Source organism: Aulonocara sp. 'chitande type north' Nkhata Bay, linkage group LG17, assembly GCF_057382095.1.
Source record: "Aulonocara sp. 'chitande type north' Nkhata Bay isolate Kocher_YH1m ecotype deep benthic linkage group LG17, A_spYH_male_GT1.1, whole genome shotgun sequence".
In the NCBI taxonomy this organism is placed as follows: Eukaryota; Metazoa; Chordata; class Actinopteri; order Cichliformes; family Cichlidae; genus Aulonocara; species Aulonocara sp. 'chitande type north' Nkhata Bay.
This window is the reverse complement of record NC_141360.1, coordinates 21,642,196-21,870,758: the sequence shown is the minus strand read 5'-3', so window position 1 is coordinate 21,870,758 and position 228,563 is coordinate 21,642,196. Positions and strand designations below refer to the sequence as shown.

The window sequence follows — 228,563 nt, the reverse complement described above, 5'->3', positions numbered from 1 at the left end:
GCACAAAGTGCTGGTCAGGGCATCCTAGTTGTGTGTATAGATAGTGCAGGTGGGCGGCAGTAATAACAGAAATTCAGTGTGAAATTACAAGTATGTATAGTAATTTATCTATATAAAATACAAATAAATATTTACTCACTTTATATCAAAGCTAAATTAAAACTGGTAAAAGACGTGATATTACTCTGACCTAAATTTACTACTCTTCTATTGAAGTTTGGGTTCCCATGACAGGTGGTTGCCCCACGCCTTAAAACTTTGCATGTGACCGCTAGGATTATGAGTTTATGTCCTGCCCCTGCATAAACACAAACCTCACCTACTTTTTTCACAGTGGAGGATTTAATTCAATTTAATTTTAAACAGTTTTATTACATAACAGTTTTTGATGCACAGTATGCAGTTTGTCGTGATTGGCTGAAATAAATTAGGCTACCTCCGGATATACTCTGAATGTCTTGATTTGATTTAGACTATCACATCTCCTCTGTCTTCTCTGCGTGTCTATATTTTACACTACACATAAATTATTTAAATGGCTCAACTCTGAAGAATATTTTCTACCTGTTCCCAAAGTCACGGTGTCTTCATACTTATCGGGATCAGCACTGTCAGATGAAGGTACCTTCTGCTCTAATGCTACAGTTATTGCAGTTATCCATATTACACAGAGCATACAGGATCCTTAAAATTATGTTTATTATCCTCTTAAAACGGTAGATATCTGTGATTCATCGGGCGCCTACTGCACAAAATAAACTATGCTAATGTTACGTACGGCCCCAAATGGCCGCTGTACAAGAAGGTGTTAAGCTCCAATAATGACCAGTAAGAAACCACCACACTCACACTGCAATGGTGTACACAAGATTTGTGCGAGTTTAAACACGGGACATTATAAGAACACTTGAATTTTTCCATGGCTTAACGAGGCAATAATGACACATTTTTTCATGTATTTTTCCCAAATTATAGATTTCTGCAAAACAGTGACGTGGGACTCATTGGAGGGTAGTGTTTGCATTGCTTTGCTCTGTCTGACAGCTCGTTCACACTCGGAGGACTAAAAGTGCTCTGTGGATGCTCAAAGTCTTTGTGGGTCGAATTATTCCACAATGAAAAATGATTAGGAATCATAAAAGAATCAAGTGTGATATGAACAAAAAACTACAAAGACACAAAAAAGTATAAAACTTACTTCAAACAAAAAATAAATAAAACAAAAAGTATTAATTAATAAGATGCAACTATAAAAGTAATAAGGGGGGAAGTTAAAGTCGATGTAATCTGTATTTGAGTGCAGTACTCATACTGCTTTACATTTTAAATCACTGCAGAAATGTGATGATATAACATAAAAAGGATGTAACATCGCTGTGTGTTAGTGTAATACTCCTCTAAATATATCTCTCACTATTTAAAAAACTCTGAGTACATTGTGTGCAGATGCAGTAAAATCTACTTTAAACTGTAGAGGAATAAACTGACTTTCAGTAAGTCAGCTCCTCCTGCTGACGACAGATTCTCATGAAACTAAAAGGAATCGTGTCTCCACATCTGGATCGTTTTAAACGGGGCATAACACCGCCCTCTCCTCCACTCCAGCCAGCCTGAGAACAGCTTCCCTCCCTGTTCACAGCAACAACTATTTCCACTGGATTTAACTGGAAGGAGGAAGACCCTGCGTTCAACCTCCCTTTCCTAATCAACCATTCCACAGAAGTTTCCACCTCTAACATACCGGACGTCCCAGCAAAGCCCTGAAACCCTTCAAAGCAGCTCACTCAGCTGCTCTCCTCTCACTTCACTTCACTTCGCTGCAGTCGGAGCTCATCTGGACCTTGGGAACAGTACTGTTATTTTGACTGCATTTTCCAGCTGCAAACATGGCTCAGATCAACATCTGCCTCAAACACATCTTCACTGTCTTCAACATATTCTTCATGGTGAGTAAAGAGATTTAGCAAATGATAATCGCAGACTTTAATCCAGAATCTCCTTAAAGACTTCAAACCAGTCAGCAGGCAGACGCAGCAGTCAAAAACAACCACATTTGCCTCCTTTTTTTACATGTAAATGAAACTGAAGCTTAGAAGAGTAAAATAAACCGACATCAACTCAACACGTTTGTTCTTACTTTCAGAGTTTGTTGTTGTGCTTCGTCCACGTGTGTGGCTGTGCAGTCATTTCATATCCTGGTTGTGTTTAAAGGATCCAGCAGCTCTAACCAGACTGTTTCTGTTTGTTCAGGTTGTTGGTGGAGTTGTCATCCTCCTCGCTTTGTGGTGCCAGTTCTTCATGAACATTCAAGGAGGATACAACGTGAGGACACATTCAAACATAAATGTAACATGTGGGAACAAACAGACAAAGCCCATTAACCTTTCGTGACACTTCTCTCCACAGCTGGAGGGTCGTGCCACCAAACTCTTCATCCTCTTCATCGTAGGCTGCATCACCATAATGATCACCACGCTGGGAGCCTATGGAGCCCACAAGGAGAGCAAAGTGGCCCTGATCATGGTGAGCACAAAGATCTCCACAACCTCAGAATGAAAGTTTAGTCATTTAGCTGCCAACAATCTCATTGACTTAATAAAGAAAAGAAATTGTTCATCAACCTAAATGAAGCCATTTAGCTCCAAATGCTCTAAAATGAGCTGCTGTGAAAAATAGTTTGAGGACTCTATCAGTGTTAGAACTGTCCAGCTGATCAGCACTGTCTTATTTTTCTTCCTTATAAAACCATAAATAATGATGATGTAACAGTGTCGCTTCAATGATTTGTTTCTGAAATGTGACTTTGAAGCCTCAACATGTTTGTGAAAGTGGTCAGGGTAAAGTAATTTCAGTAATTCCACATACTGAAGATATCAGATTAAAAGTCTTTGTGTACCTCTCTGCAGTTCCTGGTGTTCATGTTCACAGGATGTCTGTTGATGCTGATGACTGGAATCCCTGCTGCCAGCTCTTATCCTCAGGTAAGGACAGGACGCTTGGAGTCAAGTACATAAAAGTATTTGATTTGATTTAACTGGAAATGTTTTTTTAAATATGTACTTTAAAGTCAACTCAGTTAATACAGACACATTTTCATTACCTTGAAATGTCAGATGTTTTTTAATGATGATCTGTCTACATTAAACATTTTTGTATCCTGTAAATTTAATTTATGATATAAAAATGTTTCATGTTTGCAGGTCAAAGGCAGAATGGAGGAGAGATTCCGCAAGTTTGTTCCTCTGGACAAATCTCGAAAGGATGTGAGGAACATGGCTGTGGACATTCAGAAACAGGTAAGATATTCTAACCTGCTCAGGGTTGTCTCTTTATTTATTTTAAATATCTTATTTTGTTTTTTAATTTTCATTATTTAGATGTTATATTTTTTAATGTGAATTTAGGGCCCTTGAGTGTTGGCTTTATTCCCGAGCTACAGTCATGGGAAAATGAAAGTAAACCCTCTTTAAAGTCGAAGGTTTTGTCTATCAGGACATAATACTTGTAATCTTCCCCTTAGCAGGTCTTAATATTAGGTAAAAAAAAAAAACTTCAGGTGAACTATGAAACATGACATATGACATTGTGCCATTATTTATTCAACAAAACTATGTTAATTCAATTCAATTCAATTTTATTTATATAGCGCCAAATCACAACAAAAGTCGCCTCAAGGCGCTTCATAGATACAGAGAAAAGCCCAACAATCATATGACCCCCTATGAGCAAGCACTTTGGCGACAGTGGGAAGGAAAAACTCCCTTTTAACAGGAAGAAACCTCCGGCAGAACCAGGCTCAGGGAAGGGCGGGGCCATCTGCTGCGACCGGTTGGGGTGAGAGAAGGAAGACAGGATAAAAGACATGCTGTGGAAGAGAGACAGAGGTTAATAACAGATATGATTCAATGCAGAGAGGTCTGTTAATACATAGTGAGCGAGAAAGGTGACTGGAAAGGAAAAACTCAATGCATCATGGGAATCCCCCGGCAGCCTATGTCTATTGCAGCATAACTAAGGGAGGATTCAGGGTCACCTGGTCCAGCCCTAACTATATGCTTTAGCAAAAAGGAAAGTTTTAAGCCTAATCTTAAAAGTAGAGATAGTGTCTGTCTCCTGAATCCAAACTGGAAGCTGGTTCCACAGAAGAGGGGCCTGAAAACTGAAGACTCTCCCTCCCATTCTACTTTCATTACTGACAGCAGTAAGAGTTAAGTTTATTGTCACACACTCTAACACTGTTAGAGTGTGTGACAATAAACTTAACTCTTACTGCTGTCATGAATAAAGAGTTCATGACAGTACAATTATAAAAAGATTGAACAAGTGACTTTAAGAGTTGCCAGGAGGAAGTCTTTTTTCTCTAAAATGAAAAACATAGCAGCAAAGTTTAGGTTTGCAACCTTCACTTTGTTCTCGGACCACCGAGAACAAAGTGGAGATTTTTGGTCATAATGAACAGTGGCATGTTTGGTCCAAACTAAAGACATCATATCAGCATTAAAACCTCAGAACAACTGGGCTAATCTTATAGCCATGGGATCTGGTCAACTTACAGTCCCTGAGTCAACCTTGAACTCCTCTGTATACCAAAGTGTTCTAGAGTGTAATGTGAGGCTATCTGTCCACGTATGTCCGAGTATGATCAGAACAATGATCCCAAGCACAACAGCTTGTCTATAACAGAATGGCTGAAAAAGCAAAGAGCCATGGTGCTGTAATGGTCCAGTCAATGTCCAGACCCCAACCTGACTGAAATGGTGTTGTGGGACCTCCAGAGAGCTGTCTCCACAACCATCAATGAACTTGTTAATGACGTTAACCAGAACAGTTGACCAAAATTCCTCCACAGCAATGTGAGAGACTAATAAAACCATATGGAAAGGCTGCAACAAGTAATGTTTGCCAGTTATTGCTGCATGATACTAAACGGTGGGTGTTCTTAGTTTTTCACACAGCACTCAAGCATTTTAATGTGATTTTTATAAATGAAGACCCTGGGTTAGATGTATTTTAAGCCCTGATATGTAAAACCTTGGAACTGACAGAAGACGTGTTTTCTTTTTCCCATCACTGCAGGTCTCTGTGTTATACACAGTTAATGGTTAGGAGCAAGCAAGCTTTCAGAATAAGAGCGAGTAAACTGTCCACAAGTAATTTGATACATTATCATTGTCTCGAATTTGTTGTTGTTGTGGTTGTTTTTTTAAAAAGTTGAACAAAAAACCCTCACACATACTTTTTATAGTCTGCTTCCAGCTGTCGTCTCATCCTCCTGAAGATGAGTAACTCTCCTCTTTTTTTCTTGTCCTGCTGCTGTTTGTAGTTTCGCTGCTGTGGTCTGTTCAGCTACAAAGACTGGGAGAACATCCCCGAGTCCTGTGTGTGCAGCCAGGAGGAGGAGAAGGAGGGCAAGTGTCAGACTCTGAGAAAAAACGTAAGCATCGGCGCACCCGCTCGCTTCACTTCTATTCAGTGTGTCACAGTTTGTAACGTCTTTATTTTTGCAGCTTTACCAGATTTTAACACGGCAGAGAAAGTCCGTCTACACTAAGGTAAGCGACCCAGCACCGTTTTGAAAAAGCTTAAGTCATTTGTGTGTCCATGACAGAAACTAACAGTTTTCATTTTTCCTTCTATTTTCAGACCTGCTTTCCCACCATCATGGACCACATCCAGTTTACTAACAAAATCAACATTGTGGTCAGCTTCACTCTGGCTATTCTAGCTGTGAGTATTATCACTTATTTAAGGATTCAGCAGCATAAATGCCTGATCTGTAACTTAAAATCTGCATTCTCCCCTTTTAGTCACTGTTAGTCACTATTTATTATTCACATCTAAAATTAGGGTTATAACTTTTTGTTGACTGTGAGGTCCTTAGACCCTGTGCCACAGTGGGGAGAAATTCAGCTTTTTTACCATCAGGCAGAAATGTTTTTGTGGTCAGATATTGGGAGTCAAATCTGTTTTAAAATTGTTTTCAGCAAAGTTTGATACCCCCACGTTTGACATGCTGAAAAATTATAGCATCTGTTTCTGAACAAAAAGGAAACTAGTACAAAATCTAATTCCAAAAAGTAAAAAAAGAATTTAATAACATTAAAATTTAACCTTAAATAAAACCTGATGCCTAACTTATCTTCCTGTGTTCCCCAATAGCTCCTTGGTGTGATTCTTTCCTCCATCATGGTGTACCACCTGTATCGCTTCAACAGCCACACCATGATGATCCTCACGAGACCACCAAAATACAACGAGATGTGCAAACCTCCACCATACTAGTCAAAGTATGACAGAGTTTATTTCTTTTGCTAGCTTGGTGCACAGATTTCTGGAGCCCTGTCGAGTCTGTTTTCTTGAATTTGAAAATGACATATTTGGTTGAGGTTTATATCATTGTGCCTTATGTCTTCATGATGAAGTTGTCTAAATTGAGATCATCAGTTTCAAGCGACTTGAAAAACGATACTTAATAAGCTTAAATTGAAATGAAAACGTCTAAAATTTGACTGGACTCTTTTAACTCAACCTTTATCAGAAATCCTTATTTTCATCACATTAACAATGAGAAAATGTCTAAAAAGGAAAAATAACTGAATCTAGTGATTTCCAAAGCTGAACAGAGGTGATGGCTTACAACACCAGCTATTAGCCACCTACTATGCAGTCTTGAGACCATTCCCAGCCAAATCATTGCTCACTGACACCATTGACTCATGTGACCTGTTATGTTTCTAGAATGCAATGTTACTGTTACTAATTCTGTTTGCGATGGTAACATTTGATGAAATTAAAAGCCACATTCCTTTTCTATCTCATGTGAAGTTTCTTAGTAATACAAAGACAGTTAAGTTATATTTTGAAAACTGAGAACTGTGTTGATGCAGCTACTTGTAAAAATGTTTATAAAGGGAAATATTTTTGTATATTGTTTTGGTATTTTTAGTGTCTTCTTTGTGTCATGTTTGATTCTTCTGATGTAAACTGTAAATCTAAAGGTTTTACAGGATTAAATGGTGACAAAAGAAAGTCTGTGTCTGTGTGAAATCTTCTTCTGTTGTACAAAAAAGGAACTTATTCTCACTGCATTTTTGTTGACTGTCAGACTGTTGACTGACAAAGGTTATGGTAAATGGCCTGTATTTATATAGCGCCTTACTAGTCCCTAAGGACCCCAAAGCGCTTTACATATCCAGTCATCCACAGGTGATGGCAAGCTACATTGTAGCCACAGCCACCCTGGGGCGCACTGACAGAGGCGAGGCTGCCGGACACTGGCGCCACCGGGCCCTCTGACCACCACCAGTAGGCAACGGGTCAAGTGTCTTGCCCAAGGACACAACGACCGAGACTGTCCAAGCCGGGGCTCGAACCGGCAACCTTCCGATTACAAGGCGAACTCCCAACTCTTGAGCCACGATCGCCCCGGTCCACGACTGATTAAAAAAAAATAAAATAAATATATCACATTGATTTTTACATTCAGTAACATTTCAGTTGTTTTTTTTTTTTTTGCCATTATAGTAGAACTTGGTGAGCTGAGAAGCCTGCAGTCTGAGACTGAATTGCTCTGTTAGCATAATATGTTATGTGAAGTCTTTAAGATATGATCCTTCTCATATTTGCATATAAACTTTGAATTTAATTGAACCATTGGAGAGACGCAAATATGAGCGAAATAATAAAAAACAAATAAGTCTATGAACTCAATCTTCAACATCACCACGAGACACGATGCTTCAAATTTTAGCAATATTGTGCAAATTAATGTGTTTAATAAGTGCGCTGAACAACATATGCTGGCAAACAAGAGATCTACAATTTCTCACAGTGTTATTGGACCCATCTAATTGCCATCTAAAGTAAATATCCGGTTAGAGATCCTGTTTCCAAGATTTTTATTACTGAGTGCAATAAACCTCAATTTATGTCTGAATTTAAAAGTAGGCAATTAAAAGTGAACCAGGTTTTTTGTGATAAGCTTTTAGTTTAATCTGCAGAATTCTATATTTGGCTTCATAGATAAATACAGCACGGTGTCATCTGCATAGCAATCAAAATTTATGCAGTTTTTTTCTAATTATATTGCAGAAGGGATGCACGTATGCTATAAAATGTATTGATCCTACCACCGAACCCTGTGGAACTCCAATACTGAGTTGATGAGCCTACCGTAAGAGGCCATAAGAACATTAATAATAACCTTCACTAATAATGTTTCTGTGGTGCGAGGAACTCTGTAGATAAAAGTAAACTTAGAAATTGGTCTATAATTAGCTAAGATAACTAGGTCAATTGATGATTTAATTACGGCCACTTTAAAGCTTGTGATGCGTAGCCTGTTCCTAAAGAGAGATTAATCAGATTTTAAATTGAAGTCTTGTGGCAAAATTTCTTTGAACAGTCCTGTAGGAATGTGGTCTAAAAGGCACATTGATGGTTTAAAGGAAGAAATCAGCGAAGGTAATGTAGAAAGATTTATAGAAGGGGTTAGAAGGGGTTAGTGGGGTTCTTCCTTTTTTCCTCAAACAGTGACAAATAATAAGATGTAGAGTAGCAAATTATTTTTCCAGACCAAACAAAGATCTAAATGAGTACAATCCCATAATCCTCTAAGGATACAACCCACTAGCAACGCTTGTTAGGTTCAGTGAGCCGTGACTCCTGCAGCTGTAGCTGTCCTCTTATGATTCTTCCTCTTGATAAAATTGTTAGGTAATATGGGGGACAAAAAGAGCCACGTGCATTTTAAATGTTGGAAATAAATCTTTATTGTTTGAATCCATTTACTTATTTTTCTTTTTTCTATTTTAAAAAGATTTTGAAAATAATTTTTTAAATTTTGAATTTGAAATGTGACACAACACATTGAGAAATCATTTCATATGTAATTCATTATTCATTTAATTGATAATGAAAACTGTATTTATAAATCGATATTTCAAAATGTATTATTAATCCATGAACACATGCTTTGAGTTGAAAATGAATTTAACAAAAAAAGAAAAAGTATTCAACTTTCAATAAAAACCTTATTTTTAAAAAAGAAAACAAAAAACCCACTTTCTTTCTTCTCCTGCTGCTGTTTGTAGTTTCACTGCTGTGGTCTGTTCAGCTACAAAGACTGGGAGAACATCCCCGACTCCTGTGTGTGCAGCCAGGAGGAGGAGAAGGAGGGCAAGTGTCAGACTGTCAGAAACAACGTAGCAACCACTATCTAAAAAATATTTTGTTGGCTCAACTTAAAAAATTGAGGCAACAATTTCCACTCAGCTTTTTAAGTTACAAATTTTGCATATTATTAAGTAAATCCAGCAAGTAATTTTTAGGTTTGGCTAACTCAACCGGTTTAACACACCAACATGATTTACTTTGACCTCCAAAAGCATAATTACGTTTATGCGACCTAATATTAATTTCAAATTTCTGGTAATATTAAGTTGAGAAATTACATTAGTTTTTACATATATCCTACTCACAATTATCCATGCCAATTAGTTTAGGTTTCTACAGTAACTTTTCTAAAAAAAAAAATAAAAAAATCACACATAGCCATTTCACTTATTCCAATTGATTATTCTATTACAAAACATTTACAAAGTAATACACTTCTGTGTCAATACAACATAAATGAAACATTACAGCAGCCCTTTAATTATAAATGACTGGGCAAAAAAATGTACTTCATGTACATTAACATTAACTTAAATTGGTATCAACTTGGTCAACTTGTCGCAGAATCAAGGAAATGACAAATGATTTTGATGTTCAACAACGGAACTGTCCAAAGCTAAGGTTATATGGATTACGAACCTCTCTCAAAACCACACTCATCTAGGACTGCATACAAAAACATGAGAGGCACATCAGAATACCACAGTCCAATTCACATTTCTTTCTTTTTTTTCTTTTTTTTTCTTTTTTTTTGATTTTTTGGAAAAAAAAAAATCACATTTATTTCACGACAGAAGTTTGCACTTAAAGCCAGTCCACGGGTAATGTCTCTTAAGTCCATCAAGTTCCAGAAATACCTTCTGGAATACCTCTAGAGCAGGAGTGGGCAATCTCAGTCCACGAGGGCCGGTGTCCCTGCAGGTTTTAGATGTGTCCTCGAACCAACACAGCTGATTTAAATGGCTAAATTAGCTCCTCAACATGTCCTGAAGTTCTCCAGAGGCCTGGTAACGAACTAATCATGTGATTCAGGTGTGTTGACCCAAGGTGAGATCTAAAACTTGCAGGGACACCGGCCCTCGTGGACTGAGATTGCCCACCCCTGCTCTAGAGTGTTCTTTACTTGTTTTGGGTAGCTCAGATTGAGAGCGTATATAAGCCCCATCATTAAGGCACACGCTCTGGGCACATCAAGGTTTTCCAGACTGCTGCACGTCTTGTGACTACAACCTTTACCAGCTCTTCTCGGAACTGTTCTTCATGATCCTGGCAAGTAGGTTAAATGGAAACATGTCAGTATTTTATGTGCCATTTAAAAATATAACACAAAAGAATGTGAGATTCACCTACCAGCTGTTCTCTGAAGAGATCCTCTTCTTTGTCTTTCAGATACACCATCAGGCAAACGGATAGCGACCTCTCTTCTTGTTTCCACCGAAAAAAAAAGCAAAACAAAACTTAAACTTACAGTTTATTAGGTGAAAAGTCAAAACTGTTACATTTATGGGACTTGTGTTGTGCCAAATATTGATTTTAAATATGTTTTTAAAAGAATTAAAAATGTAATCTTTGTAACTTCAATTTAAACTGTTACATACTGGCCTGCTTTAAATGCACCCTTTGCTAGCAGTAGGATAAGGTGAATAAAAGTAAATGTAACCTAAATTTAGGGACTATTTCAAACTTTTTGCTGAGTTGTGTTCTAAGGATTAAACTATAATTGTTATGTGTAAGATATGCGAAAAAGTACCTGTGGACAAGTCTTGTAATGATGTGATAAAGCAATAAAAGCTCCTATCCACCCTGTTGTAGGTCAGCCTATGCCACAGGCAGGCTCTGCTGTGTCCTTCGCATCCAGCTTTCCTAGCTATGACCAAAGAGGAATTTCCATCAAAGCTATCTTCAATCTAACTCCTAATTCGATGGCTCCGTAGCCACCTTTCTATCTCCCTTTATTTAATGCAACTATAGTAGTAAGTGCTATGCATAAGATGGAATTGTACAGGGAATGATTTTGATCAGACGTGAAAGGGGAAAATGTCCGAGGAAGCTCCCGCACCTGCTGCCGCCCCGGCCAAGGCGGCCAAGAAGAAGACGACGGCTTCCAAGCCCAAGAAGGTCGGCCCCAGTGTGGGCGAGCTGATTGTGAAAACCGTGGCCGCTAGTGATGTGCGATACCACTGATTTCCTTTCCAATCCGATACCAAGTAATATTCAGGGTGGTATCGACAATACTGATCCGATACCGATACTTTGTACAAAAACTTATTTTATTTATTGTATCTAAACAATATGAAAATGTTTTTTGAAATGAAGACTTGAAAAGAATTTTAAAAATCAATTTATTAAATTGGAATTCAAAAATGAATTTACAAATACGGATTTTATTCTAAAATTCATTAATTAAGCACAGAATTTTTTATTTTGATGCACGTGGCTCTTGTGGTCCTCCATATCCTCTGGGGTTTTCACACAGCTGGATAAACGTCAAACAGAAAACTGATTAAACAGAAGTGTGAGACGGTCGAGAGTTTAAGCCAGCGCCCGGTTATATGTTAGATAGCAAGGAGCAGACGGCTGAGTTTCACTCCACTGAGGGAGCTCACGTCGTACTACCCGGCTTTGTTTAGACCGCGAAGGCTGGGTCCTCAGGTGGAAGCAGCCTCTGAATTTGGACACCCCCGCTGTTTCCGGGCCGGCCAATAATAACGGTGACATTTAACAAAACGGCGCTGCTGTGGAGAGAGTGAGCAGCTTCCGGTTCCTTGGCGTACACCTGGCTGAGGATCTTACGTGGTCAGTACACACAAACAAAACAGTGAAGAAGGCGCAGCAGCGCCTCTTCTTTCTCAGGAGACTGAAAAGATTCGGCATGAGCCCCCGCATCCTCAGGACCTTCTATCACTGTGCCATTGAGAGCATCCTCACTGGATGCATCACCACCTGGTATGGCAACAGCACCGCCTACAACTGCAAAGCTCTCCAGCGAGTAGTGCGGTGCTCTGAACGGATAATTGGAGGTGAGCTTCCCTCCCTCCAAGACATCTACAGGAAGCGGTGCCTGAGGAAAGCGGGGAGGATCATCAAGGACTCCAGTCACCCCAGCCATAAACTGTTCAGACTGCTTCCATCAGGAAGGAGGTTCTGCAGCATCCGGTCCCGTACCAGCAGACTGAGAGACAGCTTTTTCCATCAGGCCATCAGACTGCTGAACACGTCATAGACACCTCAGCTTCACTACTGGAACTTCAACATTATGCACTCCACACTGTATATAAATGCCACTTGTTTTGCACATATTCAACTCTGTATATTTTATATATTTTATTATTATTATTATTATTATTTTATTTTATTTTTTTACTATTTAATTTGTAAAAATGTGTATACACACACACACACACACACACACGTAGGAAAATATTTAGTATACACATCCAGAAATGCATACACTATTATATATTGTACATATATTTATTAGTTTCAGGTTGGCCATTCTTGTATTTTGCTCGTTTGTGTTGTTGTGTTTGCACATCTCTGTTGCTTGTGGGGCTCGCACACAAGAATTTCACTCACATGTGCTGTGCCAGTGTGCCTGCACATGTGATGTGACAATAAAAAGTGATTTGATTTGATTTGATTTGATTTGAAAGTCAAAGTCAAAGTCAACTTTATTTGTCAATTCTGCCACATGTACAGGACATACAGAGAATAGAAATTTCGTTACTCTCAAACCCTAGATGAAATAGCAAATGAACATTTAAATATAAGAGAGTGATTAAAAAATGCAAATAAAATAATTAAAAAGTAAAAATTTAAATAAATACAATACAAATTAACAAGAAAGCTATGCAATATACAATATACAATATTCAGGTAAGGGTAAATGACATTGAGTGTAAACCAGGCAGAGTAGTGCAAATAGGCTGTTCAGAGATGGAATGCAGGAAATTCTGTGAAAGAGATTTTAATTTAGAGATTAAAGACTGTTTTTACAGTAATGGTAGTTAAGGTGAAGACTTTAGAGCCAAAAGTAGGTGAATTTTCTTCAGCAAAGAGTGAAGAAGCTGGAAACTAAAAGGGTGAAATTGTACAAATTTCATTTTGAATTTAAAAACTTTTTTTTAACACAAACACAGAAAAGTCCACGTGAAAAGAATTATTTCTATGCATCAAAGCAATTTTGGCAGATAAGAAATTAAGAAATAAAACTGCCATTTTGGGTGATATTATGCTCGATTCCCTCCTGAAATGTTGGGATGGTGTTATTCAGACTAGTGGGCTGGAGAAAGCAGTTAAGCTATTGAGATGGATTTCTTATGACTGACTTTTTGGCCCAATATTTACGATAATAAGTTTAGTATATGGGTCTCAAAAGGTTTAACTACTTATTATTCTCTTACCCATGAGGGGGCATTCTTGAGCTTTGAGACATTAAGACAAAAATATGGACTAGGTCAAGACCATTTTTACAGGTATTTACAAGTCAGGCATTACTTTGATGAAAACATTAAAATTATAATAGAAAACAGTGAATTGGGCTTTGTGGAGCACTGTTGTTATGAAAAAATTAAAAATTAAAAACAAAACAAAAATTTTTCATGCTGCTTGAAAAATATTTCACTTTGAAATTCAAGAAGAAAAAAAAACAGGACTGTATGAAAGAAAAAAAACAATGCATCGTACTTTGGCTAGTATGCCGGGGTGTTGTGCAGCTCCTCGTATTTTGGTGGCATCATGGAGACCACGATGGTGTGTCTGTTTGGGTAATACAGCTGGTGAATCATGATGGAGGACAGAATCATGCCAAGCAGCTGTCGGGGAACACAGGAAGCTGAGTTAAACATCTGCAGGTTGTGAAATGTTGATTCTGATTCTGTATTCATAATGAACTAATATTATAATGAACTTAGACTCAAACTGCTATGTATTTACGTACAAGATGATTTTTCACAAATTTAGATTTTAGTACTAGTTTACTTTTTGTTCCACTACAGATGCTGTAATTCTTCAACATTTGATGGAGAAGATGGAGAATTCAAACTTTGTAGAAAAAATATATTACATGTATACTATGACTTTCTCATTGTCACATAAATAATAGCAGGGACTAAATGCAGAGAATGCAGATGTGACATTTATGCTACCGAATCCTTGAATAATTGATAATACTCACAGCTAGAACAGCCAGAGTGAAGCTGACCACAAGCATGATGTTGTAATGAAACTGAATGTGGTCCATGATGGTGGGAAAGCAGGTCTGAAAATAGAAGGAAAAATAAAAACTGTCAAGTTCTGATATAAACTGAGGAATGATTTAAGCTTTTCAAAAGGGTGCTGGGTCGCTCACCTTAGTGTAGACGGACATTCTCTGCAGCATGAAAGTCTGGAAAATTTATAGAAATAAAGACGTTACAAACTGTGACACACCGTGACCAGTGAAGCGAGTGGGTGCATCGATACTCACGTTGTTTTCGACAGTCTGACACTTGCCCTCCTTCTCCTCCTCCTGGCTGCATACACAGGAGTCGGGGATGTTCTTCCAGTCTTTGTAGCTGAACAGACCACAGCAGTGAAACTACAAACACCAGCAGGAGAAGAAAGAAAGAGGAGAGTTACTCATCTTCAGGAGGATCATCAGCTGGAAATAAACGTTAAAAAGTGTGTGAATTTTTTTTTTTAGAAAAAAGTGATCAAATTACTTGTGGACAGTTTGCCTGCTCTTATTCTGAAAGCTCACTTGCTGCCAACTATCAACTGTATATACATAATGGCACAGTGTATTATGTCATGTTTCAAAGGTCATCTGATGTTATTTTACATCATCACCAGTTTGCAAGTGCTAAATCTTTTATGCCCTGATTGAGTGCATCTTTTTTCCATGAATGTAACTTGTATTTAGCAACAACAAAAGAAAAACTCATTTTAAAAAGATTAAGAGATTGCAGCGAGCAAGTTAGAATAGCTCACCTTCTCCTGAATGACCTCAGCCATGTTCCTCACATCCTCTGAAGATTTGTCCAGAGGCACAAACCTCCTGAAAGTCTGCTCCACGATGCCTTTGAGCTGCAAAAATCAAATATTTTTATAGCATGTATTACATTTATATTTTAAAAATTAAAGCATTTTAATGGTTATGAAAGATAATATGGGTAAGGTAAAGTAATGAAAAAGTAATTGTATTTATATGTGTTGATTATTTAAAAAAAAAGCATGATTTAAAAAGTTTTTCCAGTTAAATCAAATAAATCTCTTCACATGACTTCGTCCAGCATCCTGCCTTTACCTGAGGATGAATGATGGCAGCAGGGATTCCAATTATGAGCATCACCAAGCATCCAATGACCATAAACACCAGGAACTGCAGAGGAAAATTCATTCATTTTCTTAAACACTTGCATTATCAAATCATGACTATTACATTTGTCACAGATGGTCTTCATTAAGAAATACAAACAGCCCATAATGGAATGAGACTAACAACCCATATGGAAAAGATATATATAAATCTTATAAAGTTTGTATCTGTCTTGTGTGAAACTTGTATGAAAAGCATACAAGAGTGAAAACAGATATAAGATCCCTAGAAAAATTATATAAATGAAACTTGTATGTTTTGGATACTTACTAAAACAATATATGAAAGTGGCTACTTTCATGGGTAAATCATATAAGCCTTATATGATTCATTATATGAAGTAGGCCACATCTTATGCAAGTCTTTTATAAGTTTTTTCCATTTCTTTTCAATGTGGGAAGATAAGAGAAAGCAAAACTAAACACAGCAAACAAGATGGGAGACCACCAAAATAAAACCGTTCTCTGCTGCCTGTTGGAGCGGGGGGCCTAGGAGGAGGAGTTGGCTGTCCGATTGGGGTCTGGAATGTGGGGCCTCCCTGCTGCTGCCGAGTCGGGTCGGTCTGCTTCTCTCCACCCCAGGGAAAAGGGAAACACTACCTGGGTCTGGGTGCAGTTTCCCCCTCCAGGGGCAAGGGTATCTAGACCTGGGGCTTAGAGTACGCTTGGGGAGTGTGATTGTGTGTACAATGTCTCTTTGTGTCTGTCTCCACGTTGGGTGAGTGATGAGTAATTGCATATGAGAGTATGAGGGTGGGAATGGATGTCTGTATCTGTGTGTGCCTGTATGTCTGTGTCTACATGTCAGGTTGGGTATCAGACGCCACCTCTCTAGGGACATCTCAGGCCCTCCAAGGTATGGAGGCCTATCTCCCCCACCACTTCCCCTGCCAGTGGCAGACGCCCTCAGACATCAGTGCATTGGTTGTTCTTTGTATCCGGGCATGGGCGTCCAGGTACACACCGGCTCACTCCTTGGTGGCTGCTTGTCGGGGCCTGGAGCCTGGGTCTCGCTCGGGCCACTTCGGGGGTGGGGTGCCCTCAGCCTCTCGACCTGGGGCTCAGTCACTCTGGCACAGCTGGCTGCTGGCGGAGCTCACGGGCATGTCACTGCAACCCCCCCTGGCTTCTGCTCCACGGCTGCTGAGTGGCCCTTCATCTGGGGCTCTCATCAGCTCTTTCTGGGACAGTGGCGCGGCTGCCCCTCTGTTGGTCTTCCTTGGTCTCTTGTGTTCTGAGGGCCTCTGGATGTCTGGAGTTTTGATCTCCTCCATACCTGCTTCATGCCCTGGAGGACGGGGCTGTGGCTCCCCCACACCCTCTAGCAGATCATTACATGAAGGAACCTTTTAATACAAGCGCGTTCATGCTCACAGCTGTACACACGGGTGCTCACACACACAAACTACACCCTTTTTGGCTCCTACCTCAAAGCAGAGCACCATACTGTAATGCAAAGATAATAAAAATGAGAAAAACCCAAAACATCCCCAAAACTTAAAACCAATGACAGTCTGAACTCACCATGATCAGGGCCACTTTGCTCTCCTTGTGGGCTCCGTAGGCTCCCAGCAAGGCGATCATCATGGCGATGCAGCCCACCACGTAGAGGATGAAGAGTTGGGTGGAGCGACCCTCCAGCTGTGGACAAAAGTGTCACGAAAGGTTAGTGGGCTTTGTCTGTTTGTTCCCACATGTTACATTTATGTTTGAATGTGTCCTCACGTTATATCCTCGAACGTCCATGAAGAACTGATACCACAGAGCGAGGGCGATGGCTACTCCACCAGCAAGCTGAACAAACAGAAACAGTCTGGTTAGAGCTGCTGGATCCTTTAAACACAACCAGGATATGAAATGACTGCACAGCCACACACGTGGACGAAGCACAACAACAAACTCTGAAAGTAAGAACAAACGTGTTGAGTTGATGTCGGTTTATTTTACTCTTCTAAGCTTCGGTTTCATTTAATTGTAAAAAAGGAGGCAAATGTGGTTGTTTTTGACTGCTGCGTCTGCCTGCTGACTGGTTGATGTCTTTAAGGAGATTCTGGATTAAAGTCTGCGATTATCATTTCCTAAATAATCTCTTTACTCACCATGAAGAATATGTTGAAGACAGTGAAGATGTGTTTGAGGCAGATGTTGATCTGAGCCATGTTTGCAGCTGGAAAAGTCCAAAGCCCAAAGTCCAGATGAGCTCCGACTGCAGCGAAGTGAAGTGAAGTGAGAGGAGAGCAGCTGAGTGAGCTGCTTTGAAGGGTTTCAGGGCTTTGCTGGGCGGGACGTCCGATATGTTAGAGGTGGAAACTTGTGTGGAATGCTTGTTTAACAAGGGGAGGTTCAAAGCAGGGTCTTCCTCCTTCCAGTAAATCCAGCGGAAATAGTTTTTGCTGTGAGCAGGGACGGAAGCTGTTCACAGACTGGCTGGAGTGGAGGAGAGGGCGGTGTTATGCCCCGTTTAAAACAATCCAGATGTGGAGACATGACTCATTTTACTTTTATGAGAATCTGTCGTCAGCAGGAGGAGAGATAACTTACCGAAAGTCAGTTTATTCCTCTACAGCTCAAAGTAATTTTTACTGCATCTGCACACAATGTACTCAGAGTTTTCTTTTAATAAATGAGATATGTTTATAAGGGTACTGCACTTAAGCACAAAGATTTATAACTTTTTATGTTGTATCATATCTGCAGTGGTTTCAAATGTAAAGCAGTATGAGTACTGCACTCAAATACAGATTACATCGTCTTTAACTTCCCTCCTTATTACTTTTATAGTTGCATCTTATTAAATAATACTTTTTGTTTTATGAAGTAGGTTTTGTAGTTTTTTGTGTCTTTGTAGTTTTTTGTGCATATCACACTTGATTTTTTTTTTTATTGATTCCTAATCATTTTTCATTGTGGAATAATTCGACCCACAAAGACTTTGAGCGTCCACAGAGCACTTTTAGTCCTCCGAGTGTGAACGAGCTGTCAGACAGAGCAAAGCAATGCAAACACTACCCTGAGTCCCACGTCACTGTTTTGGAATCTGCAGCTGTGAAAAAAACAGAAACTTGTGAGATGAAAAAATGATCACTGAATGTAAAATTTGGAATTGATGCCTACAACATGTTGCAGCGGTTGATTTGATTTGTGTTGGATTTTGTAGTTTGTGCCATCATGCAGTTGTTTTTAAATCCTTTCTGTCTTCTCATTTTATTTCTAAAGTTGTAAAGTTTCATGTTACCCTTTTGCGACCCTTTCCTGTTCAGCAGTCAGCACTAGAGCAGGGCGAAATGACCAAAAATATTTATCACGATATACATTTGAAAATTTGTGATAACGATATAACTGACGATATAAGTGACACTAGACAAAATACTTTACAACTCCACAACTTTATTTGTGCAAAAAAAAAAATCAACGTATTTTCACTTAAACAAGCAGCTTTTTTTATGTGCATTAAAGTTATATAAAAAGTTAACAGTGCAAATGCAAAATCCTTGCTGACAGTTTAACCAAAAGGAATTTCCAGTGGAAATTGGCTGACATATCCTCAGCATAACCATGTATAATATCCACAAAACTTAGAAAGAGGTTATACACACACAATACCGTAATATTATGTTGATGCACAGTACGTATCACTCCGCGAGGCTCCTGCCTACGATGTCCGTAATGCTCTGACAATCCATCAAGCGGTGCGGATTCGTCTTAGCAAAGTTGTACTAAAACATTTGACAAATTTTCGAGCGCCGTGTACATAAAATCGTTTCGAGGTCAGTAAACACAACCAGAATTCATACATAAGGCACATGGGATTATAAGGGGCACTGTCGATTTTCAGAAAAATCAAAGGATTGATTTTAAGTGCGCCGTATTTTCCAAAAAACAAGGTAATAACGACGGGCCGCTAGCATGTGCTACCAAAAATAGTGCTTTGTTGTGTATCTGACGGACGAAAGCTAAACCAGTTCCACACCACTGAAGTTGCAGGATTTTTACAAACCAATTCTGGTTCATCCGTTTCATTTAACGATCCGCTTTCGCCCTTCTCATTCTCCACCATGCTTTTTCCGCCATGTGCGTATGAAAACAAAGGTACGCATGCGCGTTTTACTCATATTCTATCGTGATATTTCATTTTTTTATCGTTGCCCGACATTATACCGGTATTACCATGAACTGTATGATATGGCCCAGCCCTAGTCAGCACATTTAAAAACTGCAGTTGAGCCTAAAGTGCTGTTTTTCCTTTTCAGGACAAAGATATGTAGGAAGCTAAAGAGCAGCAGAGAAATGCCAGGAAAGAGAAATTGAGGGAAGGAGGGACAACTTTCCTTGGAAGTAGACATGTGGGAGGTACGAGATTAAGTTACTGTGACGCAGCTCAGAGGAACAACAATGAAGGCTTTGTGGGGTTTAAAGGAGAAACGTTATTTGCAGGACAGGAAGAATTCATGAAACTGTTTAGTCGTCTTGTGTTAATCTAATAAAATAATAATTACAAATATATTATTATTATAATATTCCACGATGAGCTGGAAGTGGTATTACTGCAAAGTGGGATTATTTAGTTTTAATTTGGGACAAATACATAAAGTCTCATGCTTTATACTGGATTGAACAAATATGATGAGTTGCACCAGAAAAACAAAATTAACAGTCTCACTTATAAATAATCCTGTTGTTTTCAGATGTTACTCTAATTTAAACTTAAAATAATCCTGTTGACTATTTTCATATTTGTTTAACTTTTGAGACCTGAGTAGTTTCTCTCACATCATCAAATTTTTTAAATAAGTATCTGCGATTTGCCGAAAGAGTTATATATTGATTACTTTTCTGTCCGTCCACCGATTTTAAGAAACCTTGTCCTCGCCGGTCAACTCACCATTCTCTTTCTCTCTCCTCTCTGTCATGTGTGTCTATCTGTTCTGGTTTTGGTGCAGAAGCAGGACTGTGTGAAGGCAAGGCAAGGCAAGTTTATTTATATAGCACAATTCAACAACAAGGTGATTCAAAGTGTGAGGTTTCCCATCTTCTGCCTTCACACGCCTGGATTAATCACGCACCTTTTCCTGATGCCCTCGTTGTGGCCTCTCCGTAAGGGAGCGGCAGCTCTTGAGTACTTGCTGGATTGTTGTCCTACTAAGTTAGTGCGACCCAAGTACAAGCCAAGCCTTGAGCTTGTGTTCCCACTTACCTGTGAGAGAGATACTTACAGTTGTACGTTCCTCTTCTGAAGTCTTGCAGTCATTTTCACATAATTTCAGTCTTCTCATTTTATTTCTAAAGTTGTGCCTTACCATTTTGTAACCCTTCTTGTACAGTAGTTCATACAGCATTTTAGAGTTGACCCTAAAGTGCCGTTTCTCCTTTTTAGAGTGAAGAGATCTAGGAAGATGTGGAAGCTGAAAAGCTGCTGAGAAATAAGCAGTATTCCATTTAAAACGATGCTCAGTTGGTGCTAAGGAGCCCAGTGTGCCAAGAATACATATCCTGCACACAATTATCAGCAGCAGCGTGAACCACTGATAAAAGGCAGGATGGATCTTTTCCTGTTGTTTATGTCAGATTCTGACTACAACATCTGAATGTGGGGGCAGAACTCATTTTCTACTGGAGTTCGCCTCTGCATCATGTTTAAACACTCCACACAGGATGCTCTGCAGACTGTGACAAAGCACAGCTGTTGCTGAATATAAAAGGCCCCTGTGGTTCACTTTTTATTGCCTGTAGTTTACAGTATAATGACTAATACTATAATAATTAAGTAATTGTGACTCTGACAGTGAAGAAAGTGAACCTGGCATGTTTGATGGAGATTTAGCGCAGCTGTTCAATTCAGAAACAGAGGATGAGGACTTCGATGGGTTTGATTGATGACGATTACCGGTAAAATAAATGTGAATACCAAATTCAGTTTTGCTCCCGCTCCATTTTTAAATACGCAGACTTGTATGCTTGTGTCTGTTGTTGTTGTAAGGCGGACGTAGTAGAGGACACCATGAGAACATTAAAGGGGGAAGTGTGGGCGTAGATTATATATAAAACCCACACCCTATAATCAGGTGCGCCTTATGTGTGTGTTAAATACAGTAATGGCACACATAACTGAGACTGCGCATTTTAGTACCGTGCGTGAAAATACGGTATCTGGAAGATTTTGCCTCTGAGGAAGATTTTATCTTTGATTGGATCTTTGATTATGGAAATCCTATAAAAACTGAGAGAAGTACTCAAAATGACTAAATAAGTAATGTAATCTTAATGACTTTTATAAGGTACAAGGGGAACAACAAGTGAATGTCAGTAATTCAACCATGAAGGTCACTGGCAAATTTGTTCACTCGAAGATAAACTTCTACTCTTCATGTGTAACTTCACACTTGGTTGGTTGACTACCCTCTCGGTAGAATCACAGCTGTCTCTGATCGCTGAGGTGAGAGGGCTAGTGTTCACTGCTTTGATCTCAGAGGACGACTTTCTCTCTTACCCTTCGTGTCGTCAAGACACACTAAGCAATCTTCTAATTGCAGCAATTCAAGAGCCTGCTGAAGATTATTGTTTGCTGAATACATACCAGCAATCATGTGATAGGTTTAGTTATTAATAGGAGCTGACTTATGATGCATTACTAGGAGTAGCATTCCAAGTTAGCACAGTGTCCACTCTGCAGCTGGACTGAATTTCTACAATTCCTATTCTGGGTCTGATCCATAAAATCCTGCTGGAAAAGACAGACTGATATCTGAAATGTATACCTTATGCTGAGTACAGCATAGGGTATACAGGTGTGCTCTCCTTTGATTTGATTCAAGCCCTTGACAAAAGTGGAAAGGAAAAACTAATTTTTAAAAGTCAGAAACCTCTGGTAGATCCAGGTTCCCGGAAGGGGCAGCTGCAGCTGGAGTTGTTGGTTTTTAAATTTACTGGCAACGAAGTTTAAAGCTGAATTTGACTGTATAGTTACTTCTTCATAGCTGTTCCTTTATTAAAGAAAAGAAAACATAGGGGTGGATATGAGGGAATATTCCTGCAGATTTCCCATGTGTGGGACTAATAAAGGTTATCTTAAGTTAGATGTGTTTCTGATTATTAGGTAGAGAGTATAATTTACTCACTGCACAAAGTGATGTCAGAGAGACATCTTATATAAGTCATTTTTGCATGTTGAATTTTGGTCCACTAAAGTGGTTGTTTTGTAAGGCTAGGCGACGTTGTGTTTTTTTTAACGTGTAATGAATGTCTGGCGTTATCTTCCTCTCATTGTAGCAGAGGCTCTCAAACTGGTGTTCCCAATCCACAGATTGGGTATAAGCAAAAAACCTATGGTGGCACCTAGATACATGTGCATCATCCGGGGTTGAGTTAATTAGCGCAATGGACAAATATTTAAGTCCATCTACTTCATCGAGTAATGCAAAAGCCAAACTAGCTAAAGTATCACAATAATTAATTTGTATTTGGCTTTATCGAGAATGACAATGGCAGACCAAAGTGTGTTTGTGTCTTCAAGAAGTAAAAAAATAAAATAAATGAAGCCAGCAAAGCTAAAGCAGCATCTCATCACAAAGCACCCTGAGTTTTATCAGAGTTAGGATTATAAGAGGCCCTTTAACACACTCTGTTAGGGAGTTTTTATTGTTTTATTTGCTTATGGTTCAAAAGTTATGTTACACATATTTCACCAGACACAGTTTTCTGTAGAAACAGGAAGCTGACCCTGTGACACTGGGATTTACCGCAAGAGACCAGCACAGAAATGCATATCCGCAGAAGTTGACTTGCATTATATTATTCTTAGAAATTGACTTGCAACACACATACTTTGTGACACACACACACAGCTTACACACACAGACAGCATCAGGACCTGCGTAACAGGAAATGTGATTATATTTGCATATTGACAATGTAACCTATAAAAATAAACGAATACTGCAGTTCGGTGTGATTTGCTCTGAGCTTTTCACCCGTGCAGCACGTTAACCTACACAAGTGTCTCAGTGTTGATTATTCACCTGACTGTTTGTTAACTGAATATCACCGACACACTCACTTCCTCTTACAAAGCTCAATAAAACAGGATACTTGTAAAAATGAACCCTGAAGGGTTTTAAGCCCTGAGAATTTCAGGACAATATATCCTGTAACTCTGACGTTATGAGGGGAAACATTGCATCCGTAAAATGCCATAAAATAGTAAAAACTAAGGTGATGTTCTCTAATTCATATGTAAATAATGAGATTCGTGGAAGATTTCAAGTGCTTTTTTTCACTGTTGACTGTGTGCCTTTGTGTAAACCTGAGCAACAGCTCGGCCAATGACAGGCGAGGAACAGCACAGCCTTATTTGCATACAGCGGAAATAAAAGAGCCACTCTCAGCTGACGAGCACATTCTCCGCTGTGAGGAAGTGAAGTAAGAAAATGCCTGAACCCGCCAAGTCAGCGCCCAAAAAGGGCTCCAAGAAAGCCGTGACCAAGACCGCCGGCAAGGGCGGCAAGAAGAAGAGAAAGACCAGGAAGGAGAGCTACGCCATCTACGTGTACAAGGTGCTTAAGCAGGTCCACCCCGACACCGGCATCTCGTCTAAGGCCATGAGCATCATGAATTCGTTCGTCAATGACATCTTCGAGCGTATCGCCGCTGAAGCCTCCCGCCTGGCCCACTACAACAAGCGCTCCACCATCACCTCCAGGGAGATCCAGACCGCAGTTCGCCTGCTTCTCCCCGGTGAGCTGGCCAAGCACGCAGTGTCTGAGGGCACAAAGGCCGTCACCAAGTACACGAGCTCCAAGTAAACTGCATCTTTACTTAATCCCGAACAACGGCTCTTTTCAGAGCCACACATCTCTTCTAAAGCGTACATGTCCTGACTTTATTTAATTTGTAGCTGTCATGATGGTGAAACATAAATTACAGCTTGTGTTACTCTTGTATGCTTTGAATAAAAAAAGAAGAGAGAAATTTCAAGGACTTAACGATGGACCACCTGACCAGAACAGTCCTAACGCCATCACTATATCATTTAGCATTATTACTATTTGGTTGGTTTGGTTTTGTAGTTTGTTTTTTTTGTTTTGTTTTTTTTGGGGGGGGGGGTCATGTTTTGTGGTCCCTTGTCTGCGAAAAGCACTGAATAAATACACTTGTGGGTTTCTCAGAAATAATGACATGTGAACAAGAGCTTATTGAGCTCATCCTGGTGAGGCAAATGTTTGGCTTCAAATCACAATTCTGATCGTAAAATCCTGGACAGGATTACAAATACAATAAATAAACGCGATTCGTTTCAGTTTCACATTTCAAACTACAGTGACATCCTCCGTGTGTGTGTGTGTGTGTGTGTGTGTGTGTGTGTGTGTTCTATACATGTGTTAATCGTTTTAATGTAGTTCAACACTTATGCTAGACTCTGGGTGAAACGTTAAGAGGGTGTGTGGTTTTTGTTACAAATACGGACACTTGGGTTTAGTTTGAAATAAAAATGTGAACTCCACTCAGACATTGTGTGTGATTTGGTGTGAGTCTCCCTTCGGTTAGACTTAATTTGTCATTTAACAAAAGACCACATTTCCACATTTAGAAAATAGAAGAGTGGGCGGAGCCGCTGAGCTTCGAGTCGCCGTCACACCGTCTGTTTTCTCTTACGTCCGCCGAGCACACATAATAACACGGCTCCGTGGAGTTTAACTTCATTCGACTTTGCTCGTTCAGAGAAGAAATTATAACCATGAGTGGAAGAGGCAAAGGTGGCAAAGGACTCGGGAAAGGAGGCGCCAAGCGTCACCGTAAGGTGCTCCGTGATAACATCCAGGGTATCACCAAACCCGCGATCCGTCGTCTGGCTCGCCGTGGCGGAGTGAAGCGTATCTCCGGTCTGATCTATGAGGAGACCCGCGGAGTGCTGAAGGTGTTTTTGGAGAACGTCATCCGTGATGCTGTTACCTACACGGAGCACGCTAAGAGGAAGACTGTGACCGCCATGGATGTGGTGTATGCTCTGAAGAGGCAGGGCCGCACTCTGTACGGCTTTGGCGGTTAAACTCAGTCGCCCTAATCCATCAAACGGCTCTTTTAAGAGCCACACACTTCTCTTTAAGAGCGTTGTTCTGCGATCTTTTTGTTTTTGTCACTTTTTACTGCCTTTTTGTGTTTTGTTTTGCACTCTGAATATCTTATACGCCATTAGGTGATGAGAATTGTCAGGTAGGAAATATTGTACTGCATGATGGTGGACTGCACTGGTGCACCTGAGGGAGATACCCGCCCATGTTGACGTGCGAGCATTAGTGATGGGATTTCTGGCTCTTGTTAGAGACCCGGCTCTTCGGGTTATTTTGTTGCTTTAATTTATTATTAGCAATAATATAAAACTATGCACAAAAGGAATTACTAACGTAAAAAAGTGGTTCTATTTATTTTTGTATATAAATATATGCGGTGGCTCCTAGAGACAAAACATGTACAAACTCCAAAACAAATTTCTAGTGTTAACTGAACTTCAAAAACAGAGCTACCTAGATCACTTAAATTACACAATTGAAAGCGTGTGTGTGTATGTGTATATATCTAAGCACAAGATCCATAGAGGCTGGGGTCTATCACACCAGGCAAGACCCCAGGTGCAGGCTGTGTAAAGATGCCCCAGAGACAATCCAGCACATAACAGCAGGGTGCAAGATGCTAGCAGGCAAGGCATACATGGAGCGCCATAACCAAGTGGCCGGCATAGTGTACAGGAACATCTGTGCCGAGTATAACCCGGAAGTCCCGAGGTCAAAATGGGAGATGCCCCCAAGGGTGGTGCAGAATGACCGAGCTAAGATCCTGTGGGACTTCCAGATACAGACGGACAAAATGGTGGTGGCTAACCAACCGGACATAGTGGTGGTAGACAAACAGAAGAAGACGGCCGTAGTGATCGATGTAGCGGTTCCGAATGACAGCAATATCAGGAAGAAGGAACACGAGAAGCTGGAGAAATACCAAGGGCTCAGAGAAGAGCTCGAGAGGATGTGGAGGGTGAAGGTAACAGTGGTCCCCGTGGTAATCGGAGCACTAGGTGCGGTGACTCCCAAGCTAGGCGAGTGGCTCCAGCAGATCCCGGGAATAACATCGGAGATCTCTGTCCAGAAGAGCGCAGTCCTGGGAACAGCTGAGATACTGCGCAGGACCCTCAAGCTCCCAGGCCTCTGGTAGAGGACCCGAGCTTGGAGGATAAACCTGGGTGTTTTATATATGTATATGTATATATATATGTATATGCATGTATATTCAATTCAATTTTATTTATATAGCGCCAAATCACAACATAAGTCGCCTCAAGGCGCTTCATAGATACAGAGGAAAAACCCAACAATCATATGACCCCCTATGAGCAAGCACTTTGGCAACAGTGGGAAGGAAAAACTCCCTTTTAACAGGAAGAAACCTCCGGCAGAACCAGGCTCAGGGAGGGGCGGCCACCTGCTGCGACCGGTTGGGGTGAGAGAAGGAAGACAGGATAAAAGACATGCTGTGGAAGAGAGACAGAGGTTAATAACAGATATGATTCAATGCAGAGAGGTCTGTTAATACATAGTGAGCGAGAAAGGTGACTGGAAAGGAAAAACTCAATGCATCATGGGAATCCCCCGGCAGCCTATGTCTATTGCAGCATAACTAAGGGAGGATTCAGGGTCACCTGGTCCAGCCCTAACTATATGCTTTAGCAAAAAGGAAAGTTTTAAGCCTAATCTTGAAAGTAGAGATAGTGTCTGTCTCCTGAATCCAAACTGGAAGCTGGTTCCACAGAAGAGGGGCCTGAAAACTGAAGGCTCTGCCTCCCATTCTACTTTTAAATACTCTAGGAACAACAAGTAGGCCTGCAGAGCGAGAGCGAAGTGCTCTAATAGGGTGATATGGTACTACAAGGTCATTAAGATAAGATGGGGCCTGATTATTTAAGACCTTGTATGTGAGGAGCAGGATTTTGAATTCAATTCTGGATTTAACAGGAAGCCAATGAAGGGAAGCCAAAACAGGAGAAATATGCTCTCTCTTTCTAGTCCCTGTCAGGACTCTTGCTGCAGCATTTTGGATTAGCTGAAGGCTTTTCAGTGAGTTTTTTGGACATCCTGATAATAATGAATTACAGTAGTCCAGCCTGGAAGTAATAAATGCATGAACTAGTTTTTCAGTGTCACTCTGAGACAGGATATTTCTAATTTTAGAGATGCTGCGCAAATGGAAGAACGCAGTCTTACATATTTGTTTAATATGTGCATTGAAGGACATGTCCTGGTCAAAAATGACTCCAAGGTTCCTCACAGCGTTACTGGAGGCCAAGGTAATGCCATCCAGGGTAAGAATCTGGTTAGATACCATATTTCTAGGCTTTTCAGGGCCAAGTACAATAACCTCAGTTTTATCTGAATTAAGAAGCAGAAAGTTAGCGGCCATCCAGGTCTTTATGTCTGTAAGACATTCCTGCAGTTTAACTAATTGGTGTGCGTTATCTGGCTTCATGGACAGATAGAGCTGGGTGTCATCTGCATAGCAGTGAAAATGTATGCTATGTCTTCTAATGATACTGCCTAAGGGAAGCATGTATAATGTAAACAGAATTGGTCCTAGCACTGAACCCTGTGGAACTCCATAATTAACCTCAGTGTGTGAAGAGGACTCTCCATTTACATGAACAAATTGGAGTCTATTAGATAGATATGATACAAACCACTGCAGTGCAGTACCTGTAATACCTACAGCATGTTCTAATCGCTCTAATAGGATATTATGGTCGACAGTATCGAATGCTGCACTAAGGTCTAGCAGGACAAGCACAGAGATGAGTCCACTGTCAGAGGCCATAAGAAGATCATTTGTAACCTTCACTAAAGCTGTTTCTGTGCTGTGATGAGCTCTGAAACCTGACTGAAACTCTTCAAATAAACCATTCCTCTGCAGATGATCTGTTAGCTGTTTGACAACTACTCTTTCAAGGATTTTTGATATGAAAGGAAGGTTGGAGATTGGCCTATAATTAGCTAAGACTGCTGGGTCTAGAGATGGCTTTTTGAGTAAAGGTTTAACTACAGCCAGCTTGAAGGCCTGTGGTACATAGCCGATCATTAGAGATAGGTTGATTATATTTAAGATCGAAGAATTAATTAATGGCAGGACTTCTTTGAGCAGTTTTGTAGGAATGGGGTCTAAAAGACACGTTGATGGTTTGGAGGAAGTAATTATTGAAGTTAACTCAGAAAGATCAATTAGAGAAAAAGAGTCTAACTTAACATCAATGGTACTAAGAGTAGCTGTAGATAATATTACATCTGTGGGATGATTACTGGTAATTTTTTCTCTAATGATAAAGATTTTATTTGTGAAGAAGTTCATGAAGTCATTACTAGTTAACGTTAAAGGGATTGTTGGCTCAAAAGAGCTCTGACTTTTTGTCAGCCTGGCTACAGTGCTGAAGAGAAATCTGGGGTTGTTCTTATTTTCTTCAATCAGTGATGAATAGTAAGATGTTCTGGCTTTGCGGAGGGCTTTCTTATAAAGCAGCAAACTATTTCTCCAGGCTAAATGATGATCCTCTAAATTTGTGACACGCCATTTCCTCTCCAGATTACGAGTCATCTGCTTTAGGGTACGTGTTTGAGAATTATACCACGGAGTCAGGTACTTCTGATTAGAGACCTTAGTTTTCACAGGAGCTACAGTATCCAGAGTCGTACGTAGTGAGGAGGTGAAATTATTAACAAGATAATCGACCTCTGTTGGGGTAGTGTTCAGATAGCTGCTCTGCTCTATGTTGGTACAGGGCATTGAAGATGATAACAGTGGGTGGATTATATTCTTAAACTTAGTTACAGCGCTTTCAGAAAGACATCTACTTTGATAAAGTCTACTCTCCACCGCTGTGTAATCAATTATTGTAAATGTAAATGTTATCAGGAAATGATCAGACAGGAGAGGGTTTTCAGGAAACACTGTTAAATGTTCAGTTTCTATGCCATATGTTAAAACAAGATCTAGAGTGTGATTAAAGTGGTGGGTGGGTTCTTTTACATTTTGAGAGAAGCCAATTGAGTCTAATAACAGATTAAATGCCATGTTGAGGCTGTCATTTTTAGCATCTACATGGATGTTAAAATCACCCACAATAATTATTTTATCTGAGCTCAGAACTAAATTAGATATAAAGTCTGAGAAATCAGACAGAAACTCTGTGTAAGGCCCAGGTGGACGATAGATGATAACAAGTAAGACTGGTTTCTGAGTTTTACAGCTGGGGTGGACGAGGCTAAGCATCAGGCTTTCAAATGAATTAAAAGTCTGTCTTGGTCTTTCATTAATTGATAGGCTGGTGTGAAAAATTGCTGCCACACCGCCCCCTCGGCTTGTGCTTCGAGATTTCTGGTAGTTAGAATGACTCGGGGGTGTTGATTCATTTAAACTAACATAATCATCCTGCTGCAACCAGGTTTCTGTAAGGTAGAGTAAATCAATTTGTTGATCAATTATTAAGTCATGTACTAACAGAGACTTGGAGGAGAGAGACCTAATATTTAATAATCCACATTTCACTGTTTTACTCTTTGGTTCAGATGTGGATACTGTATTGTTCTTTCTTTGTAATTGTTTATGTTTAAGTTGTTTGTTGCTGGTTTTTAGTTAGTTTTTTGTCTGTTTGGGAGCCGACACAGTCTCTATGGAGATGGTTTTTTTTTTTTTTTTTGGGGGGGGGGGGGGGGGGGGGGGGTAGCAGGAGGAGAGAAGCTGCAGAGGGGCGTGTAAGACTGCAACTCTGCTTCCTGGTCCCAACTCTGGATAGTCATATTTTGGGGGGTTTAATAAATTTGTCCATATTTCTAGAAATGAGAGCTGCTCCATCCAAAGTGGGATGGATGCCGTCTCTCCTAACAAGACCAGGTTTCCTCCAGAAGGTTTGCCAATTATCTATGAAGCCCACATCGTTTCTGGGACACCACTCAGACAGCCAGCAATTTAAGGAGAACATGCGGCTAAACATGTCACTCCTGGTCTGATTGGGGAGGGGACCAGAGAAAACTACAGAGTCCGACATTGTTTTGGCAAAGTTGCACACCGATTCAATATTGATTTTAGTGACCTCCGATTGGCGTAACCGGGTGTCATTACTGCCGACGTGAATTATGATCTTACTGAATTTACGTAAGATCACATGTATGTATATGTATATATATGTATGTATATGTGTATATATGTATATGTGTATGTGTGTATATATGTATGTATGTATGTATGTATTTATATATGTATATATATATATATATATATATATATATATATATATACATATATACATATATATATACAACAACTGAGATAATTCATCCACAATACGAGGTTAGTCATTCATATACTGCTGCATGGGCTGGGCTGTAGTTACATCATAAGGGTTTAAAAATTGAGCTTTAAAATGATTGGCAGTAATAAAAGCCGAGGAAGGCCAACAGTGATCACTGACTGTTTTTAGGAGCTTTTTGAGATTAAATAGAAGAAAATACATAACATTAAACATGTTAACAACACAAAAGCCATATTGAACACAGACTACTTTAGGCCCGGAAGCAGGATTCGTCACGTCATCACTTAAAGACTGGCTACCTTTCTAATGTGAAGTTGTTGTCCCTTTCTCAGTCTTCTTGGCCTGCATGTTGGGCAGCACACCACCCTGAGCGATCGTCACTCAGCCCAGCAGCTTGTTCAGCTCTTCATCGTTGCGGACGGCCAGCTGCAGGTGGCGGGGGACGATTCTGGCAAGAGCATAGATTTGGTTTTGGCATTGGTGGGGGACGGATGATTCAACCACCGAACACTGCCCTGCTTTTGTCTTTGCTTCTTGATAAAAAGAGGAGAAATATACTTGCCTACATATGCTGTTCTACATGCTTTTAAACCATTTAAAAGTACAATTCATAGTTTTATATGTGAATTATATAATGTCAAATTACTATTAAACAAATGACTAAGAATTGTAGACTTTAGTTTACTTCAGCCATATTCCATCATAGTAAATCAGGTATCATACAAAATAAAATTAGCTTCAAATACAGTGATGACAATAAAAGAATATGACTTTAAGGACTTAACAACATTACTTCAGTTATAATACACCAACATCTCTTATACATTAGCACTAAGGGAACACTGAATGACCTGGTGGTTTTTGTCCATAAAACTACTCATCTAAGATTACCACAAAGTAAAAGATCTCTCAGCAACATTGTGCAACATTTTATGCACACTATTGCCCCTATCAAATAAGTGAGCTGGGATTTTTTTATTCTAAACATGAACTCCTGTTACAGCAACAGACATGGACTACTGGTGCCCCACACAACAACTCAATGTCCACTATGTGAAGGAGCCAAACACATGCCTGCTCCTCTCGTTAACTGAGATAAACTGCTGGCATATTGGTTTTATATACTGTCCAGTCTCTCCTGGTGAACATGGCCTACAGTAGCATTGTTTAATCTCATTTGAGTCATTGTTGATCTCGTTTTTAGTCTTGTGAGAGCACTGAAGCTTCTTTCAGCCTCAGCCGAGGATACTGGGATGACTAAAAGCAGCCTGACAATTGTCACGATAATAAATACTAGTTAATCTATAGCACCAAATCATCAGTCAGTCACCCGTGACCTCGCCTCTTCACCTCAGTCCGAGCTACAACATGGCAGAGCTGCCTCTGTCACCTAATAAATAACAGGGAGACATTCCAAATACATGCAGTCACACATGTGCTTCAAAAACAGTAATGAACCACCAAGTCATCCTCCAATTTCACCTGTGATCTTGTATCACCATTACTCTCTGTTGGTTCTTCTATCACCTGACAAATAGGACATACATGACAATAAGAATAAAATGGGTAGCTGCTTCAGTGTTTCTGTCACTTTGTGTAGATCTTGACTCATCAGTAATGTTTGTAGGGTGAGTGCATTTTTAAAACAGTTTGTGCAAACTGCACTACAAGGTGGAATATTTGCAGAAGCATGACGACCTCATGATATTTTGTCTCAAAAATTAACCCTATGACTATGTCAGTACCATTAGGATGAAATTGTGTCACCAACATTTTAACATTAGACATAAATTTAACAGCCTCTGTACACTAATGTTAACATGTTAGGCTTACTGGCATGTCCATAGTATTTATAAAAAAAAAAAAAAAGTAAATAAGTAAAGGAGGGAGACATTTAAGGATAGAACAATTCATGCTAAAAATTAATGAAGCATTTTTGTAACTGAAGTCAGTGATTTCCACGTTCATGCCGACTGTAGTTTCTGGTATAGAAAGAGCATGAAGATTAAAGTGTGACTATAATATTGATGTAATAGTAAGAAAGGAGCGAGCTCTTGGTGGGAGGGAGGTGGCTCTGAAAAGAGCCGTTGTTTGTAGGTGAGCGAGTAGCTTAAGCTCTCTCTCCGCGGATGCGGCGAGCCAGCTGGATGTCTTTGGGCATGATGGTGACCCGCTTGGCGTGGATGGCGCACAGGTTTGTGTCCTCGAAGAGACCGACCAGGTAAGCCTCACTGGCCTCTTGCAGAGCCATAACGGCAGAGCTCTGGAAGCGCAGGTCGGTCTTGAAGTCCTGAGCGATCTCGCGGACCAGGCGCTGGAAGGGCAGCTTGCGGATGAGCAGCTCGGTGGATTTCTGGTAACGGCGGATCTCGCGCAGAGCCACGGTACCGGGCCTGTAACGGTGAGGCTTCTTGACGCCTCCGGTGGCCGGGGCGCTCTTACGGGCAGCCTTAGTGGCGAGCTGCTTCCTGGGGGCTTTGCCGCCAGTAGACTTGCGAGCGGTCTGCTTGGTTCTTGCCATTGTTTCTCACTTTTCTTTTCCTGTGTTAAGGGCAGATTTTGTAGCAAACAGAGGAGACTCGCTGCTCTTAAACTGTGTGTGTCTGTGACGCGGTGCCTCCCCGGCTCATGATTGGTGAGGGGCTCCACGTGGTGCTCAGCACCGTTCAGAGGAGCACCGCCCCGCCTCGGTGTGTGCTTCTCATTGGAGAAAAGTGCATTGTAATTGCGCGCTGCCGCAAGCCTCTCTTCGATTGGTGCGTGACGAAGCTGCGCGCGCTCTGCGGAAATATAAGCGAGGCTTTGAGCCGATCAGGCCACATTTCTTTTGAGTGTTGATACTACGAAGAGAAGAACCTGTCAAAATGAGTGGACGCGGAAAGACTGGAGGCAAAGCCAGAGCTAAGGCCAAGACTCGCTCATCCCGTGCCGGGCTTCAGTTCCCCGTGGGTCGTGTCCACAGACTGCTGCGCAAAGGCAACTATGCGGAGCGTGTGGGAGCTGGCGCCCCCGTTTACCTGGCAGCTGTGCTCGAGTACCTGACCGCTGAGATCTTGGAGCTGGCTGGCAACGCGGCCCGCGACAACAAGAAGACTCGTATCATCCCACGTCACCTGCAGCTGGCTGTGCGCAACGACGAGGAGCTCAACAAACTCCTGGGGGGAGTCACCATCGCTCAAGGTGGTGTGCTGCCCAACATCCAGGCTGTGCTGCTGCCCAAGAAGACCGAGAAGCCCGCCAAGGCCAAGTAAATGCAAAGCGTTCGGCTTCACCAAAAAACGGCTCTTTTAAGAGCCACACACTCCTATCTGAGCAAACCTCCTTCTTGCTGTTACTGTCTGTAACTGGGATATGTAGATTATGCATCTTGATTTATTTTGAAATGTACGTTCATTCATATCACCTTACATGGTCAGGGACTGAAATCCACCTTCAAAATATACTATCATGAGTGCTTAAGCAGTGTTTGTTTTATTCACAAGAATAGAGGGTCTTAGTATAAAGTCAAAATAAAAAAAGTCAAAAGCTCTCAGTCTCTCCTGCTGTGTGGTTAAGGCTCATGCCTTGTTCAACCTCATTTACATTAGGGATCAGCTGTTAAGCGCTGCTGCAGGGTGCAGCTGGGCTACCGGCAGACAGACCCTACATCCCCAGTGAGGGAAGGAAACGGGTGACGTCTCCCGAGGACACCTCGGATAAAGTACAAGAGATACAATCAGTGCTTTGTCAGTGTTTACTCAGCAGTCAAGGACAGCAATATTTGCATAGTATTTTTACTGACATGTAGTGCACATATGTTTTGGGCAAAAACATTTTTGAATATTAAAATATGAACATTTGTAACAAAAAATTGACAAATTAGCCAGTTCCAATGTAAAACTTTATCTGCCTATTTAAAAAAAGAAGATAATCTTCTCACAAACTGGTGTTTGATTTTGAAACAGGAAAAAAGTGGGGAAACAACTGAAAAGACTAACATTTGAATAAAACCTGAAAGCAAGTAAATACTTTCTATGCTGCCTTATGGTAAACTTTGGTAATATTGATAAAGAACAACACTGGCTGACGATGAAATACAGTCAGCTGGCATGGTGACACTGCCAGTATTAACCTGCAGGGCTGGACTGGGACAGAAAATCGGGCATTTTGACTACAGACCGGCCCACCAGGTAGTAAAGCCATAAAGACTTTGAATGAAAACAAACTGTGTAACACTCATTTTACAACAGCTAGGCTGTGGGGGTCTGCCTGTTGTAAAATGAGTGTTACACAGTTACTAGCCTGGGGAGAGGACAACCCCCCGACACTGAACAATAGAATTAGTGGAAAACTACTGAGAAGGGGGACACAGGCCAGCCCCGGACTCTTCTTAAGCTGGGATATCAAAAGGATCGGTGAGGTCAAGAAGTACACCTCAACATTGTATTTTGAAATAATAGATTTCCCCGCACCCTTAACCCAACAGAACTCAATTTGTTCAAATGTACATGAATCAAATTGGTTATGAAATTAGTAATGAAATAAATACATGGTAAAATAAATAGCTGTCTGGGTTCAGCTTGGAGTAAAATGTGTGTCCCTAAAATCACTGAATATCAATTCAGCTGGCCTAGATTTAGTCAGGTAAGGTTGTTGAGTAAAGCATTTCAAATGGATTATATTGGCTAGGTATCAATAAACTATACTAAACTATACATACACCAGGTATTAAAGCCATAAAGCCTTTGAATGAAAACAAACGCTGTTGTGACAGTGATGTACAGTCTTGTTGGTATATGTATGATTTCTATACATTTGACATCAGATAAAAACTTTGGTTGTAAGATTTAGATAATTATTTAATAAAAGCGAGATATTTTAAATGAGAATAAGAAAGAAAAGTATTTCTTTGTGCCCCCCTCTCCCTGTTAATTCCCTACCTGGCCCCCTGGCATAACTTTGCTAGATCCGCACCTGCACAGTTACCAGCTGTCAGCTACTTAGAAAAGGATCCTGGGGTTATTTGTCTCTCAGAAACAGCTCATAACTTCCCTTCAACTCATTCATGTCACCTAAAAGGTAAACCTGTTTCTCCATCACAGCTCTGATGATTCAGTAAGGACATCTCCTGGTTTCATCTTCATGTTTCCCTCTCACCACATATCCAAACCGACATCATGACCAGCAGCTTTTTTTACAGCTGTGGCTCCAGCAAACATCAGCTGATACTGGAAATTAATATTAAATAAATTCTAACAACAGCTGATCAAGCTTAAACGTGCTGCTGTTGTTTAGCGCGACATCTGCTGGTTTCCTCTTTCTGGCACAAAGTGGGCGATAAACAAACAAGAGAGAAAAGCTGATCAGCTCATCATTGATCAGTTTCATGATTGAAGTAGCAACAGAAGAGGGAGGGGGAGATGAGAGAAGAGGCAGCTGTGCAGCGTAAACACACAGAATAAATCCAGCTTTGTCTTTTTCCATTCTAGCTAAAGTTCGGGACAAACTGCGTCTCTTCTCAGCTCAATACCAAACGCATAATATTTTCTCTGAATGAGGGACCATTCCATTTTTAAGGAGCCGTTGGCAACTCTACTAACTAACTAACCTTATCAATAAAATAAAGTTCACTATCAGTAACATCATAGCAACTGAACAGCTGTACAGAAACTCCGTCATGCTAGCTCGGGCAGTATGAGTTATTGCAACTGACGGTAAAAAGTCAGCACAACAAAAATAAACTCCACCTAAACTTAGTTTATATCTGACCCAGATAGACTGCAGGTCATAACTTCTTACCTGAAGTTCAGTTCACCTGACACTCGGACTGGTGGCTGCCTCGGTGTAGCTGACGCTGAAATGTTTGTGTGGGTTGCCATGACAACACCAAAGTGAATCTGAGATCGTTATTGTTTTCTATTTGTTTTCTTTATTTGCTTCTCATGCTTGTGTACATTTGCAGTAGGAAAGGTAATCTATGAATCCAGTGATATATCCTGCTTATAAGAAATGTTTCTGTTAAAATATTATTGTGAAGTAGTCACTTCCTGTGAGTTGCGTGAACCGGAAGTTGTGCGCGGGAGAGACAAGACAGAACGGTAACACGGCGGACTTTTCGGAATATACAACTTTTCTACTGCTGGTTTTACAAGGCGTACACGGTAAAAAATCATTATGCTGTTATTTGTTTAACACTTGTGCACCTTGTGAAAGGAAATAAGTGGCTGAGATGAATATCATATGTGCTATCGATATTATTTTACTTGTTTCTAGTTTTCACGGTGCTCCATGATTGTGAGAGGAATAAAAGAATTGTGGACATCAGTACGAAGCGTGGATTCTTTCGACCAGAGTAGAAACAGTGAAAACGTGTCCCAATCCATCTGGAGGCTTCGGTGTGCAAAGCTCTTCTCATCCTGCAGCAAGCTACAGGTCTCGGTTTGCAACGCGCTTCCCCTCCTGCAGCAAGCTACAGGCTTCGGTGTGCAAAGCTCTTCTCATCCTGCAGCAAGCTACAGGTCTCGGTTGCTTCTCATCCTGCAGCGAGCTACAGGCTTCAGTGGACACGTTGCTTTGCATTTTGTGACAACCAATCGGGAGCTGCAGATTCAGCGGACACTCCAAGAAGCGGTTTCAGGCTAGAGCGTGAGTCCTCAGGCTATATTGCGCAGTTATTATGCCTCATGAGTTGATGGATAGAACATGAGCTACAAATTTGCTGTAATGGACAAGGAATTAATAGTGTTCAAATTTCGGATTGTGTAAAAAAAAAAAAACAAACAAACAAAAAAAAAAAAAAGAAAAAAAAAAAAAAAAAAAGGACAATCTGTTGAAGTTCTGGAAATTATTGTTGTTTTCTTACCTGTTGCTTGCAAGCTTCATGAAGGCTGAAACTGAAAATTTATTTGCTGTCATACGTAAGAATCTAAGCTAAGGTTCCTTTGTGTTAATTTTAATAATTCTCCGCCTATTACATCCATTCTTGTAATTACCTTAGTTATCTTGTCCTCTTCATAAGATACCCCCTTTAAAGTCTGAAAATGTCTAAAGATGGTCATAGTCACCCTGATGTTATGTCAGAAGTACAAGATGCAGGGGATTTGGAAGAGGAAAAAAGTGTAGTGTCTGAGAAATCTGAGACAAAAACAAGAAAATCCTCTCGTGAAAGGCGATTAACGCCAAAAATGCAGGAACTGAAAGATCAAGAGTTAACTCAAAAGGAGAAGAGGTTCAAAGCAACATACGAGAAATGGAAAAGCAACGTAAGAGACATTCGCACAAAGTTAAAGCAAGTATGCTCTGAGAGTGACATGTATGATATGATGGATGAGGCTGAGAAGCTTGAGTCTGAATTAAAGGAACAGTATGACAGAATTCGACTCCAAACCTCACCAAGTCAAGAATTTCGAAGAAAGATCGATGCATGCTCAGCCGTGACGGCCGACTTGCTGCAGCTGATGAGAGTACGTCTGACTGAAGATGAAGGTGAGTTTGACACGGTGGCGGAAAGATCAAGGTTACGCATGCTACTTGATAATGAATATGCTAGGTCCATATATGGATCCACAGCCTCCAGAGTTACTGCACCCAGCTGTCACAATTCTAACCATCTCTCAGAGTCACCTAGCATTCCAGCTATGAGAGCGGAAGTGGCTGCTCAGCTGGCTGCAAAGAAAGCCGAAATTGATATGGAAGCTGCCATCGAAGCTCAACGTCAGCAGTTGAGAAAACTTGAAAATCAGAGGGACATTGATGTAATTCAGGCAAAGCTAAATGTCTACACTGAAGAAGAGGGAAGGGATGGGACACGCAGTCCTCCATTCAGCAAAGTGAGTGATGCACACCCCTTCGCTCACCACATCCCAGATCAAGAACGGCAGGTTGTGCAAAACGAGACATCATTGGTCCAATCGCTACAAGAGTCATTAGCTCTTACTCGCTTGCCAACTCCAGAACCTTCTGTATTCTCGGGCGATCCTCTGAAGTTTACAGAATGGAGCATAAGCTTCAAAGCCCTCATAGAGAGACGATGCTCTGACCCTGCAGACAGGCTATTCTACCTGCAAAAGTACATAGCAGGTGAGGCAAAATCCTCTCTTGAAGGCAGCTTCTACAGAAAAGATGAAGAAGCCTATCAACAAGCATGGGATAGGTTAAATGCTAGATATGGCCATTCCTTTGTAGTGCAGCGGGCTTTCAGAGATAAGCTAAATGGGTGGCCGAAGATTGGTGGAAAGGAATATCTCAAGTTAAGAGATTTCAGTGATTTCCTCCAAACATGTAGTAATGCCATGCCTCACGTAAAGGGCTTACAGGTTCTTAACGACTGTGAGGAGAATCAGAAAATACTAGTCAAGCTTCCTGATTGGGTGACATCTAGATGGAACCGTTATGTCACAGAGCAGCTAGATCGGGGCAACGACTATCCAAGCTTTCATGAGTTTGCTTCCTTTATCTCTAAGGAGTCACGCATCGCATGCAATCCAGTGTCATCCTTACATGCCTTAAGGCACTCTGCAGAGGCACCAGCAAGAGAGATGAAGCGTTCAAAAGCAAACACGTTTGCCACAAATGTGAAACCCCCGATTCCATCAAGCTCCACCGCCAAATCTGACCCTGGTGAAATCAAGTTGGGAGATGCAGGGAAACCAAAGAAATGGACCACACCAACACAAAATTCCAATAATGGCCAGTGTATTTGCTGTAGTGAGAACCATTCCATACATAAATGCAAGAGGCTTATGGACATGTCTGTAGAGGATAAGAAAAAATGCATACTTGAAAATAAGTTGTGTTTTGCATGTCTAAGAAAGGGTCACAATTCTAAAGACTGTAGGAACAGGGCCATGTGTGGCATATGCAGAAAGAGTCACCCAACGCCATTGCATGAAGATCGTTCTACAGCAGCATCAACACAAGGCGCAGTTGAAGAAAGTACGTTGTCATTATCATGTTGTGTGAGTGGAGGTGAAGGTGGGAGTACATCAATGATAGTCCCAGTGTGGATCTCAACACTTAGTGCTCCGGACACTGAAACCCTAGTGTATGCACTATTGGACACTCAAAGCAGTCACACATTTGTTGATCAGGAGGTGTGCGAAAAGCTACAAGCAACAATGGAACCAGTGAAACTTAAACTTTCCACCATGATGGGGAGAGACTCAGTCGTGAAGAGTCAAAGAGTATGCAAGCTCAAAGTTAGAGGATTTTCCTCTAATGTTTCCATCAGTTTGCCTCCAGCCTACACAAGGGACTTCATTCCCCTTGACCGCACACATATTCCCACTTGCCAGACAGCCAACAAATGGAAACACCTTGTAAGCATGGCCCAGGAGATACCCCCGTTGATGGACTGTGGTGTTGGATTGTTGATTGGATACAACTGCTCCAGAGCGTTAATTCCAAGAAGGGTCGTCACTGGGGGTGACTATGAGCCTTATGCTATTGAGACGGATCTTGGTTGGAGCATTGTGGGAAGCGCACCACAGCGTGTGCAGGCTAAAGATGTGACTGGTTTTTGTCATCGAGTGTCTGTCAGAGAGGTGCCACCCATAACACCATTTGCTGTCATCAAGGCCCTGGAGTCTGATTTTGCAGACACAAAACCTGGTGACAGAAGCATATCTCAAGAAGATATTTGCTTCCTGCAGATCTTGAAAGACAGAATCCAACAAAATAAGGATGGTCACCTGGAGATGCCTCTCCCTTTCAAAGCACGTCCGCATCTCCCAGACAACAAAGGGCTGGCGTTAGTACGGCTGAAGCATCTAAAGAGGAAGCTGGACAGAGATCCCAAATTCAAAATAGACTACGTGAGATTTATGGAAGGTGTCTTCAAGGATGGAGATGCAGAGAAAGTGGAAAACCAAGCAGAGCTGGGGAAAGTCTGGTATATCCCACACCAAGGAGTTTACCACCCCAGAAAACCAGGAAAAATCAGAGTGGTTTTCGACTGCTCTGCAAGGTATGAAGGCACCTCCTTAAACGACCATCTGCTAACAGGACCTGACCTCACAAATAGCCTAACAGCCGTGCTGTGCCGCTTCCGTAAACATCCCATCGCAGTCATGTGTGATGTGGAGAAAATGTTCCACAGGTTTCATGTGAGCGAGGATGATAGAGACTACCTGCGGTTTCTCTGGTGGGAAAATGGAGACACAAACTCTGAACCCAGAGAGTACCGCATGAAGGTTCACCTGTTTGGAGCATCATCATCCCCTGGCTGCGCCAATTATGGCATGAAGCACCTTGCCAGCCAATGTGAGAAAGAGTACCCCTCCGCAGCTAACTTCATCCAGAAACATTTCTATGTCGACGATGGTCTCATAAGTGTAGAGTCGGTGGGTAAGGCAATTGAACTGGTCAAAGAAGCCCAAGCCGTGTGTGCCAAAGGAAAGCTGCACCTTCACAAATTTCTCTCCAACAGCCGAGAGGTCCTTGACTCTGTCGATGTTGCAGAGCGTGCTACGGAGGTAAAGAATGTTGATCTTAATCACGAGGATTTACCAGTTCAAAGAGTGCTAGGTATAAGGTGGAATGTTGAAAATGATAGCTTCTCCTTCAAGGTGTCACTTGAGGAGAAACCAGCAACGCGCCGAGGGATTCTTTCAATTGTGGCCTCCTTGTATGACCCTTTGGGGTTTCTAGCCCCAGTCATTCTTGAAGGGAAAAGAGTGCTGCAGGAGATGTGTCAGAGAGGCACAGGGTGGGATGAGCCACTACCCAAAGGCTTGAAGTTAAGGTGGGAGACTTGGATGAAGGATCTGGAGAACCTGGAAAGAATTGAAATTCAAAGATGCTTCATACCTGACAGCCTTGGCGAGATTCAAAGAGTCGAGCTTCATCATTTCTCTGATGCAAGCAGTCAAGGGTATGGCCAGTGCTCTTACATCAGAGTGGTAAGCAGAGAAAGGGTATGCTGCTCCTTGGTCATGGGCAAGGCGAGGGTTGCACCAACCAAAATAGTTACCATACCGAGACTTGAGTTAACTGCAGCAGTAACCTCGGCATCTGTGAGCAGCATGTTAAGAGAGGAGCTAGAACTCAAGGTTGATGACGAATATTTTTGGACAGACTCAAAGGTCGTGCTTGGTTACATCAATAATGAAGCAAGAAGGTTCCATGTGTTCGTGGCAAACCGCGTGCAGAGAATTCGAGAAACCACCGATGCACGGAAATGGTACTATGTTGACACAGGAGAAAACCCTGCTGATCATGCCTCGAGAGGCCTCAAAGTAGCTGACCTCATCAAGTCAAATTGGTTCTCTGGTCCCAGCTTTCTATGGGAAAGAGAGATAGCCACAAAACAGGCTACTTCAGATTTGCTGGTGGGAGACCCAGAGGTGAGGACTACTCAGGTGTTGAAGGTTGATGTAGCAAGGCAGTTTGACATCCAGAAGCATCTGCTGCGGTTCTCAAGATGGACTACAGCTGTCAACGTCATTGCTCGTATCCAGCGGCTGGCAAAGAGGATCAGGACCGCTGAGCCTTTAAGCGTGGAAGAGAGAAAGCAAGCTGCACAGACTCTCGTCAAGCTTGCACAACAAGATGCCTTTCAAGAGGAGTTAAACACACTCAGCCAGAAACTAGGAAGGCTGCCTTGCAACCACCAACTCTTTCAGCTTGACCCATTTCTCCAAGATGGCATAATGAGAGTAGGAGGAAGACTGAGGAAGGCATCTGTGCCTCTTGAGTTAAGACACCCAGTGATCCTTCCTAAAGATGGTGCTGTTACAAACCTCATCATTGCACACCATCATACCAAGATACAACACCAAGGCAGAGGACAAACCCTCAATGCCCTGAGAGCCAATGGTTACTGGATCACTGGTGGAAGTAAGGCTGTAGCCCAATACATCAGGCAGTGCGTACAGTGCAGGAGAGCCCGCGCGCCACCAGAGGAGCAACGGATGGCAGATCTACCTAGTGACCGTGTTGATCCCACACCACCATTCACTTATTGTGGTATGGACTGCTTTGGTCCTTTTCACACCAAACAAGGTCGCAAAGATCAAAAACGGTACGGCCTCCTCTTCACATGTTTTTGCTCAAGGGCAGTGCATATAGAGATGTTGGAGGATTTGACGACTGACGCATTCATCAATGCCTTGCGCTGCTTCATTGCCCTTCGTGGAGCTGTTAGGCACATTAGGTCCGATCAGGGAACTAACTTTATGGGGGCAAGAAACGAGATGGCAAAGGCTCTGAAAGAACTTGATAAGGAAAGCGTGACTGCATACCTAGCAGAAAATCAGTGCGACTTCCAGATGAATACGCCCCACTCTAGTCATGCTGGAGGCGCATGGGAGCGTCAAATCCGGACAGTGAGAAGCGTACTGAGCACAGTCCTTGCCTGCAGTGTGGGAAGGTTGGATGATGCTTCATTGAGGACATTCCTTTATGAAGCTATGTGCATCGTGAATAACCGCCCACTCACTGTTGATAACATCAATGACCCCAAAAGCTTGGAGCCACTCACACCGAACCACTTGATCACCATGAAATCCTCAGTCCCACTTCCACCTCCAGGTAAATTCGTCAAGGAGGACCTGTATGCTAAGAAACGGTGGAGAAGGGTACAGTATTTGACTGAGCAATTTTGGCACAGATGGAGAAAGGAATACCTGGCCAATATTGCTCTGAGACAGCGATGGCATACACCAAGACGTAATGTGGAGGTGGGTGACATTGTGATTCTCAAAGAGGAAGATGTTCCTCGCAATGAATGGAAACTTGCTAGGGTTGTGGAAGCACATGAGGATGATGATGGACTTGTACGGAAGGTGACAATCCAGACTGGTGATCGGAAGTTAGGAAAGAGAGGCGAACGCCTCGTCCAACCCTCAATCATTCAGAGACCCATTCAGAAATTAGTGGTCCTGGTGAAAAACAGCTAAATGGGAAAAATGTCATTCATTGATTAGATTTCCCTTCTAAAATAGAAGTTGTCATTATGCTGTACTTCATGCACATGTTATGGAGATGTAAAATCTACTGTTCATATTGTTGAATTCATTTGTTGAGAAAAGAATATTGTTTATGTCAATGCAAGAATGTTTAAAACAACAACATGGTGCTTGGGAATTACCATTGATATAATGAGAAATTCAAGTGTATTTACGTTCTCAATTGTAATAATCAAAGGTAATTGGTGGGAGTGTAGCTGACGCTGAAATGTTTGTGTGGGTTGCCATGACAACACCAAAGTGAATCTGAGATCGTTATTGTTTTCTATTTGTTTTCTTTATTTGCTTCTCATGCTTGTGTACATTTGCAGTAGGAAAGGTAATCTATGAATCCAGTGATATATCCTGCTTATAAGAAATGTTTCTGTTAAAATATTATTGTGAAGTAGTCACTTCCTGTGAGTTGCGTGAACCGGAAGTTGTGCGCGGGAGAGACAAGACAGAACGGTAACACGGCGGACTTTTCGGAATATACAACTTTTCTACTGCTGGTTTTACAAGGCGTACACGGTAAAAAATCATTATGCTGTTATTTGTTTAACACTTGTGCACCTTGTGAAAGGAAATAAGTGGCTGAGATGAATATCATATGTGCTATCGATATTATTTTACTTGTTTCTAGTTTTCACGGTGCTCCATGATTGTGAGAGGAATAAAAGAATTGTGGACATCAGTACGAAGCGTGGATTCTTTCGACCAGAGTAGAAACACTCGGGTCTCTCCTCCTCCTGCCTCCCCTTCCCTCATCCACCTGCTGGCCTCTGTGGAAGCTCCGCCATAGCCACCACCAAACAACTGAGTTATTTTTACACATCGACCTGCATCTGGCCAATCCACCACCTCTCATTGTTCATGCCCTTAATAAAATAAAATAAAAAAACAAGTCACCGGGCATATGCCCAGTATGCCCGATGGCCAGTCCAGCTATGTTAACCTGAAACCAAATCTGCAGCTCCATACAGCAATGTTACGACTTAGATTATATCTTATAACGCATAACTCTTATGTTAGCTCCCCTCAGTAGCATACTGTCTGAAATATTCGACGGCTGCAATAATTCTTTAAGTGTTATTTTTTCCTTGGTATTCTAATTTCACCGAAGTTTACTAAACTCAACAAACTTAATATTACTTACCGGGACATTTATTCTGTCCTCATTTTCTTTCACCGAAAAATTGTTTCCTGCAGTGCCGTCTTTCCTGCTTGGCTCTCCTACCTTTGCTAACGTGATGCACATAGCGCAGAAGCAGATGCTGCATTCACTTACACTCGGATATCTGAGCTTCACCGTGAAAACATAATCTGACATTTGATATTTGATTGAATTGTATTGTTTTGCCTTTGGGGTGGCACCTGGGGTGGCCAGTCTGGTTGGGGGGGTGGCCTGTGCCCCCCCAGGCCACCCCGCTGGACACGCCATTGTATGTGACCCTATCATACAAGAAATACACCTTTAAAAGTTATCACCTACATTTTAAAATATTCTGTTAAAAAACAACAAATGTGATGGAAAATATTACGGTTATAGATGCATGTTATTATCTATATATGAGATATGTTTCACTTGTATTTTTATTTTTTTGAAAGCCTTGGAAGTACAATGTATAGTTTATTGATACCTAGCCAATATAATCCATTTGAAATGCTTTACTCAACAACCTTACCTGACTAAATCTAGGCCAGCTGAATTGATATTCAGTGATTTTAGGGACACACATTTTACTCCAAGCTGAACCCAGACAGCTATTTATTTTACCATGTATTTATTTCATTACTAATTTCATAACCAATTTGATTCATGTACATTTGAACAAATTGAGTTCTGTTGGGTTAAGGGTGCGGGGAAATCTATTATTTCAAAATACAATGTTGAGGTGTACTTCTTGACCTCACCGATCCTTTTGATATCCCAGCTTAAGAAGAGTCCGGGGCTGGCCTGTGTCCCCCTTCTCAGTAGTTTTCCACTAATTCTATTGTTCAGTGTCGGGGGGTTGTCCTCTCCCCAGGCTAGTAACTGTGTAACACTCATTTTACAACAGGCAGACCCCCACAGCCTAGCTGTTGTAAAATGAGTGTTACACAGTTTGTTTTCATTCAAAGTCTTTATGGCTTTACTACCTGGTGGGCCGGTCTGTAGTCAAAATGCCCGATTTTCTGTCCCAGTCCAGCCCTGCAGGTTAATACTGGCAGTGTCACCATGCCAGCTGACTGTATTTCATCGTCAGCCAGTGTTGTTCTTTATCAATATTACCAAAGTTTACCATAAGGCAGCATAGAAAGTATTTACTTGCTTTCAGGTTTTATTCAAATGTTAGTCTTTTCAGTTGTTTCCCCACTTTTTTCCTGTTTCAAAATCAAACACCAGTTTGTGAGAAGATTATCTTCTTTTTTTAAATAGGCAGATAAAGTTTTACATTGGAACTGGCTAATTTGTCAATTTTTTGTTACAAATGTTCATATTTTAATATTCAAAAATGTTTTTGCCCAAAACATATGTGCACTACATGTCAGTAAAAATACTATGCAAATATTGCTGTCCTTGACTGCTGAGTAAACACTGACAAAGCACTGATTGTATCTCTTGTACTTTATCCGAGGTGTCCTCGGGAGACGTCACCCGTTTCCTTCCCTCACTGGGGATGTAGGGTCTGTCTGCCGGTAGCCCAGCTGCACCCTGCAGCAGCGCTTAACAGCTGATCCCTAATGTAAATGAGGTTGAACAAGGCATGAGCCTTAACCACACAGCAGGAGAGACTGAGAGCTTTTGACTTTTTTTATTTTGACTTTATACTAAGACCCTCTATTCTTGTGAATAAAACAAACACTGCTTAAGCACTCATGATAGTATATTTTGAAGGTGGATTTCAGTCCCTGACCATGTAAGGTGATATGAATGAACGTACATTTCAAAATAAATCAAGATGCATAATCTACATATCCCAGTTACAGACAGTAACAGCAAGAAGGAGGTTTGCTCAGATAGGAGTGTGTGGCTCTTAAAAGAGCCGTTTTTTGGTGAAGCCGAACGCTTTGCATTTACTTGGCCTTGGCGGGCTTCTCGGTCTTCTTGGGCAGCAGCACAGCCTGGATGTTGGGCAGCACACCACCTTGAGCGATGGTGACTCCCCCCAGGAGTTTGTTGAGCTCCTCGTCGTTGCGCACAGCCAGCTGCAGGTGACGTGGGATGATACGAGTCTTCTTGTTGTCGCGGGCCGCGTTGCCAGCCAGCTCCAAGATCTCAGCGGTCAGGTACTCGAGCACAGCTGCCAGGTAAACGGGGGCGCCAGCTCCCACACGCTCCGCATAGTTGCCTTTGCGCAGCAGTCTGTGGACACGACCCACGGGGAACTGAAGCCCGGCACGGGATGAGCGAGTCTTGGCCTTAGCTCTGGCTTTGCCTCCAGTCTTTCCGCGTCCACTCATTTTGACAGGTTCTTCTCTTCGTAGTATCAACACTCAAAAGAAATGTGGCCTGATCGGCTCAAAGCCTCGCTTATATTTCCGCAGAGCGCGCGCAGCTTCGTCACGCACCAATCGAAGAGAGGCTTGCGGCAGCGCGCAATTACAATGCACTTTTCTCCAATGAGAAGCACACACCGAGGCGGGGCGGTGCTCCTCTGAACGGTGCTGAGCACCACGTGGAGCCCCTCACCAATCATGAGCCGGGGAGGCACCGCGTCACAGACACACACAGTTTAAGAGCAGCGAGTCTCCTCTGTTTGCTACAAAATCTGCCCTTAACACAGGAAAAGAAAAGTGAGAAACAATGGCAAGAACCAAGCAGACCGCTCGCAAGTCTACTGGCGGCAAAGCCCCCAGGAAGCAGCTCGCCACTAAGGCTGCCCGTAAGAGCGCCCCGGCCACCGGAGGCGTCAAGAAGCCTCACCGTTACAGGCCCGGTACCGTGGCTCTGCGCGAGATCCGCCGTTACCAGAAATCCACCGAGCTGCTCATCCGCAAGCTGCCCTTCCAGCGCCTGGTCCGCGAGATCGCTCAGGACTTCAAGACCGACCTGCGCTTCCAGAGCTCTGCCGTTATGGCTCTGCAAGAGGCCAGTGAGGCTTACCTGGTCGGTCTCTTCGAGGACACAAACCTGTGCGCCATCCACGCCAAGCGGGTCACCATCATGCCCAAAGACATCCAGCTGGCTCGCCGCATCCGCGGAGAGAGAGCTTAAGCTACTCGCTCACCTACAAACAACGGCTCTTTTCAGAGCCACCTCCCTCCCACCAAGAGCTCGCTCCTTTCTTACTATTACATCAATATTATAGTCACACTTTAATCTTCATGCTCTTTCTATACCAGAAACTACAGTCGGCATGAACGTGGAAATCACTGACTTCAGTTACAAAAATGCTTCATTAATTTTTAGCATGAATTGTTCTATCCTTAAATGTCTCCCTCCTTTACTTATTTACTTTTTTTTTTTTTTTATAAATACTATGGACATGCCAGTAAGCCTAACATGTTAACATTAGTGTACAGAGGCTGTTAAATTTATGTCTAATGTTAAAATGTTGGTGACACAATTTCATCCTAATGGTACTGACATAGTCATAGGGTTAATTTTTGAGACAAAATATCATGAGGTCGTCATGCTTCTGCAAATATTCCACCTTGTAGTGCAGTTTGCACAAACTGTTTTAAAAATGCACTCACCCTACAAACATTACTGATGAGTCAAGATCTACACAAAGTGACAGAAACACTGAAGCAGCTACCCATTTTATTCTTATTGTCATGTATGTCCTATTTGTCAGGTGATAGAAGAACCAACAGAGAGTAATGGTGATACAAGATCACAGGTGAAATTGGAGGATGACTTGGTGGTTCATTACTGTTTTTGAAGCACATGTGTGACTGCATGTATTTGGAATGTCTCCCTGTTATTTATTAGGTGACAGAGGCAGCTCTGCCATGTTGTAGCTCGGACTGAGGTGAAGAGGCGAGGTCACGGGTGACTGACTGATGATTTGGTGCTATAGATTAACTAGTATTTATTATCGTGACAATTGTCAGGCTGCTTTTAGTCATCCCAGTATCCTCGGCTGAGGCTGAAAGAAGCTTCAGTGCTCTCACAAGACTAAAAACGAGATCAACAATGACTCAAATGAGATTAAACAATGCTACTGTAGGCCATGTTCACCAGGAGAGACTGGACAGTATATAAAACCAATATGCCAGCAGTTTATCTCAGTTAACGAGAGGAGCAGGCATGTGTTTGGCTCCTTCACATAGTGGACATTGAGTTGTTGTGTGGGGCACCAGTAGTCCATGTCTGTTGCTGTAACAGGAGTTCATGTTTAGAATAAAAAAATCCCAGCTCACTTATTTGATAGGGGCAATAGTGTGCATAAAATGTTGCACAATGTTGCTGAGAGATCTTTTACTTTGTGGTAATCTTAGATGAGTAGTTTTATGGACAAAAACCACCAGGTCATTCAGTGTTCCCTTAGTGCTAATGTATAAGAGATGTTGGTGTATTATAACTGAAGTAATGTTGTTAAGTCCTTAAAGTCATATTCTTTTATTGTCATCACTGTATTTGAAGCTAATTTTATTTTGTATGATACCTGATTTACTATGATGGAATATGGCTGAAGTAAACTAAAGTCTACAATTCTTAGTCATTTGTTTAATAGTAATTTGACATTATATAATTCACATATAAAACTATGAATTGTACTTTTAAATGGTTTAAAAGCATGTAGAACAGCATATGTAGGCAAGTATATTTCTCCTCTTTTTATCAAGAAGCAAAGACAAAAGCAGGGCAGTGTTCGGTGGTTGAATCATCCGTCCCCCACCAATGCCAAAACCAAATCTATGCTCTTGCCAGAATCGTCCCCCGCCACCTGCAGCTGGCCGTCCGCAACGATGAAGAGCTGAACAAGCTGCTGGGCTGAGTGACGATCGCTCAGGGTGGTGTGCTGCCCAACATGCAGGCCAAGAAGACTGAGAAAGGGACAACAACTTCACATTAGAAAGGTAGCCAGTCTTTAAGTGATGACGTGACGAATCCTGCTTCCGGGCCTAAAGTAGTCTGTGTTCAATATGGCTTTTGTGTTGTTAACATGTTTAATGTTATGTATTTTCTTCTATTTAATCTCAAAAAGCTCCTAAAAACAGTCAGTGATCACTGTTGGCCTTCCTCGGCTTTTATTACTGCCAATCATTTTAAAGCTCAATTTTTAAACCCTTATGATGTAACTACAGCCCAGCCCATGCAGCAGTATATGAATGACTAACCTCGTATTGTGGATGAATTATCTCAGTTGTTGTATATATATATGTATATATGTATATATATATATATATATATATATATATATATATACATATATAAATACATACATACATACATACATATATACACACATACACATATACATATATACACATATACATACATATATATACATATACATACATGTGATCTTACGTAAATTCAGTAAGATCATAATTCACGTCGGCAGTAATGACACCCGGTTACGCCAATCGGAGGTCACTAAAATCAATATTGAATCGGTGTGCAACTTTGCCAAAACAATGTCGGACTCTGTAGTTTTCTCTGGTCCCCTCCCCAATCAGACCAGGAGTGACATGTTTAGCCGCATGTTCTCCTTAAATTGCTGGCTGTCTGAGTGGTGTCCCAGAAACGATGTGGGCTTCATAGATAATTGGCAAACCTTCTGGAGGAAACCTGGTCTTGTTAGGAGAGACGGCATCCATCCCACTTTGGATGGAGCAGCTCTCATTTCTAGAAATATGGACAAATTTATTAAACCCCCCAAAATATGACTATCCAGAGTTGGGACCAGGAAGCAGAGTTGCAGTCTTACACGCCCCTCTGCAGCTTCTCTCCTCCTGCTACCCCCCCCCCCCCCCCCCCCCAAAAAAAAAAAAAAAAACCATCTCCATAGAGACTGTGTCGGCTCCCAAACAGACAAAAAACTAACTAAAAACCAGCAACAAACAACTTAAACATAAACAATTACAAAGAAAGAACAATACAGTATCCACATCTGAACCAAAGAGTAAAACAGTGAAATGTGGATTATTAAATATTAGGTCTCTCTCCTCCAAGTCTCTGTTAGTACATGACTTAATAATTGATCAACAAATTGATTTACTCTACCTTACAGAAACCTGGTTGCAGCAGGATGATTATGTTAGTTTAAATGAATCAACACCCCCGAGTCATTCTAACTACCAGAAATCTCGAAGCACAAGCCGAGGGGGCGGTGTGGCAGCAATTTTTCACACCAGCCTATCAATTAATGAAAGACCAAGACAGACTTTTAATTCATTTGAAAGCCTGATGCTTAGCCTCGTCCACCCCAGCTGTAAAACTCAGAAACCAGTCTTACTTGTTATCATCTATCGTCCACCTGGGCCTTACACAGAGTTTCTGTCTGATTTCTCAGACTTTATATCTAATTTAGTTCTGAGCTCAGATAAAATAATTATTGTGGGTGATTTTAACATCCATGTAGATGCTAAAAATGACAGCCTCAACATGGCATTTAATCTGTTATTAGACTCAATTGGCTTCTCTCAAAATGTAAAAGAACCCACCCACCACTTTAATCACACTCTAGATCTTGTTTTAACATATGGCATAGAAACTGAACATTTAACAGTGTTTCCTGAAAACCCTCTCCTGTCTGATCATTTCCTGATAACATTTACATTTACAATAATTGATTACACAGCGGTGGAGAGTAGACTTTATCAAAGTAGATGTCTTTCTGAAAGCGCTGTAACTAAGTTTAAGAATATAATCCACCCACTGTTATCATCTTCAATGCCCTGTACCAACATAGAGCAGAGCAGCTATCTGAACACTACCCCAACAGAGGTCGATTATCTTGTTAATAATTTCACCTCCTCACTACGTACGACTCTGGATACTGTAGCTCCTGTGAAAACTAAGGTCTCTAATCAGAAGTACCTGACTCCGTGGTATAATTCTCAAACACGTACCCTAAAGCAGATGACTCGTAATCTGGAGAGGAAATGGCGTGTCACAAATTTAGAGGATCATCATTTAGCCTGGAGAAATAGTTTGCTGCTTTATAAGAAAGCCCTCCGCAAAGCCAGAACATCTTACTATTCATCACTGATTGAAGAAAATAAGAACAACCCCAGATTTCTCTTCAGCACTGTAGCCAGGCTGACAAAAAGTCAGAGCTCTTTTGAGCCAACAATCCCTTTAACGTTAACTAGTAATGACTTCATGAACTTCTTCACAAATAAAATCTTTATCATTAGAGAAAAAATTACCAGTAATCATCCCACAGATGTAATATTATCTACAGCTACTCTTAGTACCATTGATGTTAAGTTAGACTCTTTTTCTCTAATTGATCTTTCTGAGTTAACTTCAATAATTACTTCCTCCAAACCATCAACGTGTCTTTTAGACCCCATTCCTACAAAACTGCTCAAAGAAGTCCTGCCATTAATTAATTCTTCGATCTTAAATATAATCAACCTATCTCTAATGATCGGCTATGTACCACAGGCCTTCAAGCTGGCTGTAGTTAAACCTTTACTCAAAAAGCCATCTCTAGACCCAGCAGTCTTAGCTAATTATAGGCCAATCTCCAACCTTCCTTTCATATCAAAAATCCTTGAAAGAGTAGTTGTCAAACAGCTAACAGATCATCTGCAGAGGAATGGTTTATTTGAAGAGTTTCAGTCAGGTTTCAGAGCTCATCACAGCACAGAAACAGCTTTAGTGAAGGTTACAAATGATCTTCTTATGGCCTCTGACAGTGGACTCATCTCTGTGCTTGTCCTGCTAGACCTTAGTGCAGCATTCGATACTGTCGACCATAATATCCTATTAGAGCGATTAGAACATGCTGTAGGTATTACAGGTACTGCACTGCAGTGGTTTGTATCATATCTATCTAATAGACTCCAATTTGTTCATGTAAATGGAGAGTCCTCTTCACACACTGAGGTTAATTATGGAGTTCCACAGGGTTCAGTGCTAGGACCAATTCTGTTTACATTATACATGCTTCCCTTAGGCAGTATCATTAGAAGACATAGCATACATTTTCACTGCTATGCAGATGACACCCAGCTCTATCTGTCCATGAAGCCAGATAACGCACACCAATTAGTTAAACTGCAGGAATGTCTTACAGACATAAAGACCTGGATGGCCGCTAACTTTCTGCTTCTTAATTCAGATAAAACTGAGGTTATTGTACTTGGCCCTGAAAAGCCTAGAAATATGGTATCTAACCAGATTCTTACCCTGGATGGCATTACCTTGGCCTCCAGTAACGCTGTGAGGAACCTTGGAGTCATTTTTGACCAGGACATGTCCTTCAATGCACATATTAAACAAATATGTAAGACTGCGTTCTTCCATTTGCGCAGCATCTCTAAAATTAGAAATATCCTGTCTCAGAGTGACACTGAAAAACTAGTTCATGCATTTATTACTTCCAGGCTGGACTACTGTAATTCATTATTATCAGGATGTCCAAAAAACTCACTGAAAAGCCTTCAGCTAATCCAAAATGCTGCAGCAAGAGTACTGACAGGGACTAGAAAGAGAGAGCATATTTCTCCTGTTTTGGCTTCCCTTCATTGGCTTCCTGTTAAATCCAGAATTGAATTCAAAATCCTGCTCCTCACATACAAGGTCTTAAATAATCAGGCCCCATCTTATCTTAATGACCTTGTAGTACCATATCACCCTATTAGAGCACTTCGCTCTCGCTCTGCAGGCCTACTTGTTGTTCCTAGAGTATTTAAAAGTAGAATGGGAGGGAGAGCCTTCAGTTTTCAGGCCCCTCTTCTGTGGAACCAGCTTCCAGTTTGGATTCAGGAGACAGACACTATCTCTACTTTCAAGATTAGGCTTAAAACTTTCCTTTTTGCTAAAGCATATAGTTAGGGCTGGACCAGGTGACCCTGAATCCTCCCTTAGTTATGCTGCAATAGACATAGGCTGCCGGGGGATTCCCATGATGCATTGAGTTTTTCCTTTCCAGTCACCTTTCTCGCTCACTATGTATTAACAGACCTCTCTGCATTGAATCATATCTGTTATTAACCTCTGTCTCTCTTCCACAGCATGTCTTTTATCCTGTCTTCCTTCTCTCACCCCAACCGGTCGCAGCAGGTGGCCGCCCCTCCCTGAGCCTGGTTCTGCCGGAGGTTTCTTCCTGTTAAAAGGGAGTTTTTCCTTCCCACTGTTGCCAAAGTGCTTGCTCATAGGGGGTCATATGATTGTTGGGTTTTTCCTCTGTATCTATGAAGCGCCTTGAGGCGACTTATGTTGTGATTTGGCGCTATATAAATAAAATTGAATTGAATTGAATATACATGCATATACATATATATATACATATACATATATAAAACACCCAGCACGCCCCTGCGGGCGGTTTATCCTCCAAGCTCGGGTCCTCTACCAGAGGCCTGGGAGCTTGAGGGTCCTGCGCAGTATCTCAGCTGTTCCCAGGACTGCGCTCTTCTGGACAGAGATCTCCGATGTTATTCCCGGGATCTGCTGGAGCCACTCGCCTAGCTTGGGAGTCACCGCACCTAGTGCTCCGATTACCACGGGGACCACTGTTACCTTCACCCTCCACATCCTCTCGAGCTCTTCTCTGAGCCCTTGGTATTTCTCCAGCTTCTCGTGTTCCTTCTTCCTGATATTGCTGTCATTCGGAACCGCTACATCGATCACTACGGCCGTCTTCTTCTGTTTATCTACCACCACTATGTCCGGTTGGTTAGCCACCACCATTTTGTCCGTCTGTATCTGGAAGTCCCACAGGATCTTAGCTCGGTCATTCTGCACCACCCTTGGGGGCATCTCCCATTTTGACCTCGGGACTTCCGGGTTATACTCGGCACAGATGTTCCTGTACACTATGCCGGCCACTTGGTTATGGCGCTCCATGTATGCCTTGCCTGCTAGCATCTTGCACCCTGCTGTTATGTGCTGGATTGTCTCTGGGACATCTTTACACAGCCTGCACCTGGGGTCTTGCCTGGTGTGATAGACCCCAGCCTCTATGGATCTTGTGCTCAGATATATACACATACACACACACGCTTTCAATTGTGTAATTTAAGTGATCTAGGTAGCTCTGTTTTTGAAGTTCAGTTAACACTAGAAATTTGTTTTGGAGTTTGTACATGTTTTGTCTCTAGGAGCCACCGCATATATTTATATACAAAAATAAATAGAACCACTTTTTTATGTTAGTAATTCCTTTTGTGCATAGTTTTATATTATTGCTAATAATAAATTAAAGCAACAAAATAACCCAAAGAGCCGGGTCTCTAACAAGAGCCAGAAATCCCATCACTAATGCTCGCACGTCAACATGGGCGGGTATCTCTCTCAGGTGCACCAGTGCAGTCCACCATCATGCAGTACAATATTTCCTACCTGACAATTCTCATCACCTAATGGCGTATAAGATATTCAGAGTGCAAAACAAAACACAAAAAGGCAGTAAAAAGTGACAAAAACAAAAAGATCGCAGAACAACGCTCTTAAAGAGAAGTGTGTGGCTCTTAAAAGAGCCGTTTGATGGATTAGGGCGACTGAGTTTAACCGCCAAAGCCGTACAGAGTGCGGCCCTGCCTCTTCAGAGCATACACCACATCCATGGCGGTCACAGTCTTCCTCTTAGCGTGCTCCGTGTAGGTAACAGCATCACGGATGACGTTCTCCAAAAACACCTTCAGCACTCCGCGGGTCTCCTCATAGATCAGACCGGAGATACGCTTCACTCCGCCACGGCGAGCCAGACGACGGATCGCGGGTTTGGTGATACCCTGGATGTTATCACGGAGCACCTTACGGTGACGCTTGGCGCCTCCTTTCCCGAGTCCTTTGCCACCTTTGCCTCTTCCACTCATGGTTATGATTTCTTCTCTGAACGAGCAAAGTCGAATGAAGTTAAACTCCACGGAGCCGTGTTATTATGTGTGCTCGGCGGACGTAAGAGAAAACAGACGGTGTGACGGCGACTCGAAGCTCAGCGGCTCCGCCCACTCTTCTATTTTCTAAATGTGGAAATGTGGTCTTTTGTTAAATGACAAATTAAGTCTAACCGAAGGGAGACTCACACCAAATCACACACAATGTCTGAGTGGAGTTCACATTTTTATTTCAAACTAAACCCAAGTGTCCGTATTTGTAACAAAAACCACACACCCTCTTAACGTTTCACCCAGAGTCTAGCATAAGTGTTGAACTACATTAAAACGATTAACACATGTATAGATCACACACACACACACACACACACACACACACGGAGGATGTCACTGTAGTTTGAAATGTGAAACTGAAACGAATCGCGTTTATTTATTGTATTTGTAATCCTGTCCAGGATTTTACGATCAGAATTGTGATTTGAAGCCAAACATTTGCCTCACCAGGATGAGCTCAATAAGCTCTTGTTCACATGTCATTATTTCTGAGAAACCCACAAGTGTATTTATTCAGTGCTTTTCGCAGACAAGGGACCACAAAACATGACCCCCCCCCCAAAAAAAACAAAACAAAAAAAACAAACTACAAAACCAAACCAACCAAATAGTAATAATGCTAAATGATATAGTGATGGCGTTAGGACTGTTCTGGTCAGGTGGTCCATCGTTAAGTCCTTGAAATTTCTCTCTTCTTTTTTTATTCAAAGCATACAAGAGTAACACAAGCTGTAATTTATGTTTCACCATCATGACAGCTACAAATTAAATAAAGTCAGGACATGTACGCTTTAGAAGAGATGTGTGGCTCTGAAAAGAGCCGTTGTTCGGGATTAAGTAAAGATGCAGTTTACTTGGAGCTCGTGTACTTGGTGACGGCCTTTGTGCCCTCAGACACTGCGTGCTTGGCCAGCTCACCGGGGAGAAGCAGGCGAACTGCGGTCTGGATCTCCCTGGAGGTGATGGTGGAGCGCTTGTTGTAGTGGGCCAGGCGGGAGGCTTCAGCGGCGATACGCTCGAAGATGTCATTGACGAACGAATTCATGATGCTCATGGCCTTAGACGAGATGCCGGTGTCGGGGTGGACCTGCTTAAGCACCTTGTACACGTAGATGGCGTAGCTCTCCTTCCTGGTCTTTCTCTTCTTCTTGCCGCCCTTGCCGGCGGTCTTGGTCACGGCTTTCTTGGAGCCCTTTTTGGGCGCTGACTTGGCGGGTTCAGGCATTTTCTTACTTCACTTCCTCACAGCGGAGAATGTGCTCGTCAGCTGAGAGTGGCTCTTTTATTTCCGCTGTATGCAAATAAGGCTGTGCTGTTCCTCGCCTGTCATTGGCCGAGCTGTTGCTCAGGTTTACACAAAGGCACACAGTCAACAGTGAAAAAAAGCACTTGAAATCTTCCACGAATCTCATTATTTACATATGAATTAGAGAACATCACCTTAGTTTTTACTATTTTATGGCATTTTACGGATGCAATGTTTCCCCTCATAACGTCAGAGTTACAGGATATATTGTCCTGAAATTCTCAGGGCTTAAAACCCTTCAGGGTTCATTTTTACAAGTATCCTGTTTTATTGAGCTTTGTAAGAGGAAGTGAGTGTGTCGGTGATATTCAGTTAACAAACAGTCAGGTGAATAATCAACACTGAGACACTTGTGTAGGTTAACGTGCTGCACGGGTGAAAAGCTCAGAGCAAATCACACCGAACTGCAGTATTCGTTTATTTTTATAGGTTACATTGTCAATATGCAAATATAATCACATTTCCTGTTACGCAGGTCCTGATGCTGTCTGTGTGTGTAAGCTGTGTGTGTGTGTCACAAAGTATGTGTGTTGCAAGTCAATTTCTAAGAATAATATAATGCAAGTCAACTTCTGCGGATATGCATTTCTGTGCTGGTCTCTTGCGGTAAATCCCAGTGTCACAGGGTCAGCTTCCTGTTTCTACAGAAAACTGTGTCTGGTGAAATATGTGTAACATAACTTTTGAACCATAAGCAAATAAAACAATAAAAACTCCCTAACAGAGTGTGTTAAAGGGCCTCTTATAATCCTAACTCTGATAAAACTCAGGGTGCTTTGTGATGAGATGCTGCTTTAGCTTTGCTGGCTTCATTTATTTTATTTTTTTACTTCTTGAAGACACAAACACACTTTGGTCTGCCATTGTCATTCTCGATAAAGCCAAATACAAATTAATTATTGTGATACTTTAGCTAGTTTGGCTTTTGCATTACTCGATGAAGTAGATGGACTTAAATATTTGTCCATTGCGCTAATTAACTCAACCCCGGATGATGCACATGTATCTAGGTGCCACCATAGGTTTTTTGCTTATACCCAATCTGTGGATTGGGAACACCAGTTTGAGAGCCTCTGCTACAATGAGAGGAAGATAACGCCAGACATTCATTACACGTTAAAAAAAACACAACGTCGCCTAGCCTTACAAAACAACCACTTTAGTGGACCAAAATTCAACATGCAAAAATGACTTATATAAGATGTCTCTCTGACATCACTTTGTGCAGTGAGTAAATTATACTCTCTACCTAATAATCAGAAACACATCTAACTTAAGATAACCTTTATTAGTCCCACACATGGGAAATCTGCAGGAATATTCCCTCATATCCACCCCTATGTTTTCTTTTCTTTAATAAAGGAACAGCTATGAAGAAGTAACTATACAGTCAAATTCAGCTTTAAACTTCGTTGCCAGTAAATTTAAAAACCAACAACTCCAGCTGCAGCTGCCCCTTCCGGGAACCTGGATCTACCAGAGGTTTCTGACTTTTAAAAATTAGTTTTTCCTTTCCACTTTTGTCAAGGGCTTGAATCAAATCAAAGGAGAGCACACCTGTATACCCTATGCTGTACTCAGCATAAGGTATACATTTCAGATATCAGTCTGTCTTTTCCAGCAGGATTTTATGGATCAGACCCAGAATAGGAATTGTAGAAATACAGTCCAGCTGCAGAGTGGACACTGTGCTAACTTGGAATGCTACTCCTAGTAATGCATCATAAGTCAGCTCCTATTAATAACTAAACCTATCACATGATTGCTGGTATGTATTCAGCAAACAATAATCTTCAGCAGGCTCTTGAATTGCTGCAATTAGAAGATTGCTTAGTGTGTCTTGACGACACGAAGGGTAAGAGAGAAAGTCGTCCTCTGAGATCAAAGCAGTGAACACTAGCCCTCTCACCTCAGCGATCAGAGACAGCTGTGATTCTACCGAGAGGGTAGTCAACCAACCAAGTGTGAAGTTACACATGAAGAGTAGAAGTTTATCTTCGAGTGAACAAATTTGCCAGTGACCTTCATGGTTGAATTACTGACATTCACTTGTTGTTCCCCTTGTACCTTATAAAAGTCATTAAGATTACATTACTTATTTAGTCATTTTGAGTACTTCTCTCAGTTTTTATAGGATTTCCATAATCAAAGATCCAATCAAAGATAAAATCTTCCTCAGAGGCAAAATCTTCCAGATACCGTATTTTCACGCACGGTACTAAAATGCGCAGTCTCAGTTATGTGTGCCATTACTGTATTTAACACACACATAAGGCGCACCTGATTATAGGGTGTGGGTTTTATATATAATCTACGCCCACACTTCCCCCTTTAATGTTCTCATGGTGTCCTCTACTACGTCCGCCTTACAACAACAACAGACACAAGCATACAAGTCTGCGTATTTAAAAATGGAGCGGGAGCAAAACTGAATTTGGTATTCACATTTATTTTACCAGTAATCGTCATCAATCAAACCCATCGAAGTCCTCATCCTCTGTTTCTGAATTGAACAGCTGCGCTAAATCTCCATCAAACATGCCAGGTTCACTTTCTTCACTGTCAGAGTCACAATTACTTAATTATTATAGTATTAGTCATTATACTGTAAACTACAGGCAATAAAAAGTGAACCACAGGGGCCTTTTATATTCAGCAACAGCTGTGCTTTGTCACAGTCTGCAGAGCATCCTGTGTGGAGTGTTTAAACATGATGCAGAGGCGAACTCCAGTAGAAAATGAGTTCTGCCCCCACATTCAGATGTTGTAGTCAGAATCTGACATAAACAACAGGAAAAGATCCATCCTGCCTTTTATCAGTGGTTCACGCTGCTGCTGATAATTGTGTGCAGGATATGTATTCTTGGCACACTGGGCTCCTTAGCACCAACTGAGCATCGTTTTAAATGGAATACTGCTTATTTCTCAGCAGCTTTTCAGCTTCCACATCTTCCTAGATCTCTTCACTCTAAAAAGGAGAAACGGCACTTTAGGGTCAACTCTAAAATGCTGTATGAACTACTGTACAAGAAGGGTTACAAAATGGTAAGGCACAACTTTAGAAATAAAATGAGAAGACTGAAATTATGTGAAAATGACTGCAAGACTTCAGAAGAGGAACGTACAACTGTAAGTATCTCTCTCACAGGTAAGTGGGAACACAAGCTCAAGGCTTGGCTTGTACTTGGGTCGCACTAACTTAGTAGGACAACAATCCAGCAAGTACTCAAGAGCTGCCGCTCCCTTACGGAGAGGCCACAACGAGGGCATCAGGAAAAGGTGCGTGATTAATCCAGGCGTGTGAAGGCAGAAGATGGGAAACCTCACACTTTGAATCACCTTGTTGTTGAATTGTGCTATATAAATAAACTTGCCTTGCCTTGCCTTCACACAGTCCTGCTTCTGCACCAAAACCAGAACAGATAGACACACATGACAGAGAGGAGAGAGAAAGAGAATGGTGAGTTGACCGGCGAGGACAAGGTTTCTTAAAATCGGTGGACGGACAGAAAAGTAATCAATATATAACTCTTTCGGCAAATCGCAGATACTTATTTAAAAAATTTGATGATGTGAGAGAAACTACTCAGGTCTCAAAAGTTAAACAAATATGAAAATAGTCAACAGGATTATTTTAAGTTTAAATTAGAGTAACATCTGAAAACAACAGGATTATTTATAAGTGAGACTGTTAATTTTGTTTTTCTGGTGCAACTCATCATATTTGTTCAATCCAGTATAAAGCATGAGACTTTATGTATTTGTCCCAAATTAAAACTAAATAATCCCACTTTGCAGTAATACCACTTCCAGCTCATCGTGGAATATTATAATAATAATATATTTGTAATTATTATTTTATTAGATTAACACAAGACGACTAAACAGTTTCATGAATTCTTCCTGTCCTGCAAATAACGTTTCTCCTTTAAACCCCACAAAGCCTTCATTGTTGTTCCTCTGAGCTGCGTCACAGTAACTTAATCTCGTACCTCCCACATGTCTACTTCCAAGGAAAGTTGCCCCTCCTTCCCTCAATTTCTCTTTCCTGGCATTTCTCTGCTGCTCTTTAGCTTCCTACATATCTTTGTCCTGAAAAGGAAAAACAGCACTTTAGGCTCAACTGCAGTTTTTAAATGTGCTGACTAGGGCTGGGCCATATCATACAGTTCATGGTAATACCGGTATAATGTCGGGCAACGATAAAAAAATGAAATATCACGATAGAATATGAGTAAAACGCGCATGCGTACCTTTGTTTTCATACGCACATGGCGGAAAAAGCATGGTGGAGAATGAGAAGGGCGAAAGCAGATCGTTAAATGAAACGGATGAACCAGAATTGGTTTGTAAAAATCCTGCAACTTCAGTGGTGTGGAACTGGTTTAGCTTTCGTCCGTCAGATACACAACAAAGCACTATTTTTGGTAGCACATGCTAGCGGCCCGTCGTTATTACCTTGTTTTTTGGAAAATACGGCGCACTTAAAATCAATCCTTTGATTTTTCTGAAAATCGACAGTGCCCCTTATAATCCCATGTGCCTTATGTATGAATTCTGGTTGTGTTTACTGACCTCGAAACGATTTTATGTACACGGCGCTCGAAAATTTGTCAAATGTTTTAGTACAACTTTGCTAAGACGAATCCGCACCGCTTGATGGATTGTCAGAGCATTACGGACATCGTAGGCAGGAGCCTCGCGGAGTGATACGTACTGTGCATCAACATAATATTACGGTATTGTGTGTGTATAACCTCTTTCTAAGTTTTGTGGATATTATACATGGTTATGCTGAGGATATGTCAGCCAATTTCCACTGGAAATTCCTTTTGGTTAAACTGTCAGCAAGGAATTTGCATTTGCACTGTTAACTTTTTATATAACTTTAATGCACATAAAAAAAGCTGCTTGTTTAAGTGAAAATACGTTGATTTTTTTTTTTGCACAAATAAAGTTGTGGAGTTGTAAAGTATTTTGTCTAGTGTCACTTATATCGTCAGTTATATCGTTATCACAAATTTTCAAATGTATATCGTGATAAATATTTTTGGTCATTTCGCCCTGCTCTAGTGCTGACTGCTGAACAGGAAAGGGTCGCAAAAGGGTAACATGAAACTTTACAACTTTAGAAATAAAATGAGAAGACAGAAAGGATTTAAAAACAACTGCATGATGGCACAAACTACAAAATCCAACACAAATCAAATCAACCGCTGCAACATGTTGTAGGCATCAATTCCAAATTTTACATTCAGTGATCATTTTTTCATCTCACAAGTTTCTGTTTTTTTCACAGCTGCAGATTCCAAAACAGTGACGTGGGACTCAGGGTAGTGTTTGCATTGCTTTGCTCTGTCTGACAGCTCGTTCACACTCGGAGGACTAAAAGTGCTCTGTGGACGCTCAAAGTCTTTGTGGGTCGAATTATTCCACAATGAAAAATGATTAGGAATCAATAAAAAAAAAAAATCAAGTGTGATATGCACAAAAAACTACAAAGACACAAAAAACTACAAAACCTACTTCATAAAACAAAAAGTATTATTTAATAAGATGCAACTATAAAAGTAATAAGGAGGGAAGTTAAAGACGATGTAATCTGTATTTGAGTGCAGTACTCATACTGCTTTACATTTGAAACCACTGCAGATATGATACAACATAAAAAGTTATATACAAATCTTTGTGCTTAAGTGCAGTACCCTTATAAACATATCTCATTTATTAAAAGAAAACTCTGAGTACATTGTGTGCAGATGCAGTAAAAATTACTTTGAGCTGTAGAGGAATAAACTGACTTTCGGTAAGTTATCTCTCCTCCTGCTGACGACAGATTCTCATAAAAGTAAAATGAGTCATGTCTCCACATCTGGATTGTTTTAAACGGGGCATAACACCGCCCTCTCCACCACTCCAGCCAGTCTGTGAACAGCTTCCGTCCCTGCTCACAGCAACAACTATTTCCGCTGGATTTACTGGAAGGAGGAAGACCCTGCTTTGAACCTCCCCTTGTTAAACAAGCATTCCACACAAGTTTCCACCTCTAACATATCGGACGTCCCGCCCAGCAAAGCCCTGAAACCCTTCAAAGCAGCTCACTCAGCTGCTCTCCTCTCACTTCACTTCACTTCGCTGCAGTCGGAGCTCATCTGGACTTTGGGCTTTGGACTTTTCCAGCTGCAAACATGGCTCAGATCAACATCTGCCTCAAACACATCTTCACTGTCTTCAACATATTCTTCATGGTGAGTAAAGAGATTATTTAGGAAATGATAATCGCAGACTTTAATCCAGAATCTCCTTAAAGACATCAACCAGTCAGCAGGCAGACGCAGCAGTCAAAAACAACCACATTTGCCTCCTTTTTTACAATTAAATGAAACCGAAGCTTAGAAGAGTAAAATAAACCGACATCAACTCAACACGTTTGTTCTTACTTTCAGAGTTTGTTGTTGTGCTTCGTCCACGTGTGTGGCTGTGCAGTCATTTCATATCCTGGTTGTGTTTAAAGGATCCAGCAGCTCTAACCAGACTGTTTCTGTTTGTTCAGCTTGCTGGTGGAGTAGCCATCGCCCTCGCTCTGTGGTATCAGTTCTTCATGGACGTTCGAGGATATAACGTGAGGACACATTCAAACATAAATGTAACATGTGGGAACAAACAGACAAAGCCCACTAACCTTTCGTGACACTTTTGTCCACAGCTGGAGGGTCGCTCCACCCAACTCTTCATCCTCTACGTGGTGGGCTGCATCGCCATGATGATCGCCTTGCTGGGAGCCTACGGAGCCCACAAGGAGAGCAAAGTGGCCCTGATCATGGTGAGTTCAGACTGTCATTGGTTTTAAGTTTTGGGGATGTTTTGGGTTTTTCTCATTTTTATTATCTTTGCATTACAGTATGGTGCTCTGCTTTGAGGTAGGAGCCAAAAAGGGTGTAGTTTGTGTGTGTGAGCACCCGTGTGTACAGCTGTGAGCATGAACGCGCTTGTATTAAAAGGTTCCTTCATGTAATGATCTGCTAGAGGGTGTGGGGAGCCACAGCCCCGTCCTCCAGGGCATGAAGCAGGTATGGAGGAGATCAAAACTCCAGACATCCAGAGGCCCTCAGAACACAAGAGACCAAGGAAGACCAACAGAGGGGCAGCCGCGCCACTGTCCCAGAAAGAGCTGATGAGAGCCCCAGATGAAGGGCCACTCAGCAGCCGTGGAGCAGAAGCCAGGGGGGGTTGCAGTGACATGCCCGTGAGCTCCGCCAGCAGCCAGCTGTGCCAGAGTGACTGAGCCCCAGGTCGAGAGGCTGAGGGCACCCCACCCCCGAAGTGGCCCGAGCGAGACCCAGGCTCCAGGCCCCGACAAGCAGCCACCAAGGAGTGAGCCGGTGTGTACCTGGACGCCCATGCCCGGATACAAAGAACAACCAATGCACTGATGTCTGAGGGCGTCTGCCACTGGCAGGGGAAGTGGTGGGGGAGATAGGCCTCCATACCTTGGAGGGCCTGAGATGTCCCTAGAGAGGTGGCGTCTGATACCCAACCTGACATGTAGACACAGACATACAGGCACACACAGATACAGACATCCATTCCCACCCTCATGCTCTCATATGCAATTACTCATCACTCACCCAACGTGGAGACAGACACAAAGAGACATTGTACACACAATCACACTCCCCAAGCGTACTCTAAGCCCCAGGTCTAGGTACCCTTGCCCCTGGAGGGGGAAACTGCACCCAGACCCAGGTAGTGTTTCCCTTTTCCCTGGGGTGGAGAGAAGCAGACCGACCCGACTCGGCAGCAGCAGGGAGGCCCCACATTCCAGACCCCAATCGGACAGCCAACTCCTCCTCCTAGGCCCCCCGCTCCAACAGGCAGCAGAGAACGGTTTTATTTTGGTGGTCTCCCATCTTGTTTGCTGTGTTTAGTTTTGCTTTCTCTTATCTTCCCACATTGAAAAGAAATGGAAAAAACTTATAAAAGACTTGCATAAGATGTGGCCTACTTCATATAATGAATCATATAAGGCTTATATGATTTACCCATGAAAGTAGCCACTTTCATATATTGTTTTAGTAAGTATCCAAAACATACAAGTTTCATTTATATAATTTTTCTAGGGATCTTATATCTGTTTTCACTCTTGTATGCTTTTCATACAAGTTTCACACAAGACAGATACAAACTTTATAAGATTTATATATATCTTTTCCATATGGGTTGTTAGTCTCATTCCATTATGGGCTGTTTGTATTTCTTAATGAAGACCATCTGTGACAAATGTAATAGTCATGATTTGATAATGCAAGTGTTTAAGAAAATGAATGAATTTTCCTCTGCAGTTCCTGGTGTTTATGGTCATTGGATGCTTGGTGATGCTCATAATTGGAATCCCTGCTGCCATCATTCATCCTCAGGTAAAGGCAGGATGCTGGACGAAGTCATGTGAAGAGATTTATTTGATTTAACTGGAAAAACTTTTTAAATCATGCTTTTTTTTTAAATAATCAACACATATAAATACAATTACTTTTTCATTACTTTACCTTACCCATATTATCTTTCATAACCATTAAAATGCTTTAATTTTTAAAATATAAATGTAATACATGCTATAAAAATATTTGATTTTTGCAGCTCAAAGGCATCGTGGAGCAGACTTTCAGGAGGTTTGTGCCTCTGGACAAATCTTCAGAGGATGTGAGGAACATGGCTGAGGTCATTCAGGAGAAGGTGAGCTATTCTAACTTGCTCGCTGCAATCTCTTAATCTTTTTAAAATGAGTTTTTCTTTTGTTGTTGCTAAATACAAGTTACATTCATGGAAAAAAGATGCACTCAATCAGGGCATAAAAGATTTAGCACTTGCAAACTGGTGATGATGTAAAATAACATCAGATGACCTTTGAAACATGACATAATACACTGTGCCATTATTTATATACAGTTGATAGTTGGCAGCAAGTGAGCTTTCAGAATAAGAGCAGGCAAACTGTCCACAAGTAATTTGATCACTTTTTTCTAAAAAAAAAAATTCACACACTTTTTAACGTTTATTTCCAGCTGATGATCCTCCTGAAGATGAGTAACTCTCCTCTTTCTTTCTTCTCCTGCTGGTGTTTGTAGTTTCACTGCTGTGGTCTGTTCAGCTACAAAGACTGGGAGAACATCCCCGACTCCTGTGTATGCAGCCAGGAGGAGGAGAAGGAGGGCAAGTGTCAGACTGTCGAAAACAACGTGAGTATCGATGCACCCACTTGCTTCACTGGTCACGGTGTGTCACAGTTTGTAACGTCTTTATTTCTGTAAATTTTCCAGACTTTCATGCTGCAGAGAATGTCCGTCTACACTAAGGTGAGCGACCCAGCACCCTTTTGAAAAGCTTAAATCATTCCTCAGTTTATATCAGAACTTGACAGTTTTTATTTTTCCTTCTATTTTCAGACCTGCTTTCCCACCATCATGGACCACATTCAGTTTCATTACAACATCATGCTTGTGGTCAGCTTCACTCTGGCTGTTCTAGCTGTGAGTATTATCAATTATTCAAGGATTCGGTAGCATAAATGTCACATCTGCATTCTCTGCATTTAGTCCCTGCTATTATTTATGTGACAATGAGAAAGTCATAGTATACATGTAATATATTTTTTCTACAAAGTTTGAATTCTCCATCTTCTCCATCAAATGTTGAAGAATTACAGCATCTGTAGTGGAACAAAAAGTAAACTAGTACTAAAATCTAAATTTGTGAAAAATCATCTTGTACGTAAATACATAGCAGTTTGAGTCTAAGTTCATTATAATATTAGTTCATTATGAATACAGAATCAGAATCAACATTTCACAACCTGCAGATGTTTAACTCAGCTTCCTGTGTTCCCCGACAGCTGCTTGGCATGATTCTGTCCTCCATCATGATTCACCAGCTGTATTACCCAAACAGACACACCATCGTGGTCTCCATGATGCCACCAAAATACGAGGAGCTGCACAACACCCCGGCATACTAGCCAAAGTACGATGCATTGTTTTTTTTCTTTCATACAGTCCTGTTTTTTTTTCTTCTTGAATTTCAAAGTGAAATATTTTTCAAGCAGCATGAAAAATTTTTGTTTTGTTTTTAATTTTTAATTTTTTGATAACAACAGTGCTCCACAAAGCCCAATTCACTGTTTTCTATTATAATTTTAATGTTTTCATCAAAGTAATGCCTGACTTGTAAATACCTGTAAAAATGGTCTTGACCTAGTCCATATTTTTGTCTTAATGTCTCAAAGCTCAAGAATGCCCCCTCATGGGTAAGAGAATAATAAGTAGTTAAACCTTTTGAGACCCATATACTAAACTTATTATCGTAAATATTGGGCCAAAAAGTCAGTCATAAGAAATCCATCTCAATAGCTTAACTGCTTTCTCCAGCCCACTAGTCTGAATAACACCATCCCAACATTTCAGGAGGGAATCGAGCATAATATCACCCAAAATGGCAGTTTTATTTCTTAATTTCTTATCTGCCAAAATTGCTTTGATGCATAGAAATAATTCTTTTCACGTGGACTTTTCTGTGTTTGTGTTAAAAAAAAGTTTTTAAATTCAAAATGAAATTTGTACAATTTCACCCTTTTAGTTTCCAGCTTCTTCACTCTTTGCTGAAGAAAATTCACCTACTTTTGGCTCTAAAGTCTTCACCTTAACTACCATTACTGTAAAAACAGTCTTTAATCTCTAAATTAAAATCTCTTTCACAGAATTTCCTGCATTCCATCTCTGAACAGAGCTGGCAGCTTCCACCAGCTATCAGCCATCTTGAGATCCCTGAGACCACTCACAGCTGGACTCGTGTAACCTGCTGTGTTTGTGGAAGGCAGTGTTAATGTTACTGATTCGATTTGTCATGGTAAAATTAAATGTATTTAAAAGAAAAGCCACATTCTTTTGCGACCTCATGTGAAGTTTGTTAGTAGGACAGAATCTTCCAAGCTTGCAGTTTGAAACCTGAGTGCTGTGATGATGCAGCTGCTTGTAAAAATGTTTATAAGGGAAATATTTTTGTATATCTTTGCATTTTTGACGTCTCTATGTAAATCTAACCATGTTACAGGATTAAAAGGGGAAAAAAGAAACCGTGTCGGTCTGAAATTTTTTTCTGTTTCACTGCTGTAAAGGAACTTTTTCCAACACAAATCAAACAAAAAACAACTGCAGCAGGTTGTATGCATAATTGTACAGACAGTCAAAACCCATTACCAGTACTATTGATATGGAAGATGTAATTAATGTGAACACCAGACATTTTCCATGAAAATAAGTAGCATAAAAATGACATAACCTACATCACTGTACTTAATTATATGTGTAAATGTGTTATTTTAAAAAATAAAATGTGCTTACAGTGTTCCAGTAAATTCACTCTCCTTCCACATCTGGATTTGATCGTAGGAGGTCATATTCAGACTGGCCCTACATTCACAGAAGTTTTCAAATCCAACCAACACGTGCCCCTCTCTTTGGTTTACTGGAAATCCTTCTCCCCAGAGAAATAAAACTCCTCTGCACTCTGGGAGCAGTGCTGTTATTTTTACTATATTTTCCAGCTGCAAACATGGCTCACATCAACAGCTGCCTCAAACTCATTTCCACCATAATCAAGAAACTTTTATAAGGCCAATAACAATCATGATCTCTCATACTTGAGCTCAGTATTAAGCTTTGGAGTCGGTTCTTTAGAGCTGCAGGTATTGCTTAGTGTAAATAAATATAAAAAATCCCAAAGTGATGTATCTAAAAGACAAACATGCTCTTTGACAAAGCCAAGTAAACTCTTCATGACACTTCCTTCATCAGTCTGCTGCTGGAGGGCTGCACCATCAAACTCTTCATCTTCTACGCCGTCACTATGATGATCACCATAGTGGGAGATTATGGAGCCCACAAGGAGAGGAAAGTGGCCCTGATCATAGGAGCTTAAGGGTTTGAGTGCTCTGAATACCATGGGGACCACTGTTGCCTTTACCCTACACATCTCCTTGATCCCTCTGTACTTATCAAGCTTCTTATCTTCCTTCTTCCTGATGTTGCTGTCAGTCGGTATAGCTACGTCTGTCAATACGGCTATCTTCCTCCGCTTGTCCACCAGTACTATGTCCAATTGATTTGTCTGTCTGTATCTGGAAGCCCCACAGGATCTTAGGTCGGTCATTCTCAACCACTGTAGGGGGCATCTCCAATTTTGACCTTGGGACTTTGGTTATGGCGTTCCATGTATGCCCTGTCTGCTGGCATCTTGCACCCTGCTGTTATGTGCTGGATTGTCTCAGAGGCGTCTTTACACTAGCGATGGGATCTCCGGCTCTTTATAGAGAACCGGCTCTTTTGGCTCGGCTCACTAAAAAGAGCCGGCTCTTTCGGCTCCCAACCGGCTCTTCAGGTTATTTTGTTGCTTTAATTAATTTATTATTAACAACAATAGAAAATTATGCACAAAAGGAATTACTGATGTAAAAAAAACTTGGTTTTGTTTACATATGTTTATGTATAAATATATACGGTGGCCCCTACAGACAAAGCACGTACAATCTCCAAAACACATTTCTAGCATTAACTGAACTTCCAAAACTGCTAATCAGGTAGCAAAAGAGCTACCTAGATCACTTAAATTACACAACTGAAAGCATATGTGTATTGTTTGTGTATTTATACATAAGCATTTATATATATTCAAATAATTTGAAAAAGTTTTCATTTACCTGTTACTACCACACACCAAATCCAGTCATTGGTACTTCCTGGCTTGTGCAGCCTCTAAGTAAAAAAAGCTCAACACTGCCCCTAGCATCCTGGAGCACTTCTGTTGGAGTTTGCTTTGGAGTTTGTACGTGCTATGGAGTGCTATGGAGTTTTTACGTGTTTTGGAGTTTGTACGTGTTTTGGAGTTGTACGTGCTTTGTCTCTAGGGGCCACCGTAAATATACTTTTATTCATTCATTCCACATAAAATGTAATAAATAAATCATATAATACAAAAACCAACTATTTACGTTTCAACTTTTAACTATTTAAATTTTCAGCTTTTTCCTTTTAAAAGTGAAACAACACAAAACACTGCAAACCACAACACAATTAAATATAAATTAAAATATGAAAACAAAAAGAAGATGCACATTCTCTGTCATATGGACCTGCATGAATAAACTTTCTGAATCCTTTATCATCCACAACCGAAAATAGTTGTGGATGATTACTACACCTTTCTAATGTGAAGTTGTTGTCCCTCTCTCTCTTTCTCTCTCTTTCCCTCCCACTCTGTTCCTGGAGTGTAACTACCGCCCCTCCCCCCTCTGCCCAGCGAAAACCGCAAGGCTCGCGTGCGGAGTGAAGCGGAAAAAAGTGTGAGAGAGAGAGGGTGAGAGAAAGGAAAAAAAAAAAAAACAACCCATGGAGCCGGCTTGCGTCGTTCACTTCAAAGACACATCACTACTTTACACAGCCTGCACCTGGGGTCTTGGCTGGTTTGGTAGACCCCAGCCTTTATGGAGCTTGTTCCTCTGCTGCTATGATTAATGCCTTTTTTGCTGTCTTTCCATCCAGCTTTGTCCAACAACTAGGATTTTTCTGATATCTGCCATTTTCTTTATCTAACAGGGGTGCATGCGTGCTGGGGCCTGTCCTTCCATGGTGGTTCTTCTCCTTTCTCCTCTTCTTTCTCTGATTTCTCATTAATTTACTAAGCACATGATCAGTTGTGGCAATCCTCCTGATGTACTCATGGATCTTTGTTGTTTCATCCTGGATAGTGGTTCTGTGTACTCACAAGTTCTCAGCTTCCTTCCTCCCGCTAAGTGTACAGTCTCTAGGTGCTGGACTTGTCTCATCACATATGGTCAGGAGCTCCCTTGTCTTAATGTGGCTTCTATCGCCTCCTTTGGCCAGCTTATTATCCCAGCAGGGTGTCTGATGGCTGGCAGTGTGTAGATGTTCATTTTTTTTTATCTTGCCCGCCAGCCTTTGCAATCAAAATTATGATCTCACTGTAATGTTGTCTCAAACATTTGCTTTTCCATCAAACGCTATAGAAACTCTTTATAGGCTCCTTTTGCTTGTCTTGTTTTGTTGTTTTGTTTTTACCAATTTATTGATTTCTATTTTTATTATTTTACTATTATTCACAGTACATGTGGAATATAGCAATGTCAGTGATGCCAGGCAGAAGAAAAGACACAAATGAAAAAGAAAATGGGAGAAAATAGAAGAAATAAATAACAATAAGAAAGAAGACAAAGACACAGCACAAGTAGAAAAGCAAAATGGTTCAATCACAATTTTAGAACTGCACAAATGAGGTAAGGGCCTGTGTCTGTGCCTTTGTTTACATACTTGATGAAGAGGGTAAGAAGCCACAGTAATGCAGACCAAGGCCTCATGCCAAAGTGCAAGAACAGAAGCTAATCTTTGCATCGCACACCTGTTATGTAGTCAGGTGATTAAATGTAGAGGGGAGTGGCTGCTCCGTTCAGCTGAGAACGAAACTAAAAGTGAGATCAGTTGACAGAGCAGGAGAAATAAAGCAAGGTGAGTGTAACTGCGAATGCATGTTCTGTCAGAATAATCAAAAACGTTTTTTTGAGTTTCTGACTGTTCTCAAGTTGGAATAAAACTTAAGAAAGTCAGCAAAAATGTTTGTTTGATTGTCTGCCCAAAGGAAAATATTGACTTACTGTGTGTGCGTGCGTGTGTAATTCTTGTGCTACCAGTATTGGGTGTGACAAACATGTTTATTATGATAATTGTTCTGTGCTCATTCTTTGTTTCGCTGCTTTCTTTCTCAGACTAACGATGAGTGAACTGAAGGAACCTGGACCCTCAGACATAAAGTAGGACACTGATTCTTCTGTAAACTAAGGGGAAGATGAATCATTTGGCAGGAGATACTATTATTTGGATTAAAAAGCACAACATAAACTTACTGACAAAGGAGTGAAGGAGTGCTTCTGTTTCATTGTAACTATACACAAGCAAGCACATAAGTACGGTGGGAGAAGTGAGCAGGATAACATAAAAACATGCATTAACGTCAGATTTTATATGATATAAAGGCTGCTCAGTGGAAATTCTTTCTGCTGCTGCTTCAAAGATTTGGGTCTGATCAGAAAGACTACACAGGGTAATAATCAGAGTGTAATACTATTCTCTCAGCACTACACTCTCACTGTTTCTCAGTCCTTACACAGTCATGATCAGAGTTTAGGATTAGGATTGAAGAGGACAAGATTAAACATTTACTGAAGACATCACATGTTTTAGCCTCATAAACCCAACCCTGAGGGAGAAGAAGCTCAGTACCAAACAACAGGAACATGCACAAGACAAATGTATGATTTTTTCTGTTTGTGTTTCCAGCAGTCAGCAACGCAGACACAGTGCAGAGCTTTCAAGATCCAGCTGTGTGTCTTTGAAGACTAACCAGTCCAAAGATGAAAACCCAATCTTCAGTAAAGAACCTGGACTCTCAAACACAAAGTAAGGCAGTGTTTATTCTGTAAATGAAGCTGAAGACAATTCATGATAAGAGAACCACTGTTGTTTTACAGTAACTCTTAGACCACCTTCACTCAACTCTAACAATGCAAATCTTCTGTGAGGATGTTGAAAATCTGTGTATTTCCCCACACGAAAAAAAACTTACCCACAGCAAGCAGGTCTGGCCCGGATCTGGTATTAAGCCAGCACTGCTGGCTGACTTCTGGTATGATAAGACGTATGTCATCCAGATATGGGCCAGGCCTGGCATAGATGGCACTGTCTATGCGATGGCATGCCATATCTGGCCCGATTATGGTTTGGTTTATGTGGCCCAGGCCCATAGAAAACAGCTCTGGCCAGGATCCGGCATCAAGCTGGCACTTCTGGCTGACGGTTGTTATGGCAGGGTGTATGTCAACCAGATGTGGGCCAGGTCTGGCAATGACGCTCCTGTCTATGCGATGGCATGCCATATCTGGCCCGATTTTGGTTTGGTTAATTTGGCCCAGGCCCATAGAAAACAGCTCTGGCCGGGATCCGGCATCAAGCCGGCACTTCTGACTGACTGGTGTTATGGCAGGGTGTATGTCAACCAAATGTGGGCCATGTCTAGCAATGATGCACTATTTATGTTCCTATTTTCCTATTTTAGTTAGAAGACCCAAATGCCATGTTTGTTTGTTTAGAAGACCCAAATGCCATGTTTGACAGCTTTGTGACTGTACGCTTTATCCAAAACCTAGTGAGGGTTTACTCATCTTTGCCAGTGGGTGGCTGTAGCTCAGGTGGCTTAGTGGTTCGATCCCTGGCTTCTCCAGTCTGCATGTCGTGAGTGTGAATGTGTATGAATGTAGTTAGGAAGCACTCAGTTAAGAGAAAGTGTGTGGTTGGGTGAATGTGGCATGTTGTATAGAGCACTTTGAGTAATCTGGGAGAGTTGAAAAATGTTTTATAAGAATCAGTATGTTCACTGTCTGAACAGAGTTTTGTCATGTTACGTTTGCACTATTATGCACATGTTGTTATTACAAGGCTTAATTAAGGTACACATTAGGCTGACAGCTGGGGCCAGACCTGAAACTGTTCTGGGCCAGCACAGGACCACCAGTGTGTCTGCAACTGGCCTTGTGCTGGCCCATGTGTGGGCCACCTCTGGCAAACCAGATCTGGGCCCACAAAGGGCCGTCATTCTTTGCGGTATGTGGGCCATGTGTAAGCACATCGTGTGGGCCAGATCCGGGCCATACCAATTTTGCTATGTGGGTATCTGATGTGAAAAGCTCACTGATAAACACATCAAGGAGTTCTTCTATTTTAATGTATCTGTATACATGCACAGTTAAATATAAGTAAGCAGGATTTCCTGACATAAAGATCAGATTTTGGATGATAAAGATTTCAAATCTTTAGTCTCTTTAGAGGCATGATGGTTAAAACAAAACAAAGCAAAACAAACAACTGCACAAAAACACAAATTAAGCAATACATAATTATAAACCTTTGTTTTTAGTAGACTTTGTATCCTAAATAGTGAATATAGTATGTACAGTATAGTAAAATACAGTAAACTTTAAGTCTTCACAAATTAGAATATTTGACTTATTCCCAGAAATGCAAACCAAGCTCTTGCTATAGGCAACATGTAGACACTGCAGAGCCCATAGTAATGGGCCATATACTCCATTCTCCTGAAGGATCCTTCAGTGGACAAACCAAGAAGTTGATACCTTCGAAAAAGTGCACAAAATACATGTAGACTGGTTGAGCAAACTTGTTTCAAACCAAGACTTGAGTTTCGAGTTTTAATGTGCTTCTTTAGTTACTTCTTTGTTGACATGGAGGTATGCTTTGAGTCACTGTCATGATGGAAGTCCCAACCATGACCCATCCTCAGTGTTCTGGTTGAAGGAAGGAAGTCCTTGTCTAAGATTTTGCACTACATGGCCCCACCCATTGGCCACTTTTGAACAGTGTTGGGACTAACGCGTTATTAAGTAACGCGTTACAGTAACTACGTTATTATTGTGGCAACGAGCACGGTAACTAGTTATTATGCCAAAATCAGAAACACGTTAGTCGTTACTGGGATTTAGATAGGGTCGTTACTTCGTGTGATGGCTATCGCGGAGCTTCCACAGATTCAGTAACATTAGCAAGTGGTGGAGGCCAGCAGGTGGATGAAGGAAAGGGGACACAGAAGGAGCAGAGACCCGAGGCGGCCGCCGGTCCAAGTGTGAACTGAACTTCAGGTAAGAAGTTATGACCTGCAGTCTATCTGGGTCAGATATAAACCAAGTTTAGGTGGAGTTTATTTTCGTTATTCTGACTTTTTCCGTACTGCGTACTAGCTAGTATGACGAGTTTCTATACAGCTGGGTGGGTGCTATGAAGTTAATGATGTTGAACTTTATTTTGTTCATAAGTTATTAGAGTTGCCAACCGTCCTGTCTGGTATTCAGAGAAAATATTACGCATTTCGTATTGAGGTGAAAAGGAACAGTTTGTCCCGTAATTCAGCTACAATGAAAAAGGCACAAAGCTGGAGTTATTCTGTCTTTGCTGCACAGCTGCCTCTTCTTCTTTCATTCTCCCCCCTCCCTCTCCCGTTTCTACTTCAATCATGAAACTGATCAATGATCAGCTGATCGGCTCTCTTGTTTGTTTATCGCCCACTTTGCGCCAAAAGAGGAAACCAGCGTATGTCGCGCTAAACAACAGCAGCACGTTTAAGCTTGATCAGCTGTTGTTAGAATTTATTTAATATTAATTTCTAGTATCAGCTGATGTTTTCTGGAGCCACAGCTGCAAAAAAGCTGCTGGTCATGATATGGTTTGGTTATCTGGTGAGAGGGAAACATGAAGATGAAACCAGGAGATGTCCTTACTGAATCATCAGAGCTGTGATGGAGAAACAGGTTTACCTTTTAGGTAACATGAATGAGTTGAAGGGAAGTTATGAACTGTTTCTGAGAGACAAATAACCCCAGGATCATTTTTTAGGTAGCTGACAGCTGGTGACTGTGCAGGGGCGGGTCTAGCAAAGTTTTGCCAGGGGGGCCAGGTAGGGCATTAACAGGGAGAGGGGGGCACAAAGAAATACTTTTCTTTCTTATTCTCATTTAAAATATCTAGCTTTTAAAAAATAATTATCTGAATCTTACAACAAATGATTGATAGATTGATGCATATATACCATCAAAACAGTGAACATCACTGTCACAACAGTGTTTATTTTCATTCAAAGGCTTTATGATTTTTCCTATAATGGTGGGCCGGTCTCTAGTCAAAATGCCCGGGACGATTTTCTGTCCCAGTCCAGCCATGTATGCAGCTCATCTGCAGTCTGGTGTTACCTACATCTTCCTATTCAGAAGGCAGAATTTCCGAGTTCTGACTACAATCGAAAGCACCACGACTGCAGTTTTTGTGTTGGATGTAAAAGGCGCACATGACGCTGTGACGTAGGCTAGAATCATGGCAGCAGTCAATGACGGTCCAGGTGTGGGATTTCTCTCATGGAAATGTGCACATTATCTTTTCCTTTCTATTGGTAGGTGGCACAGTGCACTTGTGGCAAGTAAGCAAGCTAGAAGACTGGCAAAGTTATGGAAGCAACACATTAACAAGAGAATTCTGAGTAAAACCAAAGTTACTTTCCCTAGTAACTAGTTACTTTGAAAGTAACGAGTAACTTGAAGTAACTGAGTTACTTTCGAGAGAAGTAACTAGTAATGTAACTAAGTTACTATTTTAAAGTAACTTATCCAACACTGCTTTTGAAGCTGTCTTGTACACATAGCAGAAACACAGCCCCAATGCATATTGTTTCTGCCTCTGTGGGGATGCCGTTCTTTGGGTCCTACTCAACATTTCTCTTATACCAAACATGGTTGGTCATGTTGACACCAAAGACCTTGATTTTGGTTTCACCTGAAACAGGACTTTTACTTGAGCCTTCTTGGAATCATTGAGATGCTCAATGACAAACTTAAGATGGGCCATTAAACCCTTCCATTCACTTCCACTTGTCCCATTCAGGGCCATGGGAAAGCTGGAGCCTATCCCAGCTGTCGTGGGTGAGAGGTGGGGTACACCCTGGGAAGGTTTCCAGTCTAATCGCAAGGCTAACACAAAGAGACAGACTACCATGAGCAATTTACAATCACCAATTAACCTAACTCCACTAACTGCATGTCTTTGGACTGTTAGAGGAAGCCAGAGTACTGGGAGAAAACTCGACAAGGGGAAAATTCAGTTTCGAATGGCCCTTAGCAATGGGTCAGACACTCCATGCTCCCGAAGCCCAACAGGAGTTCTTCTTCAGTCTGATGGTTTCCTTCATCTCTGGTGTGTGTAGGTGTGTCCTACTCTATGTGCTAGAAATTTTATGTTCCAGGAAGTGTGAGTTTAACCACATTTCCATGTAGCACATCCAACTATACTCATATCCATTCTGGGTCTTAAATAAGGCTCCAGGCTTGTTCTTGAAAGCTTGCATTTTTCCCCTCTCAATTAAATTAGTCTCTGCAGCCTTTCCATGCTTTGTGATTGGCTCCAACAGCGAACTACAGACTGATCATGACCGTGATATATATTTGTCAGTGCTAGTATCAAATTTTAGCACTTCTGGCTTTACTGTGCTTTGTTTTGATCAGAATAATTGTTCCGTGGTTTTCACAGTGTGGAGGAGCAGATGTCCTGCTGTACTTCCTATCAGGATTTTAAAAAGGATCTGGTCTCTACCAGCTGTGGATGCAGACAGTCCATCACCTTGCACCAGTCTGCTTCATTAGAAGGCTCTTCAAGCATTCAGAGAAACTATGAAAGTAAGCTCTGTCTGATTATTTCATTTCTGAAAGCTGGACTTCTTGTGTTGTTCAGGTATTAAAAGCTAAAATAAAATCTGGTGTCTTGCCAAATGAGCAAAGGACAAAGCACAAAATATACCCAAAGGGCCTTTATTCTTAACAAATTGAATTCTAAAAAAAAGAACAACAATTCAAGTGCATCAGCAACTATAGTGGCTTGTCTTCTTCTAGTGCATTGCATAAAGCTCACTCACAAATGCACAGCTGAAATGGTCCAAATCCATAAATGGTAAGGAAAACCAATAGACTTTATCCGTTAGGCCTGCAAAGTCATTCAGCATTCAACTACACCAACCAGCCTAGAGGGACTGGTTTGGTCCAAAAATCTGAGGCGTAGCCCTCCCCCTTGGTCTGGTTGAGAAGAAACTTCCTTTTCCCTGTCTCCCCCCGTCCATTTTTCTATAACATCCAGTTATAATATATATTTTGCTTTATGTTCATTGATTTTCATTCTTTTAGCAGATAGTCGTCTGCTGCAGAAGTTGTTAGACAAACATAAGGCTAATCTGGAGAGGAGATGTAAATGTTTGACTGAAGAAACAGGAAGTGGAACCCTATTTAACAGGATCTTCACTGAGCTCTACATCACAGAAGGACAGAGTGAAGAGGTTCATACCCAACATGAGGTGTGGCAGCTGGAGACAGTTTCCATGAACAAGGCCCTCCATGACACTCCAGTCAGCTGTCATGACATTTTTAAAGCCTTGCCTGACCAACAGAGATGCATCAGAGTGGTTCTGACGAATGGCATTGCCGGCATTGGAAAAACTTTCTCAGTGCAGAAGTTCACTCTGGACTGGGCAGAAGGTTTGGAGAACCAACGTGTCAGTGTGGTGATTCTGCTTTCATTCAGGGAGCTAAACCTGATCAGAGATGACCGGTACAGTCTTCTGGACCTGCTCCATGTTTTCCATCCAACATTACAGAAGGTCACAGCAGAGCAGCTCACTGTCTGCAAACCTTTGTTCATCTTTGATGGCCTGGATGAAAGCAGACTTTCATTGGATTTCACTAAAGGGAAGCTTGTGTCTGATGTCACACAGAAGTCATCAGTCAGTGAACTGCTGACAAACCTCATCAAAGGGAATCTGCTTCCCTCAGCTCTCATCTGGATAACTTCCCGACCTGCAGCAGCCAATCAGATCCCTCCGATATGTGTTGACAGGGTGACAGAAGTACGAGGCTTCACTGACGCCCAGAAGGAGGAGTACTTCAGGAGGAGATTCAGTGATGAAGAGGTGTCCAGCAAATTCATTTCCCACATGAAGACATCCAGGAGCCTTCACGTCATGTGTAGAATCCCAGTCTTCTGCTGGATCACTGCTACAGTCCTAGAGCACATGTTGACTACAGAGCAGAGAGGAGAGCTGCCCAAGACACTGACTGACATGTACTCACACTTCTTGCTCGTTCAGACAAAGAGACAGCACAAGTACCATGAGGGATATGAGACGAGTCCACAAGAGCTGACAGAGGCTGACAGTGAAGTTCTTCTGAAGCTGGGGAGGCTGGCCTTTGAAAATCTTGAGAAAGGAAACATAATGTTCTACCAAGAAGACCTGGAGCAGTGTGGTCTGGATGTCACAGAGGCCTCAGTGTACTCAGGAGTTTGTACAGAGATCTTCAAACGAGACTGTGTGATATTCCAGAAATCAGTCTATTGCTTTGTTCATCTGAGTATTCAGGAGTTTTTGGCTGCAGTCTACATGTTTCACTGTCATACTAACAGAAAAACAGAAGTGCTGAAGCATTTTCTAGGGAATGGTGAACATGTTTATTGTGGTGACATCTCGTCTTTAGATGTCTTTCTGAGCAGAGTCATGCAGAAATCCCTCCAAATTAAAAATGGACACCTGGACCTGTTGGTCCGATTCCTTTATGGTCTCTCTCTGGAGTCCAACCAGAGACTCTTACGAGGTCTGCTAGGCGAGACAGAGAGCACTCCAGAAATTATACAGCGAATCATCAGCAACCTTTGCAAGATAACCAATGAGAATACCTCTCCTGACAGATGCATCAACATCTTCCATTGTCTGATGGAAATGAATGAACTCACGGTACATCAGGAGATCTTGGAGTTTCTGAAGTGCAAAAACGGATCAGAGAAGGAGCTCTCTGAGATCCACTGCTCAGCTCTGGCCTACATGCTGCAGATGTCAGAGGTTTTGGATGAGTTTGTCCTGAAGAAGTATAACACATCGGATGAGGGACGAAGGAGACTGATTCCTGCTGTGAGGAACTGTAGAAAGGCTCAGTGAGTAAATATCTGATTAACATTGTAAATCAATGTAAATTTGTAGCTAAGGTGTTCAAAAGTTCTTACTATAATGCTCACATTGTTCTTTCTTATAATTCCATTTTTTCTATTGCAAACAATACACTGGTTAGATTTTCACAGATGCTGTTGAGCTGCTCTGAAAATGTTGTTTGTTTTTTAAGTAAGAATTACTGTAACAATGCATTGCAACGACGCATTACTGTTTGCTTACAAACTTTAACTAATTACGACCACAGTAAATAGACTAAATGTGAAATTGCACTAAAATCTTCAGGTCTGAGAGAGACTGAGGAGAATTATTGTTTCATGTTACACATGTTAACACAAATCTCTATCCCAGGGGTAGGGAACATTAGTCCTCGAGAGCCGGTGTCCTGCAGGTTTTAGATCTCACCTTGGGTCACCACACCTGAATCAAATGATTAGTTCATTACCAGGCCTCTGGAGAACTGCAAGGCATGTTGAGGAGCTAATTTAGCCATTTAAATCAGCTGTGTTGGATCAAGGACACATCTAAAACCTGCAGGACACCGGCACTCGAGGCCTGGAGTTCCCTACCCCTGCTCGATCCTAATGAGGACACAGTTAACAACTTTATTTAATGTCTGTGTTTTTGTTGTTAATGTTTAAGCATAGCATCAAAAACAAAAAACAAAGATGAAATCTTGTGCAAAGAGACTTAAAATAGGCATATTGATTGTACCTAGAAATTGAGGTTACAGTGCTACAAGCCTAACTGCTCATCAATATTGATTGATTGATTGATTGATTGATTGATTGATTGATTGATTGACGCAGCACGGTGGCACGGTGGTTAGCATTGTTGCCGCACAGCAAGAAGGTCCTGAGTTCAATTCCAACACCAGGCCGGGGTCTTTCTGTGTGGAGTTTGCATGTTCTCCCCGTGTTTGCGTGGGTTCCCTCCGGGTACTCCGGCTTCCTCCCACTGTCCAAAGACATGCAGCTTGTGGGGATAGGTTAATTGGATAATCCAAATTGTCACTAGGTGTGAATGTGCGAATGAATGTGAGTGCGAATGGTTGTCTGTCCCTTCTGTCCCTGTGTGTTGGCCCTGCGACAGACTGGCGACCTGTCCAGGGTGTACCCTGCCTCTTGCCCTATGACAGCTGGGATAGGCTCCAGCGCCCCCCGCGACCCTGAAAAAGGATAAACGGAAGCGAATGGATGGATGGATGGATTGATTGATCATACTTTATTCATCCCGAGGGAAATTGGGTTAAGGCTGCCAGCTGTGGCAGCGTCATCTTACCCTTCCAACCATACATACATTACACAAACATCACATGGGGAAGACAGGTCAGAGGGGTATAACATGGAAAAAGCACAACATGAGGAAAGATAAGGAGAAAAAAATAACTCCCCCAGACTGAGCTGCAATAGGGAGATCAGTTTGAGAACAGAAAAAAACACCTCTCCACATAGCATGAAAAAACTCTTAATACACCAAAGAAACACATGACAAGCAACAGGGGTGGGTAAAGGGTGAGAGACAGCCAATGTAGACAGTACATCCGGGCCTGCAGCCTATGCGCTGTTCTCCTTGATCCACTGTCAGCATCGGAGGGGAATAAGTGTCGAAGGCGTTTGGAGCGGGAGGGGGGTGAGTGTACTGTACATCTGTATGTGTATATATATATATGTGTGTGTGTGTGTGTGTGTGTGTCCAGAGTTCAGCTGAGACAGTGTCCTTCGCCCTGCCAGGCTAAGTAAACAGTCTTCCAGCTAGGGCTGGGCGATATATCGAGTTTTTTAAAAATATCGATATATTTTTATACGAGATATAAGATGTGACAAAATCCTTTATATCGATATAGTCTATGTTACGTTATAATTATACTTGTGGAGCCACAAGTTTGCCTCTCTTTCGTCCACTTTTGTCTCTATGCAACGTTACTCCGCCTCGCCTCTCTCCTTCACTGAACACAACTCCCCCTCCTCCCCCATTGCTTCACCTACAGGCAGCGACAAGATGGACACGGCAAATCTCCTTTAACGAGTTACTGCGCATCGCCCCGTCGGTGGGGCTGGACGGCGTTAACGTGTTAACGAGCTAACCACGCTAACGCCGTGCAGCCCCTCCTAAAATCCTTTCATTCTCTCAAAAGTTGACAGCGTGCCTTATGTATGAATTCTGGTTGTGCTTGATGACCGCAAACCGATTTGAAGTGGTACAAGGTGTGCAGAAATCTGTCAAAAAATGTTTTAGTACAACTTTGGTAAGCTACGGAGCTGCACCACTTGATGGATTGTCGGAGCATTACGGCTACAGAGGAACCTCGGGGAGTGATACGTACTGTGCTTCAACGTAATATTACCATATTGTGTGTGTAAATGGCACCTATTCAGAGACATGGTTACAAAGCGGATTTCAAACTCCAGGCTGTCAGTCATGCAGGAGATGTTGGGAACAGAGCAGCTGAGAAATCTGGCTTTGTTATTATGCTCAGCGTCTTTTAGTTTACATTTTGACTGCACAATTGTGAGCTCTTTGTTATGCATAAAAACAACATTGTTTTATTTTATTTATGGAGCATTATTATTTAATAAATGCTCATAATTTATTTTTGAGTAATTTTTTCATGTACATCTATGCTGTATGTTAATAAAAGTGCCTGTGTGACATCTGGGACACCGCTTTGACTAAGAACTCTCTTTTTGTTCTTACTTTATGGCTTTAAAAAAATATCGAGATATATATCTTATATCGCCATCCAGCTAAAAAATATCGAGATATGAATTTTGGGTCATATCGCCCAGCCCTACTTCCAGCCAACCCAGGTGGCCTTGCATAGAATGTGAAGAACAGTCTAAACACAGTCGTTATCAGGGTGTTTTTGTTCAGCTCCAGCCTTGAGACCGCAGCTGGCGCCAAAGGGGTATCCGCATGAAGTGATGGTGTTTTTTTTTCTTTAGTGCGAACAACTCATATGAATTTCAAAGCTGTTCTAACAGTCCAACACTGGTCTCTCAATCTCCCGTTGGAGAGCCGTGAGCTTCTCCATGATGTTATCAAACTTACGTTCCGTGGTCTCGTCATTCTTGTGCTCAAAGAGCCGATTCTGAGAACTTACGAACGCAGTGAGCTTCTCCAAGATGTGATCCAATTTGCGCTCAGAGGTGTTATTCCGATTTTATTGGTACTACTTGAACTCCGCCTCTGGCTGCACATCGTATACTTCACTAGGTTTGTGTAAGCATTCTGTCTGCAGATGTGTGGAAAGAGCTGATATTAATTTGTCTCTGTCTGGATTCAGTTTGCACCATTGTGCTCTTTTTCTTTTGTTCAATAACATCTTACTTTGGAACATGCCACACAAAACACTAGTTCTTTATAATAACTTGTTCTGTAATATGTGTCATCACAGACTTTCTGGCTGTAAACTGTCAGAGACTCACTATGCAATCGTGGCCTCAGCTCTCATGTCCAACCCCTCCCACCTGACAGAGCTGAACCTGAATGGAAACAACCTGCAGGGTTTAGAATCAAAAAACCTTTTTGCTGCTCTGGAGAGTCCAAACTGCAGACTGGAGACTCTGAGGTTAGTTCGCTGATTACTATTTCTGAAGATATTTCAATAAATTGAACTGTAAAGCTTTCCCCTTATAACCTGACTCTAGAGCTGTCAGATGGAGTGACCCATCTTTTTCCAGTTCCTTTACGGTATGTTGGTTTTGGGTATCCAGGACTCGAATTTCGGCACCAGATTGTGCACATAGTTTAATAGGTTAAATCCTACACTCTACATTACCTGATGCAATGCCATGTGTCAGGTTGTCTTGCCTTTAGTTTCTTCATGTGGTGTTCTGCACTAACAGCTCCCATACAGACCTCCATACTCAGAGACTGAGAAAGTATATATACAAGGGGAAGATTAGGGAGTGGAGACAGCTGGGAAACATGGTGGAACAAATTAGACATAAGAGGAAAGGGAAGCAAACCGAACGTTATACACAAGAGACAAGGACTATCAAAAGGAAAGAGGAAACCTGACAGACACAGTACTCAAAACTTAAAACAATGATATTTTGTTTTGTGATTTTATTTGCTGGGGTGCTGGAATTTATTTTACATTTTTTTAATTTAATACTCAAATGTTTTTTAAATGTATCCATCACAAATTTCTGAAATTAATTTTTATGCTAAGACCAGTTAAATATTCAACTCAGTCAATAGTTTTAAAGATATACATGTTTAATCATTAACTCAAATTTTAGAGTGCAAAATAAAGGCCAGAAAGTAAATTGACAGACCAACCAAAATATATTTTGAAAGGTATTCTGTATGTATGAGTATGCACCAGGAGGGGAATAGATAAGAACTAAAACTGGCTTCATAAACATGGTTGATAAATAATCTGGATTGAAAAATTGCAGCCACTCCTCCTCAACCTGTGCTTTTTTATTCTAGGGTCTACCTTAGAATATAAATTGCCTTGAGGTGACTGTTTTTGTGGTTTGGCTCTGTATAAATAAAATCTAATTGAACTGGACTAAATTTGAGGATTCTGAAAGTTAGTTGAACTCAGTATACTGATTTATACAAACTAAATTTTCATCATACCATAACCAGGTTTCTGTAAGGCAGAAAAAATCAATATGTTGAACAATTATTAAATCATTTACTCACAGTAACTTAGAGAGATCTAATGTTTAATAGTCCACATTTAATTGTTTTAGTTTTTGAAGCAGTTTAGGGTGTTATATTATTATTTTTTAATATGCTCATTTTTGGTTTGTTTGATGATGATCTGAGAGCAGACACAGTCTCTGTGGGGATAAAATAAAGAGGGAAACTTCAGAGAGGTGTGTGAGACTGCAACTCTCTTTCCTGGTACCAAATCAGGATGATCACTTTGTTATTAATTTGACCAAATGATGAAATGATGTGATAGAAATGATGTCATTTATATCTAAAGTAGGATGAATGCCAGCTTTCCCCACAAGACCGGTTTTTCCACAGAAAGCTTCACAATTCTCTATGAAACCCATGTCTATTATTTTTTTCACAAAGGACTAGGTTGGTGTGCATAATATTGTTTGAATAATAGGTCAGTGTAATATTAAAACTAAAGAGATAATTTAAAATCACTTTATATTTAAAGTATGACAAATATGCAATTAAAAAAATAAAATAGGAAGGGGCCAAACACCTTTTCACGCTCTGACCAAACATGAGTATAAAAGTGAAAGTGAAAGAAAGACAGATACTAAGTACTCGTTTGATTGAGAGAAGGTAAAAATATTATAATAACGTGTTTTATTCCCGATTCAGTTTGGAGAGCTGCAGTTTGTCAGCAATCAGCCATGTTGCTCTATTCTCTGCTCTGAAATCAAACCCCTACCATCTGAAAGATCTGGACCTGAGCTACAACAACAACCTGGATGATTCAGGACTGAAACAGCTGTGTTGTTTTCTGGAAAGTCCACACTGTAGACTGGAGTCTCTGAGGTTAGGTCATTTACTCTCTGTTACTATTATAAATTTCATTATTAATTCATTTCCATTGTGTAGCATCCATTTAAAAATCAACGTTTTATTGGAATATAAATTGCTCTGTGGTCACTAAAGACTAGTGTTGGGCACAGATATTAAAATGAATAGCCACTGTTAGTTATTAAATTAAATAAATGTTTCATATGCCTGCTAAACAGTCACATCCGTATACAGAAGATTCCCTGAACTTCAAATTACCAACCTTTCCACATCTAATTTGTTTATTATTGTTTTATTCGTTACTTAGATTGGAGCTCAGCGGTTTGTCACCGAAAAGCACTGTTGCTCTGGTCTCAGCTCTGAAGTCTAACCCCTCCCATTTGAAAAGATTGGACCTGGCCTTTAATGACCTGCAGGATTTAGGCGTGAAACAACTATATGGTTTTCTGGAGAGTTCAAACTGTAGACTGGACATTCTGAGGTCAGTTAACCTATTCTGTGACTACTGATAAACCTAAATTTGATAGACTTCCATGAGTTCCATGTATAAATGACCAAAATATACTGTATGTTATCTGCATGTTTTATTCTCTATTTAGATTGGAGCTCTGCAGTTTTTCAGAGATTGGCTGTGCTTCTCTGGTTTCTGCTCTTAAATCCAATCCCTCCCACCTGAAACATCTGGACTTGGGTGGAAACACGATTCAGGATTCAGGAGTGAAGCAGCTGTGTGGTTTTCTGGAGATTCCTCTATGTAGATTGGAGACTCTGATGTCAGTTTGCTTACTGTCTGCTATCACAAAATCTTATAATTTATGTGTATAGTATAGTTAATTTCCTCCTTCAAAACTGAGGAAAATGATAATGATTAATGAATAAGAAATTCTTACTGATGAGGGAAAGTATGGTTTATGTGCAAATTTAAAAACTGTCCATATGTGGCTGAATTGTATCTGATTTTATCCACATTTTTTTTCTTTGTTCAGTCTGTGGTGCTGCAGTTTGTCAGAGATCAGCTGTGCTACTCTGGTCTCTGCTTTAAGGGCCAACCCCTCCAATCTGAAATATCTGGACTTGGGTGTAAATAAGCTGCAGGATTCAGGAGTGAAGCATCTCTGTGGTTTTTTGGAGATTCCTCTTTGTAGACTGGAGACTCTGAGGTCGGTTCACTTTCTGTAATTCTCTAATACATAATTACATTATGGATACACACAGATACAAAGAAAATCAGAAATTAGGGATTGCTCATTTAATAAGGACAAATAATGTTTAGCTAAATCAGAATCGTTAGAATCTTTTTTTATATTGTCATTATGCAAAAAACACACTGATATTATATGCTGTTCTATTCAATGCAAAGAAAAACAAGGAAAGCAAAGAAAGCAATCTATTCATAACAATATAGAAATAGAAAATAAGAGTTTCTAATAAATAAATACAGTATAAGCATGATTAAATATGTACATATTTAACCTCCTAAGACCTGAAATCTTCCATGGCATGCATTTTTGATTTCTCTCTTTGATTTCTGATTTCTCTTTTGTTTCTAAGAAAAATGAGCACCACATATGAGGATATTCGTTTTAAATTTCGATAGAACAGTAGCAGTATAATGTCCTCGTAAGTGGATATCAGGCCCTTGTAAAGCAAAATTGAGTATTTTGGTCTAAATAACCCAAAATGTGATGTCCACATATGTGGACGCCAGGTCCTAGGAGGTTAATATGTACATATTAACATATGTAGATATGTGTGTGTGCTTGATTATTGATTGCACAAGTTTGAGAAGTGGACATACAACCCTAACAACATACAACTGATAGAGTTGTTTCGGTGGGTGCAAGTGCAATCATGGGTGTAGCGTATACAGTAGGGGACTTAGCACACATCCCTGTTTTAAGTTGACGTTGAGGCTGAGTGTTGGGGAGAGGTGAGACCCTACTGTGACTCTATGTGGGTGAGTTTCTGAGAAAGCCACTAATGCAGAGGCAAATGAAGTGTGGGAGGCTAACGTTGATAAGTTTTGTTATCAGTCTCTTAAGGATGATTTTGTTGAATGCCAAGCTGACGTTGATGAAAAGAAGCCTGGCATAAATATCCTTGTATTCCAGATGGGTCAGGGTCCTGTTTAGAGCTGTGGCTATGGCATCGTCTGTTGATCTCTTATCCCTGCATGCAAACTGGTGTTGTCGAATATGGGTGGAAGTCCTTGGATGATATAACTTTTGGCCAGTTTCTCAAAAGAAGTGGTTCATGTTCTGAACTTGAGTGACAACAACCCGAAGCACAGCGTCACTATCAACAGCATTGGGTCTGGGTTTGTAGTTAATAAGTCAGCCACAGCCGACTCAAGTTGTTGCTGTGGAGGTAGTCCTCAATTTTATTATTATAATCCAGCCTGGCCTGTCTGATGCCCTTTTTTAGATTTACTCTGGCTGAACTGTACAGTTCCACATGACCAGACTTGAAGGCAGTGTTTCTGTTCCTCAACAGGGTCCTAACTGCACTTGCCTTCCAAACCTTTGGTTGGCATACACCCAGATGCCGTGGTGATGGTGTCTGTGCAGTACTAGATATAGCAGAGTATAGATGTGGTGTACTCCTTCTGGTAGGCAGGCTGGTAACATAAACAAGGATATTTGGTCCAACTAGCACAGGTGGGGTGTTGTTATGGTGCTGTATCCTTGTTTAATGTTGGAGTAGACTTTATTCAGTAGCTTTTCCCACGTGCAGTACAGTTTACATACTGACAAAAATTGGGGAAGTAACCTGAACACATTTGATATAATTTATCACTGATTATATGTAGATGTTTTATTGTTTATCCAGTCTGAGGAGCTGCAATTTGTCAGTGATCAGCTGTGCTGCACTGGTTTCTGCTCTGAGGTCCAGTCCTTCACATCTAAGAATCCTGAACCTGAGTGACAACAACCTGCGGGATTCAGACGTTAAGCAACTCTCTAAACTTGTGAGGAGTCTACACTATAAACTGGATACCCCAAGGTTAGTAAAGGTTGATTGGTATTGTACTAAACACAGTTATTATGAAAGGTCAACACATATATAATCAAAATTTTCTTGTAAATCTCTATCATCCAAGTGTTGGCTTTGAATTAAATTAGTTATTAACTAACTAATTAATTATTTTACTTTTTTCCTTTATTTGGCTTTCATTTATATCTTGTGTAAATGTTATTATTTAGTTCCAATCTATAGCACTTAGCATCAGCTATGTTTGTTTTAAGGTTCTTTATAAATAAAAATGATGATGATGATGGCTTGACATTAAATATCTCCCTCTGCCGGTTTTGCAGCCTACTGTAGCTTTTGTTGTGAGCATGTGTTTGAGTTGTTGTAAAGATGATTGCTGTTTTTGTGTTCAAGTCTAAGGATATAAACTTGGATTGTAGCTGACAGTCTTATAAGATTTAAAGAAACAGGTTCTCATTCATCAGAGTGTGGGAGCATAAATCTGTGGACTGTTGTTCAGAGAACCACTGTTACATTTAATAATCTAGTATCTGCATCTAGTCTTCATACAGAGCAGAAGTTCTTTTGAAGTTCAGAGTTGCATTTGCATTTTTTTCCCCGTCAGTGGCTTCATCTAGATATATTCAGTGAGAGCCTGCATGTTTATTTATTAGCTGATGAGATGTTCATTAATGCACAGAAACTCTTTGTTTCATTTAAACAGCAAGAATCTCATCATTAAAGTGCAATGAAGTATTAAAGATTCTCATCGGTTCATTTCCACTGTGAATTTGAGTGAAACAAACTTGATGTAGAAATTCTGTGTGAAGTTCAATATATTCACTCCAACATCTTAACATGAGAGCTGAGAGGACAGCGGTTACACCGCACATTTGCTCCTCTGCTGCATGTTTTACTGGAGGTGCTTCATCAACAAAGCGAATAAACTGAGTTTCCGTAAACAAAATATTAATCTCCGGTTCTTCTCTGATTTACAGCTGGGAATGATGATCTTGGCAATGGTGACAGTGTATGTGAGTGGATGAGCTGTGTCCTGATCATCCCGAGAGACTGAAGCAGCAGCAACGTGTGCGTTACTGGGAGGTGAAATGGAGAGTTAAGCTTCATCCAAAGAGAAGAAGTCTAGATGACTGTTAGTGCTGGAGCGTGAACTCTTCTAAGAGTATGCTAAGTGTATTCTTCTAACAGCTGCACTGAAGAAAAAACGCATCAAGGGGGAAAGGGACACAGTTATTATTAAGGGGGAAAGGGACACAGTTATTATTATTATTATTATTAGTAGTAGTAGTAGTAGTAGTAGTAGTAGTACTATTATAACAACCAATGATCAATTTTACAAATATAAGTATAAATGAAAAAATATGAATACTGATGCTTTTAATGAAGGACAATGTAAATACTGGTGTAAGTATATACTCATATAGTTAGATATCATTCTTTTTATTTAGTGTTTTTTTTTTCAAATAAGTACTTTCAGTTTAACTTCATTTTAAATGTTATTCAGCTTTTGCTTTATGTTCTGTGCTATAAATAAATCTATCATGATACTACAACACTTCAAACCACAACAATGTGTTGGTTATTTTAACATAGGCAGATAGATTTTAAAACAATTAAGAGTTTATTGTATTATATGTCTTCACTAATGGACAGCTTAAATGGCATTCTGACACAATCATTTTCGTCCATGGTGGCGGAAGCTACCCCTTCAGTAGCTCCTGCTTGCATTATATTCTTTATTGTCATTACCTGATGGAACATAAAGATGTTAATAATTCAATTTTATTCAATTTTATTTGATTTATACAGTGCCGAACTACAACAACAGTCGCCTCAAGGTGCTTTATATTGTAACGTAGACCCTACAATAATACATACGGAGAAAGACCCAATAACCATATGATCCCCTGTGAGCAAGCATTTTGGCAACAGTGGGAAGGAAACACTTTCTTATAACAGGAAGAAGCCTCCAGAAGAACCAGTCTCAGGGTGGGGCTTCCATCTGCCTCAACTGGTTAGGGCGAGAGGAGGAAGACAGGATAAAAGAAAGGAAGAGAGCCAGAGATTGATAACAAGTATGATTCAATGCAGAGAGGTTTGTTTTGTACTTTCAGTCTTCAATTTCTTTGGAAAGCTGGTTCTATATACTTTGTTTAAAAAAAACAACAAATCAATGATTTCAATGGGAAAAAAATCATCCAGGGTATCTGCACTGGTGTTGACTGGGTAATGTCTTAAGAACAAAAGGATGTATGAAGATCAACCGTCAGTGGGCTGAATTTCAAAAAGACCCCTGAAATCAAAGTGATGCAACAAAATGATGCCTGATAATGTCAGGGCATGCTTCTAGTCAGATGATGTATAGTGCTGTAAGGATTTTCTCCCAAGCTGGACCAGGGAATCACTGAGCTCCTTGACAGACTGAGGTGCAGCCTGGTGCCATCGGATGGATCGAAACATAACGTCCCAGAGGAGTTCTATTGGATGTAGGTCAGGTGAGGGAGCAGTCAGTGGTAGGGATGGGTACTGGTATCCCGTGCCATTATGGCATTTTTGCTGAGATGTCATACACTTTGGATTCTAGCCAATCATTTTACCTTTGCAAGGATAGTAGGCGAGCCCAGGTACATATGTTCTTTTAGAGCAGAGCTACAAAGTAAAAATGCCCAAGGCGAAGCAGTCAAAAGTCTGGCTGTACTTCAGAGCAAAAGATGCAAACTCAGCAGCCTGCAACAAGTGCTTTAAGGTGATACTGTGATACTGTGCAAAGGAGGTAACACCTCGAATCTGATGACGAACCTGGCGACGTATAGCGTTTTGTTAAAAGCCGAGAAATGCACCGTATTTGATAGCTTGCTGCGAGACCTCACACCAACACATCTACTGTGGGTGTGGTGCCTGTTATCGGACCCGGAGTTAGCAACATCCCCCGAGAACCCGAAGAGGAGAGTCCTGGCCCCTAGCCCTGCCAGTTTAGCAGAAATGATGATGAATGATGATGGCAGCAGCAGCCGTTCTTTTCTGGGCGAGTAGCTTAATGTTGTCCGTGTGTAATTTACGTTGAGTAGGCTAACCACATTATTAAATTAATGCATGTAAGGTGAACTAGCAAACACCGTTGTAGTTACATGTGGCTGTCTTCTTGTTTGATGCCAGATACTCCCCTCACCCTGGCCAAAAAAGGCTAAAATGACCAAAGAAAACGGGGAAACAGCTAAACATGAGAGGTTTTTGGACAAAGTTTGTGTTTTTTCCATTGTTTAAGCACTGCTTCCAGCCAAGAACGATACCATACATGCCCTATATTTGCAGGAAAGGCTAACATTGTTATCTTTTTAAAAAAAAAAACAGCTAAACATGAGAGGCTTTTGGACAAAGTTTGTGTTCTCCATTCTTTAAGCACCGGTTCGAGCACCGTTTAAGCACCGGCACCATTTCAAAAATACCGGTTTGGCACCGGTGTCAGATAAAACCTACACGATACCCATCCCTAGTCAGTGATATCAATTCCTTCATCCGCCATGAACTGTAACTGTCTTTTACAGGCTGCCACAAGGCCAGGCATTGATGTGCACCAGGGGGAACTCGGGACCTACTACATGAGAGTAGAATCTAAAAATAGGTCCATCCTGATACCTAACAGTAGAGTCCTGTTGCCTAGTCTGTAGGGTGTCTGTGTGTGGCTCCATGGATATGACTCCTATGACCGCTGGGTGGCCAGTGTTGGACCTTTCAAATCTGGTATTCTATCTCAAATGCTACTTGGGCTCCAGAGTGAGCACTGTGCCCAGTCTACACTGCTTGTTATGAAGTTTGTATCTGATTTTGAAGTCATATTCTTGCTCTTGTAGTGCTCATACCATTCTTCCTTGCACAAAGGAGTAGATACCATCCTGCTGATGGTCTAAGGGCCTTCTACAACCCTATCCAGCTTTCCTTGTCATGGTCCTGGGCCATGTGGGCCCAGTATTCTTAGTTCCTTGTATTTTTGTATTTTGTTCCTTGCTTAGGCCATGTTTTCTGAGTTGCCCTGTTGTGTTGTTCCCTAAGTGTTTTCCCTTCATGGCTTTTACCCCCTGTGTGCCCCTCTGTGTATCTGTGAGCCCTCGTCTCTCCTTATGTTTTATTCCATGTTTCCCCTGCCCATTATGTCTAAGTTCTCCCCGTGCTCTCTCTTCCCCCTGTGTGCCCTCTATGTATTTATGAGCCCTCGTCTCCCTTTGTGGTTGTTTCATGTTTCCCCAGCCCGTTATGTCTGTGTTTTCCCCGTGCTCTCTCTCCTCCTGTCTGAACCTCTGTGCACTTCCTGTTTACTTTGTGACTCTCACGCCTGTACATGTCATGTTCAGTTCACCCCGCCCTGTCTCGTTATGATTATCAGTGTCACCTGTGTTCCCCGTGTGTTCCCACTTTCCTCGTTAACCCTCTGTGTATTTCTGTCTGCATCTCCCTCTGTTCGGCGTCGCGTTCTCCCTCATGCTGTGTGGATTTCCCTGTTTCTCTCTCCTTGTGCTTTAGTTTTCCCAGTTTAGTTTATTTTGTATTGTTTCTCGTGGCCAGCAATAAAGCTGTGTTTTTTGAGTTCATCCCCGTGTGTGTGAGTTTTGCGATTGGGTCCTCATCCTGCCTGCCACACAGCGATCCATGACAGAAGAACGCGACCAGTAATGGACCCAGCAAACTCTGTACGGAACCGGCAGCGTGCAGACTCCGCCTTCCCTAACGAGAGAAGGCAGGAGGCTCGGCATGCCCGGGAGCGCGAGTCTGCCTTCTATGGGACTCGATTGGCTCTAGGTGGGCCGCGCAGCCTCCAAACTGCAAACGCTGCTGCCTTTTCCCCACATCGTCCCACGGTGATAAGAGTTGGAGGATTCAGCCTATCGCCTGCCACAACTCCTCCGGCCTTCTCAACTTCCGGTTCACCTCCCCAGTCGCCGCCCACGTCCTGCGCAAAGAAGAGGGTTACTCGGCGGCCGAGGAGAGATTTCGTGCCTCCGACAAGCAGCCTATCTCCGCTGCAGTCCTTTGCGCTCTTCCTGGGACTTCCACGCTCGGAGCTGCACAAGCTCCCCGTCTCTCCGGCGCAGCCCGGTTCGTCATCGGCTCAGCCAGCCGACATCACCGAAGTGCCTGCGCCCACTGCCTCGGGAACTCACGGCACAGTTCCCAGGAATAAACGGCGCTCACGCTGTCGCCACCCTAAAGTTACTGAGCAAACTCCGGTGGTGAGTGACTCTGACAGTTTTTTTCATGCCACTTCCAAGTCGGACCGACTCGGACAATATTCTGCTCCTGAGTCCGCTGTTTTTCAGGTCCGTAACACATCAGAAATGAATAGTGAGTTTGAATATGACTGTGTTTCCAGGGCTCATAATGTTTCTAAGTTCACCTCCGCACCTATTAAGCATGAGACTGAGTTCATTACCCCCCTAGAGACTGCTGTTCATGCTGAATTAAAGAATCCTGGCACTGTAAGCTCCATGCGCGTCATCCCAGAGGCCATTAACTCCGTGTCTGGTAATTCTGGGTCGGTTAATCCTGAACCTGCATTACCTACCCTCACGCCCATGTTTCAGAGTGACTATTTTTCCTGTGCTCCTCCCAGGTCAGCAGCAATTAACACACAGACTGATAATCTCACCTTAGAGAAGCAAAAGACTATTGTTGAGCTGCATACTCATGAACAACACCGTGAAGTTAACAGTTCTGAGGTCCCTGTACCTGCTGAGTATAAGACTGTGAATGGTGTTTCTTCACTCCTGGACTATGCTGCTCTCCAACCTATATATTTAGAAACCGTTTGTGTGAATGCTCCTGTGTCCGCAACGGATCCCTTTGTGCTCGGTATTACTGACTCTGACTCTGCTAAACCTGGATCTTCCTGTGCTATGACTGTTTTAGAGACTGCTACTCCTAACATGGACAGCTTAAGGCCTACAGAGTTGCCAGGAGTGACTCGCCATGAATCTCTGTTCACTAACACTGCTTCTAGCTCCACTAACTCGATTTTCCCTGTGTCTGTTTCTGTTCCTGTGCTTCACTCTCCGCCTCCTGTTCCTGTAACCAGGGCAGTGCGGGCCCAGCTTTCCCTTGCTCCCGTACCAGTTCCTCGGGAGTGGGTGGCTGAGGTCCAGCTGGTCCCTGCTTCTGTCCCCAGCCTGGCAGAGGCGCAGTTCATCCCGGCACCCGTACCTGCTCCTCGGGTGGGGTTGATGGACACCCAGCCTTTGCCTGCTCCTGTTCTGGTTCCCCGGGTGAGGTCAGCCATGACCCTGCCGACTCCTGCACCCGTCTCAGTTCCTCGGGTGGGAGCGACAGAGGTCCAGCTAGCTCCTGCACCTACACCGGCCCCCAGGGTAAAGGCAGCCAGAGCCCAGCTCGTCCCTGCACCCGTATCTGTTCCTCGGGTGGGGATGGCTGGTGTTCGGCCAGGCCCAGCACCCATTCCTGTTCCCCGGAGGAGAGCAGCCCAGAGCCAGACACCTAATCTACCACAAGCGCAACTCCCACTACAACTGGCATTGCTGTCCATAACTCAGTCAGTGGCTCAGTTATTAGCACAGTTTCCTGTTTTGTCACCAGTTCAGTCTTTAGCACAGTTAACGGCTCCATTACCCACTCGGTCATCCGCTCTGTTACCACCTCAGTGTCTTACTCCATTGCCTGTTCAGTTAACGGCTCAGTCATTATTAGCTCTGTCATTACCTCTGTCACCAGCTCAGTTCATAGCACAGCAACCCGCTCAGACACTGCCAACCTCAGCTGGAAGCCTTTGTGAGCTTTCTCCGCCAGCTGAGGACTGCGTGGTGCTGACAAACTTTGGACAGACTGTTTGCCCTGCACAGCCCCAGCCGTTGCATCCTAAGCCGACTGCGTGCCCTGTGCAGCTACAGTTAGCGTCCCCTCAGCCAAAAGTCTCTGCACCTGCTGGTTCTGCATCCGTCTCCGCTGGGGGTTCAGGGGAACCCCTCCAGCCGCTCCTCGTCTCCGCTGGGGGTTCAGGGGAACCTCTCCAGCCGCTCCTCGTCTCCGCTGGGGGTTCAGGGGAACCTCTCCAGCCGCTCCTCGTCTCCGCTGGCGGCTCAGGTCAGCCCGGCCAGCACCTCCTCGTCTCCGCTGGAGGGTCCGAGGGGCCCGTTCAGACGTGGTCTGGTCCGGCCTCTGCATCAGCTGCACCCACGCCCGGTCCGGCCTCTGCATCAGCTGCACCCACGCCCGGTCCGGCCTCTGCATCGCCTTCAACGTCGCCCGGTCCGGCTTCGGTCTCTGCTTCTGCTCTGCCTGCTGCGGCTCCGGCTTCTGCTTTGCCTGCTGCGGCTCCGGCCTGTGCTTCGCCTGGTCCGGCCCCGTCATCGCCTGGTCCTGCCTCGTCTGGTCATGCCTCGACTGGTCCTGTGCCCACCAGGCCATGGCCAGCACGCCTGAGACTGGAGAGCCGCCGCCGCCTTCCGCGCGGCCGGCCTCCTGAACTGCTCCGTCGTCGTCTCCTTTGCCGCCGCCGCTGCCTTCCGCGCGGTCGGCCCCCTGAACTGCTCCGTCGTCTCCTTCGCCGCCGCCGCTGCCTTCCGCGCGGTCGTCCCCCTGAACTGCTTCGTCGTCTCCTTTGCCGCTGCCGCTGCCTTCCGCGCGGTCGGCCCCCTGAACTGCTCCGTCGTCTCCTTCGCCGCCGCCGCTGCCTTCCGCGCGGTCGTCCCCCTGAACTGCTCCGTCGTCTCCTTCGCCGCCGCCGCTGCCTTCCGCGCGGCCGGCCTCCGGACCAGCTCTGTCACCTGTGCCACCCGCCTGGTCGGCCCCCCGACCGTGTGACCCGTGAACTCTTGTGCCTGTGGGCTCTGGGTCGGCCCCCTGAACTTTATTTGGACTATGGTCATGTGCTCCTGTGTTTTCTGTTGTTTGTTTTGTTTCCCGTTCTGGTCCCTCCGTCCTGATCCCCCGCCTCCCGCCCTGGGTGGGTTGTTTTCTGTTTTTGTTTTGTTTCTCGGGTTTGGGCTGTCGGGAGCCAGCCCTTTAGGGGGGGGGGTGATGTCATGGTCCTGGGCCATGTGGGCCCAGTATTCTTAGTTCCTTGTATTTTTGTATTTTGTTCCTTGCTTAGGCCATGTTTTCTGAGTTGCCCTGTTGTGTTGTTCCCTAAGTGTTTTCCCTTCATGGCTTTTACCCCCTGTGTGCCCCTCTGTGTATCTGTGAGCCCTCGTCTCTCCTTATGTTTTATTCCATGTTTCCCCTGCCCATTATGTCTAAGTTCTCCCCGTGCTCTCTCTTCCCCCTGTGTGCCCTCTATGTATTTATGAGCCCTCGTCTCCCTTTGTGGTTGTTTCATGTTTCCCCAGCCCGTTATGTCTGTGTTTTCCCCGTGCTCTCTCTCCTCCTGTCTGAACCTCTGTGCACTTCCTGTTTACTTTGTGACTCTCACGCCTGTACATGTCATGTTCAGTTCACCCCGCCCTGTCTCGTTATGATTATCAGTGTCACCTGTGTTCCCCGTGTGTTCCCACTTTCCTCGTTAACCCTCTGTGTATTTCTGTCTGCATCTCCCTCTGTTCGGCGTCGCGTTCTCCCTCATGCTGTGTGGATTTCCCTGTTTCTCTCTCCTTGTGCTTTAGTTTTCCCAGTTTAGTTTATTTTGTATTGTTTCTCGTGGCCAGCAATAAAGCTGTGTTTTTTGAGTTCATCCCCGTGTGTGTGAGTTTTGCGATTGGGTCCTCATCCTGCCTGCCACACAGCGATCCATGACATTCCTAGACTAACTGCCTGTCACCTGGAATCTCCTCTAAGCTCTTGAGACTGTGCTGAGACACAGCAAACCTTCTGGCAATGGCAAGTATTGTTGATGTGCCATCCTGGAGGAGTTGGACTACTTATATAAACTCCAGGTATCATCTCATAACCCCAGCAGTGACATTGAGCCTAACCAAATGCAAAACTAGTAAAAACAAAAAGCAGTCCGAAAAGATGAGGAGGAAAAAAGACTCATTGGCCTCCGCCTGTAAAACCATTCCTGTTCTGGTGGTTGTCTCACTGTTGTCTCTCTATTGCACCAAAGCAGCTTAAACAGATTTAAAAAAAAAAAACTTCTACTACCTAACCAACCAGGTCAATAATCCACAAGTTTAATTGGCTCAATGCTGAACTCTGATTAAAAAGTGTTCCCATTTTCTTTGAGCCCTGTATATAAAAGGAGAGGCTTCCAGTTGGATAAAATAGTAAATGTCTGTTTGTGGTAATGTTCTTTATAAAGAAATGTTTCCATGTGGAATTAACATTTTACTTTCAAACTTTTTTCCTTGAGGGTTTTAGTCACTGAAGATGATTAGAAACAAGTTCAGATTTAAGAATTTAATTTTACAAAGCACACCACCCACACATTGACTTGCTGCAAAATGTCCATCGCTGCCATCTTCAGGTTGCAGCTTGAAATGCCAAACAAACGCAGATGATGCAGGCTATCAGGCGAGTAGGAGAGAACTCCTGTATACTGGAAATAATAATAATAATAATAATAATCACTCTTCAAATATTGAAAATAAAAGCTGTTTTTAGCATCTGCCTCCTTATTTAGAGGTATGTTTGTGCCCCAGTAGTCTTTCAGTACAGCTGATTGTGTTACTGGCACTGATTTTGCAAACATCACATAAATACCACAAGTGGAGAAAGTTTTCAAACATGCTGAAATACAGAGAAAAGAAACTTACACCTAGCGCATACCGTTAAATGACAGCAAAAATATTATAGTCTGTTAGAGACTTATTAATGTGTCACAAGCAGAGATGGGCAGTAACCCGTTACTGTTTTAAAGCAACGAGTAAAGTAAGGGATTACTCTCGCAAAAACGGTAATTAGATTACCGTTACTTTCCTGTAGGAACGCTGCATTACTGCGTTACTAAAACCGTGATTTTTTTGCGATAATGTCTCATGACAATGACGTAAGCGAGTGCGACGTTCGTGACAACAGCTGTGTGCAGATCAACAATGGATAATATATCGAGTACGGGAGAGAGTATGAGCATGCAGCGTTTAAAGCGTGGAAGTACTGACCTTACTTTGAGTTTGATTCCGTAAAAAGTGACAAAAACATTAGTGTCCGTTGTGAGTGGGAAGAAAACTTCTTTTTATAGCGAAAAAAACCCTAAACTTCCAAGCAAGCACCGAGTGCGCTACGACGTAATGGGAAATTCACAAGTTAAAAAAAGGAGACTTTTCCATTTGATTACATTTTGTATGATGGATTATGTAGAAAAAGTAGAATTGGGCTGAAAGATCTATCACTTTATTACCTATTCAGGTTGTAAATTGTGTTTTTAAAAAGTAACTAAGTAATTAATTACTTTTGAAAATAAGTAATCAGTAAAGTAACGGGATTACTTTTGGGGGGAAGTAATCAGTAATTAGTTACTGATTACTTTTTTCAGGTAACTTGACCAACACTGGTGTCAGGGACCAAGCAGTAAAGCATAAAGGACACCGGTGGTTTTAATTCAAAAAACGGGTTTTATTGACCCAAAAATATGAAAATATATTTAACAAAGCCAAAACTTAAACAGGCAGACCAATAAAAGCGGTCAACTCAACAGACTAAACTCAAGATAATAATTAACAAAACCTCAAACAAACATATGGTAAACTGACCTGCTGAAATGACACACAGGGGGACTTAAATACTGGTTTAGCTAAACCAAATGACACACACGGGGGAAAACAAGATGGCTGCCATATAACCAACTAATACAAAACATTTAAACAAACATGAAACACCCCCCAGGCAATGAAGCATGTGGTGCAATCCAATTAGGCTGTCAGCAGTACTTCAGGTCTCCCAGCCCTTTGCCACACCTTTTGCCAGACAGGAGGAGACACCAACCCCCAGGTAACTCAAACAAAGAAAGATGTATTAATATAACATAAAACAGAACTTTGACCTTGCAAGGTTAATATGTGTGCACGCCATATAAACATTGGAAGGTGTGATGGAAAAATGAATATATTTAATAAAGAAACGATATTGAACAATAAATAGAATATTTTAAAGTAGTGACTGTAAATTAAACTAAAGTGAATCAACGGGTAATGAGGTGTGGAGCTTACCATGTGTGGCATGCCATCACAACTGGTCACAAGTTCCGTTAAATAGTTGTGAGACAAGACAAATAAGCCACTGTTTAAATATGCTCCTGTAATAACATTTGCCTACCCCAAAAAATGTAGTTTTACAACCAATCAGAATTAATATGGAGCAGATCCAGGAGAGCCGTTACACCCTCTGTTACTGTGATTGTTCTGAAAATGGTGGCAATTTGTCCAGAGGCATTTGCAAAACAGTCCTAAAGCAGTCCTCTGAATGGAGTTAAAAGACTAAAATAATTATTTATAACTGATTCTAGACCCAAAAACCCAGACTTCCTATTTTAGTTTTTGGAAATAGAGCGATTGCCAATTTATTTTTAAAAAATGTCTAAAACAGACTAACATCCTTTAGATTTTCCTCCAAAAAACAATGATTATGCCCATAAAAGACTGTCATTCTGCAAAAACACAAGTTAGCTGCTAAAGATTAATGATTAATGATGGCACCTGCTTTGTGCTAACTAGATACCAGAAGCATGTTTAAACAGTAACAGAAATTTCCATGTTGATATGGGAAGCAGCTGTAATGGTTAAAGCTGATGCCATCAGGATGCTGCTGTTAGAAATTTGCTTCTGCTACTGAATACATGAAGGTATTTTGCTACAATGAAAAGTTTAAGTATCTATTGTTTTGATCCCCTTCCATTAAACACAAGATGAACATTTCAAGAAGGAAATGTTTTACACCATATACACCAAATTAGCATTTTCAGGCAACAGCTCCATAAAGCACCATGTGTTCATTCTGGACCATCTCATCAGCACCAGAAGCCCAGAGAGTGGAAGCGCATTAGTATCGTTGTCTTAATTTTGGGTGAAAGGGGGTCAGAGGTCAGGTGAGGGAAGGTTTAGGTTGGTATTTCACTCTGTCGTAGTCGTCGACTGTAGTTTCAACTGGAGGCTTCTTCCAGTATTTCTCCAGACCCAAAGCAAGACACAGAGCAATGGCTGTTATCTGCAACACACACACACACACACACACACACACACTGTGTATAATATTTTATACATCATTATTCATCACAGTAAAAATTGCACTGCAATTGCCTTGCAAAAGGGAAAAATCAGTGGTTGCCTGGTGACTTTTTCTTGTTGCACTTTTGGCTGGTTGAGACTGAAATCAAATTTCTGTGTAACACCCTGAATCTGAGCAAACGATTTTGATTGCAAGGCGATTGCACAGGTGGACCATTAGGGTCAACCTGTTTCCAAACAATCAATTTTGCAATGAAATCATAGAGTAAAAGCTTTTCTTGAAACTTCCAGTGTTTTAGAATGGATGGACACTATCAGAGAAACTCTTCCAGAAATTCTAGACAAGCACATATATAAACTAGACATTTCCAGAAATTAAAATTCATGTCTTGGGAACTTCTATGAACTTAAATTTCTCCTCTAATCCTTTTATACCCATATAAACCACGTTTATATGGGTATAGAACAACCATATAGCCTCTTCCTCAATCATGCAAACATATCTACAATCATAACTTTTAGATTTTAGAATTTTTGCATTCATGCATTTGTTAATTTCTTCAAGCAGCTGGAGTTTGTTCTCTTTTCAACTCTTTATATATTAAAAAAAAAGATATGGATCTTGGTTTTAAAGTAAGATAAAAAAAAAAGCTGAGTGTTTTTTTTCTTACTGCAATGGTGGCGAAAGCTGAAATGATTCCTATTCTGAGCTTGACTGGGAAACTCAGGTAGCTCTTTAGGATGGGACCACAGGGCTGCCAAAAATATAAAGGTGAAGAATCAACATGATTAAAAAAACGTCTGTTTTTGGCGTACATAAGTCAAATTTCCCTTTGCGTTTATTTGCTTCTGTTTGTCTTTATAACTAAACAACATTATAAAAGATTAACTGAACTAAAGAATAGAAAGACTAAACCAGACTGCCACTGGATCGAAGATGTACAGTGGGAAGATGGAAAATGTAAATTTAAAAGTATAATAGAAAATAGTAAAATAGAACAAAACATAAGAAAAAAGGATAATCAGGGAAACTAGTAAAGGAGAGCAAGAAAAAAGAAAAAATAACCAGAGAAAGGGAGAAAACACTGGAGAATTGTAGAAAGAAAGATGCTGAGGAAATAGTAGAACTGTGTGAAAATTAATGATAGAAGAAGAACAAAACCCTGAAGCAAATATTTACCTTGGAGTGCACAAACTGCTGGTTACTTCCCACCATCACACAAGGCTCATATGAGCTGGAATTACCAGGCTGAGATCTGTGGGCAAAAACAGAAAGCCAAAATTTAAGAGCCAAGACAACCCATCCATCCATCTTCTTCCGCTGGGGCCGGGCCGCAGGGGGAGTGGTCACTACCCACAGCTCTTTACCATAGGTAAGGGTAGGGACGTTGATCGACAGCTAAATAATTTAAAAATGTATTAAACTTAAATATTCAGTTCATTTCAATTTTATTTATACAGTGGCAAATCACAACAACAGTCGCCTCTGTTGTTGTGACCCTATATTGTAGGGTGTACCCTACCTTATTCTGAAAAACAGCTAAAAACTCAAGCAAATTACACATTTTCTAAACGTATGAAATAGAAATTATTTTAAAAAATTAGATAAAAAATGACTCTACAATTCAATATTCAGCTAATCTATCTAAAATCCAGTCTTAACATACCTTGACTCACTGGTATAGGTGGTTGTAGGAGGTGTACAGATACAGGAAAAAGGAAGCTGATTATCCCAGTCTTCAAATTTCCTCAAACCACAACAGGAGTCCTTGAAAACACACAAATATTATCATCAGTTAAAGCTCAAGGTTATCATTAGTCTTGGTGTTGAATTACTCATTCAGGTCATATATGTCTATAAAATTAGGTCATAGTTGTTGCTATGACAACAGGACAACAGGAAAAACTAAAAAGTTATATCACTTTTTCATTTCTTTATCCTTATTTTTTTTCTTTGTTTCACTTACCGACGTCTGAAGCTTATTTAATTCTTTCTGGATGTCAGCTGCTGCTTTGTGTAGGGGTGTCACATTGAGAAACAATTCATCCACGGCAAAGTCCATCTACAGTAAATAATATAAACGTTTGAAGAGTGATACACAAACACAAGCAGAGTTTTAAGAGTAATTAACTTTCATCTGTATTACTTTATTACTTATTTAGTCAGTTTACAGCCCAAAGATAACGGTTTCATATTTCATAGTCATTGCATACCTCCAGGGGGCACTGGTGACAAGAAAGCAAGGACTGTCTAAAAATACAGTAAGTGAAACGAACAGGTAGTTACCTGAGCTTGAACCTGAACCAGGGGTGAGGCAACGATCATTAGTGCCACAAACTCCACAAATGTCAGAGCAGAAAACTGGAAAAAAGATTACAGGTTAATGCCACTACTCTAGTGTGTGTGTTTGTACTTGTATGTGTATGTTTTGGGGGACCACTTTGGACCAATAACCTTTGTAGTGAGGACATTTTTGGAACACAGGGGCATTTGGGGGTCAGCCTCATTTAGGGACAGCAGCTTCAAACTTAGCTTTAGAATTTGGGTTAAAATTATGTTTTCGTATATATGCAATTAGGGATTAGGGGTTGGGAATACTTGTATCAGCTAGGATCCTCACAAAGATGCTACATTTGAACTTGTGGAGTGAAGAGCCCACTCCTGAAGACCTTCTATGACTCTGTGGTGGCCTCAGCTATCTTTTATGGTGTGATCTGCTGGGGCGGCAACATCTCTGCTGGGGACAGGAAGAGACTGAACAGGCTGATCAGAAGGGCCAGCTCTGTTCTAGGATGCGCTCTGGACCCAGTGGAGGTGGAGAGTGACAGGAGAATGGTGGCTAAGCTGTCATCCCTGTTGGACAACATCTCTCACCCCATGCAGGAGACTCTGACAGCACTGAGCAGCTCCTTCAGTGGCAGGCTGCGTCACCCACGGTGTGGGACGGAGAGATTTTGCAGGTCTTTCCTCACCACTGTTGTCAGACTCCACAACAAAGACTTCAACTGACCAAACACACACATCCACACATGTGCAATAGCAACAACACTAAGTGCATTACTCTTTTTCTGGCATCGTTGTATTATACTCAATTGTATATAGCATTTGTATTCTATTTTATTCGATTGCATATAGTATTTTATTTTATTCTATTTTATTGTGTACAGTATCTTATGGATATCTTATTCCAGTGTTTGTTCTCTATTTTTTTCTATGCAACTTTGTACATAGAAAAAATGTACAAATTTATTTTATGTTATCTTATCTGCTTTACTGCTTTAACAAAACTAATTTTCCATGCGTGGGACTAATAAAGTTTATTTTATTTTATCTTATCTTATCTTATCTCATCTTATCTTATTTTAACAAACACATGTATGAATTTGTGTTACTCACCACCAACAGCAAAGATTTGTAGTCCAAAGAGGCAGCAGATATGCCCAGAACAGACAAAACCATTGTGAGTGGACCAAACACCTGCAGGACCAGTAAGCCATTACTAATGGACAGCTGGTCAAACAACTGAAAGAGAGAACGTCAGATAACAAATATATTTTATTTAACCTAAACAAAAGGAATAAATAACAAATATTTATAATAACAACTATTGAATATGCAGAACAGTATCTGAGACCATTTCTAATGAGGCAATGAACAGGATCAGCAGAAATGGTAAATGGTATAGCCTGCATTTGTATAGCGCTTTACTTAGTCGCTAAGGACCCCAAAGTGTTTTACACGACATAGAGTCATTCACCCATTCACACACAATCACACACTTGTGATGCAGTGTGGAGCAGAAGGTCCAGATGCATCTTTTAGATTATGTGCCAGATCCTTGCAAGTCCTTTTCCTATTTAGGACATGACTTTGAGATACCACTCATCTGCTGTTGTTAGTCTTTAGGCCTGGCACTTCTTTTGCCCACTCCTTGTCCAGGTTCCTCAGATATTTTAAGGACACATAGCACACCATGTTGAGATATGCCAAGTTTTCAGCTGCTAGCTCTCTGGGAATCACCTTGTTGGTGCAAAAATATCATTTTATGTCTGTAAAACTGTGCCATCTTTGGCATTTTTATAGATTCAACAAAAGAAATAGGAAAAAGTGACATGTTTGTGACACACTTCCGGTAATGAAGTGCTTGAAGATGCTACTGAAAATTAATTTATTGGTGAAGTTGATTGTCACATAACACTGATTCATTGTTCGAGTTAGGTGCCTTTTTGTGCTTGAATTATTCTTAAGTTGGTTTTCTGTGGCTAAAAAAAGAAATCAATCCTCTAAAATTGTCAAGTATACTGGCTGGAATGAAAGTGAGGATAAAGCAGCCAGTGTCCAAAGAAAACTTTGAAAGACCCTCAGAAATCCTGGGAAACTATATTAAAGACCACTCTAAAGACTTCAAGAAGGTCTGGCTACTTGGAAGCAAACTATAACCAAATGACGGGGGATGGGTACTATTTAGCAATAATATAAAAGATAAAATATGTAAAAATGAAAATGTATAAAATAACTACTAAATGCAGTAACTAATAACAGCACAGCAATACACAATTATATTATTATAATTATTATATATATTCAAATATGCCTTTAGTTAACCATAGTCTGTTTTTAGCAAAAAATAGAAAGAACTTTGGAAATCATACACGTTGATTAGTATCTATGTATGTATGTATGTATGTATGTATGTATGTATGTATGTATGTATGTATGTATGTATGTATCTATCTATCTATCTATCTATCTATCTATCTATCTATCTATCTATCTATCTATCTATCTATCTATCTATCTATCTATCTATCTATCTATCTATCTATCTATCTATCTATCTATCTATCTATCTATCTATCTATCTATCTATCTATCTTCTTCCTATCAGTGCTAGAGTCCAAGCTACATTACAAGTGGCAGGCTCACAGTTGCATTGTGGATAATGTATGCACCAGAATCTTACAAGAAAGTAGAAGTTGTGTTATAAAATGTCAACTATGAGTCTGAGGAAATATAATGTGAAATTAGAGCTGTTTCACTACATAGTTGATTCTTGTATAAAAAAGTGTGGTGAAAAAAATCCCATTTTACCTCTGCAACAGGTATATCATCAATGGGGGAAAAAGCAGCACCAATCATCACAAACCCAGACACCTGCATAATAAAAATGAATAAAGAATAAAAATAGTAAAAGGCAATGACTCAAACTGGTTTACACAAAAGTGGCTGTTGGTTGGTTTCACAGATCAGGAAGTCTTTAACAGCAGAAACATTCCTGTGAAATGCCTTCTCTTCCCCAGAGAGACTGGGAACTCTGACAGCTTTATATCACAAATGTAATCTGTCTCACAGTCAGCAAGTTGAAACTTTCCAAAACAGTCCAACTACACCTTAAACACTCATGGTTGTCTCATTCTTTGACTTCCACATTCCCAGCCTCTGTTGGCTTACTTAGTGAATATTCTCTCTGCAACTTGTCTTACGCAGTTTAAATGAACAGAAAAAAACAATAAAAACACTCACACATTTATTTCTATTATTTCTAGATGTTGCTTAAACTTAGTGGAGCACCAAGTAAGCTCCTGAGTTTGAGCCCCAGCATTCACAACCACAGAGATGCAAAATGTATACAGTGGGGCAAAAAAGTATTTAGTCAGCCACCAATTGTGCAAGTTCCCCCACCTAAAATGATGACAGAGGTCAGTAATTTGCACCAGAGGTACACTTCAACTGTGAGAGACAGAATGTGAAAAAAAAATCCATGAATCCACATGGTAGGATTTGTAAAGAATTTATTCGTAAATCAGGGTGGAAAATAAGTATTTGGTCACCTCAAACAAGGAAAATCTCTGGCTCTCACAGACCTGTAACGTCTTCTGTAAGAAGCTTTTCTGTCCCCCACGCGTTACCTGTATGAATGGCACCTGTTTGAACTCATCATCTGTATAAAAGACACCTGTCCACAGCCTCAAACAGTCAGACTCCAAACTCCGCCATGGCCAAGACCAAAGAGCTTTCGAAGGACACCAGGAAAAGTATTGTAGACCTGCACCAGACTGGGAAGAGTGAATCTACAATAGGCAAGCAGCTTGGTGTGAAAAAATCAACTGTGGGAGCAATCATCAGAAAATGGAAGACATACAAGACCACTGATAATCTCCCTCGATCTGGGGCTCCACGCAAGATCTCATCCCGTGGGGTCAAAATGATCATGAGAACGGTGAGCAAAGATCCCAGAACCACACGGGGGGACCTGGTGAATGACCTGCAGAGAGCTGGGACCAAAGTAACAAAGGTCACCATCAGTAACACACTACAACGGCAGGGAATCAAATCCCGCAGTGCCAGACGTGTTCCGCTGCTGAAGGCAGTGCATGTCCAGGCCCGTCTGAAGTTTGCCAGAGAGCACATGGATGATACAGCAGAGGATTGGGAGAATGTCATGTGGTCAGATGAAACCAAAGTAGAACTTTTTGGTATAAACTCAACTCGTCGTGTTTGGAGGAAGAAGAATACTGAGTTGCATCCCAAGAACACCATACCTACTGTGAAGCATGGGGGTGGAAACATCATGCTATGGGGCTGTTTTTCTGCCAAGGGGACAGGACGACTGATCCGTGTTAAGGACAGAATGAATGGGGCCATGTATCGTGAGATTTTGAGCCAAAACCTCCTTCCATCAGTGAGAACTTTGAAGATGAAACGAGGCTGGGTCTTCCAACATGACAAAGATCCAAAACACACCGCCCGGGCAACAAAGGAGTGGCTCCGTAAGAAGCATTTGAAAGTCCTGGAGTGGCCTAGCCAGTCTCCAGACCTCAACCCCATAGAAAATCTGTGGCGGGAGTTGAAAGTCCGTGTTGCTCGGCGACAGCCCCAAAACATCACTGCTCTCGAGAAGATCTGCATGGAGGAATGGGCCAAAATACCAGCTACTGTGTGTGCAAACCTGGTAAAGACCTATAGTAAACGTTTGACCTCTGTTATTGCCAACAAAGGTTATGTTACAAAGTATTGAGTTGTATTTTTGTTATTGACCAAATACTTATTTTCCACCCTGATTTACGAATAAATTCTTTACAAATCCTACCATGTGGATTCATGGATTTTTTTTTTTCACATTCTGTCTCTCACAGTTGAAGTGTACCTCTGGTGCAAATTACTGACCTCTGTCATCATTTTAGGTGGGGGAACTTGCACAATTGGTGGCTGACTAAATACTTTTTTGCCCCACTGTACCATGCAGGGGCTTGTCCTCCCATGATGGTTCCTCTTCTTGCTCCTCTCCTTTCTCTGGTTTCTGCTGCCTGAGGTATTCACTAAGCACACTATCAGTTGTGAGGCCATCTTCCTGATGTACTCATGGATCTTTGTTGTTTCGTCCTAGACCGTGGTTATGACACTCCCTAGTCCCCTGCCTCCTTCCTTCCTCTTATGAACTTAAAAAGTGAAGGTTCTAAAATTGTTGCTAAAAGACCTCCACATTATTTTAGTGTTTTAGTGTAGTGAAGAGAGATTTATTAGTAAAAAGATTAAATCAAGACTAAATGTTTACTTTAAATAAAAGAAAATCTTTTTGAGTACCACACAGTGCAAGATTTTGGCAACATAACACACCACCTAAAATATTTTAATGTTTAGATAAGTATTAAGAATACATGAAAACAAATACTTCACCCAAAAAAACAAGAAAAAAAGTTGATTCTATGCTGTTTTCTCTCGTTTTAAATATAGGGCTGCTTTAAGTTTTTATGTATTATGTGTTTTATTTTTATTGTTTTGTTTTATTTTATTGTTCTTAACATATTTAATGTACAGCACTTTGGTCCTGTGCTGGGTATTTTAAAGTGCTTTATAAATAAAGATTGATTGGATTTAAACGCAACATATAATAGTTGCCAAAAATTAGACAAATATAATCTTGCACCTGCTACCAGAAAGCAGTTGCTAGTTATTACCACAATTATCACAAATATGTATTTGAACCCAGAATGAAACTAAATTTTGTACGTGCTCAACGCAAAATAATTACATGTCTACAAAATTATAAGTAAAAGAAAAAAAGTTAAAAACAAACATACTGTTTCTGCTTTTCACCTTCTGTTTACAAGACTGTAGTTACATTGAAATTCATTAATTAGCACATGTAATCAACACCTGAATGACACACTGTGTATTTCAAAAATAGTAGATTAAGATTTTAGACCATTATAATTTTTTAAGATTACCTTTTTAAAATTTTCATTTTTTAAAGATCCAATCACCTCCGACAGCCCACACAAACATGCAGTTAACAATTAGCAGTGTGCTTACCAGTAGCAACACAGTAACACAGATAGCAAGTCCTCGCAAGTAGCTCCTGCAGCGAGCCATGGCTGCTGTCTGAGCGAGTCCAGTTAAAATAGAAACAGAGTAAAGTCCAGAGCCCACTCCTGTGTGATGGATGTTGTTTAAAGCTCCGTGTTTGGCGGCAGAACGAATAACATGACCAAGTTTGGAAGATTGGCTGAGAGGAAAAGAGAGAAGGGGAGAAGAGGAGAGGAGAGGTTATTCCAGGTAACAATAACAACTAATTAAGCGTGGAGGGTGATTGAAATAGAGATATGAATGTCAGTAAGAAAACAGGAAGGTAAATGACAAAGAAGTATGAAAAAGAAAGTGAAAGTGACAGGAGGAAAGGGAGGAAAATAAGTAACAAGTGTGATGAAAGGACACAGGGAAGACAAATAGCATTTCTAATGTGAAAACGTGTTTATTTTTACACCATAAACAAACAAACAACAGCCCAACTTCATTGTTGCATGGCAACTGCAGACCCAACAATCCTGCTCCACAACTCCTTCCTTCACCTTTTCCTTCTGTCCTTTCAGCACTGTTCAGAACAGCATGTGATGGGCCAAAAGCATCTCAACTGAGCATAAATCATCGTTCTACCTGGAGAGGTGAGCTGCAAACTTAAATTTCTTGCAATTATCGTTACCCAGAAGAAGAAGAAGAAGAAGTATCCTTTATTGTCATTATGTGTTCACACATAACAAACTCTCAGCACACACCAGAAGGTTGTTATATTAGTGGATCAGTTTGTGTGTGTCTTTAAGAAATACTGTTATGGGCCATTGCACATACGACCTCCAAAAGTGATTATCTTTTTGAACTGATTTAGACCACTGCTTCCAGGATTTTTTTGGAAGGATGTTTTAGCCGAAGTTAAATTGGACATTTTCCATTATTTTTACCTATGTTTTGATACCAGGAACATCTTCTAGCTGTGATTGATGCAGTTTTGCTATGGAAAACTGGATTCCATGATCTTGATGCACAAAGTCAGCTACAATAAGATGTTAATTTGGCTTCAGTTTGATTTGTATATTTGTGATCAAGTTATTTGCTTGGACTTATCAAAATAATATTTCAATTTCATATCAGTGTTATTTTGTAGTAAGTGCTGTACCAGGACGGGAGTAAAATAGACTGGAATCCAGCAGAGTCATTAAACTGGGTGCTGTGTTGACTTTAGGTTAAAAATAGCTGCAGGGGATGGACCAGCAGAGTGTGTTTATGGCCAAACTTATGTGTGTTAGAGAAACAGTCATAAACAGTGTCCCTGGTTGTTTCCCAGCAGACATTTACAGATTTGGGCAGAAATATAAAAATATCTCTGGAATCAGCCACATTAGCCAAAACAGTGGTAATGACGTGTGCAGTGTAAACATCCATTGCGGCTGTGAGATACCAGACGTAACTCTTGTTCTATGAGCAATTAATACCATAAGGCTTGGCTGCTTTGTTATTCTGACTGTTCCAAGCTGTTTCTGCAACATCTTCCTGATTGTTTTTGCTGAACGCAGGTGGTTTTCTTTCTGAGGAATTTAAATTTTATGCAGAAGGGGAGGGGCCAGGTTTAGTTTCCAAATTTCACGCCATCACACAGTTTGGCTTTGACTCACTAAGAACAGTGGTGTTGCTTGTCCTGTCATTTGTGTTTGGTAGTCAGCTATCTTATTTTCTTTAATTATGGATGTCAAGAAATAGATAAAAACTTCACTGTCAATTTAAACACCCGAAGTACTCAGATTGAAAGTGTAAAGTATAAAATGAATATTTAAAAAAAATTCCTTACTTTGTTATATTACATTACATATTTTGATTTTTATTTGTTTATTTTTAACAGGCACAGTGTAGATTAATAAACACTGTTATTTCTTTTCATCTGCAATCCCTCGCTAAATATCTAACCCGATGGTAGTTATACACTGAAACATACACATAACCGCACTGTATTAAGCATTAGTGAGATAATGGTGAATACTTCATTTATAAAGCATTATGCCTTATTATTATGTAATTTATAGATACAGATCTAAATGGTTTAGCCTTGATTAATAAGCTCATATATAATGAGACTAATGATAGCATTTTTATATAACATCAATTACAGATTTTCCATTTCGACAAATCTGTGCAAAAATATGGATTCATTTTCATTTTCTGTCTGATAGTCACACTGTTATGATGTTCTGATGGCAAAAACAAAATTAAGTTCCCTTTTTGAACGTGGTCGGGTTGTTGAACTGCATAAGCAGGGTCTCTGGCAGCATGCCATCGCATCTGAGGTGGAAAGCAGTAAGACAGTCATTTGGAATTTTTTTAATGGGTTATGGAATATAAGAGTCAAGTGGAAGACAAAAAAGTTTCCACAGCACTGAGTCGGAGGATCCATTTGGCTGTCTGTCAAGACTCTGGGCAATCCTTGACCCAAATTAAGGTTGTTACTGGTGCTGACTGCAGCCCCTTAACATCAGATGGCATCTGAGACTGAAGGGCTTCAAAAACAAAAAACGCCAAAGGCCTTGTCTCCTTGAACACCACAGAACTGACCGTTTGGACTTTACAAGAAAGCACCAAACATGGGACATTGAAAGGTGGAAGAAAGTTTTATTCTCTGATGAGAAAAAATGCAACCTTGATGGTCCTGATGGTTTCCAACATGGCAAGACAAGCAGATCCAACGTGAGATGTTTTCTACGCACCATCCTGCACGGGGGCGCCATAATGATCTGGGGTAATGGTGGTAAATTTGATTCTTTTTACTGAATTGAGTTTCAATGAGTCACTCACCAAAGTGAATCGGGTTCTTTTGAGTCATTTGAGTCACTGAGGCAGTTGCCCAGAGAGTGCAAAAAATGTACATTTTCACTCAAACTTAATTTATTTCTCTTTTCATGTATATCCTACTGCTAAGATGAGTGATTGAAAAAGAAAAACAACTATTTTTATAGAGTAAAAAAAAGCACAAAAAAAAGATTTCTAAAGGGAACATTTATTTTATTTATTTTTATTTATTTTTATTTGTATTTTCCTCAAATGTGTCAAATATATATATATTTTTAAATGTCCACTGAGCTGTGAGCCAGGGGGCAGTAATGCACCTTAACATTGGTTGCCAACCAAGAAGAAGAAGGAGCTGTGAGCCAGGACTGACGTTGAGTGAGTCCTGAGTGATTCGTTTATGCTACGATTCATCACAGAAGGGAGTGAGTAGGGTTGCCAACTCCCTGAAAAATAAATAAGGGACACCTCGTGGCCAGGGCCGGGCGACCCAGTTGTCTTCACCCTTCCCAGTGTGGTGAATTTTCTAGCTCTTTTTTTGTGTGTGAAATTATTTTTTTAACCATTTGACTTGAAGTTGATTTAAGTAGATGCATATTCTATTCTTTGTGATATGAACACATGTGAAACAAATGATCATTTAGCCATTTATTTTTAGCTCAAAATGACAACATTAACACAGTAAAACAGGTCTCTTTCTTAAACAGAAGCCTGTCATGCTTAACTTTTGAGAATATAAGTAAATCTTTCTTTAAAAGAACTCTGTCCTGCTTAACTTAAAATAATAGAAAACAATAGAAAGAAAAACATTCTTGTAACAGTGCACATTTAGTGCATTTAGTACAATTGGCTTCAGTTGAGGTATTATTTCAGCTTTTCTAATGCTAATCAGCTGCTCCTGTTTGTAAACCCGCTTGTTCCCATGATTACGCATCTTAACTCATCATCATTATTCATCTATGTATTACTTTTATGTATTAGTCATTAATTTGTTGTAATCATCTATCCTTGCAGTTGTTTATTACACAAAATAAGTTATATTATCACACTTCTGGCCACATAGCGCTGATATTCACTGCACATGCCCATATTAACTTTTTCCAGCCAGGTGTTTTCCTTTTCCCATTCTTCCCTTTCTCTGAGGGAAACAAACATAGCTGCTCTAATGCTGGGCTTACACTGTGCGGTTTTAGGCCCATTTTGAGCCGATTTTTGAGTGATCGGACCGATTTTGGCCTTCATCGTGCGTCGTGTAGTATACGTGGGGTAACGAGAAGTGATTAACACCTCACGACCAGCTCCCGATCATCAATCGCTCGTGAGGGTGTCACCACAGGCGCTCACACTGCTCACGCGCAAACACGTAAACGTCGGTGAAAAAGACGGCGTGATCTGGACACAAGCGAGTGTCTGCCCAGCATTAGGTGTACTGTCATCCGAGACTTGCACCGCAGTGTCGGCGTTTGTTTCCCTGTTGGCCATGCTTCTTGTTGTGGTCATCTTTTGTCTTCCGGTATTTTCTCCGCAAGCGACCTTTCCTCGACCAATGAGATGAGCGGTAATCTGAATTGTCATACTCGAATTGTCATAAGTGTGCTGCCAGCTCATTGGTCACAAAGCAGGAGAGGGGCTGGGAATTATGTTTTAAAACAAAGCGTTAATTCCATTAAAAGTTATAGACTACTTTTGATTCTCACTGTATTATGGGACAAAGTGCGTCCCTTATTAGCTCAATACGGGACATGTACTTTTGTTTCTAAATACGGGACGATTCCGTTTTTTAAGGGACGGTTGGCAACCCTAGGAGTGAGTGAGTGAGTAAGTGAGTTATTTGTTTATGCTACGATTTAGCTCAGGAAAGGAGGGTTTTTTCTTCCAGTTCAGAGCAGAAATGTTTTTGTTAAGAAACTTGCTGTTGTTTTTTCCCCACAATTTTAATGGTAAGCTAGATATATTTCTACTAATAAAATTAGTCAGCAACAGGGATGAGTCAGTGAGTCAGTTGGGGTGTGAAACATGATTCACGAGTCAGTAAAGTGATTCTCGAGTATTGAGAATCACTTAACTTTTCATGATTTGCACATCACTAATCTGGGGTGCTTTTTCCTTCAGTGGAACAATGGAGCTTCAGGAGGTGCATGAGCGTTAAATGGTCCACTAGCATCATATATTTTGAAGGTTAACATTAGTTAAATTAGCTAGCATAAAGCCAGTGTGTCCAGCTCTGCTATATGTGATGTGTCCAGAGCTTCCAACAGACTCGAGCATCACCTCTGCTCTCTACAGTTAAGTTAAAGTAAAACCTTCACGGGTCTCCAGAAAACAGTAATGAGCTGAAGTAACATGAAAACAAAATTTTAACTCGTTATCTTTAAGTTATGTTAACATAATCCTACTGAAGATCTGCCTGAAAAGTAAGTTCCGTAATTTAAACAGTAACCAAATGCTGTATGAAGTTAATCCAATATTTAACTTTAAACTTCATCACCTAAAAAGGCACCCACAAACCCCATCCTTCCCGAGGTACGAGTTAAGTTATTTAAGGTGCCTAGTTCTGCTGGAAGTTTCTTCTTGATGGTACTTTAATTCTCAAAAAACACTTGCTCACAGGGCATCATATATTTGTCGGGATTTTCTATGTATTATTGTTATTACTTTACTAGGGATGGGAATTTAGATGAATTTAACGACTCTGATACCTTTTTACCGATATCACTTAAGGATTCGATTCCTTATCAGTTCTCTTATTGATTCTCATTGGGTTCTTGCCCGCTCCGCTTTGAGCGTTACCACCATTACTAAGCAGCATATCAAACATTACATTTGTGCAAATTAGGATTAGAATTAGAATTAGAATTCAACTTTATTGTCATTGCACATTGTCATTGTCATTTGGATGCATTTCCTCAGTGTTGGGTCATTACTCAAAAAAGTAATGTAATAATAATAATAATAATGGATTGGATTTATATAGCGCTTTTCAAGGCACCCAAAGCGCTTCACAATACCACTATTCATTCACTCTCACATTCACACACTGGTGGAGGCAGCTACAGTTGTAGCCACAGCTGCCCTGGGGCAGACTGACAGAAGCGAGGCTGTCATATCGCGCCATCGGCCCCTCTGGCCAACACCAGTAGGCGGTAGGGTAAAGTGTCTTGCCCAAGGACACAACGACCAGGACAGAGAGCCCAGGGATCGAACCGGCAACCTTCCGGTTACAGATATTACACAGAACACATTTATTAAAAGTAATGCACTACGCTATTTAATTACTCCAGGGAGAAAAATAGTTGAAAGTGTTAGTTAGCAGAATAATGCCGTTGTTTCTGTCATTGGATGCAGTTTGCAGTTCAACATTATGCTCTTGTCCTTTTGTGCAATAAAAATAAAAGTAAGGTCCACATCCATGCTATGGTAAATGACCTGCATTTGTATAGCGCTTTTCTAGTCCCTAAGGACCCCAAAGCGCTTCACACTACATTCAGTCATTCACCCATTCACACACTGGCGATGGCAAGCTACGTTGTAGCCAAAGCTGCCCTGGGGCGCACTGACAGAGGCGAGGCTGCCGGACACTGGCGCCACCGGGCCCTCTGACCACCACCAGTAGGCAAACACGGGGTTAGTATCTTGCCCAAGGATAATTGGCATGCAGCCAGGAGGTAGCCTGGGATTGAACCACCGACCTTCTGATTAGTGGCTGACCTGCTCTGCCACCTGAGCTACAGCTATAAACTATCCTGCTATTTTCCTCCCTCGATAACTGAAATCAGCTGATAGCAGCGCAAGTACAAGAACCAATAAGCAGTACCAATAGGCAAACAGACTAACGATTCCAAGGAATTTGACTACTAGGAACGGTTCTCGTCGATTCCCATTCCTAGTCTTTAACTTACAACACAGCACATTGAAGCGACTGCTGTTGTGATTTGCCACTATACAAGTATAACTGAATTGCTAAGCTAAACAGAGCTATCACATCATTTCGCATGGAACATGCAGCTAAATAAACAAATGTTTCTATATACTGAGGTGTCAGAACTCACAGGGAAGGTTGTCAGATTTTGTCTTTATTGGGTAAATAGTTAAGGCATCAAGCTTTGGAAATGCATTCCACAACTTAATTTATTTTGGGTTTAAAAGTCCTGTTTCTGTCCATGTACAAAGGTAGATTTTTCTTTATCCGATTTCAGAATTATTGGGAGTAACCAGAATCTGTGTGATATCCACTTGGAATTCTAAATGTCATTTCTATTGTTACATTTTTTATAAATTGTGTTTATAAACACAAAAATGTGACAACTCCATAATGATATTAATAAAAATGGTTTAATATATTAGAATTTTCTTTCTCAGATCAAGTCCATCATTAACTCACTTTGATCTCCCCATCTGATAGTTGATTAGAGTGAGTAAAAGTAAAAACACATTAGGAAGGTTTCTGTTCCTTGCAATTATAATGAGAAGGAAGTGAAGGAAGGAAATGTGAGCAGTGTGCGGAAACAGGCCACTTCCTGTCACAGTAAAATGTTCTGCATTTCTTGAATACAATTAAAGCAAATCAGCTGGTACTACCATAAAACTCAAACTCATGACAAAAATAAAAAATAAAACAAAAAACAAACAAACTTACCTTTGGTTAGATTGTATATGGCCCATGAGAAGAACATTTATCTTCAATCTGAATTTCCCTTCTTGATTTGTTTAAATTGTTATTTATTTTAAATTGTGTTTGACAGGTGATATAGTGATTAAAACCACTTTAAACAGCATCAGGAACAAAGCAGATTCATCCAGGCAAACACTGAGCATCCTCAGGCCTGAGGACATTAATCTTTGGTTTTAAAAAAAAAAAAAAATCAATCACATTTTTTTTTTGACGTTCATGCTTCCATGGGAAAACAAAACAAAAACTTGTAAATTCTCGGGATTCAGTTTTTCTTAATAATTATGGGATACGTGAAAGTTTTATTTAGTTGGCTGAATTTATTTTTGTTTTGTTTTTTTAAACGTCTTTCCTAAAATGGACTACAAAATAAATGAAGCAAATTAAGCAAATGTTGGAACACTTGAGAAGCTTGACATTTGATATAAAAACAAACAAGACACCCCCCGCGCAAAAAAAAAACAAACCTAAATCCCACCATGCCTTATTACCCAGTGAAAGTTTTTTAACAGGAGAAAGAAGAAACAACTTTTATATCAATAATAACCATGATTGAGTGCGAGATTTACTGAGAGTGTTATGTTAGAACAATTTCAACTTCCTGAGGATTGTCTTTGCAATAATTTTCAAAAAACAAAAAAAACAAACAAACAAACAAACACACACAAAAGAATATAAATAATATGGAAGCCAGTTACAACCAGAAATATGATTATAAAAAAACAGACAAAAACTAAAATGAAAAATCCAGACTATACACTTACCTTAAAAAAAAATAAAATAAACCATATAAACCAGATTGACATTTTCAAAAGTTTAAAAAAAAAAAAAAAAAAAAAAAAAGGAAACGTGACAAACAAGCAAAAAGTCACTTTTAAGAGAACATGAGAAACTAATTTTTATTTTGTGCACCAACTTGGCTATTGACTAAATATTTTTGGCTTAAATTGGCTTCCGTACATCGTCAAATACACAATCAAATCATAACCAACATACTCATAACAGTTAAAGGTTTGGGAAATTCTAAATCAACACCAGTTAATTATATTACAGTTATTTACTTTGCATTTACTGGGTAATTTCTAAAGCTGCCCGCTTCTCAGACACAAACTATTTTATCATTTCAGGTAACATAATGCCTTTTACACAAAATACAGATTATATAGAGTGTATTTTTTGGTAACCATTGGGACTCCATACTAGTGTATAAGAGGCTTTAATCTCAGTGCGCTTCTTCACAGTGAAAGCACAGGATGAGTTAGATTAGCAGAGGATATATTGTGGTTACATTTGGGCAGAGATGATGGTGCCTCAGGCGTTGGTGGTAGGTCCGTCCTTCTTGCTGATCTGACAGTAGAGAGCCATGGAGAAAGCCAAGCCGAAAATCTGCAGGAACAACAAATGACTCATTATTAAAACTTTAATAAAATAAGACAAAAGAAAATATAAAAATGGTAATTGTTAATCTTTGGGTCTCTTCCACATGGCGGGTCTTTTGCCCCATCCCCTTCCCCCTCACCCCCAGCTGGTCGCAGCAGACAGCTGGCGCTCCCTAAACCTGGTTCTACAAGAGGAATCAGGCACCCCCAGGCAACTGTTTTTGTGATTTGGCGCTATATAAATAAAATTGACTTAATGCCAATTAATTAATTAATCTGCTTTTTGCATGTTCTACAATTTTTCTATCAAGAGAAAAAAAAAAAACTTAAAAATTAGAGTATGACTTTTTATCGAGTGAACTCAAATGTCCCCTGAAGTGATGTGGTGACTGTATGTGTCAGCTCACCAGCAGGACGGCGATGCCGAAGGCAATTCCCAGCACTATCACCATATTCTCCTTCATCAGGTTGACGATTCGGGTGGAGCAGGGCTGCAGGGTGAGAGCAGAGCAGCGTGGGTTATTATGGTTCATTTAACTGTGTCTCAGCGATGAGAGTAAAGTAAGAGTGTGGATTTCTTGTTCAGATATAAAGTGAAATCAGATTCCTGCTGGGATGCTCAATCCAGTGTTCAGCAGTCACAGCCTTACCGTGCTGTAGTAACCTTCTGAGCCACACTCAGCACCGGGGACAGGGGTGGGACTGTTGGTGACGTTGCAGCGACAGGATTCTGGGAATGGATCTGGAGACCAGTCTGTCTTTCCGTTCACAAGACCACAACACTTGAGCTGGGAAGAAAATACAAATAGGATTGGAACTAGTGTAATAGTTCTAGTAAAGCCCTTATTGCTGTTCAGCCTGTCACAATACAGAGGCTTTCCAAAAGTATTTGGCCCCCTTGATCTTTTCCACATTTTGTCACATTACAGCCACAAACAAGAATCAATTTTATTGGAATTCCACGTGAAAGACCAACACAAAGTGGTGTACACGTGAGAAGTGGAACAAAAATCATACATGAGTCCAAACATTTTTTACAAATAAATAACTGAAAAGTGGGGTGTGCGTAATTATTCAGCCCCCTGAGTCAATACTAGAACCACCTTTTGCTGCAATTACAGCTGCCAGTCTTTTAGGGTATGTCTCTACCAGCTTTGCACATGTAGAGACTGAAATCTTTGCCCATTCTTCTTTGCAAAACAGCTCCAGCTCAGTCAGATTAGATGGACAGCGTTTGTGAACAGCAGTTTTCAGATCTTGCCACAGATTCTCGATTGGATTTAGATCTGGACTTTGACTGGGCCATTCTAACACATGGATATGTTTTGTTTTAAACCATTCCATTGTTGCCCTGGCTTTATGTTTAGGGTCAGTCTCAAGTCTTTTGCAGACTCCAAGAGGTTTTCTCCCAAGATTGCCCTTTTTTTGGCTCCATCCATCTTCCCATCAACTCTGACCAGCTTCCCTGTCCCTGCTGAAGAGAAGCACCCCCAGAGCATGATGCTGCCACCACCATATATGACAGTGGGGATGGTGTGTTCAGAGTGATGTGCAGTGTTAGTTTTCCGCCACACATAGCGTTTTGCATTTTGGCCAAAAAGTTCCATTTTGGTCTCATCTGACCAGAGCACCTTCTTCCACATGTTTGCCGTGTCCCCACATGGCTTGTGGTAAACTGCAAACGGGACTTCTTATGGTTTTCTGTTAACAATGGCTTTCTTCTTGCCACTCTTCCATAAAGGCCAACTTTGTGCAGTGCACGACTAATAGTTGTCCTATGGACAGATTCCCCCATCTGAGCTGTAGATCTCTGCAGCTCATCCAGAGTCACCATGGGCCTCTTGGCTGCATTTCTGATCAGCGCTCTCCTTGTTCGGCCTGTGAGTTTAGGTGGACGGCCTTGTCTTGGTAGGTTTACAGTTGTGCCATACTCCTTCCATTTCTGAATGATCACTTGAATAGTGCTCCGTGGGATGTTCAAGACCTCATAGAGATGCCTCAGGGTTGGGAAACTGACATTTGTCACCATGTATTTACATTGCATCATACCACTGACAGACTTGCAGGCAGTTGAATGCACAGTGCCCTCTGGTGGATGTGTGCAGTATGCACAGTCAATCTCATGACGTGTAGATCTGTATTCAGGCGCAGTTCATCTTAAATTTGATGTCCCAGCATTTTAGTTTATTCCCCCTGGTCATGTGTGAGCAGCAGGCAACTGGTTATTCATTTTTGAGTTACATGTTGGGCTTCAGGAAATGTAAATACAATGAGATACCCTGTATAATACCAGCACATTCAAATACCACAAGTGTGTTTCAAGATTTAGGTTAACTCGTGTATCTGATTGACTGCGTCTAGGAAAGTCTTTCTGTATTACTGAAGAAAAACTGTGTGTGTTAGTTACATCTTTCTGCAGATTCTTCAGGTCACTTTTCACCGTGTCAGGTTGTTTTGCAAGTGGCAACATATCTTTCAACTGCTTGTTCACCCAGTCTTCCATCTGCAAACAGAAACGCAACTTGACGTTTGAGCCTCATCAAAAATAAAATTAAGTAGTCACATAGTCGCTATTTTTACCTTATTCTGGCTCACAGCTCCTGCGATGCCTGCTGCCACCAGGAGGATGAAGATGATGAGAAGGAAGATGAAGAACTGAGGGAACACACATGATATAGATCAACAATTTTTGTAAGACTTGCTGAGGCGAAAAGTTAAGCAAAATGTGTGTTCTGTCCACCTAAAGTTCACACATCTTTTTAATCGACAAAAACATTTGTGTCATAGTAACAAACCAACATATTTCAGTTTTTTAATCTTACAACTTAGCTGAAATAACTTCAACATAGATAGAAACCCACCAGCAGTTGGCAAAAGTTTCAGTTACTGAACATCAGGTATGTGTGTCGGTACAATCCCTCAGTGTAGGTTTCATTAACTAAGTAATGTGTTTTGCTTCGCCTCCCTCCAAAAACATTCCCAAAATAATCAAAATGTGATGCTCACCAGCAGCAACATGCAGCGGCTCTCTCTGTAGGCTCCACAGCAGCCCAGGAAGCCGAGAACCATGATGATCGTGCCGATGGCAATCATCAGGTTGACTGCAGGGAAGTACTGATCGGTGATCTGTGGACAGATGAGGTGGAAGTCAAAGGCAAAGTCAAAGGTTGATCTAAAGTTTTAAAAGCACCTATATGTGTTAGAGAGGATGTTGAAGTTTGTCTTTATGGAATAGTTTACGTGTGATCAGAGAAAATGTGATGAATGTCTGAGTGACAGATGGAAAAATACACAAGGATAAAGGCAATGTGAAGTGAGTGCACGTTTCAGATGACTGGTCCTGGTTGCTGACCATGAGAGTAGCTCTGATGCGATACATAAAGCTCTGAAGGCAAAGCTGGAATCACAGTAAGTTTTATTTACCACATATTCTCCCTGAAGAATGAAACAAAGTCACCTTTTGAGTGTTACCACAGATGATATAAACACAGTAAAGACTTATTCTTGTATGAGAGGTCCACACATCATCTGGAATCCATTGAAGAGACCCACTGTCACACCACTATACTACACCATCGCCTGCACAAAGCCTTAGAACATGCACTTCTGTGCTCATCTATGCAATACTGCAGTCTCTTTAAAGTCCATCACTGGCTCACCTGGTTTCCACCCTTGCTGACTCTCAGGTAGATGGAGACGGCTAGGATGAGGCAACCGCTCAGCTGGAGGGAGAAGAAGATGGAGATTAACCGAATGAGCCAATTTTACAGAATCTGGCGACATCTGGTGGTGAAACTCTGCAGCAGCGCAATAACAAAATAGACATTGTGACATTTAACAAGCACTTCAATCCTCCCTGGAGGAAAAAGCTCTAAAGCTTACCTTTAACATCCAAGTCAGGGGAAAGAAAAGTTTTCAGAATTTGTAATGCATGGCAATATTTCCAGGTATATACACATGATAATATTTAACATGGGGCAGACAATTACCAGCAGGAATAAAATGGACACATCTACTCAAAGGTGACTTTCTTGTAAATACAAGATTGTTTGTGTAGTGTTGCTGAAATTGCTTATTTTGGTGCAAATGACGAAAAAAAATTTTTTATTTTTTTTTATATCTACCTTTTAATGTTTTAATTTTGATTTTCTGATTCTGCCATTATCAATGTCCTCCAGTAATGAGAGTCAAAGCTATGCAGCAGCATCACATTTAGACATGACACAGCACTGCCTAATCATGTTAAAGTAAAAATTACAACATTGTCCTTTATTTTCATCAATCATACTGATTAGAATAAGATTAATACATTTAAAATACATTTGATAAAAATCATAAGAGAACACTTACAGAAGGAATAGAGGGACAGAGTCCAAATAAATAAAAATCAATAAATGGTTTGACTAGGGTTACCAAAACATCTACCAGTTACCATAAGATCCTTTGTCACATCCAGCTTACTTTGAGCTGCCGCCCCCCCAAATAAATAAATAAATCTGACACTTCTCATGTTTCCAGAGTTTTTTATGTGAGGTCCTGATCACATGTGCATAAGTAAGCAGAGATTGTCACAGCTGTGAACCAAATTAAGCCACATCTGTCTGGTTAGTTTGATAACGTTCGCCGCCAACCACATATTTCTAACTGAAGAACAGGGAGATGGGACTGAGCAAAAAGGAATGAAAAAACCCTTTTACACTCCAACAAAAGGTGTGTGTGTGTGTGTGTGTGTGTGTGTGTGTGTGTGTGTGTGTGTGTGTGTGTGTGTGTGTATTTTTTTTTTTTTTCAGGATGCAACACCTCAAACTGCACCTGAGATAACAGCTAGTAGTGTTATCTCCCTGGTACTGATCTGTGTGGACTGTGTCTAGGATTTAGGCGGCTGGAACAAACATTGCTCAAATATCTCTAAAAGTAAAACCCTGGTTAACTTTAAAAAGGTCACAATTAGTGATTTAAAGTTACAGTCAGCTCTTTCCCTGTGCACGTGTTCTGGGTCAGTTCCTCGAAAACATGCCCAGCTGGGGGAAAGTAGATTTCCGTGATTAAAAAGGTCACAGATATACAGCAGGGTCAGGTTCCTAGTCAATCACAGGAATGTTAAGCAGCAGCATAGCATTGACTTCCTAGATCGTCTGTTTCCTATAGTACATTTTGTACACTGAAAAACACATTGAGGTTGTTTTCTCCTTGTGGCTACAATTAGATTTAAAAGACAAAAGATGGACTTTCAGATGAAGTCGGAGGGACGTGCTCATTTCTAAGAACAAAGTCATTAAAAGGTCATAACGGCAGGAAGGACGCACACTTCAAGTTCTTTATGGGGAAACCTTTTCTGCACAAACATTTTCTATACTGAAAAGTGTTTGAGCATTTAAAATATTCTCATATTCCCACTCATAAAGCATTTTAGCTGTAACCCCTGCATATTGACACACAAAGTCATTTAATTCACTTAAAAAGTAAAACTGGTGATTAGAAGCAGTGAAAGCTTGAGAAGGTTTACAGTTTTGTCATATTTGGGCTGCTGCTTTCCCCTTTTAAAATCATTTTGTTTGAAAATCTGTGACGGGAGAAGTCTTGACCAAGTGCACAGAGGAAAGCTGTACAGATCATTATGAGATTAACAAAAATGACAAACTCATAACATATGCAGAATTAAAACAAGTCGGAGCTCCTCAAACCCCCCCCCCCCCCAAAAAAAAAAAAAAAAAAACAAAAAAAAAAAACGCTCTGTGTCATTTCCCGTGCTTTCAATCGTCCTCGATATCACACACAAACAAGTCGTAGACATCTTTTGGGCAGATGACAGCAAAGTGACGTTCAGTCTGGTTTAACAACAAACAAAACCCTGCTGATGGCGATACTGCCCGAGGTGAAACATAACAAAACTCAGTTTTTGGACTCTACATTTGCTGTTGAGACATCTGCCCTCATGTAGTAAAGAACGAATAGAGGCCAAAAACACAGACGTGTCCCACCTGCAGAGTCAGACATTTGGTTCTGGGTCTCACAACTTCCAGGAGAGTGTGTGCAAATCAGTACCAATAACTGGGAACCGCCCTTTGTCAGGTGAGTGGGCGTGCAGCACAGGAGTGTTTCACCTGCTTTATCAGTGGAACAACACACCCAAACAAAGTCATTGTTTTCTTTGGGAGGCGTTGGCGACGGTTGCAGGGGATCATCACAGCACATACACGCAGAGAGACTTTCTGTTAGGAGAAAACCTGCAGAGCAACATGCTATCAGAGACGAACCCGCCCCAGGGAGCAGCGGAAATAAAGGCCGAAGCCTATATGAACTATAAACTACGTCAGGAATTCATCCCAACTTATTCTTTCTCACATTTACCACACGATTTCCTCAGGGATTAATAAAGTACTCAGATTCTGATTTAAAACCTTTTTAACCACAACCCACAGAGGCAGACACGTGGGGCCCTCTTAGCTCTGTTAATGTAATGGGAAACCACTGAAGTCTGTTCACGTGTTGTTGTCGTCACACAGTTTTGTCCTTTTTATGAGTAATTTCACGACATGCACAACTTAACCTTTAAGTGCCTTTCAAGGGTAACGTTGCCTGTTAATTATTTACCATTACTCCACCACAACGGGAAAAACCCAACAAAGATTAAGATTAGAGATCCCAGTGACAGGACGCATGCACACAGGTTAATCTTGACCTCAGACTATTAGTGCTGAATATTATAGAAAAAACAAATACAAACGTCGGTATCATATCAAATTGATACGTGCTGGATCTATGTACTGACATTTTTGTCACTGAAGAAAAACGAGTCAAACATATTCTAGACAAACAAGATCCACCTAGAGTAATTATGTTACGCAGAAAGGTGAGAGGAATTTGGAAGTCCGCAAATCAGAAGTTGTTTCTCATAAAAGCATGACAAAATGTCAACACGTGGGAGGAAGAGAAGAGAGACATGTGAACACATTTCTCAATGTCAAAGACAAGAAGAATAAACCATGTGGAGCAACTCATCAGTAAAAACATGACAGACTTCTACACTTTAGATTTAGTCTACAGTAATCGTTTGGTATTTAATCGACTCCGACTAAAAGAATTTAGATGGTTAAATCAGGAGTAAAACCAGTGAGTACGTCATGATTGGGCATGTTCCCAAAAGCAAGGAATGAGGGTGGTTAATTCCTTAGCACTGATTCACAGTTGGAGACTCATCGTCATTTCACAACACACACACACTGCAGTGTGGCTACTAGTAACCACAGAGCTTTGCAATGCCATGTGACCACCGAAACTGTAAACGCCTCCCTCAGTGAGGTCTCCGAGACACTGCTTCAAGTGGACTGTCAAGTCATATCCGATGGTATCCCACCCAAACTTCCAGTTATTTAAGTTTTTTTATTATTATTATTATTATTATTCAGGAAATAATGAAGCTCTTCACATAAACAAGGAAGCAACATTTTAAAATGACACAGTACAGTTCCTCTTTTTTACTTGTTCAAACATCCCAACAAAAGGTGACACTTGGACTGATTTGTACAAATGTTGTCTCTGAACTCAATTAAATTAAATTCAGAAAGTGCTCACAGAGAATCAGCTGGATTGGTGGCAAGGATAATAGAGGAAGGACACAAAACAGGCCTCACAGACACAGAACCCAGGGGAGAGCCAGCTGTGTGGCCGTTTTGCATTTGGATCTTCCTCTAGTTCGTCTCTGTGGTCATTCAGGATGTTCTAAATCTCATCATCATCTAATCATTTTTTTACCTTATTCAATCTATAAGATGGAAAAAAAAAACCCAAAGGAGAGTGGTCACCCATTTTGTGGTACCATATCTGTGCCTCACTTCACCATTATCCACGGCTGGCTTATTAGATTTCCTTTGAAATATTCAGTTCTAGCAGCAGGTTTACTGACAGCTGCTTTAATAATAATGTATACAAGCGTCCTCTTTGTTATGAAAAATACATAAAACATTGATAAAGCTCAACACTAATGCCACTCGGCTCTGTGCCTCTGGTCGGTGCTGAGTGCTGCAGTAATGCTTCCTGAGGGCTGGTCTGCAGTGGTTTCTGTGGCTGAGTGCTGTACAGAAAGACCTTAAAAGTTCCTTGAAGGACAAGGCGGAGTCGTGTTTGAGCAGATAGGTGGTGAAAGAGGATCTTTCTTTGATGTTTCTCAGCAGAGCACAATATGAAAACCAGCATTAAACGAGCGCCACAGAAAATAAGAGGCCTGCTCAACCCTCGCCACCATCATTAGGTAAACACATCACGTCCGCTGAGTGGCTGTAATTAAGTTGGGATCGATTTGACTTCAGTTCTGGGAATCTGAGAGAAGACCTGAAAATAACCACAGCAGGCTGCAGGAGGAAACCTTTCAAACAGGACGCACTGCTTGATGAGGATTACAAAATGCCAGAAGCTACATGCATGAGTTTATGACCGAATAACGTTTAAACCTGCGAGCAAACACACACACACACAGACACACACACACACACACACACACACACACACACACACACACACACACACACACACACACACACACGAGATGAACATGATAACATGCTTCTGCTTGTTCTGACTGGCTGTGCTCCAAAGACAATGACGTATCCGACTCGTCAGGCTGTAACGACAGAAATGACTTCATAACTGGGCCACTCGGCCAGACCAACACGTTCTTACTCCTTACGCGTAATATTTTACGCTAGGTGACAAATCGCCAACATTTTACGCTTTCGGATACCCAACACGTTCCTAAATGACGAGATTGTAAAAATGAGAAAACACAAGAACCGCTTGGACTCAATCTACACATGTTCGTTCATTTTCTTAAAAACGCTTTGGAAAACACAATTTTATGTCATTTCTGTGCTGGTTAAGGTTAAGAATAGGGCTGGAACGTGTATTACCACGGGACTGTCCTTCCACTGGATTTCACCCACAACCCGACGCGTACCATAAGAACGCGGAAGATAACCTTTGCGTTCCTCAGGAACACCGCGGGACGCAACAAAACCTCGGTATGGTACGCCCCGGGAGTGAGAACGGGCTGGCCAGACGGATACAAGTGCAGATCATGTACAGCATATGAAGCCAGCTTTATGAGCAGTGTTCATCATCTTACACCATAATCTAAAAACCCACAGATTTCACTGAAACTACGGTCTGCTGACACACCTGAAGTGACTCAGAAGACAATAAGACTTGCAGTCATTTATTTCACACAGTTTAATCTGCCTGATCTTCAAACTGACGATAAAATTAAATTGTCAACAGCCTTGGCTTTCATTGTCAAACAAAGACCAGTTTAAAAAATAAAAACATGGCTTAGCCATTGAAGTCACTGAAGAAGTTTTTTAGATCTGGATTCTCTCTGAAGGCCACCAGGTGGTGACAGCTGTGGTTTCAAAAAGACTTCGAGGCCTGAAAACGTTTATAGGAAACCTGAGTTTTTGACCAGACTTCTGTGAACAGTTTACTGCTGGGTTTATCTGCATGGTGATGCTGAAGAAAAAGTCTGTTTTGTAAATCTTGATCACGTCATGGTTGAAAAATTATGGTTATTTGTGCTGTTCTCATTGACTAACAGCACAATTCGCTTGTTGGGGAAAAACTTCACAATTACATGTGAAGTCAGACTAAGATTTACGTTTCCAGCACACCAGCGTTTGTAGTTTTGGCTCTGACGGGGAAAACAAACTCTTGCCTTGCACAAATACGTGCTCTTAAAGTCTTTAAAGTTTTTAGTGGGAGCGGCAACTCAAATACTTCAGCTCCAAAGCTGATAAAGGCCTTCCATTGTTCCGCCTACAAAAAAAAGAGATAATGTATGTTTCCTGCCACCACCAGGTTGGTGTTGAGCAACAACAAAAATTACTCAGTCAAGCTACATGTTGGGCTCCTAGCAGCACAGAATCTGTGGGATGGAGCAAACATTGCTTAGAAAATATGCAAACAGTGCTTTTTAGAAAGACTTCAGTGAACCTCCAAAGACCTACAAACAGCGATGTTTAAAAACAAACAAAAAAACAAAAACATCCAGGGAGCGCCATCATGCTGAATTGCTCAACTCAGGGGCGGAGGGGACAGCCATGCCCAGAAACTGAACAAATACCTGTTTGTGAAGCCAGAAAAATCTGATACAACCAGTTTTACTCAATTGATGGAAAGACAGAGGGAGGTCAGGACACACAAAGAATGCAGAAAAGGGAAAGACTGGGGGTTAAAGAGACCAAATTTAAGAAAAATCTTAATCAAGTTAGAAAAAGTAGAAATATATTGGAAATAAATAAATAGATAAATAATAACTTTAGTATTGAAAGTTGCATCACAGCTTCCTAAACCAGCATGCCACACCTACTGTGCCAGTTGTCAAACTGATTTAGGGACGAGGCCCAAATTAAACAAACTGAATGCTTCAAACACAAATCAAATAAAACCGGCAGGTTTGCAAACTTTTAAATCAGACTCAGTTGAAATCTGTTGAACAGCCTCAAAAACTCAGACGCCACCTGCAAACACCTGCCCAATCCATCACCTGTGAATAAACTGTAAGAACTCAAGTTGTCTTAAATACTCACCCAAAAAAGAAGGTTGAAGAAGAAGAGAAGGTATTTGATACACTTGTTAACAGCCATGGTTTTTCCCTCGATTCACGTCGACCGCCTGCTTCAGAGGACTCGAGCTTCCTGCACAGTAAACACACAGTCTGTTAGATCAGTAAACACACGAGCCTGCTCTACTGTTTCCACCCATTCAGGGTGTGTCCCTCACTGCACCCTCCTCCTCCTGCTTCCACATCTCCTCTCTCTTTTCCTCTTTTTTTTTTTTTTTATATTTTCATTTTCCCTGCAGGATTCCCTCGTTTTTTCCCCCACCAGTTTACTATAATCAGATAAAATTAAGATCAACATATGGAAAGAGCTCATGTTTAAACTCACTGCTCGGCTGAGACGAGAATCTGAATGATACTTCAACAACTAGGATAAAGGAGGATAAACAAACTGTTTCACTTCATCCGTAAGTTCTGACTTCTGATAAGTCAACTGCTGTTGTATGGATAGATGTGTTCAAACATTCACATCCATCTGTATCAGTTTTATACTTGTAAAGCAGCATCCGATGATCTGAATGATCTTCTGCCCGACATCAGCAAAACCAGCAATATAAATCTGACTTTACCCAAGAAGAAGCCACTAAGCCAAAATTCCAGCAAGATTAATGGGATTAGTTTAAGCATGAGAAGGTTCTTTAGTCTTAAATAACCTGTAACAAAAGCCAGAAAATCCTGATTAGGTGGCTTTCAGTTGCAGGGATAATACAGTGGGTGTTTCTGATTCCAGCTGCAGGACTTTTTTTTTTCTTTTTAGGTGGGTGGGTAAGGAAAGCGACAACCTAGCTTCTCTGGAGTTTCCACATTTTACCAAGCTTAGAGGCTGCTTGGTACATTTTCACTCAAACATAAACTCCTGAACCCTCACAAAGTCATTTCCCCATCAGCGGAGCCTGGTTTCAGGGTAAAATCAGATCACCAAACCACAATTTAGACCCCGGTTCTTTTATACATAGTTGAAGACACCAGGCCACCACACTGAAAAGTAAACTTATTTCAGGTTCTTGTTTCATTTGTTTGTGTGCCCGAATTTGTGCATAGTGTTCCTCCTGGTTCCTCTATCACACATCTGACAATAAATGAGAACAAAGCAGCGAGCTGCAAATTACACCTCAGTGTAAACCAGCAGATGGCAGATTAATCATTCACATTACCTTCTGTTTCCGTTCTGTCATTTATTCACTCACTCACTCAGGCCTCTCCCAGGTACACTCTATTCCCCAGGCTTTCACTCCTCACCTGTTCCCAGTTTCCCAATCAGTGCACCTGCCTCCTTGTACCCGATTACCCCTCCAGGATTTCTCCAGTCACTGTTGGATTTTCTGTTCTACCCTAGTGAGTCTTTCCCTAACACCCACACACAGAGGTACAACTTATTTTCTCACTCATCTCAGAATCAGCCACCTTATGTGTCAGTAGATTATTACACATATTATCATCACAACTATTTTAACCTTTTAGTGTAATTTAAAAAGTCCAAATCATTCCCAGCTCACCTTTAATTTTAAATTTCCCAGAAGAGGTTCATGCAGAGGGTAAGATTCTGGCAACAGGGTGAGATGGAGGCAGATGATCCGCGGTAGTGACCCGCGGATCATCCCCTAAAGGAAGCAGTGGAAAATGGAAGAAAACGATAAACTAATGGCCTCTCAGACTGGTATTAATTTCCAGCAGACAGTGTAAAAATTAACTAACTACAATCACTTTCACTTTATATTACTATAATATAAACTACTATAACTATACATACTGAAAAACCCCCCACAAAAATAAAGAATTTCCTCAATATATGCAAACAGATACTTTGCATATATTTGTATATACTGTTGGTGTTAGAATGAAAACACCAACAGTCGAAACATATTTAAAGTTTTTATCAAACCAGCTGATTCCTTTAGAAGAAGGGCATTCAATGTGTAGTGAATCATTAGCCTATTTTAATCTTATAGAGTATGAATGAATTAAATAAAAACTAAACATAGTTGTTGAGAAGTTCTGTCAGTAAAATGTGCTTTTAAGTCGCCATCTAACGGCAGCTGTATGAAAATACAGCAGAGTGAGTGCACACCTGTGTAACTCCAGCTTCCCCTTCACTGTCTGTGAGCTCACAGATACCCTCACACCTGTGTCTGGTTATTGTTTCTGAAGGTTCTGAGTATCAGGGGCTGATCTAGAAGGGTGGCATGGGGTAAGTGCCACCCCAAAATGATCTCTTACCATCCCAAGTGCCACCCTAGTTTTGCATATAACAGTGTTGTTTATTAAAATAAGATAGCATTAACACTTTGAGCGTAGTTACAGTTAACAGTGAATATAAATGCTAAAACTGAATATATTGCATAGTGTAACCCCCCTCCACCATTAACAAATGGTTCAGCCCATCGCGCAGACCGGTTTTTTTTTTTCTTCTTTTTTTCCAGTAGTAAGCAATGCTTATGATTGTGCCAGAGCACATTCTGAACAACACCATGGGGATTTCAGAGTTCGCACAGGTGGTTGGATGTTACACTCTGGAAATGGAATGAAGGTGAGTGTTATTAGCCCTCTGTGGTCCACGGACACGCTGCACCTCCAAATCACATGACTGATGTAAGCTGACGCAGCAACAAGCTGCAGCCACGTTGACTCGGTTTTTCAGCTCATAGTGAAAGTTCGGACTTCAAAGTATACACCGGTTTTTAAATTTTAATTACAGGCCAGTAATTAAAGTTATGGAGTTATGAAGTTATGTTAAATATATATAAGCCATGCTTTTTTTCTAAACACGGTTTTGTGTGTGTGTGTGTGTGTGTGTTTATTTAAAGCGTTTTCTAAAGACGGCTCGAAAACAGTAAAGAAAAGAAAAAAGGCACTTCTTTCCTATCGGTGGAAAAATGTACCATGTCGACCAAATTTTTTTTAAAGTCATGTAGGATTTGGTTGTTTCGGAAGAGGGAGGGGAGAGTTTTGGGAGTGACAGTAAAGGAGAGAGCCAGAGTGAGCGAGTGAGAGAGAGACAGTTTTTAGATGTGGGAGATTTGTGACGTTTAGTGTGAAGTTAGTATAGTTAGTCTGTCGTGTAGTCGTTGTTTTGTTTTGTGTGTCAGTGAGGGGACTAACGAATGTCCCCTGAGGGAATGTCACAAAAGCACACATTTTTAGATAAATAGTTGTATATTTTTACAAAATGTGTGCATAAGTTTTCAAAATGTACAATTTATATTTGCATTTCAAGTTATAAAAATAATAACTGACTCAACATGTCTGGGTTTTTTTTTTTTTTACAGTAGAAAAATACTACCAGGATTTTAAATTTCCTGTGTGATTTCAGATCAGTAATACTAAGTATTTCAATGAAAAAACAACTAAATTTGGTGTGATAAGTCGTGAGGTTGAGCTGCAAAGAATGAAACCAAATAAGGCAAGGGGAAAAAATAAAATGAAAACAATTTGAGGGTGAAATACAAATGTAAAATCAAGTCGCCTCAACAATGGCCAGTTATATTTTGGACCTCAGTGGGTTAATCCAACAAATCATGAAAAATTAAGTGTAAATTTTTGTTCGTGACAGTGCAGATTTCTGACATTTTGTGTAATTTAAGTATGTAACAATTTGATTTTTTTCTAACAAAAAACAGTGAAACTGAAGTTGAACTTGTGTTTGTAAATGAACCGCCCCATGTTGTGTAGCTTTCTGGATTTTATACTTATTGGTCTACATATTTATTTATCATACAGGCTACACAGTACATAAAATCAAAACTCACATTTTTTATGTAACTAAAGTGTTTAATTATGTGGGCTACAGAAAATAATTGAATTAGACTATATTTTTAGAAAAAACGTGTATACTTACTGCATTTGAATCATTTTAACTATAAGTAAACACCTACATATGTGTTTGGGGAAAAAAAGGCTTTGATTTTGCCACCCTAAGAAAATTTCTCTAGATCCACCCCTGCTGAGGATTCTTTTAAAATAAAAAAAATTACACGAGGGTTTGAGCTGTTACTAAGAAGGCATCAATGCTAAAACAAAAGACGTCAGTTTAGACTTGAATTAAAAGAATAGATGCTCATACAGGAGGAGATTGATATCCAAGTGTCAGGAACTGGAGTGAGAAGTGTCATTCAAAGAGAGCCACACAGTACAGAACAAGCCTGGCAGATGTAGGATGCAAAAAAAATTTAAAGACCCTGGAAAGAAAACAAGTGAGAGACATCTAAAGACTTCAGAGTAACTGCCCAGACACTCGTGAAGGAGTTGGCTAATGAAAACAATCACTCAGACTCTGCACAGGAATTAACTGTGAGGTCGCAGACCAAGAAAAACTCCACTTTTGCAGAAGAGACTAAAGTGTGTTAAGGACAACCTGGAGACAGATTATTCATGCTAGAAGTGAGTATGTTACTCAGATGAGCTCAAACTGGAGCTCTTTGGTCACAGAGACGCAGCTTATGTTGTTTTTAAAGAGAAAAGCGAGAGAAGTACAACCCGAAGTAGAGCGTCCCAACATTGAACCACGCTGGTGGGAATACTGTGAACGTTACTGGCTGACCTCCACAAAGCCCTCACTCCCACTGAAAATGTGTGAGGTGAACTGAAGACCAAGGTCCGTACCAGAAGGCCATTGAATGTGAAGGAACTGGAGAGATTCACGGGACATGTGCGATGTGTTTCTGTGTGTAAAGAAAATAATGTGAGCATTTAAAATAAAACTGGGGTGTTTGAAAAATCCTTGAACCGCTCTGGATCAGCTCTCCACTTCTTTGCCTTCTCGAGTCTCTGAGTCGTTGCTGGTTTTTCTCTGCCAGTTTTGTTTTTCCCATCATTTATTCAGCAATGGTCTTCTGAACCCTCTATCCACCCTGACCTTCTCCCTTTTGCTGAAGGTCCGTCTAACTATTCTTCAAAGTTTGGCTGGAGATTATATACGTTGTCAAAAGAACTGGGGGTCATTTTAAGCTTTATTCTTTAATGAAATATTAAATGTTTCATTCTTTGTCTTCTCACTGAGTGTTTTCTTATTTTTAGGAAATATCTGCTGGTTCCCCATGTGCTCACATGCTGTCCTTCCTGTTCCTGCACTCTTATAGTGCAGTCTGGTCTGCCCGTACACGTCTTACACGTGGGGTGTAACAACCTGAGTTACCGTTTAAATGAAGCGCAGCTCATAGGACGGTCCGGAGTGATGTCATACTGACATTTTTCAGGCTGTGAATGTGACGTGTAAGAAGCAGGGAAGGAAAGCAAGCTGTGGTGACTTTCTCTGGGCACGTTGGAAGTGGTAAGAAGACTTAAATATTTAATGTAATGATTCATTTCAGTGGAGCATTAAAGAAAAATGTAAGGAACTGTAACATAATCTGGATTCTCTGAGACTCAGCATGTCAGGACTCGTCTCACAGAGCCCGACACAGATGATTGTCTTCTTTTCTTTAGAAGAAAACACCCAAACTTTTGCTCATTTACCTGATTTATACAGCAATTTTTCCTACATTTAGTGGAAATTTCAATCAAATTAGTCCATGCATGGATGTAAATGTTCACTCGTGTGGAGTGAACAAAAACACACACAGCAGCACAGTGACTGACCCCTAAAACGAGAAAAGGACTAAAAACACTGAGTTTGCATCCGGTGATCTGGTGTCACTGCTGCGTTTGTTAAGAATCCAGAAGGCTATCAACACTGCAAAAGCTAAACTTAGGACATAATCAAAGCAAACTGAATCATTTTAGGTCTTAACTGCACTTTAATATTGCTCTAATATTTATTTAAAGTATGCGAGCAGACAAATTCACAAGAAGAAGCTTTTATCACAGCAGCGTAATGCTCATATTCATACAAGAATAACACAAACATCCCATCTATTTCTGCTTTTTGGTTTATCAGGAAGCCACAATGACGTCTACTAAAGAAGCTCTTTGGCGCACTCTTGAGCATCTGACAGCTGAACAGTTCAAGAACTTTAAGTGGTTCCTGAAGGAGGGGGATATGGAAAACGGTTTTCCAGCCATCCCAGAGGCCCGACTGGAAGGAGCGGACAGGTTGGATACGATCGATCTGATGGTGCAAAAATACCGCTGTCCAGGAGCTGTGCAAAACACCATGAAGATCTTAAGGAAGATAAACAGAAATGATCTGGTTCAGGATTTGTCAAACCAGTCAAATGAAGGTAAAAATATGAAGAGCTGAAAAATAAAGGTTCACATTAGTTGCATGAATGATTGCATTTAATACAGCTCGAGAAAAATCCTCAATAAAAAAGTTGTTTACAGCTTTTCCTGTTTTGGCTTGTTTTAGACCACAAGATCTCTGCAGCGCTCCCACGTGATGATGAGACAAGGAGGGCCAAACTGAGGGAGATGAAAGCCCAAATTGATCTGAGGATCAAGGAGAAGCAGATGAAGATCTGTGAAGTCAGACGCACAGCAGAGCTCAGCAGGAAGTCTGCAGAGCGACAGACCTCAGACAGCAGGAGGGCGTTTGAAGCGCTGGTGGCCTCTGTCCAGAGCAGTCTGGATAAAATCATTGGAGAGATCGATGAAAAGCAGAAAATGACACAGAAACAGGCTGAAGGATTAATCCAGCAGCTAGAGCAGGAAATCTCTGAGCTGACCAAGAGGAGCGCAGAGGTGGAGCAGCTTACCAAAGACCAACGTGACTTCCTGCCAAGCTTCTCGTTCACAAATGAGATGCTGACAGAAGCCAGGTTCCCCCAGCCATCTTACAAAGAAACTGTGACTCAGCTGAAGGAAAAACTCAGCAAAGACATGGAGATGTTTCTCGCTGTGACTGAGCTGAACAGGCTCCGGCAGTTTGCAGTGGATGTGACACTGGATCCAGACACAGCACATCCCAACCTCATCCTGTCTGAGGACGGGAAGCAAGTTCGCTGTGGTGACATAAAACAAACTCTCCCAAACAACCCAGAAAGATTTGACCGTGCTATTAATGTTGTGGGAAATCAGAGCTTCTCTTCAGAAAGCTTTTACTATGAAGTTCAGGTTAAGGAGAAAACCTCCTGGGATTTAGGTGTCGTTAAAGAGTCAATAAATAGGAAGGGATCAATGTATGTGAGCCCCAAGGACGGCTTCTGGATAATATGTTTAAGGGCAGGAGAGTACAAAGCCTCACGTGTCCATCTCAGTGTGGACTCTCAGCCAAAGAAAGTGGGAGTGTTTGTGGATTATGAGAATCATTCGGTCTCTTTTTATAATGCTGAATCCGCACAACTCATTCATTGCTACACTGACTGCTCCTTCAAAGAGAAACTCCGCCCTTTCTTCAGCCCCGGGACTCTTCATGGTGGCCAAAACTCCACTCCGCTCATCATCTGTCCTGTCTACGGCAACTGTCAGATCTGATCAATCATCCTTACAACTGCGTGAGACTCGTCATAGAGTCGTCAGCTTCTCCACCTTTATTTATTTATCACCCCTAAGTGGACATCTGAAAACAAAAGGTCCAGATGACTGTGACAGACTTATCACACCAAACCCTCAGCCAACATTTGAGTGGTTCACTGTTAACCCGATGGGAGTGTTCAGGGGTTAATATAGTTTGTAGTATTCAGAGGGTCCAGTGTGGCCCTCTGAATAGCACAAAAATGTAATCAACCCTTCACCGACCCCATGTCACACAGCAGCATCAGGATTGGGTCTCCAGTCGTTAAACAGATGGTGTCATATGGGGCTGTTTGAATTGTTTATTTTATCATCAGTTTTACAGCCTTCAAACTTAGATTTGTGTGTTGTTAGTCGTGATCTTGTGGAAGGTGTCACAGAAGGGCCACAGTTTTACGCTCAGTACAGTGTTCCCTGACAGATTTATTCTCGGCATTCAGTTACATGGTTGAACAGGTAACTTTGGCCTGAGCTTATTTAAGACCATGCCGGTGACCACTGCACATGAGGTTCGGTGTCATATTTTACTCTAAAAGTTCAGGGTTTGGTCTAAACTCTAGAGAAGAAAAACCTTCCCGCACAATCAGAGAGAGACTGGTTTTCAGCCTTCAGGGTCTTATTTAACACACAGACAGTCATTTTTCAAACATCTCCTCCCTCCAGCAGATCATGTTTTACTTGCATGTCGAGTGGGGGGATCCAAACTGCGACGGCAACCATTCTAACTTTGCATGCAGCTAGCAGGAGAAAAACTCATTCAAATGCAGGTGTGGTTTTTCTACATTTAGACTCTGTGGTCTCACAAAGGCGCGTCTTTCACCATCCGCGATCTCATACTTTCTAATGCCCTCTTTTTGCAAAATGGAGCAGACATGGTTTCAATTTTCCCACTGATAGTATCAAAGAATATAGACAGTGTAGTGCCTTTAAAATGGCACTACACTAGTTTAAATACATTATTACAGGAAATATCATGACTGTCCAGTTCATCCATAACATTTTTCTTCAGTGTCACCTTCTTGTTCCTCATGCTTATTCTGATGGTGTTTCATAGAGACATTTTTCCTAGTCCACTGTGCAATGCCACCACTCACTTAGTGCTTACTTTCATTTTTCTTTCTGTGTTTGAGCAGGGATGTCAGACTCCTTTTGTCATAAGCTACTTTGATGTTAAGTGAATCAGACCAGTGAAACTGACCTTTCTGTCAGTGTAACTACACAGTTACACCAACACATCTTAATATAAGGCAAAGAAGTGCCGTTTTAACTGTACACCTCAGTTTTTCTGCATGATAAAGAAATATTGCTGTTGGGTCATTCCATCTTCTGCTCGACAGGAGCAACAGAAAAAAATCCTAAAATCTGAACGACCGTGGTCTAAAAAAAGACACACATATTTAACAAAATCATTCTGAAATCACATGAAAGTGGGTTGATGGATGACAAAAAGGTTTCTGAAGTTTCTCTGTGGTCATTATATACGGTAAAACTTTGGATGATAATATTTTTTTGTTCAAATCAGAGATGGTCAAACATAAAATTTTAAAAAGTTTGCTGATTTAAGATGGAATAAATAAATTTGTAAATTTACAGAAGATCTGGCAGCTCATTGTCCAGACTCTCCTGTAATTTCAAAAGTGAAGATTTTGTTAAAATTCTGATTTTTAATTTTTTAAATACAGATTTTTCTCTGATAAATGCTAAAAAAAAAATCAACAACAGCAGTGTTCTGTCATTTCATTTGGAGTACAAATGGCAGTGGGTGAGGTCTTTATCAGTAGGAAAAGCTGTGACCAGTAAAAGTTTAATCTGGCCCCCGGGCCTTATTTTTGACACACCTGGTGTAAATGATTTGTTTTCAAACACTTTTTTTTCTTCTTCTTCAAGAAAGCCATCTTTACTGTTTACTAGAAAAGATCCACACTGAATTTTACTTTAATAAAGATGGATAATGTCATCAGTCTTTTTTTATGTCCCACATTAGCAGCACCCCCCCCCCCCCCCCCCCCCCCAAAAAAAAAAAATTTGCTGCAGTTTCCCTTCGTATTTGAGTCCCTTTGTATTTCATTTTCATTTCAGTGACTGCGTTGATATGTTACCTGTATGCAAACTTCCTAAAGTAATAAAGACACGATGGGCAGCTGATTACAAAATAACTTAATCACCAGGACACATAAAACTGTACAGTAATAACAAAAATTACCTGCTTTGAGCTGGAGCAATAGATGATTCAATCAACAGGAACCAGCTGTGCTAACGAGCCTCTGTGCTGCACTTCCTGATGTAATGTTTCAGTAAACTGAGTAGCACTAAAATCAGAAAACACCAACCAGAGGATACAGCGTGGTTTCATCATTAGATGCCGGAGCAGTACTGTTGGGTCTTGTGTATTGCAGTTAACCGCCATGACTTACTGACACGTTTTCATGAAAACACCCTGCAGTCCTTGACGTCGGCCATTACTGGCCCACCAGCCCTGTGTGAGCTGAAGTGAAGCTCATTAGAAAGTTTAACACAATTATCTGAGACTTTATCTCCAAACTGACATTCAAGTCTCTGGTTTGTGTTTCAAACTGCAGACTTCAATCCTTTTAGTCATTCAGCAGGGCTGCGTTTGCATTTTTGATTAAATCTGTTCTTACAGGACTCTGCAGTGCTGTGGAAAACTGAGTCCACAGTCAATGATTCAGTAGCTGTAGCAGTAACTACCTGCAGAAACTGTTTCCCTTTGTGACTCGTCTCACATCACTGTGAAGGAATTTTGGACCTCTTGTTCACAGCATTGCTCGAGGGTCCTGCAGCATTTCAGTCATTCTGTTGGAGATCAGCTGCTTTGCTTGGGGTTGTTCACCTGCTGCATGACCCAGTTTGAGTCAAGCTTCAACTGTTGAGCAGATGACTCACATTTTTGGTATTCAGTGCTGTGCAAAAGTCTTGAGCCACCCCTCATCTCTTGATAATTTGTGTCCGAGGAGCCAGACTTTCTACTGATTCCTTAAAGTGGTTTCGAGCAGTAGTTCTTCAGCTTTTTGAAGGTCTTTCAAAGCTTCTTTTGTCAGACATTAGCTGCCTTTCCAGTCCTTACACTGGACCATTTTAGAAGAATTATTTATTTTTGTTTGTTTAAGCCGCTTCACTCTGACCTGAGGTTCGCTGAATTATATATGAACTGGACTGAAAATCAGTGGCAGTAGGTCTGATGGAGTCATGAAAACATATTTGAAATTTTTGACTCACATTATTGTCAGTATGTATGGAGGAGGCCAGGAGGGAGGTCCAACAGTGAGTGTCTGCAGCCATGTGTTAAACATGGCGGAGGCTCTGCCATGACTTCTGGTACATCTTTCGCCACCTTACAATGAAGCGATTGCAGCCATTCCCCAACTGTGTGAATGGTACTCATAGCCATTGATCAGTAGTCTTTGATTAATGGACTTGTGCTACATCCATATGGACAGAATCAACCTTTTGGGATTTTCTTGTAAACTTTAAATAATGTGAAAATTAAATTACAAACTATTTCTTTCAAACACTCTGAAGGAAATGACACGTGATGAGCTGAAGACGTTCTAGTAGTTCTGAAGCAGGACGACACCGATGAAAATTTCTCAAAAAGAGCTGAGATGATTTTAAAGCTGATTTTAAATCTAAAGTTTTTATTCGAGCCTATAAAAGCTGAAGGTTTTTCACATTTCTGCTTGTCAAGAAGGAATCACGCAGCCCTTAGATAGAAGACAACACCAAACTTTTTAAGCTTATTAATAAACACACACAATGATTTAGTGCAGATGTTACGTTCCCCTAAAAGGGTCCAGGCGATGAAGGGGAAGTAACAAAAAGTGTCCGGGTCAGAAAAAGGAGACAGAGGCAAACTGGTTAAAGAGTTTTATTAAAGTTTCTATCAAATACTAACTAAAAGAGACGGTCAAGCCGCTATCACCATTTAAAGAAACAAAACAAAACTCAGGCGTTGGTCAATAAACTGAAGAGTAAGTCAAAAAAAAAAAGAGTTTAGTCACCAAACACTGGCAGGACTAAACAATCACCAAACGCAGCTCACTAGCAGTAAACAGCAAAAACACAGCTCATCAGCTGCAACCACTAACATGGCACTCTGGCCCAGAGCTCACCTTTCCCTGGGCTTAAATACCTTTAATTACTGATGTGAGTCAGCTGTGTAAAAGAGAAAGGTGGCACCTCAGGCAGAAGAGATTGTAGGACACGCCCACACAGGCACCTTCAGGAGGAGGCCTTGCTAGGGCTGTAACACAGACACAAAATAATCCTACAGATACTTTTGAGTCACTCAAAGGTCACTTTAAAAATCTACTCAGTCCCAGAAAACACACAGAGTTCACTTGTCCTGATTCAAGTATTTGCAAAAGGTTGAAAAAGTAGAGGTTGTAAACATAAATGAACAAACACTGAATGTTTTTAATGACTTCATGTTGCATTAAAACAACAGCTGAACGTTAAGACTGACCATGTGTGTGCTCTGCTCTGTGTTAGGTCTGAAAACTCTGCAGACTTCAGTGATGGGACAGAAATCAGGTCTAACAAACTGCAGCACTCTTCATGGCTGTTTCCCTTCACTACTACTCACAGCGCTTCAGTTGTTCCACATTTTGCCGTATTTCACCTCAATATTTTCCAGACAATACTCCAAAATGACAACACGGAAAAAAGTCTGCGTGAGCGTACTTTTTATTAAAAATAAAACATAAAAAATACGGTTTAAATACAACAAAATGTAGAAAAACTGAAGCTCTGTAAACACTTTCTGGATGAGTTGTATCTATATCTCATCATCTTGAACAAACACATCACCTGTGAGAGAAAACAGCCATGAAGAGTGCTGCAGTTCGCTGGACCTGCACAGAGTCTGTGTGGATGTGACAAATCATTCTTCTAAACTTTCCCCTGCATAAAGAGCTACTCTCTAAATTACACGTGATAGCTCAGAAACATTTTTACTTTTTAGCCTCTTCCAGCTTTGTTTCTCTCTGAAAAACAAGCTGCAGACTGCAGCACGAGCATCGAGTGATGCAGGGAGATTTTTGTTTATTTGACGGGTAAACCTTGTCTCTGAAACTGTATTTTGAGCAGCCAGTGAAACAGAGCTCGGCTTTAGTACATTATTTTCTCTCGTGTACACAAACGGGCTCTGGAGCAGCGTTTGTTTATAAGTGAAGTCTCACAGCTCCTCCATCTCTCTCTGTCCACAAAGAGTTTTTACAACTTCTGCTTCGATGTTTTAAGTTCACGTCTGCCAACAAAAACGAAGCGGTCTCCATTTAACACCATCGAGTGTTGCTCACCAAAAAATAATTTAATGATGCATATGAGTCACTTCCTGTCCTGTATTCATTGTTTAAGCCCAGCTTGTTGTTTAACACCAGGCTAGTTATCATTAACCAAAACAAGATGCAAAAAAATATTTTAATTAAATAAAAACTTGAGTTTTGCGAAAATAAAAGCATTTACATTAAAAAAATGAGAAAATAGAAAACTGTAAGTTTCACACTCTGAACTTGTTAAATTGACACAGCCAGTTTTCTATTCTTACACATCTACATGGATTGTGTGACAGTTTAAAAACCCAGCTGAGCTGTGGTTTAAGAACAGCGCCACCTTTTGTCCAGTAACAGCATGTGCGAGTTGTGTGACTAAAGTTCAATTCAGACGTCTGCAGGAAATTTATCCAAACATGTAACTGGAAACCCCTTTTCTTATTTTGTTGAATTTTCTTTTAAAGTCAATTTTGACTTTTAAGTTGCTGCAGTTGTGTTGTACGCTCTTATTCCTTCAGTTTTCTTCTCTCATGTAAGATCAGGAACTGAAGAGCGAATCAAACTAAAAATATTAATAATTCGTCAGCCTTCTGTTGTTAACTCTGCTGCACAGATGGGCTGCTGAGCCGTACAGACGCCATGCTTCATCAAATTATTTGAACTGCAGACCTCAGTCTGAGGGTTTGTCTGCACACTCCATTCTGCCTCCTAAGATCATTAAACTGAGGAAGCAGGAAGATGTGATAGGAGCACCTGCTGACGCTAAAGCATAGAAAGCCTCATGCCTGACCGTGAAACCAGAAAGAGCCTTTTGTAGTTCTTTAAATGCAGCTGACACCAACCCTTTGACCTCTGAGGGAGGAAATAAAGATCAGATTGACTGCACTTCCCCAAAGATGAGGGAAGCCTTCAATGAGAATCAGTCAATGATGAAGACGTGGAGGTCAGAGAGCATGTCACATCTGAAGCTCCAGCTTTTTGTATGGATCTTTAGCGAGTTCTTCACACATTTACACTCATACATCCATCTGACTGGCTTTACTGGCTAAACCTTTGAGTCTATTGCTCTTAAAGAAGTCTGAAGCAAAAGGAAGATGAGCTGGACTGATTCAGACATGACCTCTGGATTATCTGGCTGAACTCGACCTGTCCTCAGTCCAGAGTTTCTCCCCCCCCCCCCATGCTTTTCTCCCACTGACTGGGATCCATAATTCCCAGTTTCAGTCATTTAGGATAAAATAAAGGGACAAACAACAGAAGGTTTTAATGTAAATTATATTTAATCTGCAAAGTGCTTCTCAAAAACACAATTCCAATGAAATAAATGTGCAGTTTATTCTACACATGAGATCCTGTCACATGACTGTGCGTCAAACCATAGGCCAGAACAAAAGCACTCACACAGTCTCAATGAATAAAATTAACACCAGAATCTCTTCTCTGAAATTAAAATAAAAAACTTTTATCTTTTAATTCAAAACACACAAACATGTGAAACTGGACCAGTTCAGCTTTTGTACTTGGTGCTGAAGTGAGCGTTGACTTTGAGGATGGAGACGTAGAGCGTGAGGCCGACGAGGAAGAACTGCTGCTGCTCTTTCAGCCGGACCAGTTTCATCTTCACCTGCCCCTCAGAGCTGCGGTACACCATCAGGAAGTTGGTGCCGCTGTAGCCCAACGACTGCGACTTCTTCACCACGGAGATGGTAACCGGGGTGCTGACGCACCAGAAGGGTTTCTGGAACTCGTCCAGCAGGGTCAACGTCATGACGCAGCAGTTCTGAAGACAGAGTCAGAGCGAGACGTCACGGCGCGCCAAGTTATTCACACTAACATCACACCACCTATCACACATTTGTATTTGTATTCTATTTTTATCTTATTGTATATTTTATTCTACTGTATATAGTATTTTATTTTATTCTATTCTGTACAGTTGTGTACTGTATTTATTCTTATTGTATTCTAATTTTTGCCTCATAACTTTTGCACTGTCCACTTCCTGCTGTGACAAAACAAATTTCCCACGTGTGGGACTAATAAAGGTTATCTTATCTTATCTTACACAACGACGTTAACACACGCAACACCACACTTTAACTGCAGCTTAAACTCAGACATCACATGTGTAAAACACGTCTGCACGAGTTCAAACATTTGGTTTCTTTGTCTGTACTGTGCAGAAGTCTTGAGCCAACCCTCATTTCTTTGTAATTTGGCGTTATAAGGTTTTTCCGTTGTTAGGGCAATTCACACCGACCTGTGAATCATTCAAGCTCACAGGATGAAGCTGTACTGTGTCTACATCCAACTCAGCAAGGAAACCATTTTAGCCAAACACACAACACAAACTGACATAAAACTGTATTTTTGCACCAAGGTGATTCCCAGAGAGCTGTTAGCCAAAAAAATGTCTTTCAGCATGATTTGCAGTGAGTCTCTAAAAAAATAAATAAATAAATAAAATAAAGAGCAAACTGGACAAATGGAAGATAAAGCCTTAAAAAATAAATAGATAAAAAATACACACTGGCATTTCAAAATCCTATGTCACCTTGTTGAGAGGTAGCTTGAGACCTCTGCACAGCACTATAAATCTCTGAATCATGTGTGTCAGACGGCTGTACCTCTACCGAGCCTTCCAGCTTCTCCCACTTCCAGGGCACACGGATGCTTCCAGACAGTGATCGGTGCTGGGACACATTAGTCCTGCTGATGACCTTCATTTCAGCAAGTCCCTGTTGAACTGACCACAGGCCAGAGAGTGTTGGTGATTTAAAATTTTTCACTTACTCCTCAGTTTCGTTGATTGTAGAGTTTCCATAATGTGAATCCACCAAGTGTGACCATCCGCGCTCCATGTGACAGGATGGAAGTTACCGATGTCGTTACATACGGTGGAAAAACAGCTGTTAAAAAAAAAAAAAAAAAAAAAAAAAAAACAACAACCCTCGACAGACAACATGGCGCCCACCCCTAGTCTTTACCTGACATTATAAGAACAAGTCAATGTATAACTCAACGCAGCACAAATGTAAGGAAACAGAAATGAGTGTAAATCCTAAGATCAGAGTCTAAAGTGCAGTTTCTTGGCTCGTTTTAAATTAAAAAAAACAAACAAACAAAAAGTTACATCTGCTCTTTTGTGAAAGACTCCCTGCTTAACAGGGAATGTAATCTCATTACTCCGTGATTACTTGTGCTGCAGGAGAGCTGGCAAAAGTGTCCCGACATGATCTGGGTCCTGGTATTGTGCAGGACGAAGTGCAGAGTGTAGCCGTGGAGACCAAATTTAGGGTCACGGTCGTCCACGGGGGGCGGGTCCAAAGGTTCGGAATATGGGCTGCAGGAAGGGACAAATGAGCATTAACACAAAACTGAATATTAAACAAAGTTTCTCTTAAACTGATGACAGACGTACAAATCCGGCCCATTTATTGTTAATATTATTTGGCATCACAGGAAAGCCAGGCTACTGATGCTGGCCTCTGTTTTAAAGCAGGACCACTTCCTTAAACTTACCAGACTGGAGATCCCAGCAGAATCTTCTCCACCAGCTTGTGGAAGTGCAGGTTGATCATGATGAAGGCTATGTTGCCCCGACCCTACACACAGAATCTTCTTTTACTTTTATAATTCATTTTATTCTAATAAAAACATACAAGTTAACGTTACAGAATTAGAGGCTTCACTGCAGAAGAACTACTTAAAGATGTTCTGTTATTTTAGGAACACTAACAGGAAAAACTGCATTTAAAAACGCACAGAAATTCACTCAGGAATTAAAACTAGGGGTGGGACTCTTTATAATTAAGTAATTAATCTTGAACAATCACATTTCATCACATAAGAAAAACTGCATTTCAATGCAAAACAGAAAAAAATATAACATCCCTAGCCAAAATTAAGCAGACTTATTTTAAATACTTTAAGTACATTTTCAAAATGGTATTGTCTTTAAATAATAAAAATTTCAACATAAAGTGCAGTTTTTCTTCTTAATAAAAAAAAAAAAAGAAAAAAAAAAAAAAAAAAGAAAAAGAAAAAACGCAGAAACAAAAGGGTATTTGACCAGCTTCACCTTTGAACTCCGAGTAACCTTAGCCAACTTTATTTTGTACATTAGGTTAAAACGGTGTGATCATCGACCATTTCAGTGGAAAAAAAAAACCAAAAACAAACAACCAACAAAACCCCATTGGACTCACAATACCTCCATTCTCATTTACGGTCCTTCTCTTAGCCAATTACTGTCAACTTAGACAAACTAGACTGTTCACATTCGCAGAGCTCAGTGCAGTTCTCCTATTTGTTACTATGTGACTGTTAGGGTCGCTGACCTCTAGAGGCTCTCCCCATGTGAGAGCTTTTTCTCCTGTGTTTCAGGTCTGCCTCATAAGCCGCAGCTGAGATGTGTTGCAGCTCATCAGCCACTGAATAAAGACTGACGTCTCGAAAGGACCTAACTGGAAAACGCATTTCTTCAAATTAATTGCAATTGACACGTTAAATTCCCACCTTGATTTAAAAGTAATTTAATAATCAGCAGATAAACATGAGATGTTAAACAGATTATAAAATGTGCATCTAAACTTACAACACCTGCATTTAAAACTCCAGAGCCACAGAAACGTTTTGGTTCCTTTAAAGAGTTTTGTTAAATATTTACCCTCCAGAAGCCGATGACGACTCCCGGCGACAGACACGCAAGCCTGATCTGTCCGTCTTTGCCAGTGAGCTCATACGGATGGGTCCTCATATCCAGGTTTAAAATCAGAGAGCGCCAGGCCAGCCTGGAGGAGGAGGAGAGCACACCTGACCATCAAATTTAATTACTGACAGAATTCAAAAGGATGAATGAATTTGATAAATGACATAAAAGTATTAAAGGCCCAGAGTGAGGGCTTCATACTACCAGATATTTTTTACACACACACACACACACACACACACACACACACACTAAAAATAAAATGAAGTCAGTTAAATAAAAGTAAAAGCATTTAACATTAACAGAGCATTCTTTCCATGAAGGTGTTTAGTATCAGTTTTCACTTTTTGTGATCAGTTGACGACGTCAGCTCACTGTTGCAGTTTTAAAGGTCAATGATGGTGCGTCGTTACTCTGGAACATGGTCGATCTGCTCCTTAATATGGGTGGATACTCCATCTAACCATCACCAGAGGTCCACAACCCTGTTTGTCTGAACCTCATTAAATTCATGTCTAGAACTTCCTGCTAGCAACTACAGAGCATCTCCAGACTCTGCTCGTCCTCTCAGGCACGAAACCCTCAATCACACCTTCATCACCTCCAGCCTGGAGTGCTCTGCCTATCAAAGCCCTCCACATGCTGCACTTAGCTCAGGACTTTGCTTTGAGGTCTTACATGCCTTCGCTGACGAGAACAGCGGACTCCCGGCACATCGTTTTCAAACCCCCCGCGGTCTTTCACTACTCAGGTTAAACATGATATACAAGTCACAAAAATGTTAATGTATGGCTTTTTTTTCAGTGTTTTATTTGTTCCTGAGTAAATTGGTCTGGTGAGAATAAAGTTATAGTTTTCACATAGCTGAATCAAACAGAACACAGATTAAACAGAAGTGTGAGATGGTAGCGAATTTACTCCGGTGTCCTGTTATATTTGAGGGGGCAAGAAGCAGACGGCTGACTTTAAAACTCTACCGAGACAATCTGCAAAATTCATTAAAAGTTTAATAAACGATCATATTGTCTTTTTTTTTAAAGTTAGCACATACCTTAAACACCTAAAGCTGTAAGCTAATGATAGTTATAACAGCAGATGCATGCTGGTGCAATGAGCTGTACGTTTTAAGTCCAATGGATGCATGATCTGATTAGTTGACTATCACAATAATCGTTTGTGGCAGCCCTACTGTCATTAAACTCCCAAATTTCCTTTAACCCTTTAAAGCCGGTCGGAGCAGGCACGCTCCGTTTTGCGTAACAATTTTTAAATCCCGGTAGAACCGGAACCACGTAAGCTAGCGCAATAATTTTTTTTGCATATGAAACCAGATGAGTTGTACTTACATCTTATGCCATCAGCTTGTGCTAGGCCACGGTTTCCTTCCACATAAAGCTTTGCAAAAATTGCATAAAAAGCGCTTGCAGGAACAAAAACATAATATTCCAGAAACGGGCTTTGCTGATCCGATTAGCTGTTCAGAACACTTCCTCCATTGAAATAGACGTCAGTGCGAACTATCGCATGTCCGCCATTACCTCCCCAAAACCGGAAGTGATGTCATTTTCGTGGAAAATGTAGTTTTTTTTACTTGTAGGCCTTATAAGCCTTTACTGGTGTTTTTAAAAGTCATGTTTGACTTTATGCTTTTCTGAATAGTTTCTAGGATGCTTAGAACTCGAATTGCACTGCTTTAAATATTTTATTTTTATGCACATGCTGTTTTCTCTGCAAATTTGCATTATAGGATTGGTTTTTGTTTTTTCTGCAGTATATAAAAATTGGTGTATCTCAAAAATAAAACTATGAAAGCACTCAAAATAAGTTTCCTGTTGTAAACTATTTTTTGCAACTTTTTTGTATTTAAAATTTTGAGGGATAAACCTCTTAAATTTAGAGTAGAAAATGTGTTTAAAAAAAACAAAACAACAATTTTCACATTTTTTGTAGTTTATTGCACTTTTTTTGCAATTTATGTAGTTACTATGGACTTAATGCAGACATATTATTAAAAATTGGGCTATAATGGTTGTATTGATGTATAGCAACTTGAAATGCTCCCAGAAATGGCTCCACAGCATGTAAAAATATAATATAAGCTCTGGCGGACTTGGTTCTATGGTAGGTCTTAAAGGGTTAAAATCCTTCTCCTCACCTATAAATCCCTCCATGCTCTTGCCTCCCAGGATTTATCTGATCTTCTCTTACATCCCATCTCAGATTCTACCTTCCACAGATAAAAACTTACTATTCAACCCTCAGACTGCAGTCTTTCAGAGACAGCCTTCAGTGCTCTTGAATGCTGCCTGCTCACTGACACCTTTGACTTTTTGTATAAAGCGGCCCTGGGTTCCAGTTTTGTCTTATTATTATTCTTAAATATAGAGAATAACACAGAGATACAGCTCTGTGGCCGTCTTACTTCTCCTTCCTGACTCCGTAGAGCTGGATGCTGTTGATGTCTTGGTAGGATGGAAGGCAGCCTCCGCTCCAGTGGACAATCATGGAGGACTCGAAGTAGTGCCCTCGGGTCTGCTCCAGCACGACCACCTGACCCCAGTGAGTGTGCAGCATCAGCTCCCAGCTCACATTCAGGTTCCTGCAAAAATCCAGTGAATAAATCTTTATTACACATACAGGAAACACGGGCCGCCCCGGAGTTCAACCAGGAACCATTTTAGTGACTTAAACAACCATTTATCCAGTTATGGGTCACAAACTCATGAAACCGACTAATCGAGCCTGAAATAAAGAAACAGAAACACTTTTGGAATAACCTGAAGAGGTAGCGGCTTGTACCTGAGCACCCACTCAGTCTGCTGGGGCAGGCCGGTGAATGGGCCGATGTCTCTCAGCTCTCCTCTCCACTTGTTCATCTCTCGCCCAGTTATCATCCTGAAGTACATCCACTTCCAGCAGCTCGTCAATCGATCCTCCGCTGGCTCCATCTTCACCGCCACGTTGCCCGCCGCTTTTGGCTTCCACCCAAACTCTGACATGTAGATCCTGTACCACAAGACGCTGGAGAGAAAAATGTTTCTTTTGCATGTTTCTGCTGTTTGTGCAGGAGCTTCTAATCTCACCACCTGGTGGGTAGATGAATCCTTCCACCTGCTGGCTGCAAGGGTGTATTACTCCAAGTGTTTCTAGGCTGTGTTCATGTTGCAGCTCGGCAGGTTTTGATGTTGTGAATTTAAAACGTCCTCCCAATTTTTTAGGACAGAAAACAATCACAGGTCTGTTTGTTGCATTTACATTTTTAAACAGTATTATGCACTTTCAGCTGCTTCATAGAGCCCTGCATATTTAACACAGTCCACATTTAATGAAAACTAAACTGAGATGCAGGCACTGCTGGAAATCCGGGCGCGTAAAATTCAGGATATACTGCTGAACCCATCTGATGCAAGGCTGTGCAGGTGTGCTTCGTCTTACTCGTCATTGGTGAGCTGGTAGAAGAGCTTGCTGACGTGGCTGATGCAGAACAGCGAGGACACGTCCAGGTACGACAGAATCTTGTGCAGAATCTCAGACGGCATCCTGGAGAAAAGATGAGCAGAAAACACGGTGAGGCCACAGAAATTTAGGATTTTTGTGCCGGTCGCAAAAATTTACCTGTACCTTTTAAAGGAGCCCTACTGTGCATGATTTTGCATGATTCACAGTCCAAATATCCTCAGTTATGTTATCCTGGGCTTTGTGCGGCCTGGGAGTGGGCAGATTGATCCAAATATCTACAGTATTGATTCCATTATTGCCATTAGAGTCAATGTTAACTTCAGTGATAGGAATAACGGCATTAACAGTAGCGGCGTTACTAACAGCGTTACTTTTTTCAGAAACTAGTAATTTAACTAATTACTATTTCTATTGTTATAATAATAATAATAATAATAATAATAATAATAATAATAATAATAATAATAATAATGGATTGGATTTATATAGCGCTTTTCAAGGCACCCAAAGCGCTTTACAATGCCACTATTCATTCACTCTCGCATTCATACACTGGTGGAGGCAAGCTACGGTTGTAGCCACCGCTGCCCTGGGGCAAACTGACAGAAGCGAGGCTGCCATTTCGCGCCATCGGCCCCTCTGGCCAACACCAGTAGGGTAAAGTGTCTTGCCCAAGGACACAACGACCAGGACAGAGAGCCCAGGGATCGAACCGGCGACCTTCCGGTTACAGATACGCTTCCCAACCCCCTGAGCCACGGTCGCCACAGTAACTTATAATGAAGTTACTGTTACTAACAAGAAAATGTGATGCAGACGAGTTACTATTTTTCAACACACAGACTATTGAAGCTGTCTTCAGCTAACTAGGAGCTGAAGACAGCTTCCTGGCAGCACACAAGTGCTGCTGATTGGCTGAGGAGGAATAAAGTAGTCATGGCAAACCAATCACATGACCAGTTTAAGATGACATAGCAACAAGATGCTATGTCAACCCAAGACAACCCTGAGTGTCTTTTTGTGTTAAAAGTGGGGACTTTAAACAACATTCCAGTTTTTAAATTGTGTTGGGAAAAAAAAAAAAAAAAAAAAAGAGTTATGATTAAAATAAAATATTTGTGATGTATTTTCCTGAATATTATGGTTATGTCTACTGAAGAAAAGGGAAAAACTGTTTACTAAAAAAAGCGCTTGCAAGAAATCTTGCAACCAAAAAAAAAAAAAAAAAAAAAAGGAAAAGACAAAGAAAGCGAGAGAGTGTGTTTTGAGATGTGAGAGATTTGTGACACTTAGCATCTTCGGAGTGTGTAGTTAGTGGGTTGTGAAGACAATCATTTTGTTTTGTGTGTCAGAACAATGAGGTGACTGTTGAACGTCACTGTTGCTGCCAAAAAGCCACCAAGACAGATTACAGTGTAAACCAGGGGTCGGCAACCCTAGGCACACGTGCCACAGCTGGCACGCGAAGGGTTAACTGATGACACGACCATAGCTGGACTGGCCATCAGGCCGATGGTGATTTTTCGTTTTTATGGGCCGATGATTTTTTATTTTTTTTGTAACAGTATAAACACTGAAAGGTGGTGGATTGGCCAGATGCTGGTCGATGTGTAAAAATAACTCAGTTGTTTGGTGGTGGCTATGGCGGAGCTTCCACAGAGGCCAGCAGGTGGATGAGGGAAAGGGGAGGCAGGAGGAGGAGAGACCCGAGGCGCCCGCCGGTCCCAGTGTCAGGTGAACTGAATTTCAGGTAAGAAGTTATGACTGCAGACTATCTGGGTCAGATATAAAACAAGTTTAGGTGGAGTTTATTTTCGTTGTGCGAACTTTATTTTATTCATAAGGTTAGTTAGTAGAGTTTCCAACTGTCCCGTAAAAAATGGAATTGTCTCGTATTCAGAGAAAATATTACGCGTTTCATATTGAGTAAAGGAATACAGTTTGTCCCGGACTTCAGCTAGAATGAAAAAAGACAAAGCTGGAGTTATTCTGTGTCTTTATGCTGCTTCGTCTTCTCTCATTCTCTCCCCTCCCTCTCCTGTTTCTACTTCAATCATGAAACTGATCAATGATCAGCTGATCGGCTTTTCTGACGCAAGTCCTGTCTCTCTTGTTTGTTTATCGCCCACCCCTGGTGTAAACGCTGGCTCAAGGTGGGAAACAGTACGAATGATACACCACCTGCTGTCAAGTGCTCCTCTATCTTATAGTGGACAGAAATTATTTTTTGGAGTGACTCAAATAATTTCTGTGGCATCTTATTGACTCTTAAAACATGTTTGTGGTTGTTACAGTAAAAATTAATTTTCTCTATTCTGATTTTGTGTGTTAGTCTGACTGGACCAAATTGTGTTAATACAGTATGTCAAAATGAAAAACTAACTGTAAATTCAGATATGTGCGTTTGTCCTGAAAAGAACGATACCAAACAAGACAAGATAAATAGTTTCTAAAGGTGAAATGAAAGTAAATATAACTACTTTTTCAAAATAACTTGTCCAACACTGGTTAGCTTACCTTTCCACCAAGTTCACTTTGGGAAATTCTGCTTTTTTGTTGTCTGTCGGTGCTTCTCGACATCTACTTAAAAATGACGAGAAAAATAATCATAATCATTTTTAATCAAAATTTTAATTCAGTAATACATTAACTTAACGGGGGGGTATTTACCGGGGCTCGTTCCCGCCACACTGCCTCTGGTTTGGGGACTCTGAAGTCGGCCACCTACGGCCACCGGTCTGTCTTCTGCTCGGTCGCCTGGGACCTGGCCGTCCTCTTCCGCGACCCTGCTGCAGTCTCTCCAGAACTGGCTGGTTCCACTTGTTCTGAGTCTGGGGAAAGCTGCGGGAAATTTCACTCTCTTTCTCCGCCATGATGGATCCGTTTGAAGCTGTTGGCCGCGTTCACAATGAGGCCGTGGCTTCCGGACAGCTCTCACCTTCACAATAAGAGCCTTACCACTAGATGGCAGCCACGCGTTGGCTAAGCAGCTCCACAGATTCATGCAGCATTTCTTAAATATTTAGCATTATTCTACCGTTTTTAATCATTTACCATTACCTGTGCACATGTTTTATCCCAACAGAGGTGGCTCTAACAGCCATAAGAATAGTTTGTTCTACCCCTAACAATGGCATCCTTCACTTGGGTCCCTGTATATCTATGCCACCGGTGTCAAACTCCAGTCTCCAAGGGCCGGTGTCCTGAAACCTTTACGTGTGGTCCTGCTGCAACACACCTGAATAAATTTAGTAAATCATTAGCAAGACTTTTGAACTTGACTGCATGCTGAGGTGACAATTCAGCCATTTGATTCATGTTACAGCAGCTCATCAGTGAATGAACATGGAGTAATAAAAGTAATTTGTAAGTACATTGTTGCAAACACTTACATTTATTTAAATTTACTTGAGTAGGATTAGGGAGTGCATGTCACCTCAACATGCAGTCAAGTTCTGTAGTCTTCCTAATGACCTACTAATTTTATTCAGGTGTGTCGCAGCTGGGACAGATGGAAAGGTTTCAGGACGCTGGCACTCGAGGACTGGAGTTTGACACCCTGATATGCTTTTTAATACTCTTTCTCTTATTTCTCTTTACTGCTGTACCACGTGTGAAACAAAATAAATAAATCAAGTACCTCTATTCTCTATTCTCAAGAAAGCCGTACAAGTTCTATTGTGTTATTGCAAATCTTGTCAAATTACTCAGGGATTCATATTTAATTTATTTTAGAAGTGTATAGCAGATAATCAGGAGATCCATTTCAATCTGATCAAACCACTTCACCTGGACGCAATGAATCAACAGCCATCTTGAAACAAATACGGGCACTTATTTGGACAGTTATTTTTGAATGATCCAAATTCAATTCCATTTTTAATGTTGAGCAGTGTTGACTTTCCTTCAAAAACGTGTTTTAAAACGATTCTTCTGGAAGTTCACTCTGATACATCTTTGCTCAGTTCATTGATGGTAACTGATACTGCTCTGCTGTAGGAGGCTGTTTTTGGTGAATGAGCTGTAGTCTGGGATCATGACCTGATTAGCAAGACTTGGTTAAAATTAGTAAAGTCGATGTTGAGAATATTCTGGGTGTGGTCCCAGTCTGCTGAATTGACCTATTGTGTGTGTGTCTGTGTGTTACACAAGCATGCTACACTGTGTAATTTAAGTAAAAGCCATGAAACCTGAGATCACACATGCACACACACACTCACGTAGTGACTGAACAAACTTTATTATCTACACAACACTGCCCAGGAGCAGCAGCAACAAACCTCTCTTTGTCGGTCACATAAACATGTTTTTGGTCTCCAAGCAGCTTCATAAACACACACAGCCTGTAAAGTGATGATGTCCTCATATGGAAGACTGCGGCTTATGAAGAGCGTCGCTCTCCTCAGCATCACTGACAGCTTTCTGGGACTTACAGCAAAGAAAAACAAGTTGGTCAGAATTACTTGGTGAGTACATGGGCATCACATTTATTAATGTTCACTGTTCTTGTTGTCAAAGGAGCTTGCAAAGAAAAGCGTCTGGACTTCTTTAAGTTGCTTGAAGACGTTTCACCTCTCATCCGAGAAGCTTCTTCAGTTCTAAGGTCAAATGGTGGAGAGTCCCAGATATAAACCTAGTGGGAGTAACCCCCCACAGAGGGACAAAAGGACCCCCTGATGATCCTCTAATCGCCTGAGCCAAGGTGTGAAACTGGGTGTGGGTCCCAATCAGCCAGAGTTTCGGGTGAGTTCATTGTGAAACCTGGCCCCACCTTATCATGCGAATTCCTGAGATCAGATGGCCCAGGATGTGAGTGGGCGTTAAGGCGTCTGGGAAGGGATCTCAAAACTGGATTATAGATGGCAGAGAGTTGGTGTCGTAAACCCCCGCCTCTGTTCAAAGATGGTCGCTCACAGTGGACATAGATGGCTTCTTTCACTCCTCTTTCAAACCATCTGTCCTCTCTGTCCAAAATGTGAACATTGGCATCCTCGAAAGAGTGTCCTTTATCCTTTAGATGCAGATGGACTGCTGAGTCTTGTCCTGTGGAGGTGGCTCTTCTGTGTTGTGCCATGCGCTTGTGAAGTGGCTGTTTGGTCTCTCCAATGTAGAGGTCTGAGCATTCCTCGCTGCACTGTACAGCATACACCACATTGTTAAGTTTGTGTTTTGGCGTTTTGTCTTTCGGGTGAACCAGTTTTTGTCTGTGTGTTGCTGGGTCTGAAATGTCGTGCTTGGAGAAAACTCTCCTGAGTTTCTCTGATACACCGGCTACATAGGGGATGACAATGTTGTTGCGTCTGTCTTTCTTATCCTCCCTCGCTGGTGTCTGATCTTCTTTTCTGTGCCTCTTTGCTGACTTTAAGAACGCCCATTTAGGATAGCCGCACGTTTTGAGTGCTTCCTTTACATGTGTGTGTTCCTTCTTTTTTCCTTCAGGCTTAGAGGGAACATGTTCTGCCCGGTGGTGTAGGGTCCTAATTACTCCAAGTTTGTGTTCCAGAGGGTGATGGGAGTCAAAGAGGAGGTACTGGTCCGTGTGTGTGGGCTTCCGGTAAACTTCGATGTTGAGGTTGCCATTCTCTTCAATGTGCACAGCGCAGTCCAGGAAAGGCAAACAGTCGTCCTTTGTGTCTTCCCTGGTGAACTTGATGTTTTTATCCACAGAGTTAATGTGCGCAGTGAAGGACCCAGGTGTCGTCTACATATCTGTACCAGTGGCTGGGTACTCTTCCTTTGAAAGAGCCAAGAGCCTTCCTTTCCACTTCTTCCATGTAAAGGTTGGCTACAATAGGTGACACGGGGGAGCCCATGGCACAGCCATGTTTTTGTCTGTAAAAGCCTTCGTTGTACTTGAAATATATAGTGGTGAGGCAGAGGTCTAACAGTGTGCAAATCTGATCGGGTGTGAAGTTGGTCCTGTCCTCCAAGGACAACGCAGATTTTCTGTGCAGAGACCATGTCAGCAGTGCGCAATTGCTCACCCACGCAGCTTAGAGGGAACATTGCTTACGAGGACATTATACTACTACTGTTCTATCGAAATTTTAAATGAATATCCTAATATGTGGCTCTCATTTTTCTTAGAAACAAAAATTAGCTAAATTAGGTAAATTAAAAATGCATGCCGTGGAAGAGTTCGGGTGGTTTAGGAGGTTAAATTAAATTAAAATAGATTAGATTAGATTAATGTTTTAAAATGAATATAATGAAGAAATATTCAATATTATCTCATATTATTTCACATTTTATATTTCTTATATATTTCTTTAGTCTTTACATTATCTTTTTACATTTTTATTTGTTTTTTACATGATTAATTACTGTGTTTAATATTCATCATCACCAATGTACTATTTATCATTTGAAAATCTAATATAATCCCTTATTATTACTATTATTATTATTATTATTATTATTATTATTATTATTATTATTATTATTATCATCATCATCATTTATTGCTACTACTACTGTAACATATATCGGTGATTTAACAGTAAACTATTATAAATAACAAAATTAATTTATTATTTGTTTTTGTTTGTTTATATTTAAATGAGGCGATGGAAGCACTAATGCGTCTCTAATTGTCTCGGGGTCTGAAGGAGCGAGAGGAGGAGAAGTGGGAGGAGTAGGTAGAGGAAGAGGAGGGGTGGCTAATGGAGGAAGAGGAGGGGTGGCTAATGGAGGAAGAGGAGGTGTTCTGCACAGTTGAGTCCAGAGGAGAGGAGCGGCCGCCATGTTAACCAAGAAGCCCGTAACCTCGGTCCTTCCGACGGGTGAGCATACCCTTTGTATCCGACAGAAGGCACCTGAGCCGGGCCACGGTTGAGGAGATGCCCCAGTGTTTCTCTGGCTGTCTTTAACGGCAGGTAGTGAGTGAGACACGGAGGAGCAGAGCGGGGAGGGCTGGGGGCTGTGCTAGCTAAGTGGCTCCAGTACGAGCAGCCCTCCAGGCTCGCCTTTTTCGGTCTCTGCTCTTTAAATTAAGCATAAAAGCTGGGAGCTAGCTGGGCTGACAGCGGGAGAAGTGAAGGAAGGAAAATCAGCTCTGTCCGTCAGGTTAATTTTTAGCAAACAGATGAGAAGTGACAGCAGCAGTAGCTTTTCCCACAGTCTCTCCTTGCTCGGTTATTCCTTCTGCTCTCCGTCAAGCTGCCTTTGTCACCGTGCTACTCCTCGGTGTCCTGGCTCTCCTGGTGCCCTGTGTGTGATGTTAGCTTTGCTGGTTTCTGTGTGTTTTGCGTGTTTTCCGTTGCCGGGTAATTCTTGGCCTCCGGCTCCACGGACAGAAATAAATCTTCGGTCAGAGGTCAGTTGGTTTGCTCCACATTAAAGGTATGGTTTCCCCCTCCTATCACTTCCTAAAATCTTAAGGAGCTTGACAGCCTCACGCTGAGCGTTACAGCTGATATTCTGCCTTTATATTCATATAAGGATTCAGTGGCTTTGTGCTAGCATGGAAGCTCTTCATACACTCCTGGCGTCTGTGTTTGAACCATTAATACGAGATTAATTCGCTCTCCAGAGGTTTGACGATTGTGCTTGGTTTTATTTTTATTTTTTTTATCATACACTTAATGTCAATAAATACTTTGATGGTTGGAGGCAGTTTCATTTTGCGTGATGAGCCTGATTGGTATATTAGCATTGCATTAATGCTGTTAGTGTGAGGAAGTCACAGCAGAAATTACTTATGGTATAAACAGATTAAAGGGCGTAGCCATCCATTTCTGCGTGGACTGTTGTTTTGAAGCCTGAAGGTTGGCCATAGTGGTTATTTTGAAGCTTTATTAGCCATAAACTCCTTTATTTACACTGATGCTATTTTTGGCTGGTGTATTCATAGACTTTTGGACATGTTGGATATAGACAGCCGCTGGTTTTTGGTCTGCTGTTTTGAAGCCACAGCTTTGGCCCATTTAGATGTTTTCTTGAAACCGGATGTGGGGCAGACTTGGGAAATTGTTAGCTTGGTTAGCTACTTTAATACTCTACTACTTTAAACCTTTGTTGCTGTTTTGTTTGTTTGTTTGTTTGTTTGTTTAAGGACGTGACCCTATTTTGGAGCAAATGTATAATATGTACAATTTACTTTCTTGTTAAATAGGGTGCTGAAAAGGCATTTAAAAATATTAATGAGTTGTTAGCTGATGTTAGCGCTTGCTAGCATCATGATATTAAATGGAGTTCTAACTTTTGCTCATGGAAAATGTGTTTATATTTGAGCTAGGAAGTTGTTAGCTAGCCTGGTTAGCGAGGTACCAATTCACACTGTGATATAAAATGGTAGTCTAATCTTGGCTAGTGAAAATGGGCCTTAAATATACACACATGGATGTAAAAGCTAATGGTAGCCACAGGAGGGGTTACCTAGGGAACTATTCAGCAACTAGCTTGGTTGACAAGGTGATAACCAGGGTTACTGGGTTTTGGAAAACAGGCTTTATGTTTTGCTTATTGAGGTTTTGGAGACTCTTGACCACTAACCATGTGACTTAACTTATCCACCATTCTAGATGTGTGATAACTAAGGGAAGGGATCAAGTAAGTCCCCGATCACCCCAGTTGTGAGGTGGAAAATGAATATCATTTTTGTGAGCAATTTGTGGATTTTTATGGCAATCGTTGGAAAAATGATCGCTAAAGTCAGTCACGTAGGTCCCCTGGCAACTCACCTGTTGCTAGGGTAAAAGACCCCGACTAGTGTGCAAAAAACTTGTGATTGCTGCAGTCACAGTTTCAGTGGAAATGAATTGACTTGTGTACAAATTTCATCCAGCTGCTAAAACGCTGAAAAGTGCGACACAAAATGTAAATGGAGGTTTACCTTTAAAGTAAAAATTACACCTTTAACTTCATTTTTACTTTTCGTGTTTTTTTTGTTTTTTTTTTGTCAGTGTTGTAAATCGAACAATTTCTGCAGTCTCTCATAGTATAAGGCCCTTACTGGTCACCTGTGGCAATTTTATTTTGACTGTGTTGTTTACTGTCGTGTACTGTGGACCATACTATTTTTACTCTTTATCGTACTGGTAGCACAAAACAAAAAAATCCTTGTGGGATTTTTTGAGCATTAGTAACAGTCACACCAGTCTCAAACAACCCTTGTTTAAGAGTAGAATCACATACACAAACTACAGTCCCAGACAAAAGTTTAAGATCACTTGGGTGGGATTTGTATTTTGCATTGTTGGATCTTAACAAGGTTTCAAGTAGAGCTTCAACAAGAAGAAATGGGAGTGAGACAAAACATTTTTTTGAGGATGCAATTTATTGAAAACAACGCTTAAACTGAAACAGGCTATATATACACATGTATGTGTATACATACACATGCATGTATGTACGTCCTTATGGCATCTGAGGATAACGTAGGGATGTGTTGTGCAAGGTGAAACGAGTATTTCTTGTTTTCAAGATTTGCTCTTATTAACTTGGCACAGTAGTAGTAGTTCTTTTGACTTCCTTGATTGGTGTTGGCATATACCTCATTTTGGTAATAATATCTAGGTTTTGTTGTGCTGCCTGTTTCTGTTTGTTTTTACATAACAACCCAACTATTGTTACTGTTAAGTTGTTTTTCACAAGTTTATTTCAAACTGTGTTAACTAGAGCAGGGCGATATGGCCAAAAATATTTATCACGATATATATTTGAAAATTTGCGATAACGATATAACCGACGATATAATTGATGCGAGACAAAATACAACTCCACAACATTACTAGCGCAAAAAGACAACCTTCCATTTATTTTCACTTAAACAAGAAGCTGGTTTTTATGTACATTAAAGCTTTATAAAAATGTAACAGTGCAAATGCAAATTCCTTGCTGAAAGTTTAACCAAAAGGCATTTCCAGTAGAAATGGGCTGACATATCCTGAGCAGAACCATGTATAATATCCACTGAAGTTAAAAAGAGGTGCTTTGCAACATTAAACTGCAGTGTGCAGTACGCATTTTTCGGACCATAAGGTGCACGGGATTATAAGGCACATTAAGCGAAACAAAGCAGTCAGATAAATCAAACTTTATTAAACTCATTCTTCTTGCTTCCTCCACTTCTGTACCATTGATTCATTAATGTTGAATTCTCTGGTAGCTGCTCTATTCCCATGTTGTTGCAGTCTATTAATGACTAACCTCATATTGTGGATGGATTATCTCAGTTGTTCTCCTGACTGAAGTTTGGTCCGTTTACAGCATCCTGCCATGCGATTGCATTTGTCTCTAACCATGAAGAACCTTCACGTTAACTTTTATAAGTGGAAAAGTGTTAGTGTTCGTCCTCCAGCTTCACTGTTTATGTTATGCTAACATAGCTGTGTCGCTAGCGATCACGTAGCACATCATTATATACCAGCTAGCCCAACTTCAGTAACCCTACAAACGTCACTGCTGTTTAGTTTCCTGTCTTCATTTATGTTGGAAGTGATAGCAGAGCTGTACGTTTGATTTTTTTCAGAAATCTCTCAGTCAGAACATGCTATATCATGCTTAGGTAACTAGCGAAACTAGCGAGCTAACTTCCGCTAGCTTCCTGCTAACTTCTAACTCCGTTAAATGTAATAACTTTTGTTTTCATGGATGCCTGGAAGTTAAACTTTATAGTTACACCTGGTAAAGCAGCAATGCTGATCATTTTATTAAAGATGAAAGAATTTAGACAGTTTTTAACTCTAAGTGATGCTGCAGTGTTGTTTGACCTGAAGCATACGGAGTTTAGGACCCAGATTACTCCCAGATTTAAGAGCATCTTAGTCCGACAAATACGACAATAACGACGGCTGCTTGCATGTTCTGCAAAAAAATGTGCTTTGTTGTGTATCTGACGGACAAACACCAAACCAGTTCCACATCATGGAAGTTGCACCATTTTTACAAACCAATTCTGGTTCATCTGTTTCACTCAACAATCGGCCATGTGCGTATGAAAACAAAGGCACTGCGCATGCGCATTTTACTCCCATTCTATCGCGATATTTCATTTTCCTATCGTTGCCTAACATTATACCGGTATTGCCGTGAACGGTATAATATGGCCCAGCCCTAGTGTTAACTCATCTTCACTCTAATTCTACAATAAACATATTTAAAAGAAATATCACGTGCTTCATGAAATAAATAACAGGTAATTTAACCTTTTTAGGCCTCATATATACAGCAAGGTGTATGTCAGGCAGTTGTGCCAAATTTATTTGAAGCTTGTCTTGTGGATAATGTAAGGGTGTTATGTGTAGTAGCATGAAGTATATGCTTTGCAATGTATTATGCTATCTTTAGGAACTAAGGCATTGCAGTTGAGTTTGATTGCACATTGCTGTATTCAGTTACAGTGATGTAAACAGAGGCAGGCAGCCAGATGTAACATAGCTCTGATATTATTGCTGTCATTTGCTCAAAGCCAGCGATGTGCTGTCAGTAATGAAGTTTAAACAGTGACTGATACAGAGTATAATTACTCTGTGATCACAGTCCTGTTTTTGTCATTTAAACTGTCAGACTTGTAGCAAGCTTTCCCTGCTCATCCCTCATCCTCGTCTAACCACCTGCTTTATAATCAGTTCATTAGCTGCTTGAATCAGAGTCTGTTTCCTGCTGTGTGCTGGCAGTTTGTGCCAGTTCATGCACTGTTTCCAGATCTGTGTCCCAGTTTCTCACTGTACACCAACAAGCATGGGGTGGATGTCGTAATGTTGACGCTGCGTGCTGACAAATGTCTGTTAAACTGGCTCTGCTGCAGCAGCACACGGGGTTTTAAAAGGTGCTTTTGAGAGGAGGGCGGAGTTTGCAACTGTCTCGGTTATCTGTGTCAAAGCAGATGGTGCCTGGTTATCAGAATACCCACATTCAGAGAGTTTCTGTCTTTGAAAACATCACAGCTGCTTGTTTACAAGTAGTGCTGATCATCACTCTCGCAGATAGATCGACAAACCTCGTTAATGTGGGTTTTTACCAGCTGCTGCTAATTAACAGTGATTCTGAAATGGAAAGGTTTGGATGTCATCGGGCTGATTTGTTCTTGTTTTCCATTTGAATGCACTACTGCTTAATTCTTGTTTCTTAACACGAGTTTTCCCAGTTTCCCTGTCTTTATCTTCATGTATCTGAGTGTCTGTGCCATAAAGTGACTAGTTTTGACTTCTAAAGGGCAAAAATAGGTGAAATTGTGAATTTTCTGATATTAATTTTCTTGGTGATTTTACCCAGAAATCAGGTTTCAAAGTCCAAACAGTGAAAATGTGGCAGAATTTGTGGCTTTAAAATAAAAAGATGCTGCTGAAAGGGAAGTGAAAAGTTAAAAAGGCGAGGCAGCCTGAATAAGTATGATGACGGCATCCGATTTCCATAATTAAACAGAAACATGAATACCCAGCACATACCTGCCTCCTGAGGCGATAGGTTGATGCTTTAGTCCAGCTCTTGGTTTAACCGCTGCTCTTTAAAAGTAGAGTTTGGATGAATTACAGTTTGAAAAGTCTTCACATGTGTGACTGAACAGCAGCAGTACAAGTCAGTTTACATCTTCATGACTGAAACAGTTTGTTTACCCTCCTGCATAGTAATGTTAGCACACCACCAAAGGAACAGCAGCATGTGTTGATAAAAACATACAAGTAATTAATGGCTTTACTGCAATTTTTACACTTTGTAAAGCCACCCAGGTTCTGTTGGACCATTTGGCTGAGCACTTTTGGTCCCCGGGCTGCATGTTTGACACCTCTACATTAGTGGATTGCCCAACCAGAGTCCTAACAGCCAATCGGCAGCTTCAAAACTGAGGGACTTTGACTCCACAGCTGTATGTGCTGCTAAATTTGGGTGTCATTAACACCCAGCCATGGGCGTCTGTTTTAAAAAAATTTTTTTTTATGATACTTCACTCACTATTTTTACAGTGTTAGAAGTAGGGAATAGTGTAGAAGTTCAACTAAATGTCAGTGAGTCATCTACAGGACCCTGTGAGGGACAGCATGCTGTGACTTTGGGAGCTTCGTAGTTTTTTTTTTACCCACATCTTTTATATCTCCAGCACCTCTGCTGGCTTGTGACATTGCTGAGCGTCACAGCGCTGACTTTCCCACTCGACCGGTTGAGCAGCATGCCGAGCATGCCTGCCGGCTCTCTGGCATTTCCAGCTCGGTGTTGAGTTTGCATTCAGAGCGCTGCTTTTCCACTCCGGTAGCATGCATTTGTCGGGCTCGCAGCGAGGCAGGCTGTGTGCGCCTTCAGTACAGATCCCTGTTACACTATCAGTACGTGTTGCAGGAGCCCCTGCAGAGTTGATGAAGGGCTGAGAGCCCAGCAGGACACTGGATGGTCTGAGTTAGAGCCTGAGCTGCTCTGGAGATTTAACCTCTGCTTTTAATGCTTTTATTGGCTGATAATTTTATTTTTCTGACTGAAGCAAGGACTTTAACCCTTTAAAACCGGTCGGAGCGGGCACGCTCCGTTTTGTGTAACTATTTTTAAATCCCTGTAGAACTGCAACCACGTAAGCTAACGCAATAATTTTTTTTGCATATGAAACCGGAGGAGTTGTACTTACACCTTATGCCATCAGCTTGTCCTTGGTCACGGTTCCCTTCCACACATAGCTTTGCAAAAACTGCATAAAAAGCGCTTGCAACAACAAAATCATAATATTCCAGAAACACGCTTTGCCAATCCGATCAGCTGTTCGTAACACTTCCTACGTTGGAACAGACGTCAGCCCGAACTATCGCCTATCCGCCATTACCTGGCCCGAAACCGAAAGTGATGTCACTTTCGCGGAAATGTATTTTTATTTTACCATCAGGGCCTCATAAGCCTATACTGGTGTTTTTAAAAGTTATGTTTGACTTTATGACTTTCTTTGTCATTTCTGGGATGCTTAGAGCTCAAATTGCACTGCTGGAAATAGTTTATTTTGATGCATATGCTGTTTTTTTGCAAATTTGCATTGTAATATTTATTTTCATTTTTCCTGCAGTATATAAAAATTGGTGTATTTCAAAAATAAAACTATGAAGACACTTAAAATAAATTTCCTGTGGTGGGAAACTATTTTGTGCAACTTTTTTGTATTTACAGTTAAGGCTGCTCGATTATGGCAAAAATGATAATCACGATTATTTTCACTGAAATTGAGATCTCGATTATTTGACGATATTTATTTAACCCTTTAAGACCTACTATAGAACCAAGTCCGCCAGAGCTTATATTGTTTTTTTTACATGTTGTAGTGCCATTTTTGGGAGCATTTCAATTTGCTATGCCACTGTTATAGCCCATATTTTAATAATATGTATGCATTAAGTCCATAGTAACTACATTAATTGCAAAAAAGTGCAATAAACTACAAAAAAATTGAAAATCGTTTTTGGTTGTTTTACATATATTTCTACTTGGAGAAATTTAAGAGGTTTATCCCTCAAAACTTTAAATACAAAAAAGTTGCAAAAAATAGTTTCCCACCACAGGAAATTTATTTTGAGTGTCTTCATAGTTTTATTTTGGAGATACACCAATTTTTATATACTGCAGGAAAAACGAAAAAACAATCCTATGATGCAAATTTGCAAAGAAAACAGCACGTGCATCAAAATAAACAATTTCCAGCAGTGCAATTCGAGTTCTAAGCTTCCCAGAAACTTTTCAGAAAAGTCAAACATGACCAGTATAGGCTTTTAAGGCCTACAAGTAAAAACTACATTTCCGTGAAAATGACGTCACTTCCGGTTTCGGCCAGGAAATGGCGGACATGCAATAGTTCACACTGACGTCTGTTTCACTGTGGGAAGTGTTACGAACAGCTGATCGGATCGGCAAAGCGTGTTTCTGGAATATTATGTTTTTGTTCCTGCAAGCGCTTTTTATGCAATTTTTGCAAAGCTATATGTGGAAGGAAACCATGACCGAGGACAAGCTGATGGCATAAGATGTAAGTACAACTCCTCCGGTTTCATATGCAAAACAAATTATTGCGCTAGCTTACACGGTTCAGGTTCTATGGGGATTTAAAAATAGTTACACAAAACGGAGCGTGCTGCTCTGACCGGCTTTAAAGGGTTAACAATGACTTTAAAAAATAATATAAAATAGTGTGCAACACCACTGAAGTTTTTTTTACCTCTCTTTTCAACCAACGGCAGTCACTCTCCTCTCCAAATAGTTTCTGCTTAGCTTTCAGATCTTCCTCGGCTCCTCTTAATCAGCAGTCTCCAACCTTTTTTGCGCCACGGACCGGTTTATGCCCGACAATATTTTCACGGACTGGCCTTTAAGGTGTCGCGGATAAATGAGGGAGGGGCTAATAATCGGCTCAGTCATTTTTAATGATCGTTGAAAGTCCAGATCGTAATCGTGATTAAAATTCGATTAATTGAGCAGCCCTATTTACAGTTTTGAGGGATAAGCCCCTTAAATTTCTCTAACTAGAAATGTATGTTTTAAAAAAAAAAAAAAAAAACGATTTTCAATTTTTTTTTTTTTTGGAGTTTATTGCACTTTTTTGCAATTTATGTAATTACTATGGACTTAATGCAGACATATTATTAAAATTTGGGCTATAATGGTTGTATTGATGTATATCAACTTGAAATGCTCCCGAAAATGACACTACAGCATGTAAAAATATAATATAAGCTCTGGCGGACTTGGTTCTATGGTAGGTCTTAAAGGGTTAAGTTTCTTTCAAATTTGTTAAGTAAGAGTTGTAGTAAACATTAGGAGTCAGCTGATTTCTGTATTTTCAGGCCTGACAGAGACATGGATTATAAGTAATCAGACACTGATAACAAATATACACTGGCATTCAATATTAAATCTAATTGTCCACGTTCAGAGTAAAAGAAAAAATGTTTGCAAAGTTTATTGCAATGAATTGCAGCTAAACTAAAACTGTTTCCAAGTCGGCTTCAGAAAGTATCGCTGTACAATATCTGCTCTGAACCTCTGAAAAACACTATCCATCTTATAAAAATGGGGTAACCATCAGTGCATTTTCCTCGTATGTTTCCTCTTATTTATAAATGTATTTCAAGCTTCAGTAAATTAAACTGTATGTAAAAATAAAAGTCGTTTTGTGATCACAGTCGTGGTGATTTTCCTTTGGGTAAAATCCATAGTCTCTTTGATGGATGTCAAAAATGGTTATATGCAAGAAAAAACAGTTTTCACAGTGAGGTATATTTCTGTCCGTGTACATGCTGTCATAATGTGCAGTAAGGGCTCTCTTTGCTCCGTTGTTTCTCCATGATGAAATGCCTTGTATGTGTTTTTGTACAGTTTCTGTCATCCCTGGTTGTTGCTGTTTGCTTTTGCTCATTTCCTGTTTATTATATTTTATGAGCCAGATGTGATAAATATGGCTGAATCTGTCACTTTTACATGTTGTACTGCGTCTTCTTAGATAAAAGTCAACAATAACAGTAGTATTAAAGCACTTTCATTTTCCACTAAGAAACAAATATTAAACTTTGAGCTGTTTTTTGTGGCTGCCTGCTATCTTAGCTGCTAGCATGACCGTCCATTCTTGTTGTTAGCGTAGCTTTGGCCACTGTGCTCCTTTTCTCTGTTTGTGATTATGCCTTGAGCTTGTTCAAATTGCTTGTAGCAGGAGGCCGTGGGTAGCCCTGGCATGTATTTCTTCAGGTTGGCTGTGTCTGCCATAGGGCCTGGTCTGTCAGTCAGAACAGGTTGTTAAAGTTTGAGATGCTTCGGGGACAGACGCCTCTGTCTCCACAGTAAGGTGCATTCCTCAAGTATTTTTAGTGTAACGTTACCTACCGTCATGCATGTTTGCCATTACTCAAATGCTGTTGTGACTCAAACAGAGAGGATGTCATGTTTATTAGCATCTTTGGCTTCAAACAGCAGCTTCGTTCATTTACTGGAACTTTTTCAGACTGTGGACACTTCTGCAAGCTAATTGGGTTTTACTCATGACAGGTAACCAATAATCGAACCGGAGATCTTTTGTTTGCTATGCTTATGCTATGTTCTGATCATTGAAAAGTCTCAGCAAGTCTCTGTGTGGCCAACAACAGACACACATTATGCCCATATCGTGGTCTAAACCAATCAGAGATAGTCAAAATTAAAAGTGCCTCAAAAGCTTCGAACTGAATATCTTACTTGGACTATCTGTTTATTTTATATATCTTGAGATATTTGAAGTTTAAATTTCAGCTCACTGAAGCACTTTAAGCACAATAACTTTTTCAGCACTGTATTTTTCGGACTATAAGGCGCACTTAAAATATTTTTATTTCCTCAAAAGTGCGCTTTATGTATGAATTTTGGTTGTGCTTACTGACCACAAACTGATTTTATGTAGTACATGGCGCTCAAAAATCTGTCAAAATGTTTTAGTATGACTTTGGTAAGCTACGAAGCCGCACCGCTTGATGGATTGTTGGAGCATTACAGCTACTGTAGTCAGGAGAACTTTGTGTTGACAATAGGGCTGCCTCGATTAGTCGACTAGTCACGATTACGTCGACTATCAAAATCATAGAATACTAATAGTCGACGCGTCGTTTGAAGCTTTGTAAGATCCCAAAAGACACAGGAATAAGTAGTAGGATTTAAGAGTATAATAACGGACTGAAACAGAAGATGGCAGCACTGCATGTACAAGGATGCCAGCTGCCGTTAAACCCAGAAGAAGAAGCAGTGTCCGGTATCGTAGCTGTGTCCAAATTCAGGAACCGCATCCTTCTGTGCCCACATTTGTAGGCCGATTACGTTACAGCGACACGACGAAGACGGTCCAAATTCGAAGACTGACAAATGCGGCCCACAAATGTGCCCTTGATTTCCCCAGATTTGAAGGATGGGTCGGGTGTATACTTCGTGGCCCAGCCTATCCCAGAATTCATAGTGCGGCCCTGCTCAATTTTCAACTATGGCGGCTGCTAGTTAGTTTTAATATTACTGTTATTATTCTCTCTGGGTCACAAAATAAATGTGTAACATATTTTGAGGCAAGGATGTAGCTGTGTAAACTTGAAATATCTGCTCAGTTTATCAAGACACCGCATATTTTCAAAACGTCTGTTACCCACCAGCTCGATGGCTAGCCGGGGTTCAAGGCTCACTCTGGTGAGAACACCAGACTCCCAGCAAATCGTTTTCAAACCCACCGCCGTCTTTCGCTACTCAGGTTAAACATGATATACAAGTCACTTAGATAACTTAAAAATGTTATTGTTTGGCTTTTTTCAGTATTTTATTTGTTCCTGAGTAAATCGGTTTGGCTGAGATTAAAGTTATAGTTTTTACACAGCAGAATAAACGTCAAGCAGACAACAGACTTGAGGGGGGGGGGGGAAGGAACAAACTATCTTATCAAAAATGATAATCGGAAAAAAAAAGGAAACATGCCTGCGGTTAGGGCTGCATGATTAATCGTTAGAAAATCGCGATCTCGATTCATACTTATGTGCGATCTCATTTCCAAATTACGACGATTTAAAAAAAAAAAAAAAAAGAAAAAAAAAAGACGACGATTGTACCGCATTTTGATCCGGGACGTAATCTGCATGAAAACAAGCGCTCACTCTTCCTGCTCAACAAATGACAAGGGCGGAGCCTTATACCACGTGATATAGAAGCTGTGGTGTGATGCTAAAATTAGCAGGGAAAAAACAACGGAGAGCACGTCAGGGATGACGAGAAAGTGACAGGAGAAAATCCGTCCCGGTCAACCACCAAAACATCAATAACAGGAACCTTATACAGCACTTCCCTATACAGGTCGAACTTTCACAGGCACAAAGAAATTACGGAGGCTATCACTTATCACCTGACCAAAGATATGGCTCCCATCAACACTGTGCAAAACGAGGGATTTAGGAAAATGATCAACACCCTAGACAAACACTACACAGTGCCGTCCAGCAACTATTTTTCTATTATTTTGTTGCACTACCTGCTCTATACACGCAGTGTCGAGCAACGGTGGAGACGGGATTTCAAGCAGTACAACATTTTGCAGCAACAGAAAAACGTGAGACATTTGTTGTTTTTAATGTTTATTTATTGTTTTTATGTTCAGTCTCAACTGTTATGAAGTTGATGTGCAGTTAATAAGTACAATAAATATTTATACTGGAAAAGAAAATCGTGAGAGAATCGTGATCTCAATTCTAAGCCAAAAAATCGTGATTCTCATTTTATGCAAAATCGTGCAACCCTACCTGCGGTGTCAAACATTTCAATCATTCATTTCAAATTCTCTTTTTTGTATGTCCATCTTCATTCAGCTTTTTTTTTTTTTTTTTTTTTTTTTTTGTTGTACGTTAGCCATTTCCCCCAGTCCTTCAAAAAGCGTTCTTCCGTCAGTTTCAGTTTATATGTAAAGTTCTCCATCTCCATAATGTCCTCCACTGCTTCTTTCCTGGTGTCTCTGTCTTAAGCCAGTTTTTGGTGATGGCCTTCTTTGCTGTTGAAAGGAGAATCTTAGCCAAGTAACGATCCTTTACATCTACAGTACCTTCCAAGTAGCCTAGATACAAAACAAGGCAAGTTCTGGGAATTATGTAACTAATATATCACAGAGAGCTGAGTGAATTTTGACCCAGGAAGTGTGAATGTTTCTGCATTTCCAGAAAATGTGTGTATGGTCTGGTTCATCCCATCCACACAGCCTCCAACACTGTTGTTGGGGGCGATCGTGGCTCAAGAGTTGGGAGTTCGCCTTGTAATCGGAAGGTTGCCGGTTCGAGCCCCGGCTTGGACAGTCTCGGTCGTTGTGTCCTTGGGCAAGACACTTCACCCGTTGCCTACTGGTGGTGGTCAGAGGGCCCGGTGGCGCCAGTGTCCGGCAGCCTCGCCTCTGTCAGTACGCCCCAGGGTGGCTGTGGCTACAATGTAGCTTGCCATCACCAGTGTGTGAATGTGTTTGTGAATGGGTGGATGACTGGATATGTAAAGCGCTTTGGGGTCCTTAGGGACTAGTAAAGCGCTATATAAATACAGGCCATTTGTTGTGTATTGGTTTGTTTATTTTTAATCTTAGGTGTAATAAAGTAGCAAATTTGATTTTTCCAGATGAATTCTCTCCACTTTAATGATTGAGTTGTATTCTTATGTTCTTTCCATGTTTCATACCACACCTTCTCAGTGATTTCTTCATCCAGCTCTTTCCCATTGTCCAGTTATATTTTAGATAGCAAGGAGCAGACGGCTGAGTTTATTAAACTCCACCGAAACAATCTGCAGTTGTCATTAAAATTTAATAAACCATCATCTTGTCTTTATTTTTAGTTAGCACATACCTTAAACACTTAAAGCTGTAAACTAATGATAGTTATATAAGAGCAGATGCATGCTGGTGCAATAAGCTGTACGTTTTATGTCCAATGGATGCATGATCTGATTAGTCGACTAAGTGCAAAAATAATTGGTGACTAATCAACTATCAAAATAATAATTTGTGGCAGCCCTAGTTGACAAGATTATTAATCATTTAGAAATCAATATTCTCTGTATGGACAGCAATTTAAAAAAAAAAAAAAAAAAAAAGGAATGTGTAAAGCTGCGGTGTTAAGCGATGCGGATGAAAAATTTGTTTGCACCTAACTTTTGTGCTGGTGCACCTAAGAAAGGGGGGGAAAAAAAAAAAAAAAAGTTGGGCGCAACAGTGCAACTGTGGCAAAAAGTTAGTCTAGAGCCCTGATCTGACTACAGTGTTTCTGGCTAACTGATTAAAAGTTTTTTCCAATAAAATGTAATCAAATAGGCAAAAATGGCGGCTTTTTAAAATCCCAGTGTGACATAAAAGTTTTAGTTTTGGACTAACAAAAATTAGTCCACAGTCTCCGACTTCATCATGCAGTTGTTCGGCGTCCTGCGTCATGCCTTGTGGGCTTGCCGATGTGGTTTTGCCTCACCCTCCATGTCATCCTCATTAGCGGGATTAAGTTTGGATTAGAGGCGGAGAGCAGCAGTACGGTCCATCTGCCTGCTTCAACTTGCACCGACACAGAAAGTCACCGGACGGTGGCCTGCAAGGGTCCTCTTTGTTTATCCATTTATTGTTTCCATGACGAGCCAGCGGAAGATTCTGATTTTCATTTCCAGCTGTTCGGAAAATATTTTAATGATCTGGAGCTTTCTGATTCACCGATGATTGAATTATTACAGAAATAAGCTCACAGGCACGACTCAACATAATGGGTGGGTTAGCTTACTGATCAGCCATCTAAAACAGAGTTTGGGCTGTTTTTGTTGAAACCAACTTTACTTGTGAAATCTGATAAATGCTGATTTTACTTCAGAATGAGGCTTTAAAAATATTTTATCCTGAGAAAGTTGAGCATCTACATGTGATATTTCCCAGGTAGCACATGGAAGTATCCTGTACCACGTCCATCTGTGCTGCAGGCATTTGTGTCTATAACCTCCTGAAACACAATCTGAAGCTCACAGCGTAAAGTCCTGATTGGCTGTGTGAAGGCGAGAAGAGTCAGCCACTGAACTTCTCTTTGTTGCTTTATGTTTTCATTTATTAGTTACGTTTCCCGTGAACGACCCAAAGTGGCAGAGAAGACATGAAAACTTTGACTGTTGTCAGACACCTTTTCCCTTTAAACTCCTTGGAGTCCTGTCACCGTTTTCGGGGGTTCAGGTCAGAGCTGTTTGAAATCTGCGTATTAACCCTGTGCAATCAGTATGTGGTAATGTTTGGCCTGCTCTTGTTTATATCACTGGTTCCCCTTTAAAAGTGATGTGAAAGTGACTGCTTTGCTCCCTCAGAGGCAGTTCTTAAGTTAACAGACTCTGCTGGTTGCTGAGTTTTGATTTCCTGCTTCTCCTTTTTCACGTCGTCACTCTGAGTCGGGCCGTGAACCATTGACAGCGGCAAAAGCTGATAAGTGTCTTGTTTAAAGTCCAACATGCTTTATCACCCAGCGGCTGTTTAAACTTTTGGCTCTTCAGTTAAGAAGACACTGTGACCTCTGACCCGTGCATCGTGTTGCTGTCGTCATGTTGCTATTAAAGAAGGTGAAGCTGCAGAGGGAGAGGCAGAGAGGTAGGCACTGTGTTGGAGATTACGAGGCTAAATTAAAACCTTCATCCTCCTTAGACTCTATAGGACTGACTCCAGAATGAACAGGATTGCTTTGGGTCAGTCCAGTCCAGAGCTATTTGAAGGCATTTAGCAGGACGGTCAATGAGCTGTTTACATGCGGACTGGTAGCTAAGCTTTCAGCCACTTCAAGCTTTCTTATGCTGTATTTACATGGTACTGTACAGACTGCAGTGTTTCCCACAGGTTTATTTTTGGCACATGTGTATGTTTGTGTATGTGTCAACACAAAGTTTTTACACATTCGTCACCTTTACATGTTTCAGGTACCAAATTAATCTTGGACAAAAATAACCCGGGTAAATAGAGATCGACAGACCACGTGACTTTCGCACGTTGCATTGTAAGTACGAGTGGCAGCAAAATTAAAATACTGCATCAAGCGCTAGCATTTCCAGCACCAGTAACCATTAATTCTGCGGTTTTAATCCCTACCTGCATTTTATTTGCTCTGAAAACAGTTATGTACAAAATGAAAGGAGAACACGGCAGGTCCGTACAAAGACAGACTTGACGAAAAGGCTATCTTCGCTCTGGAGTACTGGAAGAGAGAGGGGGCAGCGACAGTCGCTTTTTCCAGTGAAAGGGATTTCTTGTACCACCGTGCATTTCGGGATTTACCCCGCAATCCAAGCCCTCCGTTGCCTCTTCGTGACTTCGGAAACATGACTTGAACAATTTTTCTTCCACGAAGGAATCCGAATAAAAACCAATTGCTTTACCCGTTGGCTTCCAGTGGCTGTCATGCGACTGGCTATAGCAGTTAATAATACAACAGCTTCTTGCCATTTTTTGTGTCTGTTTATCTCGGTGTGACTGCTGTCTTGTAAAAGCCTGTGCGCGCTAGCCACTTGTACCCACAATCCTTTGCGGTTTTACCCTGGAAATGACGCCACATTTTCGATCGCTATACAAAATGCAGTTTTTAAATGATTATTTCATTCATTAAGAAAAAAAAAACATATCCAAAGCTAACTCATCTCATGTGAAAAAGTAATTACCCCCTCTAAGTCATAAATTAACTTTTATTGTCTGATTTCTGCCAGATCTGTTGAATTATTAAATTGCTTAAATAGAACCTGTATGATAAAGTGAAGTAGCCTAAAAGATCTCAAAAAGCAACAAATCATCCCAGGATCTAAAGAAATGGATGCGAAAGATCTGCTGGTCTGCTGCCGCAGCTCATCTGCTGCGAGTTTCAACGTGTTTTGCATTCAGAGATGCTCTTCTGTATACCTTGGTTGTAACGAGTGGTTATTTGAGTAAATACTGCTTTCCTGATTGAAGTTCAGCAGGTCATCTTGACCATGTCTGAGTGCTTTGGGGTGCTGCTGTGTGATTAGCTAATTGGATAACAATTAAATAAAAATAAATGTTAGAAGCAGTTTACTCGCAGCAATTCAACTGCAAAAACCAGAAGAACATCATCTTTGTTACCTTGTGGCAGCGTGAAAAGGGTTTTTGGTGCAGTGATTAGATGGTACAATACAAACAGGAAATGTACACAAGGTCAAAGACTACAGCATCACAGAAAAAAGCTGTGGAGTCAGATTTCTCTTGTTCCAGGAAATAAAAAAGAAGATTAAGAGTTAAGTTTATTCGTACAGCTCTTATCAAATGCAGATAACTTTCTTTAAAATTGAGAACTGGGGCATTAAGCTGTTTGAGTTTTATCAGTTTTATCAGCATGTCTAAGTAGGTAAAAATTGAAAATGATATACTAAGCTAATTCAGATTTAAAAATAAGTAAGTAAATGGTGATATTTTTATGACAGTTTTTTGCAAGAAAAGTTACAGATTAACTTTTCTTGCAAAAACTGCATAAAAATCAGCAGATCTTCACATATCGTTAGCTTCATAGCATAATTGCCTAAGTCATTTGACTAAGTCAATGACTTAGGCACTTATGCTATGAAGCTAACGATATGTGAAGCTGCGTCTGTAGAATGTTTACAGATATTGTTTCAAGATATTTAGTTAATAACTGTAGCTCCTGTGCTGCTGGAATAACTGGAGGTTTTTCCATTCTTCCCATTCCTCCACCATGGTGTGAATTCAGCTCATTTTATCTTCGTAGACAGCACAGTGCTGAGTTGGTCTAAAACCTCTTAAAACCACAGTTTTAGTCTTCATTTTCGTGATACTGCCGAATAAAGGTTGTGTAACTCGTCATGTTTCCCATCTATGACTTAAAAAAAATCCATCTTGGCTTCCTCCTGAGGCTAAAACACTCAAATTAAGAAACTTTTTTTTTTTTTTTCAAGCATTTTCTTTTCTTTTTCTTTTCTTTTCTTTTCTTTCTTTTTTTTTTTTTTTTTTTGTTTGTTTGTTTGTTGTCCAAGCAGGACTAGTTGAAACACAGGCATTGGTCTTTATGATGTAAAAGGCATTAAAACACACATGACAATAACAAAGCTGTCATATAATCATCTTTTCTCACTCTTTCAGGCAAAACGGGCGAGCCGGTCTACTCTCCCGGTCACAACGGCTCTCAGGCCACGTCGCCTGCCGCCCTGCCCCCACTTCGCAACAGTAACCACCATCATTTGACGGTATGGCTGCACACTGCTTTATCATTTATTATTTTCACTTCTTTGTCATTGTTGTGTTCAAAATAACACATGTGAAGAGCATAAAGCGGATATCATGCCTAAGTATCTGGACTTCTTCCTCTTGATCTCAGAATCTTTAAAACTTAGATGAACTGTGAGTAGTTTGCTCATTTAGGTTTAACCAAAATTCACAAACTGTGTAAATGTGCTTTGATGAAATTAGTACTCAAACTGTGTTTTCTTTTACCAAAATACAAAATTTTTCTTCCAACTAGGCCAATTATGCTTTACCTACTTTTAATGTTTGAGGTGACAGTGTTGCTGCAGTTCTAGGAAGCCCTTATTATACAAAAGCTTTCAAAGAGCCGCCTGGTAAAACAAACGGAAGAAGAAAAAGACTATGAACCCTGCACGCAGCAGGCTGTCAGGGAGCGAGGGGAGAGAGCAAGCCATGCGCCGCCCTAATTGGCTTTATGTGAACGCAGGTGAGACTCGGTAGTCTATCAGCACAGAGGATGAACCACAGAGCAAGGGCAGGATAATAATGATGATAGAAAAAGTTGAAAAAAAGCTGCCTAACAAGGTTTTGAACAACGATGGTAGCATGCAGAAGTCATTCAGATCGCTCTATCAGAATCAGAAAGTCATTATTTATCCCTAAAGGGCAATTATTTTATATTTGTTTATCTGCTCTTGGCTCTGTGTGATGTCACGAATAGGGAATGTCACTAATAAGGTCATTTGAGTACCTCAGACTAGTTTATATCCTCTTTTACTGTGTGTTTCTCCTTTTTTTTTTTTTTTTTTTTTTTTTTCTTCCCTATTCTCTTTCCGCTCTCAACAAATCGGGGTTGATGGCTTCCCCTCCAACAGTGTCTTCCTGTTAATAGGGAGTTCTTCCTTTCCACCATCACAGAGTGCTTGCTCACAGGCAGTCACCTGACCATTGGGGTTCTTTACCTTACAATACACATGAAAATTAAAATTGAGCAGTCTGCTGAGCTGAATAGAAGCTCCACTCTCCTCCTGCTGTTCAGATCTTCTGTTTGTGGGAGGCTGCCAATCAGGAGATTAAAGGAAGTGGATGAACTACACCAATGTAGGGGTGGGCGACATAAACGATATACGATAGAAACGATATAAATTTGGCTAACGATAGAGCGTTATAGTCAAAATCTCTATCGCGCATGTTGATGATGTCATCAAGCTGTGCCTGTTTTGGTCGAAAGCATCGCAGCGTGTCACCACCCGATCCGTACCAGAAACCCGATCGGTACCCCGCATGCGCGAAAGGTTTCTACTTCCGGTCGTAGCGTTTTACGATAGTTATGAGTCAGAGTATCTGTTAAGATGTTAAGAATAACAAGTATATCTTAAAATGTTTGCAATAATGAAGCATTTCAGTACAATGTAGACAAAAACGAAAAATAAAAAGAAAGTTACGGATCAGGACTCTCCGATCCTTACTGCGCATGTGTAAAGTCTGACCGTACAAATCGGGTCTACCCGATCCGTACCGCGCATGTGCAGATGTTTTCTTCTTCTTCTGTTCGTTTAATGGCAGTTTACTCCCCAGTGTACGAGGATACCGCCACCTGCTGACCGAGCGAATAAACCCTATTATAAACTGAATTATCGTCATTACAAACGTGTGTTAAATCTGATTTAGTGATAGTCGAGTGTGTTTATGCTTGTCTGTGAGGAGAGGATTGTTGGAATAGTGATGATGATGTCCGCTATCACTGTCAATTGTCAGTAAACACTTCATCTGGCTGATGAATCTACACGTGAGATATTACAAAGTCTGCATTATTAACTCTGTAATTAGGCGCCATTCTTCTTATTTTACGGCGCTGTTGCTCAATCGGGGAACGCTCTCTGTTGAGGAGAAAAGCATGAATTTCTTTGTATACGGATTATCCATTGTTTAAATGTCCCGGGCAGTCGAAAAGGAGGCAGAGCTGTTGAGAAATGCTAGGAGCTAACTGGGCGATAACAGTATCATTCAAATATATTGAATGTCGCAATGTTGGCAAAGAGAGGAAGTGACGTAAGATTTGCGCATGCGGGGTACTGATCGGGTTTCCGGTACGGATCGGGTAGTGACACCGCGGCTAAAACCATTATCATCTGCAAATTATGGCGGGCGACAGTCATAGTAAAGAGATGAAGCACTTTTGAAATATGGGGAAAGCCAAAAACTGCGCTTCCTCCACTTCCGTAACATTGATTCATTAATGTTGAATTCTCTCGCAGCTGTTCTATTCCCGCGTTGTTGCAGTATATTAATAACTAACCTCGTATTGTGGATGAATAATCTCAGTTGTTCTCCTGACTGAAGTTTGGCCCGTGTATAGCATTCTGCTATGCGATTGCATTTGTCCCTGACCACCAGAATCTGTCACGTTAACTTTTATTGAGTGGGGGAAAAAAGTTAGCGTTCATCCTCCAGCTTCACTGTGCTAATGTTATGCTAACATAGCTGTGTCGCTAGCAATCACGTAGCACAACATTATATACCAGGTAGTCCAACTTCAGTAACCCTGCAAACGCCACTGCTGTTTAGTTTTCTGTCTTCATTTATGTCGGAAGTGGTAGCAGAGCTGTACGTTTTAATTAGTTTCAAAAATCTCTCAGTCAGAACATGGTATGAGATGTTTAGGTGGAAACTAGCGAGCTAACTTCCTGTTAACTTCTAACTCCGTTAAATTTAATAAATTCTGTTTTCATGGATGTAAAACTTAATTGTTACACCCGATAAAGCAGCAACGTTGATGATTTAATTAAAGATGAAAGAATTTAGACCGTTTTTAACTCTTAGTGTTCGTTTGGCTTTGGGACCTGAAGTGGACGGAGTTTTGGACCCAGATTGCTCTGCGAAGCTCCTCACTACGGCAGCCGTAATGCTCTGACAATCCATCAAGCTGTGCGGCTTACCAAAGTTGTACTAAAACATTTTTTTAACAGATTTCTGCACGCCAAAATCAGTTCGAGATCAGTAAGCACAACCAGCATTCATACATAAGGCACACTCTCGATTTTTGAGGAAATTAAAGGATTTTAAGTGTGCCTTATAGTGTGGAAAATATGTTATACAGAAGAAAATAATATATCGTGATATATATCGTTACCGCACGTGCTTCAAATTATATCGCAATATGAATTTTAGGCCATATCGCCCAGCCCTACACCAATGCCTACTTTAAAATAAATACCGTAACTGTGAAGCTGTTACCAAGAAGAATGTGAATCTGATCCAGTTTAATTATAAACATTAAGTCTGCTAGTGTGCCTCAGGTACATGGTTTTATTCTGATAGTCATCAGCAGGTGAATAACAGAAAAAGTGATGAACAGATTAGCGGCAGATGTTCTGCTCAGACCTTTGTGGTCAGCAGCTTCGTGCAGGTCGTGATTTTTTGAGTTTGATTCAGATTCTGCAGCTCAGGGTTTTGTCCCGTTCATCTTGGCTCATCGTTGGGAGAAATAAGCTGGTGAAGTCATCTGTCGGTGTTGGCGTGTTAGCATACTGTTAGCGCCAAGAAGCAGCACTTCTGTGCACCAGCCTGCTGCAGCCACATGGCTAATAATAGCCTCCTGTGCCAGGATGCTTTAAACAGCTAAATGGTTTATAGGCTGGTGTGAAGAGCAGACACACGCACACACAAGACTAATGCTATAAAAGAAATAATGCATCATTTATTTGCTCTGTTTATTTTATCGCCACTTTTGTACACGATAATGACGTTTCCTGTGGCACGTCAGTGGAATCTCTTACCAGACATTAACATTGATGTCCAGGATGGCAAATCGGAGGCTTCTTATCACTTGGAAAAAGTCACATGTTTAATCAAGGAGCAAATATTAATTGTCAGAAACTGATCTTCCAGCCTCAAGTAATTTACCTGCATTAGTGTGCCTTAAATACAGTGTGCCTTATGGTCTGAAAAATATGGTACACAAAAGAAAAAATAAATAAAATTAGAGCTCAGCATATAAAAACATTAAGAATTTTATTGCATTATATTAATGAGGGCAACCTAACGACAAGTGAACCCTGGAAGAAATAAAATCTTATATTGGGGCAAATTCTTTAATCACAGTTGACTGATAATTCTGTACCGGCAGTTTTTATTTCTCAGTAACGATTGAAATGAACAGAAATGTTGATTATTCTTCAAAATAACTGCCTGAATATGTACCTGGACACAATTCAAGATGGGTGTCCAGTGGCTAACCTTTCACCTGAAAGAACTCATTTCCCAGCCCTCTTATATAAAACCATTTAAAAACATGGAAATATTACACCTAGCTTTTTTATGTATGTTTAATAATAAAAATAAATAATCTGCAGATTAATGAATAATGGAAATCCTTGAAGGAAAGAAGCAACATTTGGCTGACTGAGTCGAGGTGTAGTCAGGTAAGGGAGGAGTCAGCAGAGCCACATGTCATCTTATATGTCACTGTAGCTGCTGAGACACACACACAAACCTGTTTGTGTGAGTGTTTCATCTCCTGATTTTCATCCTCATGTTTGTGCCACCGTGTCCTCAGCTGCCGGGTCACGAGAACACACACTTACTGTGTTTTTGTGTTAAGCACCAGGTCTTTGAACCAAGCCGCTCTGCCGTGTGTGTGTGTGTGTGTGTGTGAGTGTGAGAAAGCACCTCTGTTATCTGAAAGGACCCAGGTGTGCTGGTCACCACAGCAACGGGGAGTGACTCAGTGAGCAGGAGACAAAGGGAGAGAATGAGACGGAGACGGAGGCGCCTGTTAATCAGAGGGGGATAATTTCCCGGACACAGTTCATCTTTCCGGGAATAGTTTTTGTCTAATTCACTCATTTCTGGGTGTTAATTATCCACGTTTCTCTGAGAGCGCACGTCCAGGTCCATATTTGGATGACACGCATCAGAAAATGAATAATTAAAAGGAGAAAAATAAAGTCCCAGAATCTAAACTTAAACCAAAGACGACATAAGTGGTCATAAAGTGGCCACCTGCTAGTTACTGTTTTTAAATAAACCTCGGTTTCCTCGGCTCAACTTGCAGAGGACTCTCTCTTATTTTTAGCCAATATTTCCCTCTGTTTTCGGTCAGGGAGGCTCTAAAGTTGCGATGTCGGACGCCGTCCAGCTGTCATCGCAGTCGCAGGGCCATGTCACTCAGCTCTATGAGGAGAACACCAACAAACGCCCGGTGCTGACCTCCCAGCCCAATGGGCTGGCTCCAATCAGCTCGTCCCGACCTGGCTTGCCGCTGCCAGACCGGCAGACCTCGACGTCAGAGCCTGCCCACCACCACCGCCAGAGCAGCGCAGCCTCCAACAAGTCGACGGACAGCAAGCCGAAGGTCAACCCCATGACCCCGGAGCAGGCCATGAAGCAGTTCATGTCCAAAATTTCGTCATTCGAGCAACACGAGATGTTCAGCTATCCCGAGGGTGAGTGTCCCTAACCACTCCGCCTGCAGATGGTCGTTCTGATTGATTAGAGGTCGGGTGTATTGACAGGAGAGAACCACCAATAACTGATCAATCATCTGCTTCCTCCTCAGTGTATTTTGTTGGCCAGAATGCCAAGAAGAGGCAGGGGGTCCTCGGTGGAGCCAACAACGGGGGCTATGACGATGATCAGGGGTCTTACATCCATGTACCACATGACCACATCGCATATCGCTATGAGGTCTTGAAGGTCATCGGCAAGGGCAGCTTTGGACAGGTATGACTGCTGACCCCCCCCTAATTTCCTGTTTTTAGTCTCTGAATTTTTTTTTCTTTTTTTTTTTTTTTCTTTAAGATTATTTTTGTTGACTTTTTATTAAATTTTGTTTGCGGTTATGTTTAGTTCCTGACTTTTTAAGAGTGATGACAAGTTTTAGCGTCTTTGTGGTAATAATTTTTAACCTTAATGCCTACAGAAGATTCCAGATGTTGTAGTTTGTAGCAAAGACAGTAGACATGGTTATTACACAGCTTAGCAGCTGAGCTTTGTTTGCTTTATAAAGGAATGCCACAACAAAAGGAGCTTTTAGTTATCAGGTTATGAGTCTTCATGTTTAATTTTAATATGAATTTTTTAATAGAGAAATAACAGTTGTAGAATAGAACCAGGAAAACTATGAATATTAAAAATATCTTTGCATACTCCTCTATTCCGAGACTTTAGTTGGTGGGGTTTTTTTGGGGTTTTTTTTTTTTGTTTTTTTTTGTTTGTTTTTTTGTTTTTTGACATCAAGAATATCTAATCTAAGATTAATGACGGCGTCATGCTCTTCCTTTTCCTCCTGCAGGTGGTGAAGGCCTTTGACCACAAGACTCAGACACATGTGGCTCTGAAAATGGTCCGCAACGAGAAGCGCTTCCACCGGCAGGCAGCGGAGGAGATCCGCATCCTGGAGCACCTGAAGAAGCAGGACAAGGATTCGAGCATGAACGTCATTCACATGCTGGAGAACTTCACCTTCCGAAACCACATCTGCATGACCTTCGAGCTCCTCAGCATGAACCTGTACGAGCTCATCAAGAAGAACAAGTTTCAGGGCTTCAGCCTCCCGCTGGTCAGGAAGTTTGCCCACTCCATCCTACAGTGTCTGGATGCACTGCACAAGAATCGCATCATCCACTGCGATCTCAAGCCCGAGAACATTTTACTGAAGCAGCAGGGACGCAGCGGCATCAAGGTCAGCTGCTGTAAACAAATCAGAGGAAAATCCCCTTTCTTCACTTCACAGACCCTTTCAAACTGCTTCTCTTTCTCTCCTCAGGTCATAGACTTTGGTTCCAGCTGTTATGAACATCAGAGGGTTTACACCTACATCCAGTCCAGGTTCTACAGAGCACCGGAGGTTATTCTGGGTAAGAAAAACACTGAGAGCAGCGTTTCCTTTCGCATATGGAAGACAAAATAAACTGGCACGTTATAAGTTACTCAATAAAGGAATAAAAGCCATTAAATAAAAAATAATATTAAAAATATAGAAGAAGACTGAATTTAGGGAAACTGATTTAAACATTTTAAATAAATAGTAATAAAATATATATAAAATTACGTATTTAATTTTTTAAAAAAGGTTTTTAACCAAACTAGTCATCGCTTTTGAGCTCTGACAGCAGAGGTTTTTTTTTTTTCACTTTTAAGATAATGTACAGAATAAAAGCTTGTTATTCTGACTTTAAATGAGAACCAACCAGCGACTTAAAAAAACAAAAAAAACCAACAACGAACGTTTCCCTTTAAAATTAATGTGCATCAAGTTATCTTTGCAATTTAATAATAGATATAGTTATTATTACTTGCATTCTGATGTTTCAGGAAACTCTTGAAAGCAGTTCATCGCAGGAAACGGTCTTTGGACTTCCTGAATGTGACTGCTTTACTTTTTGTTTGACCGACTAGCCAATAATGACACAGGCTGGATTTGATGGTGACCCTCTTTCTTCTCTTCCAGGCTCCAGGTATGGGATGCCCATCGACATGTGGTCTCTGGGCTGTATCCTTGCCGAACTGCTCACTGGTTACCCCCTGCTGCCGGGCGAAGATGAAGCTGACCAGCTTGCCTGCATCATCGAACTCCTGGGAATGCCCACTCAGAAGCTCCTTGACGGCTCCAAGAGAGCGAAAAACTTTGTGTCATCAAAAGGCTACCCACGGTACTGCACCGTGACCACGCTACCCGATGGCACCACAGTGCTGAACAGCGGGCGCTCGCGGCGGGGAAAAATGCGCGGCCCCCCGGGCAGTAAGGACTGGAGCACGGCGCTGAAGGGCTGCGATGACGTGCACTTCATCGACTTCCTCAAACAGTGTCTAGAGTGGGACCCGGCACTCAGGATCACGCCCAGTCATGCGCTTCGGCACCCGTGGCTGAGGAGGCGGCTTCCAAAGCCTCCGTCAGGAACCACGGCTGGAGAAAAGACCTCATCGTCCAAACGTGGCACGACCACTACTGATGGCGCCATCACCTCCATCTCAAAGCTCACCACCACGTCATCCTCCTCAAAAACCAGGACTAACTTAGCAGCTATCACGGACGCCAACGGAAACATCCAGCCGAGGACAGTGCTGCCCAAACTGGTCAGCTGAGAGTGAATGCACCCCACTCGCTGCAGGGAGGATGGCAAACCAGCCGAATAAAATGGTTTCGTCCAGTTTGACAAACGTTTGGTTTTTCAGCGTTGTTGGGGTGCATTCAGAATAAACACGGCATGGAAATGTGCGGATTGGCTACTCCGCCGCACAAAACCCAGTTAGATGAACTTGCTTGCGTTCAGGAATGCCTCAAATCCTCAGTTTTACATTTTGAGCAGTGAGACACGAAGTAACCGCACATTGTTTGGACCCGACTGCAGCGCCACTCAGACAATCAGAACTCACTATACCGCTCTGTAGCTCCAAACTCACAAACACATCAACAACATGGTGCTGACGGGGGAACAAGGCTGTTTTTAAAGCATTTTTAGTACAGAATCTTTTTAGCTGGTTTGATTAATCAATTTAACAGCTTCAGTCTTACAAGGTTATATCCAAACACAGTGTAGGGCCTTATGAAGGAGGTTTATGAGGTTAACTGACAGTTAAGTTTGATATATCCTTTTAATTCTAAAGGTATAGTTGTGCAGTGATTAGCTTTCTAGTCTTTGTTTTATGTCAGAGTGGAAAAAAAAGTTTGTTGGGTTTTAGTTAGGGGTAGATTGGTGGTGTTTGTTAAAAGCCCAGCAGAACCCACTCCCTGCTAGGTAGCTAACTTTGTTAGTTAGCTTTTGTTTTACAGTGTAGCTAGCCTTTTTTTTACCGTGCTAGCATAGTGCCTGTCAGCTGGCTAACTGCTAGCTGGCACTGTTTGTTGTTGGACAGCTACGTGTTTCTTAGCTGTCCCTTTGCTAGCTATTTACCTTTTGACTGGCTAGCAGTTAGCTTAACAAATTTTAAATCTGTCAGCTAGCTATAGCTGGCTCCACGTTTGCCTTTTTTGGCAGTCTGGCGGCTAGCCTTAGCCGGTTTTTAGCCATAGCTCGTTAGCTCTTCACTGCCCAGCCTTACGAAGCACAGACAGAATGAAAAAGATTTTTAATATCTACACTTTGTTTTTTGATGGGGATAAAATAATGCCTGAAAAGAAGAATGTTTGAAGTAAACAAGTACCAGTTTTTTCCTTTTGTAATGAATCAAAACTGAGCACTGAGGGCACGAAATGGGGTTTGAGGGAGAGGAGCTGGTTTAATAGTAACATTATAAACCTCACAGCAAAGAGCATGGATTAAAAAAAAATACATTTAATGTTGTAAACCAAAGGGGACAGTGAAGAATTTTCTTAAATAGCCATTTTAAATAGTATTTAATAATAATTTGTCATTGTATAGAGAAAATAAAAGATGATTGTTGACCGTTACGCGGTAGACGTATCACCTGAGCCCAGAAAAAAAAGTTTATCTAAAATTAACTTGTACACAAATCCTCATGTGCAACAAAATGAGTGTAAGCAACTTTGATTTTCAAAGTACCATAGGTTTACTAAGCTCCTCCATTTGGTTTTTCTCAAAGTATGGCGAGGTTGTTTTAAACCACAGCCTTTAGAGCCATTTGGAGCATGATATGTAGTGAATACCCTTTTAAAAAAGTAACAAAGAATAGTTAAGGAGCATCTACGTCAGAATGGATCGAGCAATAACATCTAAAGTTCAGCCTTTTCTTTTTTTTTTTTTCTTTTTTCTTTTTTTTTTAAACTTGCGGCAGTCAGTGAGCGATTAAAGGTGAATACCAATGGGACCTAAGCATAGTGAGCCACTGCATCTGGCCCTGAATGACGCAGTAAAATTACAGATTAATTTAATGATTATTGATTATATAGATCCAAAAAGAAGTACATTTGCTGATACACGGATCAGAGTTAATTATTGAAAAATTTATAATGGGACGGGAGATGATTTTTATTTATTTGCGACACGTTAATATTTATTAATCTAATCTATGTATTACGTGCAGTTTATACTGTATACTTGAATGTGTGTGAGCTGGATGTATGTACTTGTGCGTGTATGCGCGTGCGCAGTATAAAGGGTCTTTTTGTTTGTTTGGGTTTTTTCTAAAGCTTGTTCCCTCAACCCTGCATACTTTTACACACACACACACACACACACACACACACACACACACACACACACACACACACACACACACACACAGAGCTGTATCTGAACGCACTCTAAAACTTAGGAAGATGACGACTAGGAGAAAAGCTGGCCCACAGTTGGCTGTGTGCACCATCAGCCTGGTGATGTAATGTAGCACGCAGGAAGTGGACGATGATGCTCAGAAGGAACTCTTGTTTAAAAACAAACAAAAAAAAAAAACAGACACTACCTGCTCCACCCATCTCAGGGGAAGCTTTGTCCCCCTTCTGGAGGAGGAAGAGGAGGATAAAGGGGGGGATCCTCTCTGATGTTGGTTTTTTTTTTTTTTCTGAGGACTTGATTGGTTGAGTTTTATTTTATTTTTTTAATTCAGTGAGATGAAGTGCAGAGAGTCATAACTGTGTGCCTTCAGTATCTCATTGCCATGTCTCTCTCTCTCTCTCTCTCTCTCTCTCTCTCTCTCTCTCTCTCTCACTCACTCACACACACACACACACACACACACACACACACACACACACACATTCTTAAAGAGGTGATGTCATAGCATCAATAACAAAAATGAACAACAAAACCTCCCAGGAAGTCCGTCAGTATCCTTTGGTGCCAATCACACCAGCATGGTGAGATTTAATGGCTTAGAGTCTGGATGCTGATCAGTTCCTGGTTTGTTTCAGTAAAGCCCAAAGATACCTTGTGAACCCGTGTGACCTTTGACCTCTAAACCCCAGCTTGTCTTCACTGATCTGATACAATGGTTTTGTGGTCAGTGGAGACTCAAACACATGTTTAGCACAGTTTACAGAGCAAACAATAGTGCAGCAGAAAGCTCAAACAGTGGACACAAACACCAAAACGCCCACATTTGACCCTGTGGAGGTGTTCTTGTGAAAAATCAGTCCGGCTTTCATTTTGATCTAGGAAACCGCTGTTTTGCTCAAATCCCAAGCCCTGGATACATTTTAGAGGTTTTACTCTTGATTCTTAATACTTTTGACTGTAAGCAAGTCAGATTTATAGCTTTCTGTATAGTCACTCTGAGTCCTGACCCACTATAAATGGCAAACTTCCTGCCATAGGTAAGACCATATGGGGCCCGGAGTTGTGAATGAATCAAAAAATGATGTAGTAATACTAAATTAGTGCCACCATATTTCAGTACCTGTATCCACCTGTGAATGGTTTCCCTGTTATTGCTATCTGCTGCATTACAGAACATGCCAACTTACCAGCCAAAGTAGCTTTAAGCTAACCTGTACCGACATCCACAGGTGTGTGTGTGTGTGTGTGTGTGATAAGATGATTTTTGGGGTGGGCAGGGGATGTATAACATGGCTGCACAATGTATAGACACATATCAGCCCACTGTCGCCATCTGTCACTGTGGTACAGACCAGTGACACCTGCTGACAAGAGGGCTAAGCTAACACTAGCCGTTCGACTGCTAGCGCCCAGCCGCTAGCTGCTGCACTGACGTTTGTTTTCTTTGCAGTGATGCTAACACTAGCCTATTGCTAAATAAATGCTAGTAGCACATTTTTACCTGCTAGCGTTGAGCTCTGCACAGAGGGTGCTCGTGCAAGCTGTTAGCATTAGCATTAATGTGGTTTTAAAGGTTTGTTGTTGTTGTTTTTTTTTAAATTTAAATATTCGTACCTCAGATCGCTCAGTTATTATTATTATTATTATAACCGCTGTCACTAACACCCAGGGCATTTGGTTGATTCTACCAAAGTGCATTCCTTTACAAAGCTAGCTCAGAGCTAGCTGCTCAGATAGACACGCAGGTAGGTAGGCAGGAAGTATGAAAGAACGCAAAGGGGAAGTGGACAGAAAGGCGATTGAGTGAGAAGCAGCTGTTGTTATTGAGATCAAAAGAGCATGAATTGCTTTGTTTTGTTTTTGTTTTTCTAAATATTGTCACTGGCTGCAGTCACGCTCATGATGTTTGATTTAAATAACCTCCGGTAGCAACCAGTTGGGTTTTTTGTTTGTTTGTTTTTATTTTGGAGGGGACAGCAACTATAGCCTGGCTATCTTGCTAGCTCAATGCTACACTAGCCAGTTAATGTACAATCCCATTAGCCATTTAGGTTCTCTTCGGGAGTCTTTGCAGCCAGAGGTTAGCGGCTGATAGCTTGAAGCTGCACTGTATTTCTGTGATATTTGCCAGCTGGTTTTTATTGTGGATCTTATCTGTAAATAATGTGCAAAGTGTTTGAATAATAGTTGTTTTTTTGGGGTGGGGGGGGGGTTAAATGCGCTGATGTGCCACGCCGCAGCCAGTTTTACAACGTACTGTATCTACTGTACAGAACACAGAAGTTGACTTTTCTAGTGAGCCTTTGTTAAATTTTATTGTGGTGCAAGAAAAGGATTATTATTAATAAAACAGTTTTATTGTTCGTCTTTAGGTTTCTGTCTTTTTGTGAGTCGGAGTGTAATGAATGGGATAGATGTGCCTCTTTCTGCCCACTTTTAAATTGCAAACAAAAAATGGAAAAAAGGCACAAAACATGAGAACACTAAGAGTTATTTAGAAGTTAAACTAAAAGGTAGTACAACCCCACAAGGTGCACAAGCACACTGAGACTTTGTCTGACAACCCCGGTGCCTCTGTAGAGTGGAAACTCCGGAGTAACAAAAAACAGCTGAAAGTAATAAAGGAAAATGAGGTAAGAAATGGAAACTAGAAACAAAGCACGTAAGAATCAAATTTGAGTTGCCAATGCAGGAAAAGTCTTGGATTGGCCTCCCCAGAACCTGGACCTCAACATTACTGGACCAATGTGGGATCATCGTGACAGAAAATAGTACAAAAGGCAGAAATGTGCAAAGAAGAGGATTGAATGTCTTTCTAGAAGGCTGGACAACGCAAGACATCTGCCTAAGAGTCCATATTGTGTTAAAGAATGAATGGTCCTAATAAATCCATTTCAAGCTAGTTAGAATTATACAAACTTTTTATTCCAGTCTGGAAACAGAGAACAATTCAGCTTGGAGTTTGAGTGTTTCTCCTCTTCTTCCATCTCAGGTAGAAATCCATCAGACACTTAATGACTTGCAGGAGTCTGTGGAGGAAGCTGAGCGATTAGAAGGGGGTTGCCATGACAACACAGTCTCCAAAGTATTAATGAATGCAGAGTTTTCAAGGAGGACGTAACATCACATGCGACAAGGAGCCAGGAAACTGTGAGGCACGCTGTCATGGCAACCAGCTCGGCGTTATTAGCGCTGTTTAGATTAGCGCCGACAACACAAAGTGTTAGAATACAGAACACACAGGATGTAAAGGTGTCACAGGTGTAAAAAATAGTCTTTATTTACATTTAAATTTACTTATGAGAGCCATGTGAAGGACAGATGCCAAGAAGCAGCAAGTTAAGAGAAGATTTACCCCTCTTCTTCATAATATCAGCCATCAGATCCTCTGTGCTGTGGCCTTGTAGAGACTGAACAGAATTATTTTTAGAGCCTGTAGTTACTGGAGGTCCTTCACACAAAGTAATAGTTTTCATCCAAAATGCACCTGATATTAATAATTAATTGAATTCTCAAGTATACAAATGATCAGACAGCTCAAAAATGACCATTATTGTTGCCTAAAACCAGCACGGTACTTCTCATGTTTTACTCTGTTGGACCAAAATATCTTAATTACCTCCATTAAAAACCCGTCAAACCTCCAAATTCACATTAAACAAGAGGATCTATGATAACTAATCAACATTAACCATTTACTGGCTGTTTGTTTGTTTGTTTTGTCTGGGGGAAAAAATGAAACCAACATGCTTCTTCAAGTTCTTTAGTTCCTAAAATAGTAGAACCTTTGGCTGTATTGGTTTATTGCACAATTAAGATTTTGACTGGATGCCGATCGCAGCGGCCATCTGTAATTTGTATGGAAGAAAATTTACTTTTCAAAGTAAAATGTGATCCTCAGCATTACTTTAAATGTTATCAATTCCAGTTTCACTCCTGCTCAGTGAATAGTTTCTGAGTATTTTCAGATTAGTCGACTAAAGCAGCGGTCCCCAACCTTTTTTGCGCCACGGACCGGTTTATGCCCGACAATATTTTCACGGACTGGCCTTTAAGGTGTTGCAGATAAATACAACAAAATAAAACTAGTACCGGTACCGAAAAAAAGATTTATTCATAACACACGTGAAAAGACCCAGGAAAACAGAGTTAACGATAAAAACCCTGAAAACCATACATTTCACACCTGAGCCTCAACTCTCGCGGCCGGGGGGTTGGGGACCACTGGACTAAAGCAATCAAAAGTATTTTCTTCTCTAGCAATAAGTGGTTGCCAGATGGTTGCAGACTGGACTCTTGGAGTCTTAACTCCACACGGTTTCATGTCCAAAATAGTGGAAAAAAATTATTTATGTGTGGTAAGTAGTCACATGACTGCAAAACCTCAATAATGATATGCTATCTGGTAGCTAGCAACACAGCTTAGAGTAATATAAACACATTAGCTTAAGGACAATAGAGGGTGACTGTTTTTAATGCTTCTCTTTGGAAAGCAAATGTGTTTGGCACAACAAACTATTCAGAACATGCTTCTGCTTGCTACAACTGCCTGACAGGACAGGTGTTTAACAAAAAAAAGTTCATAATGAAAGTAATGGTAGTTCTTGGTGGGCGGAGACAAACACCATCATGTGATGACAAAGTCTGAGATGATCTATCCACAACACCAGGCAAGTCATTAATAGGTTGCTGCACTGTTTGGATTTTTTCCTATGAAAGAGTCGTGATCGAAATCTTAGCGATTCCTTTGTTTCTTTTTGTAATATTGGGTCTCAAGAACACTTTAGACTCAGTTTTTAAAACCTTAAAGGCATTCTTGGTATGAACAGAGCTGTAACTTTCCAGTAACAATCAATGGGCGTGTCCAACAAGGTGTAAAGATTGGACATTTTTCCCATTGTTGCCTCCCTCGTGACTCACAGAATCCTGGGCATGTTCACTGAAAGCACAGCTGTTCCTGCCCTCTGGTAGCTGGAGGCTTTTTTGGGGATTTTTACACCACACAGATTATTGATGTCGAAATGCTTCCAGAAAAGATGCATTTAGACTCTGTAACCTGCTGCTGGGTGTGGGACACACAAGACACGTTTCCACAGAACGAGGAAATATGCAGCACAAACAGAAACTATGTCTTTGTTAGGCTGTAATTTAACAAAGGGCACAAAATGTCTTGAGTGTGAAATATTTCTTTACACCAAGTAACAGTATGTGTTGGTTTTTGGTTGTTACAGGTTTTCTTGTTAAGAACTTTCTAATCTGAAACAAGCTGCCAGACAGTAGCAGTACAGAGTAGTTGGCAAGTTAATACTGACTGATGGATGCTTGAAGTCTAACAAAAGCTTAGTTATACCCAGTGAGCTATACAAAGGAAATGGCTATGGAGCCAATCCTTTTAACCAGCTGTGCACATAATGTCCACAAACGATCAGAAGAAACACACAATGAAGTTCAAAAACGTCCACTAATAGACAGAGCCTCTTTTCAACTCATCTCCCCAGAGTCATGTTCTCAGTCTTTACAGTTGGCTGTTACGCAAGTTCCCAATGAAATCAGAGGTTGGTTTCACCCATTACTCCAGTTGCTCATTGGGCGTTTCCTTAGCCAGCCTCCCAATAGGTGCCCACATATGACCCAATGGCTTTATCTCATCTTCAGCTGTCTTTCTCTGTCTGCTTTGGTCTTTCTAGTCTTTGTTTGCCCACCTCTCTAATGGCATCCTTGTTCATTCTGAGGACGTGGCTGGTTCGTCTCCAGGTCTTTCACAGTACACCCATGTAGACTCTTTAAAAGTTAAGTTTGAGTTAATCACCATGTTCCCAGAAAGCATGTTTGTCCCTATAATGATATTAAACAAACACACACACACACACACACACACACACACACACACACACACACACACACACACACACACAGAGGTTGTCACATCTGCGCCCATGCATACACATTTCCTATTTTCGACACTTCTTCTTTCTCGCCTGTCATTAACAAGATAATTAGTTTGCCATGGTAACGAAGTACAACCATGTGATTGGAGCAGCTGTGCTCTGTTTAAGGCTGCAGGGGGAGATTAGCAGGAAGGACATGGCTGCTAATTATAGCAGCTGAAGCAACAGGCTAACATGCTAATGGCTCAAAGAAGTCCTGCAGGAGCAGCTGCTGCCTGGCTCAAGGGCAGGTGTTCAGAGAAGCCATAATGCAAGTGGAAGTCAACCAGAAATCAAAATTTTGTGGAAGTTTTGATGCTTGGTTTTCTCTTCATTTACTTTGAAATGGACTCAAATCAAGGTCTACTCTGGATGTTTGAGTGGTTTCCTCATAATTCAAAACTTAACGTGCATTCTGGATAAACTTAAAACAGTTATATCACCACCTGGGAGGGGTTGCTGCTCAAAACAAACTAAAGCATGTGAAAGGTTGACTTTTCGCTGACTGACAGCAGGCTGATAACTTAAATCTCATTTTTCTTATTGACTGAGCACCATTTTCTTTAGTGTTCAGAATAAAAATCAATCAAACAACTCCAGGTTTCTTTTCACCACTGTAGACCAGGGAGAAAAGGTCTTAGGATGGGCATGGTCAGCAACAATACTCAGATAGGTTGTAGCATTTTAAATGATGCTCATGTAACCCTGGTAAGATTTACAGCATTCAGAAGTACAGGGTTCTTTGAATGCATCGTAGTTCTTGTCTGATCGTTAAATTTCCGGGCTTGCCCTGAAGGCATCACCTGCAGCTCGGTGTACGCAGTGTTGCCAACTTAGCGACTTTGTCGCTATATTTAGCGAGTTTTCAGACTCCTTAGCGACTTTTTGTTTGTTTTTTTCTGAAAAAAGTCGCTAAAAAAAGACGTGAAAGTGCGTATCGCTTTTACTCTCAACAAGTAGCGGGTGCTGTAACGCAGTCAGTTCTTCTTTTACTCTTTTACTCTTATGCTGTTTTGTGCATCACAAGGTTTAAAACTACTTATAAACACACACACAAAGTAACTCCACCAGAGTGCCTATTTCGGGTCACTTTTACCAGTCCAAGCCCGGGTAAAGGAGCAGGGTTGGAATTGTGACATTAAAAAACCAATAATTGCTAAAAGAAATTTAATTTGTAGTTCTAAATAAACTCTAAATGCATTTAGGACGTTTTTACTCACTTTATGTCTCTTCCACGATGTTATTTCTCTCTCCAACAACATAGGTTACAATTGGATTAACATGACCAATTATGCAAATTAGGCGATGACGTCATTTAGCGACTTCTAGCGACTTTTAGGACAACCACACAGCAAATTCAAAAGTGTTAAATGTTTTGGTGTTAATAGTCTTCTTGCAAAAGTAGAGTTAATTTTACTCTAAGCAGAGTCACATTCTTTTAATGTAACCCTGAGGTGTAAAATGATAGTAGTTAAAATCGAGTGTTAAAAATGAGTGTTTCTCTGTCAAATCTGGAGGTGTTACAATGGAAACATTAACTCTTGACCTCTTAACTCTGAACTCCTAGAGGGGCTATGACACCAATAGAGTAAATTCACAGACTCCGCCCCCAGCACGGCTCCAATCGAAGCTGAAGGGAAGCCGTTTCAGAACATTTTGCTCTACATATTTGAGTTGTTTGCCATGCTTGGTAAGTCATTTTTTCAAAGATTGTTTCAATTATTATTATGAGCTTTTACTTCTGTGGCTCTTTGGAGTTGAGACAAAGCTGTGTGAAAGGCATTAGCCATGTTGCTCGCTGATAGCATAATATTCTGTTTTAGTTAGCTGAAAGGTATTGTTTGTGGGCAAATACCACAGCCTTGAAAAAAAGCTTGCATGTGAATTTTCAGTCAAACTTTTGGTCAAATACACCTAAAACAAGGTCTAGAATGTGAAATGTTGGTATAATGGTGCTACTTGAAGCCTGAAAACGATCGCCCATAAAAAAAACAAAAAAACCCCCAAAAACGAGCAAACAGCAGTAGCAGACGTCCTGACTGGGTTCTACGTTAGCATAGATCCCTCCAGAGTTTTGTGCACACGAGCAGCTGGTCCTAGCACACTTCAAATCCTGTCTCCCCCCCACCCTGGACCCCCACCAATTCGCATACCGCCAGAACAGGAGCACAGAGGATGCAGTCTCCATCGCACTGCACTCTGTCCTCTCACACCTGGACAACAACAACACCTACGCCAGAATGCTGTTTATAGACTTCAGTTCAGCATTCAATACAATCCACCCCTCACAACTCATCAAGAAACTGACAGACCTGGGCATCAGTTCCCTCATCTGCAAATGGTTACTGGACTTCCTGACCAACCGCCCCCAACATGTCCGGCTGGATAACCACTGCTCATCTACCATCACAATGAACACCGGTGTACCACAAGGCTGTGTGATGAGCCCTTTCCTCTACTCCCTCTTCACCCACGACTGCAGACCTGCTGATGGTTCCAACACCATCATTAAGTTTGCAGATGACACCACGGTGATTGGCCTCATCAGTGACAACGATGAGGCCGCCTACAGGGAGGAAGTGGATCGTCTGGCTGAGTGGTGCGACAGAAACAACCTGCTGCTTAACACCGAGAAGACCAAGGAGCTCATCGTGGACTACAGGAGGAATGCTGACCCACATCCACCCATCCACATTAAGGGGACGGCTGTGGAGCGTGTGAGCAGCTTCAAGTTCCTGGGAGTCCACATCTCCGAGGATCTCACCTGGACGACCAACTGCTCCAAGCTGGTCAAGAAGGCTCATCAGCGCCTCTTCTTCTTGAGGACTCTGAGGAAGAACCACCTGTCCTCAGACATCCTGGTGAACTTCTATCGCTGCACCATCGAGAGCATCCTGACCAACTGTATAACAGTCTGGTACGGGAACTGCTCTGCCTCGGACCGGAAGGCGTTGCAGAGGGTCGTGAAAACTGCCCAGCGCATCGCCGGAGCACCACTTCCTGCCATAAAAGACATCTACAGGAAGCGGTGTCTGAAAAGGGCTGGGAAAATCATCAAAGACCCCAGTCACCCATCACATGGACTCTTCACCCTCCTGCCCTCTGGGAGGCGCTACAGGAGCCTCCGGACTAAGACCACCAGGTACCGGAACAGCTTCTTCCCCACAGCTGTCAGACTCCTGAACTCTGCCTCCTGACATCTGACCCACGTTAACATATGGACTGAACATACACACACCCACAATGGACAACTGTACCCTCAAACACACAATAATAACATGGACTGAACCACCACTCACAACCACTAGCACTTTATATAGCCTCTGTAGAAACTATCTACACCCTCACTTATCTTAACTGCACTACTGTATAGCTCTGTGTAAATAATCATTCTGTACATTCGATAATCTTTAATCCTACAACTGTTTACAACTTGCATAGTTCCCATTTCTGTATAACTGTATATCTCAGATTCTGTAAAGTTATTTATTTCATATTCTGTATAGTTTTTCATATTTATATCCTGTTCATAGCTTGTACTCACTACAGCCTGTACATACTTATAGTTATAGAATATTCACAACATACTTCATACCGTGTACATTATAACATACCATAATAGACCCATTTCTGTAATATACTTACATATCTATACTATTGCTAATATATATTGTAATATATCTATATCACTAAAGCACTTCTGGATGGATGCAAACTGCATTTCGTTGCCCTGTACCTGTGCATGTGCAATGACAATAAAGTTGAATTCTATTCTATTCTATTAGGTAAAAATGAAAAAGGTTGAGGTTTTACATTTAGTTCAGTATTACCTGTTGCCTGCGTCCTTGTTTTTTGGGAAAATACTTTACACAAGTAATGGCTCAAAGAGGATTCCTTTTTTTTTTTTTTTTTTACTGTGCTGCAATTGTTTACTGGATTATTTGTGCCATTAATTAGTGTCAACTAATTTTTATTCAATCTCCGCACAGGATATGCTTGTGAAGATGGAATATGGGGGAGAGCAGAAGTGCGTTGAAGTTCCACAAAGGGATGAATGAAGGACATGCATATTGTATTGAAGAAATAAGTGATGAGAATGCTGTTATTTGCATTTACCATGTCAGACCTTTTGATAAACAAAATTCTAATGAAAGTGAGAACATGTATACTGTTACATCTTTCAGAAAATGTTTTGAAATTGTGGTGCACAGTTCAGAATAAATGTTTTTCAAAAACCATTGCATCTTTTTAGTAAATGTTTATTTCCAAAAGAAATTTCTAGAAGTTCAGAACAGTAAAATTCCCGCTTTTTAGAATGAATTAGAAGATAACTCTTACGTAGTTAAACGAAAATACTCTTTGAGAGTTAATATATAAACTCTTAACACCAAGTGTTAAATTATCAACTCCAGACAGATTTGGTGTTTAACACTAAATCAGAGTTAACGTACCAACTCTCCAAAAAGAGTTAAATTAACACTCTCTGGTGTGGACCCATATAGACACTTTAATAGTGTTGAAATCAAATCCGACAGTGTTAATTTGGACATGCTGGATTTGCCTTGCAATAGTGATTTTCCTTACTGAGGAGTTGGCAACACTGGGTGTGCGTGAAGGTGTGGTGTAGAGGGAAAAGGATGGCAAGGAAAAACTCCATGCTGCCGCGAAGCACGGTTTCCCAGTTAAAAGGAAAAAAAGAGGTTAACATTTGTGAGAGAGCTGCCGTTAGCGGTGAACCGCAGACGGGTACCTACCTCGAAGGAGTCGGAGTGTTTCTTCGAACTTTTTGAACTATTCTGTGAGTTAGCCTAGCTCACTTAACACCGCAATTGCAGTTCAATGTACTAAAAAAAAAAAAATAACTAACCAGTCAGAATAGTAGAAAATGTTGTCTAATGATGTTTAAGATGTGTTTTCATAGTATTGCGATGTTGTGACAGTTTTGTTTATTATGAGTGTTTATTGTTTTTTCCTTTCTTAGGCCTGCTAGTTTCTGCCGCTGCCAGCTAAGTGGTTATACGCAGTTCACGTGCGATAGCTGTGCTGTAGCTGTAACTGCGGGTGATGCAGAGTAATGCCAGTGTATTTACTTTTTATGTGCCACAAGATGCAAATTTATTTTAATATTTAAAAAGAACCAAGGACATTAGGAACAAAGACATTTAAGGAATGTGGACATCTAATGTTCTGCATATTTCTGTGCAGACTGGTTTTTTTTTTGAGGGACAATTCCATGTGTGCTGTGTAAGGAGCTGCCATCGCAGATTTAAGGCACCATTACTGCTGTGGAGGTCTTCTGTGGATCAGGACGCGGACACGTGATACCTGCCGTACCAGGAGGGCGGTAGGGAAAAAAACAAAAGGAAGTCCACCTGAGAGATACAGTGGGGCAAAAAAGTATTTAGTCAGCCACCGATTGTGCAAGTTCCCCCACCTAAAATGATGACAGAGGTCAGTAATTTGCACCAGAGGTACACTTCAACTGTGAGAGACAGAATGTGAAAAAAAAAAAAAAAAAAAAAATCCATGAATCCACATGGTAGGATTTGTAAAGAATTTATTCGTAAATCAGGGTGGAAAATAAGTATTTGGTCAATAACAAAAATACAACTCAATACTTTGTAACATAACCTTTGTTGGCAATAACAGAGGTCAAACATTTACTATAGGTCTTTACCAGGTTTGCACACACAGTAGCTGGTATTTTGGCCCATTCCTCCATGCAGATCTTCTCGAGAGCAGTGATGTTTTGGGGCTGTCGCCGAGCAACACGGACTTTCAACTCCCGCCACAGATTTTCTATGGGGTTGAGGTCTGGAGACTGGCTAGGCCACTCCAGGACTTTCAAATGCTTCTTACGGAGCCACTCCTTTGTTGCCCGGGCGGTGTGTTTTGGATCATTGTCATGTTGGAAGACCCAGCCTCGTTTCGTCTTCAAAGTTCTCACTGATGGAAGGAGGTTTTGGCTCAAAATCTCACGATACATGGCCCCATTCATTCTGTCCTTAACACGGATCAGTCGTCCTGTCCCCTTGGCAGAAAAACAGCCCCATAGCATGATGTTTCCACCCCCATGCTTCACAGTAGGTATGGTGTTCTTGGGATGCAACTCAGTATTCTTCTTCCTCCAAACACGACGAGTTGAGTTTATACCAAAAAGTTCTACTTTGGTTTCATCTGACCACATGACATTCTCCCAATCCTCTGCTGTATCATCCATGTGCTCTCTGGCAAACTTCAGACGGGCCTGGACATGCACTGGCTTCAGCAGCGGAACACGTCTGGCACTGCGGGATTTGATTCCCTGCCGTTGTAGTGTGTTACTGATGGTGACCTTTGTTACTTTGGTCCCAGCTCTCTGCAGGTCATTCACCAGGTCCCCCCGTGTGGTTCTGGGATCTTTGCTCACCGTTCTCATGATCATTTTGACCCCACGGGATGAGATCTTGCGTGGAGCCTCAGATCGAGGGAGATTATCAGTGGTCTTGTATGTCTTCCATTTTCTGATGATTGCTCCCACAGTTGATTTTTTCACACCAAGCTGCTTGCCTATTGTAGATTCACTCTTCCCAGTCTGGTGCAGGTCTACAATACTTTTCCTGTTGTCCTTCAAAAGCTCTTTGGTCTTGGCCATGGCGGAGTCTGACTGTTTGAGGCTGTGGACAGGTGTCTTTTATACAGATGATGAGTTCAAACAGGTGCCATTCATACAGGTAATGAGTGGGGGACAGAAAAGCTTCTTACAGAAGACGTTACAGGTCTGTGAGAGCCAGAGATTTTCCTTGTTTGAGGTGACCAAATACTTATTTTCCACCCTGATTTACGAATAAATTCTTTACAAATCCTACCATGTGAATTCATGGATTTTTTTTTTTCACATTCTGTCTCTCACAGTTGAAGTGTACCTCTGGTGCAAATTACTGACCTCTGTCATCATTTTAGGTGGGGGAACTTGCACAATCGGTGGCTGACTAAATACTTTTTTGCCCCACTGTACCTTATCATTTTCTTTTGCTACTTTTATTTTTTCTTCGCCTGGTTCTTTTTTGTTCTCAAACCCAAATAAACTGGTAACTAAATGAAACTCATATCATAAAAACTGACGGTTGACAACCAGTAAAAGTCTAGTGGTACCACATTTTCCTTTTCTTTGGGGGTGTTGAAATATTGTATTTTCTTTCTTGTCTTACATCTATTTTGATTGTTTCAATTATTTTTGTGATGCATTTGAGATTGTTACTGCACTTGAAGGTATCTCTACATTGAAAATGAGCAAAGGGAACTGATCCAAAGAAGATGAATATATACAAACACACACACACACACACACACACACACACACACACGAATAGGGATGGGTATCGTTTAGGTTTTATCCGATACCGGTGCCAAATCGGTACTTTTGAAACGGTGCCGGTGCTCAAACGGTGCTCAAACCGGTGCTTAAAGAATGGAGAACACAAAATTGGTCCAAAAACCTCTCATGTTCAGCTGTTTCTTGTTAAAATATAACAATGTTAGCCTTTTCTCCAGCTATGGGGCATATATGGTATCACTCTTGGCTGGAAGCAGTGCTTAAACAATGGAAAAAAAACACAAACTTTGTCCTAAACCTCTCATGTTTAACTGTTTTCCACTTTTTCTTTGGTCATTTTAGCCTTTTTAGCCAGGGTGAAGGGAGTATCTGCCATCAAACAAGAAGACAGCAGCATGTAGCTATGATGATGTTTGCTAGTTCACCTTACATGCATTAATGTAATAACGTGGTTAGCCTACGAACAACATTAAGCTACTCACGCAGAGAAGAACGGCTGCTGCTGCCGCCATCATCATCCGTCATCATTTCTGCTACACTGGCAGGGCTAGGGGCCAGGACTCTCCTCTTCGTGTTTTTGGGGGATGTTGCATAACAGGCAACCCACCCGCAGTAGATGTGCTCGGTGTGAGGTCTCGCAGCAAGCTATCAAATACGGCGCATTTCTGGGCTTTTAAAAAAAAACGCTATGCGTCGCCAGGTGTTTCATCAGATTTGAGGAGTTACCTCCTTTGACAGTATCACAGTATCAGCTTAAAGCACTTGTTGCAGGCTGCTGAGTTTGCATATTTTGCTGTGAAGTACAGCCAGACTTTTAACCGCTTCGCCTTGGGCATTTTTAATCTGTAGCTCTGCTTTAACAGAACGTACGTACGTACCTGGCCCCGCCTACTATCCTCGGAAACGTAAAATGATTGGCTAGAATCTAAAGTGTATCACAGCTCAGGAAAAAAAAAGCACCGAAATAAAGCACCGAAATGTGCGCTGCTTTTCGGTCTGGTTACTACCGTTTATGTCAGAACCGGTGCCATTATGGCACCGGACACCGGTACCCATCCCCACACACACACACACACACACACACACATATGAATATAGATATAGATCTATATCTATATATCTATCTCAAACTTTGTTTCACAAACCTGGGGTTATGCGTGTTATGTGGGTTGGAAGTCTTATTTGCTCTTACAGAGTCTGCTACTGCCAATCTCCTTCCCAAACCTAGTAGATCATTGAGCGCAAATCTGAGGAAACCTGTGATGACTCTAAAGTAGAAGGCCCTAGGTCTGAGATTTCTGATACGAGCCCTAGATTCAGATATTGTAGACATTGCACTTGGGCCAGCAGTATAGATCATCTATTTATAGACAGAGGGACACACATTCAGTTACACTCAGCTGGTACTAAAAGGCCCAAAGTGCACTGAGAACACCATTACACCAATAGCAATCTGAACTCTTGATACCAGGCAGGATGGATCTATGCTTTGATGCTGTTTACACCAAATTCTGACAATATTATGTCACAAAAGTAATCAAGACTCATCAGACCCGGCAACTTTTCCAATCTTCTGTTGCCCTGTTTTGGTGAGTCTGTGTGAATTCTAGGCTCAGTTTCCTGTTCTTATTTGACAGGCGTGGCACCTTACTGAGGTGCCACCGAGTCCTTTGATGCGCTATCAAACTAAAGTGTTTGTTCGTGGGATTTGGTATCACAACGCCAACGCACACCTTTTACAAATATTGGTGACGTCACTGACTTTGAAAAACTACAACATGTGATTCCCAAACGTTGAATAATGGAGAATTACTCTCATTTTTACCTTTTTCACCACATGGTTACTGCAAGATAAGTACTTAAATTAATAATTGTCAAAATCTTTGCAGGTGCTTTTGATCATGTGAGTCATTGACTGACTCATGGATTCAGTTCCAATAGACGTCTCAGGTCTAAACTGTTCATCGGCACGTTGAAAACTTGGGAACGTTTATTAATGACTCACCAGGAGTCACATTTTTCACACCCTGACAACCTCAAAATGAAGTTATATTAGTGATTGTTAATTAAAGGTTCTCAGGTGTGACAGGTGAGTTAAGGAGCTCGGTCTCACCCTGAGTGACGAGTCTCTCTTTGCTGAAGACGACAGGTGCTTGAGAGGATCAGGATGAGAAGGAGGGAAGTGACTCACCCTCTCAGCCGTCGGATTAATCTCCAAAATAAACGTGGCATTGTTTACCTGGACCCGCCCAGTCCGCCAGATCAGCCAATCAGACTTGGTGGTAGTCGGAAAAGCAAAGTGAGAGGTGCAGGTGAGTCAGCATGTACGTGTTTGTGCATTACACAGTGCAGCTGGCATGCACAAGAAACAGAAGACAGCAGTGACGTCACAGCATTAAAAACACTACTGAAGCGAATGGGAAAAACACAGACTGTACAGTTCCATAAATAATGACTAAGCTCTGTTTTACTTCATTTATGGTGAAATATGTGATATTTTAAAGTTGACTCAAAATGCTAAGAAATGACCTAAATGGAGTTATGTTTGTCCATTTTAATTTTTCCATTCTAACCCTCTCTTATTGCTCATAATTTTGGACTTTGTTCTGTTTATTGCTCAATCAATTCTTATCGAAACATCACTAAACTGCATACCACACTGTTCCGTGTTTACAGTCTTATGTCTGGATTAACGGGCAGCTTGCAAGACACATGGAACTTTACACATGTTGATTATCTTCCATGAAACCTCCGTCACAGTTTCCCCGAGTGGCTGCTGAGTCAGTGAACGTCTCTGAGCTGGCAAGCAGGGATGTGGCGATGGAGGTCAATCTGGACTCTGTTGTTTTTGTTTCAAGCCTGACAAGCCAGATGTGGCTGCGGCAGGAACCAAATAAAGAAGAGTGTCTGTGCGTCTGCTTAAAACTGGATGTGGCTCAGGACTCTGCAGGAGGTCATGAAGGCCACGCAGACACACACACAGGTAATCTGAGAGGCTGTGACTTGCTGAAAAGGATTATGGGTCTAAATTAATATCGCCTACTGTACAAATGTTCACCCAAACAGACGGCATACTCAACAATGCAGCAGCTGTTCGTGCATGACGTTCATGGCTTGCTGTAAATTCTTTTGTTGTCTCTGTTTCCACCTCCTTTCAACTGCTTCACCTTTTAGGCCTTTAGTTTTGGGTTTCAATCCAGCTGTTTTTAGGTACTTTGCATGAAATTATCCAAACAGCTTTTGACTGCGGTGAAACTGTCTGAGCGTTAAAGAAAGTGCGATGGGAACAGATGTGGCAGATAATGACGTCTACTGAAACTTATGCTGCTGCTCTGGAAAAACGAGAAGCGAAATTAAAAACATCAAATTTCTCTGTGGAGCGATGAAGAAACTACCCCACATGCCATTCCTGCATTATGTTTCTGCCCAGACGAGAGACAAAGAATCTCATTGCTGATGTTTATCAGAAAGATTACATAAAAACTACTGGGCACAAGTTTCACACATGTAGGAGAGGAGGAGTGTTACGACCCGGCTCAAAAGCCGCAACATAAAAAAAAAGGAGACGAACAACAGAGTGTGGGTGAGAAGTAGGGATGGGTATCGTTTAGGTTTTATCCGATACCGGTGCCAAATCGGTACTTTTGAAACGGTGCCGGTGCTTAAACGGTGCTCAAACCGGTGCTTAAAGAATGGAGAACACAAAATTGGTCCAAAAACCTCTCATGTTCAGCTGGTTCACCAGGCCATCAGACTGCTGAACACGTCATAGACACCTCAGCTTCACTACTGGAACTTTAACATTATGCACTCCATACTGTACAGTAATGCCACTGTTTTGCACATGTCTCAACTCTGTATATTTTATATATTGTTTACTCTATTTAATTTGTAAAATATGTGTACACACACAGGAAAATATTTACTATACACATCCAGAAATGCATATACTATTATATATTGTACATATATTTATTAGTTTCAGATGTAGCCATTCTTGTATTTTGCTTGTTTACATTATTGTATTTTGCACAACTCTGTTGCTTGTGAAGCTCGCACACAAGAATTTCACTCACATGTGCTGTACCAATGTACCTGCACATGTGATGTGACAATAAAAGTGATTTGATTTTTGTAAAAAGATAACAATGTTAGCCTTTTCTGCAGCTATAGGGCATATATGGTATCACTCTTGGCTGGAAGCAGTGCATAAACAATGGAAAAAAAAAAACAAAAAACACAAACTTTGTCCAAAAACCGCTCATGTTCAGCTGTTTCCCTCTTTTTCTTTGGTCATTTTAGCCTTTTTGGCCAGGGTGAAGGGAGTATCTGCCATCAAACAAGAAGACAGCCGCATGTAGCTATGATGATGTTTGCTAGTTCACCTTACATGCATTAATTTAATAACGTGGTTAGCCTACTCAACGTAAATTACTCACGCAGAGAAGAACGGCTGCTGCTGCTGCCATCATCATCCGTCATCATTTCTGCTACACTGGCAGGGCTAGGGGCCAGGACTCTCCTCTTCGTGTTTTTGGATATGTTGCTAACTCCGGGTTCGATAACAGGCACCACACCGCAGTAAATGCGCTCGGTGTGAGGTCTCGCAGCAAGCTATCAAATACAGTGCATTTCTTGGTTTTTGGGAAAAAAAGAAAAAAAAAAAACAAAAAAAAACCGCTATGCGTCGCCAGGTGTTTCATCGGATTTGAGGAGTTACCTCCTTTGACAGTATCAGCTTAAAGCACTTGTTGCAGGCTGCAGAGTTTGCATCTTTTGCTGTGAAGTACAGCCAGACTTTTGACCGCTTCGCCTTGGGCATTTTTAATCTGTAGCTCTGCATAAAAGAACGTACGTACCTGGCCCCGCCTACTATCCTCGGAAACGTAAAATGATTGGCTAGAAGTGTATCACAGCTCAGGAAAAAAAAAAGCACCGAAATAAAGCACCGAAATCTGCGCTGCTTTTCGGTCTGGTTACTACCGTTTATGTCAGAACACCGGTACCCATCCCTAGTGAGAAGAGGTTTCATCCTAAAATGGAAAACCAGGTTGGCTAAAATGGCTGGTGCCACCAAGGCAAAGACTAGTGCACTGCCGGAAAGCTTGCCTCAGGTATGCTTTTATCCACACCTGACTAGGTGTGGCCAATTAGCACCAGCTGAAAACACTGAGACGATTAGAAGCTGCAGAGGGACGTAACACCTCCTCCCTTAAAAGGGTTCCTCTAGGACCCTTAAATTTATTAAAAGCCCCTCTGAAGCCTTCAGTTCCTTATAATTAAATAAATAAAAGTTAAAGCTAACAGAAGCACAGTGTTCACGTTATAGTTGGCATCTCTAAGCATGGATGGGCATGAGGATTTGAAGTTGCCACACTGAACAGACAAAAAGTAACATGTGACCAACACAAAGGAGCACAACAGTCAAACCCAAAATGATTACCTGATCTGCTACAACACAAAACCAAAAGTAGCAACAAATAATCACAAGTGATCTGTTGTCTCCACCACACAAACAGTCACATACAAGTGGCCCTATACCACAACAAGTTACTTTAATCCAAGGAGTTCAGTAAATCAAGCACACTAGTGACCAACCACAAACTGGAGAGCTATGGCCACACAATGATCACATCAAGGGTGGCTCAGCACCCCACAGTGTTATTGCCATCACCTGGCCAACAACACTCACAAGTGATCCAACAAAATAGCCATATTCCCCACAACACTAAAAGGTCACATCAAAACACTCACCTCACAAGGATCTCATTAGCATCCATCAACACTGACATATGCACACACATGGCGTACACACAATGCCAACGAGTTTGGTGCCACTGATTTACTATGTGCAACTCCCAGCCTAAAACACTAAAAACAACAAAACCCTAACTTTACCTACCCTAGTCTTCAGTGGTGTACCAGGCTCGAGGCAACTTTAAACGCGAACTCGAGAGCAGGCAGCAGACCAGAGATATAGTCTCCTACCAAACTCTGAAGCGTACCCCCACCCAGGATAGCCACCAAACACAATAAACTAAAACAATAAAGCAAAACAACAAACAAGTGCTTCGATGGAAGGGCAGCACAGCCACCCAGCTGAAACACACTTACTAAAGGGAGTTTGCACAATTACACTGAACACCATCACTCACCCACTTAAAAGCAAAACAAACTGACATTCAGTCTCCACTAAAATGTCCAAAGATCCCGGACGAGCCACCACTTATGTTACGACCCGGCTCAAAAGCCGCAACACAAAAAAAGGAGACGAACAACAGAGTGTGGGTGAGGAGAGGTTTCATCCGAAAATGGAAAACCAGGTTGGCTAAAATGGCTGGTACACTGCTGGAAAGCTTGCCTCAGGTATGCTTTTATCCACACCTGACTAGGTGTGGCCAATTAGCACCAGCTGAAAACACTGAGACGATTAGAAGCTGCAGAGGGACGTAACAAGGAGCTTTATTTAAAATGACAAAAAAATGGCACTGACCTTTGTATAGGTTGTGCTTTTTAAGCTATATGGAGCTGCTGACACATAGGGATGGGTATCGAAAACCAGTTCTTGTTGAGAACCGGTTCCCACTGTTTCAATTCCTTGGAATTGTTTGCCATTTTTGCAAACGATTCCCTTATCGATTCCAGTCGCCCCGAATGACGTCACCACGTTGCGGAGCATCATTTACCTGGCAGTAAACACGGTACCTCAAAACTTTGGTTATACTTTACAAGAATGGATGACAACAGAGCAACTTGCAATACTTGCTAAGTAGATATTTCATTTAAGGGAGGAAACACTACAAATATGCAAAAGCATTTGCTCACAAAACACGCGATAACCTTAAATGAATGTCGTGTTTTTAATTCGCTCCGGACTCGTGAATCTCAACCCAGCAGCAGCGGTAACATTTGCACGTCCTCTCCCGTTAATGCGGCAGGTAAATAATCAACTAACAGTGCATATTATGTTAGCGCGATCTGCCTTATTACAAAACCTGCCATTACTGTGCATTTAGGTGACCATGATGAGAGAGACAGAGTCTGGCTGGCTCAGATGCTGGCAGTTCTCGCTGCAGTCTACCAGTAGCGTCTCCTTTCAGGCCAGGATAGACGAATGTCACTGAGCAGTGACTAAGTTTGTGGTCAAAGGCTTGCACCCATTTGCCACAGCAGATGCCCCCGGTTTTCGGTAAGTGAATGTGTTTAATTGTAGGCTGGACATTACTGGATATTCTTGTGTAACTTCTACAGAATAATTTATGTTATACTTTGTTATTGCTACAGACGAATATTTATTTTATTGTTTTACATTTACAATTTTTTCCTGGGGACCCCGTGACACCCCATTGAAGAGCCATAGGCTGTGGATCTCTTAAGATCTCACTGTTGGGTTTGTAAGGCCATGTTACTCCTAAATTTCTATCTTGTTCAAAGAGAAGATATCAAACAAAGTTCTAAGCTAATTGACCTCAGTGTTCTCCTTTTTAAAAAATAATCGATAAAGAATCGAATCGTTAAACAGAATCAAAAATGGAATCGGAATCGTGAAAATCTTTTCAATACCCATCCCTACTGACACATGAAGCTCCCAGCACTCAGTTTTTGTGCTGATGTTAATGCCAGACAATGCTGGCAGCTTTATTGCACTGCACACCTCAGCATAGAATCCTGTTACAGCACCAAGCTATTTAGAACAAGCTGGAAGACAAGGAAGACAGCATGGCTTAATGTTTGATCTTACACATCTGTGGCAAAGATTGGGAGGCATGGCCCAACACTTTTGTCCATATAGTGCATGTGTGTCTTATTCTAATGTGCTCTTCTTCTTCTACAGTCAGTTTGATGTTACCCAGTTGGAGAATTAGTTCCGCCAAGCCTTTTATCTCATTAATCATAGTTTGTATAACTGTATTAATTTTTCTTTTTTCATAGCTTATTTATTATTATATTTTGTCTGTCCCGTTTGTCCCATCATTTTTATGGAGGCGACCCTTCCCATGAGTGATGTGGGTAGAGATTTCTATCAAGCCAAATCGCCTTCTACTTTCTTTAGAAGTGGGATGTGGTTTAATTTAGTTAAATCTGCAAGCTTAGGAGAGACATTAATACCTAAATGTTTAATATTTCAAGATTGCAGTGGGGTAGAAGAAGAATTATGGAAGGAGCAATTAATTGGAAGAACTGTAGAATTTGACCAGTTAACTGAATAAACTGAAACTCTTGAAAAAGAGTTTATTAGCGTAATTACTTCAGAAACGTTGGTTTGTGAGTTTTGGAGATTAAGCAACACATCATCCGCATAGAGACTGATTTTATGTTCTACGTTCTTGCATCTTATGGCCTTAATTGCTATAGCCAGTCTAATTGCTGCTGCTAGTGGCTCGATAAAAATAGCAAACATTTTTAGATAAAAATTTCAAGTTAACTGTTCCAGCTAACGCTTTTTCTGCATCTAGAGATAATATTGTGGTTTCAATGTTTTTTACTGCATGAGTAGTCTATTAAATTAAGTAATCTACGTGTATTTGTTGATGAGTGCCCGCCTTTTATGAAACTGGTTTGGTCAGGATGAATTAAAAGGGGGGTTATCGTCTGTAATCTCTTGAGAGAGCCTACATTTATAAGGGATATTGAACGATAACTTGAGGAAAATACAGTGAAAGATTCTTGTGCACCTCTGGACTTCAGTGCAGCTGTTAGTTTCAGATCACTCTGCAAATTTTATTTATATAGCACCTTTCAAGATAAAATCACAAAGTGCTTCACAGACGCTAGAACATAAAACAGCATCAACCAAAGGCAAGTTTAAAAAGATGGGTTTTTAACTTTTTTTTAAAAAGAACTTACAGAGTCTACAGATCTCAAACTCAATGGAAGAGAGTTCCAGAGTCTGGGAGCCACAGAAACAAAGGCTCTGTCACCTTTTGTTTTCAATCTAGTGTGCTGGACAACCAGCAAGCTCTCGTCAAAAGACCTCGGGGACCTGCTGGCAATATAAGGATGAAGAAGATCACTGACGTAAATTGGAGTTAGTCCGTGCAGAGCCCTGCAGGTCAGAATTATAATCTTAAAATGGATGCTGAATTTAATGGGAAGCCAATGCAGCTGGATCAGCAGGGGAGTGACATGGGAGTACCTGGAAGCCTTGGTCTAAAGCCTTGCAGCAGCATTTTGAACACCCTGCAGACGTTCCAAGGAGGCCTTACAGGTAAACAACGAGTTACAATAGTGTAAACGAGATGAAACAAAAGCATGTATAATCATTTCAAGTTTGGAACATGACACAATAGGACTCAGCTTAGCAATGATTGTTACGTGGTAGAAACAGGAGCGGACCAGAGATTTGACATGAATATCCAAGGACAGAGCGAGTCAAAGGTAACACCAAGATTCCTAATAGAAGATTTAACAGAAGAACCGAGTGGGCCTACATTTTTTACTACCAAAGGTACAAATTTATCAGGAGCAAAGACTAGGACTTCAGTTTTCTAAGCATTAAGTTGAAGATAATTATCAGCCATCCAACCTCTGATAGAATCTAAGCATCTCTGCAAGATTTGAAGTTTAGAAACATCATATGGCCTAAAGGAGATATATAGCTGAATATCATCTGCATAGCAATGATACTTTAACAGTGCTAAGAATCTCCTGAAGGGGGAGTAAATACAACAAAAACAATATGGGTCCCAAGACAGAACCTTGTGCCACACTATAGGCAAGAGAGGTGAGAGAGGACATGGAGGTAGCCACAGAGAAGGATCGTGCACACAAGATGAACGGATTCTAGGATTTAAACCACTCCAGAGCAGTTCCTGATATATGCACCCAGTGTTTTAGTCTAGCAGAATATGATGGCCGACAGTATCGAAGGCTGGGGTCAGTTCCAACAACAGTAAAACAGTGCACTCGCCAGCATAATAATTCATCAATATATCACTGGACACTCTAAGAATTGCAGTTTCGGTGGAATGAGCTCTATGAAACCCAGATTGGAAATGATCAAGAATGTTCATCAAAAACCACTGTGAGTTGCTTGGCCACAACCTTCTCTAAAATCTTGGCAATAAATGGTAATTTTGAGATAGGTCTATAGTTGATAAGCAGAGGAGCATCAAGTTTCGTTGTTTGTTTGTTTTTACCACTGGGTGAATAACAGCGCTTTTACAAAAAACAGGGACCTGACCAGAAAGCAGAGAGGCATTGTAAGCACACTAGGACCAGTGGACTGAAAGACCTTTTTAAACCAAGGTCCAGATAAAACATCAAGAGGGCAGGAGGACGATTTAATTGAATCAACTAATTTGACCACCTCAGGTAAGGACACTAATAAAAAACCTTTCTAAAGTAACAGGCCTAAAAGAATTTGGAGCAGACAAGAGGTACACAGAAGGAGATATATTGTTCCCACCTTGCTAACTTTTCCAACAAAGAATGAAAGAAAGTTTTCACAGTCATCATTCAATGAAATTGGGACAGCAGGTGGAGCAGGAGCAACAATATCACTAATGGCATCAAAAAGTACCTTGGGGTTACCTCAGCTCTTTGAGACTAAGTCAGAGAAATAGGCAGCCCTTGCATATCGAACTGAAGTGTTAAGAGAAGCTAAAAGGTCTTTTAAATGAAGAAGATGAACCTGTAACTGAGTTTTTCTCCACAAATGCTCCACTTTACCACATGCACGCTTTAAGCAGCAAATGCTTTCGTTTATCCAGGGGAATGATTTTAAGACAGGAGCTAATCTGGATTTAACAGGACAAATATTATCTAAAATGGAGAGACAATGACTATTAAAAAGATCAACATCATTAGAGACAGACAAGACTAAATGAAAAACATCAGAAAAGGAGAGAGGGACCAGTGTGTGTCCTTTGGTATGTGCGGGGCCAGACACATGCTGTGTAAAATGAAAAGAGTCTATGATGCTAAAAAAAAAAACCTCTGGCAAAGAGGTCTGAGTCATCATCAATGTGTATGTTAGAATCCCCAATTACAACCAGTCTGGACAGCTTCAGGGTGGAAGATAAAAAGCCACTGAACTCCTTTAAGAACTGACCATTTGTTCCAGGTGGACGATATGCTACAGGCTACAGCACAGTAACACGGATCTTTATTTCCAATTTTAACCAGCTGTAGTTCAAACGATGAAAAATTCTTGACCATTAATGAGCGACAATAGATCCGACTTCGATACACCACAGCAAGACCCCCTTCTCGACTAGACGTCCGAGGGTGGCTAGTGAAGGAGTACCCACCCAAGCTAAGTTTGATGAGGGATGATGTCATGCCTGCACAGATCAGATCGTTTCCTCTGAATGTTCTCAGACTCTACAGAAGAAATCAACTTTGAAGGGATCATCCTAGGAATGAATTCTTGAAGCACAGCAGCCATTCTCCTGGTCTCACTTCTCTCAGACTTGGAAGCTGGAATCTTCAGATAAAATCTAGGAAAACATCTCATTTCTATCTGGATTCCCAGCTCTCATCAGCAGCAATGATCCTTTAAGTGAAATACAGCTCAGTTTCTAAACAAGAGGTAATGTTTGTTTTCTGCAGAGGTTTGTGGTGTTGTGAAATCACAGAAAGCAGAGTGCGAGTATCGGAGAACTGAAGAAAGAAGCGGTCTCAACATGACTGAGAAAATCACCCTGAACCAGAGATTGGAAAACTGGAAACCAGGTTTTTAAACTTCATGAATTCCTTCTTGGATTTTTCTGATCAGACCTTTCACTTAAACTAGGTGAGGTTCAGACTGGAACATGTCAACATCTAGTGGATGTGCACAGTGACCTGGACATCAGCACACAGTCCACGGACTACCAGAAACATGCTTTCCTGCACAGATAAGATTAAAGGGAAGGGCAGGGTAGTGTGTAAGTTTAAGTTTAAGAAAAGTAAGCCGATCCTCGGGCATGACCTGCTTTATGCACTTTTGAAATGTATTTTATAAACTGGATGTCATTTTGTATTTAATAATCTTCAACCTAACAACACTGTTTCACCTTTCAGACCATTTCCTGTTTCTGAGCAGAACAATGAAGACCTCCAACAGGATGTTTTCTCTCCTTAAATCAGCCGTGAGTTCAGGTTCTGCCTCCATCTTGTATTTTAGGCGTCTTTACATTCTGCTTTGGGACAAACAGCTGGTGTATATGTGAGCTTCATCCTAACTGATCCTGAATGCAGACGCTCTGCAGGCAGAAATATGAGTAGATGTCAGAAAGATGACTCTGCAGCCCCCACACCCTCAGCCCTCCAGCTCTCCCAGCATGATCTGGGCTGATAAATGAGCAGGTGGAGAAGGTGGGGGTCTCTGACCCACAGACCTACATTACGAAGACAAAAGGGAGAGAAAAGTAGAGTTAGCGGATTCAAGTCAGATGAGGATTGGTAACGGCTCTTACACTTGAACAGACGCCAGTGCTGTGACCACTGTCCTGCCGTTGCCATGGTAACTAACCATTCATACTACTGTAAAACCCTCTTATTTCCAGTGTAACCATGATAACTGAATCTAATCTGAATCTGTTGAATCCCATTACCCCAAAATGTAATTCATGCAGAACAAACCCTAACCTTCAGCCATGATAGGTGCTTGCTCACCTCTTTCTGCAGCGCCCCCTGTTGTGTGCATCTGGCGTGGCTCATGTGAGACAAGTAGTTCAATAGAGGTGAAGGTTTGCACTTCACAGAGTTGAATAGTTTGGATGGATCTTGTTCCCAAGGCTGGAAAGGTGAAGTAAAAGTGTGGCATTGGATTTCAGCACCAGCAGTAATTCAGATGAAGAAAGAGCTGCAAGAAAAGCTTTCAGTTCGCCAGCTGACCTGCACACCAGCCCTCACCTGTGACTCAGCTGCAGTTATAAGCTCTGGGTGATCACTGAAAGAATGAGGTCTGAGCTCAGAGTTAAGGAATAGCATAAAAGAGAATATCTTTAGTATGACTATAACATGCAACATGCAAAGTGAAATTAAGTACATTCTCACAAAAGTCATAAAAAAACTATTAAAAAACATAAAAAAAAAAAAAAAAGAAGCATTCCATTCTCTCAGTTTGCACTGAGCTGCTTCTTTTAGTGGTCTTTAAATGAATCACTGGGCTCTCCTCAGCTCTTTCAGGGATAGTGGCACGGGTGCCCCTCCGTTGGTCTTCCTTGGTCTCTTGTGCTTTGGGGGTCTCTGGATGTCTGGAGCCTGGATCTCCTCCATACCTGCTTCATGCCCTGGAGGACGGGGCTGTGGCTCCCCACACCCTCTAGCAGATCATTACATGAAGGAACCTTTTAAATACAAGCGCGCTCATGCTCACAGGTGTACACACGGGTGCTCACACACACAAACTACACCCTTTTTGGCTCCTACCTCAAAGCACACTGTGCGCTGTCGATCTTACGTGCTGTACAATAATATTCAATATTTAGTATTTACTGTTATATTCCCATAGATCATCGCGATGATGTTTATTATATTGCTCTCTTTTTATTTTTGCTTGTTTTCTCTTTTTTCTTTCTCAACAGATGATCCAGGTGATTGATATGTGTATTTTTTGTCTGTTTGTTTTGTTGGTTTTTGTTTTTTGCCCTTTATGACCGTTCCTCTTCCCTGCTGTTTTTCTTTCCCTCTTTCTTTCTCCCTTTACTTTCCCCAGGCAAGTCTGTCCCGTGTTTAGCAAAGTGAAAATAAAATAAAATAAACAATAAAAGCAAAGGTGAATCAAATAGACCAATACAGCAAGGCTGGGATGGTCCATTTGGTAAAGTAAATCCATTGGGCATCTTTCTTTGCCTTTAGACAATAATTCTGATGGCAAAAGAACCAAACGGGACAGGAAAAAATAAATAAATAAATGAATCACTGCCTCCATCACCTATCCCAGCATCCACCTCTGTTACACCAACCATGTCCTTCACTACATCCATGAACCTCCTCTATGCTCTAACTCTTTCTTCCTCTAAAACCATTTTAATGCCATTAAATTGATACCATAACCTCTTTATATGTATTCTTTACCAAAGCTAACCAATTCAACCCCCAACATGACTCCCTACACGTTTCTTAACCCATTATTCCCAGCCTTTATCTGAGTTTAAACCCTTGATGTGATGATATGATACAGCGCAGCCCTTCCTGCAATCTGTAAACACATTTTAACCCCATTATATTTCTTCCGTATAGCTATTTGCCATTCTGAACCAAAACTGACCCCAGAACTCTCTTTTGCTTAGAAGGGCTGGAAACTGTGGAACAGGAACGAGTCACCGATGGAATCTGTTGGTGGTTCCTCATTCTACACTGGAACTACCATTACATTTGAGATCTGTGAAATTTTTTTAAGAGCAGCTCAAGACTTATTTGTATGTGCTTGCCTGCTTTTTTTGCTTACTAAATACAAAAGTTAAACTAAAAAGCTCTTAAAGGTTGGATATCTTATAACCTTTGTCCCAATCTAAACCAATTCCAAACCCATTGTAATCTGAATGCATTGTAATATTAGAAGCAGCCATGCTTTTCTGCAGCACAAAACTATGCTGTCTACTTTCTGTCTCAGTGTTTCAGTGCAGACACAAAACTATTCAACTCAGTATTGGCTCTGACGTTCCGAGTGACCAGTGGAGTTTGTGCGTTCTGGTCTCAGTCAAATATTTTACCTTCCCTCGAGGGTTTAAACCCCTAAATATAAAACCAGCCATGGAAACTGTCTCTCTACCTGCCTCTGTCCCCGTCTGTCTGTATAATTGAATATAGACTTCAGCAGGCACACACTGATCTGCTCAGAGGGTCTCTGAGTTCAGGACAAATGGAAAACCGCGTGTGTGTGTGCGCACGTGTATACAGGGTGTCAAATTTGTCGGGCCAGAGGTCAGTTTATTTCCAGCATTGCTCTTCATCAGGCAGCTTTCTCTCACACACACGCAGATCAGTTTGTCATTCATGGCTCTACTAAAAATTATACTGAATGAATTTCGATTAACAGTAATAACAACCAGCCTCTCCTGGTTTAAAAGAATTAAAGCAGTCGACGTTTGTGTCTTCTGTCACTTTGTGCAGTCTTATGAATAAGTGCATGTGCTAATCATCACAAGGAGTTTATTTTAATAATAATAATGGATTGCATTTATAAAGCGCTTTTCGGGGCCCTCAAAGCGCTTTACAATACCACTATTCATTCACTCTCACATTCATACACTGGTGAAGGCAAGCTACAGTTGTAGCCACAGCTGCTCTGGGGCAGACTGACAGAAGCAAGGCTGCCATATCGCGCCATCGGCCCCTCTGGCCACCACCAGTAGGCGGTAGGTGAAGTGTCTTGCCCAAGGACACAACAACCGAGACTGTCTGAGCCGGGGATCGAACCGGCAGCCTTCTGATTACAAGACGAACACCCAACTCTTGAGCCACGATTTTAACCCAAACCGCAATGTTTTGGTATCACTTAGACATAACCAAACTGAAACTCTAGCAGTTAAAAAATGACCCCAGTCTCCAGGGTGGGTCTGACTTTGGTCACACCTTTGCACTCAGGTGTGTTTTTTATTGACAGTCAATCTTTTGTTGTTTGAATAACGTGGTGAATAATAACACACAGAGATTAGATGAAAGCTGCCCAGCATGTGCAGAATGAATGTCATGTTTTGCAGGAATCACAGCTGGTGGAACCTTAAACTCCTCGTCAGAGGAAGCTTTAAAGCGGGATGTTTAATGTGGAAATTGAAGAGCAGCTCTACAGTCTAACCATCATTTGTCTCCTAGTGATTCTGTTTAAATGCAGTTTACATTTGGACAAATCTGCAGCACTGATGATGCTGATGGAAACTGTTTTGGAGTTTTGGAGCTTGGAGGAAAGACGTTTAAAGTATTATCAAGTGTCAGACGAGATAAGGACCCAAATGCTAGACTGGAGAAGCAGAGAGTGAAGCGCAGCTTTATTGCTATAAAGTTCAAAAATTCAGAAAACTAAAAACCAGGAACCAGGAAACACGGAGCAATGTGGGACGACATTGCTCTGCAGCAAAGGGGAGACTCAGACAATAAATAGCCAACAGAAGGTAGATAGTGTAGGGGAAAACATGCGTGAATCACAAGTTAGGAATAATGAGTCAAGAGAAGTTAAACAATTAAAAGCACAGGTGACCAAAACTAGGAAGTGACTCACAAAAGAACACGGACTGGCCGGGATAAACTGAAACTCCAGGAATTCAAATAAACAATCATTAAAACTACGAACAGACTACAGCTTAAAGGCAGGCAGCCTCTGAGTTTGTCAGCTTGGAAACACACAATGATTTGTTTGCACACGTGATTTGTGCAAGTTTTTATTTTTATTTTAAAGAGCTGTAAAATGCATTATCTCATTGTTTGTAAATAAAATCCTCTAAAAGAGCATGAAGTCCCCGAGGTAGATGTTTTAGCTGTGAATTGTGCTGAGGACATTTTCTGGAGATTAAAGTCATCTTTTGGAGTTATGGCTTCATGTTGTGACGTGAGGAGAACTCTGCTGCCATCGAGTGGTTTAAATGCATTCCTGCAGCCAGTTTCTTTCTGCTTCTTTTCAGCGAAGTTGCTGTTGAACTATAAAACGCCTTCTGTCCGGTTTGCTTTGTGTAATTTGAATCTAGATATTTCATGGAAACGAGCTCCCTCTGAAGGGTGGCAGGGCGCAGCTTCAGAGAAAGTAGAGCCACTGCTGCTCCACAGTGGAGGTGTTCCTACCAAGAGGGGGGACGCTGTTTCCCCGAAGGAGCTGGAGAAGATGGATTGATAATTTCATCCATCCATCCATCTTCTTCCGCTTTATCCGGGGCCGGGTCGCGGGGAAAGCAGCCTAAGCAGAGAAGCCCAGACCTCCCTCTCCCCAGCCACCTCCTCTAGCTTATCCGGGGGAACACCAAGGCGTTCCCAGGCCAGCCGAGAGATATAATCTCTCCAGCGTGTCCTGGGTTTGCCCCGGGGCCTCCTCCCGGTGGGACATGCCCGGAACACCTCACCCAGGAGGCGCCCAGGAGGCATCCTTGTCAGATGCCCGAACCACCTCAGCTGGCTCCTTTCGATGTGGAGCAGCAGCGGCTCTACTCTGAGCCCCTCCTGGATGGCCGAACTTCTCACCCTATCTCTAAGGGAGAGGCCAGCCACCCTTCGGAGGAAGTTCATTTCCTCCGCTTGTCTTTCTGTCACTACCCACAGCTCGTGGCCATAGGTGAGGGTAGGGACGTAGATTGACCGGTAAATAGAGAGCTTCGCTTTTACACTCAGCTCCCTCTTCACCACGACGGACCGGTGCAGCATCCGCATCACTGCGGCTGCAGCACCAGTCCGTCTGTCTTTTCCCATCACTTGCGAACAAGACCCCAAGATACTTGAACTCCTCCACTTGGGGCAGGAACTCATCCCCGACCATAGCTGGACTGGCCATCGGGCATACCGGGCATTTGCCCGGTGGGCCGCTGGCGATTTTTTGTTTTTATGGGCTGATCGGTTTTTTTTTTTTTTTTTGGAAGGGTATAAATAATGAAAGGTGTTGGATTGGCCAATTGGTCATGATCGACTCTGGGCTGGACCAATTACAGCCGAGGAGGTCGGATGCACCCTCCCCCTTGTTTAGCAACTAAAGAAAATGGAGAACAAAAAAAGGAAAGGAGGTGCAGAAAAAATTAGGGCCAAAAAGAAACAAGCCCTTCAGGCAGACGCTGCCAAATGTGTAAAAATAACTGAAGTGTTTGGCGGTAGCTATGGCATAGCTTCCACAGATTTAGCAACATCAGCAAGTGGTGGAGGCCAGCAGGTGGATAAGGGAAAGGGGAGGCAAGAGGAGGAGAGACCCGAGGCGGCCACCGGTCATAGTGGCAGAGGAACTGAACTTCAGGTAAGAAGTTATGACCTGGGCCCTGTTTCAGGAAGCCGGTTTAGTGGAAAAACTGAGTAAGTATACCCTGAGTTAACGAAAACTCCGGGTTTTCGGTTTCACAAAGCGAGTTCAGATGAAGCCTCAGTGAGTCACTATGACGACACACTCCGTGAAGCTAACCTGCCCCCTAGCAGGTTTACTACAACTAACCCTGACTGTCCCCGCCTCTTTGTCGGAAACCTGACAGTAGGAAGTGTCAGACATGGCGTGCCCCTTCCTTGAAGAGCCAGTAGATCGTGAAGCACAAATTCTCCGCAGAGCTCTCCGCTGGGAGAGAGTGATTAGAGCGCGTTTGGACATTTTATCATTTCCTGATGATTTTCTGTGCGAACGTTACCGTTTCTCAGCACAATCTCTAAGTTATTTGGATAACATCCTCAGGCCATATATTACGCATGTGACACATCGCGGACATGCTCTCAGTTCATTACATATTATTTGTATTGCACTTCGGTTTTTTGCAAACGGGAGCTTTCTGCATAATATTGGTGACGCTGAGCACGTTTCCAAGGCTACCGTCTGTCGGGCAGTCAGGAATGTTACAGTTGCACTGAAACGTCTCCTGCACTCGTTTGTGGTGTTCCCCGGTCATAGACCCACAAGATTTATCAAAGAGGGATGCCACAAAATTGCAGGTAGCAGGATGAACAAAACTTAATTCATGATGTGGTGATACTTGAACTACTACTTAAATTTTACATTTATTCTCACGGTTCCCAGGCGTGATTGGCTGTATAGATGGCACTCACATTCCAATCATTGCTCCTTCAGTAAATGAAGGAGACTATGTGAACAGGAAGTCTTTCCACAGCATCAATGTACAGGTACATAGTTCCCTGTAGCATTTCAAACTAACAAATCATTTCATTATAGTAATGGATGCTAATTTGTGTTCTCTGCACTGTGAAGATCATATGTGATGCTGCCAACATTATCACAAATGTGGAAGCCAAGTGGCCAGGCTCTGTCCATGACTCACAAATATTCCGTGAATGTACACTGAGCACAAAATTTGGACATGGTGAGTTGAGAATACTTTAAAATATATAAAGACCAATTGCTTCAGGGACATTTGAACTGAAGTGTATCCTTCTGTCTTAGGAGAGTTCACTGGCTACTTGCTTGGTGATAGGGGGTATCCATGTTTACCCTATTTGCTTACCCCTTACCCTGACCCTGAACCGGGCCCACAGCAGCGATATAATCTGGCTAATTGCAGGACAAGAGCCAGAATTGAAATGACTATCGGAATGCTTAAGGCCCGGTTCCAGTGCCTGCAAAGACTCAGGGTCACCCCAGAAAGGGCATGTGACATTATTGTGGCATGTGTGATTCTTCACAACATTGCCACAATTAGAGGAGAACACTGTCCTTCTGAACCAAACATCAGCAGTGATCCAAACCATGAACATCCTGACCCTCCCACGGACATACAAGATGGAAGCGCAGTCAGAGACACCATATGTCACAATCATTTCTTTTGACCCATCACCTCAACATGTTGAAAGAAGAATAAACAGATTTTTTGTTCAACTGGCTTTATTGGTCGCCTGTGTTTCCTGTACACAAAGTATTAAAAGATGTAAACCTCATAAAGTGTCTCTGTTGCTTCCTCCTCTGTAACAGCTGTCAATGTTTCTTCATTATTTTCCTGTAGTAAAGAAATAGACAACATTGCTGTTCTACTGTAAACTCATATAATCTGTGGAGTATTACTCACAACTGCATGTTGGTCTGGCTCAACAGGAGGCTGCACCAAATGCAGTACACCACCACCATCAACTGATAGAATATGAGGTTTATACAGGTCACTTATAACTTACAAGGGACCAAATGGCAATTAACAAACATACCAATCACCTTACACTTCATTGTCATTATGCTCTCAAAGACAACCAAGACTGAGGGAAGGCAAAATCAGTCGGAAAACAACTTCACTACAAAATAATCCATTTTGGTAAAGAGTTTATCAAATGAATGTGTCGCACTGCAAAGGTGACTGTGAAGAAAGGATGTATGCACATCATGTATTATTTTGGATTTACCCCTTATGTAGGCACTTGTGTCTTGCGGGGTTATTGACTCAGAGGATGTCCCCGCAGAGATGCCTTCAGCCACAGGGCGCCCACTGTTTTGGCTGAGGGCAACTGCTCAGCCTCTGTGAGTGGTGGTGGTGGAGGACCCCCACCTGTTTTTCGGGCCTCCGCTTTTTTTCTGTTGGCTATAACGGGCCACATTTGAGCATACAGAGTAAGCAAATATGTACTTGTAATGTGCTCAGATAATTTCAATAAGTGCTTACAGAAAGAAAATTAATGTAGCCTCTAACTGCAATTGATTTACATGGGACAAACAGACCAAGCACTATGGCTCATAATACAATTACACCTTACCTGTTTGGACTATATTTTTATATTTCATTTTTACTTGCTGCCAGGAACGTTTGGGGCCTGTTGGGTTGCACCTGCGCTCACATCACATCACAAAATAAAATGTATAAAATAACAAATAAAATAACATATGATAAAATAACGTGTTAAATGGGTGGAAATCCCTAGATCAATGTTTAGATTAACACTCACGCATTGACTCTGTCGGCTATGTTTTGCCATGCATGCTCCCTTTCTTTTGCAGCTGTGGCTGTGTTACTTTTTTCCGCGGAATTTGCATGTTATCGGCATATGCTGCCATCAGAATTTCGGCCTCAAGCGCTGTGAAATACATTGACCGCGCCTTCTTTCCCTCCGTCTCCATGGTGACTCGCTTAATCTGTGCTCCGCTTATCAGGGCTTTATGTATCCTCGTCCGCGCGCTTCACTTGGGGTTAAAGCAACTCCGCGTTGACTGAACTAATTGTTATCAGCCTTTCTGAAACCGAATATTCCGAGTTGGACAGTTCGGGGTTACTCAACCCTGAGTATCGTTTTTCACTCTGAGTTTTCTAAACCGGCTTCCTGAAACAGGGCCCTGCTGTCTATCTGTGTCAGATATAAACCAAGTTTAGTTGTAGTTTGTTTTCGTTGTGCTGACTTTTTACAGTCGCTTAGAATAACTGGTACTGCGTACTAGCTAGCATGACGGAGTTTATATACTGCTGGGCGGGTGCTATGAAGTTACTGATAGTAAATTTTATTTTATGCTTAAGGTTAGTTTCTCAAACTCCTCAAAAATCTTAACAAATTGTGCCAATCCTTACATGTTGCACCAGGCTGATTTATCATCAAAAGTGGAGAAGTCTGTGACAGAGGAGACAGAAGAGCAGCAAAGAGAGATGGAGCAAGAGAGATGACTTTATGTCATCCGTGAGGGATGCATTTGACATATGTTTCACATATTATAGCCCAACAAGTTACTTATAGCAATTTAAATACGAGCAATCAGTTTTTGGCAGACAATCACTTTTTGGCACAACACCGGCTATTGCAGTTAATAATACAACAGCTTCTTGCCATTTTTTGTGTTTCTTTTTATCGCTGTGTAACTAAATTCAATTGAAAGCCTGCATGCGCTAGTACCTCTTGCCACAAGTTCCCAGAATCCTTTGCGGTTTTACCCCTGAATGACGTCACATTTTTGGTGGGCCGGTCTCTAGTCAAAATGCCCGGGCCGATTTTTTGTCCCAGTCCAGCCCTGTCCCCGACACTCCACCCTTTTCCAGCTGAGAACCATGGCCTCAGATTCGGAGGTGCTGACCCTCATTCCCGCTGCTTCACACTCGGCTGCAAACCGTTCCAGTGCGAGCTGGAGGCCATCACCCGATGAAGCCAACAGAACCATATCATCCGCGAAAAGCAGAGATGAGCTTCTGAGGCCACCTAAGTGAAAGCCCTCCGCCACTTGGCGCTTAGAAATCCTGTCCATAAAAATTCATTGATAAATGAATTCATCACAAATTTGTGAGTGACCTACACCACTGGTCCAAAATATGTTTCATATCTGTATGAGGGACTCAATGAATATTTTCGGACCTGTATTTTGCACAGATAAACCACTGAGGTGTTCACAAACACATTCAGGCCTCGAAACCCAAACCTTGATGCATCTTTGAGAAACTGCTACATACCTACATACTTCCCATCAAAACTTATTCAAGTACAGCAACATCTGGCAAACAAGTACTGTTCTTTTAGTTCACTTCTACAACATCTCACAAAACTAATAAAGTTATCACGTGACTGCAATCAGTTACAAATGATTTGAAACCAGAGATGGAGGCAGATTAATCAACTAATTTTTACTTCTGGTGTATTGTTTAAGCACACTGACTGTGTCTTGCCCTTAAAGTGAAGCATGTTGTTGTTGTTGCTGTCATTATTATTATTATTATTATTGTTGTTGTTGTTGTTGTTGTTGTTGTTGTTGTTATTATTATTGTTATTACTAACAAATAGTTTCATTCTTATTTGCTGTAGATCTCCCTGGTGTGTTCTGGGTGTTGTTCCACATTATGTCCACTAGATGTCACCGGAAGCTTTGGATAAATGGTTCAAATAGGCCCAGGGACCACGTTTAAGCCACATGTCATTATTATCGTCAGTCTGGTCTCAGGTCAAAGTTTCTCGTTGCAGTTTCACAGCAATGAGCCACAATCAGTCTGACCTGTTACTCATACGTTGTATAAGTGTTTCCAGAACAGCTCTGACACACTAATGTTCGGACTCTTGGTTGACAGGTTGACAGATAGGTTGACAGATAAATTGGGTTTTCTGTGGTTCTTGTTTGTTTTTTCTGAGAATTTTCAAATTAAGGATTATTTATGTTATGACGTGATAGGAATTTGGTTAGATCTCATCAGCAGGACTCACTGTGTGTGTTATTCATGTCATACCTACACTGAGTTATGTCTGTTAATGTGACAGCTTTGGGCCATTAAGGGTTTGACAGTGCAGGCAAATCTCTGACGCAGGAAGAACACCTCCATCATTTTCCTTTCATCTGCTAAATTTCCTTTCGTGTTAAAAGCTGCATAAAAATGACCACCTTTACATCTTTAAACTGACCAGGCTGAGGATTTATGCTCAGTAAACCATCAGGTCCAATTTCAAAACACCGGTTTACGACCTGCTGCACACGACCCCAGAACAGGAACGTCCCGGGAGGCCTTCACCGTCACTCAGACTCTCAGACCCTCAGGCCCGTGGTGTTGCGAAAACCAGACGCTGACTTGCCATAATTCATCCAAGACGATATCTCTTGATAAAAGTGGTTTTAACCACATCACGTCTTATGTGGTTAAAAGACAAGTGCAAACATCTAACCCAAGCTAAGCTCACCAGGCTTCAAGCTGAAGTAGCTTGGTGTCTATAAACCTGAGCCTTGATTCCTTTTAATTTCTCAAGATCAAAAACTGCAATGTAGCCTCAGATGAATGAGCCTATAAGGCTCTATAGAGCAGGGGTGTCGAACTGCAGGCCTTGAGGGCCGGTGTCCTGAAGGTTTTAGATATCACCCTGGGTCAACACACCTGAATCTAATGATTAGTTCATTACCAGGCCTCTGGAGAACTTCAAAACATGTTGAAGAGGTAATTTAGCAATTCAAATAAGCTGTGCTGGATCAAGGACACATTGAAAACCTGCCCTCGAGGCCTGCAGTTCGACACCCCTGCTGTAGAGAGTCAGGTCCTGTTTAACTATTTGAACTGAGTGCATTTAAGCAGAAAAAGCACAAAAATCCTGGTGTTTCAGTGTTTTTCAGTCATAAGTTTGTCCACATTCCCGATGGTGCTGGAGCATTTCGGATTTCTGCAGGGAAGAAGTCTGAGTTTGGCGAGAGTGATCAGATTCTAACAGACTGAATGTGGGTAGAAGTATGTTTGTTCAATTCAGTTCCATTTTATTTACACAGCGTCAAACCAAAACAACAGCTGCCTCAAGGGGCTTTATATTATAGGTAGACCCTACAATAATACATACAGAGAATAACCCAATAATCATATAACCCCTTCTGAGCAAGCACTTTGGCGACAGTGGGAAGGAAAAACTCCCCTTTAACAGGAAGAAACCTTTGGCAGAACCAGGCTCAGAGAGGTGAGGTCATCTGCTGTGACCGGTTGGGGAGAGAAAAGGAAGACAGGACAAAAGACATCTCCCCACGGAGAGATGTGCAACCAAGAGGAAAACATATAAAAACAAAAACCAACACACACAGAGACTCTGCAGGTTCATGTGGAGGACAGAGAAGTTTGTTTTTAAGGTCTTTGCACACATGTGAATCCCACTTTCCATTGCAATATCTTTCAAAACCGTTATTTTAGCTGCTTTTCTGTCTGGTAATCACTTTGTGTTCCAGTGGGGAGGAATCTAAAGAAGAGCCAGTTAAAATGTGGGACAGGAAGCAGCGAATAAGGACACCGTTCTGGTCACTTCTAAGCAGCAGACTGAACCACGCCAGGAAGCCGTTTCTCTAAAAATATGTTCACTGATGCTAAAAACATCATCACAAACACAAGTGCAATCAACTGCTAGGGGTTACATATTTATAGAGAGGAGATGGATTTTTTTTTTTTTTTTTTTTTTGTTACTTTCTCTGGCAGCAGCATCTAGTGGTCATTATAGGAACTGTGTCTATGAAGGTTCTCAGTCATCCAGGTCATCGTAGTCTAAGGAGCTTGGAAAGAAACTGGACTTCTTTAAGTTGCTTGAAACAAGCAACTTAAAGAAGTCCAGACACTTTTCTTTCCAAGCTCCTTAGACCATTATAGGAACTGCATGTTAAAGTCATTTTGTGTCTGTGAGGGTTCCTCTGATCTGCACTGAGTTCTCAGAGAACATCAGGAGTAGACTGGCGGCTTTGTTTTTAGGGGTTTTCCAGTCTTACTGACCACTCAAGCCACATTACATTTTCCACACATACTCATCCAGAACTGTTTTTTGCACTTCAGTTGTATTCACACCTTCGATCAATTTAGAATCACCAGTTAACATGTTTGTATTTGGACTGTGGGAGGAAGCCAGAGCACCCACACAGAAAGAGCCCAGCCGACCAGGAGGTCCAAACCAGGAAGCCTCCCATCAGATTAAAGCTGTGCTTGAAACATCTGACCCAAGGATGCTGCAGCATGCAGACTGGAGGAGCTGTGGATCAAAGGTTTAGAGCTAAGATTGCACTCCCTAACAACAGAGCACACACTTTTTGGATGGCCTGTTAGTACAGCCAACAACACAGTAGATAATCAGGGGCTCCAGTTAGCTGAGGTGGACAGCCTGTCAATCAGGAGAAACACACCTTTTATTAAAAGAAACATGAAAACACAGAAACTATCCTCAGAGATAAAATGGTTTCTGTATCCGCTGTAAACATGTTGGACATTTATCTGTGAGCACTGACTCACACCTGTAGCTGCAGGGTACACCGAGAGGATCTGCAGTTTTAGGTTTTTTTGCATGTTGGCTTAAATGTTTCAGCCCCTGATGTTGCTGCAAACACAGTTTGATTTTGCACGTAGGCCTTGTTCCTGTGTACGTTTTTCAAAATAAAAGCAGTCCCTTAACTCTGGGACGCCATTGACAAGAACTGATGGAACTTAGCAGTAAGACAGTGAAAATTAATAAATAAATAGTGAAGTAACACAGGAACTCACATGCTGCATGTCCACGCAATGTAAAATATTGCTGTTGCATTATAATATGATAATAATAATTACAGACTTTTGCTAAACAGTGGTAGGTCTGCCTGAGGTCAACAACAGGCCAACATCAACCTGCTTTGGGTGCAAATACAACAAATTACTCTTATTTCTAGTTTACTTTTGTAAACTGTTAATGTGAAACTAAACGTAAGTTCAGTGTATGTGTGTGTGTGTGTGGTTGCTGTTAACCCACTGCGAGCTTCCTTTGCAGCAAGAAACAACACACAACTTCATGGAAATGCCACAATGAGTTTCAGTGTTATATGCTAATGAGCTCTGTGTGTATGTGTGTGTGTGTGTATAATGGGACTTAGATGATGCGTTTTTTTAATCTCTTTTCAACAGTCAGCATTTTCAGTGAAACCGTGAAACATCCTGAGACAAATTAAAAACAAAGTGGGAAGAAGCCTGAATCATCTTTTTATTTCACGTTCTCACGGAATAAAATGCACGAGCTTTGGCCTCAAAGGGCAGATAGGCTTCCTCTTTTTTACCCCATTAAAATAATCGCCTCCACTCTAACGTGATGCATGCAAATGACGTTTTCATTCTGTATGAAATGCACTAAAAACAAGTTTGACTTAAAAGCTCAGTTGGGCCATCTGTGTCTGTCTTCATGTTAATGGTAATAATTTTAACAGCAACAAAACAAAAATAGAATTTCTATTTCCACATTATTGTGTGGATAAAGATTAAACACATGACAGCCATGGGAGAATAAAATGTGCATCAAGTAGTTTGTTGATGTTGGGACTGCTTGCAGGGCGAGATGAAACGCTCCATCAAACATGCCTCTGGGTTTTAAATTAAGGCCCCCCATCTGTAAAATCACTGGGTAATCTTACTTTTAGAAGGAACCTGCTGCATTCACCAGGTAACTGCCTGCCTGTCTAGCTTGAAGGTTATGGTTGTGGTTTAGTTATTGTCTACCTCCTTTTTGCTGTTTGGAACACAAAAATGGAAAAACTTAGAATAGAAAACATTTGGCAACATTTAAGAGACTTCATTGGAAATCTTGTGGAGGGAGTAATCTACCTAGACATGTCCAGATCTCCATCTTCTAGACACCTCCTCCAGCCCTGCTGAGGAGTTCCCAACCCAGGTGAGACATAATCTCTCCATTGTGTCTACCCTGGTGCCTCCTCCTAGTAGGACATGCCTGAAACACCTGACCTAAGGCAGTCCTGGACAGACAGTTTGAGAATTTTTAGAAAAAAAACCTTTGCTTCTGATTTTGACTTCTTCTCCTTGACCGGCACTGCTAACCAGTTCTTGCAAAGAGTCAGTTGCGAGTAGGAATTGTTAGTCTGTTCGCCTGTAGATCAGCTCCACTTGCATTTGTGCAACAATCAGCTAATCCCAGTACATGTACAGTGGGGCAAAAAAGTATTTAGTCAGCCACCGATTGTGCAAGTTCCCCCACTTAAAATGATGACAGAGGTCAGTAATTTGCACCAGAGGTACACTTCAACTGTGAGAGACAGAATGTGAAAAAAAAAAATCTATGAATCCACATGGTAGGATTTGTAAAGAATTTATTGGTAAACCAGGGTGGAAAACAAGTATTTGGTCAATAACAAAAATACAACTCAATACTTTGTAACATAACCTTTGTTGGCAATAACAGAGGTCAAACGTTTACTATAGGTCTTTACCAGGTTTGCACACACAGTAGCTGGTATTTTGGCCCATTCCTCCATGCAGATCTTCTCGAGAGCAGTGATGTTTTGGGGCTGTCGCCGAGCAACACGGACTTTCAACTCCCGCCACAGATTTTCTATGGGGTTGAGGTCTGGAGACTGGCTAGGCCACTCCAGGACTTTCAAATGCTTCTTACGGAGCCACTCCTTTGTTGCCCGGGCGGTGTGTTTTGGATCATTGTCATGTTGGAAGACCCAGCCTCGTTTCATCTTCAAAGTTCTCACTGATGGAAGGAGGTTTTAGCTCAAAATCTCACGATACATGGCCCCATTCATTCTGTCCTCAACACGGATCAGTCGTCCTGTCCCCTTGGCAGAAAAACAGCCGCATAGCATGATGTTTCCACCCCCATGCTTCACAGTAGGTATGGTGTTCTTGGGATGCAACTCAGTATTCTTCTTCCTCCAAACACGACGAGTTGAGTTTATACCAAAAAGTTCTACTTTGGTTTCATCTGACCACATGACATTCTCCCAATCCTCTGCTGTATCATCCATGTGCTCTCTGGCAAACTTCAGACGGGCCTGGACATGCACTGGCTTCAGCAGCGGAACACGTCTGGCACTGCGGGATTTGATTCCCTGCCGTTGTAGTGTGTTACTGATGGTGACCTTTGTTACTTTGGTCCCAGCTCTCTGCAGGTCATTCACCAGGTCCCCCCGTGTGGTTCTGGAATCTTTGCTCACCGTTCTCATGATCATTTTGACCCCACAGGATGAGATCTTGCGTGGAGCCCCAGATCGAGGGAGATTATCAGTGGTCTTGTATGTCTTCCATTTTCTGATGATTGCTCCCACAGTTGATTTTTTCACACCAAGCTGCTTGCCTATTGTAGATTCACTCTTCCCAGTCTGGTGCAGGTCTACAATACTTTTCCTGGTGTCCTTCGAAAGCTCTTTGGTCTTGGTCTTGGCCATGGCGGCGTTTGGAGTCTGACTGTTTGAGGCTGTGGACAGGTGTCTTTTATACAGATGATGAGTTCAAACAGGTGCCATTCATACAGGTAACGAGTGGGGGACAGAAAAGCTTCTTACAGAAGACGTTACAGGTCTGTGAGAGCCAGAGATTTTCCTTGTTTGAGGTGACCAAATACTTATTTTCCACCCTAATTTACGAATAAATTCTTTACAAATCCTACCATGTGAATTCATGGATTTTTTTTTCACATTCTGTCTCTCACAGTTGAAGTGTACCTCTGGTGCAAATTACTGACCTCTGTCATCATTTTAAGTGGGGGAACTTGCACAATCGGTGGCTGACTAAATACTTTTTTGCCCCACTGTATCTAATAAGAAGGAAAATAGTGGCACAATCTGCAGTGTGGACATTTATTTATTATTTATTATGGAGTTTTATTTTTATTGCACAAAAGGACGAGAGCATGATGTTAAAGTGGAGACGGCTCAAGGACAGGAACAGCTGCATTGTGCTGCTAACACAACTTCGGCTCTTTGCAAACAACAGCACAGACGGCATGCTAATGCTGAGCTAACTCCTTCCCTAAGCTAGCTGAGGTACAGTATTTTAAGTATCTGTTTCAACAGTTTGCATATTTCTCCACAGAATTCAGTCTTTGGCATTTCCAGAATATGTGTGCATGTCCAACATTATGTTTCCCACATTCTATCCACCATTTCTCTGTTCTCTTTGTTTACTTTTGAATCTTGGAATGATAAAATCTTGCATGTTTTTCTAGGCAAATTCCCTCCAGGACCTTAAACTGGTGGTTGTATGGTGTACACGTTTCACCAGTCTTTATCTCCAATATTACCTTCCAAGTCCTTTTCCTATTCCTTTTTTAAATAGTTAGTTGTGTGTTTCTCATTTAGTTCAAGTGCTCGCTGTAATGAGATTATTTTAATGTTTTTGTTTTGGTAGGCTTCACTTACTCTCCAGTCCTTCTGTTTTCAGCACACACCAAGCTGTTATGCCCTGTATTGCGCATTGTTTTGAATCTTTGGTCATAATGTATCACATGTTCAAGGTGTGTGCTGTTATTGATTTGTCTATTTAAATTCTGGGTCCACTCAAGCTTAAATCTCCACCCTAATAAAAATACAGGAGAAAGTGATGCATTTCCCTTAAACTTTTATTCAACAAACATAAACAACACAGGCTGTTGACTATAAAGGCCTTAGTTTAGTTGAGTTGGTTTCTGAGCTGCTGTATTTGCACGACTCTCCTCCCAGGTGCTATGGAGTTTCTCTGAATGTGTAGTGAAACAGCTGAGAGTCACTTATCTCCAAATCACAAAGCAATGCAAATGCTCACATGGCTTACAGGCCGTTCTCTCTGTAATTACACAGAATAACAGATAAAGAAATCTTAGTAAGTGTTTAATACATGAAAATTAGCAACACAGCTTTGAACCACCGATATCCTCCCACCCAGATAACCAGATTAGTGTCAGATCTCTCTAACGCACTATTTACTCTCACTGATGTTACAATAACTTCCTTCCTTAATTTTTAATTCTTTAGCTGCCTTCAAAGATTATCATGTCAGTTGTCAGATCTGCAGTGTCACATTTAAACATCAGGGCTCAAGGGTCATTGTCTGACTGGACCGTGCCGGACCAGGCCGTAACTCCATCAGATTCATTCTTTGTGCTCCGCGCGGACAGAACAGCAGAGTCGAACAAAACCAAAGGTGGAGGAGTGTGTTTCATGGTAAACAGAAAGTGGTGTGATGCCAGGAGCATTTCTACTCTTTCCAACGGCTGCTCGCCACATCTGGAATTCCTGAGCATTAAGTGCCGCCCTTTGTATCTTCCCCGTGAGTTCACCTTGGTCATCGCCACAGTGGTCTACATCCCACCCCAAGCGGACACAGGTATGGCTCTGTCCGAATTACATGATGTGCTGAGTTCGCTTCAAAACAAGGACCCGGGCGCAGCCCTCATTGTATCAGGAGACTTTAATAAAGCGAACCTCGGACAAGTCATGCCAAACTTTTACCAGCATGTCTTGTGTCCAACGAGGGGGGATCGAATTTTGGATCACTGCTACATGCCATACAAGCAGGGCTACAAAGCTGTCTCACACCTGGCTTTTGGGAAGTCCTCATTCCCCAGTATAAACAAAACATACGGAGGGAAGAAGTAACCACGAGGGAGGTGAAACGGTGATCTGCCCAATCAGAAGCTACGATACAGGACGCACATAACGACGTCGAATGGGACATGTTCAGATCATGCGCAGTCGACATCAACGAGTTTACGGAAGTAGCAGTATGCTTCGTCAATATGCTAGCGGAGGAGATTATCCCCACTGCGAGAGTCACCACATTCCCAAACCAGAAACCGTGGATGGACAGATCGATCCGCACTGCAGTAAACGCCAGGACCGCCTCCTACAACGCGGGTCTCGCCACTGGCAATATGAGCGCCTACAAAGCGGCCTCATACGGCATGCGGCGCCCGGTGAGAGATGCCAAACGCCAGTACCGGGAGGGTGTGGAGTCCCGCTTCCACCAGGGAGACACATTGAGCATGTGGCACGGACTACGCACCATTACGGACTACAAAGCCAGGGACACTGCGCCTATCAACGCCGACTCTGCATTCACCAACCGCTGAATCAGTTCTACGCCCGTTTCGAGGTTAGCCAGGCAGCTAATGCTATCTACTCCCTGACTACCGAGGACGGTGACGTCATCAGCGAGAGACCGGTGACCGGCATCGCGGAGCATGACGTCCGAGCGGCATTGAGGAGAGTGAACACAAGGAAAGCGGCGGGGCCAGACGGCATCACCGGCCATCTGCTGCGCTGCTGTGCTGACCAGCTAGCAGGTGTGTTCAGTTGCATCTTCAACGAGTCCCTGGCGAAGTCTGTGGTCCCCACATGCTTCAAAAGATCCACCATCATCCCTGTGCCCAAGAACAGCAAACCCTCATCCCTGAACGATTACCAGCCAGTTGCACTGACCTCGGTAATAATGAAGGTGTTTGAGAGGCTGCTGAAGAACATCATCTCCTCCTCCATCCCAGACACCACAGATCCGCTGCAGTTCGCTTACCAACCCAACAGATCCACAGAGGATGCCATCGCCCACGCCCTGCACACCACCCTCAGCCACGTGGACAAGAAACAGGGTAACTATGTGAGAATGCTGTTTGTTGATTACAGTTCAGCATTTAACACAATAGTGCCCTGCAGACTGTTCACAAAGCTCAGGGATCTGGGACTCAACAGCCGTCTGTGTGCATGGGTGTTGGACTTCCTCACTGGCAGAACTCAGGTGGTGAGGGTGGGTAGATGCATCTCTGACAGCATCACCATCAACACAGGAGCACCACAGGGATGTGTCCTCTCACCACCGCTCTACTCCCTCTACACTTCAGACTGTGTGGCCA

The 228,563-nt window shown here is 41.3% G+C and overlaps 17 protein-coding genes and 1 pseudogene across 27 annotated transcripts; 10 read left to right on the top strand and 8 right to left on the bottom strand.

Moving 5' to 3' along the window:
• Positions 1-2,459: 2,459 nt before the first annotated feature.
• Positions 2,460-6,955, top strand: LOC147310061 (tetraspanin-8-like). Its single transcript, XM_086269377.1, has 7 exons — positions 2,460-2,523; positions 2,907-2,981; positions 3,201-3,296; positions 5,324-5,434; positions 5,508-5,552; positions 5,644-5,727; positions 6,160-6,955. The coding sequence occupies exons 1-7, from the start codon at positions 2,464-2,466 to the stop codon at positions 6,280-6,282; spliced, it is 594 nt and encodes a 197-aa protein (XP_086125503.1). The 5' UTR covers positions 2,460-2,463; the 3' UTR covers positions 6,283-6,955.
• A 5,872-nt stretch (positions 6,956-12,827) lies between these two features.
• LOC147310060 (tetraspanin-8-like) lies at positions 12,828-18,130 on the bottom strand. 2 transcript variants are annotated; one of them, XM_086269624.1, is made up of 10 exons: positions 17,631-18,130; positions 17,257-17,325; positions 17,056-17,172; positions 15,461-15,535; positions 15,145-15,240; positions 14,642-14,752; positions 14,525-14,560; positions 14,351-14,434; positions 13,861-13,988; positions 12,828-13,127 (listed from the first exon to the last, which is right to left on the bottom strand). In XM_086269624.1, exons 1-9 carry the CDS (start codon positions 17,688-17,690, stop codon positions 13,866-13,868), a joined length of 771 nt encoding a protein of 256 aa, XP_086125750.1. In that variant the 5' UTR covers positions 17,691-18,130; the 3' UTR covers positions 12,828-13,127; positions 13,861-13,865. The 2 variants fall into 2 exon arrangements, with proteins under 2 accessions (XP_086125750.1, XP_086125749.1); XM_086269623.1 differs by having other exon boundaries at positions 12,828-13,988; positions 17,631-18,129.
• Positions 18,131-23,941: 5,811 nt separating this feature from the next.
• LOC147310059 (histone H2B 1/2) lies at positions 23,942-24,595 on the top strand. The gene has a single exon (XM_086268843.1). It carries the CDS (start codon positions 23,955-23,957, stop codon positions 24,327-24,329), a length of 375 nt encoding a protein of 124 aa, XP_086124969.1. The 5' UTR covers positions 23,942-23,954; the 3' UTR covers positions 24,330-24,595.
• Positions 24,596-25,261: 666 nt separating this feature from the next.
• On the top strand, positions 25,262-25,865 carry LOC147310058 (histone H4). Its single transcript, XM_086269162.1, has one exon. The coding sequence runs from the start codon at positions 25,262-25,264 to the stop codon at positions 25,571-25,573; it is 312 nt and encodes a 103-aa protein (XP_086125288.1). The 3' UTR covers positions 25,574-25,865.
• Positions 25,866-32,967: 7,102 nt separating this feature from the next.
• Positions 32,968-33,421, bottom strand: LOC147310057 (histone H3). Its single transcript, XM_086269382.1, has one exon. The coding sequence runs from the start codon at positions 33,384-33,386 to the stop codon at positions 32,976-32,978; it is 411 nt and encodes a 136-aa protein (XP_086125508.1). The 5' UTR covers positions 33,387-33,421; the 3' UTR covers positions 32,968-32,975.
• Positions 33,422-33,710: 289 nt separating this feature from the next.
• Positions 33,711-50,064, top strand: LOC147310054 (histone H2A-like). Of its 2 annotated transcripts, XM_086269378.1 has the most exons (2): positions 33,711-34,112; positions 49,649-50,064. In XM_086269378.1, the coding sequence occupies exons 1-2, from the start codon at positions 33,730-33,732 to the stop codon at positions 49,713-49,715; spliced, it is 450 nt and encodes a 149-aa protein (XP_086125504.1). In that variant the 5' UTR covers positions 33,711-33,729; the 3' UTR covers positions 49,716-50,064. The 2 variants fall into 2 exon arrangements, with proteins under 2 accessions (XP_086125504.1, XP_086125506.1); XM_086269380.1 differs by lacking the exon at positions 49,649-50,064 and having other exon boundaries at positions 33,711-34,361.
• Positions 46,601-47,251, bottom strand: LOC147310056 (histone H2A-like). The gene has a single exon (XM_086269383.1). It carries the CDS (start codon positions 47,230-47,232, stop codon positions 46,846-46,848), a length of 387 nt encoding a protein of 128 aa, XP_086125509.1. The 5' UTR covers positions 47,233-47,251; the 3' UTR covers positions 46,601-46,845.
• LOC147310055 (histone H3) lies at positions 47,541-47,994 on the top strand. The gene has a single exon (XM_086269381.1). The coding sequence runs from the start codon at positions 47,576-47,578 to the stop codon at positions 47,984-47,986; it is 411 nt and encodes a 136-aa protein (XP_086125507.1). The 5' UTR covers positions 47,541-47,575; the 3' UTR covers positions 47,987-47,994.
• A 5,048-nt stretch (positions 50,065-55,112) lies between the features above and the next one.
• On the bottom strand, positions 55,113-55,732 carry LOC147310053 (histone H4). Its single transcript, XM_086268570.1, has one exon. The coding sequence runs from the start codon at positions 55,714-55,716 to the stop codon at positions 55,405-55,407; it is 312 nt and encodes a 103-aa protein (XP_086124696.1). The 5' UTR covers positions 55,717-55,732; the 3' UTR covers positions 55,113-55,404.
• Positions 55,733-56,358: 626 nt separating this feature from the next.
• Positions 56,359-57,029, bottom strand: LOC147310052 (histone H2B 1/2). The gene has a single exon (XM_086268569.1). It carries the CDS (start codon positions 57,014-57,016, stop codon positions 56,642-56,644), a length of 375 nt encoding a protein of 124 aa, XP_086124695.1. The 5' UTR covers positions 57,017-57,029; the 3' UTR covers positions 56,359-56,641.
• Positions 57,030-63,034: 6,005 nt separating this feature from the next.
• On the top strand, positions 63,035-68,222 carry LOC147310051 (tetraspanin-8-like). The gene is made up of 10 exons (XM_086269392.1): positions 63,035-63,345; positions 63,651-63,719; positions 63,804-63,920; positions 65,440-65,514; positions 65,735-65,830; positions 66,223-66,333; positions 66,415-66,450; positions 66,541-66,624; positions 66,987-67,114; positions 67,848-68,222. The coding sequence occupies exons 1-9, from the start codon at positions 63,286-63,288 to the stop codon at positions 67,107-67,109; spliced, it is 771 nt and encodes a 256-aa protein (XP_086125518.1). The 5' UTR covers positions 63,035-63,285; the 3' UTR covers positions 67,110-67,114; positions 67,848-68,222.
• Positions 68,223-71,752: 3,530 nt separating this feature from the next.
• On the top strand, positions 71,753-89,824 carry LOC147310050 (NACHT, LRR and PYD domains-containing protein 14-like). Its single transcript, XM_086269406.1, has 11 exons — positions 71,753-71,969; positions 72,496-72,615; positions 77,299-77,444; positions 77,946-79,740; positions 83,151-83,324; positions 85,058-85,234; positions 85,527-85,700; positions 85,819-85,992; positions 86,206-86,379; positions 88,049-88,222; positions 89,188-89,824. Exons 1-11 carry the CDS (start codon positions 71,932-71,934, stop codon positions 89,195-89,197), a joined length of 3,156 nt encoding a protein of 1,051 aa, XP_086125532.1. The 5' UTR covers positions 71,753-71,931; the 3' UTR covers positions 89,198-89,824.
• Positions 89,825-98,699: 8,875 nt separating this feature from the next.
• Positions 98,700-108,749, bottom strand: LOC147310049 (uncharacterized). Its single transcript, XM_086269408.1, has 9 exons — positions 108,623-108,749; positions 105,401-105,463; positions 103,706-103,831; positions 102,596-102,670; positions 102,276-102,371; positions 101,976-102,076; positions 101,489-101,564; positions 100,980-101,063; positions 98,700-100,288 (listed from the first exon to the last, which is right to left on the bottom strand). Exons 1-9 carry the CDS (start codon positions 108,680-108,682, stop codon positions 100,166-100,168), a joined length of 804 nt encoding a protein of 267 aa, XP_086125534.1. The 5' UTR covers positions 108,683-108,749; the 3' UTR covers positions 98,700-100,165.
• A 7,638-nt stretch (positions 108,750-116,387) lies between these two features.
• Positions 116,388-129,315, bottom strand: LOC147310048 (tetraspanin-8-like). Its single transcript, XM_086269409.1, has 9 exons — positions 129,230-129,315; positions 128,044-128,151; positions 121,126-121,188; positions 120,473-120,592; positions 120,047-120,121; positions 119,874-119,969; positions 118,117-118,254; positions 117,874-117,957; positions 116,388-117,473 (listed from the first exon to the last, which is right to left on the bottom strand). Exons 2-9 carry the CDS (start codon positions 128,098-128,100, stop codon positions 117,399-117,401), a joined length of 708 nt encoding a protein of 235 aa, XP_086125535.1. The 5' UTR covers positions 128,101-128,151; positions 129,230-129,315; the 3' UTR covers positions 116,388-117,398.
• Positions 129,316-130,394: 1,079 nt separating this feature from the next.
• On the top strand, positions 130,395-137,418 carry LOC147310047 (putative E3 ubiquitin-protein ligase TRIML1). The gene is made up of 4 exons (XM_086269407.1): positions 130,395-130,602; positions 133,089-133,341; positions 133,948-134,230; positions 134,359-137,418. Exons 3-4 carry the CDS (start codon positions 133,957-133,959, stop codon positions 135,420-135,422), a joined length of 1,338 nt encoding a protein of 445 aa, XP_086125533.1. The 5' UTR covers positions 130,395-130,602; positions 133,089-133,341; positions 133,948-133,956; the 3' UTR covers positions 135,423-137,418.
• A 4,595-nt stretch (positions 137,419-142,013) lies between these two features.
• On the bottom strand, positions 142,014-152,004 carry LOC147310046 (F-box only protein 15-like). Of its 4 annotated transcripts, none has more exons than XM_086269807.1 (10): positions 151,593-152,004; positions 151,440-151,505; positions 148,899-149,003; positions 148,263-148,484; positions 147,886-148,062; positions 145,422-145,545; positions 144,275-144,357; positions 143,950-144,095; positions 143,546-143,644; positions 142,014-142,532 (listed from the first exon to the last, which is right to left on the bottom strand). In XM_086269807.1, exons 1-10 carry the CDS (start codon positions 151,793-151,795, stop codon positions 142,384-142,386), a joined length of 1,374 nt encoding a protein of 457 aa, XP_086125933.1. In that variant the 5' UTR covers positions 151,796-152,004; the 3' UTR covers positions 142,014-142,383. The 4 variants fall into 4 exon arrangements, with proteins under 4 accessions (XP_086125933.1, XP_086125931.1, XP_086125932.1 ...); XM_086269805.1 differs by lacking the exon at positions 143,546-143,644 and adding an exon at positions 143,380-143,498 and having other exon boundaries at positions 151,593-151,996; XM_086269806.1 differs by lacking the exon at positions 143,546-143,644 and adding an exon at positions 143,380-143,498 and having other exon boundaries at positions 151,440-151,502; positions 151,593-151,995.
• A 3,539-nt stretch (positions 152,005-155,543) lies between these two features.
• On the top strand, positions 155,544-186,104 carry dyrk2 (dual-specificity tyrosine-(Y)-phosphorylation regulated kinase 2). 6 transcript variants are annotated; one of them, XM_086270375.1, is made up of 8 exons: positions 156,004-156,263; positions 173,458-173,561; positions 173,871-174,046; positions 178,664-179,006; positions 179,120-179,283; positions 179,855-180,244; positions 180,329-180,419; positions 181,013-186,104. In XM_086270375.1, the coding sequence occupies exons 4-8, from the start codon at positions 178,682-178,684 to the stop codon at positions 181,645-181,647; spliced, it is 1,605 nt and encodes a 534-aa protein (XP_086126501.1). In that variant the 5' UTR covers positions 156,004-156,263; positions 173,458-173,561; positions 173,871-174,046; positions 178,664-178,681; the 3' UTR covers positions 181,648-186,104. The 6 variants fall into 6 exon arrangements, with proteins under 6 accessions (XP_086126496.1, XP_086126500.1, XP_086126501.1 ...); XM_086270370.1 differs by lacking the exons at positions 156,004-156,263; positions 173,871-174,046 and adding an exon at positions 155,544-155,704; XM_086270374.1 differs by lacking the exons at positions 156,004-156,263; positions 173,871-174,046 and adding an exon at positions 155,881-155,987.
• Positions 186,105-226,875: 40,771 nt separating this feature from the next.
• The window catches only part of LOC147310044 (uncharacterized), a 13,476-nt pseudogene continuing 11,788 nt past the window's right edge, over positions 226,876-228,563 (top strand).

Excerpts from the sequence above, each read along its gene's own strand:
- LOC147310047 (XM_086269407.1), top strand. The coding sequence starts at position 133,957 with ATGACGTCTACTAAAGAAGCTCTTTGGCGCACTCTTGAGCATCTGACA. Across the intron at positions 134,231-134,358 it reads GTCAAACCAGTCAAATGAAG|ACCACAAGATCTCTGCAGCG; the intron begins GTAAAAATATGA and ends GGCTTGTTTTAG.
- LOC147310061 (XM_086269377.1), top strand. The coding sequence starts at position 2,464 with ATGATCACCACGCTGGGAGCCTATGGAGCCCACAAGGAGAGCAAAGTG. Across the intron at positions 3,297-5,323 it reads CTGTGGACATTCAGAAACAG|TTTCGCTGCTGTGGTCTGTT; the intron begins GTAAGATATTCT and ends TGCTGTTTGTAG. Across the intron at positions 5,553-5,643 it reads GAAAGTCCGTCTACACTAAG|ACCTGCTTTCCCACCATCAT; the intron begins GTAAGCGACCCA and ends TTCTATTTTCAG.
- LOC147310050 (XM_086269406.1), top strand. The coding sequence starts at position 71,932 with ATGAGTGAACTGAAGGAACCTGGACCCTCAGACATAAA. Across the intron at positions 83,325-85,057 it reads TGCAGACTGGAGACTCTGAG|TTTGGAGAGCTGCAGTTTGT; the intron begins GTTAGTTCGCTG and ends TTCCCGATTCAG. Across the intron at positions 85,235-85,526 it reads TGTAGACTGGAGTCTCTGAG|ATTGGAGCTCAGCGGTTTGT; the intron begins GTTAGGTCATTT and ends TTCGTTACTTAG.
- LOC147310053 (XM_086268570.1), bottom strand. The coding sequence starts at position 55,716 with ATGAGTGGAAGAGGCAAAGGTGGCAAAGGACTCGGGAAAGGAGGCGCC.
- LOC147310052 (XM_086268569.1), bottom strand. The coding sequence starts at position 57,016 with ATGCCTGAACCCGCCAAGTCAGCGCCCAAAAAGGGCTCCAAGAAAGCC.
- LOC147310051 (XM_086269392.1), top strand. The coding sequence starts at position 63,286 with ATGGCTCAGATCAACATCTGCCTCAAACACATCTTCACTGTCTTCAAC. Across the intron at positions 63,720-63,803 it reads TGGACGTTCGAGGATATAAC|CTGGAGGGTCGCTCCACCCA; the intron begins GTGAGGACACAT and ends TTTTGTCCACAG. Across the intron at positions 63,921-65,439 it reads GCAAAGTGGCCCTGATCATG|TTCCTGGTGTTTATGGTCAT; the intron begins GTGAGTTCAGAC and ends TTTCCTCTGCAG.
- LOC147310054 (XM_086269378.1), top strand. The coding sequence starts at position 33,730 with ATGAGTGGACGCGGAAAGACTGGAGGCAAAGCCAGAGCTAAGGCCAAG. Across the intron at positions 34,113-49,648 it reads GAGAAGCCCGCCAAGGCCAA|AATCGTCCCCCGCCACCTGC; the intron begins GTAAATGCAAAG and ends TGCTCTTGCCAG.
- LOC147310048 (XM_086269409.1), bottom strand. The coding sequence starts at position 128,100 with ATGGCTGTTAACAAGTGTATCAAATACCTTCTCTTCTTCTTCAACCTT. Across the intron at positions 120,593-121,125 it reads TCAGCAAGGGTGGAAACCAG|ATCACCGATCAGTACTTCCC; the intron begins GTGAGCCAGTGA and ends ATCTGTCCACAG. Across the intron at positions 120,122-120,472 it reads GCCGCTGCATGTTGCTGCTG|TTCTTCATCTTCCTTCTCAT; the intron begins GTGAGCATCACA and ends GTGTTCCCTCAG.
- LOC147310056 (XM_086269383.1), bottom strand. The coding sequence starts at position 47,232 with ATGAGTGGACGCGGAAAGACTGGAGGCAAAGCCAGAGCTAAGGCCAAG.
- LOC147310046 (XM_086269805.1), bottom strand. The coding sequence starts at position 151,795 with ATGGCGGAGAAAGAGAGTGAAATTTCCCGCAGCTTTCCCCAGACTCAG. Across the intron at positions 144,096-144,274 it reads CTGCTGGGATCTCCAGTCTG|CCCATATTCCGAACCTTTGG; the intron begins GTAAGTTTAAGG and ends CCCTTCCTGCAG. Across the intron at positions 143,499-143,949 it reads CCAGCTCTCCTGCAGCACAA|TTCAACAGGGACTTGCTGAA; the intron begins GTAATCACGGAG and ends GCCTGTGGTCAG.
- LOC147310059 (XM_086268843.1), top strand. The coding sequence starts at position 23,955 with ATGCCTGAACCCGCCAAGTCAGCGCCCAAAAAGGGCTCCAAGAAAGCC.
- LOC147310060 (XM_086269624.1), bottom strand. The coding sequence starts at position 17,690 with ATGGCTCAGATCAACATCTGCCTCAAACACATCTTCACTGTCTTCAAC. Across the intron at positions 17,173-17,256 it reads TGGACGTTCGAGGATATAAC|CTGGAGGGTCGCTCCACCCA; the intron begins GTGAGGACACAT and ends TTTTGTCCACAG. Across the intron at positions 13,989-14,350 it reads TCACTCTGGCTGTTCTAGCT|CTGCTTGGCATGATTCTGTC; the intron begins GTGAGTATTATC and ends GTTCCCCGACAG.
- dyrk2 (XM_086270370.1), top strand. The coding sequence starts at position 155,665 with ATGTTAACCAAGAAGCCCGTAACCTCGGTCCTTCCGACGG. Across the intron at positions 180,245-180,328 it reads AGGGACGCAGCGGCATCAAG|GTCATAGACTTTGGTTCCAG; the intron begins GTCAGCTGCTGT and ends TTCTCTCCTCAG. Across the intron at positions 180,420-181,012 it reads AGCACCGGAGGTTATTCTGG|GCTCCAGGTATGGGATGCCC; the intron begins GTAAGAAAAACA and ends CTTCTCTTCCAG.
- LOC147310049 (XM_086269408.1), bottom strand. The coding sequence starts at position 108,682 with ATGGCTCGCTGCAGGAGCTACTTGCGAGGACTTGCTATCTGTGTTACT. Across the intron at positions 105,464-108,622 it reads GTGTTACTGTGTTGCTACTG|GTGTCTGGGTTTGTGATGAT; the intron begins GTAAGCACACTG and ends TTTATTATGCAG. Across the intron at positions 101,565-101,975 it reads ACCTATACCAGTGAGTCAAG|ATCTCAGCCTGGTAATTCCA; the intron begins GTATGTTAAGAC and ends TTTTGCCCACAG.
- LOC147310055 (XM_086269381.1), top strand. The coding sequence starts at position 47,576 with ATGGCAAGAACCAAGCAGACCGCTCGCAAGTCTACTGGCGGCAAAGCC.
- LOC147310058 (XM_086269162.1), top strand. The coding sequence starts at position 25,262 with ATGAGTGGAAGAGGCAAAGGTGGCAAAGGACTCGGGAAAGGAGGCGCC.
- LOC147310057 (XM_086269382.1), bottom strand. The coding sequence starts at position 33,386 with ATGGCAAGAACCAAGCAGACCGCTCGCAAGTCTACTGGCGGCAAAGCC.